At 39.1% G+C, this 238467-nt stretch overlaps 4 protein-coding genes across 4 annotated transcripts; 2 read left to right on the forward strand and 2 right to left on the reverse strand.

Annotated features, from left to right (window-relative positions):
• Positions 1–26503: 26503 nt before the first annotated feature.
• LOC104928308 (metabotropic glutamate receptor 4-like) lies at positions 26504–180079 on the reverse strand. The gene is made up of 11 exons (XM_027279098.1): positions 179313–180079; positions 144243–145294; positions 93425–93641; positions 60022–60157; positions 59655–59809; positions 59222–59362; positions 50176–50376; positions 41660–41796; positions 39412–40347; positions 30774–31020; positions 26504–28297 (listed from the first exon to the last, which is right to left on the reverse strand). Exons 2-11 carry the CDS (start codon positions 144816–144818, stop codon positions 28248–28250), a joined length of 2796 nt encoding a protein of 931 aa, XP_027134899.1. The 5' UTR covers positions 144819–145294; positions 179313–180079; the 3' UTR covers positions 26504–28247.
• Positions 180080–188188: 8109 nt separating this feature from the next.
• On the forward strand, positions 188189–196789 carry nudt3b (nudix (nucleoside diphosphate linked moiety X)-type motif 3b). Its single transcript, XM_010742568.3, has 5 exons — positions 188189–188583; positions 189816–189926; positions 192093–192137; positions 192246–192330; positions 192630–196789. The coding sequence occupies exons 1-5, from the start codon at positions 188485–188487 to the stop codon at positions 192824–192826; spliced, it is 537 nt and encodes a 178-aa protein (XP_010740870.1). The 5' UTR covers positions 188189–188484; the 3' UTR covers positions 192827–196789.
• A 1102-nt stretch (positions 196790–197891) lies between these two features.
• rps10 (ribosomal protein S10) lies at positions 197892–201623 on the reverse strand. The gene is made up of 6 exons (XM_019272649.2): positions 201493–201623; positions 200916–201065; positions 199812–199986; positions 198459–198536; positions 198261–198316; positions 197892–197976 (listed from the first exon to the last, which is right to left on the reverse strand). The coding sequence occupies exons 2-6, from the start codon at positions 201063–201065 to the stop codon at positions 197935–197937; spliced, it is 501 nt and encodes a 166-aa protein (XP_019128194.1). The 5' UTR covers positions 201493–201623; the 3' UTR covers positions 197892–197934.
• A 2710-nt stretch (positions 201624–204333) lies between these two features.
• pacsin1b (protein kinase C and casein kinase substrate in neurons 1b) lies at positions 204334–233780 on the forward strand. The gene is made up of 10 exons (XM_010742571.3): positions 204334–204475; positions 225706–225831; positions 228960–229116; positions 229218–229453; positions 230171–230326; positions 230698–230873; positions 230964–231084; positions 231724–231848; positions 231964–232160; positions 233021–233780. Exons 2-10 carry the CDS (start codon positions 225772–225774, stop codon positions 233128–233130), a joined length of 1338 nt encoding a protein of 445 aa, XP_010740873.3. The 5' UTR covers positions 204334–204475; positions 225706–225771; the 3' UTR covers positions 233131–233780.
• Positions 233781–238467: the final 4687 nt, after the last annotated feature.

The following is a 238467-nucleotide window of genomic DNA, read 5'->3' on the forward strand; positions in this document are numbered from 1 at the left end:
GCAAATGCGTTGCAAATGCGTTGCAATTAAGATATTTATAACAAACACGCAAAGGGCCAAATGATAACAATGCTTGCAAAAGTTAACATTCACTGCCCTTTCCACATAAAAAGAAGCAGCTCAGAACCAGTATTATTGAAAAGATGAACATCTTTATAAATAAAGCCATGTGTAAAGGACGGTCCTTACCCTTTTACAACAATTTCTAGTCCTAACAGTGCCATTTACTCACTTAAATTTAACAGTGAAAGTTTTTTTTAAAAATGCTAAAAATAATTTGTTGACTTCCTTTGTTTATTACTGAGGGTTTTTTATGTTTCTGACCTGCATTTTTAAATTTCACTGGGGAACAATTTGAAAAAAAATCTTTTGAGTTAGATTTTTATCCTGATTAAAACTAAAATTGGCATACTGATTCCAAAATTGCAGTCAGTCACAGCTGACCCTCCAGATTTGCAAAATTCCACTGATCAGCTGTAGTAAGACTTGCCAGCTGATTACGATTGGACTCATCTACAGCTACGTGGCAACTTGTTTGTGCAGTCACAATTGAGACAGTGCAGTGAGAGGTGTGTGCAGCTCCCAATAGGTCAGTACTATCAATATCTGCAAACAGAAAGCTGGCATAGTAGGAATTAAGAGGATTTGTGCTGGCTTTTCTCTTCACCTTGTAACCATGGGCATACCGTTGTAAGTTGTATTTGGTTTTATGCTGTTTTTGTAGTTTCAAAGCTTGTAACTATTCCATCTTAGTGTTTTATTTACATAGGTATATATTTCCTTTGTTCCAGATCATGTCTGCTCCTACTACTTCTCGTTGTAAATGCCTAAACAACCCTGACTTCTTTTGCTATATTTGTGGTACTATCACCATTACAAGTCAGAGGAAAGCAAACATCAGTGCATTTGTCAAACACAAGCATATTTTGCATATTTTAAAGTAAAACTCTGTGATCAAGACAAGCCATGAGGGGCCCTCACAAAGTGTGCAAGCAGTGTGTCGAGAGTTTATGGATGTGGAACAAAGTGTGCAAGCAGTGTGTCGAGAGTTTATGGATGTGGACTAAAGGAACACGTGAAAAGTTGGCATTTGGTATCCCCATGGTTTGGCAAGAGTAAAAAGATCATTGCACAGACTGTTATTTTGGTTTAGTGAAAACAAGGACATATCTATTAAGTACCGTATTTTTCATATTTTTTAAGTAAACAGGGATCTTATAGTTCAAAAACTTGATGTGATAGAGAAAAAAGAAAAGAAAATTGTGTTCCCCAGTGTTATTTATTTATTTATTTATTTCAATTTTAATCTTTTGTGTCATCTTGATTTTTGATGATTTTTTATTTATTTTTAAATCATCATGATGTTTTATCATTATCACAAGTGTAACCAGTTTCCTGCCCTACCCTCCGCAGCAGATGATGAATGATATGCTGGTCTAAACCGTCTGACCTGTTTCAACCCGACTCCTCTGCAAGAGTAAACAGACGTGCCTTTAGACATCTGAGCCGCCAGGACATTCTCATATGAACAGACTCCCTTTTTCTATAGCTGCAGTATAAGATGCTGCTACAGAGTCATCAGGATGCAAACCCTCACATTAACACGATATCCCTCAACCCTTTTCCTCAAAATAAACGTACATAGTTTCGAATGTCGGATGCATCAATATATGTCCAGTTTACATTTACTGCCCATTAAACTCTGCTGTTAGGGTTCATGTAAGATGCTCTTACACACAGGGAGTTTATGTGTAGTTTTATGTTGGAAACAACCAGATCTGTAATCATTATTAGCAAGACATTAGCAGCCAGTGTGGTTGATCAGACAAAGAAAAGAGTGCCACCTACAGAAAGCTAATTCATCCACGTAATAGCAATGAAAAGTCACAGTATTGAACACAAAAACTGGACAAAAAGATCATCTTTATTATATATGTGTATTAACACTAAAATGCTGAGAACATTAAATAAAATGCTGACCTACTATTTTTTCTCCTGATCTAATTTTAGGATAAACAGTATTTAGGAATGATTAGACAATAAGCGGTAATTACATATTTTGCCTTAAAGTCACAGTCCGTGGTCCAAATGTGAACAAAATGGCAGTGATTTGAATCTCTGCTACAAAACATCAAAATCACAGAACTGGAGGATAACTCTCGCAGCAGGCTCATCACTGCCCTTTTGCAACTAAAGCTGTAATTAGTATTTTCTGCTGCGTTTTAATGTTTGTTTACACAAGATCAATTATACGGTTTATACTAATATATTTTAAAAAAATATGATTTGGGTGTGCCTTTGTGGCCAGATGGTTACAGGCATGCCACATGGTCACAATCATCACTAGTTCGATTCCAGCTGACAACCTTCACTGCATGCCCCTCTTTCTGTCTCCCTTGTTTCCTGTCTGCTGTCTACATCCTTGTCTTTAATTTCCCTCAGTCTCCATGGCTACTGGACATGTCACACTCTTTGTTCCCCTTTCTTTCTCTCGCAGACGTAATTATGCAGAAATCCAGACAAATGAATGTATAGATAAGTGGACAGAGAGGTAGTCCAAATAAATGGAAACAAATTCTGTATTTTCTTTAAAAAAGTCTTCTTCTTAATTCTGTAGGCTACTACGATTTACTGGGATTGTATTTCCAAACTTTAAATAAGGCAGCAGTAATGTCATTGGATGTTAATGTAATTTACATGACAACATTGAATACCTAAGGAAGTGTTTTTGAACTTTAGACTCTTACAAACAGTGTGAATGATGTGTCTGTCGACCCGGTGATTGACTGAAGACCCCTTTTGACTTGTCAGGATTAACTCCTACATTTAGCAGACATTCATATCTGTGTGGCCTCATCCATCATGCACAGAGCTATTTGGTGTTGCATCTGTTTGTGGTATTTTATTGACTGCATTTATCGACAGATAATAAATTAAAGCAACAGACATTAGATCTGATGTTGAGATTATGTGTTACTGCTTTAATCATGAACAGTTGCTTGAACCTGCAGAGTTGCAGTCTATCAGCACCAGACGAGAACCAGAGGCATGTTCTGGTGTCGGTAGCCTGTGTGTGGCCAACAGGGTTTAAAATAGTTCCTGTGAAACTGATCGTCAGTGCTGAGCAGCAATGAAGGCTGCACATATCATATGTCTCCTCCGGTATTAGAGCGAGAACAACAAGACATAAGAGAGCACATAAGCAAAACAACATTTTGGATTACCTGTTGACTCATTTAAAAAGGATACACTTGTATTAGTTTCAATCAAGATCTCACCATACAGAGTAACAAACAAGACCTGATTCCTTGAGATGCACTGTTCAGTTCTATTATATTCTGTCTGGTGTTTCCACTAGATGGCATTGTTACACTTTATTGTGTAGCACCGCCCTCTGAGGACAGGCCTCCCTCAGCTGGAGATTTTCTTAATAAATTAAAAATCTAAAGTTGTCATCTGGAGCACCCTAGTCAGAATTTATAGACCCTGAATAGCAATGCGGTTTTGAGGTTGGGCTCCCATTGTGTTGATGCAGTTGTTGTGACCATGAAGTATTGATTGCATTATGAAATTCACTTAGATGATAAGTGGTGTCTTGGAATATGTATATTCATAAACAGTAAGACCTCCATTTCTTAATGGCCATCCATTTCTTAGCAGTGCGTTGAAGCCAGAGGTAAAATTGGATTGCATTGCCAGGGGGAAAACTTTTTTTTTTTCTACTGATCTAAGCCAAGGGGAAACCAACACAATTACTTTTTTTCTTTTTCCCTATATCACATTAAACATTTCTTACGTGGCTGACATACTGGAGGTGACACACTGAATGACAATTTATCATTTCAGTTTGTAAAGAATGAAAATATGAAGATAACCAGCAGTTGTTTTTTTTTCATAATAACCACAAAAAATAGACAGAATATAACCTGATTCATTGTCAAGTTTAATTAATTGATGCAAGTATTTTAATATTTGTAAATTGATCTACTCATGATTTGTGTATTAAGAAGACCTTCCCAACTATAGTAAGGGGTTTAGACAACTGCTGGATGAAAGGAATTCATTTTATTTATTTATTTATTTATTTAGTTTTTGGAGATTCTTGAGGCAACATTTTGATGCGTGAAGCTTCAAAGTTGGGGGTCATCTTGGGACATGATGTAGGTACAAGTGAAGATACTTTTTGAAAGTACTCAGGCATTCACTCTAATGTATGATCAAACAATAGGATAATTCGTGGCTACACAATGATTTACCCTAAACCACACTTTTAAGGAGATTAGCATATTATTTTCAAAGAAATGATTTTAGGCAACAAATTCTATAATAGCTTCCTTTTTTAAAAGCAAATGTTAAATAGAAATAAGTGGGATGTATTTCGCCTCACCTAAAACAGCCATTCACCCAACACCCTGGACAAGTTACCAGCTCATCACAGGGCACATTTAGAGAAACAACCATTCACACTTACATTACCACCTACAGGCAATTTAGAGTCATGTCAGTATATAAGATGTATCTATATGCAGTGCCAGTAGATGAAGCATTTTTAATTTATGCCTTAAAAAAAATTATGTGGAAAAGCTGGAAATTCTAGTTTGTTTTTTGTTTTTTGATGAGGTGGAAAAGTTGATGTATAGCTGTTGTGCGACAAAGTGCAATGGACATAGTGAATATATCATAAGGAAGCATCTGACTTAAACTACCACTGAAGTTTTCAGTCCATTGAAGAGACTTAAATATTGACCTGTGTGGAGTAATAACGTTGGTCGAATTAATACATGACACATAATACCTAAGTCTTATATTTTCATCATGTCTTCCACCATTTGATTTTGATGATGAATGGACTTGGCTGCCAACTGCTCATCAGAAGTCATGTGGCGCTTTCTAGCTAAAGTGCTCATGATGATACTATGCTCTCCCAAACACGCACACTGTAGACTGACAGCACAGCCATCAGAAGCAATTTCGGGTTCAGTACTTTGCCCACGGACATTTTAATTATGTCATCTCGTTGCCCCTTTCTTTTGCTATGGTTTAATGGCACCCATCTGGAGGATTAGCGCCACCAACTGTCTATCTTAATGCGCTCAACTCCTAATACAAGCACAACAGTAGTGGATTGAACTTCATATTCATTTGCATATTATTTTGCCCATTTTCCTGAAATGAGGTTGAGCTTTTTCCTACATTTAGATGGAAAACTGACCAATAATTGTTATGTTTTGTAATACATTTTATATAGAATACAAGTCAGTACATAAGCTCTCACTTGTCTATTTTCCATGCTTATATTTGTATGGCTTCAAGGAAATACATATATAGAAATATATTTCAGGTGGACCACCTAATAGAATAGCCACCCTCATGAATCTACACTAAAGGATTGTACATTTTCTCCATGGTGTAGTGATAGATGACGGGATAATAAGATAGATAACACCTTATATGTTTGAACCAAAAATAATCTCACCATTATGTTCTGTTTTTCTCAGCCTCACCTTCCTCTTTTGCTTAGCTTGTTGGCCTGTCTGATACCAAACTACCCTGACAGACTACCTCAAACCACCTTCGTATCAGGCCACAGCTTTTTGGTATATATCACAGCCAACCCTAAGTACCAACAAATAAGCCCAGGCAAAGCAGTAATTCATCATGTGATGCTTGGCCCTAATATATCTTTCTGTCTTGGTCACCATAACTCTTCCTTATAGTAGCCGTTTGAGCACTGCAGTGTTACCAGGGACAGGAGTGATAACTCTGGTGTAATAATGGACCTCTGCACAGCCATGATGATAGACGAGCCCCCCTTGTAGGAATATATTCTTAATAAAACACACTTCTTTAATAAAGGTCTTTTCTGTTGGAGGTCTTGTGAGGGAGAAAACTCAGGAAACTGAAATCCTCACAAACCTGTGTATGAATGAGCTGCCCAAGGTTATCTCTATGCAGAATAAAATGTCGCCCAATAGGAGTGAAGGAAGATGTGTGTATTTCATTGACCAGTCGCTGACACATCTGAGCCTCACAGTACCAAAGGTCGCCTTGTAAAAACCTTTTTCTTTAGTAGCCATGAAATATAGACATTCCTCTTTTGATTGAAATTATAACACTTGTTCAACTGTGGTCAATATTCAAACTAAAATTACATTTTTGAATTCAGTTTCGGTTTCAAGTGCTATGGACCATTTTGAAGTAGTTTGTAGCTTGAAGTAGCCTTGTGACTCAGCCAAAGACATCCACTATTGGCTTGACCTATTGCACACCCTATTGACCCATCGGTATACTTAGCTAGTAATGTTATGCTGTTTGCTCCAAGATTGGAGGACACCAGCAAGCAAAGCGATCCTTAATGGACAATTACGACACCAAAGCATCTGAGATGTGAGGTGTGGTAGGTAGATTGAGTTCTATGGTGTAGATAGCAACCTAATAGCTTGCCACCAAATTGAGTGGAGATACCAAGACAAGCGGAGCCATAGGATGAACTGCAAGAACTGATCTCTGACTTTTCCTTTAGTTGCATCATCAGGTCAACATGTTAATGTGTCTAATACCTGGAAAACTAATGGCATTCCTATCAAAGTCAACATATCGTTTAAATGTACCCCCTACCCTTTAAAACATCAATTTTCATTCCATTATATTTAAGCACATGCAGTATCCCTCCATCATTGTCAAAATATTAGGGGAAGTATGCCAAACTCTTCTACAGCCATTTCTTATTTTTGTTTTTGTTACCTTTATTTTTCTCCAGTCCTACCAAACAGCCTGATCCGCTGCAGGAGGAAATAGTGGTCATCATTTAGGCTAATATCTTAAGGTCCCCATCTCAGACTTTGCGTACGCTGAATGCCATTCATCTGCCTGTAGCTGATGAGCTGTCTGATAAGCCTCATAGTAATGGATCTGTGAGATACTTCCCAATCTCTGCCTCTTGCTACAGACCAGGTGGAGAAAAGGGCAATTGGAATCTGAATGAGAATACAGATGGCCTTTTGTTACTTGACCTATGAACCACATCGAGCAATTTAGGCATGTGAGTCATCTGAGTAGTTACAGTCAGCCTGCGGTATAGCTTAAATACCTATACAGCAATTCAGAAAAAACCTCAACCAAAGTGGACTTGATGGAAGTGTTCTGAAGTATGATGGATTACCAGTTTAAGAAAATAACTACAGTTTGTGGAAAGAATTAGACAGGAAAAACTCATGCACAAGACTTTGAGCTATTATATGTGGAGTACAATTGGTCCTTTAATGGTTTCTGCTGTCTCTGCTGTTTCTGACCATGGAAACAGCCAGTAAGGAAGCAAAAACCAACTGTGTTTGTGTAGACTATCACCTTCCATCATAACAACCATTTGTCCTCTAGTCTGGCCGATACAACCCAAACTAACTTTACTGTATCTAATATAAAAACAACACGACAATATGAAACAGTAAACATAGAGGAAAAAAAAAAAAGATATGTGCAGAATATGATCACCTAAACTTTTACTCATTGAAGTACTCTGAGCTTACTTATTTTATATACATCATGAACATTCACATCTATTCAGTGAGGGGAAAGTGAGAATGACAACTGTAGCCCCAAGGTCGGAGGGTAAGAAGCTACAATATTACGTTATTGTAGACCATTGAAAAAAGTAATCTCTCCAGGCTCTCCACATGTCACACTGTGCGAGCAGCGGTGCTTCACTTATTTTAAGCTCTTCAAGCTAAAAAGAAAGAGAAAAGAAGAAAAAGCATAACATTACTAAAGAAACTCCCCAAATCCAGGATTTCAATGGTTGATGATGATTCCCCCTCAAGAAAGTGACTTTGACTCATCCCACCAGTATCACTATGATACTGGTGGTACTGCTAAGACTGATAACTTGGTGTCGACCCTTTTGCTATCACTCGCATTTCCTCTACATTACCTTGTTATCCACATGTGGGTATGGGGTTACCAGTGTATAGTGCATGCACTCACCATAAGTGTTAAGTATGTTATGTTTTTATGTTCTCCCAGCCTTGATATGCAGCTCTGACACATTTACTGTAAAGCATGATTTTAGACTAAGGATTGTGATGGTGGAGGAGTATTAACATTAATGTTTTGTTTGGGCTCTTTTTAGCAGTTACACAAAACATACTTTACATCATTTATGAGCTTGATACTTTATTATCATCTAATTTTTCAAGAATTATTAAGAATCATTTATAAACATGGTTTTAATCTCTTTTGATGAATCTCTCTACACAACTTATGACAGCATGTTGTCTATTTATTTAATCAGTGCCTTTTTGTCAAATAAAATGAATATGTATTTGTTCAAGCATGTGCCACATAACATAGAAAGCATGAAATATTTAGAAATATTCAGTTATTCAGTCTCTCATGAGGCTCAGTGTACGTTCAGGCCGGAAGACTTTATGTTCATTTGTTCACAACTCTCTTTTTTTGTCCCCACCTCTCCTTCATCAGCTGAATATGAATGTTAACTCTCAGTTAATCAACCAGATTTTGCCACAGTCTCCCCCAGCCAAACATGTCATTGATGTCACTGCAGCGCAAAAAGTGTTGCAACCATCCTCCACCCCATTCACCTCAAGTTCATCACATCGCAATGCCCTGGTTGAACTTATCAAGAGTCCATTCCTCATCTCAACCAGGTCATTTTCTTCCCATCATCACCACCACCAGTGTCTACAATCCATCAGGAAGGTTTTCACAGTTACACCACCTCTTTTTACATTTCTCATAAATGCAGTGACGTCACAATGCAGTCTAATCACCACAATAAGACTTTGCCTTATTTCACCTATGATAAAAAAAACCTTTGTCGATAATACGTCGTTCATACAGACAGGTTAGAAAGTCTCTCCTGATTGTCTTTCAGCCCGATTATTAAATGACCTTAATTATAAAAGTAAAACATGAAATACTTTTACTCTCATACACTCTTCAGTCAGGCTCTTTGAAGCAGTCAAGATGAGCTTTGCTGACAGTTTTTAGGCTATCATCATCTGTGACAGTGGTTGGTTGATTGTTTGACAGATGACCTGGTTCTTGGTCTGTCTCTGCAGTAAAGATGTCGGGACACTATTTCGACTCATTTTCACTCATCAGAAATTTATTTACTTTGGGACGGATGTGGCTCAGGAGTTAGAACAGGGTTTTTGGTTCAATACCTACCTCCTGCTGTCCACATCTCAAAGTGTCCTTGGCCAAGAAACTGAACCCTAAATTGCTCCTGATAGTCAGACCAGTGCTTTGCGTGGTGTCTCACTTTCATCTGTGTGTGAGTGTGTTCAAGTTCACTTGAATTGTCACATATAATCATAAAGGTACAATCATAGTGAAAGAGGTGAATAAGCGGCAAAGTACTTACACTGTATAAATGTAGACATTGTACCAATGTAGTTCATAGGTAGGAACTAGCTAGGCTCTTTTCATTCACATGGAATATAAAATCTTATGAATAATGTGTCATTGTCTCGTCCTCGATAATTACGTAACAGATTTTTAAACATAACTTCCTGAAAACACGAATGTCATTTATTCAAACCAATACAGTATTTTTAGAATATCATTTTGGCCTCTGCAACCCTAGTGAGGAAAAGGCAGATGGATTTTTGGCCATCAAAAAAAGATCAAGTAGGAAAAATAAAGACTACATGATTTTCATTGATGAATGTTTTTAAAAAATGGGTTTGATTTTTTTTTTCCACAGTGAGACATAAAGTAAACAGGAGTTAAAAGAGAGTACTTAGTGTAGTTTTGTTTTACTGATTCGGTTCACTGGTTTTTGATCATAATCCTTGTCGTCAGTGATTATTCATGCATCTCCATTCTTGACTAAATAAATTCCCTGTGCTATACTCCACTCAGTGCATACCACAGTGATATTAATCACACATGCATGTTTTGTTTTTCAACAAGGTATTTTTCAAATTGCACAACGCGGAGCAAACAAAATCACCCAAGGGATCTCATCACTGTGCACTGTGGCCTCCCTGCTGAAGAGGAACTTCGGTGCTTTCATCAAGGCCAATTTGACAGTAATTTCAGAGGAAAGCGACAGTATTACTCATTTGCTTCACCTACCTATTCCTGTAGATTATGAATCATGAGTCCATCTGATTGGGTTCATTCATTTGACCATACTTGCAAAACGATGGTGCACCTTCCTCTTATGCTGTTTGTTTCCTTGTCAACGTCTTGAGCCATTAGCACAGGATGAAAGTAGTTTGTCAGCTTCAAGGACCCATGATTGTACTAAAACAAAAGCAGCATGGAGGCTCTCCAAAGAGCTGACAGGCAGTGCAGTGAATTACCCAAGCACCTGCAGGCTGTTAAAGTGATATACTCCACCCTAAACCTACAGTGTCTTTTGAGTATGAAATACTTAAACTCTAGACTTGAGAGGTGGTTGTAAAAAGTTTGTTTTTTATGGAGAACAGAGGCTGTGGTCAGCTTAAAAGTTCCACGGTATCAAAACCTCCTGCACCGTAGTCTACTACTGTCCATATCCTCATGCTAGAGCTCATATTTTCACCACCAGAAGTTTAAATACTTTGCTTCCATCTCTGTTCCGGTAAAACAGTATTGATCTTGCAAGCAGGCATATGTGTTGGTTTTTGCATTGCTGAAATAACCCACCCTCCACTGCCCAGGATAACAATGAGATGCAAATCGCTTCTGACTTCCATCCGCTCCCATCTTTATCTGTGCACCATGTATGTAACCTAGTCACTTTCAAGTACCCATAGTGTGTTGTGCACACAGCAGGACTACACGTGGTAGGATGATTATATTTTGCCAGAAGCCTCTGATACCAACCAACACTCTACTGCAATATTACATATCACCAGGTCTGACCTGTGTCAAATTGGTTTGTTATACTTGGATTAAACAACAATATTTAGGAATGCGTACAGTTTGAAGACACTCTCACTAAAATAATATCATTCCTACAACACAGGGTCTCACTATAATAGAGGGCCACAAGGTAAGGTAATAATACCTCATCATTCTGAGAACCTACATCCATATTGTATGATTCCACACCTGGCAATTTCACAAAATAATGAAAAATGCCCATCACAGTTTTTTTTTTTTTTCAGAGCCCAAGGTGATATGTTTTTTTTTTTTTTATTTCATGTTCTTATTTGACCAAAATCCAAAGATATTTAAACATTTAACATTTTTTGGAAGGGTTTTCTGCAGCTCAACTCATCAAGCACATGTTGATATATTAGCTTTATACACTAATACACTTCGTTATAGCGCCGCTCCATTCAGATATGTGTTTTGCGTATTTTTTGTTCACTTGGATGTTTACAGAATGATGCATGTGCAGATGTTGTTTTCAGGTTTATCTGCTGCCGGAGGAAAATGTCTTTGTGTATGTATGAGCAGGATTTTGTGACATAACAACTAGTTTGATGCCAGCTGTGATCTAATATGAAACTTACACAAGTGGGATGTGAAAACATGAAACAGTTACAATTTTAACCAGAAAACAATTACACAATTATAGGTTCTCAATGAGGAATAGTACTCTAACTAGGTAACTGTGAAGAAAAAAACAACAACTTATCAATCACAAATTATCATTACAAAGTATTTTTATATGTCACATACTGAACATGGAGCTTTTGGGACTCCTCGGCCATGCCAAGTTTGGGTTTGTGCATGTTACAGTGCTTTCCGGCCAACCTTCCACTGGTTAGAACCTTTAAATGCTAACTCGCTTATTTAATATACTGTAGTTTAATGTTAAAATGATATTCTACTCCTTTCAAAAAGAACTCTTCATTTTTTAGCCAAGAATACAGATTAATTATTTCTCAAGAGGTTTAAGGCTTTTGATTTTTGTAAAACAGTAGTGCTGCTTATTAATTTGGTAAGCGATACAGTTTCTTTGTTTGTTTTTTTTTCAGTTATGATGACAGGATAAAATATTCCAACAGCATGTATTTACTGTTTTAACAGACTGAACTTGTTTCCAGTGGATAGTGAGTTATTTGTAATTTATAACCTCTAATTGGACAGTGATGATGCTTTCAAACTATTAGCTGTTTTCCACGGTTGGTTTAATTCATTCTCCCATCAGCAGTAAGCATACTATGTGTTGTAGTAGTAGGCTGACACACAGTTTATCACCTTTCCTTCAATTACTGTATCAGTCAGCAGGCTGGACGTGTCAAATCCCAGAAGATAGAGTATGTTGTGGAGGCAGAAAGAGACAGGAAGGAAGAGAAGAAGAGCTTCAGGAAAACAGGAATGGAAACATTTATTTCCTTTGACCTCAGAACAGATGCTTCTGTGTCTTCTTGACATGTATTCCCTGTACCACCTCTTAAGCAGGTCTTTAGGACTTAATATCTATTGGCAGCACAATTTTCAGACTGAAGCCAGGCAGATAGGCTGCCAGGAAAACATGTGTTGGTTGTCACAGCATATAAGAGTGAGTAGAGTGGACTCCAGTGATTTCCTCTGCCGTCTAAACTTCCACACATAGGCAAAGAAGAGACTAATTTCCTTGAGTACTCTTTTTTTCTTTTGTTTGCTTGTGGAGTAGATGTGTTGAGTTGTTCCATAGGCTTCTTTTGATTTCTTTGCATTGCTTGAGAGGTTGGCTCAGAATACTTTTGAGATCCTGAAGATCATTGCCATGAACATTATTTTTAGGCTTATGGGAAGCTTAACATTCCCAATAGGACTTATTTACATTGGCGAATTACTGTAGACATGATGCAGTAAAACTGATCTTGTGTGCTCCTGCCTTTGCTGATGCTTCTCCATAGTAGCACTGATATTGTGGTATTTTATTTTAGGTGGGCTGAGTGATTCCAGGTAACGTGATCTTTTTTTTTTTTTTTTTGGTTTCTGGTTCACTGCACAGCAGCAAGTTTAGCAACAGTCTGCTAACCAGATAGACAGATAGGCAGGTTGATGCTGAAAAGAAGTGATGGACGGAGGGATACATTCTTAAATGTATTTATATTTTATATTTTGTGTATATTAGCTAATTGTTTTGGTTGCCAATTAGCAGCTAAAGAGCTACATATTTTCTTCAGCAGTTGATGGAGACCAAAACAGAGCTAAAAGCTTTCATCAGAGACCAGAAACCCACTTTGAACTGAATTATTTTACTGTGTCTGCAGGCACATTACAATCCTGCTGAATGCTGTAAATTAGCCTCTGTCTTCCCATTGCATGTCTTGCCTGCCTTTTCTTTCACATGAAGAGCTAAAAAAACAGATATCCATTGCAGTATTAATATCTTATAATGCAGTAGCCAAAATATCAGCCCCTAACACATGGCTAAAATATATTATTGTTTTTTTTTCTTTGTGCCACTGTTTATTTGTCTGGGCTCATTGTTTAGGATTCCCCAAACAAATCATCATAATCCCACAGACACAATGCAGATGGCGGTTGATAATTAGGAGGCTGAAATATGTCACTTTTATGAGCATTGTATTTGGCACTTCTGCAAAAGTGTTGCACTCAATGGAGAAACCAGACTGCACCCTCGTATTTTTCACACTTAATTGACATGTCAGTGGGGATTGGTGTGGTTAAGATCCTGATGAAAGATACAGTGTGGTTACCTTGAGTGAGCCCATTACCTCCACGGTAGATTTCTCATTTTGGCTCAGCACCTCGGCTTATACCCTAATCAGTTGTTTGTATTGGCTTTTGATTGGTGCAGGATATCTGGATTCATGATCCACTATATTTACTCAGAATTTGTGTTGTGTTTTTTTTTTTCTTCAGTATGTCTTCTCATGTGAGAAGAAATCATTTAAATAAATCAAGTTTGTGCCTATTTTTTTTCATATTTCTGTCGTCATTATTCTAAGAGCCCAGCGTGTGGCCTTGAGGCAACAAATGAAGTGAGTGGGAAAAAGGCACTTTGCGCCTTTGCACACTCATTAAAGACTTAAAACTGCAGGTGATTAGTTTAGATAGGGTTTGATGATACCCTGTATCAGAACCTCTACATCAGAGTGACTTTGTGACTAATAATAGGTTGTTGTCACATGTTGTTGAACATGCATTTGGTTTTGCATTTGGACTTTGTTCAGACCCAGTGGTGAATTTAAAATTTGCCTTGAGGCAAAAAGCAATAGTGTCATGTTTTTCTTGCTGCACTGGGAAAAAAATACAGTATAAATTGCGATTCCCAACAGCTATATCAGCCTTAGGTTTGACAGTGAAATTATATTATGGTAGAAAAAGAAAAGCTAAAGCTGTCACTTTTATTTAGCATGTGGTGTAGCAGGTCCATTAGAAATAGAGCTGTGCCCTTAAGGGGAGGTCATGAAACCACAGGCCACCAGTGAAACATTGGTGGTTTGATTGTACTCAGAAAATCAGACACACTAAAAAAACTGAAGTCAAGATTTAAAAGGTAATGAAAGCTTCGGCTATGATATGAAAAAAAAAAAGAAAAAGAATGTTGATGTTGGCTCGGCCAGTTTTGTATATGGTCACAATGTGCTAATCCACAATTTCTCTGTCCCAGTTGTTCATCTCTTCACATCAAAAATGTTTTTGAATAGGGCGGCATGGTGGTGCAGTAGTTGTCGTCTCACAGCAAGAAGGTTCCTGGTTTGACCCAGTGTCTTTGCGGGCTCTCTCTGGGTACTCTGGTGTTCTCCCACAGTCCAAAGACATGCAGTTAATAGATTAATTGGTGACTTTAAATTGCCCCTAGCTGTGTCTCGCAGGCTTGTGTCTACAGTATGTGTCAGCCCTTGTCCAGGGTCTACTCTACCTCTTGCCCAATGCCAGCTGGGATCAGCTCCAGTCCCTCACCACCCTGATAAGGACAAGCAGTTACAGAAAATGAATGGGTAATTTTAAACATTCCTTGTTCAACAATGTCAGTACCTGCCTTCTTGAAAATACTGTACACATACTGTACACCCAGCAACATACAAACCAATTAATCAATCAATCAATAATTTATTAATGACCACACAAACAAGATTGCTTTCAGTACAGCATGATAGATAAACTCAATTCAGCAGTGCCATACATCAGACATCTAGACAGATAAAAACAGATTACTGTACTACGTGGCAAAATTCTATATTTACAAGGTTGTGCAGGTGCCTCTGAAGAGTATTCAGCATTGTTATTGAAAAAAAAAAGAGGGCATTAGCTGGAACAGGTGGTGAGTAGAGTGAGAAGGGTCAGATGTTATTTGTCTTTCTCTTTTTATTGTGCACTTCGAATGATGGAAGTGGCGTGCCAATGATCTTAGATTATTTACTGACTATGCACTGCAGTTTTTTGCTTGTGTGACTGTCTATACTGCTGTACCAATCTGTTATTGGTGAAGTGTGTATGCTCTCAATGATGGCTGTGTAAAACTGAAAGAGGAAGCTTTGTTTCACTTTATGGAGCTTTCATAAAAAAAACAAAAAAAAAAACAGTCCATGCTGGAAATGTGGTCTGTACTGATGTTCCATTTGAGTGAGTTGCAGTTGTGTGTGCCAAGAATCCGTGATGATTAAGGGTTCTCCTGGGCTGTGCCTGAAATCTGTTATGAGTTCCTGTGTTTTGGATGTGTTGAGCTGGAGGATGTAGTCATGGCAGCAAGTCCCTCCTTGAACTACCTGCTCAGAGTATCAGTCTTTGTTGAGTCCAATTATAGTTGTGTCATTAAGTAACTATTCTGATGAATAGTAGATTTTCAACCTTGCTCAAAGGGTGCACATCTCCTACAGTCCAGTCTAGTGCCAGTCTATCTGCTAGACATTGGGAAACTAAGATAATCTGTCCTTTACAAAATGCTGAGTTTGACTTGGGTAGAGGAACTTTACCCTCTAGATTTCTTGTGATGATCATTCACTTGCAGATCTGGCAGATTTGGGATGCTTCAACTCAATGTGTTGTGGTATAGCTGATGTGCTGACTTGTTTTTTTTTAGATCCTGCCCAGTTAGATTTGCATAAAAATTGCTTCAAGTAGCTGCATCTGAATTGCCAGTTGCACTACTCATACTGCCATACCAGCCTTCTTGTTTTCCTAAAATTTACTGCATTTGGTGTACTCTACCAAAAACACCATCGTGTCGTCTACAATTCATGATACTCATAATAACCCTCTATAGGGGAAAAATCTAAAACTTAAAGTAAGTCTGAAGCTCTGTGAATTTGTTTATTTGAGCAACCTGTGGGTATTCCATATTCTCAGTTTCCAAACCATCATTTCCCCTGCAAATTATTCCTGAAATTCTGGAGGAGACATTGCAAACCCATTTTGTGTTTGAAAATAAGATTTAAATAGTATAACTGAACACTTACCTGACTAAATAAAAAGTGGTTGGTGATGTGTGAAGTTTTTCAAAAATCCTGGTGACTGCCAAGCTGCAAATAATAACAGTTTTAAAATGTTCTATATAAATAAAGTTATTATAGTGATAATTATTATTGTTGTTGTTATTGTTGTGGTTTTTGATTTTGACTCTAAAAGAATTTTTATGAATTGTGAATTTGATTTTTGGAGTCAACAATCTAGAATTACCATGCCACTCAACACTGTTTCTCCTACAGAAATTCTGTATCAACACTTTTTCACTTCAGTTCATTTTAAGTGGATCTTTATTTATGGCTACAGTACAACAGTCCCCTGGACTAGAAAATGTGCATATTTAAGATTAATCTCAGTAGAAGTTTTAACAGCCCAATCACTCCAGTGAAATTATAGTTTCTGTGGTAAAATGTGAGTCTGCAGGAGATAAACATTCCCTGGTAGCTCATAATCTTTACAGTTTTGTTGACAACCTGCCTCAAAAGAAAAGCAGATTCTGTATCGGTCATTCATTCTTTCAGATGGGAAGAGCAAAGTATAATGGACATAATCAAAGCGAGTGTTGCTCAGAGTTGACCACATTTATTGAAATGTGAGTGGTCGTATTAGGAGGGCTGGGCTGACCATCTGCCTTGAAACTGGAAGTACATAAAAAACTGTGAGCAATTTCCTCTGCTGCATCTTGTGCTCTGTGTGTGGATATATTCCAGTATGAGCTCCCATCCTCTCCGTGACCAGACACCCTTCCATGCTTATAAAAGTAGAATGGTTTTTTAGCCTATGTGTCACATTTACCTATAGTGTCATCCACAGTGTCACTGTAGTGCGGGGGTTTGAATGGCTCGCAATAAATCATGATTTTTAACAGCTTCAGGGACTGAGTTCACCTCTATCTAGACTTGACCTACTTCTTAGCAGTAAAGTCCACACAAACTAAGTTGATGTAGAGTCCCTCATGGGAAAAGACAAATGTGGATGTTCCCCGAATACTCATTGTCCACTTTGTCATTTCATTTTTTGTACATACTATATGATCACAACCAATGTAGCTCCCATTTATTATCTTACGTCCTTACTGCCCTTAGTAGGAATCTGGATTCCACATGTCAGTTTATAGGCCGAAAACTGAATTTGTGATGAAATAAAATATGCCTTGTTAACTTCAGCTCAAGTGCTGACTAAAAAGTGCACACTCCGGAAAACACTAGTAAGTGTACCTTGAGTTTAGGACAGTTCCAGTTTGTAAGGGGTGCTGTATTCACAGAATGTGGCAAAAAATTGATATGCGTAACTAAGTTTTCATTGGGGCATAATCTAGAGGTTGACCAATTAATTACGGTGATAGGATGTTTTTTTTATCAGAGAAAATCGTCTCCAATAGTGACCGATGGCTTTGCTGCTTCCACCAGTCAAGCACCAGTCGAGGTTTCCAACCCTTGGCAATGAGCCAAAAAATTCCCGGAATTCATAGTTCACCCATTCTTCAAAATCAGGTTATTCTCCCGTACCATCCTCTAACTTGATTACTCCGTAGATCCACCATCAAACTGGCTTGCAGGGTGGCCATATCCAGAAGCCGCCAGCAGCATACAGCTGGACTAAATGAGGTGAAACTCCGGAGCTGTTCGAGAATCACTAAGCTTGTTTGTCAGATGCAAAAGGCAGCACTTGGGTTTATTTTGGGATGTATGTCTGAAACTGAGTATTTCTGCGGGATCTAAAAAAGCAATTTTTGTGTTGAGATGAGAACTCATTCGTTGTTAATTGAACTGTGGGGTTTGTACTAAACACTGGCTGTATAATACACTGGTGTGGTTTAAATTCTTGTGTGTTTTCTGCTTCTTGTTGTCTGCCAGTGCCTTTTTAAAATACATGGTCATTAAAGACTGTTAAGGGACTGAAAGACCTTTGTAGGGTCGACCGAACTAAAATATTTTCTTTGCCAGACTTACAGTTACACTGGCACCCTGGTTCGTAGACATATCTCTACTGTGATCTCAATCTTTTTGCAACGCATTGTAATACCCAGCCTCTTACCTGTAATGGATTGATTGCACAGCAGATATTTTGACACATCATAGCAGAAACCTGTTCCACTTAGTGAAGGTCATGCTATTGTATGTGCTGTTCACATTCACCGTTACTGGGAGACTTAATGGAACTGAGCCTTTTATACTGTTATTAAGTCTACCTGTGTTTTTCCAGCTTTGATGTGTCAAAATGTCTGCTGTGAAACCGGTCCATTAGGTTTCACATCAGAGGGAAAAATAATAACTCAGTTATTAGTCAGTTAGTACAGATATTAAGTTATTATTAGTTGTTATCAGTTGACCTGATCCTGTTCCATAGAGACCACCATATCCAGCACAGACAAACCAAACACTGGCTCTAAATAGGGCATTTTCCGATTTCCGCCTGCTTAGCAGCCACCATAGGTTTCTATGTGTTTGGTACAGGAGGGTGAGGTGAGGCAGTTGCATTTACAAACTGCACCACTAAATGCCATTAAAGCTTCAGTGTGTAACTTTTATGGTGATTCATTGGCAGAAAGGGAATATAACGTGCATAAATATGTGTTCAGTAATATATAATCACCTTAAAAAATAATTGTTTGTTTATTTATTTGTTATTACCTTTTGATATCTACATATGGTAGTCTTTCCTCACTCGAACCAAGGGTCTAAGGACAGAGGGTATCACTCCCTGTACAGATTGTAAAGCCCTCTGAGGCAAATGTACTTTGTAACTTTGGGCTACACAAATAAAATCTGATTTGATCCCCCTACCGGTCACCTTACAGGCAGTCCACCATCTTGTGCTGCCATGTTTACAGTAGCCCAGAACAGTCAAAGACAAAGACTCTACAGAGTGCATAGCCGAAAAAGAGGACGTAGAAGAAGTGCATTAGTTTCTAATGAAGATGCCACTAAATCTTACACACTGTACCTTTAAATCCTACACACAGGTCCTTTTATTCTATTGATTTCTCTAAGTTGGCTTTTCTAATGTCTTGTAGTAACACTTATTTTCATTATAAATGTAGTAAAATATTTAAAAAGGTCTTACAGTTCCTCAGAGTTCAAAGAAAGGTTCTGTTTTTATCACTTCAGAACCCAAAGATATTCATTATGCAACTGTTATAATATTTTCAAAGTCCAAGGATTCTGACAGTTCAAGGACAGACAAATGGTTCAAAACCAAAAGATATTCAGTTGCAAATGTTATATTGTAAAAAAGAGAAAAGCAGCAAAACTTCACATTAGAGAAGCTGGAACTAGTAAAAGGTACCAGTTTCACTTGATAAATAACTTCAACGATTACTCAATTATTAGAATTAATTTCTGTTGTTTGACTCATTGATTCATTGTTAAATTCTCAGCTTCACTGGCGTTAAGATTGCTTTGTTAAACTATGTAGATGTGGTTTGCAGTTTTGGCTTCATCGTGTCCTGTAATTACTCTTCTAAGTCCACTTCTAAGTTTGATAGAAAATATAAATATCAGAAATCTTAGGTACTCCTTGTAGTCTCCTTTCTCTTAGTGATGTTAAATTTAATCTAAAGCAGCAATAAGTAAGGTGTTATAATGCTCCATAGCACAAACTGAATGGTGGGACTGATATGAATGCCTCAACATTTTCTTCACCTGCGTTTTAGCTTGTACATACCTTTGAAACTAATTTCCCGTATCCACCAGCTACTGTTGCACATGCTCAGCAACGAAGGGACGTGCAACAAAAGAGATATGTCCTGAGGGGCATCAACAATAAAAGCAAAACAAATAAATGAATAAAATAAAATGAACATGTTCTTAGTGCCTGCGTTGTCATACCGTTTATTACTTTATTTTAATCAATTCAAGGTTATCAGATCACCTCTATTGTAAAACTGTGAATGTACTGAGCACTTCACCACAGTCATACAAACGAACAGTTGTTGTATTAATTCTAATACTGGTGACCAAAAGATAGGAACTTTTTGAGATGGAAACCTGAATTCATCTCAGGGACAATGTCCATCTGCTTTTTATATTTATGTAACAATTAAATGTATTGTATGTGTTTTTGTTTGAGGCCAGCAGAACCAAATCAAACAAGACTCACCGTCTGTACTGTATTTACATACAACAACATGGAACTATACTGTACTGCAAGAAGTATGTATAGCATGAGCACAACACAAGAGTCTGTAGCCAAGCTAAGGACTCTGTAAGGCTGTACTTTGGCTCTGAGCTGAACGCTAACATCAACATGTGCACAAGAACAATGCTTACATGCTGATGTGCCTGTATAGATGTATGGTTTACCATTTTCACAGTTGAGGCTGATGGGAATGTCATCAATCTTGCAAGTATTTGGTCATTCAAACGAAGCACAGGACAATTTATGTTTTAAATTTGGTGCTATAGTAATTATAATTCATCCTAAAGGGAGTGTGCTTATGTCACATTTTAAGATGATCCATCCAAAAGTTGCTCCGATTTTTTTTCTCAAAACCACAAATGTCAACCTCATGGTGGCCCAGCAGGAACAAAGTCAGTATACATGCAGGTGCCCAAAAAAGGCAGTTAAAAAAAATGAAAATTCACTGGTTATTAAATATGAATATACTGAAGCATTAATCATTAGCAAAAAAATAAATAAAATATAAATTAAAGGAATACCATGTAAACGCTGACAGTTTTTTATTGTTGAATCTGTGCACACATGATTTGAACAACAAGTAACAGGCCACTAACAGAAGACCTAAGGGAATATATTTACCATCCAGCATAAAGCATTTTAAATCAGCAGAGCTTAAAGGAGAGAGTGAAATGGTGCATAGCAAATGAAAGCAATATTGGCAGTGCATATGAGGGACCTTGGCTGCGGTATACTAGGCTCCGTATTCTACTGTCACAGTGTTTCCCAGTCCTTGTTAGGATGGCCTACTTTCATTGTAAAGGCTTTACCCACCTCCTCACACTTGTTTTTTTTCTTACCCTGAGGGAAACATGTTACTTGAGTGTCTCTCTAACCTTGGGAATCGTTAGAAACAGCACACGTCTGGTTCGCCGCCTTCCCTTGGGCTCAATTAGAACCGTCGTTCAGTGGACTTCAGAGTCAAGATGATTACTGGCCGTGTGTTCTCTTTGAGACGGCAACCTTAGAGATAAAATGACTAATGGCGTTTTTGTTTGAATGACAGTTACGTATTGTTCATGATGACAGAAATGGACATCAAGTCGAGTTGCTGAAGAGTTAATGAACATTGTTTGTAAAATCAAAGGAGAAGTTAATTGTCACGACTCCATTACACAGGAAACCAATATCTCAACAAAATAACTGGATGTTGATTACATCCTTGTGTTATCGACATACATCAGGAGAAGATAAGATAGAACTGTATTCATCCCAAACCACATATCATGATATTTGTTGTACAATACATACATTTTTTGGTACACATATAATATACATGTAGTTTCCCAATTAACCATGGGATGATAAATTAAAATTAATGTATTGCTGGTACAATGCATTGACATTTACGTCTAAGATTGTAAAATAAATAAATAAATAAAATAAACTATTAATAATCAATTAAATCTGCATACAGCATAGCGGTAGCTAATAAATTATTCTCAGATAAATTATTTTTGTTGTTAAATAATTTATATTTATTGTTTCTTATTTTCTTGTCAGCAAATCACATTAAAAGACAAAAACCCTGAAACAGGGAATTGACCTTATTAACATGCAGTCAAATTCTTCTGTTCCACTGACCTCCATTGTTGTCTAAAAGATATTAAAAACACATCAATAAACCACACAACAACAGGACATGCTGCCATAGTTCCCAACAAACGTAGTATTTAATCCTGCTTGAGAAACATTTGCCTAAAGCTAACTGTACAACAATAGTGAAAGAATGCAGTGTGTAGTAAGTAGTGTGGAGTGTAACTCAGACAAGACGTTCCAGAAGGTGTGGGGACTTGTAATACTTTGAGAATCTTCAGTCAAAATTAAGACTTTTTCACCCAACTCATTTGTTTTGTTTTTGTTTGTTATTATGTATACAGTCTTTACCAGTCAATATTTGAATTCACTTTCTTTTACTTATCTAGTGGGGATGGAGGGATATTTGAGATAAGACTGCATGAGGTACTCCTTTTTCATAGATATCGACTCTGTACAGCTGTTAAAAAGGTGCACTGCAAAAAGTGTACATTGTATAAAGATTGTGTATTTGTGTTTAAAATTAAATACAAAAACAATACATTTAATGAATGGAGAACTACAAATGATGGCTCAATGCATGATTCCAAAAAATCGTATTACAAGATACAACTGTAGAAAAAAGGCCATCTACTGTATGTCAATATAACACTATCATAATATAGCAACTGCATTGAATGGTGTGTTGTATAAAGCAGTATTTAGAAATATATATTCACATAGCGGGATATATTAAATTATTTCTCAGTGTTTTCCCCGTAGGGAGGAACCCTTCCGACATTTTGCTTTTACGCAGTCACTGAACTATCGGAGCATTACTCCTTTGATTGTGCAATAACTGCAGGATATTCATGAGGTACTGTTTCCTAGCAACATAGTGTATGTACTGTGTATAAGCTACAGTAGCACGTCTCTGATCACTCACCACTATCAATGACAAAAGGTGCAATGAATTAATATTTTAGGAAATGTCCGACTCCGATTCTTTAAGCGTGAGAGCTCGTGCTGTTTTCTGTTGTTGTTTTGCTTCATGCATACATTCAGAGTCCTTCCCTTACGCTCGCTCTTCTATCGTCGTGGAGTGTGCGGTCTCACAGTGAATTGTTGAGCCTTTGCGGCAGTGTCTCTTCTCTTGGAAAATCACTGCTCTCCATCAGACTGTTTATAGCAAAGCAGGAGTTGTCAATGTTGTGTCTGTTTACGATGGTTGGAGATGCTGCACAGCTGAGAGAGCTCAGTCAAAGGACCCTTGAGAGAAACATCACTGCATTGCTTCTCTTAATCCTGCCACATATTGGTGCTCAATTCTAGACAAATGTGCTCCTGTGCTCATTCTGTCACCTGAGGGCAGTTGTATTGTATTATCCTCAGGTGCACACAGGAAAGGACTCGAGTGGATACACATTTTATCAGCTCAGCTATTCATACTTGCATGAGGAGTGTCCCAGAATTGGCGCTTTACTGCTGAACACTCCGTCCCAATCCACTGAAACCAGCTCCAGTTTAAATGGTTAATGAAATTAAATTGTTTTTTCATGACTAGAACCAAATTAAATTACTTTTTGAGAGCTTTTTCGTACGAGAAAATGTATACTTTCTATGGACTTTGGCGTGGTCTAATTGTCTTAGCGAAGTGTGCCAAGACCATTTAGAGAACACATGAAAGGATTAATAACTGTGGTTTGATCCAGTCCTCATGATGTGATGGGTTTTGTTGGGAATTTCTGCCCATAGTTTCACTGCTGGGTGAGCATTATTTGATTAATTCACTCCACTTATCTCAAAGAGCTGTCATTGTTACTGTGAGCTCATGAAGAGAGGTCTACGCTCTCCGCTCAGGAGGAATGTGAATTTTGTTGCCTGCTCTCAGATTACAAGCCCTCATCAACAAAGTGGTGTAGTTACACCCTTAGCTCATGTGGATAAACCTCTCCACCTCTATCCGAGATGTTGCATCTCCCTATCTGCAATTACACAGTTGAGTAAATTTCATTGAACCTGTCAATAGTCGTGTCTTTATGTGTGCAGACAGAAATTGTTTCTTAATATATTTTGCCATTATGCTGCTAAACAACATCTGAAGCTGTCCCAAATATATTTCAAGTTTATTGAAAATTACTGGCTTTCAGAATCAGAAGCATTGAAGCAAGAAGAGGCCAGCTGTTGGAAGAAAAAATATACTTGCCTGTCTTCTCCACAGTTGGGAGGGAAGTCCTTAGATGAAGAAACTGAAGTCTTGAGCTGACTGGAGCTGATGTGCACAGCGAGAACTCCAATGGAGCCATAATTTGAGAAAGTCATTTCAAAAAAGGTTGTTTCCTCCTTTTTTTTTCTGTCTAATAAATCACCTGATAGTTACCTATCCATCTATCCACTTACTTATATTGTTTTTCATCAAAACACATTGTGTGCATCTTCAAGGTCTAATACATTTGTTGAATATGTTTCCTTCCTCATAAAACATTTGCAGATCTAATTTTTTTCAAACATACACCTGTATTTACTTACTTGATTTTTTCCTCTTCTTTGCCTTTTTCTTTAACACCACTATTTGTCAATAAGTACAATAGCATGAAAGACTGTAGGATAGTGCATTGGTCTCGTGCATATGTGTAATAACAAGCAAAACATTGCTTCATTGAGGCACTAGTATTCAAAAACTACACAGTGTACCTTTTAATGTGTGTTGAGATTGTGGAAGGAGCTGCTCACAGTGTGTAACATACAATAAATCCTCAAATACAGAACACGGCAAAAACAACAAAGGGGTTGTCATGAATGCTCCTTCCTCCTTCCTGCAGCTGCTTCACAGTAAAAGCTTGCCAGCATGGTGCAGGACTTTAACATTATGGGAGAGGACCAGAATTATTTAATCAGAAGTAGCTACACTGCAGACCTGAACACTACCAGCCTCATATGGATTCCTGCATCATGTGATATCTAACTCACCATTAAAAATAAAAAGGCCCAGTGCACTGTAAATATTGCACATATCAGAATCAGTGTATATTATCTGAGCAGAATGTTATCCGTAATCTGTTTAAGAAAGCAGCCTTCTCAGTAATATCACTTTATACCATGTCAGTAATCTGTGACTATTTCCCCTCTTAAATGGGCATTGATTTAAAAAGTACTGATACAGGCTCTACACTGAGCTGATGTTACATAAACTGTTATAATTTGTGTTTAGTTTATCACATACATACTAGACACAGTATATGCTTTTTAAAGTTTATGTAAGGGATTTTGACTTCTTCTCAATATCTTGACTGTTTGTGGATGTTGTCCAGAGAAACAACTTCAAATTCACCTAATAATCACAAAACCTTCTGTAAGATCGGAGTGAGAATGATCATTAGATAGACATAGAAGTTAGTTGCAGCTTGTGTTGCCCTAAGCCAAATTTTATTTATAAATTATGTATTGATTTACTGATTTATTCAGTATCATCACATCAGTGCCCTGCTGTGTCTCCCATATATAGATTTTATTTGGCAGTCGGCCAAAAAGTGTTTGTTTCTGTTTTTGTATTAATTATTTCTTCATATTATAAGTGGTGATGCAGTTGAAAGTGAAGATGAAACTGAAGCGTCTGCCAGAAAAGTGCATTCATGTGACTTCACACTGAATTTTCAATCATGTTTGCAGCATTAAAAGTGAAATGTCATACAGTGGCTTCATATGTTTTGCTAATTGTGATACTTTAAATAGTATAACCTACATAATTTTATCACTTTACCTAAATGGCTACATCGTTTCTAATAATATGTCTTTTATTGTTGTCGCCATAATATATTTCTAAATCTGAAAAAGGAAGGAAAAAAAAAGAAGAATGTATGCCATGTATTCTCATAAGACTAAACATTTCAAACACCTCATTCTGTCTCTCCTGTGAGAAGATGATATATACTGTGCTCTGCATATTGCCTAGTACTTGGGCGTGCATTTAGCACACTTGCTACTGAACAACTGTTATTTTCTGAGCCTTTTGTATGGTGGGCCCACAGTATCAGGGAGGCGTGGGGAAGATGATAGATCCTGAGTGCTCACTGCATACAGAGGCCTTGGATTCAAGTAGCGGCTAACCATTCATTTAAAATAATTTCATGTTTCCCTCCACCAATTCTCTGTTCTTCCACTGCTATTATCAGAGCAATTGTGGCAACATACTATTCAGAGAATGGCAGCCATTGTCTCTTTTTTCTTCTGGGCTGACAAACAGTTTTTTAATCAGTATTATTAGTTTACAACAGGAATTTAAAAAAACACTTGCATAAAATAGCTGCCTGCCAAGCTGAAGATATTGTAGATTTGCTAATGTAGCATTGCTTTTTTGTTTTTTTTTTAAATCAAGCATTGAACCTAAAAGAAAGATAGAGTACCCTTGCTTCATCATCTAATGGTCAAATAAAGAACAACCACGCAAAAGAAACTGCTAGATCTTCCACACAAACCTCAAAATGGATGTTTGAAGTTTGAAAACATTTTTAATAGAAATAAAAATTTTGTATAAAAAAAACTAAACATGCTTCACACACTTCATTAGTTTTCATGAGGTTTTACAAATACATAGTCAGATAGCCAGGCACTGTATCTTTTTGTACATTTTCCCCAATTTTAGGATATGTCAGGACATAAAGCAGACATCATCAATCTATTTAATAACATACATTAACTTGCCATTTAATTTGGTCAGCACTCACATTTTATTCTGCAACACAAATGGTGTTGAAAGTAATACAGAGGGAGGCATGAAAAGCAGCATTGAATTCACAACACAAATGACCCCACAATGTTTTTTTCCCCAAGACATTAGAGGGCTTTTATACTGCATGAAGCCAACTATTAATCTGTTCAGCGAGCTCTGGGTGATTGATAGAGATATTGTATACTTTTGCAATTAGATTTTCATTTGTTGAAAAGCCTTACAACTTCCTGACACCTCCTCCTCATCATGAAAGTGCCTGAGGAGGACATGTGTAGTAATGAATTTTCTCAGTAGCTGGTCCATTATGGATATCACCTTTAGGGCATATTGAACAATCCTCCCAAGGGCATACTTCATCTTAATTCCCCTCCTAATGGATCTGTACAGCTAAGATTTACCCTTACACTACGTGTGACCAAGAGAATATCTGGTGGCAGTGATGGGAGGGTCGTCCTGAATGACAGCTTACAGTAAGATCTCCTGGCTAAAATACAGTTTATTTTAACCACAAGCCTTTGTTTCAAAGCACATACAGGTATGCGGAGGGCAGTGGCAGCCTTAGGCTAGCTGGTAATACAAATCATGGCCTCACTTAAGCACAGATAAATAATCACTCACTAGACCTTCACCATTTGAGAACAGTTTTTAACGCACAATAGGCTCGAGCCCAAACAATTGTTAACAACGCTGCAACAGAGTTTAAACGCATTCCAAAGATATTATTTTTTCTTTTTCTTCTTATTTTTTTTTCTAACAACACAACACAGGATGTTGAAACTGGCATGCTCAAAATTGGCAGAGACCATCTTATATTTGTAGTCATTCTTATTAACTCAGTGGAAACCTGGAGGAGAAAAAAAAAAAGAAATAAAAAAACAACGAGTCTGGTACAGATTTGTTGCATTGTTGAGATGATCACCAGTCCTTGGACTTGTGAGGTCGGGACATGTTTAGAAATAAAAACAAACACAATTCCCACTATCCATGGACCTTGTTTTCATGCCTTTTTGGTGTTGATTAATCCTTTGTGATGCCTTGAGGGTTTTAAGATTAATTACAGTTTGCAAAACTGGCAGACGACACTGAGAACACCTGAACATATTCTTGATTTTAGTTCAGTTTCAGTCAGAACTGCTCAAGATGACAAAGAAGTCTTTGAAAGAGGGCATAGCTGAAATGTAAACACTCAAAAGGAAAGCTCCATCCGTCAATCTCCAGACCTCTGCCATGCAAGTATTTTTCTTTTTTTGTGTGTGAGTGTATTCTTGTGAGGCAGACAGAAGATGGAACCTTACAATTGTACTGTTATTTGTTCTGGTCCCCTGTTTTGTCCATCAATGCGGTCTATCGTCGCCATGTCACATCTTTGTGCAACGCTCCTGTGATATCCACCCGAACAATGACACATCCATTCTTTTTTGCCGGCCGTGTGAAATTCCACTGCATGTTTTTCTCCATCAGGGTGAAAATCCTGAATTACGGTAAGAACCTTTGTCCATTAGATTGCATGGTTGCTGTAGCTGATGTAGGTTTGCTTTGTCGGGAAAGCTGAAAGAGGAGAATGAGAGGGGAAATTCAAATGGAGTCATGGTGAACTATTGTCACATATGAGACGAGGAAGATGTGGGCGGTTGTTTTTGCTGTGTTTTTCCTGTGTAACAAGTATAAGATGAAATGTCAAATGATGGTTGAAAATGAGTGTTCGGTTGCTGCTCAGTTCTTGTGCTGCAGTGTAGAAAAAATGTAAATAATATCCCTGAATTTCTCAACTCTACGCCTATATTTTTGGCCTCAATACATGCTTGTATAAACTACAACAGATGGGGGTTTCAGTAAAGCCCACTCCCCGCCCCAAACACCTCCTTTTCCTTCAACTATCAGGTCTCAACTTTCCAGTTGTCTACCCAGACTGTGTTAGCTGATTCGCTGAGGTGGAGCAGATAAATCCTGACATATCACCACCAGATCTCAGCAGTTGTGTGAGCTGGCCCAGACAGGAATTTTTCAATTTCATCAAGCCATATATCCACAGTGGCAATGACAATGACAAATGGTGCTTATTCAAATAGCCATGCACTGTACGGCCCCTGTAAACGGTAACCCCATCAGGATAAATTGCTGCTGGCTATCAATTCTGCGCCTTTGCCTTCTCGCCACTTATTGTAACAAAAGGCCCTATTAACCCTCCACAGAAACTTAAAGGAAGATAAGAATTAATGTTGCACTAGTGTGTTTACATGCAGCTATCTTGATAGGCCTCACTGTGGTGTGCCATTTTTACTCTAGTGCATTGTCACACAGTTTATATTGATTTCAGTTTTCTGTGTTAACAGTAAATACAATGTCAGCTCTTTTATTCTCCTATGAAGGCAAACATTTCTCACTACCGTTGGTATAAAAAGTGAGGAGTAAATACAGCTTTAAAACGTGTGACAATGGGTGCAATTCCTTGTTAGCACAGGCCAGACAGAGGAAATGTATCTCTGGCGACAGACGTAACCGATTAAAGCATTTTCCTGCCCGAGGCAAGCCGAGGAAGAGCGTTCTGGACGTCCCGTGAGTAATTTCTGCTGACTCAATCGCTGAAGTCGTTATTTACTTCACTTGTATAAATCCAGGGTGTGTTACTGATACGGTAGAGCCAAGCATTTTTATCAGTATTGAGATTAGGAGGAGGCACGCACTGGGAGACTGAGCTGCTTCAGAAAGTTCAGATGCCTTTTGATTATTATGTGTACTCCTAAACTGTGTTTAAAAAAAAACATACTCATGGCAAGATAAGGCCTTGAATATGAGGGTTTTATCTCAAACTCAAACATATTACATTTATAATACAAAACAGTAAAATGAACTGAGTGGATAATTGGCTTCATGAATTACTTAAATTGTTCATAGTATAAGTCATTTATGATGAAAAGATTCAGTAATTTTTTACTTTAACCACATTGAAATTCTTTTAATCTTCTTGTACATACATATTCTTTTTATTTATAAGTGACAGCAGAAACTATTAGTTAACTAACTGATTAGTTGATTTACACAATGTTCGGGGCATTTATTTTTTTTTGTAATTGTTCAAGCCACTTTCAGCAGGTTTAAGCTGCTTAAATGTGATTTCTTTGGGATTTTGACTGTTTGTTAAACAGAAACTAGCTAGTTTAATGGGTCACATTCACTTCTGGGAAATTTCAAGAGGCATTTTTCACCCTTCTGACATTTTATAACCAGAACAACGATTGACGAATTGATTGAATGAAATAATGATTAGATTAATTGGCTGTGCATCTAGTTTCCAAGAACCTTTCAGCTACTGTATGACCAAGCTGACACCAAACTGTCTCTTTCTAACTCTAAAAGAACGGTCGAACAAGAGAGAACTACCATGTTATTTAAGTTTGAGACCCGTGACTTAAACAAGAATTCAAGTACCAAGATTGTTAGTTTCCTGTTGATTCACTAGTCAGTTAGTCAAATATTTATTACAGTACTAGTTGAAACAGTGCTGGGGTGTAAATGGAGATAGGAGTAGTCAAAAAAGAAAGGTTCATCTTTGAATGTGGAACATGTCAAGGTGTAAAATTTCATGTGTATCCACTTAATTTTATAAAATAATGATGAAAATCACATTTGTGAACATCAAGAGAAAATCGCAATGGAGAAAATAAATCAATGTTTCCCACATTTTAAGGTTTTAAGGTTGCATTGTTGTGATCCAGCTGTGATCCGTTCCTTCATGACTTCACCCCCCTCTCCACCCACATAACTGAGAATCCTCACTTACAAACAATTAGACCCCTGCTCTTCCCAACCCCCTATCCGAATGAACAGTTACTGGATTCAACGGAGTGTTAAATAACATGCTACACATTGTTAATAAGTAATTATTCTTTACTCTGCTTCTGATCTCTGGATCAATGTGTCTGATTTACAGGCAATAAAGGACAAACATGCCAGAGGACAAAAAAGAAAAAAAAAGGAGGAGGGGTTAAGTCAATGGCATTCTCATTATCATTTGTGGACTTACTTTGTGTTTCGAGGCTTTCACACAGCTCAGTCTTGGCTTCTCCGTTGGGTCTGAGTCCAGCCTTGGGGTTGAACTTGTTGGACATGGTAGCGGCGGTAACCACAGCCTTGAGGCTGCGTGTGCGCTTGGGCACATTCTGCTCAGGGTGGAAGAGAACCACATACACCTTCGGCATGTAGAGCAGTCCAAGAGACACTGAGGCGCTCAGGCTCACAGAGATGGTCAGAGTTGTTGTTTGAATGTACATCTGCAAGAGGCAAACAGAACATACACAACACAAACAGTTTAGTCTGTTATCTGGCACTGGATTGTGCAGATGTTTCTATATGGGTAGTGGCCTGTACAATACAAGTGACATCTGCTGTGTATCATAATAATTAGGGCATCCAATGACCCATTTGTTGGCCAAGCTGTTGTTAAAGTAGTTTCTACTGTGTCCAATAGAGGCTTCAAAACTATTTCATGGATGTGATGTTATAAAACTTGTTTTAAATCAGTATCTCATCTGCTTTAACGGCGTGCCTGCCAAACCAGCCAAGGCCACCTTGTTTGTTTAATTTTCTGCCATACTAGTTTTATTATGGCCATCACGTCAACCAGAACACAGTTTTGAGAACACCAGTCGATTGGATCTTATTCTGGCTTATAACAAGCAAGCCCGTAATAAAGAAACAAGCTTGTGAAAATTTTACACATGGTCAAATCCTCTGAATCACGAGGGAGGGCAACTCACAGTATCATTCTCACTCATTTCATTTTAATTGTTTCCAAAGCTGCAGCAAATTAATGAGTCATCTTCAGGGAAGCATTAAAGAAGGAAAGCTACTGTAATTTATGTACATCATACTACGTTGTGACTGCTTGACTGGCTGAGTAAGAGGAATTAACTTGTAACTTCTGTATTACAGGAGTTACAATTTAAAGATACTGCAGACTTGAATGCATCTAAACGTTATGGCATTCTTTACAGTTTTACTGCTCCTTTTGTAGATAGACTGATGAGGGGGAGGTGTTGGCCTGGGCACCAACATTTGGATATTACAGCATATATTTGGTTGTTTATCAGCACTACGACTACTGAAACAGTTCTCTTTGAATCAGTGATTTTGCTTTTTAGTGTTTGCTGCCATAACGGTTATCTGCAATGGTCATGTCACATCTTTCAGACTGGAATTTAGAGTCGAAGATTTCAAGGGCTGGCTTTTGGCTGGCAGTTAAACCTGAATAACATAAATCATGAACTAAGTACCTAAATTAAAATGAACTATTCACTTGCACATGGTTACAGATGAACTGCTACATGAAGTTTTCCAATTTAGGGCATTTATCTAGTGTGAGAAGTAGTAGGAGTAATGAGTTGTAGGGCTGTGGGGCAATTCGTCTCCAAATGGCTACTTGAGACTGGCTGCAGAACAAGTCAGTTTTCATAAGCCCTCATATTAAAATGCCCAACTTCATGTCACAGATATGGCGTCTATATTTGTACTCGCCAGGGTCCACATAATTGATGATGTTGATTGCCATATCGCAGCACAGTTGAGCTTATATGTAGGAATATCAATGTTTTGACGTTAGTACTTTGACACAGAGGCCTCTACTTCGTGTCGTGTGTTCCATTTATGGCACACAGTTGCAGGATACAGTGTATTTACTCTAATATGGCCAGAAGCTGGCAGTTGACATTATCAACTCAGGAAAAAGAAATCTTATGAGAAAATGAAAGGCTGTTATTACTGAGCTTCACCATGCAGATAAATGCATTGTCTTCCAGTAAACAGCACAATAATCATCCAAGTGTGGAAATAGATAAAGTTTCAATGTAGTTTGTCTCTCTTGCTTGCCGACTCTCTCGTATGTCAAAAAACAAAACCATCCATAATCTAAATTTGATCAGTAAGCAGCAAATTCAATCCTGCTCTGAAGCCTGATGATCCAGCTGCTGCTACAAAAAGCAACATAAACCATCAACATAAGTTTTGCTAGTTTTTAAGACATTTAATAAAGCATACTTTCAGTTCCTATCTTCTAAAGGCGGTTTACTAAACAGTTAGCAGCATAATTATTTCTTTAAATTAAAAAAAAGCGCGTGTATGTGTTATTTTCTTTGCAGGGTGAATATAAAACACTGCTGTGGGTTTGAGTGATCTGTATCTCAGTGGAAATGAGTGGGCGCTGGGTATAAAAAAGTGGATTATTGTTCTTAGGTCACGATTTACAGCTGTAATTAAACCACTGTTGATTGAAGTATTCCAATATATAATCATACCTTGCACTAACAGGTCAACATCTTCTGGGGCCATGATATCAGACTCAGCTAAAACCAGGCTGTTATTCTTAGGCTTTGTACCTTAAACTATAAATATTTCATATGATTCTACTGTTAGTGTAGCATCTCTTTCTTTTAACTGAGTAAGTTTTCATCAACTACTGTGTGACCCTCAGTAGATCCCCGCTGGTTTTTCATCAAAGCAGAGTAACATTTAGCTCCCCAGATGTGACCCCTGCTTCAATATCTTGTTTGTTTTCATTATTTGTGACTCTCCATGGTGCTTTTCCCGTCAGACTGGCTGCATCTCATCTTAGCCAGTCCTGGTACCATGTGGGACTGCTGGCTGGAGAGAACAATGGAAGAATAGAGGCTGTATGAGAGAGGGACAGCTGCAGTGGTCCCCACCCAGCTGTAGGGAGTGTTACCCAGTGAACTGCTCTGGGCTCGGTTCACTGCTGCCTTAGGGACTGACTGTTGAACCCAAGCTGTTACTCACATGAGCAGAAAAAATGGAAAAAAGGTTCTGCCTTTCAACCAAGAATAGCTGTCTTCAAAGCCATCTTCGCGGTCAGTTAATAGGAGGATTGAGCTGAAATAGTATCAACATATTTTGAAAGAAATACTGCTATACTTCTGGAATCTATACATTACCTGATGATCAAATGTATGCAAAATTAGTTCAGGTTTTAGTATATTTAAAGTAAAGTTAAATATTCTATTAACAATGATACAAAACAGAGAGAAGGCAGATAATTCTCGCAATGCAGGAGCAAACTTTCTTTCTGCTAAAACAATATTTGCTGATTGATTTAATTATTTCAGCTGTCAGCTTCAAATTAAATGTTGTTTCTTTAGGACACAGATAAAAAAACTGACAAAACAAACACTTAAAGATATAAAATACTAAACAGTCCAATCAAAAGCACTCCACTGGTTACACAATATCAATCAGATGAAACTCTTCACACATATATAAAAGCCTCATACTGAATTATCATTTGCTTTATTATTTTGAACAGTAGCATACATTTGGAGCCTGACTGATACTGGAATTTGATGCCAATATTAATATTTCAGATTACAAAATCAAATGATGATGCATTAGGTGATCAGCCTGTTATTATTATTTTTTTTTTAAATATACAAATAATTGAATACTTTGTATAACATTTTATTAGGATCTTTTAAATGTTAAACATAGAGTTGCACTTTCCGGTGGAAACTATGTGACTTTTTAAATGATCCCAAACATATCTTTGGCATGTCTGTACTGCAATCTGTTATTTATGAGCTGACCTTGTTGCAGATATATACACCAATACATCCAATAAGCTTCTGAGTCATCCGGGTCATCTTTTTTTTCGAGAAGAGTTAAATTTGGGGCAACTGGACTTGGCTGTAGATCCCTGAAGACGTTTCACCTCTCATCCAAGAGTCGTTCAGGTTTGTCGTTCACACCAGACCTCAGGTGACTTTAAGAACTCTGCCGACAGTCGTCGCAACAACAAGGAGCACTAATGAAACACGTGGAAACAATAATCTCACCTATAGGCTACATACCTGGTTTTGGGTCATAACTAAAGAAGCCTCTTGGATGAAAGGTGAAACATGCTCACCGATCTACAACAAAGTCCAGGTGCCTTAGTTTTAACCCTCCTCGAAGATACATTCAATATATGCAAAAAGCTAAATCTTGGCTGATATATCTCTAATTTATCGATCTGACTTGAAACACAATTTGACCTTATTATAACAGGACGATTCCACCACTAGTTTTTATCTGATCGTATTTAACTATTGCCTAACCCGGATTTGAACATCAGTATTTTTCTGTCTGGTATTTCATCAGGAGAAAAACCTCCAACTCCAACTGTACTGTTTCATGGAGCTGCAGTGCATTTGCTTACAAATAGAGTCCTGTTTTCATTGTCAGACCAACTCCAGTGTTCAATCCATTAATTTGTTTCCTCCCGATTGCAGTGCACCTGAGCATGCACAGAGTGGAGCTCATAAAAGCGAGTTGCTGTATATCTCACACACACACCTATCATCACACCACCATTAACAGATCTTGCCTGAGGCAAAACATAACATAAAAGAAGCAGCGTATAGCGGCATTAATGACTGAACTAGATGTGAGGAATACAGTCTATCAATGAGAGGAGTTGAAAATAAATCCAACATCACAAGTGTGACACAACTGAGTCATAACATCTGCAGTAAATGATAATGTAAGATTAAATTAAGGTGGATAATTGTAAGCAGGTTCTATTTTCAGCCAGGGACTCTAGAGTGTTTCTACTTTAGGATGAATATGATCAAATTCATTTAAACTGCATAATTCCCTCTTTGCATTAAGCAAACACATTATTTCTCAGCATGCTATGGAATTGTTCAGCAGAGGAGTTTGCTGCATGAGAATTCACTATAATTGCACTTCAATTAAGCTAATAAACAAATAAAAGCCTTAGGGGACACAATAATATAGCTCCATGGGAGAGTGCCATTTATAAAGATCACAGTTATTTGGCCTTGATTAGCTTCACGTCCTGTACAGCCATTATTGGAGCGCCCAGAGGTCAATGGGCAAGACCCAGATGACTGCTGTGCTATAGTCCTAATGAATGCAACGACTGCTCTCTGAAGTCAGAGATGATGCTCAGCTCCCTCCACTCTGTAGAATCAATCTTCATTATGCATTACTGGGCCTGCAGGACTTTGTTGTTAATAACGCTGTTTATCTTTTTGTATTGAAAAGAGACAAAGAGAAAATGCAAAGGACTGGGAGGTTGGTAACAGGTAGCAGGGAAAAACATCGAGCCGACACAGTCATGAGCGCACTCCTGTCTGACATCTGGTCTGACTGAGCTCACTGCAACTCCCACTCTTTGTCTGACTAGTGCACTGACAGCAGTTTTTTGTCATCGAGTTGGCAGTGCCAATAGTGTGATGGAGACTTCATAGAGAAATAAACAACACCACTCAATTCATCAGTCCATTCATGCACTGTAATGGCAGGACCTTTTTTTGTGTGGGCTGATTGAATTTGAACTGAGCCTATTGTGCTGAAGCCTCATTCCCATGCATGCTATTGTCCAACACCGCTCCTCCTGCCTCTGTCTTTGAGGCAGCCACTGATTTAGGCTGTTTCTCCAGGTAAGCAGGTGTCACATCTATTCCTGAATCTCGCATAAATCTCGGTGATCACGCTCCATAGATAGACCAGATGTCCCTGTTTGAATGACAGAGAAAGCCTCCCATGGCATTTGTTACATTTATCCTGGCACCAGATGACAAATAAATGACTGTGCTTATAAGGCTGAGGCAGGGGCCTTGCTGTTAAATGGCGATGAGCGCATAGGCAGCTAGATAAGGTAAATCAAGACACAGGGGAAGTGGAGCATTTAATTGCTCTGAAAGACGTGTCAATGTGGGCTGTGAGGCTTTGTGGAGCCTGTCATTTACAGTACGATGATTATGAGGTGTGTTTGCTTTGACATGTTAATTCCTTAAATAAGAACATTGTTTATGTAACAACTCAGATAATCAGCTGTAGGGATTCACCAATGGGCTTGGTCTGCTCGAGGTTTCTGCCTGTTAAAAAAAAGTTTTTCCCCGTCGTCAAGTGCTTGCTCATCGTGGAATTGTTGGGTCTCTGTAGATAATATTAAAAAGAGCATGGTCTAGACCTGCTCTGTATGGAAAGTGTCATGAGATAACTTTTGTTATGATTTGGCGTTATATAAATGAAATTGAATTGGACTGAATTTAATTCGTCAGTTTCTTCCTAAACAATGGGTTAAGATGACTACTTCATTAAGATTATGGGACTTTGATATGCATGGTTAAAACAAACCAGCATGGTCATGAACAGCAGTCTCCTGTGAAGAACCACAACTTCCTCCTTTGATTATTTTCCCACTTGGAGTCTTTTTTGTGTGTAGGATGTTGTGTCATCTAGTGGTGCAGCTGCTGACTGCAATCCTGTTGTTTCAACCTCTTGCAAAAGGCTGTGTCTAGAGCGATGTCTGTTCTGGGCTACATGGAGGACTCCATGGAAGAGGACCTGTCAGATCTAAAAAAGGCTCATTCCAAAACATGATTTCTATGTTTATACACTAATTGAAAACATAGTTATACATTTTCCATGATATTCTGTATAGCCCTTTAAATCGTATGCACTGGACCTTTAAAAGCAGTCTACAATAAGTAAGTGCTGCATAGACTGCCAGACTAAATCACTTTAGAGTTAAATAAAGTATTTCCGACTCAACACTCAGAGGCCCTTTTGGTTATATATTGAAAATGATTATTCTCTCTCAAATGAGGAAATAATAAAATGTAGGACATTTCCCTGAAGCAAGACTTCCATTTTGTTTTACATTTCATGTCTTACCTTAACAAAGCCCAGGGCTATGGGAGAAGTTTTCCAAATTATAAAAGTGGAACTATCTCCCAGCCATTGTGTGTACATTTGTCTACAGGAAATAATAATTAATGAGTGCCTAATATCTTTTAGGAACAAGAAAATAGAAAGAAAGAGTCTTATGTGTAAGAGAAAGTTTTTTAAGGGTTCGTAAATAAGATTTATCTGAGGTATGGAGGAGGAAGAAACAAAGTAGGACTTAACTCACTCTTCAAAGATTTTTTTCTTCTCTTCTGTTTTACTATTCAAAGCCATGCTAGCTAATGGATTACCTCATCCTCCAAAAAAGCTGTTCAATCTCTCTGTGATGGTATAATTCTCTTTCATCTTCAGAGAGAGGAGATGGAATGACTAAACAAAGACCTCGCTCATATCCATGCTGCTGTTGACATGCGACTTAAGATGTGCAACACTCACATTAAAAAATAATGTGGTCTTGGACTGCTTTTTCTTTACTCTGTGTGCTGTGAGTGTTATGATCAAGAATCTGTAGTGATGATAACTGACATTTCCCTGAATATATTTCAGTAAATGTAACAACAAGCAGCATCTGTTTAGCTCCACAGGTCTCGTTGTTTTCAACATGTTGATGCTGTTGCTCGGTTTTAGTGTTAACACCAAAGTTTACAGCGTGAGATGAGCCCAATATGCAGATTGACAGTAGTTTCGTCTTCCTGGTGCTAACACAACATGCAGCGTATGAAAATAAGTTATTATACTGCTGGTGACATACACATAAACACTGCATTATTAATGTAATTCAATTGGCTGCAGTCATATGCAGATTTTCTGCATTGCTGTAGACTATAGAAATTATTTTGGGATGCTGAGCATGACACAATACACACACTCAGTCCCCTCATGAATGTTTTTACACAAAGGTAACTATCACAACCAGTTTCCCAGACCAGCATTCTGATGCATTGTTTTGTTTAATCCCAATGGGAAGAAGGTAAGGATTAATTTGTTGCATCTGTCAGACCCATGCTGGCACCGCTGATAGTGTCCATGCCAGTATGAGGTTTTTCCCTCACCACAGTCCTCTCTTGTAGCCATGGAGCTTTTGTTACACTGCCAAAAGACCTCTTTCAACTGGATCTACACAATTCTACTGTGCCATTGTTGTACTGCTTTGGCTTTGTACCCAGACAGTCTCCAATGAACGCAAGTTCCAAGCCTAGACTCCATTTCCATGTCCCTTTTGGATCCCTCTTGACCTGTAGCCTCTCAGTGCTCTCACTGGATGTGATCCAGGTCCTTGGTTCATGAGGTCAGGCACATTGATTTGACATGGGAATACAAGTGTGAGCTTGTGTTTGGGTAAACAGCTCATGGGTCTCTACTGCACTGTGGCATACAGCCATCACATATATGTGAGTCATGGGTTTGTGTGCTGCCTGCAGAGGTATTAGGGAATGCACTCAAACTGTGCCCACATTTGTAGGTTGTTGGTTGAAAACTGATGTTTTCACATAACATCCCATTTTTGGTGGTTGTATTAGCTGTTGAGATTAACTTGATTTCTGCTCTTGTCAGCCAGAGTGCAATATTTTAATAAGAAAATAAGCACTGTAAAGGAAATAAAACAAGTTCAACAAGTAATTATTTTGTTGAACTAGTCACAGGTGTTTGAGACCGAAAACCTGTGACATTTATGCAGATGACATGAAGAAATTCCTAATACCTAGAAATAACTAGTCACTAAGTATCTCACAAATGAGTAGATGTACCACCACTGCTAGTATGTTTTATGCTATGTTAATGTGTTTTCACCTGCTGCAGCAATGTTCAGGATTGCAACATTACAACATTCTTTTGGGCAAACTGAGATGAAATACATAAAAATGATGAAGATAAAAAATTAGGAAGGGAAGCTGGTTTGATTTTGATTTGAAGAACTTTAGTGTAGCTGTAAAGATTTCTGCAAAGAGCTGTGAGCTTACCTTTTCTGTGGACTGTGAGGTGCCAAAGAAGATTGGGATGAATGCTAGCCAAATAATGCAGGTGGTGTACATGGTAAAACCAATGGGTTTGGCCTCATTGAAGGTCTCCGGCACTCCTCTGGTTTTAATGGCGTAGACTGTACAGGTGACCATGAGCAGCATGCTGTAGCCCAGCAGACAGATCAGAGACAGGTCAGAGATGTCACACTTGAGCACACCACGAGCCATCGTCGGGTTAGATGTCCTCTGGTCCTCATAGTCAATAATGGCCTTGGAGGGATCCACGCCAAACCAGATGCACACCCCGAGCAGCTGCACTGAGGCGAGGGTAAATGTGATGACTAGCTGAGAGGCTGGAGAAATGAACCTGGGTGCACTGACAGACATGCTCCCCTGCTCAAAGATGCGGTAAATACGATTGGTTTTGGTAAGCAGGGCAGCATAACTGATACTCATGCCCAGACCCAAGAAGATCCTCCGGAGGGAACAAATACCCACATCAGGAGTGGAAATCATCAGGAATGTTGTGGCATAACAGAGGAAGATACCAGTTAGCAGCACATAGCTCAGCTCTCGGCCTGATGCTTTCACAATGGGCGTGTCGTTGTAGCGGATGAATGTGACCACCACAAACACTGTAGCCATGATGCCAGCGACTGCAATGAGCACAGGAATGACTGCCCATGGAGAGCTCCACTCCAGTTTAACAATGGGGATTGGAACGCAGCCCGTGTGATTCTCGTTGGGCCGCAAATCAAAGCGACACATCTTACAAGTGTAGGTGTCTGCCTGATACTGATAGCCATCGCACCGCTCGCAGTGCCAACAGCAAGGGATGCCCTTCACGATCTTCTTGCGCTCGCCGGCCTGACAGGGATGACTGCAGATTGAGGAAGGGATCTGACGGACCCCGCCGGGCCACTGCATCGAACGAACCTGCAAGGAGGCAGAGCGACACAGGCAGATTAGTACTCTACAAATCTCTTCAATTTTGTCTTTGTCTCTCCCTCTGTGTCCATTTATGCCTATCTGCGTTGTTTAAAGGAGTGGCATGTAGAGGTGGTGATGCTTTATTGATCCGAAGCACCAGCACCCCTGCAGGTCAAGGACAGTCTAAATGGTGGTTGTTTGGGTGTTTGAGCCTGCCCTGAAATACTATTCTGTTTGCTTCAATGATACTTGATTTGTTTTATTTTTTATTTTTGGGGTGCCGGGGGGGTGGAAAAGGGCGAACTAGGGGTCAAATTCCTCATAGATACGGCAAAATTTACCAGCAGGAGGTCAAATTATCTGAAGGACAAGACACAAGAGGAAAGGGGAGACCCACTGTTTACTCCACAGGGAACTGACACGGTGTATTTTTCTTCTTTCTTGCTTTGGTAAATAGTTATGGTAAAAAAGAATCAATACTCAGCTGTCTACAATCTGAAGAAGACAAGATAAATTCAGTTTCTGGATGCTTTGCTCCTTTGTGGGTTTTTTTCCCATTTAGAAGCATATTTGTAAAGATAAAGTAAATTCATAATTTCAAACGGATGTGCTCCCTTTAATGTTATGTTATCAATTATATTCAATTGTGGCAGTTCATTCAGAGCTGGTAAATGTCTCTGTAAATGTGTATTTAATTAACAACTCAAAGAAGACTAATTAAATACAGTCGGCTTTGGAGTCAGAACTGGCACGTTCCACAGTAGGTGTCCACCACAATCCTTTTTTTTTTTTCTTCTTTCTTTTTTTCTTCCACGTTGTTAAAAGACGTAAAGAAGGCAAAGCTCCTCTCAAGCTGCTTCATGTGTTCAATTGTACTCTCTTTTGCCTGCCCTTGGCCTCCTCTTCATTTTGTCAAAACATAATTTATTTGGTTCCTTTATGTAATTTTCTGTTATAATACCAGTACTTCATCACACCCCCTGCTCACAGTATTGTTTTGGGGAGTCAGTGATGCCGTCTGGAGAGATGATATTAAATATGTCTTTCCTTAAGCTCTCATGGTTCTCTTTTCATCACAGGCCTCCCTGTTAATCATTTAAAGCGCCCTCTGGATATTTACACCTTTGAAGATGGCACTAAGCGCTATCAAATGGTTTGGGAGGAGTTAGTGAGCAAACATGCAGCTGCAGAGCTGGAGAAAACAACTTAAGAGAAGGATTTTCGTTGCAAACGCACTAACACAAACATAACACTTGTAGACTAAATGCTATCAATCCTTTCTGAAGATATGTGTGGGAATATAGAAGGTAAAGCTCACGTTGAGATGGAGTTGATCTGTCCAGTGGCCAATTATTTTGTATTCGGCTGTCCGGTTTCTGATCTGGTATTGGTAGATCTCGTAACGTCCAGGGGCATCTCCATTTTCATTGAAGAGCACTGGGTTTCCAGCTATGCCTGAGTGAGAGAACAATCATTATCATTTATTGCACATCACTGAGTTATTCTTGATGTAGTGAGCATGACGTTATGAAAGCAAACTAATATCATTCCACTATATTAGAAACCAAACTAATGATTGTGAATCTGACACATTTTTCTAATTTAGCAAGATGGCTAAGAACAAATTCAACATAACTACTGTGCCAGCAGGAGATGTTATACTTCATGAGAACATACTGTTCATAGAGCAGGAATTGTGTTCATAGACAATTGTTAAGAGAATGATTTACATTTAAAACCAACTTTAGAGTCTTTGCAGAAAATAGTTTGCCATGGAAAACTACAGTTATGTTATACCGTGTTTGTCATGTACAAATACTGAAGAAAGACATTTTTAAAGGCTGAATGTTCAAAAAACGTAATTGAAGTTAATCATAGATATTAAAATTCCAAATCCAATAATTCCTCTGGTAAAAACAAACACCCATGCACATATCCAGATCCAAGCTGCCTTTTGCAACCAGTTTTATGTCACAAGCTACCAAACAACATCCATTAAACGGTTGGATTTTGTGCTTGCGAAGACCTTTGGACAGTGAAAAACTGACTTTAAACAGTTGCATATCCACAGGAGGTCCAGAGGTTTACAACTCTCCCCCCTACTGACCTCAAACACATTTTCCCCACCGCTCATGCTGTCTACCCAAGGTGTTCTTTGATTTATCATTGTGATAACAATGATAAAGACAATGTATTCCTGTGTTCCGGTTTAAGACGCGCTATAATGATGTGTCAGAAAGAAAGCACATTAAAGATTTCTCTGTAAGCTCCCCGATGGAAACTAGATGAGCCACAATTCTACAGCGATCCATTTAATCATGGTAGAACGTGGAAAAGTTCTCCTTAGAGGGAGAACAAGGGAACTTCATGTCTGATTGCTTTTCACATAGTACGTCTACACCTTCAAACATGGATGAAAGCTGTAAGCTCCTGTGTTTTTCTTGCTACATCTGCTTTATTAAAACACGAGCATCCCAGTTAAGAACAATGGCTAAATGTGGCCAATTTCTGCTGATGAGCTTTTTTTTTCTTGCTTTTTGTTTCGATGACGGAGGACGCTGCGCCCTAATCCACATCTCGATGAGTCAGCCCTGCTGGATTACGGCATTAGCGTTTTATTTAGCCTTACCTCTGTGGCAGTGCTGCCCACATCACAAAGCAGTTAGTGATCATGGAGGGATTAGAGTGACTTTATAAAGCAGAGAGGCAGTATGTTAATATAAACATATTAAAAGACTACTGTCAGAATTTTCTTTCAACGATATTATTGTGCCAAGTTTTTATTTCCTCTTTTCTTTTCCTTTAACTTCCAAAGCTTTTAAAAGTTCTTTAAAGCTGTCCGCCTTCCACTTTTGGGGGTGAGGGGCTTTATGCTCAAACCTCATGTAAGTGCTCACATGTATACCACCATCACTGAAAGAGGAAAATAGACCCTGAATGCTACAACGGTGGTTTAGAGAGAATAATGCAGCAACATTACACTGCTGATACAGTATGTTTATATTTAACAGCTTTATGTGTCTTTTGCACATGCGTTTGTTTCACAGATCTCTGTATTTGAGCAATTATTATCATCAATAACCATTATACAGGACGGGAAGCACAACACAAAAATACATTATGTGCTTTCTATAGAAAAGTGATTAAAGCATTTATGTGTGTATGCACTACTTTATCATCCAGGTGTTTCTCAGCTCTAGTCTCTATGTGATCAATACTGTAGCTCCCTTTAATGCAACATGTTTTACATTTTAAAACAGAAGAAGTGAACAGATGGTATTGTGTGCTGGAACATATCATTATACCTCTTTGGTGGTATGCGTTATAGTCAAGCAAATGTAAAAGAGGAATCTGTCTTTGGTAATAAAATGATGGAGGCTCTGTGGGGAAATATTGGCCAGGGTTTCTGTCATCCTGCTGGATGTAGCAGTGTGTCCTCTTCATTAAGAGGGCACAGAGGGGTGCATTTAGAGGCAGGATGGCCAATGTTTGAGTTGCTGATGAGGAATTAGACCTGTCATGTGGCACAAACTGCTTGTCTAAACAGTCCTCTCACTAGTCCGGGTCATAATGAGTTCCACAGAGGCCTCTGCCACCGCTGCACTGTGCTGTGCACTAATATGATGGGGTAGCCTGGGGCCCCACGTGTGTGTATCACAGGCTACGCACTTCTTTTCTTTGCATGTTCTCAAAGAAATATTGAGGTTAATGAAGTGCTTGTAATTATATGTAATATTTAATGACTCTCATGCTTTCACCATGCATGCACACCTTAAGAATTACCCGAGTATGATCATTAATCCAACATGTGCTCGTTCTGCATGGGTGCACAACCGGGACACCTTGGTGAAAGGCAGCACAGCTTGCTGCCCTCTACACCAGTCATTACCTCTTAATGACCTGTTCACAGGCAAGTCATGCCACAAATCTACTTCACTCTTGAAGTGTGTGTGTGTGTCTGTGTGTGTCTGTGTCTTTCCTGCCCCTTTGTCACTGTCATTATATTAGCATGATAAGTCCATCATAGTATATGCTTCTGCTCTCTACAAGTGTCCTCTAAATGAGTTTTAAATGTTATGAGGGTTTTGAAGCTACAAAAACGAGAATATAGGTGTCATAAATTTCCACATAAATGCCAGTATTTAAATTATGGCACTCATGCATAGCCAGCATGAACAAATAAAGAACAAGTAAAACACATTTAACGAGGGTTTAACAGTTCAAGAGGAGGATTGTGTGATTTATTCTGACAAATGGGAGTAAGTCCACGAACAAATTAAAATATAAGATACACTTAGAAAACGTGAAATTTATAAAAGCCTATCTAAACCACTATTTAAGGATTCCGAGTATCCATCTATGTTTTTTGTAGTCGCACGTCATATAATATTTGTATAACAGGTTTTGTAGTGGTACAGCTTGAACGCACTGGGCTCCAGTGCCAGAGCTGATTGTGGCTTTTCTAGACAACGCTTGTGATTCCACCAATTGCAGCTCTCCATCCTGCTCTGCAGAGAATACACAGCTGGTCTGTTTTTGACAATGCCACGACCGGGCATGTCGAGCATCAAAAAGCAGATTGAGTTGGCAGGAAGACCAAAAATGGAACGGGAAATTTGGTCAATTTTTCTAAGTAAAAAACAATTTAACTTTGTAGCCTGGTAGAAGTAGAAGTACATAAAATCAAGTTAACAAAGTCTGGCAGGCAAAATGCTTTGCTTCTGAAACACACCTGCTGTGGAAAGAAACCACATGTAGGATGGACCAAAACATCAGCGAGCTGAGCCCAGTGAAAGCAAGGCGTTACAATGACAGAAGTGGATACCACACTATGATGAATAGGCTTTATATTGACTGTAGAGCTTTAAATTCTTATCGCGTTAAGAAGCAGACAGTCTGATTTGTATGAGTGACAGGTTTAGGTGACACGCTTGTGAAAGAAAGGCAGGAACTCCGCATTATCCAAAGGATATGTACATACGAAACGCATCTTTTGAATTGCATATCCTTGTGAGGAGATAGATGTGCAGCGATGGAAAACCCTCACAGCTCACCTTTATTATACACTCATCACTGCTGTCCCTGGTGAGAAAGATGTAAAGGCGTAAAGGCCACTGCTTTTTTGTCTGCGACTGAGTAAAAATACTTTTCCCTGATGTGATAGGGAGAGACATGAAACACTGGTGGGAAGCTTCATTGAATTGTGGCCCATTGAAGTCTAAACCACTCTTAGATGCATCAAATGCAAAGGTGAGAACAAGAAAGAGGGAAGCTCTAAAGAGTGTCAAACAGAGTATAAAGATGGACTGGAGGTGTTTGATTCTTCTGCTTTGTTCTGTGGCGCCGGCTGCTGCTGAATGAGCCAAAAATGAGCACTTAAAAGGTTGGTGATTTGGAATAAACAAACAGCTACAACTGCAAAATATGATCGGAGAAAAGGTAAAGGCTCTTGAGAAAGCACACAGATACACCAAGACTAGTCAAAAGATCCCAGCCGAGCAAATTTTGTCAGAATACTTTTCATCTTTTCTAAAAGGTTATCTGCCGTCAGCTCGCTTACTGTGCCCCCTGTTGAGACCCTGACAGCCCGCTGAGATACGATAGATAAATGGTTTTGTGAGTGTGCCAGGAGTACGGCCACTATTGTTGTTTTCAAGAAGCTTTCTGACATTTGACCTTTATCAGCTGAGTTACATTACATATGCAACCTAAGACACAATATTTCTGCTATGGATATGGTCTGACTGGAATCTGGAGAGCTGTGCAGCTCTGCAGAGGATGAAATGTGAATTATTTTTAGCAGATGTCCGCTAAAACTGCTGACAATAAACAGAAATCTGTAACAATAGATTCCTGCTGGCTCAGCCTCAAGAGGGATTCTTCACAACAAAAAAATGACCTACTTTCATATACATTTCTGGCAGTTAGTTGGTAAGAAAAGAGGGGTTTGACTGCTCTGTGTTTACTGGTGTGTAACATACTACTATCATAACGCAGAGATAAATATAGACACAGTCCAGTTTCTGCAGTTAGGTTGTTTTATCTACCTGGACAAGTTCAATATACTGCTGTGTGCTGATGCAATTAGATGGAGTGTAGTGTAACCTCAAGGCAACCCCTCTGGTCAGATGGTGTTGTAACATTAATACGGTTTGCCCGGTTAGAACAAAATCCAGCTCAAAAGGACCCACTGCAATAGAGCCTCAAGCCCTTTTTTCCAGGCTGAAAACCTTGTTGAAGCCATGTTATAAAAAGCACCACTCAGTCCTCAGTGTGCGAAGAATCAAACTTGAAAAATGTTGGTGGTGATGCCCCTAAAAGATGATTATTTTACACTCTTGCATGTGATATTCTTTAGAATATTTTACCTATCATGCACTTATTTTACTTAATTACTTACTTTACTTTATTTATTTTTATTTTTTTGTCCATAACTCTCGAATAATACTTTACAGAAAGAATCAAACATCAGTGCCAAAAGGAAAGAATAAAAAAGCTGCCATGTTTTCCCAGAGTGGCTGAATTTAAAATGCCAACTCTGAACTTGATGCCAGAAAGACTATCGATATAGAAGTTTTATCTGGGAAACAGAAAGAGAACACAGATGCTGTTTTACAACAGACCATGAGAACCACTGAACCCAACACGTCCTGTTGTGAACAGCAGTCCATCAGTTGTTTTTCTCCCACATGCTATTGAATTCTGAGCAGCTCAGCTGGTGCAGTTGGAGGTTGAGGGCATCTTAATGGTTGTTGTTGCAGGAGACTGTTTACTTTTTCACCTGAACACTTTACATTGATAAACTTGAGTCAGTAAGGACAGTTCAAATTACTGTTACTTCACTCTTATCTGAACCGACATACATTTTTACTGCAGGACCCTAAACAGAAGGAAGCTTGGCTGAAGCACCTAAATGTTTGTTGTTAAAGTGAGAAAAAATTCAAGCTGGAATAAAGAGATTAAATGTTAATCTATATAGTTTTATGCAGGTCTAAAACCAACTGTATATTTGTACAGTGTTGAGAAATGACTTCCTTTAATATTAATTAATATCACTAGCCTAAAAATGAGGTCTGACATTGTGAACATATCTGCCATTTTACATCCAGGAAGGGTTCATTTGTTTTCCAGGCGTCAGACGCTGTAGTAGAGCTCATAGGAGCTGTTAACTTCATGTCTTTCGGGACAATCAAAGAAATACATCAGTTTGCAAATACATTATACATTTTGCAAATGACAACAATCTGAGAGTTTTTTTTTTTTCTGTAACTCAACATACAACAACATCCTGCATTGAACTCATCTGTGCTTGTCACCATTGGAGCAACTTTAAGGACAGCTAGATGCAGGTTGCTCTGCCAAAAACAAATGATTGGCTTGGCAGCAGTGGTGCAATCTATGGAGGAGTTACTTGTGGAGAAGGATTTAACACTGGCAACCTCTCTTTCATAATAAGAATGTCCCTAAACTTTTGTGACATGAAAGCTTGTGAAGCAAAAGAAAGAAGAAGAAGAAAAAAAAACCTTCTCAAAATGAATTAAACATTGAATTGACATTCTGCCAATGCAACAAGTAGATATTAGAATGACAAATTAGCTTGAAGAACAAGAGTTCAAATGAATAATTTATCTGTGCAAACACTGCATACTCAAGTCTCTCAGAAAGCGTTTTAATTGTCTTAAATTGCTTTGCTTTAAGAAGAAATTGTCTATATAATGAAACTCTCGATCCTTGTGTGTAAGCAGTTCATTATTAATATACCATATGATAGCTGGGCCACATGGAAGTGGAAAGTAGGTCATATAACAGAAGAACCAAACCATTATGCTGGGTTGTGATCCATTAGACGTTAATGTCATCTACATGGATAATATGTTAGCTGCACCAGAAATGCTTTCAAATAAATAAACAGCAGGGTAATGTAATCACATGAAGTACATTAGGTTAGTAAATATATAGCCTTTCGCGGTGTATGTATACTGTAATTACTATATTTGTATGATAATTTAGCTCTTTCTACAATGTAACACAATTCTAACAAACCCTACATGTACAATTATGCTGACATGTCATAGTAGTAGTCGATAGCACGTTGGTGAGTTGGTTGGGCCACCACTTTGGTCCAGAAAGTATCTGAACTACTGTTTGATGGACTGACTTGACATTCACGGATACCAGTAAATAAATCCTTACGACTTTTGTGATTTTCTGACTTTTCATCTAGCTCCTCATTCCCATCAGCTTCAGTTGTACTTACTGTTTAGTGCTAATTAGCAAATGATAGCATGCTAACACGCTAAACAGAGACGGTGAAGCATTATCCCTGATTGACATCAGCATAATAGCATGACAACATTAATATTTAGCTTAAATTATTGTTATTATAGTTAGCTTAAAGTATTCTTTCTTTAATTGTACATAGTAATTGGTCCTGGATCTGTCATAAATGATCCGGTGATATATCTGCTGACATTATGTGCAATTGCCACTGTTGAGACTCGCAAAGTCTTGTATGCGGTTGTGTTTCACAGCCCAGTTTGATTTGTGGAACCATTTTAGTTTGGTATGGTTATCTTATCTTGATTTTGTTTGGTTTATTGTGCGGAGATTCTATAACTGTAACCTGTTTGCTTATACACTACAGTGGACATTGTGTCTTTTACCTTGTATACATCAGCACACATGTACAGTAGGTACTTGAGCAGTGCCCCTTTTGGAGGGATAAAAAACCAAACATGATATAGATGCTAATGCAGTTTTAAACGTTTTGCATTACAAACGTGTGAAGAACCTTTGGTTTACAGACATCTCTAATTATCAGTGTTCTACCTTGCCTGAACCTGAGCATTGTGATGCTTCTTTAGTTTCCCCATCTGGGTTAATGACACAACACAGTGGCCAGATATTTCTCATACTGACTTACCAGGTATAGGCTAATTGAAAATAAAAAAAACGATTAATAGCCATCTGTTTAATCTGGGCTTGGCTGAGATTATTAGTTAGAGATGACAGCCTGATGCTGCTATACTGTATGACTGTAATCCAGCAGCCTGCCACTGTCTCTTACTACTGATGGATAGCTAGATGGGGATCCAGTTTTAACATTGAGCAGTGTTACCATAACATCATATTTAACATTACAGTTATTAACAATGTAATTTTGACTAGTCCTAATTACATTGTGACGAGTCAGAATATTCATTCAAGGTACTTAGGCTAGGCTATAAAGTCACTCTGACAGTCAAAATGACCATTAGATAGCCTTTACTAGTCAAAATGTAAACAGATATCGAAGCTTTGAGTTTTGACTTGTCAAAATATAATTATAGATATCTTGAGTTAGAGGTTTCACTAGGCAACATTATGCTGCAGATATCAGTAATGAATATCTAGTCTTGCTAACGGCTCACCAGCATCATTACCTATTTACCACACTGACAGTGAATATTCATGTATCTCATTTCCTCAGGTCTCAAAGGAATTCACACTGCTGCCTAAATAAAGAATTACAATTTTCTGGAGGCTGGTGCATCCTCACTGCTCTCCTTTTGGGATTCTTTACTCTCCAGGATGGAGATCTAGATTCATGTGTTTTTTCTTTACAACGAATCACGCAGCAGCTTTTCTTTGCCTTTTGCTGTTTCTCTTATTACGAGAAATCATGGCCTTGATTCCTGATGACGTGAACAATCAAAAACAGCCTTTAGCACAGATTTATTTTTGTTGCAACTTGGTGCTCATTGTCTGGATTTCAGGGTATGAGAAAAAGCCCACAATACAATCCCTACTAAGTTCAAACAAACATGCATTTCAGTATTAATAAATGTGACTGACCTGCAAAGTTTAGGCGGCGGATATGCTTGAGCAGATGAGTGCCATTGATGGGATCCATTTTAGCGCAGAGGCCCACCTTCCCCGGGCAGAGCTCCAGGTGCATATTGTGCAGAGCATGAGCCATTGCATAGACTGCATCAATAACGAACTGCACCTTTCCTTCCTGCTCATAGTTTGAGTCTTTTCCTATCCGCTCCTGATCTGTAAAACACACAGAGATGTAAATCAGACACACTTTATTCATAATTACACTGTGCTGTAAGTGTAAATTGGTTATATGCATTTAAATCATGGAAAACGTAGCCTCTGAGTTACCCGTTTGGCTCATTGTTAACCATGTCACTGACTGAAAAGTATTTCACAAGTGGATTTGAAACAATCAGTAAAATGATCTGTAATTCTACCAGACACATCATGCAAAAAAAATGTATTCGCTCTCAAGTGGTTTCTGTGAATGAGTCCAGGCTAAAGAATTAGCTACTACTCCCTGACCCTTGTTTGAAGTAGGCTGATGATGAAGCAGATATTTACTACTTGTTCTAGGCAACTAATGTGCACGACACTGAATAAAAAAGACCCATCTTGAAACTCACTTCGAGAATAACTTGAAGATACTACTTGTGTTTGCCAGCAGTCATCTTTTTTAACACTTCTACCCTTGTCACACCCCCGCTTTAGAGGGCAGCACGGGTTGGACAGAGCTGTGCCAACCACTTGGAATGAACTGAACTTCTAAATGGTTGGTGTGGCATCAGACCAAAGAAAGGCATAGAAGAAAATGCATTGCTCCTATGTAAGTCTAATTCTTTCTACACCAAATGTGTCTTGCCTCTTGCAATTAGCTAGAAGGTAAATATCTGGATCGCTGCAGAGGAGCAAATCAATTCCAATATGTGGAGTGCAAGGTTTTCTCCTCCGGGAAATCTCATCAATTAAAAACAAAAACTCTTTCTTGTCTCTCCAGCAGGAATACATGGATTTCTTTCTGAGTGATTTTGTACACATTAGGTCCTGTACCTACATGTCTATGCCTTTCACGATTACCCACATTGCCAGTTTCCATTAGCAACTTAAACAAACTGATATGTGTTCCAGTGTGATCAGATTCTTGAATCCTGACCTGTTTGACTTAGTGTCCAACTGAGAATTAAATCTTTATTGCCTGGATGTACTTAGAGACCAATACTGTGAGGGACCAGAGAAGCAGGAAATGGAGACATCCATTCACAGGCCAGGGATAATCCGCTCACAGGCTCAGTGTAATAACTTGTGATAGGAGTTTATTAATCCTGGCCCAGGTTGTTTCATAGGTTTTTGTGATTGTTAATTGCTACAAGGAGGTGGGGTCTGAGAAGGAGATACAACATGCAAATCCCAACTTCTCCTTTCTCCTTGCAAGCCTCAAATCTTAAAGCTGTCTCACTGCAACACTGCTGTATGCAGAAAATAGATTATAAAAAGCAGGTGGGTTCATTTAGATTAACAATAGACTAATTACCTGGGATGAGCTAATGACAGAGTTGCAAATACAGTATTTATATACTTGCCAAATGGAATTCAATTAAGCTAGTTAATAAGCACACAGTGCTCCGCTGCTGTAATTTCTAAAATAATGACTATACTGTCTGTGCAAAATCATCCGATGCTGGGTACAACTGTATAACTTGCTTGCCATCATATCTAGCAAAAAAAAAAAATGTGAAAGAGCACCAACTGTGGTTAAAACTGCAGAGGATTTGGGCTGGATAATTCTAAATTTACACTTTGCAAAATGTAACGATGCACGATCATTTGGTTCTAGCATACAGGATACAAGTAATGCATGGAAACCTGAACTGGCTCAAAAAACGTACAACTGGTTCCAAAATGTGTGTTTGTTTGTTTTTTTTAATAATAAATATATTAAATGTCTATGTACAGTACAGTAACACACCCTAATTAAATGCACATATGTAAAAGGTTTTCACACACAGCATGAGGCACTAGAAGACAAAAAAAGCCCCTGAAATATGGAATGATTGTCTGAATAATTATACACTCATGCAATATGTTGTTGAACTAGAGTGATATTAAACTCTGCTCTACCAAAAACATTAATTACATGTACTATATGTGGTCATTACTCCTAATCAACGTCTGTTAATGTGTCGGACATGTGGATACTAGTGAGCCGTAACCAAACATTTTAGGACAGAACAGTCATTTATCATGCAACATCTGTCCTCCTCAGGTTCAAGCAATTTTCAACAGCCACTTCAGTCTGAAAGAGTGCTAGCCCCCAAATCAGAAAAGGTCTCCCTCTGTTAGCTATCTTTCATTTAGTACATCTCCAACTCCTCACTGCACACCAGAGGTGTTTTAATGTCTGCTATTATCTCATGAGATTTTGAAATGCATGAATTATTGTTGGAGGTTACGGCTCAGTAATAAAGAGCCACCGGGCCTTGATTGGACAGAGATTGTCACAGTTTGACCGACATGCTTCTGCCATGGGAAATCCTGTGAGCCAGAATGGGTGTGTCAGTGATATTTCTCTTGCAGGCTTGGCAGGCCACCTACACTAACTTTGTATTGTCTGTTCTCCATAGGAACATTTCCCTTTCCCCCCACGTCTCCCCCTCTCTCTGCCTAGCTCCCTCCTCATTGGCATTTTGGCTCTTTCACATATATTTTCCAGGCTGGCATTTTGCTTTAAGAGAAATCCATTCAGATTAAGCAAAACAGAAGCAAAGTGTGGGTGTTTCCCACTCTGAGGTGTCACACCAGACATTTTATGACAGTGTGTGTGGGCTCAGACCTTCGACCATTATTTCAGCTTGCGACTGGCCACAGGCCATCCAGTCTCTTCCTGCCAAGGCAGTTGGGCTGCCTCTTTTTATTAATGTAACATTGGCACTATACGTGCTATGCTTCCATTTCATGATTGGTTCATCTGGAAATTTGACTTTACATCTGATTTTACAGTTAAAGCTAATATTTGTGTATCGTTAGGGATAGAGATAACAATAACTTATTTTCTTTACAATATGAGAAATGTCAAAGATATATTTAAATACATTGAATTTACAACAATTTAAACAAGAGATAAGCAGGAGATTTTCACATTTGAGAAGCTGGACTGAGCCTTTGTTATTTTTTCTTGACAAATCACCAATGAATAATCAATTATCAAAGCTGCTGTCACTTAACTTACGAATTAATTAGACTTTTCCTGTAATTTCCATATCGTAAGAGCCACAATTTTAATTATAAATTATTTATGAAGATTTATGAAGTGGCTGTGAGAAATCACAGACCGCAAATTTTATGAAACTGCAGCCAGCAAATTTAATCGGCTGTAACTAATCGACATTAATACTTTGAGCTGACCACACTACAGTACAAAATAAAAACTTCAGCTGTCATCTGTACTATTTTACCCCAACATAGACCATTTCCTCATTTACGATTCCACTGTAAAAATACATGTAAAGTGTGAGTGAACATGAGATTTTATCTCTAAAAGGATATAGGTGGTAGCATCATGTTAGGCAGCTGTTAGTTGTAGAGCTGACAGTAGTGCTGGTCAAAAATGAACAAACAAGTTTTCTATTGATGCTTTTGTGAGTCTGATACCTTCTGGGTCTGCTCTGGCACATACTGCCTTCAGGAAATACCAATATACTTGCACTCTCAGACGCTGACAAAAGCTCTTGCCTTTACCTGCCAAACTAAGTTTCAGGACTACAAACTCAGAATCTATTTCTGCTGCAATGTAGACAACAGTTTGTTGTCTACAGGCGAGTTGGTAGATTTGTTTAATTACTAAAAAAAAAAACACACATGTAGCATTGCATTATCAGACTAAGCTCACTAATAACACATTCTTTCATCATCAAGTAATCATCTTTATGTAGCCCACAGATTAATATTTTTAGAGAGTATCGATATCTGTACAAATGTATAAATACGTTTCATTATGCTTGCGATAAACCATTGATGTCACCCGTAGGGTGGGACCATCTCCCGGCTAATCTTAAATTAGGCAAAGACGGGGATTGTCGGTGGACCTAAGGTGGGCTGAATGATGTCTTATTGCTTAAACAAGCCATCTGTAAGGCCACCCACACTCAAAGTTATTTATGTATAACTAAGTCTTAATATAATTTGAATGGGTTAGTTATATAAAAATTCAGACTCAGTATAGTTGTTATGAATGGTGACAGTAGTTATAGTGACCAAAACTGTTTTTCGAACCAAGCTGTAAACATGTTTATTTATGCTGTGAAGTTGGACATTTTATGGGGACTTCTGGAGATTGACTTGTTCTGTAGCCAGCCTCAAGTGGCCGTTTGAGGAACTGCAGTTTTTGGCACTTCTGCATTGGCTTCACTTCACAGCTAAGGAGGTTGCCAATACAGGCCTGTAATTTATTTATTTATTTATTTATTTATTTATTTTAGAAAATACAATTTAAACCACATTAACACTGGCCAGAAAAATCACAACTGGATATTTTTCTCAAATCACTCAGCTCAATTTTATGTTGTATTTATTTTCATTATACAAAACAAAATCCCCCCTGTGAAAAACTGGCAATGAACCTCTCACCCAATGCATGCTGGGAAAAGCTCCAACCCCCTGCAACCCTGAACAGGATAAGCGGTTTAAAAAATAGATGCTTGAATGGAAAAGCAAAGCACACACTTGCTTTATCTGCATTGCTGTGTTTTCCCTGCTGCTCTCCAACATCATTAATACACGGGAGAAATAAGGAGCCTGTGAGATGGGTCCCTGCTCTACCTTGCCTCTCCTTTCCACATTAATCAATATCAGTTTTACATCTCCTTCATTCAAAGATAAAAGACAAGTCTCACTTTTTCTTCCACAGTCACTCATGCCCTCCTTATCCTTTGATCACGCTGAGAAGTCTAACCCTCTCAGGACGCCGATAATTCTGCGCCATGAGCTTCTCTCACAGCTGCCTCAAAGACATGGCAGAGCTCTCCACCAGAGGAGAGGCAACACGAGAGTTACACTTTGACCTTAAACAAATACTGCAAGGCTCTCTCTCCGTTAAGCTGAGCCGATAGTGAAGTTTAACACTAAAATACCTGTAATGAAAAGGGGGAGTTACTGACTGCATTTATACAGGCGCCTTCACTCCCACCATGGTAAGAGTCTTTGCCATGCTGATGTGGGAATTTCTGCACCAAGGGACTAAAAGAGTACATTTCTGTAAAATGCATTAACATTTAGAGTGCAAAGAGTTAGTTTAAAATATGTAATCATTACAGGATCATTTGCTTTTATCTTTCTGAAGGGGGTTTGATGATTTCAGTCAATTATTTGGTTGACTGCTTCTTGTCCTATTTGTTTACAAGCCTGCAAATGAAATATAAATCTAGTGAACAGCCTCATATTTCCAAGCAGTCCATCTTTATTTCAAGGATAAGTCTGGTAATGTGTTATACTTATTGTAGAACCTTACCGGTGTTCTTGGCAGGCTTCGCACTGGCAGGTTACATGGGGTCACTCCTACCAAACTCGATTCTAACTCATCTATCAGTGTTATCTTAGCCGCCTGAGTGTTACCCTACATATAACCCTCTTTGTTCTTGCTTGTGTTTAGTGTAGAGACTTACAGCCTGTGAAACTGATGCCAGCTGTTGGTTTTACAACCCACCTCTTGAGTAAAACTTTCTCTCTTTTACTTTCTCACTTGTGCATTTAGTGAGTCTGTACTGTTTCAGTTGTGCTGTTGTTCATTGTTTTGCCAAGACCTCGCTTTGTTAAATCCTGATTCTATAAATAAATAAACATCCAGAGCTCTGCCCTTCCCCTCTCTGTTATCATTGGATGTCATTGCAGACTTCATTAAATCAAATATATCAGCGTGATGATCACTCCCACGGATAAATGAATGTCAACCTACCCATTTATAACTGGACATATATCAAAATCACTACAGTATGTTTTGTCTGGCACTAGCAGCATTTGAGCTGTTATGCACAGCAGGAGTGCGCAATGAGATGTGAATATATAGTGATATACAAAATTATCCAGGTATTTGATTGAGGAACCTTTCAAGACATAAAAAATAGTCAGACGGGAATGTCTGCTTGTAGATTATCCAGTGAATTAACTACATGACAAATCATCAAATTGATATAAAAATGCTGTAAATCCAACATTGCCATAAAGCAGTCAAGCGCACTGATGAGTCTATTACAACCAAAGACATTAAATGGATAGCTACCCATGGTCTAAACAATACAGCGAAATCTCTGACAGTTAAAACACTCCTGCATCTACATCCTATCACTCAACCATCATGCGCGGCCAGCATGTTGCTGTACAGTTGTTAGTTTATTAGGCACACCTAGCAAAAGCAATTGCAGTGTAATACTTTATAGCAGCCTTCACAAAGGGTGCAATGCAGTTTTCGCTGCTGTTTTGAGAATAGATGATTCAACTTTATTGTCATTTTGGAGGATGTTGATTGTGTGCTCTGTTGAAGATTATACTTGTTAGAAAGAAGAATGTTACCCATTCAGAAATACTACTGTATATTGAATTAAATAAAAATAAATAAAAGACTAAACATGTTTTGCCCAGATTCCCTATGCGATGTGTGCTTTTTTTTTTTTTTGAAAATCTGGAAAACCACTGTGTAACACGTGTGGACATACTGTTGGCATACTGTCACAATATGTTCATGTGTATAAATACCACTGTTTGTAGTGTATGCAAATTGCATACAGACATCTGACCCCAGGGCAGTGTGGCGGCTCATCAGGTAGCACTATCACCTCACAGCAAGAAGGAAAGTTACTTCTTCTCTGGGGTGTGTTGTTTCTGCCCAGAGACAGATTATTCGGTCAAGAGTCACAAAATTACTCTAAGTATGAATGTGAGAGGGAGTGATTTTCTGATGTTGTGTCCTGTAACGATGCGGTGATCTGCCTGGGATGACTCCCTGCTTTTATCTCCCAACTATGCCATGTAACATGATGTAGAACTGACTTTCTGTATCTTTATTGACTTCATATTACTCTGTCCTCACTGTAAAATAAGCTATCTTTAAATTTCAAATGAATTTCATTTCATATTTCCGGTAAAGGTAAAAGACAGATCTATGATTCAGACGCAGTCCAATTACTGAGCTCTCTTGTCAAAGCCATGGCTGAGTGATGTTAAAAGGTTCTGGAGTCTGAATAAACTAACACACTGATACATGCCTCTGGTTTGAGCCTATTATTTGAGTCTACACTTGTTACATAATGATTTAATGTGGTGCAAGTGTGTTCAATAGGGTAAGGCCTATACTAGTTCAATTACCTAATATCTTTTTGGGACCATGTATTTAGTGTGTGGGCATCCTTTTTATTGCCTTTGTAGTTTAACCCTTAATTAATGCAGAGGGACTCTTGACAGACAGACTGATTAAGACTGACTAATATTTGGTAAAAATGAACAATAATCTTTATCTGTTTTAAATGAGGTACCCGAAAAAAGTAGGTAAAAGACTGTCCAGAAAAATATCTGGTAATGAAAAAAAAGTACAACTCCAACACAGTAAAAGAAATAACGCCAGTGTGTGTCATTGATGTTAGCCGTAACATCTATCATAGCTCATTATTTTCTAATGCACTGATTTTTGAGTATTATTTAATAAATTATTTTTATTGTATGTAAGAAGTGAAAAGTGTACAAAGCACTCTTTTAAGTTGCAGTTTGCAAAGCTAATGTGCTACGGCAGCGAATGCTAGCAAACACTATTTAGGATGAGCTCTTAACATTAGCTGAACTTCTAGCTACAACAGATTGTTGATCAAATACTTTGTTTTGTTTTTTAACCTGCTATGATGCTAAATAGGCATATGTGGCCAGACACTAATGCAAAAAAAAAAGAGTGAGAAAAACAAAGAAATTGCTGGCTTGGCTAAATAATATTGTCAAGAATAGGGATGTCGCAATACAGTGGTCCCTCGTTTATCGCGGGGGATACGTTCTAAAAATAACCTGCAATAAACGAAATCCGCGAAGTGAGTTTTACAATTATTATACATGTTTTAAGGCCGTAAAACCCCTAACCACACACTTTTATACACCTTTTTACACGCATTTTGTATAGTACTCCCTTAATTAATCAGGACGCATAACACATGTGCGGTTCTCCCTTAGCCAATCAGGACGCAGAACACAATGCACGTTCATACTGTACAGTATGCTGTAAAAAAAAAAGCATGCAAAATTACACTAAAAAAATTCGCGAAACAGCGAGTCCGCGAAAAGTGAACCGCGACATAGCGAGGGATGACTGTATACCCATATTGATGTTCAAATTATGTATATTATATATTATATAAGATTTCTATATTTAAAAATGAATATGTTAATAGTACACATATAATAGTCTGTTTCTGGTTATATGGGTGGTAATGCATCTTTTTCTGGTTGTCAGAATCAGAAAATGATTTTGACTTATAGCATTTTTGTTTTCCAAATGTTCCATAGATATTGCAGTAGTATTGTTATTGTGAATACTTTTGGCCATGATGATCATGTAAAATCTCATATTATGATAGGCCTAGTCAGAAATATCTTGAATGCCCCCCTGTGAGGAAACCCCAACATAACACTAGTTTCACACTCATCTTTTAAATATGTGTTGTTGTGTTTATAGCTTAATAAAATGTGCAGTGTTTTTCCACCTCATGACAGATTGAGCTAGCCACAGCTGTATAACGTATGGCACAGAGCCTGAAGCTCTAACCATGCTGCCCTGCTAGGCCATTCACTTGTTATAGCCATGTGGGTAAACACACCAGACTCAGCAGAAATGAAGTGCAGCATTGGAATGAGCTGTGAGATTAACTCTGATTTTGAATATTGAATGTATGGCTGTTCCACTTTTTATAGGCGGGCAATGCTGTCAAAACATTTTCACGGTGAGCCAAATGTGTCACCTTCCTCAAAACATCAAAAGAACTCAAGTTGGTTAAAAGTTTGAACAAAACTAACATTAAACAGCTTTTCCCCCTCCGACAGGAGAATATCTTACTTGTGCACTTTTTGAGGCCGGACCCTTTCTTCACGGCATGACGGCTGAGTTTGCAGTTGAAGTTGTTCTCCCAGAACTCAGCAAACCAGATATTCCTTCTGTTGTTTTCCAGCGTTCGGCTGATGAAGTAACGATCAAACCCTAGAGAGATCAATGGAAGAATTGTCATTGGCACAGTCAGTGTCAGTGTAAACAACAGTCTCTGAGCAGAGCTCTGATGTGTTCTACAGTAGAATTGATTGAATGTTGCATATGTTCAATTTACTTTGTTGCTTTGTCTTATTACGTTTAGTTTTTTGACCTTTGATGATCAAATGAATAACGGTTAGGCCATACAAAACAAATTTTACACAGCTCTGTATCACATGAAAAGAATATCTCACTGAAATATGTATATGCTTTTATTATACATGGACATGGCTTTTCTCTGTACCTTTGATGGACTGCCGCTTGGGCAAGATGGTGACTGCTCCCTCTGCCATCTCCTCCTGGTGCACAACCGGAGAGATCTTTGAGCCCCAGCTGTCCGAGCCCACCCAGATGAAATGACCTGTCTGGTTGGCCTTTTTAGCTGCATGGAGAAGCCGCCTGCAAAGGTGAGGAAACAGATGTTGCCATGGATAAGGTCAGCATCCTGACCAACCCCACTCTGATTTTTGTTTTGCAATTCATTACACAGTGGTCTGGCAGGGTTGGACTGAAACAGCTGTGTTCCCACATGTTTCTGTGCTTCTGTGTGGGATGTGGTTGTGTTTTTCTAATCCTTCTAAGAGCATTAAGTAGCCTTAACCAAAATTTACCTGATATCGTCTTCATTGGCAAAAATTATGACGACCCTCGCATTTGGGTTTTCTCTGAGTCGTCGGATGACCTTGTCAAACTCTCCTTGCTTGGGCTCTCGAGGAATCTTGACGGACTGGGAGATGCACACACCCCCTAAAAACACAGAAATTTAGACGTCAATATGATTTAGTTTAGAGAAACGGTAGAACAATGCCTTCTCCAGAAATGAAACATCCAGTGAATTCATCATTAAGAATGGAACTTTACACATTTGCTATGTGAACTAAACTTGGGTGAGGTAATAAAATCGAGGCTTTGAGGTCACATTATGTGATGCCAAGTTAAGTAGGTGTATGTAGTTGTTTTAAAGCTTAAACCTGTTAATTTATGAGACATTTATGCAGGCACACGTGTCTGGCAGGGCTGCTGTGTAGCACTTCTGTGTTCATAGTATTGTATTGTGAAAGGCACAAAGAAATTTTATGCAAGATGCTGTGAATGCTTTGTTTTTATGCAATTGCAGCGTTATGCCGTTAACCTGTGCATTGAAATGCTGAAAGACACTTGACCCCTGCATGAAACATTAGCATTTGAATGGAGCCTGACTGGCAGCACGGTGGCGGTGTCACTGAGGGTCATCTGGCAAAAAATTTGAACCAGGTTCAACACAACATCATCTGGTAGGTCACTGCACTGGCCAATTAAATACTGTACATGCAAATGCTCATTTCTAGTGGATTACCAGTACACGAAACACTTCCCCATCAATGGGGGATGCACTGATGCAATCCCATGTGTCGGCATCATCGTAGCCTGACTCCCTATTCAGACCCACTATTCATGCACAACACAACCAAAAGAAAAACAGAATAGGATGTGGTGATGTGTTTGGTGCAGTTGAAGAAATGTTTCTAGTGCTTCTCCAACAGGGTTTTTGGGTTTAGATTTAGATTGTCTCAGTGTGGCATGTTTCCCTGACAGATTGTTTCGAAGCATTCTGCAGCTCTCAGGACACTGGGGACACTGCCAAGAAATGTCTTTGTACATACTGTACGCTGTAGATCCAATACAGATACATAATGCAGCAATCCCTGTTGTAGATGGAGACCAGTTTGAAGTCAGTGAACCTTAACTTTATAAATAACTCCAAAGTGCACCAAAGTGAGTCTGTGTTTATTTCGTGTCTCTCAAAAGATTGAACTGTACAGGTTGACAAGTTGTTCCCCGGAAAGCAATCAGAAGAAACAACCTGCATGAGTTAGACTGAACAATTAACTGCAAATGAATTTGAGTTATACATTCCTCTCCATCAACTGAGTCATATAATTATGCCTACACACTCAAAAACACAATGCATGAAGCTCACACATAACAAATACAGCAGCAAAAAAAGCTTCTAGTGTTACTTTGAGAATTAGTAGTCCTGTGTCCAGTGTGTGTGACTGGCAAATCTCTGGTGATCTCGACTTCTGCCATTCCGTGGCCTTCCACTCTGGTGCCCAGAGAGACATGACAGGAAATCAGGATTTAGCTGTCTAAAAAGGTTTTGAGATCTGAGACAGTGTCATTCTCCCGCAGCTGTCAGCGAACCTCGTTAACTTTGAGAAGGTCAGACAGAATTTCTGACCCCCAACATGCAAAGATTTCAAATGTTGTCAGTAACAGAAATCTGCTAAGAATAGTGGGCTGCGGTAGCCAATAAAATTTTATGACAAAAGAAATCAACACATGCTGACTTTGCCCAATTAATTTTCTCCGGTCTGACTTTTTCTTTTTTTTCAACATTAATTAGTGCAGATAGAAAAGATTTTGTAGGGTTTATATTCCTTAAAAAACTAGAGGCAGGACAGCAGAATATACATCTTTTTAGTTTGTTCATCACTGCATTAAAAGGAGAAGAATTTCTGCTTAAAAAGACCTATTTTCAGCCGTGCAGGAAAGTTAGTTTTATGTTTTGTAGTTTGCTTTCCCCTCCTTCAGAGTTCCAATAAAGTTACTTTTACTATCCCACATCCTGAAAATTAAACGATAAATTTGCAGACCTGTTGAATTAGTTCTAGTCTCACAGTAAGAGGAACATTTCATTGCTGCTCTCTGAGTCTCACACTTTAATATTTTTACTCTTTAAAACAGTATGATCCAAGCACCTTGCTTGCACTACCAGAAACAGATACATTACAATACAATTCTTTACCAGATTTTGTGCCTCTAGGTAAGTTAAATTAAAAAACAAACAAACATTTAATAGGATTTATTTATGTATGTTTATTAGAAGTGCCATTTTGTTTGACTCATTCAGTGTCTGTTTGGGATGTGGGATTTGTTTGGCCTCACTAGTAAATAGCAAGTGATATATGCGTCCTGCCAACATACTTTTTAGTAGAAATGAATGTCACGGTAGTGACTGTTTAAATCAGTAAATGTTTTTTACAAAAAAAAAAAACAAATCATCAATTGAAGAGCTGTTATTCCCATAAGTGAGTTCACAACAACCTGTACAGCTGTGCTGATTCTGTCACCTTTTTAATGGCCGGTTTTCTGTCACTATTTTTAGTGGATGTAGCTAGGTAGCTAACTACCTGTGTAGAAAGACAACAACTAACTTGGGCAAAATGCCATCCGTGACCATAAGACAATTCAGGTGATGATTCAGTGGCAAAAAGATTTGGGGACTGTGGGGACAAACAAACATGAAGGACTTTTTTTTTTTTTAAACCTTTATTTAATCAGCAGGCGGCAGCACAAACTGAGAACAAGTAAAACAAAACAGGCAATATTACAACACATCACAGAAAATAAAGATGAAGAAGATGAATTCAACAATATTAGTTTAAGCAGCTGAGGAAGTAAGGTCCCTTTATCGCAGGTAATGTCCATAGGATGGAAGCAAACCAAGAATCGCCTTGTATGTGTAAACATACCAGGGTGTGTGCCTGCAAGATGCTAAACCGGGGCATCCTACCCAAGCATAAGCACATTGAGTCAAGGCTTTACAGTAACAGAGGGAAGCATGGTAAGCTCTGTTGATCAAATGTAATATCTGATCAGAGGCACACATGTACAAATATCAGTAAAATCGTGTCAGAAACAAGTTTCTGTTTTACATTAAAAGAAAAACACAACTTGTTTTTGAAACAGATTTTTTTTTTTTTTTACTAACACTGTACATATCTTGAAATTGTATTTATAAGAGTTAACCTTTTATGGATTCATGTTCTGACAAGGCTGCAAGGGAAAAGAACTTTATGTTGTTGCATTTTCTAAAGATCTACAAGCCGAATGTTTGACATGTATTTCATTTAGAAGAGGTAAGTGCATTGCGTGTTTGGCCCTTAAAGTGATGTGTGGTATCCCCAAAAAATCGCACTTACTGTCTGGATGCTTCACATCATCTTTTAGTCTGACAGACTTCTGCAGGGAGCGTGTGTCTTGACTGCAGTGCTGAGGGCATTTCATCACTTTAGCCATTTGTGTGTGATGACCTACTTGTCCAGTTGACTCACACAGGCACTATTATTGCTCATTTTCGATGTTTACTCAAATTGATGGGTTTAGATAAGTGAGAAGCATGCAACGCCATGCTATCACTTTGCAATTTCTCACATGCCACTGTAGAGAACTATCCTGGTGTTATCTCAACAATGAATTAATTAAAATGAATGGAAAATAACGGTGACAAGTAGCTGCTGCAGTGTCAGGATAGTCATGTTCATGTAGTCTGTCTTTGCCACAATAGCTGAGCGGGTTTCTTTTTCTTCTTTTTATTTATATTCAGATGCCTTCCAGATAAAAACAAAACAAAACATACGTCAGATCAGCAATCTCATAAAAATTTCAAGTCAAGACATCAACAAGTAGAGCTTCTTTTTTCGTATTTGAATTATGTGAACACTGAAATGATTCCACTAGCACAAAATGGGATTATGTCACAGATGCACAAAGAACACATGAACAACCGATTAGATTCAGACTGCGGAGAGAACACGTTTATATATATGTAAATATATATATAAAAGAAGATGAGAAACTGTCCAAATATGAACTGATTTATGATTTTGATGGCATATCAAAACCCAATTGAGTCAGCCGATCAGGCAGTCAAGCAGCTTTTTTCTCCTCATGGCACGAGATCCAAACTCGACCATTGTTTGGTGAAGCTTTGCAACTATAAAGACTGCAGTAAGTGCATGGCATCTCAGTGTTTGCCCATAATACTGAATATATTCCTCTTTCTATTTGCTTCCTTCTCCTGTGCTTTGTGCAAAAATGGCACTGAGCGGAGACATGTAAGAGTGATGGGGCTGCCACATAGCAGTGTCCCCCAAGCAATCAGGGGTTCAAGAGCACAAAAGGTCAAGGATTATAAATATTCAAAGACTAGGAAACTAAAGCAACTGCAGTTTATCTTAACAGCAAGTTTGATCAGTTGTGTCTCCTCCTTGCAATCCTTTTGTAGTAGGAAGTTTTTTTTTTTTGTTGTTGTTTTTTTTCACTGTAAAGCATCATTATGACCCCAAAAAGCTGCTACTCAAGAAAACGCATGCAAATACTCAAGACAAAGAAAATGAGGAGACATATTCACCACTTTGACAGCACAACACAAAATTAGCAACTAAACTAAACTAAAGTTAACTCTGAAGAATAAAGTGGACCACATCTACACTAATACAATCTACAATCATCAATCAGAATGTTAAAACATCTCATTTTCCAGTGGTTCAAGTGTTTGTCAGGTCTTTGTGCGTCATCTTGCAGTTTCTCGATTTGCTTACGCAAATGTAAGTGTATGTAATATATAATTAGTCCTTTCCTAATCAGCAATCAGTTCTTTCCTCAATCAGTTTTATTTATTTGCAGTTTGTTTCTAAATGCAACTCACTCCTGACCCAGAGGGAGCAATCCACTGTATTCCAGCAGATAACCATGGCCACAGACATTGCTGACTTGAGAGTGAGTTGCTGCCCCAAGCGAAGGAGTTTAAGTATTTCAGGGTCTTGTTTACGAGTGATGGTAAAATGGAGCATGAGATGTACAGGCAGATTGGTGCAGTGTCAGCAGTAATGCAAGCTTTGGGTAGTGACCGAAATACATAAGCAGCTGAAATGAGTTTCCTCTGTCTGGTGGCTGGGCCCTCCCTTAGAGAGAGTTGAAATAGAGGTTTTGCTTTGTCACATAGAAAGGAACCAGCTGGGGTGGTTTGGACATCTGATTAGGGTGCCTCTTGGGTGCCTTCCATTGGAGGTTTTCTGGGTACATCCAACTGGGAGCACACCCTAGGGCAGACCCAAAACTTGCTGGAGGGATTACATACGCCATCTTACCTGGGAATACTTCAGGATCCCATAGGAGGCATTGGAAAATGTTGCTGGGGATAAGAATGCCTGGAATACCCTGCTTAACTTGCAGCCATTACAACCTGACACCAGATAAGTAGAGGAAAATGGACTGAAGTTTCTAAATGTGGTGTTGAACTCATACAATTGCCAACACAAAAACCAATACAATATATATGGAAGCATGCATATAGGTATTCATGAATCAATATGCTGTATATGCACATGTTAACATTTATCTTGTATGCATGTGGTGCAATACAGTGAACACTGAAAAATACAGAATTAAGTCTTAAGGATGTTGAAGTCCACAGGAGCCGACAGAAGCAATTTTGGTGTCACTTCCTTCTGACTGCCTGTATTTTACGTTAGCAACAGCCCATTTCCAATTTCATGGCTTTCATGTAATAATTCAAAGTAAAACATACAGTAATTTCCTGCTTAAGTCAGAACTTGTAAAAACAGCAATTAACCTGCAAAGCTTGCAGCAGTCCTATAAAAGACGACTACTTTGTAATTCCACTGCAAACTGCAGCGTTCCTGCTCGGTGCTCTAATTTAAATCCATTATGTTAAGACCTCTTTGTCTGTGAGTAAAGTTATTCCATGAAAAAAAGAAGACAAGAAGACACAGATGTCCTAATGCTGAATACTGAGTGATCAGCTATTGCTGGATTAATGAGGACGTCTGCCAGAAAGTAGTTTGATGGAGGTCAGCTGGTCAACTGAATGGGATCATAATAGAACAGTGGTAACTAACAATATTTAGGAGGACATCTTTAAGAAGTCATCTCACAGCTATACTGTAGTTTTATAAATGAAAAGTGAAATGCAGAAAAGTCACAAAAGTTCATGGAAGGAGTTTTGCTGACAACATATTCGTGAAACCGGATCCTGAGAAACATTGTTTGATGCTAGAAAGAAACTTTGTGATGGTTTTACCTTCCTGCTGCATTTACATTATTAAAGGCTGAATATTTTTATTATTCATTTTTTATGTTTTTGCTGTTGCCTTGGCATGCTGTAGGAGGTTGTTTTCATGACTATGTGAGGAGATTTGAAATAGTCTCTTCTTGCAAACGATGCTCTTTTCTTGCCAAGTGTATACTGGGTAACTTTAACTGCCTATCTGGCTCTGAAGTACCAGAAAAGAAAAAAAAAAGTCCAACAATGCCATTGGTTTTTCAAAATAAATTTCCAAGACACATTTTCCATGGCAAGCCCTATCAGCGTGGCTTGTTGTATACTTTAATCTGTTATGCTGTGTCCATGCTCAGTTCATGTTCAATTAAACCAAGGAAATACAATAGTATTAGGTCTGAAAACATAATTTGTTGTTTCTCTGCTCCACTGAGTTTCCTAATTGTACATCTTTCCCCTGTTATTTGTTCACCACACGTCTTTTTGTGTGTTTTAGTCTGTGGAGCCACTCAAGTAAATAATTAACATGTGGAATGCATCATCTCGACTTCATCTTTGTATTATCTCTTTTGTTTTCTAGATTCTTCTGTCTTTAAATGGCTGTTTCATTTTGTTCTTTTGGAGCGTGCAAAGTTGGTTGATCTCAGACTTCAGCTTGAAACACTGTGTTAAATCAAGTGAGAACAAAATACCAGTACAACACCAGTCATGCAAAACAATTACTTTCATTTTAGAAAATGATGGTGTATATACTGTAAAATGATATTTGACAAAATGCAGTTTAGGATGCAGAACAGGGGAAACAAGAGAGAAACCTCATGAAAGCTCAAAATGATGTGCTATAAAATATGTTTGTAATCTGCATGCTTAAACATTTGGTAATATTTAAAACAACATCACAGGCAGTGTTTTTATTTGGCTGTCTCATAGATATTTGCCTTGCATGGTCTCTGTCAGAGTGCAAAAGATACTTTGAAAAACTACCCCCAGGAAAAATAAGTGAGAACTAAAAATCAATATTAGATTTAGTCATTTTTACTTTTGCCAGAAAGGTTGTGTTTTTAGTTTGCTTGTTGGCAGAATATCTCAGAATCTTACATATTTCAATGAAACTTGGAGACTTCAACCAACTTGTTCTGCTGCCTGCAAGTGGCCAAAAATCAATCAATTAATATTACTTTAAAGATGGTATATGAAAGGAATCTTCAAAATAGGTCAAAAACAAAAAGTATTAATTAACATGTCCTGTATTCTGTTAACTTTTAGCAGCCTTTTGACATCAAGAGCTCTTAAAACAGCAATACAGGGGCTGGCTAGCAGTTACAGTATTATTGGCTGCATAGCTCATAGCAAGTTTGTGTTGTTTTATTTGTGTTATACTGTAAGGTGTTTATTCTGTGTAGCAGATAAAATAAAACGAATGCCATTTAATGCATCAGTATCACTTTTTATGCCTAAAAGATTAATATAGAATCTAATGAACACTTTTCTGAAAGGCTTTGTGAAAGCCACAACACTGTCTGCTTTCATATACTACAGTTTGTGTATTAGGCCAATGTCACAATTACTAATTTTAGTAAAAATGCAACTGTTGTGAAAGTTTGAATTAAAATGTTTCCTAGAATGATTCATTTGCTAAAACACTAAGTAGGGAGGCTTCAGGCCTTTTCACATGTTTGCATGAATATTGGTGGAGGGTTAACAGCATAGTTTTTCAGTTTTTAATGTTTTGTTTCTCGTTAAATGGCTTTTCAATTACTCTTCTATTAACAAATGGAAAAATAAAACTTCCTTTAAAAAATGGCATGCACAGAGTTTCTAAAATCAACTCATGCATCAGGGTAAAAAAGACCAACAGGTAGTAACAGCTTTACATGGAAACCCTAAAACTAATTTTATTTTTTATTTATGTTTTTTTTTTGTTTGGCTATGATACTTGATTGGTATATAATTTCTTATATTTCACCAAATACTGCCTTATCATGACTGCACGATTTTGATTTCAGCTGCAATACTCAACTTGCTTTGCTTTGTTTGCTTTTGCAATTTAATTAACAAATATTAGTAATATGTATGAGATAAAATGAATAAACATTAAGACGGTTGATGTGGCAGAGTAAGAGAACTTCAAACTTGTAATCTTCTCCTTTCTTGTGGTGTTACCTGGTGGAAATGCTGCAATGAAGCTAGGATGTTTTGACTCTTTACGGTGCCTAACATTAGCAACCTTGCATACACAGTGGTTTAGGATTGGTATGAAGTAGCAAAATAAATCCAGCTGTGGATTTTTCATTGAATTGACTGTGTTCATTGTCTATGTTTCAGCTGTCTTTGCCAAGAGACCACGCACATAGAAGAAGAAGAAATCAAGTGCCTGCTTCTGTGCAGTGCACAGATCGCGAGGCGAATATACCACTTCAGGTCACTTTACAAGTAACAGCCAAGTGATATCATCAAACATTTACAAAGTGGTATAAACAAACAAACCAACAAAAGAAAAAAATCCTGTGCGAATCAATTTATTTAATGGTGAAATAGAAAATGGTCGACGGGTTTGGGTTTTATTTCTATTTAGATTAAAAAAATTATTCTCTTTTCTTGCCAAGTATATAATGTTAACTTTAACTGCCTGTGTGGATCTGAAGTGCCAGAAAAGAAATTAAAGAAATTGCTGCCCAACGATTTATTGTGTCCTCTGTGAGTTTGATGAATTAAGAATAAATTAAATAAATAATTTCCAACAACTACTGCATACGGTTTATAATAATACATATAATACTATAATATATATTTTATATAATACAATAAAAGTTAAAAGCGCCATTCAGTGTCTGTGTTGAAGAGTTATCTTCTATGCAGTGTTTGAGTGATTGTGGTTAGATCTGCTCTTTTTTTCTCTCTTTTAGTTCAATGGCACTTTAGCAAACAATAAAATGAAGCAATGCCTCCATCCATTGTGTTTAAAGAAATAGAATATTTGGACAAATATCCACCTCTGACTTTCAAACAATAAACAGACAAATACTTTAAAGAACACCATTTCTGTCGTTTGTCCACTGTGTGGGAAAAAGTTGAGGTAACAGGAATTTGGTATCCCAGTATTGCTGTGAACTAAAATGTCCTACTTTCTTTATTTGGTTTTGGTCGCGCTGGAAGAGTCAAAAACTGTCATCATTTAAAATTTGACCTTTAGTTCATATCGCCTCCATCAAGCTAATCACTGTAATGTTTTTAAACAGCAGGACACAGTGTCGGAATAAATTATCCCTCAAAGTTTTAGCAACGTTAAATGGGGGTGGTGTCTGCCATATCATATTTAAAGTTATAAAGCAATGTGAGTTTTATTACCGTGGCCCTCCATCAGGCCCACCAGCCTACTCTCCTGAGATATCACAAGAGATATCCCATTAATAGATGGATTGACACAAGCCCCTCACTGCAATCCCTCTTCAAAGTGCAAGACAAAAAGCTACATGGCTGGCTGCATAATGTTCCGTTTTATTTTTCACCTCTCCTCTAAAGCAAGGGCATTGGTTTCAATCAAACCAATTGACTCCTGCCTGACCTCTTTCCTATGACTACAGTCTAGAAATGCCTTAGGCAGAACTGAATCCACAGACTAAACCCTAAGAATAGGAGGGCTTTAGACTGTAGCCTGCCTAATTGACTCTGTAATAGTGTCATAGTTTAGTGCCACGAAATTGACTGGATTTTCAAGCATGCTTTGGCATCCCTGGTACCATGTCAAATGACAAAAGAGATAAAAAGAGCAACAAAACAGTGGTGATGTAGCACATGACATTACCCTTTCTAGTTAGAATAGATCATTCCAAGCCAATTGCATAAACATGTTGTTAGATGTAAGGGTTGCCCATAGAGAAAAACTCATAGAGAATTATCACCTGACTGTACTCAGCTATGCAAAGCATTTTAACTTCTTTCAACAATACTAAACAATATTAAACAATGAATTTAGTATTTGTGGTCCACACCAGCCCAGCACCCAATGGTGAACAAGGGAAGTAAGCAAAGAAGATGATTCATATGCTGAAGCTAAAAAGCCATATATTACATGGTTTGGCTGCTGTCAAATTGGCTTCAAACCTTAGTGCGCTTTCTCGAGTCTTACTGCAGAAAATCAACTGTATGCAAACAAGTTAGCTACGTCTGCTTTGTCAGGCCATAATTCAACATGTCGATCGTATGTGATTTTCAGCTGTGATTTTTCAGCTGGTTGTGCAGATCTGCCACAAAAAAGGAATCTGATTTAAGTCCGTGTAAAGGTAATTCTGAGATTCCCAGGTTTCTTTCATACACACATATTATCTGTAATCGCTTATCCTCACTAGGGTCGCAAGGGGGGCTGGAGCCTATCCCAGCTGACATTAGGCGAGAGGCAGGGTACACCCTGGACAAGTCGCAAGTTCATCGCAGGGTACAAAGAGACAAACAACCATTCGCACACACCTACGGACAATTTGGAGTCACAAATTACTCTGTCAAGTGCATGTTTTTGTACTTGACCTTCCTGTGGGAGGAAGCCGGAGTACCCAGAGAGAGCATGTGTGGGAAAACATGCAAACTCCATGCAGAAAGGCCCCAGTCGGAGTTTGAACCTTCTTGCTGTGAGGTGACAGTGCTAACCACTACACCACTGTACGTTCAATATCTTTAAAAATAGTCGCTGAAAACATGTGAAAAGACTTTGAATGATATATTACTGAAATGTGGAGTTAGAGGTAAAAACAGTTTTCACCAGTTTTGAGTCCAGGATTTTTTGGCCAATCCTAAAGGGTGGCTCGATGACACACTGAGGCCACCCTGATCATAAACCTGCACCCCTAGCAGAGAGACAGAGATTAATTCATCTCGCTCAGAGTTCATTTTATGTGATTTATGTCAGAGTTTGTTCACGTCATTCATGTCATTTTCTGTCGTTTCAACATTGCTGCTTGACTCCTCCTACAAGTAGGCGTGGCTTCAGCGCATTTGGCGGACACGCTCCCACAGTCGTGGAGCTGACAATACTGCTAATTTTTACCTGATTTTGTCTTTTTTATTAATCATTGAAATTTAGCTGGGTGGTTAATAACACTTTCTTCTTTGGTCTGAAAAACTCAGAACACATATTTATTCTTACTTTACATGGACTGATTCTTAAAATATGCTCTTGTTCCAGTAGTAGTAATCAACATTTTTTAGCTCTTGTTATATGTAAGTTTAACTGGAGGGAGCCTGAGAAAGTACAGACTGCTCAGTTATTCCTGTTAATTTTGTCTGGACAGGGTTGGCCTCTTCCAGGGAGTGTTTTTCACACCTCTGACCTGTCCTGCGTAAAAACAGACTGCTGCTTACATTCAAAAGGTGTTAATTAAAATCCAGGCACCACGTGCAGAAGGCTACCTAACAGCAGGCTCCTACTGTTTTGGAATTTCACTTTGATCCTCTTCTCTGTGCTTCTGTATAGATGAGGTCATGTAGAGTGACAGGCTGATGATTAGGTAATAGGCTTTCACAGGCCACTGGTGTTTTTTTTTAAATCTGCTCTGTTGGATCACCCATGGCTCACTCACAAAGTTGGCAATGTTGGTGTGCCTTTCCTTTTTGTCAAATTGTGAAATTAAACATCTTTTCACTGGAAGTAAGTGAAAGTAATTTGTTGTTATATTGAGATGGTAGTTCTCGTAAAGTGAACTCCAAAAATATTTGCTGCTGTATATTTTTTGCTTAATATTTCATTGGCGGTATTGTGAGAGAAACTGTGAGTGGGAGGGAAGGAACCCGCAATAGGCAGAGAGAAAAAATCTTATGAGAAAATACTAAGCCTCAAGAAATGATACACAGCTGCTGGGAGTATTTTTGCACCATAATTGACGTGCCACAAGCATAATTTCCCATCATTAGAGGGACCTGTTGCCTGGGAGCACAGGAGCTTCCAAGGCGGAAAATCCAAGCCCTTAAGCTGCCAGCTCTGAGAGATAACAGAGCTGCACTATCACAATTGCAGAGATATGGACAAAATATGCGGACAACAAACAAGCACATTTTGCCCATTCATTATCCTGAGTTGTAGAAATCATATCAAGGATTCTGTTATACATAATGAATGCAGACCCGGAGGAACATTTTCATAAAAACTCTGCCAAGCAGTGCAAAGAAAGTGCAACCTCGAGAATGATGTCCCTTTTCGTGAAAATTCAATTCAATTCGCCTTCTCGCCCTTGAGACGAAGCCTGCGTTTGTGTCCCCGTCCTAAAGAAAACCCCGGCTGCAAGAGAGGAATGACCTCCGTCCATTCGTCATCATCTCCTCTCCAATTAAACGGCGACAAAACACTGCAGAGGAAGCAGCTGCTTTCATCTCCTAATTGACTGATTGATTTGCCTGTTTTTCTATCAGCCTATAAGATGTTTTTATGAAGCAACGCGACAGTGTTTCAGTTGATTTATAGAATGCAACTTTAGCAGGCGCACTGATGTGGGAAGGTGATACAAACACCATTTGTGAATTCATATGTTGCAAAAACCCTGCCTGCTGAGGAAACAAAGCACACACACACACACACACACACACAAAAAAGTCAAGTGGTTTGTTTTGCTAATTTGTTGTCGGAGTCCCTGTAGAATAAACATAAATATGTACAGAAATATTGCAAAACTGAGTACATTTTCAACATGTTTATAAATACCTAAAATCTGAGGCTACAAAAGACTGAATACACAGTGTGTTCATGCATTGAGGGATGTGTCCAGCCCTAAGGACGAGCTTTTACATTCATATGGGATCTACATTCACTCACCCCTTCAGGATAATTGGTGTACATGAAATATATTTTACAAAGGACATTCTTCATTACAGAGCATCTTGGTTAGGATCTCGTGAAAGACTCCTCACAGTTTTGACACAACTTTGATACCATGTGAAGCATGAAACAGCCTTATTTTTCAGTTTTCCCTCTGAGGCAAAAAGGAAAAAACAAAAAGGATTTTTTTTCTGTTGGATTATGGTTTGACTCAGATGGTTTTCTAGTACTGTTAGGACTGATACTGTCTATTTTTAGATTTAGATAAGATTAGAGGCCCTTTAATTACTAGATGATGAGATGGAGAAGTCTAAAATCTTTAAATGTGATTATTTTTGTGAACATCATGTGATGTTTGTGTGACTCATTGCAATGTTTTGTCAAGATTATAGACAGTATAAACATGGTTGTCGTATCCGTGACATCACTCATAGTTTTCTTAAGAGTGTGATGGCTCTGGCCAATGCAATCTTGGCAGTCCTGCCCCCCTGCTAATCCAAAAATAGGGAAAGCCGTGGATCGTCAGTGGACCTGAGGCGGGCTGAATGACGCCTGGTTGATCAAACAAACCAAGTGTAACAGCACTTACCTGTCAATCAAAGCAGAAACACTGTTAATGCATAACGTAACGTTTATTTCTGCTGTGAAATTGGACATTTAACTATGGGGGCTTATGAAAAGTGCTATACAAATAAAGTCTAACTGTTATGGAGATTGACTTGCTCTGTAGCCAGCCTCAAGTGGACATTTGAGGAACAACAACCATTGTCCTGTCTAATCAACCAACACAATTACAGAACTTAGGAAATAAATACCCATTGAATAATGTGATAGATAAACATAGAGTTTTAAGATTCTTCATAAGAAGTTGGACACAAAATACCAATATGATATATTAGCAAATGTACAATAACAAGAGCTTTCATTATTGCAATCTGTGAAGTTTTTGGGGTGACTGTCAGAAAAGGTTGATTAAACTCAAGAAAATATAGTTTTTGTTTTGCCTTTCAATGGACTTATTGTAAAAACACAATCCACCTCTTTCTACCTGTACAGTATATTTGGATTTGAACAGTCACAATGTCTGCACCCTGGAAAAGCTATTAAATGTGCCAGCAGGAAAACCAGCAGGGCAGACTGCCGCCCATTCCAGCACTGAATATCCACAAAGCATTTTGGCAGCTCCCTCAGTTCAGCCTGAACAGATCTTTAAAGTAATAATGCCAAAAATGGATAGGGACATGACACATAAAGTGAGTTCAACATGCAGTAGTCTGGCTGTCTATGAATTTTTCTGGGCTATCATAGGTTAAACATATCTGCCACTTAAGTCAGCTCTGTTTAACCCAGCCATGCTAGCAGCACAGCTCTAGGCACAGCAATGTCAGTCTGTCTATCAGCTCATCTTGAACTGAAATATCCCCACAACTATTGGATGGATTGGCATGAAATTTAGTGCAGACATTTGTGTTGCACACAGGGTGGATTGTTGGTGATCCCAGGTCTCATCTTCTAATACCACCAGCAGCAGATACTTTTTACTTATTCAGTGAAATACCTATGGGGTAAACTGGCACATATTGTGGTACAGACATTATAACCCTCATACAACCATTGGTTTAGTTGTCATAAATTTTGGTGGGTCATTTCCCCCCTTGGGATGAATTGTTATAACTCTGGTGACCCTGACCCTGGACTCATGCCTTTACTGAACAGAAAATAGCTGAGAGTCTGGCTGAAATCTTACTGTAGATGTTTTTGATATGTGGTATGGACCTTAACCATTACTAGGTGTTCAACTTGAGCCAAACATTGCTCCATCTGCTTCACAAATTAACAGTGGCTGGAGAGAATGGCGTGAGTCCCAAGTTTATTCAGAGACTGAAAAAAAAACACACACCCACAAATGGTCAGTGTGTCCATTACAGCTAACATCTGTTTGGAACAAATAAGCACACACGGTCCAGTGGTCAGATTCTTACGAATCAAAATACGCCATACGGTCTGAATACACTTTGTTCTTTCTGAGACAGACCCCATGTAAGCCTTATTTTAGTTATTTTCAAGTCATTCTGTTGTGTTTGCATCTTTGTGCTTGTGTGAATTTGACATTTACTGATATAATTGACTGATTTACACTCCCTGAATCTTTTCACAAAGTGTCCCCTTAGATAAACATGTTCTTTTCTTTTAAGAAAGATCTCTCAAATAATGATGTTTCTAATGAAAGTTCCTTTTAATGGTAAATCTTCTTTAGAAAATAGCAATAGTACTTTCTGATCTTAATACTGCACTTAAGAAATAACAACATTAAGCAAAGAAGCATGTGTTGCCGTTCACAAAAACAATCCTCTGAAACAGGATTGTGTGCAGGAAGGAAAAATATTTCACACATCCTGCGAACACCCTGATGTTGTTAAGTGCTCGGCTGCACCAAACCAATTTTGCATCAAAGAAGCAAGATGAAAAGAATTCAAAGCGACAGTGATAAAATTTTCCCTGAGATCTCATGCAGCAACATTTTCTCTGCGCATGCAGCATTCTTGATTCGGCACAATCCAAAACGTGTTTTTCTGCTAACAAAACTTCGATAAATATCACAGCGTTGTACAGAAATAAGCCATTTAGAAACACTGTGTTCATTATCGCTTTCCAAGCCTGACCTTTGATTCATAATACAAAATCCATTGTAAGGTGTTTGTATTAGTTATCTGTTGATGTCCATTTTAATTTGAATTACCAGCAAAACATGTTTTGCATATTTTATATTACAATTTTGTATGCTTAGAATGTATTCTTTGAAAAACATAATAACACTGCAGTGTGGTTGTTGACAATACTGAACAGAAGGCCCAAGTGTCTTTTTGTATGAAGTGATTTTTGTATTCAAGATGATCATTTCCATGTTGAGAGCTGGTATAAAATTACTGTTGTGTGTGCCTCATGTTTGCTGTGGTGTACAAGAAAAATATATTTATGACAGACAGATGTGTGAAAATAAGAGCTGTCAAATCAGGAACTGATGCAATATTATCGCTATATTAGCTTGTCATTGACATTCAGAGGTGTGAGGTAAGGAGGTGGACGATTTAATTTTCCTTTATCACAGAAAATAAATTATGATGAAGCTGGTTATTGCACTCTATACTAATAGAATAAGGGTTGTAGAACAAAATTACAACGACACCCTTTTTAAAATACCACAATAATAATATACTAACTACTTTGGTTAGTATATTAACTTAGTAACAAGTAAAATCTTCTTATATTTGCATCTTTACCACAGGTACACTTTCCATTATTGCCACAGCTCTGATTTATTTTTTAATTAAATAGAATATTAATTATAAATAAAAAAAGAGGACATCAAGTTAAGATCCTCTTGTCTGGATTTTGGCAGCTGGACAGTAAGAGCACATTGTTTAGAGAGATTTTATGCAGTACACCAAAGTGAAATTGTAGATGTCAGAAGGAGAAAACAAAATCTAATCTGAGGGTTTCTCCACTCCCATGTGGAAATTATACCCTTGTGTAAGTGTAATTGAATAAGCCAGTTTGACTAAGAATACATTCTTATCAACATGCTACCCAACTCCTGATACAGGCTGTGGTCATCTCACGACTCGATTACTATAACGCCCACCCGATGGGCCTGCCAGCCTGCACAGTGAAACCTTTTAGATGATCCAGAACGTGGCAACACGCCTGGTCTCCAGTCAACCCTTCAAAAAGGCATGTTACCCAGCTGCTCATCAAGCTCCACTGGCTACCTGTAGCAGCCTGCCTTAAATTCAAATCGTTTATGCTTGCCTACAAAATATGGTCTCTAGTTCTACACCCACATACTTGCCTTTATACAGGCATATGTTACCTCCCAACCTTTGCTCTTCACCAATAAGTGGTTGTTCCCCATTGGTGGAACATGCTACAGCTTGAGCCAGCTCTACAGAGAGTATCTCCTCTCCTACCACTACCAACAACTGGACACGCTAAATCTATCCCCCTCTAGAACTTGATTCTATGTGAACGTCCTTGTTGCACTGTACCTTGATTGTTTCACTTTTCTGTGAGTCGCCTTGGATAAAAGCGCCAGCTAAATGACCAAATGTAAATGTAAATGGCTTGTGGGATAACATTCAGGATTAGAGCCAGTCAATCAGTTGTCAGTGTCACCACTGGGTCAATTACAGAAGCACTGAAATGGCCTCAAAGAGACATTTTTTGATACATGCATATATTTCAGTGTAATACTGTCACTTGCCCAACCTTCAGGGCCAAAGAATCTGGCTTCACTGCACTGCTCAGGCACATGCTGACAGCAGTTACAAAGTCAATTTAGCCCCCTCTTTCAGCCAGCCTCTCCCAGCTCAAGTGAGTCTTTAAACTGGGAAAGTTCTTGTAACAAGCTGGATTCTTTAACCCCCCAGGCTACCACCGCACACCAGTTAATTCATTTATTTATTTTCGAATGCACGCCGGCGCATTAACTAGTGCCCTCAGCTAGAAACGTCTTACCCATTCCTTACAGACACAACTCATTTCTTATGGCAAAAACAATATGAGGAAAGTCAGATAATGATGAGACTTTAATTCGCCAGTGGCCTCAGGGTTTGCTACTGGAAGATTTTGATGTTCTCCTAAAGACATGGCATATCAGCCACTTAGCCAGACAAGTTTATTCATTTGCTAATTTGTGTTTAGTATGCATATATCCCAATATTATGACTAAAGGCAAACTGTGGGCGAGCGTTGTATTTAAAGATAATTTGGATTAGCTAATGTGCAAAATAGATTTGCTGTAGCTTTGTTTAAAATTGGGATTAAAACATTTGCAGTGTCAACTTAAAAATGTGTAAAACTGGCAGTCTACCATATGAAGGCAGGCTTACTGTCAGAACATAATACTGATGTTATTGCAATATGCTGTACTACTGGAAAAAAAAATCTAATATTTTTGTTGCACTCAACAAAATCTCTCTTTTCATTTATGTGCAAATTGGTTTGTATGATTCCAGAAGATGGAGACTTATGGGCATGACTTCAACTTTACAGTTACAGACAAATAAGTAGGAAAAAAAGAAAGCCACATTTGCATGCAGAGACAGAAATTCTACTACCACAATCAAACACATGGAGATCTGATTATTCCTTGCCTGGATTATCTTTCAACCCTTGTCAAGGATTCTGTGGAGAATTCAAAGCAGAGTGCACACATTGTTCATTTCCCAGTTCTGCAATAAAAGAACACTTGATGGAGAAATGCAGGCCAACCGAATGAATAACGGATGACTCCATGACACTTTCATCCTGTGGCAAATTACTTAAAGAAAGGACACTCTTAGGCCACAGAGAGCATAGAATCACAGTGGTTTTAAGTGGCGTGCTTTGTTTTGTAAGACCTGTCGCAGTGACAGTGTATGTTAAAATATGATACACCTTTAAACAGAGACTGCTTTGCAGACCCCTACATCACTATGTTACTGCAGGCACTGCAGATTTACTGACGTCTAAGACAAGGTGATGCAGATTTACTTCAGCCTCATACTGCAGCATGAAGATGATTGTGAAAGAAGAGACAAGAGGATCGCTAAGATTTTCACAGCTCTGGGCAAATATGGTAATCCAGGCTATGGTACCCTGGCCTGTGGAGGAGAGATCTTGTCAAGTAGGACTACGATTTTAAGTCCGTGGGTCAGCGTAGTGGAAGCCATGTTTAAGGGAGCTAATCCCATGAACCTGGTACTGTACCTCACGGCAAGCGCCACAGTCTGATCTGTGCAGAGACTGAAGAGCAGAGAACCGTGCAGAAGAAGAATCAGGATAAGCTTGCACGGTCAGCCAGATTTATCAGCCTGCACTTCATGGATCATGAGAAGTGATAATCCTCCCATGGTTCTATTGTTTTGAAATTTCCTACAATATTCTGTTAAAGGTTTATGTCATTGCTTTTGGTTGATAGCTTGTGGATCGAATTACACTCAGTCCAAATACATTTTTAATCATATCTCTTCCTCTGCATTAATCATAAATCTTCAATAATTGTTCTGCCGGCTTTGAAAAAGCATCCCTTTATGTGTTTTCTTTGCTCATGTATCATACTATAGAAACAATTCATCTGCCATGAAAAAAACAGTGGGTTTTTTTTCTCTGCTGTCTGATGTGGTAGATGACATGTTCTGTAGTCTCTAAGTAGGAAAGCTTTTTAACCAGCAGGGAATTTACACCAACTACCATGAGGATAGGCAGTCCCTTGTTGCCTTATGGCTTTATCCTGTGTGACTGATGTTGCTGTCATTCGAGAACAAGTGAGCATACCTTTTGAATTTTATGAAAACTCAATCAAGCCGCAGTGCAGAACATCGTGAAAGAAAGTGAATTAAACTAAAGCCTTGCACAGTCACTGTTGCTAGCCTTTAGACTTTGACCCATTCTGAATCATTTATATCTTGGCAGCCTAGCCACATAATTGATGTCATTCATTACATGATTGAGGTGGGTGTTTTTGTAAGGTGAGTGGAGGTACCCAGACCATTGCTGAGAGCAACTTAGACTGTGATGATTGATAGGAAGCGAGCTGCATAAACGCTGGAGTGCTGGTTCCCTAAATGCAAGTGAGTGTTACTCTCATTGACGGCTTGGGGCAAGGCCATTAATAAACCTTGCAAATGATGATAGCTGTTGTATTGATTCCAGTTTGCACCCTTACTCCAATACTTTGCCTCAGTAAACACAGGCATTGAAATTGTTGACCTGGGCTGTCTCTGCCATTGATCACTCCGTTGATATTGGGACACCACATTCTCTTTGTTTGCGCGGTACTTTAATCCATTCACAAAGCTCGCTGATGGGACAAAGAGGATCGATACAAGAAGGAACAATGGAAGTATGAGATTAAAAATTATAGATTTATCTCTGAAAAATGTTGCAATATCCCAACCCTGCTCCTCTGCAACTGATTGACTTGGATACTACAAGGAAGCAGGAAGTGTGTGTTATGTTATAAAACAAAATCCTGTGATCACAGTATAGTGCACTTTCGTTTTCTGACAACAACATTAAAGAATGAACTGCTTCATTCTGATCACTTCTTCAGCAGAGTGACAAAATAACAAATGAGTACTGAAATTCCAGTTACAGTAGCTCGCTCACTCACGGACTGATCAAACAACTGTTTGTCTGGATTCTGCAAACAACTCCCTTTTTTTCCAAGTCTCACACATCCCACACGCCTCTCTCTCCCTCCCTCTGTTTCAGCTGGCTGTTAAGCGCCTTGTCATTTGTAATGAAAATGACACGCCCTGAGTCAAAGTGACATTATGTCAGCGTTTTATCCTGTGGTTCCTGCCAGGCTATATCACTCTGGCACTATTCCTCATCCAGAATCAAATTAGAAACACTCTCGAAGTCTCCCATAAGATTCCAGCATAATGTCTTCAATAACACTCGATATTCTGAATGCTATTCGATGTCTATTGCACAAATTTGGCTGAGAAAGTTTCAAACTTCCAGACCTATTTAGTAAAGTCAGTGAGTGAGTGAGAAAATGGAGGGGTTATGTTGAACTTTTTAAAACGGCAACAATCAAATGGAAGGCTGTTTGTTTTTCTTCCATGGCTGCCTCCTCTCATACCTGGCATTGGCTCAGCCTCCTGCTGTTCATCTTGGTGACTGATGGGCGCCGTCACATTTTTATGAAGCTGTGAAATGTCTTTTTACCCCCATTTTTAAATCTAGGTTACTTTAGGTCTAACAGGTGAATAACAAATGCAATAAAACAATTTACAAAAAGCCAGAGTGAAAATGCCCAGTTGGTCAGAAATGCGAACCACATACAGACTTGGTTTAAAAACAGCATTAATCAGCATATTGTGGAATATAAATCCCAATGGTGTGTGTGCTTATCTTCAAAGGAGATACTTTTTAACCAAATGCTTTGAGGAAAATCCCTGCCCACAAATACATTAATGCATGGCAGAACTCTTCTTTTCTGCAGCTGTAGTCAGAAAAGCTAATGCTTTTGGTCAGGAATAACTATAATTCCTCGACATTCCCTTCAATCAATTCTGGATGTTAAGCCAAGCCTAGATATTTTCCTGATTTCATCAGGCCTAATGGGACAATTGGAATCCTATTTGTGTCTCACTGTGCAGCCTATTACCATATGGAAATCTGGTCCAAAATAGAGCATCACTGTTATTCTTTTTGCTAAATCAAATTCAGTTTCCCCCATCAAGGTTGTTTCAGCATACTGTGTATGGAGATTGCTTGTCCTCGATAGTCAGTGGTTGGTTCATGCCAATGTTTTCCTCTCACATGAGGCACCAAAGCTCCTATTCATCCCCCTAGTGACAGTGGTCTCTCTGCCTTGCCAACACAAAGGTATCTTTCCACTTGCTTCCAAATTGATCCTTCGAGGTCCTTGTGCAGGGATGAAATTGCATTTGTCCCCCATTAGAGGAAGCATGCAATTTTAAGAAAATGTTGAGACTTTGTGACAGTGGTGAACACCATAGAGTGACAAAGTTTTTATAGAAACAAGACAAAAAGGTGGTTTTATTATTACAAGAGACAAAGGACTTCAGTCTCTTACTCTCAAGTCTCTTGATGCAAATGTGTGAATAATCTGCTTGGGAAAATACTACTCTGTCACTGTCTTTAAGATTCAAATACGGGTATAGGGACAGATTATTCATGCTTGTATCACTCCGGTGTTAAGCTTGGCTCCCTTTGAATCATACAGTACAATGATAACTTATATCTACATTTCTCAAAAGATATATTAAAATGTCCAGGTAGATAACTGGTCTGAATGACGTGTGGTTCTTGTTTTTAAAATCCAAATCTGTTCCAAAGGGGTTTCAATTAATGTCTTGCTGCTGCTCTTTTAAAGGTCATTTCCAACACAAAAGACTAAAGGTGTGTTCATCTAATTTGTGGTAAAGGTAGCCTCTTCTTTGGTAAATCTACAGACTACTATAGATTGTAATGGAAACATAAATAAATAAATAAATAAATAAATACATAAATAAAGACATTTCTTTCTTTTTAATCCACAGAGCTGTCCCACAGCCATCCACAGTTTTCAAAGAGCTCACCAGCATCAATTAGCTCACTCATTTGTAGTTTAGCTCACTAGCTTAAGTAAGTCTTTCTGAATTAATATGGGTGGACAATTACAGGTCTGTGCACTGCACTGTGGGACAGCTCAGCTCCAAGCTGGGTTTTGTCCTCATCAATGGCTGCCTTTGTTTGCTTTCCTTGTTTATAAGGAGAAAGGATAATAGAGGAAAATAAATTGGTGGAACGCGCTACCAGTTCCTACCAGAGCAGGGCGTCCCTATCTACCTTCAAAAAACTCTCGAAGACCCAGCTCTTCAGAGAGTACCTCCTCTCCGAGCTCCACAAACAACTGGACATGCTAAATTTATCCCCCCTTCTACAACTATTACTTGATTCTAGATGAGTAGTACTTATTGCTGCACTAACATATCCTTGTCCCACTGTACCTTGATTGTTTCCCTTTTTGTAAGTCCCTTCAGATAAAAGTGTCATCTAAATCACTAAATTTAAATGATGTAAAATGTCATGCGTACTATAGGTTGGGTGGAGCAATATTAGGAGTTTATTGAGTTCAACACAAACTTAAAAATATAGAGATATTTACAGCAAAGAATGATAAAAGTGCACATTGCCCTGTTCTGACAGGTGCAATTACATCAACAGAAGAGCCTCTCTCTGCGTCGTGCCACCACAGTCTTGAGTAAAGGTGTAATCAAAATATCACCAGCACATCTTGGAAAACTGCTTGTTCATAGAAAAAACATCTATCTTTGCTTGTTTTACTATGAAGACCAAATGAAAGTAAGCACATCTTTGCTTGTTTTACTATGAAGACCAAATGAAAGTAAGCACAAATCTTTCAAGAACCTACCATTCTTCACATGTAATTAAATCAAACCACCTTTCTCCCTTACATTTGGGTCACAGTTTGTGGGTTTTGCTTTCGTCTTTGGAAGAGCTTTATATTAGGATGAAGATAGAGGTTAGATGAGAAGCTGACTAAATAATAATATCTTCCACCTGCTCATTAGCAGGAACCATACCACAATAGTTCTGAAGGAAAATACACTGACAGATGTGTTTGCTTCCTTTTGGACTTGTCATACAAGGCTCCACACTGTGCAGTTTTATACAGACTGACGCAGACAGTGTACATGACAGAAACTCACCTACACTACAAAAATAATGATTCAGTTTATAACAAGGTCACAAAAGCCTTTTCAAGTCTTTTTCATTGTACTGTTGAGTGAAATGTCAAGATGTCTTTGTATAGGCCGCCTACAGATCTACTGATTTAAAGTTTATTTAGCGTTTGCACTGTAGTACTTCAGCAGCTTATTATCTGAGATTCAACATTTCACTTCAATTCAATTTAGCAAATCAAAATGTTTTCTGACATTAAACCACTCTGGTCACATAGGCACAAAAACATCTTGATTTAGGTGTGTTCACGAATTGAACTTTTCTCTTGTGAGTGTTCAGATTTTACCAGGCATTCAAGAGATAACCATTGTTTTTTTGGCTGGTGAAGCAAACCTACCAGCCTCTTGCATATTGTACCAACATTTGGCTGGTGCTAATTTTGTTCCCTGATTGTCACATCTATATAGAAAATCTGTTGAGTATCTACAGACAAGGTGAAACTGTTGAAATGTTACTGTAGTCTGTAGGTGGACTATCCAAACTGTCACAACTGTCACACTAGATTCTCTGCTTTACATATTTCCTGTGTACCAAACTGTGCTCAAATGCAGTCTGACTCCTTTTTTGATATTTTCATATCTCTGTGACTGTTATTCTCCTTGTCTTTGCCGATGCTGAATCATATCACTTTAGCTGCTAGAGTGACACAATTATCCCAAAGGAATCAATCACGTAACAACTTCTCAATAATTCTAATGTCTGTCACTGTTTTGGTTGAAGCATTGTATTGGTCACCTGTGTGAGAGAGTGCTGCTCTGTTTTCAAATGTTACAAGATTATGTGAAGATGCAGGAACATTGATTTGTGTGCATTCATCTATTAACAATTCAGTACCCTAGCCTAAGCAGCAGCAGCCACCTCAGCCCACCAGCAAAATCTGTTCTGTTGATGTAAAGCAACAAAAAGCTGAGGAAACAGATGTCACAGTTCTGTCTGCACTGATTAATTACTAAGTGACCTCTGGGAGGTGTAGTGCACGCATTATACAGCTAAAATGTTCATGTTGTTCCTATAGGATGAATATTTTGCACAGTTTCCTGCTCATAGCAAAAACAGTATGAGGAAAGGGGCGACAGATAAACTGCTATCCACTATGAAACCTGCATTTTTTCTGTCCTGACCTCAAAGCAATGTGAGTCATAAAATGGAGCCGCAAATGATTACTTATCCTGTTATTTGCTAATTCTTGGTATAAAATTGAATACTGTGTAGTTACTGTATAAGACTTGTGTAATAATAGGTTTTAGACATGTTGTTTAGATTTGCTCATTGGAGATGTTAAAAAAAATACACAGCTCCTTTATAGAAAGACAGCTTTAGAAGCAAAGCCCAATGCCACACCACCGCTTTAGGGAGTCAATGTCCCGTGATCAGAGTTTAGAGGCAGCAAGAAATTGATGGAAAACAAACCTTAGCACAAAAACACATAAATAACGTGTGACAAATCTTTGTCCTTTCTTTGTAATCTTCTTTCTTCTTTTAGAATAAACACCAAGAACAATAATACAGTAGATAAGATAGCAATAAAATAACAGATATTATGAAATGCTAATGAATACAGAAATATACTTGTATCTTATTAAATATAGTGTATGTATATCGTCTCATTAGACACTTTATGAGATACACCTAATGTAATCCAATACAAAAGCTGAGGCATGAATTCCACCTTTACAGAGACAGTAATCTTAAAGGACTTGTGTGTAGGACTTAATAGCATCTTTTGATGCAGTAACACAGAGGTTAACATGGCAAACTCTGCGGAGAAGGACTTGCTGTGCCTGTAGATATAAAAGGTTCATTCTGAGGTAACAAAAACAAAATGATTTTTAATTTTAGGTACATATATGCATGAATGAATACACAGTAATGAATATTATGTTAATAAACCTTATATATGATTATAATCTACATGAATCAAGAATTTATCACAGTGATATGACACTAAATTAAAACTGCATTTATAAATAAGTCTATCCATACATACACACAATAGATATACTTGTTATTTAATTCATTTTGCTCAGGAAAAACAACTTACTGTACATGTAGGCAAAATGGTATGTTAAAAGTAATGTTGTTTCTTTTTAATGCTGTTATTGCAAGGTCATATTATTTATTATTATGTAATTGCAATGCAATTTATTACATTTGTTTAATTTATCATTTGTAATTATAATCCCATTATCATTGTAATTCATTTCATTTACCACTATATTGTACTCTGGTCAAAGATATCAGGGTCTAAACCAGCTTGTCATCAAATCTTTGTAATATTTAATCATACAATATGTAAGCCCCCGTCGAATGACGATGATATGAAGCTGTTTAGAAAGTGCTTACTGGAAGCTGAGAAAATCTTATCCCTCTGACAAAGGTGATATTGATATGTTCTAATGAAGAGGAGCTGCATGGATTAGTTACAGAACTGTAATCCAGATTAGTTGCTTGAGCTGTCCCATTTACATTATTGTCTTACGTTGTCTAATTGAATTCCTTTCCTTCTTAACAGTTGGAAGAGATAAAGACAGATTTAAGTATCTTTCAAAATCCAATCCGTTATCCTTCCAACTTGTTAATACTTTTAAATTAGCTTTTTTTTCCCCAAAGTACGGAGCTATTTCACACCTGAATTAAGTTTGTAACAACAGTTCCTATTCCACAAACACATTTAATTTGTTGCTTTTAACTGGAAGCAAATGTAGTATTGATAGCTTGATCTTGATCTGTCTCTCTTTTTCAACATTTCTACGTAATTATTCATATACTGTATTAGCTTAGCAGCTGCTAGCCTTATCTGTACCAATTCACTGCTTTTTTGCGGCACATGCGATACAAGGTAGGTAATTCAGTATAAATTAAACTGGAGCAAACTGGATTAAACTGGATCTTTTCTTTTCTATTCTCATTATTGGATCAGCAACACATAGTGTCTTTATTTTCTTCTTCAATTTAAATATTTACTTATGCACATTTATATTACAGTACATGCTCCCATATAGGAACATGTTATCATGTATATTAAAGTTTAGGTGCAGCATGATGTGACCTACCATTTCTACAGGGTAATGTACCTAATACTAAAGATCAAAGTTCAAGCTGCAGTGCTTGCTTAAGGAAATTGGCTTTTACGATATCTCTGCATTAAGAGCAATACATAACCATGATGTCACTGACAGAAAGCCCCCCCGAGTGAAACAGAGAGAGAGAAAGGCGAGAGAAGATGAGTGATGATTATTCAGCCATTCGCTTTGCCCAATTAAGCAGTGACAAGTAATTGTTTAAACAAATTGCAACAGGACATATCTGAGGCACTCAGGGGTCATTTGCGTGATGTCAAATAATAAATAAAGACATAACTGGCTGACGTGCCACACATGGGTGTGAACTGGAGATAAAAAGGCCATATGGATAGAAGCAGGAACATCGCTGAGTGTGCTGTGATCTCCTCCCCGGGAGATTGTGGTCATTTAGAATACAGATGTTCAAATGTTTCCTTGTTCTTCTAAGTGGGGACATGATTTTCTCTAATCTAATCACCACGTCTGCACAATTTTCTATCAATTTGCACTCATTTACCAAGAATATGTCTGATGATATGCTTTAGGTTTTTTGATAAAAGCCAACAATGAACTGGTCTGACTTACAAGTATTTCCTGTGTAAGCTTGACATAGCTGTAGAGCTTCATTGTTTCTGTGGTTTTGAATATTATACTGTATATGGCACCATTAAAGGTGAGAGAATACATTTGTGGGCTGCTTTTCAACGTGGGGGCTGGGGCCTGTTTCTAATAACATATAACATATTGAAATCTTGTATGCCATGCCCATCTTTATAATTGCCTGTCAGTCAAAACATCATTCATCAACCTTCAACCCTGCAGCACAGATGATCAGTCACCCATTCAGTATCTGAATTATTGTGAAATGTGGTTTCTGTTCTGCTCTGAGTTAAAGTGTTGAATAATGTATATCGTTATAATGTCACAGTGATGTTGACCTTTGGCCTTTCAGATACACAATGTTACAACATTATTATTTCATCCTCCTACGTTTGCCATAATTATAATAAAATACACATTTCCGTATGAATTCTTGAGTTATGGACAGAAATGTTGGATGGGACAACCTGAAAATATCTAGCCAAGGCTGTTGCTTGTGCAGAGTCACAAAAGTGTAGAATATCGGCCGCCTCATTCTAAATTATTCAAAGAAAGAACTTCTGATTAACCTAAAAAATCTTTATAAGATTCAGTGAATACAGTATATTAGGCTGTACCTTCTTATACCACAGTTCATATTTTACCTTCTGTTACCCAGCATTACTTCCAACCCAGTCTAATATTGTCTGGTCTACAAATAAATCACACATTAGCATTGCAGAGTTGTTTGTGTTCCCCCTTTCTTCCTCCTCATTTTACATTCCCCACATGTGCTTATTCATCCCAACTCTGTGGCTAATGCTTGTAATCCTCTTCGTCAAACAGGGACAGCAGTTACTCCATTAGCAGGGTTTCTCATGTTGATGTCAGGCAGGCCATTGGTTTGTAAGGGAATCTTGTTAGGGTTCTTATTGACATTGTGTTTCATTAACTTGATTAATGACATCTATTGGGGCATGCTCCACAGTAATCAACATCTCTGCAGAGAAGGACTGTCTGCAATCAAGAATAGGACTCTCTGGGCTTCTTCTGCCCACACTTGTCTGGCCTCTCCGTGTCCTGTTTGTTTCCTAAATGCTGCACTGAAAAAGAGCCTTATATTCATAAATACCAAAGTATGTGATATGAGACCATGAAGTAGACCCCGGATGACCATTTTGAACTTTCCATTTCAGAAACTATGTGTACGTTCTAGAGAATAGGTCCTTTGAAATGAAGGAAATAAAGAATCTTATGTCTATATCAGCCGGGAATACATCACAAGATGTCCCTACTAAATTATTTGGTGCTATAGAGTACATGCTTATACTGAGGCTCATTATCTCATCATTCTGATGTTTGCTTTCATTTCGTCACTATTTAAACATTATTGCAAGAACCCATTAATGAAAAGACATACAGTACACTCTAATTTTAATGTATGCTAGGGTTAAGAATAGAACAGACACTTCTGATATTTCCTCAAGTTTCATACAAGGCAAAATGATTTATTTCTCCATTTCTGTGTATTCTCCATCTCCCTCTAGGAAGGATCACATCCCAGGTCAGAACATAGAAGAGATGAGAAGCTTCTCACCTCAAATACCCCAGGAAGGGGAACACTGAAGGCCATTGATTCCCAGCTGTGTATCCCAGGGAGGAAAGATACAGAAGAACAAATCAAAAAACTCCTGCTAAAACTCATATTTACCTTTCATTATCTGATTTTTAGGCACTTTGTACAGAGTTATATTTACTTGGTCTCTTAAGGGGGGAAGTTGTGCTGGTGCAATCCCAAAGCTGCTGGGCTGCCAAGGTTGTTGCTATGGGAGCTGACTCAGACAGTTTGTTTTTTCGGCTTACTTTCTTGGTACATTAAGCTCAAAACAAAGCTATCCGACAAAGTAAGTGCACAAGTGCAGCAGTGAATGAGCAGTATATCTCCAATATAATACTATCAACTTAAACGCTTTCCACTGATTTTCTATTTCAATACTGTAAGAGTACACTATGGAGGCACGATTTCAATTAAGAGATAAAAATAATTTTATAGAGATGTGTATCCATTCAGATGTGGAACAAATCTAGAATCAACTATGATAACTATGATGATAACCTTGCAAAAGCAAACTACAAGAATGGTAATACAACCAACAATATTATGCAATGTGAGCCTGCATGTAATAGTTATTGCCATTGGTCACATATTTTCTTGATCATTCAATTTTGATTTTAAACTGCTGTTGTTGCAGATACAGGCCAAGGATTCAACCTCAGTCTATTCTGCAAAAGAAGGGATATTTTCTGTCTAAACTAATGATTAATATATTCAAAAGTGCAACATTTATTTGATTTGCTTGGAATTTGTTCATATATTACTTCTTGTACTTCATTTTTCAGACAGTGAATGAGTTTAAGGATTTGGAAACTGGACAGACATTTATTTAAGAAAAATTCCTCATGGATTTACCCTTCATAGTTCTGTCTTTGAGCTCCACTCACAGTGAATATGACGTTTTAGAGGGCCATCTAACATTTCCACTCAATGACATTACTCTCTTTTCGAAGCATAGCGGTCTCAGTGAAGATAGTGATGTCATATGAAACTAACCTAAGGCATGCATTGGTACCAACCAACCACTAATGCTAGCTTGTTGGGAAGGGGGCTAAGTAATGGTACATGGCAATTGAAAAAACGGTTCAATACAGATACATGTATTGTTGCACCCCTAATAATCCCATATATCTGAGCAAAACCAATGCATTTTTTTTACGTGCAGTATGATTTTTGCATACTTGGGTCCCTAATCACTATGGTAATTGCCTAGATTGAGTAAGACTGGAAAGCTGAAACTCTTGTAGAGACAGGCTATTTCTTGAAATCTGACCTAATAACCTAAGTACATAAGTACATAAGTGTGATTTCTACAATAATCACAGCCTCATGAAACTTTATAACCACAAACTACAGACCTAGGTGACCCAGACAATGTACAACTTCCCAAGATATATTGACAATAAGGGGGTTTATGTGTAAAGCACTCACCATCCAACCACTGAAGAATTTCATTCCTATAGACATCTATCCATCTAAATGTCAAAAAATTGTTGATACCCAATCACTGCCTTCATTTTTAAGGAGTTCCTCAAGGTCTTGGTGCCTTGATGGTTATTTCTGACAAAAGTGATCAAAAATATTTAATTGTTGACCACCGAATCTCTGAAACAAATGGTACTGAAGCAAAAACAGCTGCAACAACTCATTATGAGACATAATTGAGGATGGTATTAGCCATCATATACTTAATTCATAATGTACTAAGCCCTTATAAACTCATTAAACATTTATGACTAGAAAACTTGACACAGTGCTGAGCTGCATCAAATTAATCTTCAGGTTCCCAGCTTTCAGATGATGTATGTAATGTATGCATATAATGCAGGCCAGCTATTATATGTACGGGTGACGTGAGAGTGAAATCACTCAACAGTGCAGCATGCATGACACTGTATGTTATTTGCTACGTGTTTATTTGCTCATACCCCATGTATGACACAAATAATTGTGACCCAGCATAAGTAATGTATTCAGATTGAATCTGTCTATCTAGATTCTTAGAAACAATTTGATCAGACAGACCTGATTTTTCTGCCCTGAAGCCCTAGCATGTTTTACCCAGCATCACTTACTTTCCATCCTTCAGCTGTGCGTGACTTGTGCCCAGTCGATTAAGTCATCAGAGACTGACAGACATAATTGATGAGCAACCACAGCTGAGCTTGTCTCATTCTGTCCAAGCACAGTGCAAGCCAGAAACATGACTGGGGTACCTTTAAGTCTCATCCTTTTAATTACGCTCGTACTTAGCCAACCAAAACATTCAAACTCCTTGGGAACTCCTTGGGAACTTCTTCAGTAGAGTAATTTGCTGAAAAGCAGTAAAGGCAATGGAAAGGACAATTCAAAGACCTAAATAGTTGAAACTCAGCTTCTTTTTTTTTCACTACCACAAATACTGGCTGAACCTACACATTTAGCTCCCTAGCTGATTTTTAAACAGAATGAAGTCTGTCTGCTATTGGGGTTAGTCCCAAGTGACTGGAATCAGTGATTTTCAAATAAAATAACTTCTAGCAGCACAGACATGGTTCCCATACTGAAGCTTAATTCATGGTTTGAATATGAAAATGTGTCAAAGAAACATTGTGTTACACTTTTGGGTAAAAGGAATAAGAAAACTAAAATCTTTGTACTCTTTATTTAATGTATTGAGCCTTTTTCAAATACTATGGGACGTAAAAACTCCCAAATAAACTCAGAAATACAATCCTAGCAATGGCTTTGCATAGCCAGCATATGCCAGATTTTGGACAGAATCGTGTGTAGTTGTCCAGCAGATAAAAATATCGACAGTCAAAATGTTCAGTATGAAATAGTCTAATATTGTGTAACCTAGATATATTGCCAGGACAATTTAAATCAAAACTTTGGCTATATTATGCAGAAGTTTGGTTTTGCCTCCAGTGAGAGATTCCTAGAGAGTTGTTTGTCTGTCTGTATTCCTTCATTCTTTTTTCGACATCAGTTCATCTGGTCGACTTAACACTTGGCGGGTGTATTTTTGGGAAGGCGAGAAAGTGCAGTGTCAAATTTGGAACAATACAGAGACATTCAATATTAATAAACTTTGAATAAACAAGCCAACAGTGCTCTGTGCAGCAGCGGGGCGGGGCTTCTTGGCTCCTAATGCAAATACAGCATGGAGTGTCTCTCCTGACACTGGCTGCTGACAGCGCTGTCAGCTGAAGAGTTGATCACACTCGAGGAGGAGATGTAGAGATGATGTTACACGTCTGTTTTAACAGTTTAGCAGACTTTGCTGCATTTATTAAGAGTCAGAAACACAGTGGCTCTGCGTCACGTTGGGAGGGATCCTTTCCATCATCCCTCTCTGTTCCTGCCACTGTTAAATTTAGGTCATAGTGTCTATGTTTTATTGCTGTTTGAATGTGGGCTGTTATATGGCTGTTTAAAACATATGTCTGGTACTTGTTTTTGGCCACATTTCTGGGGTAATAACAGGCAAAAAAAAGGTATCATCCTATTGTACTCTCAGCCTATAATATTGTGTGCAGCAAACAACTGCCTACTTATTCATTCAGTCGACACAGAGCAACAGAGCAACTGCTCAACGCTCAAACTCAAAGCTCAACTTTGTTAAACAAACACTAGTTTAATCCGACTTTGCCGTTTCTAGGCAGGTAGTGTCCACTTTGCCTGTCTGAGCTTGTTTGGAAATGGCGAGCTGCAGCTTTATACAGTCTATTTGTGGATTGGATCATGAGCACCACGGCACTCGAACACAAGAGTCAAAAGACACAAACAACCCGCTACACTGGACACAAAATGACATAAATTTTTCAGTCGTCACCTGACTTCATTCGCAGTGCCGCATATGCAGTATGAGCATTTCACTGCATACGTGAGTGAAAAGTTATTGGGCACACAGGTGCAAGTGAGCTCTGACACCTGGATTGTCAAAATACACAGAATCACTGAGCTCTGACGCTAATGATTCTGTTATGAAATGTGTTTTCTCTCCTCTCTCTTCGTTATTAACACAGAGCATACAAAACATTCAGGTAGCAGCCAGCATTGACCGTAAATTTCGCAGGTTAAATCTATGCCAGCTGTCACTAATTAACGTATCATTGCGTAAACTGACGACAAGCCAAAAATTATTTTTATTTTTTTTTAACTTAGGGGCACAGGTGCCTATAAAAAAACAAACGGGAGTCTGGAGCCCCGGCTTTGTGTGTGTAATTCTGACCTGATTTGTCTGTTTGGTCTGTAGTTATGTGGTTTTTGACAGCTCTTTGTTTTAAGGTGCCATTTAGGTTATATTAAGGATTAAATCTCTGTATTATAAATGTTACTCATTGTCATCACATTTCTGTTGAATTTTTTGTATTTTTATTTTGTGGTTATCTCTCTATGGTGTGTGTCTGTAACTCATTGTTATTTCTGTCTATCTTGGCCAAGATACTCGGGACAGTATAGAAGTATCTAAGTATATATAGCAGTCTGCGATGAAACAGATCCAGTAAAGCCTCTGACAGGGGACTGTACTGTAACTGCTGTTGACATGCTGCTTTCACTGAATAGCCAGAAAAGAAAGTTGTTATATGGGTTCACAACATAAACAAATGTGTAGTTCAACATCCTGTGCTGTTTTCAGGCCTGTGTACTATCTATGCTGTGATGATGCATGTCAAGTTTGTATAATCGACCTTTGGCTGCATGTTCCGGGATCAAATCTAACATTTGACCTCACTAATTGATTTTCTCGTGCATGTCTCCAAGCTTCACCGATTTTCTACAGTACAGAAAGTTTGCAGGGATGATACCTTCCCACGCCCAGCACTAGACATTAATGATATATGAGGCCAAGTGTACTCACCATCCTCTCGAGACTTCTGAATGAAAGCATCGACGCCGCTTTCTCCGTAGTTTCCCTCTGAGGCCACTGTGGAGACGTAGTTCCAGCGCATGGCTTTTACAATGTCCACCATGGCCTGGGCCTGGTAGGTGTCTGGAGGCACCACGCGTGAGAAGAAGTCGTAACGGGTGTTGTCACTGAGCTCTGGAGCTGTGGAGGCGTAGCTCACCTGGGGTATCTGCACAGGAAAGAATATTGATATTATGAACTTTAAGTGGCTTCGAGTGAAAATATTACGAGAAAGGAGTGAAGAATATAGGGAGAACGCGTCAATAACAAGGAAATTCAAAGTGCTATATATGAGAAAAGATATAAAGTTTGCTCCAGATGTGTGATGCATACTAGTGTTGGTAAGCAGGCCCATCCCAGACCATCAGCAAGATCTGAAATGTAATGAAATAATGGAGCAGCAATTCTTTGACAAACAGAAAGCTGGTGTAAAAGATCTAAGAACTGGAGTCATGGGATCTACTTTGTCGGTCTTAGTGAGGACTCTTGCTCTCTGAATGAGCTGCAGTTATATCTAAATATAAACTACTTACATAATAAATTTGTGCAGACGAAGAAAGGGAAAATAAAGTAAAGAAAGGAAACAATGCCAGGCAAGAACTTAAGTTTCACTTTCACTTTCCGGAGCAGCGCTGAAGAGAAAGTAGAACAAAAATCACAGTGAAAAGCTCAGAGACAGTTCAGAAAGTTAAAATACAGTCTACAGTTACAGAGCATAACACCAGAAAGAAAATGATGCTGAGCTTGTGGTTTAATCACAAGACTATGAGCAAACAGCTGCAAAGTTCATCCACCAAATCTAACTCACAGCGTTTTGTAGAGCAGCTCATTTAAAAAAAAGTGAAGAAATGAACATACACAGGTTTATTTTTGGTCTGTGAACTTGAAAGAAAAAAAAGCAAGGTGCGCAGATTAAAGTAGTTTGTGTAAACACTAAAAAAGTAATACACTGTATATTTGTTAAACTCTCTCTCAAAGAAGGAGAAGATTAACTTTATCAGTAGTCACTGGAGAAATTCCTTTTTTCACTCATTTATACACACACGAAATATAACCACACACACACACACACAAACACAGGGCTTATAGACATGCAAATGTGAAGAGATGGTGGAGCGATGGGCTGCCATGTAGCGGTGCCCTGGGAGCAGTTAGGGGTTCGGTGCCTTAAGAGTCACTCTACAGTGCCCAGGAGATGAAGTGGCAGCTCTCCAGCTACAAGTCCACACTCCATACTGTGGTCCATGCTGGACTTGAGCCACCCTCCGGTTCCCAAGCCAAGTCCCTACGGACTGAGCCACTGACTCCCAAACTGTAACTGCTCCCAGTGATCTAGCGTAGGCTGCTCTGGTTTAAGTTGTGTCTCCAGGAGAGAGAGAGAGAGTGGCTATGTTGCTCATGTTGCCTGCCAATAAATGATAACAATCCATGATACTTATCATTTCCTAATTTTAAACCAAATATGCCTTTAAGAATGATTAATTAATACTACTCTACTACTACTACTATAATTAATACTACTGTATCAAGCAAAATGAAACAGATCGGAGCGTTTTACTTAGAAATATCATGGGTATTAGAACCAGATTTTCAGGGAGAGGTGTGATGACATCCAACGAGCTCTTGTCCTTCTAAGACTCCAAACAGAGCCACTGATCCTGAACCCCCACTGAGCTTTTTAAAAGCTAGCCCCAGTGCTCCCTTATGCTGCAGCAGGCTGGCCAGGTCACAAGCTGAGGTGATCAGCATGGTACTCATCAGTACGGGTCACTTGCTAAACGAAAACATCTCTTTTAAGCATCTTAGCGTAGCATGCTTTACTCACTGCAGAATGTGTTCGCTTAGCTGTAGCTTCTTACTTTGAGAAAAAATGATATTTATGGTATTTATTTTGTTATACTTCTTACATTTTTCTACAGTAGGGTGCACATTTGTAGCTCTTTGAATCGTAAAGCTTTATAAATTCAAGAACTTGCATCATGGCATGCTTCTGATGCTCCCACTGCTTCAAAGATTTTACTGATACGTGTACTGAAGAAAGAAAATCACATCACATAAGAAACTTCAATAGAAAAAAAAAATAGAGATGTCAGCCAAAGCATGGAGCCTTGTCTTGACTGACCATAATTTAAGATTTTCTGGTGGTAGTTGTTGTGTTTCTCAACACAGGGGACTGTTTTCAGGGATTTCACTGTGTCAGTTTTCGTAATGGGTAAACTGTGTTTGTGTAAATGGAATTTTTCATCCCTATAGCACACAGTGATTCACCAGGCAGTAGGCAGGGGGGTGTTTCCTGGTAATGATACACAGTGTGCCTTTTTGATGAGGATCCATCATCATGTTTTTTGTGTCTCTAAACAAAATGACGAGAAGGTGCACTCGAAACATGATCTTAATGAAAAACAGCCCTGTTTTCCCTCTAGATGCCTCTTCGCTACATGCAACGTTTTATTATCAGAGACAGCAGACCTGTAGGCTGGCGCGCGCACACAGATAACCCTTGATATTAAACATTTGACTTCAAGGCAACATCCTCCTGCCAAGAAGAACACAGCTGTTGCTCAAACTCACTTAATTGCGTAAAAAAATATATAAATAAAAATTGAGTTTCACTTTGACATTATCTGCTGGCCGTAGATTATCTATCATATGGAACATGCAGAAAAAGAGAATAAGACTACAAAAGAAGACATAAATATAGACGTAACTAGAGAGAAGGTATCACATAAACTATCTTATTAACCAGTCATTTGTTATGTGCTATGTGCTGCATTTAGTGTTAAAAATATTGAGGTACCACTAAAATAATTAAAAACATTGCTAACAGGGATCAGTATTTAGCCACAAGACATGTATACATTTCTAAATGACCAGACATCATTATTTACAGATGCTTAATTGCACTGTATACCGCGATAGTATAACACCAGCATTTTGTCAAAATTAAGAAATACAGCTTATCTGTATCTAAATCATTGTTTTCAATTCAATGTGCAAGGGCCTTTGGGGAGCAATTTGGGGTCCAGTATCTTGGGGATCAAACCGCAGATCATCTGAGTGGACGACCCGCATTACCTCTTGAACCACAGTGGAGCATTTGTAAAAAAAAAAAAAAGTAATGCTGTATACAATTAAATGTGCAATATATTTGTTTATATATATATCAGAATTGTTTTTCTGTTTTGTGCTTCCGCACATCCACGCTTCATGTTAACTTGCAGTTGATGCCATGTCCAAACTCCGTATCACATACTCTGGGTGTGTCATATCATATCATTAACAATAATACTGGTATAATTTTTTAATATGATAAAAAAAAACATTACCTTACAGCATACAGTAACACACAGCAATGACAGGCATGGTATTTTGAAATCAAAAGTAAGATTACTACCTGCTACATGATGGAGTGACCTCAGTAGTGTGACGACAAAAGATAAGATGTACAAACAAACCACGGTAAAGTTTAACAACAAAAGAAAACAACACCACAAGCTCATTTCACCACCTAAAGCAGAAGCACTCAGTTGAGTGCAAGGAGAGCTGCTGTAGGAAAGTAATATAATAAAAAGGTATACTCAGAGCGGACAGCATGCATATTAAATACGGTCGACCTTTTTGCTGTTGATGCACCCATTTTCTTCCACCAAGTATTTAACCTAAAAAACAAAAACATTTTGACATCTCTTTGTAAAGTTTAATTGGCAGTATAGCTTTCATTTATAGTTTGATAGACAATGTCACATGTATAGTGATATGGTAAAGTATGTTGATACATTTGTATACTAAGGCTGTGGCAACTGAAATTAGTGTAGATTTAGGACTTTGTTTGTTTTTCGTGTTTTTCAGTGTTATGTGTTTGTATAGTTTAAATGTGTAGACCTTTTCTGTGCTGAAAAAAATAAGAAGAATGTTTTCCCTCATAGGGTTTGTTTACGCTATGTTAAGTCTCTTCCAACACAGCCTTATCCATGTTTGTCCAAGCGACCCCAGTTTGGTTTAAAATGTATTCATAAAGACACGTTAGAGGCCAGAGTCACTGAAGTACTTCACTTCAGTGCAGAGACCTTAAGATGATTCCCCGAGCGTGCCTGTGCAGGGGAAAACATGAAATAATGATATGGAAAACATAATAGAAGTGGGCATATTCATGAGCTCGCCTAACAAAGCTTATCGTACGACTGATTGAGGTTATCGAGGGATTAAAAACAAAAAAAACAACAGATCTTCCTGCAACCAAAAGGCTCCTTGAGAAATGTTCAGTATTTTCACAACAACTTTCTCTATTTTGTAGTATTGGTGGTGCATTTCTAATCAGGTCTGCAGGCATCCCTGTAGAAGCTTTAAATACTTCAAAATGCTTTGTTCAGTGGAATAAACCCAACACAAGCTGGCAGTGTCTCTGTAATTGAAGTTTTATGTATTGTTATGTTATTGTAATTAAAAAAAAGGGCTCAAATAAATAGGGACTTGTTTTGTTGCCATGTGTGTTGCTCTGCTCTTCATTCAGCTGCATTTTTCTTGTTACTTCCCATATTAAGGTTTACACAGAGACAGACTAATGGATCAACCAACAGATGGAGGAACAAGTATAACAAGGAAACCGCCACATGCACCTGCACTGCACCAAATGATCAGGGGTTTCTTCATATTACATTGAGAAAAAACAGGAAAGTGGGTAGGGTCTGCTGCTCTATGTAAAAGAACAAGTTCATAATTTAACAGAAAAAAAAAAGAGTGAGTATGTTCCCGTGCCTGGCATGTGACTTTCTCAGCTATGACACCCAACATGTTCTCTGCAAGGGACACAGCCGAGTGTAAAGCTGTTTAATTGTTGTGACTATAAGCACTTATAGGTCTGAGCCAAGAATAGCAGATTTTCTTTAACACTGATGTCAGTTGCCACAGAGGTGATAAGTTGCTGTGCCAATGTGCAAATTTTAGACCTCCACCAGAATGTTATATGATGATCTCGTGAGCTTAAGATCTTAGCGTCTAACACCAGCATTTGCAAATGCAATGGGAAAACACTAATTAAATTACAGTAATTTTAGAAAATAGTTATGTATGTGTTGGAACTTAACATTTATACATTTCAGTGAGAATCATATAAGTCACGGTATAAAGCCCATTTGACTGTGACTTAAAAACAATGACTGCAGCATCGCTTTCTGCTTCCTATTTAGTCGAACTTCAAATTACATTTGAGTCTTAAGACTGTACTTGAATTTATTGTGACACAATGAATGCATAACACATTATAATCAATAATCTATAACCAATCTCCATCAGTTTTGTGTGCAAACACGGACCTTGAACTATGGAAATTAGTTTTTTTTCTGTTATACAGACTACTTGATGACCATCAGGTGACCCGGTCAAAAAAAAAAACACATTTCTCTTGTTTACACTTAAGAACAGCTGTTAGTGCTAGCAGTGGAAAGACCAGGAATCCATGCTGAAGTGAGGAGAAGACGGGGATGTAGAGCTAGATCTAAAAGGAGCATAAAAGATGGTACAAACCATGGGTACCGTCCGTTATCATGGGGAATGTAAGATCTATCCCTTAATAAGATGAAGGAACTAACGGCACCAACAAGGCTACAGAGGCAGTATCGAGAGTGTAGCATCACAGAGACATGGCTGAATGAACCCACTTTGGACTCGCTGGTAACTCTGGACAGCTTTCAACTTGTGAGAAAGACAGGAGAGCAAAGGAGAGTGGACAGCTGAAGACAGACAGGACAGCAAGTAGACGGAAACAAAGGAAACAAAGGAGCAAAGGAAACGTCTGCGGACCCCAGGACGGTGTCTGAACCAGGTCGCTGCAGGAAGGATGCAACCTTTCGGGCATGGGGAGCTCACGCTACCAGTTGAGCCACCAGGGCACAACCATTTAAAATATTATTCTTATCAACCCTGGATATTTTGAGCCGTTATAACAAGTAAATATCCCAATAATTCTCAATAAAATCTATGTTATCTTATCTTGTCTTATCTTAAACTATTCCCTGAATCTGTGTGAACATTTTTGTGCATCAGCCTCATCTGGACCATCACCATAATTTGACATCTCACTCTGAAATGCTACTTCAAATTCTGCCCTATTGATGAAGACAAAAGTAACATTTTCAAATGTCCTAAGATCACTTTGGGTCTCACTGCTCCTTTGAAAATTCTGATTTAGCCTAGAAATATTGTCTTACATCCCTTTATGCTTCACAGCATCATTTAAGACCTTTTAGTGACTGTCTGGTGCCACATTTATCTGAACTGTTGTTTGCTTTGTTGAGCATCCTGTTGAGATGAGGAGCAGCTTAATGATAATAATGTTGGGACTCAAGGTGTAGGCATTTTTTTGTGCAAATTATGCTGGAATGCAAAATAGCTGCCTCTATTTGCATTTGTAATTCAGACACCTGACAGCTCCATGCAACCTGCCATGTAGCTAAAATGCAGAGCAAGTGCTTTAATCAGGCTGCATGTAGAAAACATGGATGGGTAAACATAGTTTATCCTTACTACATGGCAATGTCATTTCACTGCTGAAGTATGCTGACTTTTAACAACAGTGCATAAACTAAGACAACAGAGACTAAACACTAAACTGAATTGACACATCTTTCCACGTTTTTAGACTGAAGTTTAATGTAGCGGCAGTAACAATGACAACACCCTTGAAATTTCCTATTTTGGAATAAGGCATGTTTCTGCCTTGAGGACAGGAAGATGATTGCACAGTCAACCATCACGTCTGTGCTTCATTTTCCTTTATTCTCATGCTGCTCCCTTTACCTCAGAACAACTTGACCCTTCATCATTGTGCTTTGTGTTTCATTACAAGGGACAAATATTGTACATCTCTGTGGACTATATGAGAAAGTAGGCTTTGCGTTTCCTCACTAACATAAGGAGAACCACTTTCTTTTAGTTTTATTCATAAAGGTCTCCTGCAAAAGCTACCTCAGTGTGTCACTTCTTTTCCTAAATTTAAAACAACCACTTCACTTGAACAGATTATTAAACTGTTTAACCTAACCCTCAGGTGAATACCAAACCTGGGAATACGAATATGTACGAATAGGAACCTTGTGCATCGTATAAATTGAATGAATTGTAGAGGGTTGTAAAACTTGAATGTCTGCGATCGTCCCTGATGCTGTACATATTTTTGTTATGTGTGGCTCTTTCTCTTCTTTCTTTCTGCTGTACTCAGGTCACTCCAGCAACAGAGATGATTAAATAAATCATAAATTATACCTTGTAATGTGTTTTTTCAGTTAATCATTCAGTGCATATTGACTAAGAAGTAGCATTAGGCTTTTATATAATTGAGTTTTTCCAGGGGATCACGTTGCCTGACATGTTTTTATCTGACGATAGACATCTCTTTATGGGGAAATTATTACAAAATGAAAATTAGCCTTGATTATCTCTGAGGAAAGATTGCCTCACACAGTATATTTTTCACACAGTAACGTGAAAACATTTGGGGAAATGTTTAAACCAATGGTTCAATCCCTAAAGGAAATTTTACCAACATTTTAGCAGCTCTGACTGCTATCTTTATACGAGTGTAAATGTATTACCACACAGTCATGATAATCACACGCTAAACATCTACTGGGGCTAAACAGTTCGAGGTTCGCGTAAACACTCCTTGAACAGTAGGTTTTGACATTGTTTTGCTCTGTGTCAGAGATCTACGGAACAGCAGAGCTCCCAGAGCAAAAAGCTGCTCACTCTCACACAGCGGGAGCTTTGTGTGTTGGCTGCAGTACAGAAAGGGCTGCATTATACCTAAGAGTCAGTGGGCAAAACGGCAGTGCTACATTCAGGCAGAGATAATGCCTGCAGTTTTCTGCGCTGGCTTCATGCAGATTAAATTTAGGGAAATTACAACAACTCATTTTTGTTGGTTAACTATATAATGGTCACTTACTGCTGGAATAGAATCTGCAATGAAAACAACAATAACCGTCATATTTTGTTTTCATGCATGCTGAACATCTGCACAGACACAAACAACAGAGACACGCATATTTAATTTACATAGCTTCTTAATTCAATTTAGGCCCTGAAAAGAAATCATGCGTTTGGACAGCGAGCTGCAAACAAAGAGAAGTCGTTTAAATTTTGCAGTGAGGGATGGTGGTGAACTCTTTGAGTCAAACGCACCACTTCAGTATCCAAGCTTTCTCCTTAATTGCTATCAGCTGCTGTTGACACTGAGGGGAGATTAAAGTTTCACTTTGTTACTGTCAGGGTAAGTGGAGCAGCAAATAGCTGAGTCTCCTGAATAGAAAACCAATTCCTGCATAATGATATAACAAAACAGATTCTCGCTGCTCTGAGAATGAACAACGTAGGGCTGAACACAATTTGGCTGTGATCCAAACTGATGCAATATTAAGTTGCCGTATAGCAGTTGAAACAAATTCATTATCTCAATTATTTTCTTGGACTTTCACAAAGGCAGGGCCTCATTTCTTCTCTCCTCTGTGTTTGTTTTGATGCACTGCATACTCATAAAGGGCTTAAGTCTACGGTTGTTTCAGCTGCAAATGGTGTAGGAATGTGCGAGACAACTAATTTCCGTGTCGATTAACTTACATGTTGACTAGTTGACCTGTCTAAAAGAGAATACTCAGCAAACAATCATGTAGCAAGTTTTAAAACCCCAAACTGCACACACACAGCCAGGCCCTCGCAAGTTACTCTGTTAGGTGCACATTTGACACATTTGTTTCAACACATTTAAATGTCACTAAATCTGTTGGGATACTAACTGAAGTGGGAAAGACATGGGAAATATCTTTCTGCCGGACAACACCTGAATAACTGTAAAGAAAATGAAGACGCTGTTAATGCTATTAGACAAAGAAGGAGATGCCCTTCATGCTTGCTTGACATACTTGCTAGTTTTTATCATATACTTGTTTCCGCCACTGGTCGGATTAACTTTGTTATGTGAACAGCAAAAAGGAGACATGGCATCTGCAAGTTCCAGAGGATAATGTTACAGCTTTCATGGATCAGGCAGGTCAACGCTACGTTAGATAACTAAACATGGCCTGTCAGAGGGCATGTACTGTGAGACTGACTGCTATTTTATAACGTGGTTCCTAGTTTCTCAATGTTTAATGTCATCGTAACCGTACTTTTTTATATCAGCGTCAGTTCCACCTGGATAGAGGCATCTCAAACTGATTTTTTGTGTGAGGTAAATGGTAAGAGAGTAAAATCACTGCAGACTGCACTAACAAAAAGATATGACTATAATTTAACTTCTAAAGTAGGACAAAGATGACATCTCTTACAACGAGCCTGGGTTTTAGGGGGAGGCTGTAGCCTGGCTGCAAACATCTTGGATGCAACAGCTAACCAGTGTTTCTGGTGTGGACTATCAGCATTTAATCGACTAAACTGTTAAACTGGGTAATGCTGCCTAATTTCAGTGCAGTCGGGTAGAACTGTGCACTGTGTGTGGCCAACCCCAAGAGACTGATGACAAAATCTCTGAGCATGCATTAGACCTTTTCCTAATATTTCCATCATGATCCATCATATTTCCATCACTCTGATTTGACCTTTAATTTTTTGACATCCGACTGAACCGAGAAAAAGGCAAAGCCAGTACCACTGAGGCCATCTTGCTTTTGTCTTCCACAGAGGCTGACATCATTCCTGCTTCAATCATGCAGATCACTCAGGGGAACCAAAGTCTCTCAGCTGCCTACTTCAGCTCTACTCAAGTGATGGGAGCTCTTCACTTCAAATAGGATTTGTGCACCAAGCTGTACCTGCGAGTGATGTGACTATTAAGGATAAGGCAAGGTGAAGCGGTTGCCTCAAGATGTTTGTCCTGAAACCTGGAAACAAAAGAACATCCAACACAGCAATGTCAGAAAGACTGCACAGATGTCTTTGTTTAGTTATTTCCCACCATGAATGTACACCAAGCTAAGACCAATCCAAGTTACAAGTCAGAACAGACAAATTTATTTGATTTCTCCATCTATCGTATATACTTGTAAAAGAGGAATGGCTGCAAAAGATGATAAATGTTTGAGCAACCCAGATAGTTAGTGTAAAATACTACCATCACACTGATGGTGTGTAGCTTCTTCTGTGTTTTCTGTTGAAGGACTTTCCAGATATTGATTCTTGTGTCACACTTCTGCTCTGCATGCTGATATCAGCTCTACAAGAGAATGTATTATATATATATATATATATATATATATAGGAATTTATACAGAAATAGTTCCTAAAAGGAAAATCTGCTTTGTGCTGCAAAAAAGATGAACTGTAGATGAAGATTAAATGTTATTTAAACCTGTGGCAGAGCCCTTAATGAGCTGTTCAATTCTTCCATCCTATGAAGGAGGAAGTCAATTAACCCTAACAATAATGACGGATAAATCAAGTTGTCCCAGTGCAGTAACATTTAATGTAGTTTATTGTTTCAGGCTGTAAGTGAATGTTCTTTCTGTTTATGGCAGTCAGTGATAATGGATCACTGCTACAGCATATATACTGCAGCTTTAAAATGTGTCCTGTATACACAAGAAACTGATTGCAGGTACTTTTAGAACACAGCGGATTCAAATAGATTTTTGCTTGTAATCACTTTTAGAAGTTAAAGAATAAGTACAGGTATGGGCAATAAGCAGGAGATTCTTTGAAGTTTGCTTTAAGCCTATTCTCCTTTCATGTCCATGTATAAAAAATGTTTTCTGACAAAGGATATATGGTCATCAATTAGGAGAGCTTTGAAATGGGTACAGTCTGGATGCCTTATTTGTTTCTTTCATGGTTACCAAATGTATTTCACTGTAATCCAGGGTTTTGCAGAATCAATATCAACGTTGGTGATGGGTTGGTTTTATAAAGATATAGCAAAAAAAAAAAAGGAAAAAGAGCAAGCTAATCAATTTTCAAAGCTGTAGCAGCATATGCAAAGTATACAATGGTACTTGCTTTTGCAACTGTGGATGATTGTTCAGACCCCAGAGGGTTAATTATCAATTTCCGATGTAATCCACCAATAATTAGGTAGGTCTTGAGACCTTTGTTGTCCCCCGTTCTTTACTGTTGAACTGTCTAATAAAGGCAAATATAGTAAATAGAAGCAGTACCTCCACTTGAGTACAACATATTAGTATTTCTTACAACATGTTAAAATCAGTGACAGTATAAAGAATGGACAGAGCCTCCGAAGCACTGTTTTGAAGCAAAAGATATGCCCCGCTGGCCGCCGCCATGTTCTTCTGCCTGTTCTGCCTCCCGTCTAATCTCAATATCAGCAAAGACGTGGATCATCAGCAGACTTGAGGCGTGTTGAATGACGGCTGGGTGTTCTAATGAGGCATCTGTAACAGCAGCTACCTGTCAATCAAGCATTACGGTTTTAGTACTTAGAGGTTGCTCCTTGGTTTAAATGCCATGCATTAAAAAAAAGTTGTTAAGTTTTGATTTTATCCAAATATCTTCAGAGGAAAAAACAACTTCACTACACCTTACTACTCCCAAAAAACACTGAGGCATTTAAAGTTCAAACTCCGTCACAAGGCTTCTCTCAGGTCCCTTTGGATATCTAAAATGCTCCAAGGTTCTTTGAAGCACTTCTCATCTGTGCTAAACATAGCACCCCCCATCTGTTAAAGACCTTATGACAGAGTGTGTGAGGAATCGACTCACTGCTATCTGGGTCTCTATCTCTCTGCTCTCCTCTCTGTGTGCACCAAAGACGGCACCTCCGGTGACCCCTTTATTCAAGCTGCTGAAGTTTGTGTCCACCGATGGCACATAAGAGGGCTGTTTTAAACTGCTGTTTACACACTCAGGGGCAGGGAATGATTTTCCCAAAGAATCTACAGCATCATCTCTATCCGTAATCAGTGGTGTGAACACAGGAGCTGTTCAAATTTCCAGAGACAACAGCATGAGAATATCTCCAATCTGACCACAGAGGATGTTCCCTGGCACCATTTTTGGCATCTTAGTGTGTCACAGTCAGTCCTAGTCCAGTCCTACAGATTCATCATTGAAAGCATCTTCACATCATCCATCACAGTCTGATATGACTCAGCCTCCCGCCGCTCCAAGGGAAGCGTGTCATTCAAACCTCAGAGGGGGTTATAGAGTCCCGGCTGCACTGCGTCACACACACAGACACTCACCTGCACAATAACAGGGTAAAGAAAAAAGATTTGCGCTGACCCTGACAACTGGGGCAGCCACCTGTTTGACACGTTTGGTTGAAATCACACACGTGTAGACACTCTTCCTTTCAAAGATGAGAGTCGGAAAGAAGTTATTACTGACACACATATTTACATTGTAGTTCCAGGTTGGTGGTTCAGACTGCATTTAGAATATTAATGATGAATGAAAGATGATGATTTCCAGCATTTAAAGTCATGAAGCAGACCACATGCACATGCATTAGCTTGCAAGCAGCTGCCAACTCACAGGGGTTCTCTATTTTCTTTAAGTTAGCCAATTGAGTAGCTACTTTACATAACTAATGTTGAGGATCTCACAAAATGAGATTAACAATGTGGAAAATGATTTAGCTGCCAGGATAAATTAAAATCAAAATAAACAAAAAGAAAAACATTCCTGGAGTGATTTAATTTCAAATATTGCTTGCTGTTTTCCTTTAATCTCATGTGACTTCTAATATTTTTATCCATCCAGTTTTTATCAAAGCGGATAGAATAATTATTAGAAACAGCAGCACCATAAACAACATCCTCTAAAATGACCACACAGTTGAATGAACACCTGTCTGAAACAGTTCATATGTTTTATAACCCCCCATAAAATGTATAATTTATTGCAGGTTTGTCCCATTAAACTGCATTAGTTTTTTCTACGTAATTACATAATAAACTGTAGATTGACTTCTTTCTTCATAGTTTTCTAAAAGGCATTTTAATTACAATAGTGTTAATGAAACAGTACAACCCTCTGATTATAAATGCTGCTTAAGAAGCTATATGGAAGCAAAGAAGGACTGTGGTGATTTGAATCTTGTAAGAAGCTAAATCTCTCAAATCTCTCAGCTTTGCTCCACAGAGATTATGCAGCTGTTCCAAAGCAGCTGTGTCAATATGACCAGATCAGATCGAGTAGGCCAGAAGTCAGACACACAAATGACCGATCGTAAAAACTACTACGTAACCTACACACTCATGGTAAAACCACATAAACCAGGAAGGTTTGGAAAATTACCAAATTTGAAGTTTGAAAGTTTACAAATTCCTCCTGGTCAGATTTAAAGCCATGTTGAGAACAGACCAAAACCGTGTAATGGCCACAATGTGACAGAGATGTGCTCGGTCGGGTCCTGGCATTGATGTCAAACTTTAAATACCACATACTTCCAAAACCTTATCAGAATTTATATGGTTTGCCTTTTATTTTAGGTCTTAAGTCTGAGTAATTCATTTAAAATATATGGTAAATGTAAGTTTTATGAATTCAAAACGTATTCCAGCTGTCTAAAATACAAGACGTATCCTTAGTGCTTGTATGTTCCATGTTTTTCATCAACCCAATTCAGCAACCTCATTTTGGAGCTTTTTTAGATTTGTAAAGTAGAGTAAAAAATGTGTGAATTTAGATATATAGTTTCCAAACAAAATATATCATTGCTTCCATCCATCATCTGTAACCGCTTATCCTCATCAGGGTCACAGTGGGGCTGGAGGCTATCCATGTGAGAAACGGGGTACACCCTGAAAATGTCACCAGTTCATCACAGGGCACATAGACACAAATAACCCTGCACACTCACATTCACACCTATGGCCAATTTAGAGTCAGTGAATTAACCTGTACAGTGCATGTCTTTGGAGTGTGGGAGAAAGCCGAAGTACCCGGTGAGAATCCATGCAGACATGGGGAGAACATGCAAACATTATAAATTCAGTGGTATTTAAACATCAGTCGTTCTTTTTTCATGGCAAACGCATGGACTACTCTCAACAGTGAAAGCACAGGTGGAACTAATAACATTAACGACACTATGCTCCATTTAGCTGTCAGTGGAAGTCACTCCAGTGTGTCAGTGTGCACTGTACCGGGGCCCTGAAATGAGCCAAACTAAATGGGACACAACCATTGTTAATGTTATTAATTACACCTGTGCTTTTCCTGGATGACAAGTCAAAATCCTTGCTGTGAAAAGAGCCTATAAAAGGTGAGCAGCCCACAGATTCACCACTGAGATAAATTATAGCTACAATTAAAAAGGTGACATTACATTTGTGCAGTCCTTTACTGGTCACAAGTTGACTCTCACAGTAGCCAGTACTTAATTTTATTTGCCAGAGTGAAAAACAGAAAGAGCACTCAGACAAGCTTGAATCAATTCCAGTATTTCTACTACAAATCAAAACAAATGTGAGCAGTCAGGAATTTACACCGTCCACGTCCGCGTGTCCTGTTCCGCAACATGCAGTACAAGTGGGACACCTCTGCTGTGCACGGCTGATCATCTGTCACTAACACTGACGCAACCGCTAACACATCAACCTTCGCATGATGCAAAATAGCCACTAGCAGAACAGATAACACCCTGCCCAACACAGTAGAAGCTGAAGTTCACAATTCCACCGAGACGTGCAACAACACGACAACCCACAATCTGAAACCATATGGCGGTACAAAACACACACACACACACACATCCATCCAGCAGGCATGCAGCAGCACACCCACCAGGTAGCTAATGAGGAAGACATTTTAGGGATGGTTTGGGCCGGATAAAAGATGAAACTAAAACTTAAATATAAACAGCGGAAGAACAACTTTAAAGATAAAATCCCCAAGACAGAATTTAATCCACTGCTTCTTGGCTTCTAAAAAGACCCACCAACTTCAAAACATGTAGTGTGATGACACTCCAAAACTTTAAAAGTGACTGATGCATCCCAATAATTGGCAGAAGTTATTAATCGTACTTATAAAAGAAAGAAGGGTGGGGAAACATCCCTGTGCCAGGTTTTTCTTTTTCTTTTTTTTTTCTTTTTTGCAGTGTGCTTAAAAACAACCTGAGATAAAAACCAACAAAATGCCATTTAATAACACAGGTCCTCATAGAGACCCCGAGATATCACCCAACCATCTTGGTTATTGTACCCTGGGCTCAGAATGACAGGAAGAAGCAAGATGTTTGTCTTTGGCCTGAAATTATTTTTTTCTCAAACTGGGTGGACGCCAAAGCTGTACAGAGTGTCACATTTACTGACCCTTAAAAAGACCGGTTGCTTGTATGTTATCCCTTAATCCGCCCGACTTTAAACGCGCAATCTTGAGTGAATCTGGAGCCTTATCAGAGCTGGCAGGTTATGTTCTGAGGTTATGTTCGCCTTTTGTGTGGGCTTATATCAGAACAGCTCCAGTGTTCATTTCAACTTGCAGCTATCCATCCAACAGACAGGAATAACAATGGAAACGGCTGCATTTGAGAGCTTGTTTAAAATTCTGTGTGATTTTCTGTTCTTTAATGTTAACACGGCGTGTTCCTGAACAAACAAACAAAACCAATAAATAAAGGGCATCATCTGTCTTTGCTTCAAATATAAAAAGTTCAAAAAGTCATAACATTGTACTCAGAGCGTCTCTGTTGCATGTAAAGTTTAAACACAAGCACTGACATATTCATACATGCACATATACTGTATTGAGAAGATATTCTAATATTTTCGCACTCATTTTAAGTAAAAAAATAAATGAGTGGTGGACGTTCACATGGAGAGTTTGCAATTATGAATGCTTTCACAGCAACATCAGTCTCACTTCTCTGCTGGTCAATAACCTATTATGGTCCTCCCGTAGAATAACTGGATATGCACGATTGCACATGAATCATTACTCCAGCCTCCAGTTTTTTAAGACTTTTGGAGGTTTTTTAAATGATGTCTTTATTTGGAGTTGATTGATTGATTTTAATAGCTGCCAGGCATTAAAAAACAGCCAGGTAGGTTCAAAGTTAAACAAAGTCCACATACTGAACAGTGAAGTAAAGTTTGTTCAATAAAACCTTGAGTTGTTTGTTTGTTTTTTTGTTTTTTTCATTTACATCCATTAGTTTGTGGGACTGTCAGACGTAAGTGGATTAATTGTCAAATCCAGTTAAGTGTGTGATTTCACAATGATTGATCTACAATTTCATACATACTTAAAGCTTGTAGTTTCTCCGGTTGTGTAAGAATACTCCAATGAAAAAACATTTCTAATCATCAACAGCAAACTTTTGTGGTTTTAGGAAATTGAAAATAGTTTTCTAACATTTTATAAAGCAAACAATGAATCCATTAATTGGGAAAATTGTCTGTATAAATCTTTAATTAAAAAAATAACTTGTTGCAGTCCCAGTGTTTACCATAATTGATCTATTTAGTATTCAAGGCAAAGATATTGAATAGATGTTTACAAAAAATGAAGCAGCTTTCTAAACGCTTTCTAAAAGCAGCCTGCGAACCACACACTGAATGCTATGAAAATAAATAATCTTAAATCATAAGAACAGTCTGTCATGATTTAGAATGAATGGTCATTATTAGGGACACGTTCTTCTTTCAAGTCATTAAAGAAAAACACAATAACAATGGCCTTGTTAGAAATTCTGGTCTGTGACAAATATAGGTGAAACTAAAGACAATAATCATATGCTAACATTTACATTACATCATGCTATGACGTACGTTTGTGTAAACTGGCAATAAGCTCATATATCCACCATTGGTTTGATATTAGGACGATTTTAAGTAACTTACTATCAGAACTATAGAGAATATATTAATAATCTCCAGAAACATATTGTGCATTTAGAGGCGAGTAACAAATAAATATTAAATCTTTAATTACAAACTGGTCTGCCGTCTATTTTTTTGATTTGGATAGATAATAATGTTGAACGTAGTATGATGTTGTGTAGTATATACAGAACACACACAGACTTTAAAAAAGCTGCTGTTTGAATTAAGGAGGCAAATCATTTCTGTTATATCTTCTGGCTCACCTGTGGCATACCATTACAGCTTAAAATATATCATGTTTTATAGTTTAAGTTTTAGCTTGATCAACAAGAGTTCACATTGTCCAGGATTTAGGCTTTTCTTGGCATAATTTTCTGTATTTTCATGGATTTTATTGTGTGAAAAGACACAAGCGACACTACTCTTACCTCCCTTATTGTGTGAAAAGACACAAGCGACACTACTCTTACCTCCCCTGCCAAACCATAATATCCCAAATACAAGATGTTTTTCTTTCACACTAAGACTAAGCCGTACATACTAGCATGTTACCAGCAGTACTGTGATATAGCATTTCCTGGTGATCAGATTGCATAGAAACGATCACCCAACCCTACTGTACCATGGGACTAAAAAAGTGTCTCGTTTCCAAACAGAAAAAACAGCTTAAGTGTTTCCTGTTTTAAATTCAATCACATAAAAAAAACAGAGGGGGAGATTGCTGCCACTTCTGCACCTCCACCCCCACTTTTAAGTATGGTCTTCTGAAAAACTGTCCATCACGAATTCATCACTGAATGTATTACAAAGTAATTAATTCAGCAAAACAACATTGCCCAGTATTCCCCTCAAATGTAAGTATCACTTTGTGCAGGCAGGTGCAGACAAAGCCTCAAGTATAAAAGGCTGCTTTCTTTTTCTTTTCATGGGATGGGTAGATGCTAGCCGTTAATAGTGAATAAATTGGGAGTGCAATAATAAAAAATTCTCCCATGATTATCATTAGTATGCAGGGTGCTGACAGCAGCAGCTCTGTATTTGTTAACAATATCCACACAGTCTGTAAAGTGAAGGAAAAATGCAGTAAAAAGACTTAAAAAACAAAAACTAATGGAGGGATACTTGCAAGCTCTGTCTCCTTTCTTGTATGATTCAGTTATAAAATCAGGCTCATGACCAGCTTGTCTTGGTTGTGATCAGGAGTAGGCAGGGGAGGTAAGAGTAGCGTCGCTTGTGTCTTTTCACACAATAAAACACAGAAAATGATGCCAAGAAAAACCTAAATCCTGGACAATGTGAACCTCTTGTTGACCAAGCAAAAAAGAAAAAACTAAACTATAATACATATCAAGCTGTAATTGTCAGCAAGATCTATTACACTTCTATACATATATATATATATATATATATATAGAGTATACAGGGAATATATAAATATATTAATACTATATATATATATAGACATATGTAGAATGAGTAAAAAACTGTATAGCCCTAACTGAGCTGTCAAACCTAAAGCTGATTATCTTCATTAAGTGGCCAGATGACAGTTACCGCCAGCCCAATTATCCATACCACATATCTGTCATCCTCCTAGAGGACCTGTCTGCAAACCGCAAGAGACATAACTCCCACATTGTAATTCATAAACTTGTTTAGTCCCATTTTCAGCCTAAAGATCAGTCGTCACTGCCAGCTCAGGAAACCGTGCAAAGTCTTCTTTACTTACTTTGCCCCGGTTGCTTTCCTTTTGTTGTTTAATGAATAAATGACTCAATTATTGATGATCTCAGAGTTCCTTAATTATTAAAATGTGCCTGTAGTTGAAAGCAGTGCTGGGGTTAATGCGGGTGATATAGAGGATTGGTTACAAAAAAAACAAAAAAAACACCTTGCTTAATTGTGATGAGTGCTGAGTGCGCTTTGTTCAGGTTCATGGTGTTACAAGGTGGAAAACTGCAGAAAAAGAAAAGCAAAAATACAGAAAGTGTACTGTTCAAAATATTCTGAACCTAAAGGGTTGTTTTTTTTAAATTAAAGGATAGATGGATAGATATTGATTTGGTGGTGATAGATATTTCCTTGAGGGTGAAGTGGAACAAGCTGTAAACACATCAACATATTATCACCTTATGAAGGTGATCTGGGCAACATCTTTGCAAACAGTTGCCTATTCACACATCCAGTAGACACAAAGACACTATTGCATTTATTTGGTGTCGTGTTTCTGTCAACCTGATAAATTAAAGTCCAATATTCATTCTCCCTTCAGCTCCGTTTTGCTCTCCACTAACTCCTGGGGGAAATATCTGGCTACTGGCTACACTACATTCACCAATTGGTCGATAATCGTGTCGGTTTACCATTTGATACTACTAGGCGGGTATTCTGCTGTGGGTTCATGGTAATCTTTTGGTTAGAAAACATCTGCATGCTGTGGACTGGAAAACCAAAACGATGAGCTGAAAGAGGCTAAAACACTCTCCTTTCTATGATCCATAAAAATATTATTCATCAGAGCAGCAACATTATGAAGTACAATGTTTATGTGTGTACAGGACAGGATTTATCACTATATTTCTGGCCCATGTTAGCTCGTAGTGTCACAGTATTTTTAGCTAATGTAGGCAGGTGCTGTGTGCATTTGCTAAATTGCATTTTGGCAGCATTAGAGCCAACAGGCAGTTTCTCAATTATCACCTAGTTTCCCTAACAAACCTGCCCGTGTGGCACCGCAGTGTATTGTTTTTCCCTAAACCTACAAAAAAGCATTTTCAACAAAATAGTCCTTCATTCTTTATAATATTAGATTTTTTTTCACTACAGTCTAACAGGATCAAAGCATATATGACAGGTAATGAATGTAGCCACTGAAGCAACAATGCATAGTCTCTTCCGACGCTTTCAGGAGCAGTTGCACAACAAGGCAGATGGAGAGACAATATTTCAGAGAGTGCAGAACACCGGCGAGCATCGGCAACAATAGAAAACAGCTGCCTTTGAATGGTGGCTCAAGATGTTAGATTTATCATGCTCTCAACATGACCTCTTTCGACTTGAAATACACAAGTCCTTTGATTGCTTCAGCCTCCCTGACATGAGCTTTCAATCAGAGTCTTTGAGAGCAATTCCCTGGCCAGGCTTTGTCATCTATATTTCCACAATTGTTTGGAGTCCTGATTTTGAGGAGCACTCAGGGACCGATCGGTTTTACCTCCCCTGACCTCCTGTCTGGTCTCCAGAGATGAAGATATAAAGTCTGTGTCAAATACTGAATGTACACTCAATTATTTACGCAACTGTTGATACTATACAAACTCCTTTGCAGTATAGAGACTCAAGAATCAAATCAAAGATATGATGATATTATTAAATTCTAAATATATCCTTAAAGAATATCGAATAGTATTTTGGCTTGAAATGCCCTTACCTTATTGTGATAGTTAAATTCTCTAATCTAGAGTACTATTTTTTTTTTTTGCTCTTTGGTCATTCAGGATGAAGCACAGTTCGTCTGATGTCTCAGTTAAAAACTTGATAATGTGTTTTCAGTAACTGATTAAGTTCTTTGCGTGCATGTGCAGAGAGGGGATGGGGTAAAAGAAAACAATGAAAAACTGCAATAAAAAAGAAATGGGAAGAAGCATGAAGTCAGCAGAGGCATGTTTAAGGTAGATAAGGTGAAACCAATTGACGGTTCCTGCTCTTTCCCAGTGGCAACAGACATTTTATTGGCAAGTCAGTATGATAGTCTCCCTGGCCCCAAGAATAAGCCAGAGAATTGCAACAGCTGGAGAAAATACTATTGGTCACAGCGAGTCATTGAAAATGAAAGTCTCAGAGCTGTGAGCTTCTTCCATGAAATCCTACTTTTCCTCTTTAGAAAGGTGGAGCGTCTTTCTAATGAGATCCCTCTATCACGCTTCAAGTCAGATTTCAGTAAGTAATTAGCACATTCAGTATGACATACAGCCTCTTCAGTTCTGCGCGCACAAACTTGTCAAGATGTGTGAGTTCACGACCCTTTTAGTTTTTCTTTGTGAGAAGATGTGTCGATTTTTGATTTATTTAGTTTTACGTCTCGTCACGAACCTGTGAGAATAAAGCTTAAAACTAAATACTGCACACAGCATGCCTTCCACTTCAGTGGATGTCAGAGACCTCACACCATGCAGGGAAACATCTAATCACACATGTATTAGGGGCTATAACAGACAGTTTAGTGAAAGGTGGTTGAGCAAATGTGTCACGGCAACCCTCAAATAAGCCCAGGGATGGTGCCCCTGGACACTCCATTCCTGGCATGCGCTCTTGATCAGAGGGCTTTGGCAGCCTGGCACATGGTGGGAGGGATTGGCAGTTCATAGCTTGCTTTCGGGACTTGTTGGATAAATGATTAAAACAGCATGATGGGCAGCTTTATAACACAGACAGGGTCACAGAGGGCTGGCAAGTCACTCTCTGACAGGAAGAAGAAGACAGAAGGCTGGAAAAAAAGACTCCACTCACAAAGCTACCCACGGGTAATTAGATCTGACGGGCAGTAGAAAGTGAGTTAAAATGTAATCTACTATAATAATCATAATGTTAAGATGAATATTGGATTTGACATTGGATTTAGCCATGACTGCAAAGTATGAATGAAGGTGACAGCAGAAGTCACTCCAGAAGGTAGGTACTGTAGATATCACTGAGTGATAACAAGGCCTGCAGGTAACGATAGCTGTATTTTTAAATCATCAGTGTGCGTTTAAAGACAACTGACACCTCCGCTCAATATATTATTTTAGTGTTTTTCAGCTATTTATTTTGATTGTCCAGCCTACAGAGTTACAGTTTTGGTTAGGGATGTCCCGATAGTTTTTTCCCACTGATTTCAATTGCTGGTCATTTTCGAGTCAAATCACGTTTTTGTTTTGATATAGCAGCTAGTACATTAATATCAAACTACCTGGAATACCTTGAAAATAGACACGTTTTATCAAAGTGATTAAAAGGTCCTCAGAAACCAAATGAGCCACATGATGCAGTCTTTTATTTTGAGCACTCATCAGCATCATTTTCAGCTGCAACAGGCAGCTGTTTGAACCAAAAAAAAAGAGGACGGACAAAGTTGGCAACTAGCTGTTGAACATATTAGACCATAGTGTATCTTAATTGAACTTAGGACTTAGTGGAGACAAAGAACTAAGCCACCGTTTGCTGACACTTAACAACAACTAACATATTGTTTGTTCTGATGTGAAATGATAAATAAATGTAGCATTATGTCTATAAAATATCAAATAACATGAACAAATGTCACAACCAAAAGGTTTGTCTTGTCTGATAGGCAGGCCAATTCATCGTATTTGAGAGGCCAGTTTCTAAACTTGATAAATCCCATCAACAATTACTCGATTATCAAAATTGTTCCAGTTTCAAATGATTAATAAAAATGCATTAGAGTTTATCCATTAGACCTTTTTTCACCTGCATAATTGAAGAGATGCTTCCAACACTATGCTGTGCAACTGATTAATACAACCTAATTATTCTATCTAATTATGCAGACTGCCTCGCCCACTCATTGTGCTGTCTTTGACCCTCCCCCTGACATTGTCTTTCACTTGTGCTGACCCTGCCCCCAATCGCGCTGTCTCTCCTCTCTCTAATATGGCGAAGGTGAAGGGTAGAGCTCTGCAATGGTTGTCAGCTGTAACAGAAAGAAATACATCCTAACCCTGAGACAGAGCGTAGTTTATCCTCATATTTAATTTCATATCCTAAATCAGCTCCGGGTTCGTTCATTAATATTGAGCGCTGTTCCTGCCAGGAACTTATGATTTTCATAAGCTCATTAGTGACTGCACCACAGATCATCAGGGTCGGAGTGAGCAATTATTATGCTACAAGTGAAGAAGCCAGCTTATGAAAAATATGTTAATCAATAATGGCTGTAAGCAAACTGGTTAAAACTCCAAAAGGCTAATAATGTACCAAATTTAGTAACGTTTAACCAAATGAATTAAATCAGGATAGAGAATATGGTCTAAGTCCACTCCTGATTTCCCAACGTTTAGCGTTACTAGAGGAATAATTATCAAAATGAACATTGTGCAGAGTAGCCATGAAGTCCAAATTAAGGCCAGCGAGGGCATTTCTATTCTTCTTCCATTAGATAACATGACCCAGAGAAGGATTTAAATTAGGCACAACAGCAACAACAAGGAGGACCATGGGAGGATTTCCCCTGGTTGGCCTAAAAGATTAGTGTAGGTGGTCAGGGAGACACTAAAGGTCCTTGTGGAAGTGAAACCTGATTAGTGGGTAAACAATGTCATTGATGATGATAAGTAGTCACTAACAAATTCAGAACAGTTTTTGAAGGCTAGAGTGTTTCTAAGGATAAGGTGCTCCTATGAATTTGTTATTTTGGTATTTAATTTTTAATTTAATGTGTGCATGTATCTTTGAATATATTAAGGTTAAATGGGAAGATAGAGGATAGCAATGTTTTTGCTTCTGCTTTCTCTTCTTTTTAAAATATGGAAGCTCACTGGGGAGAGCATGTTGCTTGTATTCCCTTCATCAGCTGCTGATCTTTTCTCTCCTTGTATACGAGAACACATTAACTTTTCATGAGGATGAATTCAAGAGCAAAAAGGATGCAGTGCGTGAACTATAGAGTTTTTTTTTTTGTTACTCTAAAAACCAAAATGTCAGATAGCGATTTTGTCACAAAGGTTGGATGGTAAAGAATTTCTGTTCTGTTTTTCTCGCACAGCGATGCATCTTTATTTGATCTGGAAATTACTCTGAGGTCACAGTCGCTCGCAAAATTCAGTTCATTTGGTCCTGATCAAAGAAGACAAATTAACATTGATACCTTTTAGTTCTGCTCTGGTTTGTATTCTCACTGGCTTCTTACAAACAAATATTCTGATGAATTCCCTGCACTCACATGAATCAAAACTCCTGTGTATATAATAAAAAATAAAATCCTGTGCTTGGTCCGTTTTGTTTTCATAGTACAAACAAACCGGACTATTCAATTTTTCAATTCAATATTTATATATTGCCAAATGATAACATGCTATCTCATGATACATTCCACATAGAGCAGATCTAGACCGTACTCTTTATAATATTATTTACTGAAACTCAACAATAATTCCCACCATGAGCAAGAACTTGGTGACAGTGGGAGGGAGCACGAGGTGAACTACCAGGGGGCCCCAAAATGTATTAGTTATTTATTTGTGACACAAGAAGAAGTAAGTCCAATCAATCATGCATAACTATAAATAGTCCATGCTATGCACGTGCTTACTCCTCTTGTGTTTTTCCCCTTTGGTCTAGTCCAAAGGCACCAAACCTGATGTGCTTCTCATCATAAATAACTGTTTTTGATACTGCTCTGGTATCATCTAAGTGTATACGTCGCTGTGTGGCTTTTGTGATATAATACAAGTGACTCACTCTGACATAAAATCCACAAACGCTAGATCTTTTCATCAAAGACTTCAGAAGCATGTGTACGTGCTGTGTATATTTTTATATACTACATACACTGAGACTAAGCTCAGCAGCAGGACCAGCTCAAGGAGGATATTTAATACCAGCCATATAGCCCCATAAAATGGTTGTTCCTGTGTACTGTAGTTACTAATCTCATTATAGTTCATTCAGCCCTTTGGTTCATATAGCTACACCCACCAGCTCCAGTTGGGTATCTCAAGAGATTTGGGCTGAGAGAATTAGAGAGGGGCACTTAGCTCTGCTTACTCACTCTCCTCCCTTCACTGTCAAATATCAGTTCTTTAGAAACACACTGTGGAAATATCAGATGACATAATGTGAAGACCATGAGAGTGAAAGGCTCTTTTTGATTCTTATCTGTCAGATTCTATAAAAGCATCACTGTTTCATAATTATTTTAGACAGAAGCTTCTCAAGTAAGACGAAAAAAATTGCACAAAACTAGCTTTGATTTTATGGTTGGTGAGATAATGTTGATGTGTACTTCCAGGATCGTAAAAGAGTCAGCTTGGTTACGTGTCCTATGTCATAACAATTCACAACGCGCATTTTTCACTCGAATGCAGGTCTCCGAGTATGACCATGTCTTGCTTTTTCAGGCCTGCTAGTGCTTTGACAGTAGTAGCTGCAGGGCAGAACCATTGATCTGAGGCCTGAATGTTTGAAATGGAAAAGATCAATCAAAAGCAAAAGGGTTATCAGATTGTATGAAATCTAATAATATAACTCGCACAAGGAGAGCTCTCTCCACCAGTGTAACCATCGATCCCTTTCCTCAACTTGCTGTTTCAATTAGACACCTCTTATCAATGGTCTGCCCATACCAGCCTAAATAGATCAGTATCTTTTATGTGCCGTCCAATAATACAAATATGTCCAATTTTGTGAGCAGGGCCACCTGGGATGTAAATCTTTGTACAATATTGCAGTCCATGTGTCAAATTGTGGTACAAACAGTTGGCCCGACAGGGTACAGCAAACATTAACATTGGCAAGTGAGAATTTCCATTTTGTTGCGTTGTCCCCTGCTGTAACATCAAAGATTTCTTCTTATTCTCAGAGTGATGGAGAGCCTTACACATTTTGACAGTTACAACGAAAGGCTCAGGTTGCAAGATTTATTTCCAGGAAAGGAATTTGTCTTTTTATTTTATTTGGGTCTTCTTAGCATAGGCATCCATTTGTTACCGAGTAGACATTTTGAAAGCAATGGTCCCTGAAGATGGTGTAATGACATCATCTCTTCACTGGCATAACAAAAAGGTCCACACTTTACCAAGCAATACAGACGAGATGGGAAAGCGTTGTGCCACAGATACCTCAATCATTTTGTCTCCATTGAATTTTTGATGTTTCTCCAAAAGCATTTATTTGCCTTTTTGAAATATGCCATAATAGTGTGGGAATTCATAGTTGTGCATAGTTGTACCCATTTAATTTGACCTTCTTTTCCTTTCGTGGAACAGGGATGAGTCACCAAAAAGGGCAGCTCAAATTCCATTACCCAAGGAGGCTTTGGGCATGAGCTAAAAGTGAAAGCATGGCAACATCCAAACAAAATTGGTCCAAAAATAATTACGTTGACTTGGATGACAAAAAAATTGAAAATTAGTTACTTCTGTAAAAAAGGGAAAAATAATATCCATGATGCTTTTGCCAGCTGCTTAAAGAGACATGCCCAAAGCTTTTTTTTCTCTCTCCCTTTGGTAAAACATGCATTTGCTGACATTTGGTAGAAATGTAATTTTGCATTTGATCCCGCTAACAACAATAACACGTCATATTTTATCTTCCCTTTCATCATTTTAAGTTATTTTTGCCCTTCTTACCTCACTAACTTCCTATTGTTGCCCTGATTCTGTAACACGCAGTCGAGAATATCTGTCTTGTTTCATTTATTTCATTTTCATGGATAATGTCTGGCACAGTGCCTCCCAATCGGCTTTCCTCACCTCCTGTAGCTACTGCCTGTATTATTGTAGGACCAAACATGTAACGCCGAAGTTATCAGCTCAGCGCGCTTTGGTTAAAATAGACCATGACTATCAGCATTAGAGGGGATATGGGCTCAAAATCGGCCTGTTAGCTCATCGCATCTTTCGCGTGGGCATGACACTGGCTTATCAGTCCCCCCATGCCGTGACACCCCTGTGATAACTGTGACCGCAAAACAGCATTACACGAAGATATTACAAGAATTAATTTATTGCCTTGTTTCATACTTAAATCGCTCAATTTGATTCAGAGGATCTTGTTTTGGAGAATCGGGGTAAAGGTTCAGGACTGAAAGGTCGTATTTCATAAAGCTCTAAAGAGATGCAATTATCGTTTTAATCGGCTGAGGTCACTGAGGGAACACAAAGCAACATGTGCCACTCGGTATGAGTGAATTATAGCGGAACCCATCTTCATAGTTTGTTACTGACAGTTGATCACTGTTCCCATTAAATGATTTGCTCTATTCTCCTTCTGTATCCATTAAGTTATCTCAGGGCTACATGGGTAGCCATGTTCAAAATAATTTAATAACAATTCTTTGAGTGGGCTTCATTGGTCTTTTGTCTCATATTGATTTCAAAGACACCAGGGGAAGATGCAGTCTAAAAATCCCCGATTAACATGTAACTAGAACAAGAGGCAACTTTTCTTTAACATTTTCGGGGTTACTTGTACTTGTTGGAGAGTTGCAGCAGCGAAAATACCTCTGAGGTTTCGTGACACAACAGTCTGCGCCTAAGGGACTCTGACCAGCCTCGCTAAGTCTGTAATATACATATAAGCATGCAACACACCCACGCATTGGTTCAGATACTCCTCTTCCCAGCTGTAACGCTGACATACCAGACCATTGTTTGTCACTGTCATATTTTCCAAGCCTCAGCTTAAGGGAGCATCCATGTGCAGTCGCCACTCATGCATTTTTCATGAATACCCACTGGAGTTTCTTTGAAAGACTACGTTCTATAGTTGCCATCAGAGTTTGGTTTTCTGCTCCTATGATATGTGGTAGAGGGGAGAAAATTACATTGCCCCCTGATAAAAGCCACAGAAGATGAATACGCCTGACAGAAGTGGAACCTTTCAAAGTAGGGCAGATTAATTAGAATAACTGTGACGGAGTTTAACTTATCAGAAATAGGGGCGAAAATCATTGGAGGTTCTTCTTCTTTTTAAATATAATCGCTCTTCTTCTCTTAGTGGTGTATTTCAGATAATACCCTTGCTGACACACCAGACTTTTATTATTTCGCAGCAGAAGCTATGGTTCAACAAACGCTATCAATCGCTATAATATGGAGGTCTGCAACAGACACCCGCTTCACTGCCCGGCCCCTCAGAGACTGCTGAGCTGAATGGGACATAGTCAGCAGAAGAAAGTGAGGATAACAGAATGGGAGTGAGGTCATTCATCCACCGAAAGCCTGATCAACTACAAGATTAAAAATACTATGAAGTAGAAAAGGTGGGTCGATTTAAATGGAAAGGGAAACTGACAAAACACATTTCCAGATAAAGACAACAAAAAGGTCGACATCGAAGCCACATGAATGAGGAAGAAAGATGGAGGCGATGGTGCAGAAGTGGAGGAGAAAAGAAATTTTCAAATTTCTAAGTCTTCATCCTTTAAGTCCCACAGGTTCAGATACATGCTGTAAGGAAGAGATGCTTAATTAACTTCATCTTGTTCAACTCTGAGCTCAATTTTAAAAAAAATAAGCTCACCATGCAAAACATCAGAAATACAATTATATGCTACACTTATTCCTGACAATTCAATTATCATCAAACACACAAAAAAGTCCTAATTTCACACACATAACATTTTCAACAGCTCTGTCGGTTAAATGCTAACAGACAAATTAGGATCTTAAGAGTCATACCCGTCAGCAAAATATTTGAAAAAAAGTTTTGCCCCGACTTTAAGGCCTGACTCACTAACAGCAGGCAAGCTTTCAGGCCTGTGAGGGACAGATAGCATTTCCACCACAGATCATTTTCACAAATGTCAGAGGTAGCCAATGTTCACAGCAACTAAAGGAAAATCTCTTTCCTCTGCATCACATCACACTAAGATTTGATTTACTGTTGCATGTATCTGCAAGACAGTGATAAACACGTCTCCTTCCAGCTATTTAAGGGTTGCCGTTATCCTTATGATGGTAAATTTAAGAGGAATACGGAGAATGAGCAAGCGGCCCACAGCACATAAAACTGGGTTTTTAGACTACGTGAAGCTCCGTCACGCTGACCAGTTGTCCTTTGTGTTTTATGCTGACTCTGAATCATTTTACTTAACAGAAAAGTTTGCGTTGCTTCTTTTTTTAGGGGCTCACTTTTCTGCATTTTGTGATATAAAACATCAAGAGAAATAAGATAAATCAGGCTACACAGACAATGACTTATTTATTAAGGAGGTAAAACTCCTTTATTGAATGCCATATTTAGGTAACAACAAAGTAATCAGGTTAAATAAGACTCATTTTTGCTGTTAAAATTTTCCACAATCTTGATGAGTTGGATATATTAGTGTTTCTCCGTCCGCATGCCTGCATAACTCAGATAGTTAAAAAATCTTGCTCCTCGGGATCCTTTTGTTTGCTTCATGAATAGGCCAGTTTAGCGTTAGTGAGGCCAATGCTTTGTTTTCTCTTGTCCCGACAGGTCTACTTCTGCATTCTTGTGATACACTCACAGAGTTAGAGGCTGTATGAGATGGGAGATCATTGAGGCTGAAAATAGCACTTAAGAGTGATATTTTTATTCATAAAGATATGAATATAAAAATAATGTCAGCTAGGGCTGCTCGATTATGGAAAAAAATCAATATCACAATTATTTTGGTCAATATTGAAATCACAATTATTCAAACGATTAATTTTGAGTTTCACAATGCATTTATTCAGCATTTCTCTCTCTCTCAAAAAACACTTTGTTATTGATTCTTTATGCAAAATATTCAAATTGAAAATACATTTTGGCTACAAATATGTACTTTACAGCTGTTTTGCAATGTATAAAGCATTAAATCAATAAAATAAAAATACTTTATGGAACATTAAATAAGGCATAGAAAAACATAAATGTATCCAAAATAAACTATGGATCCAGCTGCTCTGCAAATTCTCATTTGTAGAACAAAATAAATCTAATAATAAGCATAAGCATCAATAAGCATCTTCTTGAAACCCTCACCCTCGACTGTATTAATGGGTTGCATATCTTTAGCTAAGAAATATCCAATGGCACCTGTTAGGCCCCGTTTACACGTACACGGGTATTTTAAAAAATGGAGACATTTCCCTTCGTTTGTACCGATCTTTTACACGCAAACGTTGAATTCACTGAAATTCCTCTAAAAACGAATCGAGTTTTAGGCAGCTGATGCACCAAAAGTGCGACCAGTGTTTTTGCTATGACGATGATCATGGAAGCAAGCCGCCCATAGGCTTGGCGTAGTTATGATGGCGCTCGATGGTGTATTAATGCGGGTTGATGTAAACGTAAACTTTTTTGAAAACAATGCTACGTGCACGATGTTATTTTGGAAAACGGAGGGAGGGAAATATTCGTTTCTCAACATACCTGTGTGTAATGTGTGTCTATGTGTAAACGTAGCCTAATGTCTTGTGCCTCTCCGAACTTGGCGGATAAGGAGTCGCATTAAACAATGTGTCTGTGATCGATGACTGAGTTTGCGTTGACGTCTTGCTGGTTGTGGCACTGGCTTTGTCTTTTTGTTTCTTTATTAATTCGTCGTGAGTGACTTTGTGCTTTTGTTTGAGATGGTTGAATAAATTTGTAGTGTTACCAAGAGGAGCAGCTATTACCTTGTAGCAAATCTTGCACATTATGTGCTGCTGCTTCTCGTCGGATTCTTCTCATTCGCTTTCAATCTCACTCACTGTTTTTGAACACTAAGCGACACACCTCCTCACTCTTCAGCTGTGTGAGGGAGTATGGGCTGTCCTGTTAGTTAGCGGGGCCGCGTGAAATGGAACGTATTGCGCATGCGCGTCTCTCAGAAACCGTGTAATGAAAAGTGGAAAATAAATCGTTTAAACTCGATTATATGTTTTTTGAGGATCGTTTGACAACAAAATCGAAATCGTGATCAAAATTCGATTAATTGCACAGCCCTAATGTCAGCACTTTATAATTGCCTGTTTATATGCAGGTCCAAGTCAACACTCAATGCTCCCAAACAGACATAGACATAATGTGGTTATTTCTCTAAATTTCACTGCTAATGTATCACACTGTAGTAAGTAAATACTGAGGATACATAGTCTAGTATTTGCACTTATGATTGCTTAAACATATTTCAATAAATTACATGATAACTTGGATTCATTACAAATGGTAATGGTAGCAATATTTTTTTTACTTTACCCGAGTTTTTAATGGTTATGAGATTATTCTCATAACATTATTCTCTTATAATTGCAGAAATCTGGGAACGTGGTCATTTCACTGCCTGGGCAAGAAATATGATTACGACTTTTAACCCAACATTTTCATGTTCTCTGGTCATGTAGCACCAATTAAAAAAAGAAAAAATATTAGCATCTTTCTTCTTTAAAAACGTAACCATGATTACAACTACGTAGCATATTTACACATGTAGAAGCATATTTAGAAGCACATAAATGCTCTAAACCCTCTGCTTCTGAAACACTCATGGTAGGATTTGAAGTCATGTGCAGGACGAACAAAAACAGCGTTGCACTCGCGACGTGACAGGTCCGGTGAGGTTTCGGGTTTAGTTTTTTTTGTTTGTTTCTCAAATCTTAGTCTTATGAGAAACTCAGAAGTCAGCATTATCAGTCTCAGCTGACAAACAGAAAAGTGAAGTTGAAAAATGAATGCTTCCAACATTGTACTTTTAAAAAAAAAAAAGAAAAAAGAAAGTTATCCTTTTTCATAACACCATTTGTCAAGGGAAAAACTTTGTGCCGTCAACCTGACACTAAAATCAACTACTTGCTCACTGTCGGAACAAATTTAACAAGCAGCACAACATCATCATGCAGTTTTTAATTAATTATATATTAATTAAAACACATTTGAGATACCAGTCTTAACTGCCCAAAAGGTAATGGCTATAAGCAGAGGTAGGGAGAGAGGCAAAGGATGAGTTTGGGGATTTTTAAACAGACACATATCAGATTTAACAGCTTCACTAAAATGAATACAGATCGTGTCATAAAAATACAGATATAAAAATCAGACAGCAAGATGTATCATCTCTGTACACCTGCCCTAGCTGTTCCTGTCCTGTAATCCTTTCATTCCTCACGTTTCTCAGCAAGTGCTTGGTTCACAGCCAGACACTTGCACTCATCACCATCTTATATTTAGCTGACATACAAGATTTTTTTTTCAAGTTGTGAACAATTGCACACCTTGTTGCGTCATCCTGCAGCACTCTGCCAGAAGGTTTTTTTTTCTTTTTTTGCTTGCTGTGGTGTACTGTCAGTTGCTCTTTGTGCAGAGTATGTGTGTGTTTAACAGCGTGCTCAAACTGGGACACCTTTGATGCACAAGTATTCACAGCTTTCGGTTAACACTTGGGAGAGATGGATGCGAGCTTCACTTAAGCAGTAAGAGTTTATAAGGCTGTTCCAACATCTCATTTAAATTCAGGCTATCATTAAGGACAAGTTGACTTTATGTCAACTTTGATGTTATTTTTCAAGTTTTGGACTTCATTCCTGTTTGTAATACTAACATGCACTCAACAAGATAATCCCCGAGATCTGGAGAATGCATTGTAACATTTCCAAGAAGACGTCATGGCTGTGTTTTAACTTTCTTTTATATTTATATACAAACTGTAGGAATGTTGCTGTGCTCCAACATCTCAGCAATTAGGCTGGTGAGTATAATGCTATCATAACTCAGTTGAAATGAACTGGGAACTTTCCTTTCAAGGGGCAGCAATTATTGTGGGACTTGCAAAAGATACATGAAGGGATGTCTGATCTAAATTAAAGCAAGAGAAGCAATCAGTCTGACTTTTAGTCTCTAGCATGAGACAGGCTGCAAAAATCCTGGATCCTACACTATATAATGCAATTGGATAAACTACAGCGAACACCAAGGGTCATTAGACAACCTTGGTGACATTATCAGGCTTGTTTTTACAGGGAGCGGAACAGAACGTTTCTAATGAGTTGAAGGAATCAGGAACAGTTTTATACAAAGACAAAGACAAAAGAAGGCAAACGTGGTTTTTCACCGAGATGCATCAATTTCTCTCCGTTTCCATCTTAATACTGTTCATACAGTCCATTCATTTGGTTTGGTGTCTGAGATTGTTGTGATGTTGAAAAATGAAATCCTTCTTTAGTGTTCAGTTTTGTGCAGAGGCCAGCAGATTGTTTTCACAGCTTAGCGTATGTTTGGTATTTGGAACTATTCATTTTCCCCTCCAGCCTGACCAAAGCTTTTGTCCCTGCTGAAGACAAGCCCACGGCGTGATGCTCTTTTCATCCTGTTTAGCAGCAGACACTATACTCTGTGGATTTGAAGGGTGTGAAGTGATGCATCTTTAGTGATGCGCCACAGATTTACAGTGCACTGATTGGCTGTATGCCAAAACTTTCTTTTGCAATTAATACCAAAAATCTTTTAACCATGTTTCATCAGGCTGTACAGTGTGCCTGCTCCCTTGTCGTGGCTGATGTCTTCTTCAGCAATTAAAACTTGAAACAGTCTCCATTTTCCATCTCACCATTGAGCCCAGAACAACACCAGACACTCAAAGGGTTTTTAAAAAACACACAGTGGCTAGACTCTAACACACAGTGCTGCCCTTGCTTTAAGGTTGCTATGGCCTCTTGGCTTCCCCGATGAGCCTCCCTCTTACACTATCATCTATCTTGGAGGGACAGCATGATCTAGGTGAGGTCCTGGTGGCAACATATTTCCTCCATCTCTTGATTATGGGGTTCACAATGTTCAAAGGGTTTATTTGTGGTTCTTTGTCTCCTGTCTTTTTTTCTACAGTAATTGAACAAGTTCACCAATAAGATAAAAAAAAAAGATCTCTACAGCATGCTGATGCTCAGCAATATGGTGTTTTAATCATACTATAAGAATTATTTTAGTCGATGTCAGCTGAAATATGCAGCTTTGGATAATAATTAGATACGTTTTTAAAAGAGTGTGCCTGCATAATCAAGAAATATTAAGGTTTTTTTTAGTTTTAACACGTTTATTTGTTGTTAAACACATATTTTATTATATATACTGAAGGTATAATCTCTAATATGAACATTTAGTTATAAAATAAAGAATTTAAATTGAAACAAACCATATTTCAGGATATCCATTTGAATCTGGACCATGTTTTATTATCTTCCTCCATATTACACATTCACATATCTTTTGGATTATATCTCCTAGAAAGCTAGAATATCTTTCATTCCTATTCTTACAGGGAAATAGATGCATCAACCACACAATCAGTGTTTACTCTAGTCAGACTATAGTCTGTCAAAGATAAGGAGTTATAAGGAGAATTGTTGATGCTACTATAATAATTACTTTAGAAACCTTTTTTCTGATAGTACTGCTTCCTGTCTGTATCACCAGACAAGAGTTGTCTGGTCACTGTAGACATGAGAATGAAGTTTAGACATTGCATCACTGCTTGAAACTTAACCCTCAAATGGTCAAACTCAGAGAGGAGTAATGAATAAAATATATTTTAAAATTCTTAGTACCTTTAGCCTCTACAAAACTCTTAAAAACAAATAACAAACAACAAACAAATAATTATAGTGGAGTTTCCCATTAAAGTAAAAGTAAACTTTAAACAAATAACTTTTATCTAGTTAAGAGATTTAGAAGAAAATTTTAAAGAAAATCATAAACTCTTTTTCAGTCTCTAGTTTGTAAATGTCCAAAACTATAATTACATTTTGTTTCCTGAATCATCATAATTATTGTTGTATTATGATTATTATTATTATACTAACTATACTGATACTAGTATCATTACAGCACTCGATCAGTCGAGCAGGTTTTGAAAAATTACTAAAAAGTCAGACAGAATATCAATTATAATCAATTATAATAATTTTCTTTAGCCTGCTAAAAACAAACCAAAAACATTACTTATTTATTAGTATTTAAAACTCTACCACAAACTTAAAGTGATTTTTTCTTACAACAACAAAAAATAAAAATCTGATGTTAGGCCCAAGAAACTGTTGAAGATCAAAGCAGAACAAGATATCACAGCTGAAAATGTGCGAGACGAGTTATGAAGTTAAGCGATCATTATCGTGGAAAGATCTATTTTCTGGCATGAATTTTTGGGATTGTCTCTGATCTACAGAGCTATACTTTCCTGATGTAAAAGAATAAATAAAGTTAAAGTTTTTAAGATGCAATGCAATATTATTTTAATTTATTTAACATCAACACTAAAAAACTCTTTAGTTGACAACTCACCACAGTCGGACTGGACTCTTGTATTTAACAAAGTGAAGTCACTTTCATTGGTTAGAGAGTTGAGTCCACTATGGTAACAAAGTTATGAATATAATCTTTAACTTGTAACTTTGTGATGTAATCTTATTTACCCTGCCGATCAAATAAAGCAAGTTAACATCATGGATATACTCCCATTCTAGTTCTTTAAACTGGAGTGGGCAACATTTCAACATACACAATGCAAAGCCATTTTTCTGCTGTTCATACTTGTCTCCTAAGACTCTCCCATCAAACTCACAAGTTAAACCACAGCAGAAGGATCTGCTTGCCCTGCAAAACCTCATCCCTCGCAGGACTCACTCTCCATGCTGTGAGCCCCTGTACCCTCTCCTCTCAAACACGCCACTGCAGAGCTTCAGAGCTCCAGGGTAGAGCGCCCCAGGCTTCAGAGGCAGCTGCTGCCCGTCTAAAAGACACCAACCACCCACCGCTGTCCCTCTACAAAATGTATTCCCCACTGTTGGTCAACATGTCTCTTTGCCACTCATCAATATGAGCACGATGGCATTGAACACAACGAGGCCAGGGCTCCGCGTTCACATATTTTGTGCTGTAGGCTGTTAGGAGCAGTGGCTTCCACCTAAAGCCGCACGCTGATAATAGTCAGCTTGACTGAGTAAGAGCAAGTGTGGGGGATGGGGGCTTTGCATCGGGTGCACGAGTGGTGACTGCCACTGTGTTAAAGACTCTTTCTGGCTCTGACTGGTTGTTTTCATTCAGGCATGGTGGATTTCTGCAAATGCCAGGAGCAGTAGAAGAAGCCAGAGGAACCTGTCTCGTGTACTACTTGTAATGCAATAGTGACAGGTTCATCAAATATGCCAAAAAGTGTTTTTTTTATTTGTTTTTATTTTAAATTTGTATAGCAGTTGCACTGCAGCTTTAATATATCAAATATAAAAAGGTAAATTAATGCTTAATTGCAATGCTGAATTATGCAGTTGCCTATAGTTGGACCAAACCAAGTCAGAGATATAGTGCACATAAGCTTCAGTTTCTCAAAGTTGACTCTAATCACACAGTCTGGCTACTCCTCCTGTTTCTCACCCTCTGGTAAGTTGATGTCTGAGTTGTGGGGGGGGGGTTAATTAAAGATGAGGCCTGAGCAGTCTACAGCTGTTTCATCAGACCGAGCTGTCAACAGCAGGCTGGACTGTTGTTGCGTCTTATCCAATAGCGTATGTGCATATACATGACGCAGCACAACACCACGTCTCTCTTGGAGTGACAGCTGAGCTGCAACAGTCGCCGAGGTTCAGACAGCGAGAAAAGCAGCGAGTGATGACAGGCAAACAGCTTGTTGAAAAAATAAGTTGGTTTTGTTCAGAAACGACAGCTACAATGACTTATTCATCCAAGGTTTGTCCATGGTTCGCGTGACAAAAGACTGATTTCTCTCTCTGAATGAAGGTGAACCATGTCATGCCAGTTATTACACTTTTGTTGTGCTAATAAAAGATAGGAACTTTGTAGAAAATGTGACAATACTTAATACCTGGGGGGGTTGTAATTTATTTCTTCTGAGAGGAAATGCAATGGGTTGTGAAAGTTGTTCAAGTGAAACTTTAAATGACTGCTGGTTTAGATTTACTGAACTGTAACACTGGTTCTGTTTTTAAATCTGACAAAGCAAGATTGTTGTAACTGCTCATGTATTTTGTCTTAATGGTTTTAATACTAGCTCAACCCTTAAGAACCACAGAGGTTTTAATACTGGGGGGAAAAAAACATATAATCATTTCCCTAAAGATACACCTCTTCGATTTGGCTACCTCTCATTAAGTTTGTTAGGGCCTTATAATTAACAGATATATGAAAGTGTTGATCCTCTTCATTGCCATCGTCTGTTAAAGCACTCCGAATCGAAACTGAATCGTGAGAAACTTCAAGACTCCCACCCTTTGTGCTCCCAGCCTCGTAGGACAGATGTTTCCCCCACTGAAGCAGCTGACAAGATATCGGTGAGAATCGATCAGGCGGACACGCTATGTGACTGCTTAACATTCTGAGCAGTCAGAATTCCCCTAATTGCTTCATTGATGCAGTTATCTCAAAGAGAGAGTGAGCCTGGCATTTAACGTCACCGTAAAAGTAAATGAAACCCAATGGATTGTTATAATGGGTATTCATTTTCACAATAAACACCTACTGTATGCTAGAATGTTTGTTATTTAAAAAGTCTGCATGTTGTAGGAGCAACTAAAAAAATGTGAACTGAATTATATTATGATTATATTATTATTTAGGTCGTCAAACTGGTTGTTTTTTGTATCATTTCATGACAGTACTGCAAGTACTAGAATACCTTGAAGATACCCCTTTTTGTCAAAGTGATTAAAAAGTCCTTGAAATTCAAATGAACCACATAACGCTGTATTATATTTTGATCAAAGATCAAAGTCTTGTTCTTCAAGTCATTATAATTGCTGAGAATCCAAAATATTTCATCTTTTTCTTTTCTTTAAAAACATGAGTCATCACTAACTCTCCCTCTCCTTTCAAAGTGTAACTTTGGCTGGAATATTTGGCTGGAAATTGATCGTTATAGCTGTTTGCTTATACTCTATACCGACTGCTGACTGCTGGTAGGGACCACAAATGATCAGCAACTGTCAGGCTAACAGGGCTTATCTAGTCTGTTGTAAAAAAAATATGGATGTCAAATCTGCAACGCCACCCACAGTTTTCAGCCATATGTGGTGGCTCGGGATGCCATCTTAGCAGTCCTGCCTCTGCTGCCTCCCGACTAATATACTCTGGGCAAAAATGTGGATCGTCTTTGGATATTGAGAGGTCAAGATCTGACAGTAAATACGCCATACCACTGTTCGTTTTCGCAATTGGCAACTCAAAAGTGCAATTGTATTTTCTTAATGTGCTCCTCTTTTGTGGCCATGATAATATATATATCAAATATTATTTAAGTATTATAAATATAAAATACAGTATCATGTCAAATATCTTGTCTAGTGTTTCTTTAAAAACCTTTAGAAAAGCCACTCTTTGTACTTCCTTTTTCCTTCAGTAGCAGGAGCACTGTATTTCTTTCATTTCGTTACTAACACTTGAGCATGACACAGACTGGTCTTGCGGTAGGTCCCACCATGTGTAGGTGCTATCAGCAAAGCTTGGCATCCTCTGGATGCAGAATCTCAGCCAGAGGCAGTTTCCATGGGACGATGGGTTCCCAGATCTCTTCATCATCTAGAGCGCGCTAGACATGTGTGTAATGGTCTCTCTCATGCTTCACTGCAGACTGTCATCAGACTGAGAAAAGTACATACTGGGAGGGGGGTGACAAATGCTCTTCCACAATTCCCGACAGGTCCAGTGGCCTTTTCACAAATAGACGGGTTGGAAGCACTTAAGCACAAACACAAGCACCGGCGTGCCCACATTGCTAATATGTGCATGTATGAGCACACAAGAGCTTGGGCAGAGAGGGAAAACAGACAGTGTTTGCAGTTTCTTTGCACTGTTTGGCATTTGTCAATTTCAGTGTCAGACTGACAATCACTATAGGTCAAACCAAATTGCCTGTTGTTAAAGGTGTCCTGAAAACAAGCCTAAATAATTACTCACTCAACCATACTCCAGCAGCAGCAAAAGAAACACTGGGTCATTTTTATTTATTTTTTTGAGAGGTTATGATGGGTCCAATTTCATGAACTACATGTCACTGTGAAAAAAATAATAATAATGAAAGTGCCATAACAGGATTTAACTTCTCTCTCCATCCTTGACATTACAGCAACTTGACAATCGATCTGTGCAGCTCAGCCAAGCCGCTTGATAAGAAGCGCTCAGGCTTCCCATAGACAGCTGATTATGTTTTGTGGGCACAGCCTGGCCTTTTCCCTGTCTGACACCAGTCTATTACAGCAGTGATCAGTAAGCAGCTGTAATCAGCTGTAGAGGTGTTGTGGGAATGATAAGGATGAAAGGAGCATAGCTAAGCCACCAAATGCTGACCCTGACCATCAAAGATCAATATATCATCTTGTCCAATAATGAAACCACATCAAACTTTTTCATAATATATATCTATATATATATATGGGAAAGGTGTAATACAGACCTTTAAAGATCTATAATCAGCAGTTTAGCTATCAGCATGTGTCCAACTCCAAAGCATCAGTGATCTGTAAATCTGGTCATTATTTCAATATTTAATCAAGCTTGTGTAGCCCAATATCAAATCATTACACTCATAGTTTTTCACAGCAAGATTAGCACATGCCAAAGATCACCATGGTTACAGGCAGGCCATCGACACACTGTAAACTGTGCTACTGCATTCAATTGCCATTCTTCAGTTAAAAAGTAATTCAATGCAGTGTGTCTTTGCTTCACTCCTCTAGCTCAGATTGGCTATTAAATACTCAATGTAGACCTGGGTGAAATTGCAACTCATGGTTACTTTCATTACTCTTTAATCGGATGATTATTTTCTACATCAATCAAACATTAACAGTCCAAAACTCTCCACCAAAAGTTGAGGCAGGCTCATTGGTACCATGTTAAACTGGTAGCAAGACGGAGAAAGTGAACCTGTGTTTTTGTCTGTGATGCATTTGCAACCCTATTAAATGTTAAACCATCCCAGTTTTGCACAGCTACATTGTTAGATATCAATAATGTATGGTGGGTGTTGACAGCATTTTGTGATTTTGTGAAGTGTTGTAATTTATGTTTATGTATGGGGACGCCACTTTCCCCCCACAGCCTGCTTTGTCTCCTTTTACCTCATTTTCTAAAACAACTTTTACAACATTGCTTAGAAAAGAACGTGTGTGTGTGTGTGTGTGTGTGTGTGTGTGTGTGTGTGCGTGCGTGCGTGCGTGCGTGCGTGCGTGCGTGCGTGTGAAACATGTATTAGTTTAGAGATGTATTAGATGGAGAGAAGAAAACAGTGAGTGGAAGAAAGAGTGTGTGTGTGTTGTGTTCACTGCAGCTTTGAAGAAGTGGAGAGAGAACAAGGCCGTGCTCGACTGTGTCTGGTTGCTCAGATTATCTAAATAGATTTAGATAGCATTTAGAGCTGGACAGTATGATTATAATTTAAAGCTACAACTAAAAATAGCTTTCATCATGTAATAATCACAATTATTTTCAATATACAATATTAAATGTATTGTCAGACGACTAAGAAAACCAAATATTCATATTTAAGGTTGAATTTGCATCCAGTGAATTTTTGGCATGTTGGCATAAAAATGACAAATTAAACCATTAATCTATTCTCAAAACTGTTGTTGATTATTAATAAGTGATTATAAACTACTCGCCTAACTGTTGCAAATACATGACATAGTCGCATAGTTGCATAAATGACATATTCCCTATATCCATACATCTATCACGATAAAGATTATACATGTAGACACAGGACATACAGCTCATATTTAAATCCAAACAATATTCCAAAATATATTTAGTGGCGTCTAGTGGCGTCATTGTGGATTAGTAAATGAACAATTGATTTGTATTTATGTATTTATGTCCCTCCTTTATGTATTTATGCATTCAAACACTTGTCACTTTCACCCATTCACACACGCACATTCTTACACTGATAGCAGAGGCTGCCAACAGCTCATCAGAAGGGATACAGCTCTTCCAAACCAAAGCAATCACAATGACTCTAAGCTCACTTATATATAAACACTGACACACTGACATCACAGCCATTGGGAGCGGCCATGGTGTAGTATTTGCTCAAGGACAGTGGTCAGGGGACCCTCGGATTACTACAAGATCTGTGCTCTACAGCCACAGCTGCCCCTATTGCAACACTTGTTTCACCCTCTCCATCCCAGCATAAAAGAGAAACTGCAGTGTCTGTGAAACGTGCAAAAAAAAACATCAAATGCCCTATCTAGAGCCAGTGTCTAGTTTGTCCATTCTGGGCTACCGTAGAACCATTGTGCTTTAATATGGCGGTCTCCTTAGAAGAGGAAGGCTCATCAAGTAACGATTACAAATGTTCAGGTTCAGGCTCAGTCAGGTTATTTTACACTAATGAAAACAATAACGTATTTTATTATTGTATTTTCTATTTCTGCTATATTCTGTAAACAGAGCCACTCAATCTTAAATAACTAATAATAATAACAGAGTACACAACTTCACTACTTGAGTAAAAGTACAGATACTCTTTGTCAAATATTACTCCAATACAAGTAAAAGTACCTTAGTCAAAATATTACTTAAATACAAAGTACCTTAGTCAAAATATTACTTAAGTAAAAGTATTTAAAAAATATCTCAGGAAATACTATGATACTACAAGCTCATACAATTACGTTTCAAATGTTCATCTGCAATTTAACAAACATTAAACATCAGTAGCTACTTTACAAACTGTGACGTGCTTTCTCAGGTTGGAAGACGAGTTTTTGTAGGCCGTGATATGATTTTTTTCGCACAACAAACATTTGAACTGAAACAAATCCGTTTTTGTGCCAAACATCTCAAACATGTGTTTGAGATAAGGCCACAGTTGCTCGGTGGGAGTTTCTCCATGTGTTTCTCCAGTTTCTTCCTCCATTGTATGGATTGTATGGCAATACGACTAAGACAAACCATACATGAATCAGCAGAAACAGTTAATTTTCTCAAAATTTAAAAAAAAAAGGTCATATCAGCTGACGTAAGCTCAAAAGTAGCAAGTAACGATACTCAAAAACTGTACTTAAGTACAGTACTCAAGTAAATTTACTTCACAATCAGCTCGTCCCGTTCTTTTTAATGTGTGCTTTCAGCGTTTTGTGTTACAACATCAAAAAATAGATCTCAAAGTGGCTCTACTGCTTCAGTATCTTCTGAAATCTGCTGTGGATACTTTATAATCACAGTGACAGAAACATTACTTCTTGAGGAGTCCATTTTATTCCATTGTGTGAGTTTTTCAAGAGACAAATCACAAAAAATACAAATGTAAAATTAAAACTGGAGTGCAGCTCTTGAGGAAAAGCTAGGAAACCACTAATAGCTATTATAAACGGTGTCAGTGTGTTTTGAGATGGACTTTGTCTTTAATAGAAGTGGTTTTCTGTGGAAAAGTGGATCAAAATTAAATATATAATCTGTATTTATCTATCAAAACGCAAAATTCACTGTGTATAATTGCAACAGGCCATATTTTGTCCACCACCTGTGTCTGTGTTTCTCTGTCACCTTTCATCTAAAAGCTTTCATCTTTTTGTAACACCAACAGAAAATCATAATACTGAGACAGAGGAGAAATAATGAAGAAGGAGAAGAAGACATAATAAAATTCAATTAGCGGTCTGGATTCAACACCACAGATAGAAAAAGTGTGTAGAAAGGCAAGGCTCTTTGCTACTTTTTAAAAATGCAACTGCCTGGAGGAACATTACCACAAAAACAAATATGAAGTCCCCTGTCAGTAGCCCGATAATCATTTATTTCGCTTCAAATTACTGAACAAATCAAAGATGCGAGCAATGATTCAGAGGTCTAAAACAAGGTTAACTTGTTGGCTTTTCATTTTAGGGAGGCAGCTGAGGACCTGCAGATGAACACAACGTCAATTCTACATTATAGTTTATACTTTCATAGGATTAGTCGAGGTCGCGATTTACCAGTTTAAAAGCAACAGAAATACTAGAGCTGTCACTTTTCTTCAAATAAAATGAACATCAGCAGATTCTATTGAGCAAAGACTTGCTTTCTTTTGATATCATGTTTTAACCTAAACATCTGTCCATTCGGATGGGGAGATTTGAATATTACTAAACATACTGTTTATGCACAATTAACACATTGTACACATATGGAGCACACACACACACACACACACACACACACACACACACACACAAACACAGTGCCTGTCATGTGAAGAAGACTGACAGATGGTGGAAGATCTGGAGTCTGGATGTGCGTTCGTCAACTCTCCAAGATAAAGAAATGTTGTTACTTCTGATATGCACAGAGAAACAGTCACTCAAATTTGGTGAGATAACATCACAACTAAGGCAAAATATAATTATAGTAAAGCAATATAATTATACGGAAAAACACAACATGCAGCGCACAAAAATCCTACAGGAGGCGGCCAACAGCTGCCATCAGCAATTTGTCTTTTTAATGCAAGCAAAGCAAACAGTGGCTATCAAAAGGATCACAAGAATTATGACCAAGAATTATACCTGATTTAAAAAGAAATCACTTATAATATATATCAGCTTTGTGAGCCTCAGGGACAGAGAGTCTGTCTCGTGGCTTTGTGTTTTTTTCAAATGACTCATCATGAATCAACACTTACTCATCCAGCAGCAAAATAACACAAGATCAAGCTATACTAAAGACTGCAATGTCTCTGCTGCTCACTTTCACTGTGGCAGGCCACCACTTCCTCAATATATGCGACGTTGTTGTTGCTGCACAACGCGTTTGTCACTCTACCCACAAAGCGCAAATCTGTGATCAACATGATTGTATATGTTACCTTTCAGGATCTGCTGCTCTGAATATTTTCACTTTAAAAGGACTTATAGTAAAGCTTATACTTATCTGTTGTATCTCCTCCGGTGCAGAAAATTACAATATGTTTATCCTCCCACTGGAAGAGTAGCAGTTTAAGGGCACTTGCTGCTTTTAAATATCGTCCTCTACGTTTCAGTTTAATTTAGATTTCTGAGTTGTCATTGTACACAGGTAGAGATGAAAGCATAGTATCAAGGATGATTTAGGATCTGGTCCATAAGACAAATATGTGTCTTTATTATGACCCATTGAAATTCCAGATATACAGTAGAGTGTGCAAATCATTGTTGAGCTTTATAGAGTAAAGCCACAACTGTCATTATGGTTTTCATGGCAGTTGTTTACTCTGACAATCTAAATTAACCTCAACCACAAAATTCAGGAAAGAAAAATAACCTAAAACTATTTTCTCTGAGTCTGAGGTGTTTCAAAAATGACTAACAGGGGAAAAAACCCTGAAGTTAAATGGCTGCTGTTAATCCTTTTTAATATTTCCCTTGATCTTTGCATGGTTTCTAATAGATTTCTGAGTAATTCATTGTTTTCAGGACTCAGACACTTGAAGGGGCCACAAGACAAAAAGATTAGGAACCATCAACAGCCAGCGCCAATTCATGGTGGCAAACTGCCATACACCTTGACAGGCCTGTGAGACCTGCAGAAAATGGCTCAGCTGCATATCCATCAAATCTGAGCCAGTCTGTGAAAAGCTGAAATGTTTGGGGGGGGGGGGTCGTTTTTTAGGATCAGGTAATCAGAAGGGGAAAAAAATGTCCCTCTCACGTGTTGAGACAGTCAGAGCAGAGGCAGTTTGTGCCTGAGCAGAATGAAATTACGCCAATGAAGCTGAAGCCCCTCTGGCGGTCACATATCAACGGGTTACGGAAGGTAATCATTTCTGACCGATAATAATAATAAAAACTGAGACAGATCAATACTATTACTGTAAATGAAATATCAAAGAAGAGGAAAGAAAGTGTTGGCTTAATAGCAGCACTATCAGATAGTCAGCATTTTGTTAATGAAGCAGTTGGAGGAGAGACAAGGCAGTGAGAGGAAGGTGGGAAAAAATATGGCATAGGAAAATACAGAAAATGGAAAAATATCACCTCCCTGAACTGAGCAGGATTATTATCTGCAGCTCCCACAATGACTTACAGTGCTCTGGCCAAAATGGCTCTCATTTTAAAATTTTAAAGTAACAATGCCCTATAGCCTACTATCTGTCCATTTGTGCTGCAGCTTCCCTGTTAGAAGCAGTAATGATACAGTCCTGCTTCATGTCTAACAAAGAATAATATATATTTTAATTTGAAATGAGTAAATCTAACAATAGTTGCAAACCTTTACTGTAATACTGTATGTATCTGATTTTGATTCAGTGTTTGGCAAATTGTTCTCACAAAAAGCTAAACACGTCACCTTCTTGCATCAAATTAAACTACATGTACAGCAAGAACAGAAACACGTCTTTAATATCTTTATAGTGAAGCAGTCAGTGTTAACTGTCCTATTGTCATCCGCTCATTGAATGAATGGGTTTGGCTGAAGTGCGATGCCTCGATAGGTTGATACCAGTTTATCTTGATTTAGCTGTCATTCCTCCGAAATGAGCTGCTAAATCATTTGTGACACGGGGCCGTCATTCTGCTGTGTCACCCGAGGGTTTATTGAGGAATGAAAAAGCAGTCGGAACAAGGTGAGATGAAGCATGAAATTTCATGACATAAACCTGTTTTTTCTTGTTTAAAAGGATTCGCCATACAAGGGCCATAACAAGGTTAAAATGAAAAGAAATGTACCGGATATTTTGAGATCGACTGCTATAAAAGAAACCACATTATCACCTGTGCTGTTTATTAGGTTGTTCCACAGTCATTAAAAGTGTGTGCAACCCAATGATGAAACGCTATAAACAGGGTAACTAATTCTCAACCAGGCGGTGATGAAACTGAAAATGAATAATTACTGCATAAAATAAAACCTCTCATACTGGATTTCAAGGACTGTCAAACTTAAAATTCCTTTTGTAGTGAAGCAGGAGTAAAACAGTTATGAAGCCAGATTAATATCCTATTATTCAAGTAGATTTTTTTTAAATCTCTCTCTAATTAGGTCTGAGTCCAAATTCTAAATTAACATGAAAAGCATTTTTGTAGATTTGATTGCATTTTCTATAGAAGTTCTTTATTGCTTCACTTTAAATGCGCACAAGCTGAGCACCTAAAAGACAAAATGCTGCTCAAATGATATGTTTTGAAAAGCTGACAAGAAAGAGATTGTTCTTGCAGAACATTTCTAATCCACATAATTAAGATATACTTATATAACATGAATAGCTACACTTTGGTACAAAAGTTGTACTTGAATTATGAGTCACAGACACACTAAACATAGCTTTTCTTTCTTTTCTAGACCCAAAATCAAGTTCCCTCTGCTGCCAAAGAGATAAAAGTTTGAGGTTTTGTAGCACATTAACTAATCACACTAAACTAACATTCACCAATTTTACCAAATTGGTCTGAAGCTAAAATGTTTACAGGAGCAGGAGGATCAACTGGAGGGAAATAACCATTAACTCGCTAAAAGAGGTTGCAACAAAGCAGATGGTGAGCACCTCAGGGAAAGAGGGGATGTGGTGGAGCTTTGGCCACAAAACAGCTCCAGAATGGATCGGCCCGCTCATTCAAGGAATCGTGAAAGAAACTGTCAGCCACTAATGATATCTGACATCCCTCCTCACAGGCTGCTGTGTGACTGGGTGTCTGTTATACATATATACTATGAATAACATCGAGGCTGATAGCTTTTACCTTGCAAACTGTAATTGCACTTTCACTAAAAGTGATGTTTTTTCCCCAAGCATATGCATAAACAGAAATGAGTCATAATAGTACTAGTTCCACTACTAAAAGCAAACACTAACAACTCCAGGCTATGAATTTGATTTTTAAAAAGGTGGACTGTGTTTTTTCAAGAGCCCAAATTTGTTTTGTTTTGTTTTTTACCGTGTCAGCTATTTGCCAAAAAATATCTACTTAAATCAGAGATGTCTTGATCAACTCTATCAGATCACAGTACTTGCTATAACAGCCAGTATATTTATGATTGATTGATCTGCCTTAAAAAAATGTTATTCAAAACTCCCTTCATTATTTACATGCTTTTACAAGTGATGGTATCATGAAAAAATCCCACAAGAATTCATAAGAAAATAAGTCTCAGAGATAACAGCTCAGGGCGATCTCTAATCAACTATTCATAATATGGTTTATTCAGCACTAAATATTATTTGCTATTCTTTTTGTTGACAGTTTGAAGCACTTGACCCATGAGGGTTTAGACCAATTAAACTGCCTAACACTAATTACTGTACAGAAATGCCATGCAAGTGCGGCGTAGTAACAGCACGGATCTGAGTCAATGTGAAAATAAAAAAAGATTGCTTGGGTATTATTGTATTGTTGTTGTTCTTTTTTTTTTGTTTCTGACATTTTTATACATGACTGGTAAATGATTTGCCATTGCTAGTTAGTTGTGAAGGCACATAAACAATAACTCAGTAGGTCAGCTTCTGTGTCTCCAACGTGAAACAAGAGCATGAACCAAGGGCGAGGGGGAAATGTCAGAGTGAGTAGGATGCTGAAGGCATGTGTGCTCTTGCATGAGAAATCATATTCTTCTACTTTTCTTCCTCTAAATTAGTAAATCTTTTACTCATCTGTGGTCCCTGGACTGAAACCGCTCCAGCGAACGTGAGACAAAGTTCAGCCAGCGGTGAACTGTAATGTCAGCCACCAAAACGCTTCCCACTGAGCCTTAAAGGGTAGACCACTCTGAACTCCTTATTCCTGGGTCACTGCCTCTCTATTGTTCTACCGAATGAAACAAATGAAATTTATATATATATAAAAAAAGAAGCACTTTTTCTCTTTTCCCTGAGCAAGAGTCAAACTTTTGCTATGGTTGAGTTGAAAAGGAAATCCCTGTCAGGACCTCCTGCTGAGATAAACTCCAGTCAAGAAGAAGAAGAACAGACCTGGCAGTGTCATATGTGATGTGTGTCAACTTCATGAATGCATCCCTTACGCAAATGAATAATGCAATCATCCGACGTAGCTCGTCCGTGATCGTGAATTATCTTTTCCCAAACTGCTTGTCACAGCAGCTCCCACTTCTCAGGGAACTATACTAAAATGTTCTTGAGCTGTAGCTCCTAGTACCCATGTTACCATTACGTAAGGCTGGAGTAAAATATTCATCAAGCTGCTCTGGACCACATCTGTATGCAGCCGAGTGCTGAGGAAACACTTTTCTCTAAACCTGCTTAACTACACCAGGGTGGTTGCTATTGGGTTTAAAGTGGTTTGCGTGCAAACATGCTTGATTGCTTTTGTGTATGCTTGTGTTTCTGTGTGTGAAGTGTTTATATATACGTGGTGAACGTGCTTGAGTGGCTCAGTTTTGCACATGCCATGTGTGCGGTTGTACAAGCATACAGTAATGCGCATGTCTACATGTCTAAGAGTCTGCCCGTCTTCATCAGTATGCTGTGTTTGTACTCGTGCGCATACATTGCCTGCATTTAAAGCAAACATTTATGTCTAGCCGCGGTGTAGTGTAGACGCGGATGTCCCTCTCCTCTCTGCATGTGAGATCATGCAGTAAATGATGTCTTGCTGGTGCATGGTGTGTTATGAGATGGCCGTAAAGTCACCTTCCAGAGGCCATAAGCAGGTCCATGTGGACTAGGAGAACCAGCCAGCATCTGGCTAATCCGTGGATCTCCGGGAAGGCATAACTCAAGACCCCACCTAAATGACCACACAGCACTCTCCATTAAAGGTTTACTGTTTAATCTATATAACTGACCAGACTGCTTTACATCACGACAGGAGCCTTTTTTCTTTTTTGATCGTTATAATGACCGTTATTCAATTAGAGTGGATGTTGACTGATTAGTGACTGCCGGGGTAAGTGTTTGATTTTCAACAGTGCAACTCAGAAGCCCCGAGTGATAGTAACTGAAGATGAACGGGCAGAATCTCACCGTGTTGATCTACTCAACCCGCCGTCTGACTGAAGTTGCTTTATTAACCTCCAGCTGTCTGAATGTAAAAACGCAGAAGAGGGAAGTGCTAATATATACATTGAGGATAAAGAGGAAAGAGATCAGAGAAATCCAAAATTAAATATGCAAGAACAGCGCTCACGTGCATTAATTAAGAGGGATCGAGCACTGTTTTAATGACGAAGGATTTGAGGCTTCCATGTGAGAGTGGGATCAAGAACGCGCTGCAGGAGACACTCATTACTGTGGCCCACACCGACTCCTACCTGTGTGAGCATGCATATACGCATATTTTAAGTGCGGGAGACAGAAAGAAATATAGAGTTCATGCACAGGGCTTTGAATGCTTCACTATGTGTATTATTATGTGTATTATCTACGGGTATAAATAAAGCAAACACGTGTATAGAGGAGTATACAGGCTGAGAATAAGATGCATACATTAGAACGTAAAAGAAAAAAAAAGAAGAAGAAGAAAAGATGCACAAAACTTTAACGCTTGTGCATTCTGTGGCACCGGCTTCAGCCTGATTAACATTGGGGGGGCCTCCACAAGCAGGATACATCCCTTGTGGTTTGCAACAGTTGAATGAGGGAGCTTATCAAATCATACATATACTGCACTGCAGGCAGCTGCTGGTGAGTATTAGATTAACTAATAAAATAAATAAATAAAAATGAGTTTTCCAGATCCTCTCACCATGATACTTAATACTGATTTCATTCAGCAAGGTGGTTCCTACTTGTCATCTATCTGCTTATTTCTTTTAAATATTCAACATCAATACACCCCACCTAGAGTTATGACTAACACTATAGTATTCATGGTCCAGTTTCCCGATAGTGCAGCACACCTACAGACCAGGCATCTCACACCAAACTCCTACATGTGAAGGATGTAAGAAGAATGTTTTACCTTGAAACTCATATTTTATTGGCAATGCGTAATTATCATTTGCATCTTCTGCAGTCAAATAAAAAAGTCTGTGTCTTAATTATAGTTGGGTATTAATATACTGACACACTGCAGAGCGTCTGTCCTGCATGGTGATGGCAAGGTGTTGATCGTGCTAGAAGAGAGTAGACGAAGCTGTGCCAGAGTCAGCATTGGAGGGGTGAGCAGAAACAAGTGTGAAGAAACAGGGCATGCATCACACTGTTCTGCTTTCAATTTCCATCTCTTATGGCTATGACTAATGATTATGTTTACTACTGACTGATCAGCAAGATATTTCTTCAATTAATCGATTTGGTCTGAGAACTGTTGTCATCATAATTTCTCAGAGCTCAAGGTCTCTGAACATCTTCAAAAAAAAAAAAACCTCAAGGGATGAAAAAGCAGCTATTCTTCACAACTGAGTTATAATTAGGTAGTGAAGAACAACCCACTGGCCTAAACAATTAATCAATATTCAAAACAGGTAAAGATTATTATTATGTTGATTGACTAATCGCATCAGCTCATTACCAAATCTGCAGATCTTCAATTAGGTCACAGTCCATTTTGGTGAGAGTTAACACCTGGCCTGCTGAGGTGTCCTTAAATAGGAAAATGACTCAGCTGGCCTTACAGAACTTTTAAGGAAACAAGAGGAAATACTTGTTTGGATTAGGCATGAATTTTTATATGAGTTCAAGGTGAGACTAGTACTTTTGGAGTCAAAAATCGGCTTTTTAGGCAAAAGCAGAACACGATAATCTGAAACATGTTGGTGCATAATATCCGTACTAAAAAGAGTAATTGTCCATGAAACAATTCAGAACACATGACAGTACTTTATGAAAACGAATTCTTTTTAAAGTCGAAGAAAGGTGGCTTATTTTGCAGCGACCCGAGCAGTAAATAGCAATCAGACCTTTAGTAAAGTAGAGAGGTTTGCCATGGCTGGCTGGCTAGAAAATAAAATATGTGTTTAATAATTCATCAAATGTTCAAATGTATGTGAAGAGGACATATTTTCTCCCCCAGTGTAAGCAGATGTAAACACAAGAATGATTGGAAGAAAGGCTAGGGGTTAAAAATGAAATCAAGTCGTATTCCTATTAATCACTTCTGTACTATGACAACCAATACCTCACACTGCTTAGCAACCAGCTCCTGCAGGGCAATAGTGAGAGTGATGAGATTTAACAAAGGATCTCCTCTCTCTAAAGTTATGAAAGTGTCCATTGCGTGGCAGCAGATATCCAACACATATTCTCTCACACTGCTCTGCAGCTCCTGTTGTTTTTCAGTTGGGGTTATTAATTATTCAAACAAATATATAAAGAGGATCAATAAAGCAAAAAACATCACAAATCACACGGTTTCAACGGTGTTCAACAGCAGATGCAGCTCCTGTTCTTTGTTCAGTGCACAAACTAAATAAGTGTGCTGATGTCTTACCTTAAACAGGCGTAGGATGTTTGCCACCATGATGGAGACAGAGCTGGAGGAGGCTCCAATGACGCCCACCACCCGCTCAGGTTTGGTGATGATTGGCGACCCCCCGCCTAGACATTTCACATCTGTCCCGTCCTTCTCAATCAGGGCCTGGACGAAGGTGAGTGACTGCTCTAAGGCGTGTGTGTCCCTGGAACAGGTGTCCAGCACACGTGCCCCCAGTGTGATGTTGGGGAGCAGATTATTGTCATTATTGATGCGGTCAAGGGCAAAGAGCATGGCCTCCAGTCTGTGTATACCCTTCTCCTTCTTCAGCTCCCCACATGGCTTGCCATCATGGCCCCTGGCGTGTACTGGGAAGAGCCCACCTAAGGAGATATCCCCGTCAATGCGGATGGAGTTCAAATGTGTGTGCCCTGGCCCTTTGGGTTTGGCAGCCTGAGTGGCCATGAGGGAGCTGTAGAGAAGCAGCAGCAGCAGCGGTGGCGCAATCAGGCTGTTTCGTTGACAGCCAATCCGATCCAGTCTACACGCCGGGGGCTGAAACATGACCACAGCCCGAGCAGACATCCACACCATGCAACCAATCCCAGCAATCAGAAAAACAACAGAAGCCAGGTATTATTTTATGATGGCCAGAGGGTTAATTGCAATACCTCTTGAAGCAGCTGGCACAGAAAAGGTTTCCTCTCATGTCGCTCCTCTCTCTCAGGCATTCAATTAATGTAGAATATGAGCTTGGCTCTTTCACAGGATGTAATCCTGTTCTCTTGTCCTCCGTCACTCCATCATCTGACCACAGTGGTGGGCAGCTGCTCTTGTGTCCGCTGTTATTCACAGACCTGCCTATGGAGATCCTTCACTTGGGGCATTAGTAAGAACAAAGGTGAAGCATAAGCTTTTTCTCTCTGTCTCTCCCCTCCTTCACTCTCTGTGTTTCTTTGCTCTCGACCTCAATCAGAAGTTTTTAATCTCCCCCGTATCCCTTGGGCAGGGATTTGGTATATGTCAGAGCCCTCAGGCCTGCTTAGGTCCACAGGCTTCAGAGTGAATTCCTGAAAGATGAAAAAGAGAAGAGTAGTGAGACAGTGCAGAGGAAAAAAGGCAAAGGCATTGGTATTGGCATGAGCTTTTCTTTCTGTTTTTTTGCCTAACCTTTTTACTGCAGCATTATGTGAAATGAAGAGACAGTTCTGCTCTCAAATTCATTTCTTTCTTTTATATAGTCTTCCTACGTCGACCATTTTGAATTCAAAAGGTTTCCATGAACTCTCAAGGTTGATAGGGTTAAGCGTCTGATCTCTGTGCTTCATATTCACCTACCAACCTCGTCAGCAGATGTATTCAGCCTCTTTCACAATACTGTGACAATCCACTGTTGATTCTTTTTATTTAACGGTTTTATGGCTCCAATAGTAAAAGATTGTGCTGCTGGCATTGGCAGTGGTAGTCAGGTTGCTGTTCTGTGTTGAAGCTTTGCTAAAAAATGATAATTTTCGGGAAAAATGTATCACCGCTGCTGCCACAGTACTTCTTCAAAGCCGGTCAAATCATTAGAAACAATAAGGGTTTACAGGGGAGTTCAAAGGGACTGAGCAGGCTACTGATGAAGCCTCTTTGTGCCAAATGGACTGCTCCAACATTGCCTTAATATTTCTGCTTACTACAGGCAAAATCAATTAAATATATTATCATGGAATTCACATGTGGGTCTCAGAGTCTCTTAAGAACGTCTGAGTGTATGCCCTGCAGGGGAGAAAAGTAAAACCAACCAACGGGGGTATGGTCTCAGAAATGAGTTTAAATTGTAATTATGTTATTACAGATCTAGTGCAGCTTTTATATCCAAAGTTAGAAAGAAGAAAAAAAATATATCTACCTTAAAAAATCACTGCATTAAGCTGAACCTTTGATTCTAAGTGGCCATTAACACAGCAGAAGATACTGTACATCTTCAAAAATGAATGAAATTTCATTCAGATCACTGGTGCCTGTAATTTAGCCCATGAAGGACTATAAATATTTTACACATACTGATCACATAGAAACAGAACTTCGATACATTGTAGACTTAAAGGTTGAAATCTTTCAGCTCTTTGACGACAGTTATACCTCAGTGGAGGTGCAACTAATTACTGTGTTACCCACAGGATTTTCCGAGCCTATGGTGGGTGGACCTTAGAAGCCTGGTCCGTTCATCCAGGGGCTTTGACACGATGTTTCTTATTTTCAGGTGATTATACAATGATAATGGAAATGAATAATTCTCCACCTCACAAAATACTTTATCTGCTCACCTTTCTTTTCTTTTTTTTTCAAACTAATCTCACAGTACCAAAAGATGAACTAGTTTATGTTCATTTCTTCATTTTTCCTAAGCGAGCTGCTCTACATACACTTACTGTGAGTTTGATTTGGTTGTGGTTCTGGTTAAATCATGAGCTGAACACTGCCTCCTTCTCTTTATTTTTCTCTGCCTTGTGTCCACGCAGGTGTACTTGCTCTATAACTACAGACTGTATAACACATTCCTGAACAGTTTCTGAGCCGCTTCTCACTGTGATTTGTTTTGAATCTCTCTTCAGCAGTGTGCCGACATAGCTCCGCCAAGATGTGCCTGAGAAGTGAAACTATTTTTGGTTCATTATGAAACTGTGGTGGGACCAATAACAGAATAAAGACTGGATAGTCCTTCTTCCACCTTCCAGCTCATCTAAAAATGGACAAAGATAGGGGCTTATGGAAATTGACTCGTTCTGTAGCCTGCCTCAAGTGGCTATTTGAGGAACTGCAGTTTTTAGCACTTCACAGCCACTGAGGTTTTAAGCCTGATTTTATTATGAGAAGTTATGTTTTTTAAGTCAGTCTGTATGCATATGTGGCTTCACTTCACAGCCACTGAGGTTGCCCCTTGGCCGCCACAGTCTAGGTAATGGAAAACTTGTCACTAGACAAAAAGTTCAAGGTGACGTCTTCAAACTGCTTCCATAACACCTAAAATATTCAGTTCAGTAAATGGTAAGACTAGAAAACTCACCATAGAGACGCTCAAATATTTGTTCCTTTAAAATTGACCAGTCTAAATAGTTGCCGATTACGTACCTACGAACTGCTTTATCTGTTTTGATGTAGTTCTGTAGCAGTTTCACTGCTGTGTCTGTACAGATTCGACTGTTAACAAGCTGGCGAGGTACATAATGCAGATTTAAAGCTGGATTTTGACTTTCTAAGCCCCTATTCTATAATGCATATGTACACACTCTGACACTTACATTCCCTCTCTTCTCTTTTCTTCCCTGTTGACACACAGAATACATGCATGCCATATAGACATAAAATACAGCACTACAAGCTATCTTGTATGTACATATCTACACCCTGTTCATCCCTGAACCTGAAATAGGCTGTGAAGTAACAATCTCCCTGCACACGGTCACAGAATAGGGTTGTAGACATTGGTTTTCCAGCAGAGTGGATTGAAGCCTTGGATCGGCAATGGCTGAGATTCATTGAGAGCATATTGGAAGTGACAAGGTCCTTTGAATACACCCAACTATCTCCTACTGAGTGAGAAGTAATTTTTCAGAGTTGATTCACTGCAGGTCCACTTTAACTGCTGCAGAGCAGATGACAACTGGAAACCCAGGCAACTCACCGTAGCTCCCCCACAACCAAATACAAACCATGCACCGGCATATCAAAACATCATAGCATTCACAGAGGAGACGGCTCGGTGTAGATAGGCAAAAGAAAAAGAAAAAAAAACATACAGCACATACAGCTGTAAACATTGAAAAGCTCTGTTGTGCAAGACTGCAGATTTCAAGACATATGTCATCAAACATGTTTGTACAAAGGAAGAGCGAGGTGAGGAGACAGCTCATACCTCAGACTGGAAAACAGCTAACCAATCTGAAGGAGTGTCTCAAGTGCGAGTGAAGGGAAAAGATCTTACACCACACAGGATTACATCAAGCCTTGTGTTAAGCAGCTTGTTTTGTCTTGTTCTAGATGAATATCTTAGAGTGTTTCCTCTTTGACCAGGATGTGTTTCATTCTTTAATCTTAAAGATCTCAGATCCGTGGGGGTGGGCTGGCTTTATCCACTGAATAAATCATTTCAGAAACTACCATCACTCTGTTGAAACCTATGGATCCGGTTTTAATTAAGCACCAGAGTTAAACCACCTTTCAGAGCTCTATTCAACATGACATGTAGTGATGTGGTAACCGAATGAAAGGCGCTGTATTAGCATACTCAGTGAAATCAGGTTACACACAATGTTTTCACTGCATATCTTATTTCCAGAACTCAGCTGTAATCTACTGCATGTAACCCAGACTCAAACATGTAGCTCAAATTACAAATTTCAAGCACGGCACACTGTAAACTCTAAGCTCAGTTTTGGTTTGCTTTTGAGCAACTGCAATGAGCACAGCACTCAAAAGGACAACAAGGTACAAGGGCGCTGAATGAGAAGACAAAAACGTGTGTATATTTACAGATCAGCCCGTGTTGGCATACCTCAATAAACACGGTACAACGGAGGACTTGTGGAAAACAAACGAAAATGCTTATCAGCTACAAAATGTCAAAGACAGCTGCGGGAATTATGGGAGATTCATATCGGTAGAACAACCTTTCCTCAGGTGCAAAAAGCGTGTTTCAGAGTACGATACGTGTTTGTTTCAAAAGGCCATACAATAACCTTCAGGCAAATAAGTGTGTGTGATTACATGGTCACGCAAGCTACACCAGCAGCTGAATCTGAAGTTACACGATCATTTTTTGAAAAGTCTGTTTATGATAATATATCTTTAACAGTTTAAAGATGTTCTGTGTTTAAGTTCTGCATGTCTGTTTTGGCAACTTTATTTTGAAGGATTTAACATGCTCAGTATTTTCAACTGAAATATCAACAAATAAAACAAAAAATGTGCTCAAAGAGAGAGTGTGGGTGTTGTTTTACACTGTGTCATTCTCGCTTCACCTACACATCTGTCACCAAGACTAGTTTTAGACACGAGTACACAGACCATTTTGATATTTAGGAAGTAATGTAATGGTCTGTTGATATTTGAGGGAGGTATACAGACGGTTTGTGTTTTAATGGAAGATAAACAGCAAAGTTATAGAGTAGAGTAAGAGTAGATGTGATCCAGAAAGATCTGCAAACACACTGTAGACTCTTCACCGTCTCTTTTCACTGAGAGGGATGTGTCCCTTTCACTTTTCTTAACCCACCTGCCCTTAAAATGCACTTCACCTGAAAGAACTGAAGAGGTGTTCTCTTTGAAGATGAAGAGAGTGTTGTGCAGACCAGCCCCTATACCTTGAAACTCAATTTCTTTTTACCACGCCGCATCAGAAATTTCACAGCTCAAGCAATTTACAGTCCAATCAGTATAACAAAAAGAGCATAATAAATACAAACAGGGATACATCTGAAATAAATGTATATTTATTCTCAGCAAGGTTATTCCCCTGTTCATCTTCTGAAACCTGAGCAGCTGTTGGTTTGGCGAAGCCAGCCAGGGAAACTTTTAGATATGTGCTGTAGCTCTCCTCTCACAGATGGGCAGGAGGGGCTCTCTAATTGACACTCCAGCATGTTGATGCTGCACAGCAGATCAATAGAAAGGTAGGGGAAGGCTGCCCTGAGGAAAATGAATGGAGAGAGCAGGGCTAAGCTGCACACAAGGACGAGAGAGCTCAGAAGAGGCTGCCACTATGTTTCTGGTGAAAGGAAGACAAATGACTGTAATAGGCCTTAAAAAGGATGCATTGATACATGTATCAAACTTATAATGCGGCTCTTTTGTTCATATTTGTAAGTGGTCTGAGGGTAATACCTTCATTTTGAGCCACAAAAGCAGAAAACTGAAAAGCAATTAGTGCAATACACGAAACGGAGCTTGCCATCTGTCACTGATCTGCTTTTTCAACACATCATCTCAGCTTTTCCCAGCCTGAGAAAAATATGACATTGATCTAATGGAAAACGTTCAATGTTTCGTTTTACTGCAGTTTTATTGCATTGTTGCTGTAAGCTGAACTGTCCCACCTCCAGGATCATAGTGTGCAGCATTATCCTGCATTCCTGAATCAATCTTTAATCAGCATACGTAGTTAGATCAGGAAAAAATAGGAATAGATAATTGGATTAATTATCTTGTGTATAAAGTTAAAATGTGTTTCTTCAAATGTCCACAACAGCCCAAAACGGACAAACATTCAGTTTACAGTTATACAAAAATAGACAAAAGCAGCGAATCCGTCAGAGAGATAAAACCTACAGCATGATTGACTTTTTGCTATGAGTAATCAGAATTTATTGATTTTGACTAATTTTCCATTGGTTGATTAATCAATTTGTCATTTGTTTCTGCGCTTAAATTCTCGGAATAGTCCGGTGTGTTAAGACTGTCTTTACATAATATATGACAAGAAAAAAAACTGAATAATTATAACTATGTTTTCATTAGTGTGTAATTGTCCCAACTATTTATTACTTCTTTTCCAGCAGAGTTTACTCTCTACCTTTTAATCTGACACAACAAATCAGTTTGAGGTGACAATATCCAGGGCAAAGAGTACAGTAGAGCTGGTGTTGAAAAGAAAATATCTGCAGTATGGTAAGTCAAGCTAAGTGAGAAACTAGAAATCACACAATTAAACATCTGTCACGCTCGCTGTATATGCTGAATGACGGGCCATGTTTAGTTAGCTGCTCTCTGAAAGCTATGTTTTCTCACACATCATATATAGAGTGTATTTATGAGCATTTAATTTGTAAAATAGTTTGATCACAAAAACATTTAATATACAGAATTTACAGATTATCAATTTATTAGGTCAGGTCGAGAGAAAAAACACAAACACAGATTGAACACTTCTTGCTTCTCCTCTCCCCGTACAACCCTGTTTCTTAAAAATTACATTTGTATATTACTGAATTGTTTTTATAATTATGTTGTGTTGACACACTTAATAGCCTAAAAAGGGGAAATTCTGTTGCAAATAGTTGTATACAAACATCATTTCTTGGAGCTGCTGCAAACATTATCTATCAACTATCACTTACTTGCCCTTCATCTGCCACCTCATTCATCGACCACATCACAATTATCTTTCTATAGAAACTATAGAAACTTCAATCACTAAGCTGCTGTCAACATTTTGTATGTATTCACGCTTATATACAATTATGTTATTACGCCACCAATTACATTTATACTGCAATTGTGCTGCAATACAAGCTATAATATCTTAGTGTATTCACTTCAAGCCAGCTCACTCACAGTAAGAATGGACGTCGTATTTTAAACATTACCTGTAGGTTTCTGAAATAAGCCATCTGTAAAGGCACTTACCTGTCAGTCAAAGCGGCCACACAGTTAATCATGTTTATTTCTGCTGTGAAGTTGGACATTTTAATATGGGAGTTTATGGAGACTAAGATTAAAAACAAGAGGACTAGATAATAGCTAATTACTATCCACACTTACCACCAACTAGACAGGAGGAGTGTACTACTTGTGATCCACTGTGGTTACTGACAGGGTTGCATGTACTTAATGTTACAGTAGAAGGCACATACTCTGTTAATCTGTCAAAATGACAGACAGCCTTCGGTGGATGACGGAAAATATTCGGTGTACACGACCACTTACCCAGCCAGTAATAGAAAAACAATCCCACCCGTATCCCTCAACAATCAAACAGTAGTGAGAGCAATCTCCCTCTTCATCCGATAACATGAACAGTGTCTCTCTTTCTCTGACATTTAAACGACATTGTAACAGGATATATATCGGGATATCTAACAGAGTGACTGAAGCCTGACTGTGTTTTCTGAGCATTTTCTTACTTTAGGGGAAGTTGAGTAGTCTACATTTGAATTTCTGCTTAATTAACGGCGAAATTAGTCGTCTGGAACGTCCCTACTAGAAGCCATTAAGTCCTACACACACGCCTTTTATGATATACTGATATACTGTCAAGGATCATTCTTATGCAAACGTTACAAAACATAGTTTTATATTTTAAGTGTAAAACTTCCCACAATTGCACAGTTGCTATTACTTTTATTTTGACAGGCCTTCATACGCCCCCATGCATTATTACAACAACAACAAAAAGAAACTCTTGATGAACAGAGTCTTTATCACCAGCTGTCACACTATGAGTTTTAGACGAGGAGCAATTTTGATAGCAGTTTGTATCGTACTTCATAATAGAAGGAAGCCTGCACTCACTCTGATCTGTGCAGCCTGAACGTGGGGTTTCTCCTCTCTGTATATCAGAGTGTTTTTAAGCTGCAGCACCTCAGCCGAGCCTTGCTGGGTCTGAGCTGTGCTTCCCTCCATTTTTTAATACATCACAATAATAACTGATTAGAGTTGTCAGAGTAAACAGTTGCCAGAGAGAAAACTACTAGGAGCTGGCTAATAGTGCAGGCCGCAACGAAGTGAACCAAATTACAGAAAATTACAGCCAAAGCTTTCAACACGATTGTCATATAAGCTGATAACGTACTTTAGTTTGCTTTAATTACGGCACTTGTTTGGTTCAATGCGCCCCCCCATTTTTATTCCATATCATCTTAAACATTTTTACACATATGAGCCATGTAAACGTGCTGCTAGAAAGCCGGGAAACGACTAATCTGAATCGATTTCCATAGTAATTGGTTATCCATCTTTACTCATCACGATCGTCTTTACATTCCCGAGGGAAATCTGTAGGAATAGGGTTCTTTTTTTTTCTTGCTATAATCATCATTAGTATCTCAGTATCAATTTTAGAACATTTCTCCAGCACACTTTTCAGAGCTCTCTAATTTCTGGCTTTTAATAATAATTGAAAGATTTTTACAGTAGTGAAATTCAATAGAGAGGACAGATAATTCTAATTAGCTACTGCAATAATGTTGCTGCCAGCGTCGCAGTGAGAGAAATGTCCTCATTACTTAGTTTGTTAGTAAATGTCAAATTTTATTTGGGTGTTTAATGTCACAAGAGCATCGATCATTTAAATTAAAATTAACCTATTAAATTATTCTCTCTAACTACTTTGGTGATTGATTCATCATTTTAAGTTATTTTTTAAGGAAAATGCCCAAATTCTCTAAGTTCATCTTCTTAAATGTGTGTTTGACAGTAAACTGAATTTATTCAATATGTTTTCACCATTTTCAATGAATACAATGCTCAACATATGACTTGATAATGAAAATAGCTGTTAGATGGAGCTACTGTACACTGAAATTCACCTTGAAGGAGTGTAGAGACACAACTAATGTTTTTTTTATTAATTATTTTCATAATCAATCAAGTCATCAATGATTTGTGAAGAAAATATCAGGAAACCATCTCATCAAAATGTTTGATTTAAAATAATATAAAAACAGAGAAAAGCAGCAGATCTTCATATATGAGAAGGAGAGTTTTTGATTGATAAGTGAAGATCAAAGTTTATGCAGAACACTTTTCTTTTTGATAGTCTAATGGTCAATTAATCAACTGATCGTTCAAGAGTGTGAATCTAAGAAAAGTGGCTCCGTGTGAATTCTTCAAAAACAAAGTAACACATGGTTCATAACAGTGTCAAATTAATGTCATCATATCCAGTATGATGTATGGATTCTGAACATCAATGGCAGAGGTGTCTGCTGAGTACATTTTTAAATCATTTTTATATAAGATTAAATGATTCAAATGATCACAATCTCTTGCCATCTGATGTGTTTTGTCACTGCTGGATTTAAGAGAAATGGGAGCGGGAACCTTGAATATTTTAATTCTGGAGCGCATTAATTACAGAAACAGCAAAATGCTGTTGACAGCTGTGATTTATTTAGGACCCTGAGATATGTGGTAAATCTATGCTGAGACATGATATTATGCAATAGCTGACTGTGGCCGTTTGATTTCCCTACGCTGAGAACCCTGAGGAAACGCGGCTGCAATTTATCTCTTGAAATATCAACTTTATGACAACCACACCAGAGAGCCGTTCCATTTCTGTGACGGCTAAAGAAATTTTAGGACATGCAAACAAGGCTTATTAACAAAAGGCCAGAGTGGTGCTTTTTCTCAACACTGCGAATGTAATGTGTTGTTTTCAAGTCATTTGGAAGACAAGCTTGAAAACAGTGGGGGAGAAGAAGAAGAAATGGGCCATCCCTAAATTTTTTGTTTACTCGGACTGGATGCTTTTCTGTGCAGGCTAATGGAGGGCTAAGATCACTGAACAGGATCTAGCAGGAGATAAATGGGCTGAAATGTGAGAACAAGCCCTGATTTTCCTGCCCTGGAAGAGCAGAAAGAGAAATCTCATGCTGCTTAAAAAGGATGAAGATGCTATGAGGGGAAAGCAACGGGGAATCAGAAGAGCCTTTTAAAAATTGTTGACTTCCCGTTCACTGACTGATTCAATGACTAACATCTTGCTATAATGATGAAATACACACCTCCATATCGCTCAGTTCCCACCCTTCGCCTTTATGGAATCTTATCCTTTATTCAACAAGTCCTATATTCTTGTTTCGGCTCTCCTTTTGAGGGGAAAAAAGCACCAACTCTACTTGTTATTCATCACCGCTACCAGGTTTCCTTCCTATAAGGCTTTCAATTCCTACCTTTCATCGCATTCACACCTCTGGGCCTGGATTGAATATGATTCAGAGGGCAGACTTGAATCTTGAATCTACAGGTTAAAATATATCCAAACATCCTGGTCTCTCAAAGCCCCTGGCACTAAAGGCTGCTCTCTTACTCGCTTGCTCTACGAGGCTGGTTAATGGACCAGTAAAAAGATGGCATGAGTTGAACCATCTCTCCAGCCTCCTGTTGACTCTAAGCGGCGCGCGGTAATGATGCTTAGCATATTTCATCTTGTGGGTCAAATATGCTTTTTTTTTTCTTCTTCTTCTTTTTTAACCTTTTCAGAATACAAACTTTAAACAGCTTAAAATGTACAGAGCTTTGAAGACAGACTATATCACAAGCCATCACTGTGTTGTAGTGTCCTAGAAAATGTCTGCGTAGGGGGAAGGAGGGTCACAGTCAATACAGATTGCTGCTACTTCTCAGACACATTGATTGATTTACTGTATCTGTTGAGCTAGACCTGCCTGCCTGTCAGGATTAAAGAATTTGTCTTATCAAACCCGTGCCCCTGAGACACCTATTTCCAACAGAATCACTTGAAGCTGTGACATATGGAAAACTAGGGCACATCAGCAAGAATGAGTGCTTTGCAAGTATAGCCTGTGTTTGTTAGATCTTTTCAAGATAATGGGAGCAACGTGATGTACAGTCGCACAGACGACAAGCGCCTGAGTGAAAGCTGCAGCTGAGATTTTCAATCTGACCTCAAATCTGCTTATTGAACCTGAATCCTATCGCATCGCTTATCAAAAAACTCTTTTAAATACATTTTTGAGGAAGGAGAAGACCAGAGCCATCACCTGCATCACCTTCACAAAACTGTACATACACCTTTAATCTCCTGCAGCTAATACAAAATGCATAAGACCCAGGCACTCACCAGTGTGCCTCTTTTCGGAGTACAATGTTGTCATTATCTCCACCACATCCAGAGTAAGGAACTTTTCTATTCCAGTGTATCTGAGAGAAGATAGTGTGTGCACCTATTACATATTGAGGAACACACAAGGCCTACAACCAAGGATTATAAGAGAGGGTGGGCTAACACAGCAAGCTAACAAGCCAACAATGTATTCCAGATGTCAAACAAGGGAACAGGACAGACAGCCACAACCATCTTGTCTGAAATTCAGCACAAAATAGAAACCAAACTATGTTAAAGTCAAGCTTTATCCATCTTTCAGAGCCTCTGCCAATTAAATTTAATACAGTTACCTGCCAAGGCGCTCTCACACCGCTTCTCTGCATCCAACACAGTGTCCCGGTACTGTCTTGTACTCAAATAAATGCTTTAATATGAAGCACTGTCACATATTGCCAGAGGAACAAAACCACGTAACAGTCATTTGTGGAACTAAGAATAATATTTAAATCAGATTTAAATCCATGTGCAAATCGAAAATGAAAATGTGCATATCATGACATCAAATACGGAAAAAAAAAAACACACACTATCAACGTTTATATAAGAGGTGCAACTACCAGAATATCTCTAATATCAGCTGTTTCAACAGATATCGTGACTATGACAACCACAGACGCATTTGGCTAACCACCAGTTAACATGGCCACTCAACAAGAATACATAGCTGTCCTCGCGAACGTCTTCTAGAAGGTAAGTCATTTTTCTCATTAACATTACAATGTTGAAAAAACCTTGTCCACCTTTGGTGTTTTGTTAGACAGCTACGTTCTTTCCCTAAATTTAAACGGCTGTTGTACGACGACCACAGATGCATTCAGCTAACGGTCATCAGTTAACATGGTCACTCATTAAACTGTAACACCTGCACACAAACATGGCTCACTCAGTAAACCACTGTTAATTTATAGTGCTCCAAGGAGCCTCATTGAGATGCTTCCTGGGTTTGTGTGTCCACAGAAACTCCGGAAATCCAAATCCAGCCAAAAAAGCAAATGAACCGCACAATTAAATAATGTAGGCTCCACAGCATTAACAAGCGCACGGTTCGATACCAAGGCTGGTTGTTCAGCCACCAGTAAAACTCTCAGTCTTTCACTGCGCACAACGGTTGAATAGTCTCGTATTTTTTCCAGCAGCTGCTCTTCAGTTCTTGAAAAATAGCCATTGTTATTTTGGCTAACGTTAAGTGCCCACTGTTGTGCTAACGAGCTCTTCTTCTACCTGTAGTCGCAGGTAGTCAGGGCTTTTTTCAGGTTCAATTCTAGGAGGTAGAGTTTCATAAAATCTTCAACTCTCTAACCCAAGTTGCTTCCTGCTTGTGTTAAGTCACTAACTGCTAATTAGGGTTTGCTACCTTAGCTAAAACTTTATTTCAGTTGCTAATTTTCCTTTTTGATGATGTGCTGAAATGATTTGAGGTCAGCATACAGCATACGGCTTGACTAAACTTGTTCCAGTCTTGTCCATTTATTACATGTAACGTATCCACTCCTTAACACTCCTTAATACCCATTTGATACTGCCTTAATTAAAATATGCTAATTTCACATATTTTCCTATGAGGCCTCTCTGCCTGTAGAGATTGACTGACTGTAACCAGATGGTTTCTTGAGGGGGGCGCTGTTGCACCCAGATCAGACATTTTATTTATTTATTTAAGAGCACCACAATGACATGTTATGTCATAAATCATTCAATATATTTAAATAAAAGTAAGAGCCTGGAGAATATAGCTGAGGAAACTTTCCATTTGCTCTCATAAAAATACTGATTGTGTGCCCTTGATTTGATTTGGTTAACCAACTTTAAGTAAACACACTCACATTGCATAAAACAGTCTCTTTGTGTCTTTCTCATTTTTCGAAACCCGTCCTTTGATTTATCGTGCATCCAGGTGGCTAAAACACAACTCCAAAATCATGCTGAGGTTGCTTTGTCTGAGCTTAAACAATTGAACTGAAAATGAATCAGTAACAATTTTGCTTAAGTAGCCATAACAAATTTAAAATGGTGTATTTAATGTGGTGTCAGCTGTTTATCTGTCAAGCTGTTTTGATGCGTTTCCACCTCACTGTAACCAAAATCATGCAGCTACGTGCAAAAACTTAAAGAAAATGAACCCTCTGACCATGTTCTGTACTTTGCTGATCTGTCTGCCCTTTTGTTGGCAGGTCTTGTACCTTCAGGCACCACACACATTATACCTAAAAAAAAAATTGCAAAATGAGCCTTTTGGTGCTCCTTTCAATAAAATGTTCTTTTCATCTAATTTGCGAGCTAACTAGCAATGGAATGGCCTTTAAAAAGACAGTTCTGAACGTGGCAATGCCAGTGAAGAGAAAATCTCTACCAGTAAATATCAAATCCACAATTATGGTCTGTGAACCTTCAAAAACACATGTTTAATTCAATAAGGACGCATTCTCCGACAACAATTCATCACCCCAATCTCATTGATGTAAAGAAGCGTCATCCCTTTGCAGCGACGTATTTTCTAAACCAGATGCATAATTTCAAGCTGCGTTAGCTACATGCGTGGTTTCTTTGTGGTGGACAGAGCCTTTTCATGCAGCAGCAGGTACAGCATCTATAGGCTGCTCTACAGAGATACTTCACTTTATCATGCATGTGGGGAATCTTCTTTCTGCATAATTGATTAAATTATACTGCCAGCTCATGAGTATGAACATCTGTTCCTTAGCCTATAAATACCTACATTTTAGACAGCTTCAGGATGAATTCTTAGTCTAGTCAAAGAATTGCTTGTTTGTTTTTTTACTCTGAGAAAATGAGTGTGGATTTTCATGAATGCAGCAAGCCAATTCAGTGTGTCACTGTCTAGGTCAATTAAGCCACAATCTCCATTTGGTGGCTGGTATATAGGGCAGCTGGTTGTCACATGCTCCACAGTCTGTAGTGGGTCCCCACACTACCCCACACAAGACCCCATTTCGACATTGCTGCACCAAAACGTCCCACACCTGGTCCCTCCATCTTGCCTTCACCCAGGCGGCCTTGGAGGTGTCTACAGGTGTTGGGCAAAGCAGTTCCTGGGCGCGTGTGGCAAAGGGGCACCAGGACTTGAGGCGTGCACACTGTGGTGTCTCTGTGACAACCTTGTGGAGGAGACAAACGCTCTCAGAAGTGCAGATGATCTACATCCCACAGGTTCTTAGATACCTGCAGCAGATGTTGGCAAATGCAAGGTCTTCTTCCAAAGCTGCAGGAGGGCATGAGCACTCACCATGTAATGCATGGCCAGCGTGTAGGCTGGAAAGCTTCTCTTGTTCACCATTATCCCTTCACGCGTGCTACAAAATGGTAACTGGCAACAATTTCTAAGTTTCTAAGTCATAGCTGATGTCTTTGTTACGATGAAAAAGCTAAGGGAATCTTTGACAGTGCTTGTCAGCGAGGACTCAGAAATGTTATGGTGAAATATGACAGCAGCCCAACCAGATTTGATTCAAGCTTAGTAAAAATGGATTGTGAGCGTTTGGGGGTTGTAGCACAAAAAGTATTGCTGTAAAAAAAAAAAAAAACACAGACCTTTAGTGCAGACCATTAATGTAATTCACCAGCATTACCGGTTCTGTTGGGAAAGGTGATTGGATAAAAGGATGTTTTTGCTTGAATGAGGATTAGAAAATATTTGCCAAAGACTCCTGTACTGTGTGATAACAGCAATTTAAAGGTTATTTGCTTGTCACACTGTTCAAGATGGGCTTAATAAAATCTTGGTTTCAATTTGTGTCAAAGTGACTTGACATTAGGTTTGAGGCTTGTCAGATTGTGGGATGAATGCCTGGTGAATTTTGCCTGACACTGTTTTCTACAATTGAAAACTTGTATTTGCAGCAGACTTACTTCCTCTGATGATGAAAACTTTTCTCATCTGTTGTTTCCTGTTGGTGGGACACACTAACAGTTCCTATTAGAGCAGGGGCATCCCTCTCTAGCTCCAAAACCTCCTGAAGACCCAGCTCTCTAGAGAGTACCTCCTCTCCATACCACTACCAAATGGTAAATGGACTGCACTTATATAGCATCTTTCTAGTCTACCGACTATTTAAAGCGCTTTTACATTACAAGTGAATTGAACTGAACTGAATTAAAATTAATATCTCATTCACCTATTCACACACATTCATACACTGATGGCATTGGCTGCCACGTAAGGTGCCAACTGCTTTAGGAGCTAACCATTCATACACATTCACACACCGATGGCGCAGCCTTTGAGAGCAATTTGGGGTTCAGTATCTTGCCCAAGGACACTTCGACATGCAGACTGAATGTTTAGATTAGTGGACGGCCCGCTCTACCTCCTGAGCCACAGCCACCCAACAACAACTGGACATGCTAAATTTATCCCCCACCAGAGCTGTCACTTGAATCTATGAGAGTCAGCTAAATGACTAAATGTAAATGTAAATGTGCATATCTGCATTCATACCATATTCCAGTTGGTTGGTTTGAAGACAGTGGGCGTAGCAGCAGTCACATTGTCGGACTTTGATTTATAAATTTCTGATACTGTCAGAACACTGATGCACACACCAAGTGTCCAAATTGCTCAAACACACACACCCCAGAGATTGTTCTGACAGCCCAAAATTGCTCAGTGCATAAGAGCCTTAATTTAGAATCTGTTCCAAAATGTAACCAGTTGTCAGACCTCGACCCTACATAGAGCAATACTGCTGACTGTCTATCCTGACAAGCAGGCCATCCAAAACAATTCCACTGCAGTTTTTGGAAGAAGAGACAAGAAAAAGCAAATATCAGTAATTCCCAACATATCAGCCTACAAATGAGAATAATGTGCACTTGTCTGAACTCTGCAGCAGATCGCAGGTCTTTACAAGTGTGTAATTGCTATGTGACACTTTGGAAGACAGCACAACAATGTAATCTCAAATGAGATTATCTGAATGAAAAAAGAAAGGCACATTGTTCAAGGAGAAAGAAGTCTTTTCCAGAAAATAATACTGCCTCTCTGTCTGTCTGCATTCATGTCACAATTCAAACATCAGTTTACACTGTCATGACTTCACAAGTTGCCCTACACTGTAACAAGTCTTCAGGGGTAGGAGAGAAGGATGTCACTGGCAATTGCAAAGTGCAAAGCTTGCCTGCTAATAAGGTTTTGTTTTTTTGTTAATAAAAAAATAAATAAATGGCATTCTGATTATGATGATGATGATGATTGTTTTCTTTTCAACTAAATGGACATTAACATTAATTCCCCATTTCTTTATTTATTCATTTTTGTAACTCAAGTAATGAGAATTTTGCTAATTTGTGCCATTGTTCTGTTTGATATTGTGTCCTCTAAAACATTTGTAATAATCTTTCCGTTCACTTAAAATGGTTTTGGTTAATGGGCATTCTTTTGATGGTGCTCAGAGCTGCATCCCTCAGCAGTACGTGGACATCTCCACTGACTGTTTAATCAGGTGGTAATTAACTGACACAACCCTAGAAACCAATTTATGATGACTTTTCTTCTCCAATTCACAGCCCATTATGTCTAACAAAGATATTTTCAGAAATCCATTTGGAAGCTGCCATTATATTGTCAGTATCTGAGGTAAAAACTAAACAAGCAAATGACTGTGTCTGAAAATCTATTTAATTTTAAAAAGTTAGTGCCACTTATTAAACTGTCGTCCCATTTGCTGTGAAGCCTTTAACTATACAAGCACATCAACTGAAGCCCCGCATCCGCATGCAAAACAATAACGGTCCTGAATATGAAAAGTGCTTCTTACGCAACCAAGTGTGGCTGATAAGATGTACATAAATTCATGAACAGGTGTAATGTACTCCGTAAAAATTTGAAATGGCCTTTCAGCATAAAGTAAGAGTGACTGCAAATGATTTAGGTTAATTTTTTCAATGCATGCAAACTCAGAAACAACCTTGTATCCAGAGTAATACCTGTAAGAACATATTTGTTAAACCAGTGCTGTTTTTCCAATAGAAAATTGTTTTTTACAATTTAATTTTGAATGATTGTCTTTATTCATAACGCCAGATATCATTTTGTATTACTGTATAGGAATCTAGGCTTATAGAAAAACTAATAGAAAGTTCTGCTTCCCTAGTCATGGCGCACTAAATACTGTGACAGGATTGTGTAGACTATACCGCTGTTATAGGAGAACTGTATAATAAATCGGATGATTAGAGAACAAAAGAAGTCGAGTGGATCACCAGTTAAATTCCATTGCAATCCATTTATTATTTGTTGAGATCTTTCATTAAAACTGGATGAGTGAAAAATCTGACATGGCATGTGGCATGATAAGAAGATCCATTGATGTCTACACAAAACTTCATGGAAATCCGTTCCATAATCAAGATATATTGATACAGTGAAGTCTGGACACTGGTCACCCATAGCCTTCCGGCGAATCTAAAAATGGGCAAAGACGTGGATCATCAGCGGACCTGAGGCGGGCCCAATGATGCCTGGATACTCAAACAAGCCATCTGTAATGGCCCCCACCTGTCAATCAAAGCTGCCAGGCTGTTTATTATGCTTAACTTTAAGCCTTAATATAATTTAAACAGAAATACACAAAACAAAAAAACAGTTCTCCTAAGTACAGCTGTCATGACCAAAACAGTTTTTTGTATCAGTCTGTAAACATGTTTATTTCTGCTGTGAGGTTGGGCATTTTAATATGGAAGCTTATGGTGACTAACTCGTTCTGTAGCCAGCTTCAAGTGGCCGTTTGAGGAACTGCAGGTTTTGGCAGGTCCGCATTGGTTTCACTTCACAGACACGGAGGTTGCAGTTTGATCTGGACCAAAGAGGAACAACACCAAACCGACTGACATCCTCAACCTTAGAGCTACAGTTAATGTTCCCAGAGATACGATCAAACTGTATATATAAGTTAACACAAAAAAATAATAAATCTTGTCCAGGGAAAACAAAAAAGTTTAGCAATAAAGCAGTTTAAATTATTCTATTTATATATCAACAATCACAATTGCATGTTGTAAGAGACCACTCATACGTGATCGAACTCCATTGAGATAATAGCATGTCTTAAATGGTCTCCTTGAATGCCAGTAATATCTGAAGGCTCCATATATGTTAGTGCAACTATGATTTCTCTTGCTAAGAGCATCATCATGTAAACAATCGCTGCATAGTGCACATGAGTCCCACCTTACTCACGTTACCGTCTTAATTTCATTACAAGTGCATTTTCCATATGCATGTAAACATGATCTGTGGTCCTGAAACTGCTGTGCCACAATAACAGCCAAATAGACTAAGTGCAGTGAATGACGAATCTTGTTAAAGATGCATGAGAACCATATAGTATAGTCAACAAAAATCTCACATTTGTTTGTGTAATGTTAAAATTGATGCAATAAATGTGCAACCTTTTTTTATTCAACTGAGAATTCATCGAAAAAAGCAAACTTTGTTTTGGGCAACACAGAGTTATATCTCCATGAAAAGGGAAACAAATGTGTCTCCTTTTATTTGACAACCATTCATTTTATTATTATTATTATTATTTTGAAAGGGTGCACTTCTCTGAAGCCACAAAAAAATCTGAGGAGTCCTCCCACTTAGGTTAAAACATTAACATTAGGGATTTCAATGTTGTCACTAAACCACATATTTGAATTTTATCATTTAGTAAGTCTTGTTTTCTTCCACTTGCCTCCTCTTACACAGTCCAAGCTTATAAAAATACCCAGCAGGACAACAACAAGAGAGAGAGGGGGAATCAATGTAATTGAACACTGTGTGGTCACTGTGATAGCGAGTGCAGATGCATCTCTTTAATGTTCAAACATGCAGAAGCATCGTCCTGTTTATGTCAGCCAGTTGCAGCTCGAATGGAACAGATTCCAAAGTCTGGAGTGACAAAATCAATGATGATACAAAGTTTCACGCTATGAAACCTGCAGCATGCAAAGAAAAAAGCAAGTGCCAGTGACGGATCGCTCTTTTTCTGCGATCCTAGTCGTCATGGAGATGGGAGTAACTTGTTCTAATGTCAGGGTTTGATGTTGCTCATTAGACTGGTAATGATTTGTAGCTAGATTGTAGGTGTGGAAGCTGTGTTTCATTTGAAGCCGTACACTGGCTTCCAGGGTACTTCAGACATTAGTGTTTACTGAGAGATCCGAGCTATTTTATTGTTCCTAATGTCATAATTTACATTCTAGTGGACTCTAATGGATCCAACGCTGCAACATTATCTTCCCTTTTTTGTTGAGCAGTTCAGTAATCAATGGAAATGTATGTAATTGTGTTCATGATATATTGCTATTACTAGAGTATTATTTCTATTATTATAATTATTATTGTTGTGTGTTTTAGGCTTGTGCTGGAACATTTATAGCAGGTGGTTCATCACTTTATGCCTGTGATGAGCTGTTGTGAGAAATTCTGGCAGGGGATTTGCTTTTAATACCACACAGTTTGACTCCTTAACTCCCTAACATCTGTCAAAAATTCTCAGCAGTGTGACAGTGTGACAGGCAAAAACAGTCAATATTTCAGCTACAGTATGCAGTATTTATTCAAAACCTTAATGGGATGCCTGCATTACAATTTTGAAGCTACAGCAGAGGAGAATTTCTTTTTAAAAACACATTTGTAGTATCAGTCAAAATTAGGCTGCATGCCAACACTCCATCCAGTGTCCCTGCCACTACATTGATTAACCCTGTTTATCCAAATTAAATTCTGGTGTTGGGTACCCACAGAAGTGATGAATTTTGACAAAATTTGAGTCAAAGATGCTTCCTAATTAGTAGCAAGTGAGTGCTCTAATCAGAGAAAGCTGGACTCAATGTTTCTTCTGCCGGCTATGAGATTTTGCCTCTGCTCTCGCTTTAAAGCAATAACACACTGGCCAGTATTACAGTGTGCAGTTTAATGACTTCTTAAGGTATGATTTCTGGATAGTGAACTTTAAATTGCCAAAATAGTAACCTGTCACTGCCATTCAGAGCCGTTATTGCTGCCAAGAGTGGCTTTAAGCAACAGGAGACCACATATTATATGTTTACTGCAGCATCTGCAATGTTGACAGCTTGTGACAAGATTCAAACCATTTTCATCTGAGTGCTCCAATTCAAGCAGGAATGCACCTCTTCCTCCTGCCTCTGATTATAGGTCCTATGAATTTTTAAGTGTGCATCCCGGTGACATGCAGGAGTTCTTGGCATATAAAATCATATGGAGTTTGGGCCCCCAAGGCTTCCTGTTCCAGCCCCGGTTCTTTCCCTTTGACATTAAGTCCGGAACATGGTTTCTCATAGGAAAAGCCCAGCTTCTGCCTTTTAATGAAAGGTGTTCATCATCACCTTGTCAGCAACAGTGTGTGACTACGACAGGTTGACGCCACTTAGTCTCCCCAAGGGGAGCTTCGGCTGTCAAGCAGAATTTGCAGTTCTGCCATTTTACCTTGACAGATGAACCAACCTGGACAGGACAGGAGAGTGGGGCCACATAATGGCCCCTCCAGTTGTCTTCCCCCTTAAAAAAGTGAATTAGATGACATTTGTGTATTATTTGAGTCCTTAACGCATCCTGTTCTGCTGTGCTAGTCATTCTGTGTTTACACCAGCACATGAATCAGAGCATTATTTTCACCATCATTCATTGCCCATGCCCTCCTCACATCACAGTCCTGGAAAAGGCCCTCCATGGTCAGTGTGGCGGAGAGGACCAGGCTCTCCCTTTGGCTGCTACAAGCGAGTGCCTTCGTTTTTTTTTTTTTTTGCCCCAGTTCTCCTGCATGGGTGAGCCCTGACCACCGGCGTAAGGGGAGTTAGTAATGCTAGCTGACATCCTGAGACTGAGAAGCTGTGATTGCTTAGAGGGCTTTGTGGGCAGGCTGGGGTGGATGGTGTGGGTGGCAGTGGAGGGATAGGGGCCGTGTCTCACAAGGACCTTTAACAGCCTTTTAAAAGCTCTGAGAGGACCGGCCTGACGCCAGCCACTCAGAGGAGAGAAATTGCTGACAGAGCTAAAGGGGAGGGGAGGATGGTGGTGGGGAGGAGGCGAGCAGGAGCGCGCAGCAGTTCCTGGAATGCCTTTTGAGTCCATCACATAGTCCTGGGATCCCAGCGAAGATCTAGACACACCACAACCTAATCGCCCTCACTGTAGTCACTGTGTAATTACAACCATTTGCGCTAAATAATTCACCAGGTGAAACCGCTGAAATAACATCCAGCACTCAAGGAATGCACTTCTGTGAGCTTTTCCTCTCCAGCCCATTACACCACTTTAGTCTTTGTCAGGTCAGCCTGGCCACTGAGATAGAAACATCCTACATTACAATCCTATGACCTGGTACCACTAACAGCAAGCTCACAGAGTGCTGTGTTTGACCTATAAAGGTCAGACTAAATTGGCTAATACCATATTCTGTGTCACTGAATCTTCTGTTTCTGTGGACAATCATCCATCGCCTGACGGGGGGGAAAAGAAGACTTTATCCAAAAAGAACACTAAAGTCCTGGGAAGCTTTATTACTCTCATCTCTTCAATAACTCCCTGAGACTTCCAGTTGCGTGCCATAATTCATCTTGGCGCTGAAGAATGAGTTTTCTGACAGTGAACATGAGAAATGCAAGAGACTCAATGGGCAATGCTGGAGGGGGGCAGCCTACCCACAGAAGATCACAGCAGTGGCAATGAATGCATCAGAAAACACTGCTGTAGGCGAGCATAAGTCAACAGTGCCTAATGTGAGCCTTTGGTATGCATGATGTTAAATAGATTGTGAAAATGCTCTTTTCATGACTAAGATGGAGCTTTTCATTAATCCTAGAGCTGAACCTGCCTCCGCAAAACAACGAGCATCCCTCGCGGGAAAGACAAAACACCCACGGTGGGCTAGAGCGATCTCAGAAGAGCTCTCATACAGCTCATGGACTCACTCTCTTTACATCCGCCCCCTTAGCTGTGCGTGCATGTGTGATTTGCATGTTTGCAGATACATGTAATACGTCATATATGTAACATGCCGTGATAAGTGTCTATTCCTGAGCGTGTATTATTTTATGTGTGCCTTTCAAAATCCGTGTGCATATGCGCGAGCGCTTTGCGTGCAAAGTGTGGGTGGATGTGGTTGAGACAGATATTCACAGAACTTAAATCATATTCTGCCTTTTATGTGTGCAAGCGCAGCAGTTGGTCAGAGGAGATATAGGTTTTTTATTTTATTTTAGGAGGCCTGTGTTAATGATACCCACGTGTAGAGGATTAAAGCAATATCACAGCGATCACATCTGCAGCAGTGAAAGTCCAAGTTTCTCTTTAATATGCCCGTGCCGCTTGTAGCTGTAAATGATACACAACAGATTCAAAAATAAAACAGGTTTCGCTGTCAAACTGTCACCCTGTCATGCTTTGTTAAAAAGAAGGCAGAGACAGTTTAATCAACCATTACAAAGTTTAATGAATCACCACAGGACATCAGAGAATTCAGACTTCACTTTCGTGCCCACAGACATTAATTCTAGGGCACATCAGCCATATAGCAGCTATAAAGCTCCCTTCATGTTCTGTCCATTCTCCAAAACCTGCATCACACTAATCTCATCATAGCAAGCCCAGCAGTCCATTTCTGAGCAAAGAAATGTTTTTAATCAAACACCTTCCTCCCAGCCGGTAGAGTGTGACTCTGAGAACCCGGAGCAGGTAATGGCACAGGCATCTATTCTTAAAGCTGACATCCAAGCCAGTAATTGCAGCCACATTATCAATGCCTATGTTGATAAGTGAGGGCTGTGTACGGAGGGAGTCCAACTAAAATCTGCACCATAAAGTTTTTTTTTGTTCGTGCTGTCCCAGTTGGAATTGAGGCAACAGAGCTGCAGGACAGCTTAAAGTAGTGCATCTGCTGGGCTTCATTATAAATCACTGTAACCACCTGACCTGAAATCCTCTCAACAAGCATGTCACCTTTGGTGTGTGGAATAGATCGTTTCAAGTAGAGTCCTTTATAAGGTGGAATATATAATTCAGACCTGTGCTTATTATACAGGAAAACATTTGGGGAGATATTTCACAGCGACATCCTGCAATCTGTGTGTGCGCTGGGTGCCTTCAACACCAATCTTTGGGGGCGTTATTCTCACTAGAATGGATCCTGTTGTGCATGACTGCAATAACTAGAATGAGAGCAGCAATTTGGACTAAGAGAAGTCTCTGCCATATGGATTTGTAACAAACTGCTAAATGGTAGTACAGCCTGAAATACATTTGGCTGACATATTAAAGCTAAAACTAACATAACATATCAAGGTGTTGTATCTAATATAAAGGCGTTGGGCCAACACAAGCATCCAGAACAGGTTCAATTTCACAGCTTTGTGGTCTTCTGGTGATAAATATTGAAAAAGTAGCTAGAAGCAAAAGACATGTTTACTTAATTGAACCAGAACTACAATATTTCACAAAACCATCACCAAGGTGCTTTTGATGGATACAAACCCCAGTCTTCAGTGTCATAGTTTTCCACCTCTGCAAAGTTTTACTCAAATGTAAACCTACCAAGACGTTGGCTTGTGGAGAACTGTGTAGACCAGCGGTTTTCAAAGTGTGATGTGTGCCTCCCTTGGGGGGGCACCAGAGGACTTCAGGGGAGGCGCGGCGGGGGAAAAAAATAAAAATATATCTTACAAAGATATGTGTCTCATCACTGTGCGATGAAAACTAGGTGAGCTAGCCCCCAAAGAGTAGCAAAAAAAAATCCACAAAACGATACAGTATGTCTTATCTTTGCTGTTTCGTGTCAAAAGTTCTATTACAGCGTGAAAAAACACTGCTAATGTCTCTGCTAATGTCTCTGCTATGTCTCTGCTAATGTCTCTGCTAATGTCTCTGCTAATGTCTCCTGCTATGTCTCTGCTTTAGTTTGAATCAGTCATGGTTGTTACCTAAAGACAAAGAGGCTTTGACAGTGAAGTATGACCTTGGTGCAATATACTACCTTTGGGTTTTCTTCATTCTGGATCGTCATTGGTGGGTCAAAGGTGAATGTGGGTGCTACTAATCGATTCTCCTGACTCTGATTGGTCGACAGGTGTCAATCATCAAAATCCACCAATCAGGACATCCACACTCTGTGTTGTTTTAGCCTTAGCACCGCTAGCTGCTACCGCGGCTGCTTCATATTCTTTTAATACCGCTTGTTTCAAACATTGCGTCGTATTAAAACTCGAAGTCTTCTTTCCTCCTCTCGGAATCGTCGCTGAACAACTTTTGCAAACAACTGATGTTAATAACTGTTGTCATCTTCTGCCACTATGAAAAACGACCACACTGGTGAAGACATTTTCATTATTAGTCTGGCAGAGTCGGGGCCAGGCTTGGGTCCTGCCAATAAGGCGCGATAACTTTTGGGGATATTCGGCCTGCAAACGTCGGATGATGAAGACGTGTTTAAAAAATCAGCTGAAAAGTTAAATTGTGTGAAGTTGAAAAGTGAAGATTTTTTTAATAAAAATGTGTTTAAATGTATTAAATATGTTTAAAAACACACAAAGATGTTATAGGTAATACCTGTTCTATAGTCTATATTCCTCTAAAATGGACCATATTTTACTAAATGAACATCATGCTGTGTGGAAGAAGGCTTGAAACTGGCAATTGAGGCCAAAGACTTGTGAGGTAATAAATCAAATGAGAAGTAGGGTCATTTTCTCATAAGCTCACATACAAGTTTCTTTGTTGCAGCCAAGTGTGATAGCCCGCAAGCCGTTAGAAAGAATACAGCTTTAAGCCACTTTTTAGATCTGGAATCTCTGTCTATTATATACACTGTCAATGGTTTCGAATTGGTAAGCATTTATATACATGTAATTTCTAGAATACAGTGTTCCCCATTGGTGTATATCTTGTTTTCAACTTGAATCTAGTAGCTGCAAAGGTCATAGAATATGATTTACATTATTTTCATATTCATCCATCCATTTAATGATAAGACCTTCAGAAGTATTACACAAGGCTGGTTAAGCAAAGCTTCGCCCCTCATCTGTTTGGTTGCAAACCCATTTCCATTTCAAATGACTATGTGTAATGTCAACGGGGTCGCTCGTAGCAATGAAACAACAGAAAATTAGAACCCGGCTGTGCCGTTTTTGTCAGCTGTACAGAGCTTTTGAAACATCTTTTCAGCCCAGCACCAAATGGCATGGTGTTACAACTGTGGTGGTGCTATTAACGTATGCTCTCTCCATCAGTACGGTGTGTGACAGGTGTGCCTGTGACTCTTTCCTCGACTATATGCGGAGCCAAGATTGTGGTGGTGCTGCTCGGGGCACAACTCATCTCACTCTCCTACCAACAAGCCATACTTGTCCTTTGCTTTGTACTCCAAGATGATCACCATGCTGATCTCTATACCTTTTTTGTCATTTTGGACTTTTCCTACCTTAAAATCTTATAGATAAAACAAAATGCACTGTAAATAAGCACATCAGTTGTTGAAATTCAACTTTTTTTCGGGCCACTTGGAAATTGGGGAAGTCTTTTTCATGTTTTGTCTCTTACAGACAGGCAAGTAGGCAACTAGCCTGTAGACATAGTGAAGCATTTATCAAGCAAAAAGCAAGCAGTTCCCTCTAAGGAGCTTAAGGAGAGCAAAACACCGCTAAGAAGAAACTAAATATTTGACTTGAATTCATCAGGCGAACACAAACATGACTCCAAATGAATGCTTAAGTTACCCCGTGTCCTCTCCAATGTTTGCTAACACATTTGCTGTATCACCTTTATAAGGTGATGTCAGTTACAGCCAAGTTTAAAGAGCAACCAATCACAGCTGTTTTGCAATCTTGTTTTTGCCAGCCTGTATTGTGTGAATTATGAAAAATTGAAAATGATATTTTCTTCTGTATTGTCCTTATTATGATGAGTTTTGAAAATCTGTACTAAATGAAATGTCAAATGTTGCACTGACAATGATTATAATTTGGCTATTATTTGTATTTTTGTTGTTACTGTGGTTTCTAATCTTCTTGTCTAAATAACACTGTCTTGAAAGCCTGTCTGGGCTGGCATTTATGCATGACCCACTAATAAAAATCATCCAATCATGTATTGGTAGTGGGAGACAAGTTTTCAACCCCAACTATGCATGCATAGACAGACTTTAAAAAATATAAATTTTAACAAAAATAAAATCAATTGAATTTTTATAAGTCACGTTTATAATTATATTGAGGCTTAAAGTTGCATAATTAACAGAGTTGCTGCTTTACCTGACAGGTGGTTGCTGTTACAAGTGGCTTGTTTGAGCACTCAGCCGTCATTTAGTCTGTCTCAGGTCCACTGATAATCCTGATAATGTCTTTGACAATTTTTAGATTAAAATAAGGGGAAAGGGGTTCAAGGGAAAGTGAGCACAAACGGGATATATGGAGTGCAGTGCAGTGTGATCACAGTGGCCTGTTGCCTCTGTCCGGTTACACCCACATTCAGAGGTGGAAAGAATATCTAAGCAGGAGTGTTGCTATGTTGTTAAATCAATCAATCTATCAATCTATCTATCTATCTATCTATCTATCTATCTATCTATCTATCTATCTATCTATCTATCTATCTATGTATGTTATTTTAAAATCATAGTTGTACTGGGTTGTAGAGGTGATGAACAGGAGAGATAAAGTACATCTAAATATGGTTTCTTGCTGGTACATGACAGCAGCTTCTTTTTCTATTATTTCATTATGCAGGTGCAATAGAGGTAAAACACTGAAATCAGCAAACATTACACAACCATCTGCGAATTGCAGGAAGAGAAATCACAGGTGATAGTTTGGGAAATATGAGGCAACTGTTACTGGTAACACCAGTGCTGTCACAGCTCTCATTTTCAGCCAAGGTTCTCATCCCTGGTATCATTGTAACTGTCATTCTTTGTGTGGAAAAGAAGGGAACACGAGGGTCTGCAGATTTCTTTTATAGCAGCCATAATTTCGAGAGAAGAATGTATTCGGGTGCCCATTAATAATATAATGTTTTGGAAATGCCCCGTGTCTATATGTTAATGCAGTTTACTAATGCAAAAGGTGGAACGGGGTGGCACGGAGGGAGCTTGTGGGCAGCTGAGGGCTATTGGATGTGGGGATGGAGGGAAGATCTCTAATATATATTTTGTGGATTTTTCTTGGTTTGATGTATAATTATTGAAGGGCTCATTTCTTACACATTTATTTCCTGTCTCATTCATTTAATTAAATCTGTACTTTGTCTGACTTAATTAAATTTTCCACACAAAAAAGGTGAAATCTCTTGCCAATATTTGATTAGTCATCAATGTGTATCATTGTCTATTCTGTATTTCAGTGAATACTGAGATTTATCACTTCAGCCCCACAGAGGTAAGAGCTTTATGAGCTTTCAACTCATTGTTTTAGTTTTATGGCTGTAACTTAACAGATTTAGGGTTGGATCTAGACGGTAACCATAGATTCACGAACTGTCGCATATGCACACCGCATTCAGCATGGTAGCACTTGACTCTACAATGGCAGATATATCGAGAGCTGCTTTATAATATTCTTATTTTGCGTCGTAGGAAAAAAAACTATATGTTGTTTTGAGACTGAGACTGGTCTGAGATCAGCAAGAGCCAACCTGTCTCGTGGCATCAGACATGCAAAGAGGCAGTACAGCAGAAGGATAACCCACTACTTAACAGACAGCAGAGACACAAGGAGCCTGTGGCAGGGGTTACAGACCATCATGGACTATAAACCTCGATCACAGACCTGTGACAACAACATCACTCAGCTGAACGATCAGAACAACTTCTTTGGATGGTTTGAAGCTGACAACAACACCCCTGCACAGAAGACAACACCCCCTCCACCAGGTGCTGTCCCTGTCTCCAGCCAGCATGAGGAGATCCCTCTCCAGGATCACGGTTCCCAAGGCTGCAGGACCTGACAACATTCCTGGTCGTGTGCTGAAGGACTGTGCAGAGGAGCTCACAGATGTCCTCACAGACATCTTCAATACCTCCCTGAGCCAAGCTGTTGTCCCCTCCTTCTTCAAGAGCACCACGATCATCCAGGTTCCAAAGAAGGCCTCTCTATCCTGCTTCAATGACTACCGCCCCGTGGCACTGACCCCCATCATCATTAAGTGCCACCAGTTTGCATATGGGGCCAACCGGTCCACTGATGATGCAATCTCCACCGCCCTCCACTCAGCTCTCACTCACTTGGACACTAAGGCCTCATATGTGAGGATGCTGTTCTTAGACTTCAGTTCAACATTCAATACGATCATCCCCCAGCAACTGATACAAAAACTGGACTGTTTGGGACTACAGAAACACATCCAGCACTATCACGCTGAACACAGGGGCTCCCCAAGGATGTGTGCTCAGCCCCTTACTGTTCACCCTGCTGACCCACGACTGCACGCCAACACGCAACACTAACCTCTTCGTCAAGTTTGTGGACGACACGACTGTGGTGGGGCTCATCAACAACTACAGGGACGAGGTGTGCCAACTGGCCAAAGGGGGCAGAGACAACAATCTCTCTCTGAACGTGGAGAAGACGAAGGAGATTGTTGTCGACTTCCGGAGAGCCTCCACCCAGCACCATCCACTAACCATCAACGGTGCTGCTGTGGAGAGAGTGAGCAGCACCAGGTTCCTGGGTGTGCACCTCACTAAGGACTAAGGAGCAGCAACACCGCATCACTGGCCAGGAAAGCTCAGCAGCGCATCTACTTCCTCCGCAGACTGAGAAGAGCCAGAGCACCAATCCCCATCATGCACACCTTCTACCGTGGAACCACCGAGAGCATCCTGACCAGCTGCATTACTGTGTGGTACGGTAGCTGCACTGCATCCTGCAAGAAGACCCTGCAGCGCATAGTGAGAGCAGCTCAGAGGATCATCGGTGCCCCCCTCCCCTCCCTCCAGGACATTTACAACACACGTCTGGCCTGCAAAGCACTCAGCATCGCGGGTGACCCCACCCACCCCAACCACCAACTCTTCAGCCTCCTGCCTTCCGGGACAAGGATGAGGAGCCTCCGGGCACAAACCAGCAGACTAAAAGACAGCTTCATCCACCAGGTCATCAGGATGCTGAACTCCCTCCCAGCACTGCCCCCCCTTTCCTTCCCCCCACAAACTCTGGACACTGCTTTGTATTTTTTTACATCTTTTACTTATATTTTATATGTCATGTGTATGCTGTTTGCACGGAATAAGAGGGAAACTAAATGTCAATACTCTATGTCCTGTACATATAGCAGTATTGACAATAAAGTTGACTTGAACTTGAACTTGAACTACTGTGTTCCAGGTCCTATAAATGTAGGGAATCTGACAAATCATTAGCGCTCAGCTCCCATCATACAAAAGCTAACATTTGGTAGGGTTATGTGATATGATTGGAAAGGCATAAATCAGTGTCTGTATGGACATTACACAGAAATATGTATTCTAGTGAGCATAATGTGACTTAATGTCATTGACTCAACCAGAACGTTCTGAGGTCATGTGAAGAGACAGCAGAACAATTAACGTTTTGTTTCAAGCTTCATTACATCTAGTTTCCTGACTTAAATAAATGTGTCCAAGATGTGCGTTGAGAATTTATTTATGCCTTTTTTTATTGTAACCCACTCTCAAATGTTAATGTTAGCTAGGAAGTGGTTGAATGCTAACTTTAGCTGTTGTCTTGCTCCTGGTTTTCACCACCCGTTGTCTTTTCAGTTCCTAATCAATCGGGCATAGGTGAAATGATAATGATTTGTCAAATTCAGATATACCAGAGCAGTACAACATTTGAGCTTCCCACACAAAGTGCGCTAACATGACATCGCGAGCATTGTCATAACGATTTCTACTGGCCCAAAGTGTCCAAAAAATATCATTGATAGAAGGCATTTCTTGTATCAGTTTGTTTTATTCAAAGTCCTTTTTCTGTGCCCATTTTCAGCCCACCTGTCTCATCTACTTCTACTACAGTCTGTGCTTCCACACAGTCTCAGTCCCCCAGAAGGCCTTTTGACAACCCTGAGAGAATAAGACTGACTATGTTACAGTAATTTTCAGGAAATATGGACCTGTGGGCACATCATTTATCCAACTTGTGAACATGTGTCTTTATCTGTGATATCTGATTACTTTTACCCTTGAAATGTAATGCTTTCTTCCCCACTGCAGTTTGGTCTGTTGAGGCCACTTATGGTGGAGAAAGTAAAAGAGTGATATCTCTATCTGTGGGATGTGGGTCCAGTGCTCCCTGTACGGTTGCTGAATAATGGTCCACTATAGTAAGAGTTGCTTCTTCTTCTTCGTCTTGTATTTGTAGCTGTCCACATTTTCAATTCCTTCCAACTGGTCATTTTTCTCATTCTATATGTACCTTTACTCCAATAAATATCAACATTAAGCATCATTGTTGGACAAAATGCTGCTTTGTGTACATTAATATTAACATTCTGGAAAATATGAAAAGGTAGTACCTCTTAAATGTTTATTTATTTATTTGCCTATCCCCACAATAGAAAAATTAGTATGCGTTTAAGCACAGAGCGTTTTTATACTATGCTATTGTAGGTTTAGTTCAGTACTATACACCAGGGCAGAGCTGATACACAGCAAGCACTTTTCTTAACATACTTTTTCTTTTCTTTTTTTAAACCCAAATTTAAACCCCATTACATTTATATAGTAATGATAATATCCATGTGCCACCAGGTCCACCATGCTTGCCTTATTCAAATTAAAAACACAAAACAGCCCCTAAAACGCATGGTGCATTAGCGATAATTGCTTTTATAGGTGTCAAAGTGCTGTGAGCTGAATTTTTTACTTCAGTAGTAGTGTTTATTCATTATTCATATAAAAGCACACCCCTATACCCTTCTATTAATGTGACAGGCATACTACAACCTAGATGAGTAGTTGGTGACAAACTAATGATGAGAAGAAAGTTTAGACAGGTTAAAAGTCAGTCAGTTGGGTGATCAGTGGCTAATGAAGCAAATCCTGTGTGATGCTCCAAGTAGGTTCAATTATCTTGAGATATTTCACTCGTGTCTTGAACTCCTGGCATGGATTGATTGAACAAATGGACTTGGGCGCAGAGGGAACATTAAATTGGCTTGAGTAAAGGTGTAACTTGATGACAGATTCACAGGCGAGAGGCAAGATGCTCTCGAACCCTAGTGTAAGATAATGTGTATAATCCACTGCAGAGATGTTAAGTGCACTCATTTCACGCTCCATTTCACACAACGCTGCCCTAGGAAGAATCCGTGTGTATGATGACTCAGGAAATACACAACATCCGTCGTCTGGATCTTTCTGTTGTTGTTTCTCTACGTTGTTAATAATTCGAAATCCAATCGTTTTCCACACTAGTTCAGAATTAATGACATGTCAGGAAAATAATAGGGGCCGAATCCATGTTATGTGTGAAGTACATACTAAGTCAGTGGAAGTCAATATTTGGTAGCAAATTACTTCAAAAGATGTATTACCGACATTAAAATGCTATTTGAAGGTGTAATTTCTACCTGTTTCTTTACTCTGAATTTATAACCTGATGCACAAAAACTGAAAGGAGATAATAGTGACTGTTTGTAATTAACTGTTACAAGCACAAACATTTAACTTCCATCCATCAGCTGAAACATTTGACATCCTCTCTGTCAGTGTCTTCATGAACTACTACTACTGATTATTGATTTGGTCACTTTATTAGATACACTTGTACAATCCAATGCGATCCAACACAACAACTCTACCATAAACACTACTTTTATGAAGCTTATCATTTTTACGTTTTTGTTGACACTGTCAGAGAGGTAATAATTCTACTTTATGTTTATTATTGAGGTCTTAGTGGGGGCTGTTAGGAAGCATTTTATTGAGAGGTGTTTCTAATGTTATGGCCCTCTCATGTATGTAAAGGGGGTGGCCAAAATATTAAAAACACCTCTCAATATAATGCACCAATATAAACTGCAACATGTAGGCAAAAACTGAAACATTAAAAGCTTTGGGAAAGTAAATTTATGGTAGTTGTTGTGTTGGATCACATTGGATCATGCAAGTGTATCTAATAAAGGGGCCAGTTGGTGATCTGTAAACCCAAATATCAGTTTGATCTATTTGAACATTTTTATACATGATTAACTTTTACCATGTTTACCAAGTATCCATTTATGGATCCTACTACATAAAAAGGTAATAAATTACATGTGTGTGTGCGTGTGTGTATATATACGTAAGCTAATGCAACACGAAGTGAAGGGAGTTTTATTTACTCATGTATTATCTTTTAGATTATGTGACCTGTTTTTCATTTTAAAAGGAACAAAAAACAACCGAGCATGATTTGTTTGTTGTGTTGCCATGTTCCTCATTTCCCCTGTCTTTACTATGGGATTGTTTGGAAAACCTCCCCAGTGAGCAGATGGCGTCTGCCGGGAGGAGAATGAAGCTGGAACCTGCTCTGTACACTGCACGCACACAAACACACACGCATACTTCCTCATTTCCAGCTAAAGCCTTTGTGAAATAAAAAAAGGGAACAACAGAGGTCTATTGGGAATTTCAGCACGGGTCTGTTTTGGAAAACGGTGCACACGTTTATTTGTTGGAGTCTTGCTTTTGGATCCATGCAGCAGCTACAGTGGATACTGGAGAATCTCTACGGACTGGGGAACGTGATCAAGCCCTGCATCCATCTCCTCTTGGATTGTTGATCATCATTTCAATGTGTTCATTATTTGACCCCTTTGCCAACAGACTTGAATGTAAAGAAGCATTTGTATTCTCAGGGCAAAAAAATCTACAGTGTGCTGCTGTGTGCTTGTGTATTATTGAGCAGAGAACGAGGCAATGCTACTGTATCCCCTGAAGGATGCTTACACTTTGGCCCATGACATATTAACGAGAACTTAGCAGCAGGCAAACCAGGGGTCTTACGCTGAGTCTGCACTTGCTAAACTAACTTGAGGACAAGATAAGCCAGGCAAAGCTTGGAAAAGTAAATCTAAGGCTGTTTGAATAAGCCTTGCACCTCAGTGCCAGCTGCAATCTACACACAGAGTATTCCTCCCAATTTCTCTCTGGGGGAGATTTCTTAAGCATGCTTTGTAGCTAGATCCAGGTAGGCTATCAGTCACTGCAGTTGTGAAGAACATGCCAACAAGAATAACCCAACACGAGACATAAAATCCATCTCGTGGGAGCTCAGCGGCTGGATGAGATTGAATTAAAATCTCTCTTTTGCTGAGTCAGACTCTTTAGATAATTACCCACTGATATGAGGAACATTTCCCCTCTTGGCTGTAAGTCCCCCCCTCTCCACACCACCATGAATCGAAGCTATGAGAGTTAAGATAGCACAAAGCTAATCTCTGGCCCCACAAAAGGGCCTGAGGGAGCAGCCCGGAATGGAAGCAGTATTAATACCATGGTTTCTTTGTGTGTCAGGTATCTTGACCACTTCCTCCAGCTTTTTTTACACCAACCAACAAACAGTGTACCTGCAAATTAAGCATAATATACATCCCTGTCAACAACATAATGGCCTTGAAGCAACAACCACGCATGCCTAAGTAACCTATTAAAGTTTCCTCTTGGGGTACACAGTAGCAGTCTCACATCAGCAGTTCTACCACTGTCTCCAATCTTGCTTCCACTGCCAGGAGGCAGCACATCTGCACAGCACAGTGACTGACAATCAATAGCTCACACATCGTTCACCACCACCACCACCACCACCCCTACAGACCACCACCCCTACCCACCCCCCCAAACCCTACACACATATTCACACCTCCTCTACGTGACTCAACTTGTTTCAGGAGGGAGGGAGGGAGGAGGAAAGGGGGGGTGAGGAGAGAGGTGGAGATTGGATAAATCTAGGGGAGCTTGGGGGATGAAGAAGCAGCTGTTTGCATGGATTGGTTTGGAATTTTTGTCAATGGGGTTTGGTCTGATCTGTGCTTACAAAACTGTAACTATAATTATGTTTAAAAAAATGTTTAAAAAAAACCCCACAGTTACAGCTCTAGAATCAGCTGTTTGGATATTGGGTCATTCTTTTATGATATTTTGTGAGACTTCAGGCGCCCCTGCAGCGCAGCACGGCACACAGCTCCACACACGAAAAGACGCTGCGCCTTAACGCGTAAAAACAATCAATACACCTACAGTCCTGGGCGTTGCACTCCCTTGTTGTAGGCAATCCGAAGATCTACTTTTGAAAAACTGTCATAACATTATGACTCATGAATTGACTTGAAGTATTAAACAGCACTAAAAAAAAAAAATGTGCATGCATGTCCAGATTTGTATCAAGGATCCTAATTTTCAAGTAAATTTAAGTCACGACGTTTTTTTTTTTTATTAAAAAAAATAATACAATAAAACATTTGATTGCAGTAAATGACCCATTTTTGTAGCTTGTGTGGTACTTACCCTATCTTCTGCTCACGAAGAATCCGTTCTATAAGAAGTGACCCATATCCAAAGCAAAAATCGTGTTTGGTTGTTGTGGTTTGTTTTTGTCTATCAATGTGTGAAAGGAAGATTTCCTGAGCAATATCTAAACATTGTTTCCAAGTAGTATCCAAAAGGAATCCACACGCTTCTTCTCGAGGCTGCGTCGATCCTCCAAACCCATTGCCAGCGCGCTGTCCGCGGAAAAAGTGGTGCTGAAAAAAAGTCTCAAGTCCCAACTTTAGGCTGTGTGCGAATGGGAATCAAACAGCAGGTCCACTGTGGCCATACACTAATACAGCTCCAGCGATGAGAAGATCAGATTTGAACGGGATAATAGAGCGGTGAAGCACACATCCCACACCCGAGGCGAGAGCACTTTCCAGCTGATAGACGGGAGAGACTGTATGCGCCCCGTGCTCTGGATGTGATTGATGTGAAATGCATCGCAGCACACCGCCTTTATCAGGGGAGAAATGCACCATCAATGAATGGATAGGGAGAGAGAGAGAGAGAGAGAGGAGGAAGAAGAAGGTGTGAATGCCAGATTACAGCATGTAATACCAGCAGCGCTTTGGCAGTGGCTGCATAGTCAAAGTATGACATGAAGCTTCCAGTTGTTAAATCTCAACGTCGCTTTAGCTGCCTCGTGTTTCACCTTCAGTGTCGTGTTTTTTTGCACATTTATTTTTTTTCTCTCTGATGTGACAAACACGCACAGGAAATCAGCCTGCCTGCACTGACAGTTAAGTCTAATTAAACTCTGCTTTTTTTTATTATTTTTTTATAAATATCTCACTATTTCGAGCACTATTATATATATATATATATAAAGATGTCTGCCAGATCATTTTGGACTTGCAACAAATGAAACCATTAAATTATCTGCAATGAGATTTGGGCGAGATCAGTTCAGTCCTCCTGCTGACAATAGAAGATGTGGCGTGATTGTTGCAAATATGACGCTTCTGGGTCGAGTCTAACGTTTACAGGTGCTGTTTGCAGCAGAGCCTATGCAGCATGTTGAGTCCCCAAAAGCGCATGGGATGCTGACAGTGCGTAGACACTGACGAACATATCAAGTCCACTCAGTGAATGGGAAAACTCAATCTTGTTATCTGTGTGTGTGTGTGTGTGTGTGTGTGTGTGTGTGTGTGTGTTTCACTGACTGACAGCAGCCACATCCTGCAGCAAGAGCTTATGAAATCATGTCCAAGGACATGCCTGTATATGTACCACATTATTCAACAGAAAATGTAGTTTTTTAAAACAAGCATGGGGTTGTTGTTATTTGAGGCTTTAACACGATTGATGGCTCAATCCTTTGGCTATTAACCTTCAAAAGTCTACAAAGTGTGTTGCAAGAGAGGCGAAGAACCTCCTCATCAATCTGTTTAACTGTGGCATCGGGTGCAACCTGCAGGAGGAGGGATTGATTCATTTTCTATGATGTCCAATAGAAGGCTCGGTGGTGATAATTCTGCCTCTGCTTCCTGTATATGCGCAGCTGCTCTTTCTTTCTTTCTTTCTGCCTTCCTGATCACAGGGGCCGTGTGCTGTGCTGTGTGTGTGTGTGTGTGTGTGTGTGTGTGTGTGTGTGTGGAGGCTTTCACAGGTCTGAGTGGGTCACACCTGTGGAGTGTTGGACCGACTCCACCACATCAAGGGAAAGTGAAGTGGTGTGTGTGTGTGTGTGTGTGTGTGTGTGTGTGTGTGTGTGTGTGTGTGTGTATGGAGAAATGAGGGAAGGGAGGGGTCCTTGGAGGGGTGTGTGCCATGTCTCTCTGGGCCTTGGAGGCAGCTGAGCCTCTGAATATTCATCTCAACCTCTGCTGGAGCAAATTTCAGCTACACGACCAGACTGACTGGCAGTCTTGTGGGCTGTTAGGGGACCGTATAAGTCATGCAAACATAAAAAAAAATAAAAAAACTTACTGAACAGAGTGTTTTACATCTCTTTATTACCCCACATAGAGTCAGCTCTCTTCCATCTGTCAGCTCCTCAAGCTAGTGTTCTTTTTCTGTGTAGCATGGTTAGTATAATAAGTGAGTTATTTAGCTGTGGAGAATAGATACAAAAAGTTATTTCTACCTAGAGACCCATTCATGCTTTGCCTCCTGCTGCAGTACACCGGGAGACGGCCTTGTTGAACGTGTCTGCTCTGAGGATAACATGTTACGCTGCTGAGCCCTCCCCGTCCCTCTGTGCAAGGCAAACTCCAGAGATTACTTGTTTCAATTAGCTATGGGGCGGAGAGAATTTAAGCCATGTTAATTCCAGTCACTAGTGGAAATCCCAGTGAAAAGGACTAGCCACTGAGGCATAATCACCTGCCCCCAGACGTCTCTCATTTCATGGATACATTAGGGGATTATTCAAAATGTAAATTTAGAGGTCACAAGATTTTCAGTCATTGATGGGATTCATTAAAGGCCAGAGCTCCTGCAGATTTGTCTGATTTAAAGTGATCCTATGCTTTTGATAGCTCTGATCTGTTTTTGGTTGTTTTATCCACTCTCTGATTCCCTTAAAAAAGAGGCATTTTTCCTCTTTTTTCTTTACTGCAAAAGAGAATTTGGACTAAAATATGTTGCCTCACTCAATAAATGTTTAATTAAACCAACAGAGCAAGAGCTGCTTTAGAAATGTCCAACTAAAGAATAACAAGATGACAAGTAGAAGAAGAAAGAGGAGGAGGAGGAGGAGACGTGGAAGTCCCTCAGTATGAAATAAACCATAATCTAATAGTTGCAACAAAATGATGTTTGTGTTTCGCATCTTTTCATCAGCATCATCTAATATGGAACTCTGAGGGTATACAGACTATCCGCTGACATTTGATTATATAAAATTGAGCTTCTGACTGTCTAACACCCACAAGTTGGAAAACATAAAAATGAGTCAGTTTGTCACTGTCTGTTTGAAGCAATATTTTACAAAAACGATGAAACAGGCTAGCCAGGGCAGACAGATAAACTACGAGTGTGTGAGTGATATATTTCTTTGAGATGCTGGCTGACTGCCAGTTGTCACAGGTGTGACCTTTGAACTCTAAAAGCTTCATATATATATAAAGAGTTCAAAGGTTACTCTCCATTATAGATACAATTAGCACTGTCTCTTATGTGTGTATTACACACACAAGAGACAGGTTATGTGTCTCTTGGCCCCTTTGGTTTATGGTTTATGGCTCCTTGCTGTGATGTTTCTTTAGAGAACAAGCAGCCTGATTTCATTTTTTTCATCAAATTTAGCCTCATTCAAAGGCCATATCGTCGATTAGCCAGTCAACTGAAAATAAATCGGCAACTATTTTGAAAATCTGTTTGTTATTATTTTTCAGCCAAAAATGGTGGGGAAAAAATGATAGTTTCAGGTTCTCAAATGTGAAAATGCTGATTTATGCGTACATTGCAGTAAAATTAATAATTTTTCTGTTAGTTGACTCATTCTAGGATATTATTATGGGCAACTTTTACTGTTTTGTGTTTGGCATACTATTTGACAACAAAAAATATCATTAAATGAATGATATTGAGCATCAATGACACAATACTATAAGCTTGTTATTCATGACATATATCAGGTCCTGACTGTGCGCAGTTAGGACAGTTAGGATGCTTCTAGTGGGATGCCAAAATCACAGAAAGGACAGTACAGTATATGGAGGTTGAATGTACCTTTGATCTAAAAATATCAGATGTCTGTGGGTGTTGAGTGGACACATACTCATTCCACTAAAATCTCATGTGTGCCTTTTCAATTTCTAGTCATTGTTGTGGAATATTTCGCCACAGAATTTTTAAAATGACCCTGAAATAAATGCAGGAAAAAGTTAATTTACTAATTGACAGTTGTTTTATTGTGATAGACATGTGTGCAGTTACAAGCCTGTTCTGGTGTGGTCCATTAGGCACACATATTGCAGGAATATAAAAATTTAAGGTCTTCTGTGTCGAAACAGTTACATCAATCTATTGTATATCAATGTAAATGTCAAACTGTGTTTCATATTTCTCTCATTTTTGTCTTTGCTTGTGGACTGTTGAATAAATAGGTTGTGGTGAATTGTTGAATATCATTAAATGTATAGGTTTGGGCCGATTGTAACTGGCATGACAGCAGCCCCTGGTGGTTATGACATTTAACATCCTTAATGGTTTACTGTGTGAGACAAAATATGTTAATATTAATAGAGGTATAGAAGCCAGCCATGTACATGTCACTGTACTTTGATTCAACTTTTGTTAAATATAACATAGAGTTTGAATTAAATAATGATGAATTTTACTTATTCAGTCTTGAAGTGCAGCATTTCATAAAAACAGACTTTTTGCAGTAGTCTATGTAAGAGAGGGCAATGTCACTTTAAGCCTAGAAAATCACAAACATCGTAAATTGCTTCTCTTATGTGTGAAGCCAGCACAATCTATTCTGGCCTTGGGCAGAACAACACAATCTCCTGCTTATTTAGTCATTAACTTGCATATTTACCTGGAGAAAAAAAGACACTCGAAAGGTTAATGTTGCCAATATCTCTGTAGACTTCGATTGAACAAACCTCGGCTGCTGCATAGCCTTTGGTTGTGTGTCATACATCTTCACAGGGATTGCCATGTTAAGAGATAGGCTGCTAAAGCCAGATTTCGCTGCTCATTTGCTGTTGCCACTGTGAAGCTCTGCTTGTGACTTGACTTGGCTGCTCTAGAACTAACCTTATTGCCTGGGTGCATATCACCGAATCCACCCACTCTCTCATATCAGGCAAGTAACCTCAGACCCTGAATTCACTCAATAAAACCAACCCTTTAAGGGAAAGGAAGAGCAACAAAGGAGGGATCCCTCTTCCAAAACAGGCATGATGTATATATATATATATATATATATATACACACTACACCAATGTAGATGGAGGATAGACTAAAATAAATAGGGGAGTTCCTTATGACCAAATAGTTGCTACACTGCTGGTGGTTTTATAAACAATTCATAAGCATTTTACAATTGAGCTGCACTCTTTTCTCAGTAAATCATGCTGTGTGTGCTGTACTGAAAGAAGTGAGCGCCCTCTTTTGGACATGAAAAGGACTGTAGCTCTGCTCCTGTGTGCTTAATGGTTCACCAGAGACTTGCAAAGAGAATGGGTTGCCGTAGCAACTGCAGATAGTAAAAGTGCAACCTCTTGAGTATGACCCTATACAGATATGTTTAATTGTGTAACGCCTGTTCTCGTTCCCCGTGCAAGAAGAGAAAGGCAGAACGCACAAGATGAAACCCAAGAGAGGATTTTTTTTTTCTTGCTTTGTTTAAATCTGTGACCTTACATGACATTTTATGACATTTATTTGGAAAACATAAACACATAGATATATACATAGAAATACATTTAATACACAATATTTTTGATGAGGTTGATTCTTGGGTTGGATTAAAGGTGTCTTGATTTAAACCAAAACTTGCCAGACCTAAAAAAAAAAGATTTTTAATAGAATATGTATGCATTTATATAGTGAGTTATTGAAGCACATGTTTATTCATTATCAAACAGATTGCAGTTTGTAGTCTATTTTTTCACTGTCTCCCAGTGGGTGAGTGAGTCTTTGATGAATGTGTAGAATTATAGTAAGTGAAACCGATTTCCGATGTTGACTTCTGCATCAAAAAATACTTTTTATTGGGGTTTTTTCATTATGTTTCTTACTATAGTTTAATTATGTTTATATGTAAATGCTGCATACTACTCACATCTGGCCTAGGGCAATACTTCCTCCTAATTACATTTTCTTTCCTGCAATGTATAATGGTTTTCCTGTAATGCACTAGAACAAGCGGCGGTGGACACAATGTCACGGACAGACTTTATCGGGGATCAAACTGTACAGCTCTTTTCAGTTTAAAAAAAAACACATGTACATGTATTCATGTCTTCTAGAATTTTAATAAACACCAAGACAAATTCCTTGTTTGTGAAACCTACATGACAATAAACCTGTTTCTGATTCTAGTTCTGATTTAAAACCGCAATGCCTTTTTACATACAGCGTCATGTGCTGAGGGGAACATATATCAGCTACACCTGATAATATAACCCAGAAGTCTAATCCAACAACACGAGTACATGAATGATACTATATGTGTTTGTGTTAACCTCCTGTATTTCCATATTTAGCATGTAAAGTGTGTAACTGACAAATGAGTAGTGAATAGTAAAGATGAAATAAAAGATACCTGTCTAATTCTACAAAAATACATTTGTCATGTTATACAATATTTGTCCATACTTGCAACATTTGAAAAGATAATTTCTCTGTCTTTGACACTAAACAGGTTTTGGATGGGGAAGGCAGCGATTTACTTTAATGAAGAGCCATCTGACATGCTAAGAGAAAAGTAAGATCCACTTTAAATGTCAGCATCTGTTGAAGAAAACCTTGAGAGGAAATGAAGAAGTGAAGAAATTTTATTGATCCAGTGGGAAATTAGATTGTTGCAGCAGCAAAAACAATGTGACGTCAACAGAAAGACAAACACATCTGTGAAAGAAGCAATAAAATGACACAAAGTAACATGGGCAATAAAGCAGTACAGAAGTACAACAGCCTGAACAATTATGACTTCATATATATAAAAAAAAACCATTATGTTGATGATTTGTATCAGATGTAAATTGGACTGTATTTCGCTGAAACAATTATTTTTTATGTGAAATAGTGTTGTGCTGACGAGCACAACAGTTGCATTATCTCCACTAAATCTCCGATGATACTTTGAGGCATAAATCAGTTTGATTGACACTAAAGAGTTCTGATCCACATCAGTTGATCTGCTCTGTCATTACTGGAGGCAGTGAGTCAGTGTGCAGAGTGTTGAAAGACACTATCTAGTGCCCTAGAGAACAAGTTATTGGATACACTGAGATAAAGAGCTTTGAACTCAAGTCATTTGTTTTTGTCAGTGATTGTTTGTTTATCCTTTTTTTTAAAGCACCAAAAAAAAAACAATGTATAAATACATATATAGATATGTATATGTGTTTGTGAGTGTTTATTGCTTTGCATACAGGCTCCAGACTTCCCTTCACAGTTATTTTTACTACTAAAGTTACATGCTGTTAGTCAGTGTATATTTTTGTAGATGGCGAGTGAGTAGATCATTTATTCAAAATGAGTTTGTACAAGCACATACAGCACATTGAGCTACTTTGACCCCATCCATCTATATTATTTCTTTAATTTAATAATATATATATACACTGTAGCCATATAAGATATCTGACTAAACTGGAAAAGCCATTCACCATACCATGTACCATGCCCTATTTCAATCTTGGGAGAAATGATCTGTGGAACGTGCAGGTATACACATTTGAAAGTGTTAGTAGTCATTACTGATATATACATAAATACACACATGATAGCTGTGAGGACAATGCGGATAAGATGGAATTGGACAACAGCGCAAAAAAAGTGAGGAAAAAGGAAAAAAAGATTTTCTTGGAAAAAGGACAAAGATTTGAGTGAAACAGAGAAGGATCATGTTGTAAGCACATGAAGATCAGTGCATGCACGATTACCTCCCCTGCTGATGCATGACTGCGGCGATCATCTCATTTGTTCAGAGAATCCATGTCATAAATGTTAATCTGCCATTAAAACTGCCTTGTGTTTTAATATTCATCTGAGAAATTAATTAGCAGATAAATGTTTATTTCAAATTAGCCTATTAATTATGCATTCACATCATGAATCATGGAACTTGGCTGCCTTCGACCCACATCAGCCACTTTGAATGACAAAATGTATCAATATCAGTATTGGTGATTTTGACCCTGGCATGACTATTAATCAGTTATTTGACTGAAATAAGATTTACCACCACTTTAACACCGCCATGATCAAATGTAACACTGTTTCACTGTTATGATTTCACTATTTATATGCAGAACCATATTTACATCTCACTTAAATTATATTACACTGTGAAATTTCATTTTTCCTGTATTAATTATATTTACTGTTTTCTATTTCAAGTATATATTTTATAAATTAATTTCTTATTTATGAGTATTTTTTATACACCCTTTGTACTGAGAGCTGCTAGATTGCAAGATAATTGCTTAATTGGCAACAATTTTTGTGATTAAATAACTTTGTAAGTCATGCAAGAGCTGCAACTAACAATAATGTTCCATGTCAATTAATAACCGGGTTATTTTGTCTTTAAATCTGTAAACTGTTCTGTCTGTACGATGTCAGAAGATAGTGACATTTTTCAGTGTGGCATATTTAAATTGCTTGTTTTATCTGACCAACATTTCAAAATACAGATATTCAGTTTATCATATATGACAAAGAGAAGCATCAAATTGGGAAATTTCAGAAAGCAAGTGGCTTTTTTGGTTGGAAAATAACTCAAATTATTAATTGATTATCCGAAAGTTGCTATTTAATCTTCCATAGACTAATTAAATTATTAATTGTTTCAACGTGTGAGTTGTTACAAGACAAACCTACCATTTTAGTTCACAATAAAAAGCTATTTCACATTATTTTTAACGATCAAATTGATGGGGGTGAGTTTCACCATGACTGCATGATCATATGTGATAATTAAACTTGAACCTGGATCAGATTTGAGGCTCATGCTTGGCGCTGTCCATCACCTGCGGTGCTGAAACTGATGCCTCAAACCAGCATTTAACCCATTTTATAAGTTTGACAGCCTGTTACGTGGATAACGTTATGTTTTATATTTTCAAAGTATGGCGGTATAAATTTAATTACATCAAACAAGTGGCCGTCTCGAGCTAGTTGGAGCCAAAAGTGCCAGTTTCCCTTCACCGGCTCACTCCAGTCAGAGCGTGGTGTTGCGTTTTTCCCGTAGCCGTTGCCCCAATTCGTCAACGCCCGTTAGGTAATTTTCTTACGTTACCCGAGCCGTTAAAGGTTAAATTACGTAGTGGGCGTAGCGGCTCCTTGTAATGGCGACCGTGCCGTAGATGTGCCTAGGTTTGTGAAAATGAAGCGAAGAAGAAGTTATTTCTTTTAAGTGAAACACCGAGGTTCCCCGGAGGAGGACTTTGCGTCTACAACCGTCACCTTTACAAGTGGTAAACTTAGCTGTACTTTTGAACTTTTTGTGCCCTTTGAAATGATGAAGCTCAAGTCAAACCAAACCCGGACGTACGACGGGGATGGGTACAAGAAGCGGGCCGCCTGTCTGTGCTTCAGGAGCGAGGCTGAGGAGGAGGTGAGTCCGGGGATGTAGCTGTCTGGCAGGGCCGCGCTAACATTAGTAGCGGTTAGCTGCTCCCAGTCTCATCTCTGTCTCTGTGTGTCGGTACATTTATCGGTTTGAAACGATGACTCACTCCTTTCTTAAACCATCACATTGTGCCCTAAAGTTGTGCATTAAACGTCGGTTTTCAGCTGGTACTTACCCAGGTGTTATGTAAGCCTCTTTAGCTGAGCGTGTAGCAACCCGGAGGAGCCAGTCCGTTAGCTGCATGCTAATGCTAACTAGCCGTGCTGCCGCTGTGGGCAGCCGGCTCTCGGCCAACAACGACCACAGCCCCCCTATGGTACAGGCTGCGGTGAGCGGGGATTTTTATCACGATGAGATGTGGCAGAGTATAAATCACCGTTAACTTTTAAAAGCGGCAGGCTAATATGTTTATTTACTCACGTTACACGCGTCATTTGAAGCGTCCGTGCAACTGGTATTGCTAACTAAACATTGGACTGGCTAAGTTCGTAGCAGCAGACAACACTGGTAGAGATACTGTGTTTTGTTTTGTTTTTTTGCGTTGTTTACGTGAAATTAAACTCGTGATACTAACATTTGGACGATTTATTCGACTGTTTTGGCTGTGTACACATTTCACCACGTAGTTAACGTAATGTGCCAGTCGCTGCCTCCGTGCGCCCTCCCACATAAAACCACTCAGAGTCAGCCTGCAAAGGGTTACTCGAGATCAGAGGCGATTGGGGAAGCTTATGTCCAAGTCAACATCACGCACAAAGATGTCTTTTGTAGTGGAAACATTTAGTTTTGTTTTAAGCAGGATTGTGACTAAACTATTTCCTCATTCTGGTTAAAAGTAAAAAAAAAAAAAGGGGGGGTCAGATTGTGAGCAACATCACAGGAAACACATCTGTGTGACCTGCACGTAAGATAGAAACTCAGCCAAGCGTCAGGATTTCACTATGAACTAACCATGCCTGTGTGCAGTGTCAGTGACTCATGCCTTCTTAAGTAAACAAGTGCCTGAACTGCTTTGAATCATACAGCGAGTTAACTTCTTTCACATGATGTCCAGCTGTCGCTTTCTAGTTAAAAGGTAGCTGTCACATGTTTAACACAGATCACTGAATGTCTTGCTCAAGCAGCAACACTTGTGTAATGTGAAAACACACCAGTGTACACCGAGCTGAGACTGTAGTGCCTTAACCAGTCTTGTTTTGTACTGGACGCTTTTTCAGGTGCTGCTGGTGAGCAGTAGTCGACATCCCGACAAGTGGATAGTTCCTGGAGGGGGAATGGAGCCCGAGGAGGAGCCCAGTGTTGCCGCAGCTCGTGAAGTGTGTGAAGAGGTAAACTGTTTTTTAATATTTATTCTAATGAATTTATGCCTGATTTATACCTGTGTAGACTGCCGCGGCAAACTTCTCTTGACCTTTTGTATCCAAAACGTAGATGCCTTTCTAGACTTAGTGCATAGCCAGGAATATTCTTCTGAGAATGGATTTCCATTAGCGGCGTGGCACATAATATGTATTGTGTTTCATTCCTATTAAATCATGTCTGTATTTAACACTGGGCCTAATACCTTGCTCTCAAAAACCCATTCTGTCAATGCAGTCATCCTGTTTGCATAGACAGACAGAGGGAGAGCCTAGCAACATGTAAGCTGTATCATAGCGTCATGTTACAAAGCAGTGTTTAGGTGTCAAAGGAGGACACACTGAGATTGAACACTGACAAACTAGAGGTTACACTGCAGCACTATCCAATCCCACAAATACGGTAACTGAGGGGAAACAATCAGCTTTCGTTCTTTGTATGTTTCAGACAGGTCTATTTTTGTAGTGGCAGCCTTGTCTGAGGCATTTTTTTAAGTTCCTATGTGTTGAAGATGATGGGTAGCAATAATTAGTAAACAGTTCTGAAGCCTATTGGAAATCGGTATACAGGCCACGTCTGTCCCTTCATTTCCGGTATCCCTCTTGTATACACGCTGTTCACCGTTTGGGCATCAGAAAGGCGACAGGGCACTGAAGACACTGAATCTTAACCGGCTGTCAGCTCTTGGCGGGTCACCCACCGTATAGAGCCTATTCTCTGTGTGTGCGATTCATCCCGCTGATGGATGCCGAATTCATCCTTTATCCTGGCTCCTGCTGCTCGGTAGCTTTTGCGGTTGCAGGACGCTGTGGCTTGCCAACACATTTCCACAGGGTCAAAAATAATGTCGCATCACTACCGAGGTCTGTTAAAAGTCCTAAAAGAAACTCTGTGGTGACTTTGAGTAGAACTCAATGCATCACCATGTTCGCTTCCTAAACCTCTTATTGAACGGTGGTGTAACAGGGCACATCTTAATCCTGGCAAGCTTATTCCGATGACCGTATGAGCAGTGAGTGATTGCGTATGTTTATTGGTTTGGAGGCCTGCCAGGGATAATGGTGAAGAGACCGCACTCAGGAGCAGGCCAAAGGTTACAGATGGTTCCTTTGTCTATCAAAGTGTTCAGCAAAAACTTTGCTTAATGCTCGTTGTCGTATGTCCTGACCCGAAAAAACACAGCGCACTGTTACGTAAGTTATAATGCAGTCTTCGTGCTGTACATCATCTTCCAAAAATGATGCCCAGTAGTCTACAGTTACACGAATGCTTGAGCTGCGAGACATTTTCCATCTCATAAAAACATACAAGTTGACTTTTGGCCTATTACTTAATCCCTGGCATGTCTTTGGGGTTTCTAGTGGTGGTGCTGTGTTCTTTTACATATGATCTTGCTGAAGGCCTGAGGAGTCCAGCACCGAATCCACAGTACAGTGCGTGCAGTCAACATTTTATTTATAGACTGAAACCTGAAGAAGAAGCTGCAAAGGTGTCAGCAAGTGGTCTGGCTCTGCATCTAAGCTTGACCTACTATTGGGAGTTTAATTGTACCTCGGGGATTATTTTTTGTTATCACAAGGATACGTTTAAAAGCAACCAGTAGCGGGAAACATTCAAGTTATCGTCTGTCTAGGAAAGGTTGAGGCTTAGCCTAGGTTTTGGGATCATGGGAAGAGTAACGTCAACCTATGGCAAAGTGGTTATTCTTTTTGCTTCTGACCTTTTGTACATGATCTTTTCGATTGCTCAAAACATCTTGTAGAGAAACCCTCAGTATGTGACAGTAAGTGATAGCTACATGTTTACACAGGCCTAATATAATTTAACCACAATTGCACCTGTAATTTGAATTAAAATAGGTCATGAAAGTTCAAAAACCTGATTTCCAACCAACTCTTTGTGATTATAAACGAATAAAAACAATCTCGTGATGTAATTTAATCAACACAAACTAAGAGTCAGCCACAGGGGTTAAAAAAAGAATTGGAGTTTCTTTTCAGTTTATTAGATTGCATTAAATTGTACAGGTGTTATGTTTTGACCTCCTGAAAACTAAGGCCTTAGTTTTCAGTTATAACTGTAATTTATGGTGTGTATTTGCTCACTATTTTAATAATTTTCCTTTATTTTTACAGGCCGGTGTGAAGGGGACTCTAGGTCGCTTAGTTGGAGTATTTGAGGTAAGGTTTGTTTGCTGTTGACTTTTTTTTTTTAAGTCTTAAATGTCAACATACTGTGTAGCTTGTTTGTGAATCAATCCAATATTTTTTCCCCCTGACCCTCTACAGAACCAAGAGAGGAAACACAGAACCTACGTCTATGTTCTTATTGTAACAGAGGTCCTGGAGGACTGGGAGGACTCGGTCAACATTGGTAAAGTACTGCATTTGTTTACTTGTTAAAGTGGGGATCATACGGACAAAGTTCTCAGGCAGTCACATGCTGTCTGTAGCTTTAGTTTTCTTTCCCAGGCCTTTCCCTGAACATTACAGTTCAGGGATTTTCTTGTGAGCGGAGATAAAAACACCAGCTTTGTTTATGCCCTTGTGATTTTCACTGCCATGTGCAGTACTGATAATTAAAACCTATTTTCATAATATATATATTTTATTCTAATGCTGTCACTCACGCGTCTTAACCTGCTCCACAATGGTGTCTTGTTCTGTCAACAGGGAGAAAAAGGGAATGGTTTAAAATAGACGATGCCATACAAGTGTTGCAGTGTCACAAGCCTGTGCAGGCCACCTACTTCGAGGCTCTCCAGGAGAGTTGCCTGACCAGTAATGGAACACCTTTGGTGGCCACGATAGGTGGGGACCTCTCCCCTACCTACAGCATCAATCAGAGCTCCGTCTCGGGTATCAGATAACTAAAACCATAACTCTGACACCCCCAGGAGCTTTCGCCACCACTTGCGCTCTTACTTGTGTCATGTCATTTCTCTTCTCTTCTCTTCTCTTCTCTTCTCTTCTCTTCTCTTCTCTTCTCTTTTTCTTTTATGTCTCAATAACATGGTTTGCCTTGCCAACTCCTTTGTGCCAGAACTGTGGCACAGACTTGATGACAAGTGTTGGGTGAATAGTCTGAAACACTTTGTAAATGTAAATGTAATTTTTGACCCTTTCTTTTTTCTTTTTTTTTTCTTTTTACTGACAACTGCATGAAACGTCCCCTCGCTCCCCCTCCTTCTCTTTCCTTAACGCGCCCTTAGCGTGGTGTTTATTGAATGCAAGAACTACTTTTTACTGTTGTAATGTAAAACTGTATACTTAGTGCTTAAGCTGAAGGCTTTTGGTGGTCTTTTTAAACGTTTCCTCCATTTTTTTTTTTTCTTTCCCCCTTTCTTTTTATTTTCCTGTGAATGAATGTGCCCATTAGTGTACTCCTCCCTCCCCTGTTTTACGGATAGGAAATGTTGTCTGTACCTGAATGAACAGAGTTGTGGGAAGTGACTTGTCTTGCATGAGCACCGTTTTGTTGTGTCTCACTCGCTCGAGTGACTTGATGCTGACTGTGCAACAGACTTGTGGTAAGGTCTTTTGGATTCTCTTCATTTTGTTCCTTATCGTGGTTATTGATGTCTCTTTTTAATAAGAAGGATACGGCCCCTCACTAGTCTTTGAATTTCAAGTGTCAAGTGTGTTTCTCTCTCATTTGGGAAGCTAGCCAAGCACTACAAGTTTCACTCAAACGGAGCATATATACTGTAAAGAGAGTAAGAATGTCATCATACAATGTAAAGTGAACCACCTTTCTCCTCAGTGTCTTTACCTCCTTTTAATCCCCTTTTTTTTGTTCTTTTTTTTTAATGCTTTCTTGTGACTGACTACAAAGTCTTCCTCCACATACTGGGAGGGTAGAAGTAGTAGAACACAAAATCATGGACTTGTAATTTCAAAATTCAACACATATCACTTAAGTTATTAAAACCCATTTCCATATTTTACTCCTCACATTCAGTTTGGTTAAAAGCAATTGTTTACATTGTGTTCGTAACATAGCACAGGTGACTTTAGTGGGCACTTTTCATTATGGTCATGATTTATTTTCTTTCTTTTTCTTTTTTTTTTAAACTACCCTTCCTTTAGTATTTAATCTGCATCCCCAAAAACACTCAAAACACCTGCTTGACATTGAAAGTAATGGAATCTTTAATGCTGTCTTTGGCAAGATGCAGAACAAACAAGCCTTGTACAGTTTGAGACCTCGTTTTTAATATGTAAAATGCTTTTGGATACTAGATTTTTTTTTTTTTTTTCTCTTGTTTCGTTTCGTTTGTTTCTCTCTAACGTCTGGCAAAAGTCTCTTTAGCCGAGCTGCGTCACTTTGGCCTCGATGTGGGATGAGGCAGCAGGCTCAATACTGTGAAACTGGAGGCGCTGTAGATAGCATGTTAGAGGTTTTTATTGTAAATTGTTTATTTCTGTATAGATCAAAGGTGAGAGTACAAATGACAAAAAAACCCACCTCTTACACATCTGTGAGTTGTACATGTCATTTCAACTGAGGCTGGAAGTACTGATTGAACCCATGGAGTTAGCTCTGGAGCTGTTTGGAAATTTTCTCGAGATAGCATGCAGTACATCCGAGGCTAAAGAACAAGGAGAGCGGCTGTGGTCTTTAGGTGAGAGTGAAGAGCCTATTTATAATTGAATATTCTCCAAATCCTTACATTTCATTTTAGACCAAAACAAATTTGTAACCGTGAGGGATTTGGTTTTTTCCCCCTCATCTTTGACCAAGCTATAAAATTAACTGCAGCCAGAGTTTCCAAACCACTACTTGGTTTAGAAGTAAAGCCCAGTTGTGTATTTTCCCATAAATGGTTTCTTCTATTGGTTCTCTCGCAAAAAAATGAAACAATACTGTTGTTTTCTGTCTATACTTAAATGTAAAACGACATATTTTGGGGCCACTTAGGAGCAGAAACAAACTGTAAACACAGCAGTGACATTATCACCTGTATATGGAGCATCATTAGCCTTCATTTGACATTGTCTTTGTGCATCTATCTGTTGAATGCAAGTCAAATATTAACCCTTCTTTTTGCTCCATTTTGGCCTCCACCAGTTCCTGAGGGAAATGGCTACTGTAGCTACTCCACTATGTTCATCAGCTAGTTGCTAACTTTGTCTGGTAGCTGCAAGATGCTAAACAGATCTGTCAAGCTGAGGGAAACGGTTCATCTGTTTGTCACTGCACAACACTTGAATACACAAGTGGTAATGTGAACCACTGTTGGTATAAAATTAAAGAATTTAGGGAGCTCTGGCTTTTTGAAAAAGTAACTCAAAGTTCAAGTAACTCAAAGTTTACTGTCCAGTACTGTAGCAGATGCATATTTAACTGAGTAAGGACAGAAAACAACAGTATCATCATTCAGCTGTCCAGAAACCGATGGATGAAGATAACCTCAATGGGAAATTTAGGGAGTTGTGAACTAGTGGGTCAAAAGCTAACCTAGAAAGGGGCAGAAAAATACCTTGACAGCAGTGGTTTGTTAAGCAGTGACGGTTTCCTTTTATTAATTCGTCTTTTATCCCATTAATTGTTCGAGGAGGGCACGAACATGCCAGCAAATCAAGCTTCCTAATATCGGCCTCTTTATAATCCCCAAATGAGATTGCTTTTTTTTTTTTTTTCTCTGAACAGGATATGTGCACAGAGTCTAAAGTCTCCTTCACAACAGTTTGAGACTTTAGACTGGTTTCATTGCTGCATATCAGAAAAGGTGTGTTGGCCAAAGTCTTGCTTTATGATGCCCTACCTGGCACTTCATAAGAGATTTTTAGTCTTCACTGAAATGTGCAATTGGATGTTAAGGGGATGAACCTGTATATGGCTAAAAATCTATCTCGGAGAGTAATCGGCAATGATTTCATTCGCTCTTGATGGTTTGATCTGGTGACAGGTACTGTCAAAATGAATGTGAGGAGGATTTCCACAAGTAACAGCCAGTGACTTAATTATTAATGACCACTTGTTCTTTATCCATATTTTTTTTTTCTGTTTGTTCTTTAATCGGTTGTGTTATTGACAAATTAATGTCATGTGTATATAGCTAACACAGCACCCACAGCCAGAGAATGCACTTTGGCTTTGGTCAGTAAGGATTAGTGTCTTTTTTTTTTATAACTCCCTTCAAGCAGGCATTCAGGCAGTTCCTGTCATGGGTAAAGTGATGCAGGCTGGAGTTCAGGAGGGAATCTATGAAGTAAATGTCTCCCTATAAGCTCGTCGGTGTTGTGACGGAGCAAACTCATCTACCCTTTTCTCCCCTGGAGATTTCTGCGATCTTAATTGGCTCGTCGGGATATATCACATTGAAGTCCCTGAATTTTGGAAGGAAAAACAAAACAAGGATGAATTATCAAGAGAACAATTCCGAGCTTCACGTGAAGTCACTTCCTTTAATTTACCAAAGGTCATGGTTTAAATATGTATTGCCCCATCTTGTGGCCAAAGCAAAAAGTGTAAAAGCTCATCACTTTGCAGCTAAGGATTGTAACATTCAGTCTCCCTTAGCGTGATGACCATTTTCATAACTGACTGACTTTAATTATTATAAAATGATAATAAATAGATTTTTTTTCTAAGAAGAAGCTGTTAAATAACCCCAAAACTTTGCAATTGAATAACAAACGAAACGTACGTGCACTTCTAGCCGTTGACCTCAGCCTTGAAGTTAATCGTGTTCTCCAAGGTGTATGTGTCACTGGAACTTTCTTTTCCTCTCTTTTGTCATTTGGGACTGTGGAATAAAACCAGTGCGAGAAGACTGAAGATTGTAATATAAATGTGCCAACAAATAAACACCAGTATTTCACATTCAGGCCAGTGTCAATGTTTGTGTTCACGTCAGCAAATGGTATATATTATGTTTGGATGCAATTAATCAAAACAACTATATACTAATTGATACATTAATCAAGCTGCAATGTCAGAGTGGCAGTGCTAATAAACACAAAAAGAAAGCCAAATGCCTTCATAAAAATGTGACTCTTATTTAAATTATGGAAATATTTATTCCTGTCTCACTGCCGTATAGAATATTTAGTGTTTTTAAGCTGAGAAAAACCTCAAACTTTATCCCAAGTCCACGCTACTCGCAATTCTAAGGGGTGTTGACGATACAGAAATGTTACAGTATACTGTGCTCATTGGAAACCTTTGAGTGTGCTGTTGATGCACTCTGTTCAACAACGAAACGCACAGAAGAAATGGAGGAGCTGCTCACAGCTGGAAGAAATTCTGTGAAGCAGCTTGAAATACAAGTCGGAAAACAAAGAAGTATTTCATTTTTGACATCTCTTTGTGGAGTTTAATTGGCAGTGGAACTCTAAAGTTGTGGTTTGACTCTTACTTGGTCATTTCGTGCAAGTATAAAAACACTAAAGAGAAACAGAAGTTTGGTGGTGCTGTGCTGGAAGTTACATGAGATCACCATATCTGTTAATAAAAAGTGATTATGTTGTCCTAACAAGTGTAATAAAGCCATGCGTGTACGATCTTCAGTCTAAGCTTATTAGATCCACCTTACTCCTAACCACATCAGTCTTGAGCAAAACTTGGAGCTAAATAAGTCAGACCTTTTTCAAAGAAGACATTTTGACATGTCACAAATTATGGATGTTTCAGGTACTGTGCATGCTGGCTCATTCAAAGTGACTCATTAGATCCTGTATCCAGCCTAACTGCAGGATAAATGCTTGTAACCACATGTACTTCTCCTCCCTTCACCACCTCAACAATAAAAGAATGACTTTGACGTCTCACTGACTGATTAGTCATTTACATCTGGTCACAGTCACCATGACTTCTGCCCTCTCTGAAATCTTAACCTGCCGACTGTGATGAGTGTTGGAAACAAATTGTCCCCCTTCGAGTTCATCCTCAGACACTCCCCATAAATACAGACCAAACTGAGATGGACAAGTATTTTGGATTTCTTTATTGTACAGAAAGAGCGTGAGAAATTTACTGAGGCTGCTGTCCTCTGCCGCGTCCGAATCCACCTCTCTGCAACAGGAGAAATATTCGGTTAATACATCAGTCAACCCAAGTTTAACACAACAAAATTTCAAAACGGCACTATGCAATCCAAATCCAGCTTCCAGGCATTCCTTACTGAACCCATTATAAAACCACAACAACCGTTTCATGGAGGACTGTTGTGTAATTGCCGTAGAAAGAATTCCAAAACAGAAATTCAAGACCAAAAATACAAATAAAAAGATACATAGAGGGAATTCAGAGAAAAATGATTTAACAGCTTTAACATGAAAAATGGCAACAGTACTTACAAACTGGAACTCTGTGGCAGCTCCCGCACCGGCCTCTGCTTTCTTGTCAGCACCAGCTGATGGACAAAGTATGAATTAACAAGTCGGCAAGCAACTCACCAGTAACAAAATAAAACACACCAGATAAATCCTTTTCACGGCACAAGGACATACAACACAGCTGACGAGGCTGACTCGTATTGTTGGAGGTAGACTTACGGGGTGCAGCAGATCGCCTGTATGTATCTCTGTCAGCCTCCCCACGGTTAAGGCGGGCCGGCCTCTCTCCTTCCATTCCTGCAGAAATAAACAGGGAAAAGTTCAGCTCAGGATCAAGATGAATCTGGAGTTATTCTGTTGTTTAAATCAGAACACACATCTAAAATATTCAGCTTTAATAACGAGGGGTAAATACACATGATATGGTATAAAACATTGTCCTCAGAAATTGATGACCAACTCGTGAGAATGTGCTGTCACATTTTTCTCCTGCACGATGTGTCAATGGTGGATATATTAGCCGTACTAGCTGTTAAGAAAATGAAATAACTGTTTCAATAATGGGATTTCAGTCGATGATGTGACGCATGACTGCAGACAGGATGCCACCCTCCCTCTCCTCCGCTCTGTGTGGCGGACTGTTGCTTTGCCCGAGGGCGGAGCTGAACTCCGCACAGAGCAGCCAGCAGGACAGAGGCCACAGCAAGAGAAGCAAACAGACTTTAGGTCCACGCGTGGTGAGTTTTAGACTGACATGGAGCTTGTTAGGCCAACAGATAATTGTTATGAACAAGCTACAAAAGATTGTTGATTGGACCACAATCACACCACACAGCTTCTGTACCAGCAGCGAGCACCTTCACATGAGCTGAAGGATTAGCTGAGATCACAGCGTGGTGAACATGAAGTCCAGAAGCTTTAGGTAAGCAGTAAGCTGTGATATGGTCTAACGTGAATTAGCCCACACAACAAAAATCAAACTTTACAATAAATTATATTTTATATTCTGGGAACAAACACTGCTCTCTACATATCTGTTTGCTGTTGGTGTGTATGAAAACATTTGTGATCTGTTGGAACATGTTGGCGTCTGTGCGTCTCATCCAAAGCGCCATTTTCTCTGGGTCCACTTCAGTTTGATATTAAAATTATATGAATCGTCTGTTCTGAATAAGATGTCAGATCAAATATAAGATTCAACAACTTTAAAAACTGTCCCCAGAGGAACAGTCTGATTTGATTTAATCTCCTTTATCATTTAATGTCACACGATGGACAAGATAAAACGTGGGATTTTTAATAAGTAAAAAACTATTATGTACCAGCCCTTAGAGATCTGACTGGTGGCTTTCCATTGCTTTAATAAAATAATTCAGCTCCAGTCATCTCAGCTAATACCATCAGTGGTGGTGAACGCTGAACGACGGCTCTGTGACGCTGATCTGGAATGCTTCCACTCAGCAGCTTTACATCAACCACTGATGACGCGTGCTCCATGAAAACAATACGTCTGTATTCCAGTGGCACTTTGTAATAAAACAAGCTACATTCAGATGAGATCAGTGAGCTTACCCTTGGGCCTGGGCCTTGCGGTCTCAGGGCGGGTCTGGCGGCGCAGGGTGGCGGGCACGATCTCAGGGGGAAGGTGGAGGAAGTCTCTCAGGTACTGGATACCTTCATTGGTGAGGTACCAATAGAAGTGGCGCCAGGCAAATTGCTCCTTGACATACCCACAGGACTTCAGGGACTGGAGGAAGAAAAGAATTCACACACACATGATCATGATGTAGTTTCCACTCTGCCACAACTGCAAGCATGCGTTACACCAAGTGACATGTTGAAGGCAGTTTTTCTGCCAGGACCCTGACCTGTCCCACCCTCCATCAGCATGTAGATCTGTCTTTTGTGAGTTTTACCAATGTACCCGCACTGAGAACAGCAACATGAGGTTAAAATATAACATTTACACAACAGAGTGGGCTCCAGACTGCCCTTAAATGGTCGCATTTTGCCCCTAAAATTTGAGACAGTGCGAGTAAATTTTTCATCTATTCGCACATGTGCGACCAGTAAATTTGCCAATTAAAAAAAAATTTCATTATAACCGAATTTCCTGGGTGCGTTTAACTGGATAAACAGACAGGCGTTGAGGTAACGTGTTCAGCGCCCTACGGCAACTCTGGAGGGACACCATACTTCACATACAGGAAAACATGGCTAAGAAAAAACAGTATGTTACATTATTAAATATTTTTTTTGTTGCTGACTTCTGCTCCAGTCTGAAACATAATGTAAATTAAAAACATTGTATTTATCAGTAATACAGCGCAAATGAGAGGAAATGTGAATATTTACAAGTCGATATAAAGTGTGCGCTCCTAAATTCTCTGCTTGCACCCCTAAAATTTTAAAGTTGGGGGCCACTGTGCTCCTAGTAAAAAAGGTTATTTTGGAGCCCTGTCTGTATTTAACACTTCTTTTTATTATGACAAATTTCTTTTCCTATTGGGTTTTCCTGTCTGTTACATTTTTAGAGTGTCGTCTGACAGTTTCTACACGTTTATTCTCCCTCACATCACCAAATACTGACTCTCTATATATTTCACTTCTACACAGACACTAACTTGCAGCAGGGATGTGCACACAGCTCAGCTTCAGGTTCAGGCTCCGTCTCACCTGCATCGCTTTCATCACATGAAGGTTGGGCACATTCTTGTCAGCAAGCTCGGGATGCTTGGCCAAGTGGACATCTTTCTTGGCCACCATGACTCCCTCCTTGAAGAGGAGCTCGTAGATAGCAATGCGGTTCTTCTTGGGCATCAGCATCTGTGATGAAGCGACATGTTCAGTCACACACACGTTACAGACAGCTTCAACCTGGACAGCATGCTAACTGCCTCCTGATAGGACTCAAAGCGGCAGAAACTCCACAGACCGACATCACAATAAATAATTATACACAAGCTGTTTGAAGCATTCACATCAGCGGACACACTTCGACACATTTGTGACTTTCACGGTGTCGGAGTTGTCCCGCGTTAACAGGAAAAATGGCAGCCGGCCGTGGACATCAGAGCCGGGTTCACTTCCCCACTTTAAAGCCTCGCAGCCGCAGTTTTAAAGTGTTTGACGGTGAAATACGTTCACGGATTGTGTTGTGACATTAATACAAATCGAATAATAAACATTACGGTTTAATGCAACATGAGATGGTGAAGATATATTTAGATTACGACGCTGGATCTGTCTTTACCTTTCCACTTGATAGGGGACCGGAGCCGGAAGGAACGACCTGACGTTGATCAGGAAGGTTTATCCCCGCGGCCCGTGCCCGCTGCACGCGTGCCGCCCCCTGCCGGTGTGGAGGGGAGACAGCATGTCCACGTGCACTGCTGTGTGGACACGAAACAAACAGAGGACATGTGAGGACAGAGACCCTCACATGTAATCATCATTATTATTATTTAAATGTGTCACTTAAAAGAAAAGTGTCTGGCCTATAATAACTTTCATATTTACTTTTTTTTCACCTTATTAACTTATTTATAAACTGGGTAATTGGCCTATATGTGTTTATGACTGATAAAATCTTCATGCATAATGAAATCATTTATTTAAAAAAATAGTTTTTGTCAAAAGTAGCTTATTATTGCATATTAATTCATTTTTGTTATATTTTTTAATTCTCACAAATTATTTTGGTGAAAAATGTTAATTATTATTTTTATTATTGTTATTACTATTATTATTATTACTTTTATTCAAAATTGGTGGACCCCCTGCAGTACCTCTGCAGATGACCTAGGGGTCACGGACCCCTGGTTGATAGATACTTTATTGATCTCAAGGGAAATCCAAGCATCCAGTAGCAGCATGAGACACAGTAAACATAGGATAAATCTGAATTTATACAAGTTAAATATGTGCAAAGAAGTTAAATATGTGTTAAGGATTTAAAGGTTAACTGTGTACAATAGACTGCATTTATTTGGCTATACATAAAATAACAATTTAAATTTGTTATTATTATGATTATTGTGTTTTTAATATTTAAAATATAATGTCTCTGCTCATGTGAATTTAAGCAAAGTATATATAAGGGTCATGGGGGCTGGAGTCAAACCCAGCTGATTTAGGATGAGAGGCAGGGGGTACACCCTGGACAAGTCACCAGTTCATCACAGGACTGACACATAGAGACAAATAACCATTCATGCTCACATTCACAGCTACGGGCAATTTAGAGTCATGGGTCTAATTACACATTTACAAAATCTTTGAAGGTAATCTGGAAGTAGTATTGTTTAGTATAAATTACTACACATTTGACAGTTTACTTTACAGATTAAGATTTAAAATATAAAACATAAAAGCAGTTAATTAGATAATTCTGTATCAAAGCAATTAAAATCAACCTTCACTGTCTACAGCAGTAAAATACTGCTCACTCATTAATGTCACAGAATCACTGAAGCAAACTTATAGTTGTAATTGTTGTTTTTTCCCCAGCATGTCACCTCTGTATATATCTGTGGGAAAGTTGACTTTATTAAATGTATAGTTGTAGGACTAAATGACAGTGCCTTCACATGCATTTCTTCTTACTTCCAAAAGCTAAAATCTATCCAGTATTTGTCTCATTCTCTTCACAATTCTAAGCAAATAAAAAGTTATGGTAGACAAACTTAGACCACTGTGAAAAGATTGTTTTAGAAAAAATCCACTTAATATAATCTCAAAACCCTGAACCTAAACAATTTCATCAATTAATTGGTATAAAGTTTTGTATTTGTTACATTTGTGACATTAAATATGAAATATCACAAACCACATTTCAGAGTCTAAGTTCAGTTCTTAATAAAATGTTTGGTTATTTATTGGAAAAATGCAGTAAAGCGTAGTTAAAGTGACAGGATGTAGTGATTTAATAGCACTCATGGTAAATATGGACACGCATGCTTTTGTGCAGTAAGTCAGTTGCTGCCAGTTAATTACTGCAAATTTCACAGTAAGTTTCTTAAAGAGCAGCCTGCAGAATTACACTGAATGTGTCTTCAGGTGATCACGTATGATGGAGGCCACAGTCACAGTCAGTTACAATATGATGATGACAAAACAGTGAAACATGCTCATCACAATTTCCCTGGATGATATCTCAAAATTGTGATAACACAAGCAACACAACCAGAGAATATTTTCTTTTCTTTCTTTTATTTTGTTAAGGACTAATTGATGTAAACAACAATAAGAGGGGGAGCTGAGGTGGAGACTGTGGACAAACTGCTGGACATTATTGACAATGCCAGGCACCCCCCTGCACACCGTCATCAGCAACCCGAGGAGCCTGTTTAGTGTAGGACAAACAGACTCAAGAACTCCTCATGCCACCAGGGTCTACAACTCCTCACCTGGGGGAGGAGGAATAAAATATAGAGGACAGAAGGGAAGGAGTCGTATTTACTGACTGTGACACTCTTCTTCTTTCTTTCTTTGTGCAATAACCTCATCAATCGTTTAAGTGCAATATTTTAATCAACTGCTAGTTTAAGTCTTACTGCATAACTGGTCGTTTATCCACTCTACAATAACACATGCCATACACAGTCCCCTATATTTATCTATTTATCTATATTCATCCTCCATACATTTATTTTATCCGATCCTTGAATTTTACTTTACATATTTAGTTAGAGTTTACTGCTTACTGTTAAGAGTTTATTGTTTATTGTCTACTTTATATATTTAGCTAAGAGTCTATTGTTTATCCTATATTGTATCTTTTTCATACATCCTTTATTTTGTATACAAGTGTCTGTATGCTACTGTAATTTCAATGTCCTCGAGGGAGTCATCAATAAAGTGCAGTCTAAGTCCTTAAGTCTAACAATTCACAAGTTTTAGTGTTTTTCTTTTTTATCTTATTCTATTGTTTTGTATAAACTATTCTATAGCTGTTTGTGAATGTCTGATCCTGCTTGCCTGATGATAATAGTATTATTCATTTTATTTCATTTTTTCCAGCATGCATTTCCTTCTAAACGTTTATTTTGAAAGGGCGTCCCGGAAGTCGTGCTGTCCATAATGTCTATCTTGACCCCACCTCACGGACCATCCCCCATCTGGCGGCTCCTTTCAGCGATACAGCTCCCGGCCATACAACAGAGGCAGTCACCGCTGATGAAGACAATGATTACAGTTTAAACATTTCCAGAAAAGCTGGATTAAACTTCATTTCGGTAAGTTATTCTTCATATTTTATAACCGCATACCAAAACCACATCCAGCCTTTAGGTTTGTTGTTGATAAATGATCTTAATTGATAGTTAATATCACTGATACCGCTGGGAACCAGCATCTTTCAGCCAGTGAGGGTCTGTATGAGACTAAATTAGAGTCTAATGCATTAAAAGTTTATTATTTTGAGAAAAGAAAAGTGCAGTCATGGCCAAACAGTTTCGGTTTGCATCATGAAACCTGCAGTTTGTGCTAACTTAAAGCAGACTGTACACCTGCTTCATGACGCTCATTTTAAATAAGAAATAAACCATGACACATTCAGCTGTATATTTACAGTTTGACATGAGAAGATGCAGTTATTAATGTGTGCATGAGTTGCGGTGCTGTGAGCAGCAGCAGCAGGCTGTGTTTGGCTGCAGCACAGGGCAGGGAGGGATGTTTAAAGCTGCTCTCTGGGGAGAGCCTGAGCTTCCTCCAGACCAGCACATTTCTTTGATTTATCACTGGACAGAGCAGCTGCTATGGCTGCAGTGATGTGCTGACCTCCATGTCAACATAGCTCTGTCCACGGTTCTGAACTCTGATGGACCACAGACAGGATAACAAGCTGCTGTCCATCTATTTAGATGTACATCATAATGCATCAGACAGAAGTCAGTTTATTCAACAAACACTGTGTTTCCTCTCATTTCTTAAAGGGCTACTCCGCTCTTTTCACACATAAAGTTCAGTTTACACGCTCAGCCTGTGCAAACCTTTTTCTGATGAGTCTGGAAACATATCATGATCGTCTCAGCTTGGAGCCAGCGCAAGTCTATAGTGTAAAAGATGCTATGGAGTTAAATGTTTGGGAAGTTAGAGACTAAATGTCAGGATATCTCTTGTCCTCCGTGTGCAATTCTTCTAATTTGGTGGAAGTGAAATACTGAATTGCTTCAGCACCCCCCTCGAAGTCGCTTTTAAAGTAAATTCTTAGTATTTTATGCAAGCAGCAACCTCTGTGGGTGTGAGGTGAAGCCTGTGCGGAAGAGCCAAAAACTGCAGTTCCTTGAACGGTCACTTTGAGGCTGGTTACACAACGAGTCAGTCTCCATAAGAGCCGATGTTAAAAAGCCCAGCTTCACAGCAGAAATAAACGTGTTTACAGCCTGCTACAAAAAACTGTTTCGGCTTCTATAGCTAATTTCCCCGCTAATGACACGTCACTCGTTAAAATTTGATTAATTATTAGATTCCACCGATTACAGGTCCACCGATGATCCACGTCTTAACAGATTTAACAGAAGGCAGAGGAGGCAGGACTACCAACAGCTTCAAAAGTTCAGAAAGCTACGGACGACGTCACAGATGCGCTGTCCGTTCTCTACACTGTCATTGGTATTTGCAGCAGAGTGATCTTTAGTAGCTTTCTTGCTTAAGTACATTTTAATTCATTCTCACTTGTGCTGAAATGAGTTGATCAACCACTAATGAATCGACCACAATGTTAATATAATTACAGAAAGTCATTAATTAAGCAAAAACAAATCATTTCAGGTTCCAGCTTCTCAAATGTGAATATTTGATGCTCTCTCTGTTTTCTAATTATTGTAAATGTTGCACATTTGCATAGTAAGTTGGACAAAATATGCAATTTAATGACACTACTGTGACATTGTGATGGGGAATTTTTTCATAGTTTCCTGCCATTTTGGGACTATAATTGATTTGTTGTTCAGTAGTATTAGTAAAATCGCTTGCCTCCTACGCAGATTGTTATGAGGAAATCATCTCATGTCATTCCTGATCATAAAATCCATTAACAGCTCTGCTTTAAGAGTGGATCACTTTAGAGCTGGACAGATATATCGGTATGCCGATCAGCCCATATCAGCTTATTAGAGATGCATCGGTATCAATACATGAAAACTTTCTTTACAGGACATTTTTCTACTCCTTAATATCAGAATTGGCTTTCTAATATCGATCTGGCTCAAGATGTTTTCTTTTGTTTGTCACATCAGGTTGATTTTCGAGCATCCTTCAGCTGTAAGCATGTGATTCATTGAGTTTTTGAGAATTAATCATATGCTGAAGTATCATCCTTAAAATTCAGTTGTCTTTCATGGTAATATCATGGCAGACAGAGGAGCATGAATGGATTTGTGTGTGTCTCTGGACACATGTTAAAGTGCTTTTTATTTGAGTGAGTGCCTAATTGGATGAATTCATGTGACAAATGAGGGACACTCATTTGATTTGCGGCTCATGGTTCAACCCCTCTCTGTTGTTGTTGGAGCAATGACAGATGAGCCGTCTTTGCTAATGTAATTAATTAGACTAAACCCTAAGTCTCCTTTTTCTTTTTTTTTTGGTTGATTTTTCTGTATAAATAATTATAGATCTGACCGTGTTATTCCCAGCGGGCTTAGGCGCCACTGTTTGCTTTCAGTTTCCATTTGTATTTACAAGCTGGGCATGTCACATCTGGTGCTCATGAGGCCTGACTGACGGTAGCTGATTGAAAGCAATTCAAGTAACTTGTTAGTTGCTTTAAACCTGTGAGCAGAAATATGACTTCAGACACCCTGAGCCTTTTCTGTCTAATGTCTGAGCTTTCATCAATGCAATTCAAATTTAAATTTTTATCCCAGTTCCTCTGAGAGCCTGCTAAACACTCCTGCAAATTTGCTTAGCATCTGAATGTGCAGTTCGGAAGACACTGTGTGTCGGAAGACTGTGTGTAATATCCACAGACAGACACCGCTGAATGGAAAGATCCTCTTTAAGCGTCCTGCGTACGTGTTTAGAGACTGTAAAGATGTACAGGCTGGATGGTGAGAGAGCAGAGAGCTCTGGCTTTGGGCTGAACTGTAAAGTAATTGGAGCCTGTGATAGGATCCTCGCAGGGGATCATGGGTGAAAGACAGGCTACGTTTCCTTAAAGGGGCCGTGGGTTTGCACCCTCCATCGTTTCTTGTTGCACAGGAAAAGATTCAGGGAGTTTGACTTGTGATGGGGAACATGGTGGAGTGTTACTGTGATACAGCGTGGAAAAAGGGCAGAGCTGTCATTACATATGACGGCATACTGTGTTGTGCAACTGTTGATGGAAAACCAGGATGAGCCAGATTACATCTATAAACAGACATCTTGTTTTGCATGTGCAACCAATAGTCCAAAACCAACCAAAGATATATTTGCCCTATCACAGACTAAGGCTGTGTCCGAAATCTCTCGGAAATATTCGCACAATGAAAGTAGCAGCATGCTATTTTCTGTTTACAGTCCCACATTGGATTGCAGTCCTGCTGTCTAACTCTATACCTGCCAGAGAGGATGATGGTTCCCAAGTGTCTGAAATGAATAAGCAAATGAAGGAGAGACTTTGAACATAACTGGGAGAAATCATAAAATATAGAGATGCTGATGATGAAGATGTTTGGCCTTATTGCTTCAAAAATGACTTTAATAATTAAATTGAAAGAGATTTCTTTAAAAGTACATTAAATATGTTGGAACATGGTTGCTGAAAACATGTTTCACCAGTTTTCAGTCCAAGGTTTTGTGGGTGGTCCTAAAGGGTGGCTCGATGAAACACTGAGGCCACCCTGAGCATAACCCTGCATCCCTAACAGAAAGAGAGATTAATTCATCTCAGTCACTCATCTCACATTTTCTGAAGTCAGCCAGTAAAAATGGCTGCTTGACTGCTCCCACAAGTGAGTGTGGCTTCAGTGCATTCAGCAAACACGCCACCACAGTCCCGGAGCTGAAGAATCCTGCCCATTTTTACCCTAAATGGGGTGGATTTTGACACCTAATTTCATACACTTGTCAATATTTTTAATCATTCAAATCAATCATTCAATCATCAATCATTTGGCTGAGTGGTTAATAACACTTTTTTCTCTGGACAAACTCAGGACACATTTTTTGCTTACTTTAACAAATATATATAAATATCACACACATAGAATTTGTCTTTGTGGGTGTCTGTTTCGTTTAGAAGTTCTTAGTTGTGGGTTGCCTTAGTGGTTCACCTGGTAGAGTGCGCCCTTGTACTAAGCCTCTAACCCTCTGTCATAACGAGGGTTTGCTTCAATGGCCCTTTGCTACATGTTGTCCTTTCTCTCTCTATCTTTCACTTTGAGTTTCACTATCAAATAAAAGCAAAAAACACAATTTTAAATACGGAAGTTGTTCCCCGTTTTCAGTCAACTCAAAGGCAGACATTGGAGGTATGTATGAGGTGTTCTGGAAACGTCTTCCCAGACACTGATGAAGTTCCCCCGTTGTGTCTATACTGTTTGACTGCTGCACGGTGCCTATAGAAACTGAATCAGCAGAATCTAAGCAGCAGGCTGTACAGTGCAGATCAGCAGCACACAGCTTCATGCCAATGAAGCCCAGCCATGCAGCTCTTTTATCCTGAGGTGCATGAGTCATCTGCCCGATGATAATTTCATGAACACATAGACAGTATGAGTTAAGGTCAGTGCCGAGATTTCTATATTCACTTATAATAAAGTTTGCCTGAGCGGGCTGTAAATATTCATTTTAAATCAAGTATCATTATTAGTTGGTAGTTTAAAGTCGTTTTTCAAGCCAAAATACTAAACATCACCTCCTTTCAGGCTCCTACTTGTGAGGATTGGTTGTTTTTCTTTGTCTTTTGTGAATATAACTGAATATCTTTAAGTTTTTGGACTGTTCGTTAGACAAAACTATGAATTTAAATATGTCACCTCAAGTTTGAAGAAACTGCGATGGCCAGTCTATTAATCTTTTAGTTGCTCTATGTAACATGAACCAGCAACTGTTCTGATTATTAATTGATTGTTTATGTGATATTTCAAGCAAATGGGACAAAAATTTGGTTATTCCAGGTTCATGAATGTAAGAATTTGCTGCTTTTCTCTCTTATATTTTAGGTAATTTGGCATTTTTGGATAGTTTTTAACTGTAGGTCATGTAGGCTAGGTTGGACAAAATGCTTTAGGATATTGTGATTTTTCACTGTTTTTGAAATGTTTTATAGACCAAACATTTAATCGATTTGAGAAAAACTTCATTAGTTGCAGCCTTAAATAAATCAAGAAAGTTGCACCCCCTCAATGAAAACCACTCTCTAGTTCCCAACTGCGGGGTCAGGGAGACTCACTTGGACTCAAGAAAAGTCTAAGAGGTCACAAGGTGACTAAAAACAGTAAGAAATGACACTTTGTCACTCTAATTTTTACCCTTTTTCTCAAGAGATGCCAAATAATTTATATTTTTCTCTCAAGACTTTAACATGTGATGAGGTGTCACAGGTAGCTATTACTTGTTGCATTTTATGGCGTCACAAGACTAAAAGGGAGGAATCAGTATGACCACTGCTGAGTGTTTCACTGAGCCATGGGATGGGATGAGTCCATGTGAATCTGCATCATGTGACGTGCATACTTCCACTTTCCGGGCGCTTGTAAATCAGTGCATGTCTCCGGGGCACCTCTGCTATAGATGTTACATTACAAAAGCCATCTCACAGCTTAAGAGGAACAAGGAGAGGCTATTTGTTGTTGACTGCAGGTTTGTGTTGCTCCTCTGAGGCTAGAGCATGTCAGATTTATAGCGTCAGTGAAGTGCTGTAGAGCCAGAGGAGGAGGAAGGAAGAGGGCTTGATGTTGCCATGGCGACTGGGTTTGTTAAAGATGGGGTTTGTGTGCAGCAGTTGGAGCGACTGTGTTTGAAGAAGGGCTTGGACTGATGATTATTTTCATTATTAATAGAATTTGCGATTAATAGACGAGACGTTTTGTCTATAAATGTCAGATAATAGTGAGAAATGACCGTCACAGTTAGTATAAAGTATCAGGTGATGGGCTTTAGGAAGTTGTTTTTAATTTTTCAACAACAGTCGAAAAAAACCCAAATGAGTTTATTGTCACATTAAAGAAAAGCAGTAAATCCTCTCAGCTGAGAAGCTGGAACTGAAGCTATGTTTGTGTTTTGTTCGCAATAATGAATCAAAATCATGGTTGCAGATTAATTTTATGCCAGCTCATCATTTAATCTCAATGATTCAATGTCCAGCATTTATCCGGGTAGCTATCTGTTCAGGCCCCCAAAAAAGTTCCCAGATTTGACTTAAATCAGTCATGAAAGACAAGGCTACTGCACTGAGGTACTGACGTTTTTTGTTTTAGATACAACTGTGTGTATGGATTCCTATGGAAACTGTCATTTCTATTATTTATGAACTGGTCAATTGTTGCTTCCATCTGAAAAATGTCAATCATAACACATGATGTTTATCAGACGGTGGAGCAGGGTTCAACCATTTTGAAAAATTTGCAACCACTTCTTTATCTTTGGTTGCCATCAGTGACAACCACTTTTTAACATGCAAAAACAGACGCAGCAACCTGCAAAATGTTCACCACAAAATAAATACTAAAAATAGTATTTGTTGCTTGAGTGATATTTAAATGTTGCTCGTAACTTTTGAAACAGGAACCACTCAATGCTGCATGTGCATTGGTGCGTTAATCTGTGCACAGACATCTGTTTTCCAGACAATGGTGAACAATTAACACGACCATGCACTACTGGCATTTTGTATACCAGGAATTGAGGGTTACACATTAAGTATCAGATCATACTGCAATACTGCAAATACATGTTTTCTCATTAAGCTGGTGTAAATGCATAGTATTATGACTCAAAATATATAACGGGACTAAAAATGGCAACAAAACTGAACTAAACTGAAGTGTTCCTCGTTTTAGTGGAATACTAGATGTTCAAGTTTCTGTCGTTCCTGGGCACTTGTTTCAAACGTATTCATAACTGCTGATGAAGATCATGGGAGGTGATTGAATGTTTCAGAACAGCTAATAAATGTTGTTAATAAATAAGATTTTTTATATCAATTGTTGTTGCTGTTCGCCAAACTTAAAACGATCAAATTTGTTAAATTTTTAGGGCTGCAAATGATTATTTTCTCGATAAGTCAATGTTAAATGAATAATGTTTTGTCTATAACAGCCCATCTTCAGATTCCCTCCTCCAACCAATCAAAAAGGTTTCGTTTACTGTCATACATGAGAAGCTCGAACCAGAAAATTTGACATTTTGTGTAGAAAATGACTGAAACAAGTAATTGATTATCAAATCTATATTTAAATGTTCTGTTGCAGCAACTAATCAACTGATTGACAAATTGTTCAGCACTGATTTTTAAACATTTTTCTGGATTATCTCTACTTCAAACTGTATTGTAGATTGATTGTGACTCAGAGTTTTCACTTTGCTGATTGAACAGCAGCTTACTCACGCTGACTGCATCACTGATGGTGTTTCTAGCCAGAGGAGTGCTCATTCATGAGGACAACAACAGAGGCTTTTTGTGTGTATATGTGTGGTGTGTGTGTGTGTGTAGCTCTCATAGCTTTTAGCAGCTGCACTGTCTTTGAATGAGTCATTTCCATTTGCCTGCTCAGTATCAGCTTCAGCGTGGCCACACTTTGAGCTGAACCACACTCTGACTCTGCACTGGTCAGTGGAAAAAAAAGGTTATTGATTAGCTGTAAACTGGGATGTAGAGCACAGAGGGTTCTCCACACTTGCCCTTGAGTATTGATTGAATTCTTTTAACCCTGGAGTATGAGAAATTGGCTTTTCCACAACCAGACATGTTTTTTTCCCTTCTCTTTAATCTGCAATAGACCTGGAAGTGGAAACAAAACAGTATTGTTTCTTTTGATATGCACTGAATTGATTGAATTCCCACACTTCCATTGTTTCATTCATTTTTCATTGAATGCAGCTGTGCCAGAGCTCTGCAGTTTGAGCAACTAGCGTAGTAGTGATGTCAAACCTTGTATTTATTTATTTATTTTTCTTCTTTTTTTTTTTATTATTCATGAAGGGAAGTTTTGCTGAGAACAATGCTTTCTTTGCTGCTTGCAGGTCCACTGGAGCATCTGTTGCTTCAGGGCCTTGCTCAATGGCAGCAGTAATGATGGAGTCTAGCATATTTAATGGAATAGTTTGATGCTCAATCGCTTCTTACCAAAAGCGAAAGTCGATACCAGTCTCATATCTGTCCGTTAAATATAAAGCCATTGGACACTGCAAAGCTGAAAGCAGTGGGGAACCATTAGGGAACCTCCCTGGCTGGCTACAGAACAAGTCAATCTCCATCTCCTCAAATGTTTACAGCTTGGTACAAAAAACTGTTTTGGTCTCTATAGCTAATTTCCCTGTTCATGACAACTGTACTGAGGCAAAAATTTTTACAGAACTCACCTGTTCAAATGCATCATAAAACAGTGTGGCCACTTGACAGGTAAAAAGCTAGTTTGAGCACCCGGGCATCATTCAGTCCGCCTCAGGTCCTCCCATGATCCACATCTTTGCCAGTTTTTAGATTAGCCAAGAGGCGGAAGAGGCAGGACCACCGACATTCACCGTTCAGAGCTTCAAAACATCTTCAGGAACCTTTGGGTGACGTCACAGATTCGACATGCATTCTTTATACTGTTGGTCGGGGAACACATAGCCGCTGTGTCTGAGCTCACTAATGAAAATGTTATTTCTAGTTATTATAGCAAAAACAGAGAAAAGTTCTGAAGTTGTTACTTTAGACTTCAGACTTTAGTTAGTTGTGTTAATTTCCAGAAAACATTTTTTTTGAGAGAATATTTTAATTTTAAGGGTATTGACAGGATGTCGGGTGTTTCCAAATCACAGCAGTAAAACAGACTCCATTATAAGATTGTGTTTTCTATACAAGTAATAAGAGCAGGCCTGCAGCCCTTTCAGCTTCTTCTGCCTGCACAGGGGTCGTATATTACTTCCTGCTATAATGGGATAGAACACCGGGGTCAAATGGAGCGAGCCCCGCGGGGAGAAACATGATTAGATGATACACAGATGGCACGTACCGAGCAGACAAGCATCTGTCTGCGTAGATAGACAACTGGCTTTATTGGAGTCTTTTAGGATTTTAAGGATTTCAGGCCACGATCCTGCATGTTGTTCTCCACAGAATAGGTAGATGGGAAGCTTCTGTGCCTGTTATCAGAGGACCAACACCTGCCTGCTCTGTTCATTTTATTCACAGCAACGCACGAAATTACAAAAGAGCTTTGTGTATTCGACCTCAAACGTGAGGATGCTCATTGTGCATTTGTTTCTGTGAAAAATACAGCGTCCTCCCAAGATAATTTGTTATTTTGAGGATGCTAGTATTCATTTATTTGTGCAAAATACTTTTCAAATATTGACTTACTGTGGCATAGACATCTTTCTCACTCAATCGAAAGACGTTTAGTCTATTCAGCCTTCACATTTCGTATTCATTGTACATCAGCAAATCTGTATCGATTGCGTGGATGCAGCACTGCTGACCTGACGCCCTGATGTTGTCTCGTCTCTTTAAGTCCTTCACAGAACAGAGACGGTTTTATCTAACCACCTGTGTGACCGTCTCGGTTCTCCGTTCTTCCTCTGTCCACCTTCATCTTTGTCATGAGTAACTTTCCGTCTCTTTCGTCATTCCCTTTTCCTGGCACCGAACCTCCTTTGGCACCTTTTCGAAGGAATGTGTGTGACAAGGGAGAGCCCTCCGTCTCCACCCTCCCTCGCAGCTAGCTAATTATTGATGGTCTAATGTGTCTTCTCAGGGATCTGTCAAAGTCCAGTCACACAGTGTGTGTGTGTGTGTGTGTGTGTCTGTGTAGGTGTGTATGTGGAAAAGGCGTGTTACTGTAGGCCGCCAGGATGTGTAATGGTGAGCAGTGACGCTCTTTGACTCTTTGAGTTTCAGGTGTCAGTTCTCGTAAAGGCTGTCAGAAATTACTCGGAGTGACGCTGTCGAGGACTGAGCGGCTACAAAGAGGACAGACCAGGTTCAGTAAACAGCTCTGATCTCTAATGACACGTCTCAGTGTCTACTCATAGTCCTGATCGTTGTATAGACTTTTTCTAGTAGTTGTTTCCATGTTAGCTGTCATGTAACTCAATAATTCTGGCTTGAATGAGGGTTTCTTTTGTGTCAATGTAGCCTGGAGACACAAGCAGAGATGAGGAATAGGCTTAGAAACTTGTTTTTTTTGTTTTTTTGCCTAAACTGATGCTACCTCAAGTGACCCTGAGGCAATTTATCAGCCTTTGTCTCAAATGGCTTAGGACAACTTTTATCGCACATGCACCCCATGACCTGTAAACACAAAGAATTTTTCTTTACATATTTACAAGCAGTTCAGTGGCATACCCTTGGACGCCCTTTGTATTCACAGATTAATGTGAATAAGGTGTGGTCAGTCGCTTTCTGACAACCTTTTTATTTATCTTCTGGCTCTCTCATTGACCATCTGAGGCTTGTATTTACCTTTTGCTCCCCTTAATCCTTTAGACATTGATTGCTTTGTATATTAAGTGTGTGTATTACTGATGACATGTGAATGTTATAGAGAAACAGGAAGGAGTTTCAGTTATTCTACCGTCCGGCTGCCAAGGGTTTGACAAATCATTTTCGGCTGGTGTCTGAACTTCCAACAGTGCACTACTTTTCCTATTAAGCTTATCTTATTTGTACCAGGGGATTCCACAACCACAGTCCTCTACTGCTTATCAAGGCCTTCTCAGTAATACTAACAGCTTTTAAGAGACTTTCCTTTCTTCATTCACACGTTATTCACCTGCAGCACTCATGGACACACATTCAACAGTCCTCAAAGGAGTAAAACACGTCATACACAAACTTCTTGTGCAGGCCTGTAGCGATGCCACTCGCTCATATCGATCTCTTTGCGTTATAATCCGATCGAGATTACATCAAACCTTAAAGAGTTTCTCCACGTGAGTCAGGTTTGGTCATCTCCTCTATCTGTTTACACAGCAGTGTGAATTATTGATGAATGTGGCTCTATATATAGGACTTGAATCTGATGAGGACAGCAGCAGCAACACAGTTTGTCCTAAGGGGGAAGGAGGGGGAAAAAAAGTGCTGCATTTGAATTACGTGGCAAAGATCTCACTGTGCCGGAGGTGTCTGTGCTCAGAGTGCAGAGGGCAGCTCCAGGTGGAGATGTCTGTTTAGTGTGTGTGTGTGTGAGATTATATGAAGACGTTATAGATATAGTGCAAATTAATAATCGATCTCTGTCCAATATAACTAACTTTACAAACAGTGCAAGAAGCTACTTTGTGACTGTCAAGACGCATTAGAGGCAGTATATTTGTTCGCTTCCTTTTCTGTCACCTCCTTCTTATCAACTATTTTGGAAAATGTCAGCAGACTTGCATTGTAAAAAAAAAAACACTGGCAGCTGCGGTTGCAAGAATTTAACCATAATAAATACGTTATAACCTTTTCAATTATGATAACAGGATATTAATACAGTTGATTTCACGTATACGGTTAGTGTTGTATTCCACATTTTAAAATGTCTGTAGATTTTTTTAAAACTGCCAAACCATGACAGCGAAAGACTGTAAAATATGCCATGTCTAATACAAAACTCTACTATTAAAATGGTGTATAAACAAAGGCTTTGAAATTTTACACGCAGTCATACTTTACGGTCTTTTACTGTCATGGTTTGGCATGGTTTGACATTTTTTGTCGTGTATCTTAAGGATACAAGCGGAGTCAAGTCAAGCGGAGGACACTTTTGTTTCACTTTCTTTAGTTTGTAGGTCTTTCATGAAACTTTTATGGGTGTTATATTTCTTCTTGTTTTGGTTTTAGTCTTACGTACTGTAATATGTTTCACTTGTAGATTACAATGATTACAATGGACTTAACTTGTGGATAGAATTTTTTCACAGCGCGCCATTTTGACATAAAATAATAGGGTAAACTTCTGTAGGGTTTCCAATGATACTAATTAAGGTTCTTTTCCATTTATTACAGCAGGGACTTTTCAGTTAGTCAACTATGTTTGACCTGAACAGAACGAGACCTTAATTAGTATCACTGGAAACCCTACAGAAGTTGACCCTACTATTTCATGTCAAAATGGCTGCTGTGAAAAAGGTCTAACATAACACAAGAATAGATCCACCAACAAAAACAAGCAACTAGTTTCACATGTCACGCAGTATTTTAGTGATTCATTCCAGTATTTCAGGTCCATTCTTAAACTCAGGAGCTCAGGTACTGGTTCAAATACAAGACTTGAAAGTTTTGCACACATTTAGTATTTGACTTTACTAAGAGAAGCTGAAATATAATTTTTAGTCTCCAGTACAGCCATCAGGCCGTCATCCCCCAATGGACTTCGGACACTGGTGGTGGTGCTGGTGGTGACGACTGATGACTCTACTGAGGATGGTGAAATTATGAAGCTGATGCACCTGGAATGACTGGGCGGTGATGTGGAAGTGGATGTGTTCAAGTATCATACTGAAGAAGCAAGTAGGTGTGTCACTTTGCTGTTGGATATTGGACCAGCTGATATCACAACTGACAGATAGTGACAGCAAGAAATCAGTGTGAGAAGAGTGAATGGCAGAATGAAAAGAGAAATAACTACAGGACAATATGCAAAGGAATAGTCTTCCTGTGTGAACTTTCACTCAAGCTTTATTTGTCAGTGAAGTGTCGAATACAGTACAAAAAATAGTTTCTATCATCACATGTGGTAGTAGACATGTGTTTTGGGTGAATTCACTTGAAAGTTTGATCAGCATGTCTTGCTCCGTCTGCCGAGATTTGATACCTCCCCGAAACTTTTTGACCCAGTTGAGGTGTTCAAATATGGATGTTCTTTATTTGCAGTTACTCCTCTTCGAATTCAATATGAAGAACCATGACCTTGAACCAGTTTCTTTCATTTCCACTGTGGGTTTGGAGGGCTCAAAACAGAATAGTGAGCGAAGAAAGAGGAGTTAGATTGTGAGACTTAAGTTTAAACCGGGTTTGGGATGTGCAGCTTTATCATATTGATTTGAAATGTTGCTGAGAAGCAACATAGGCAGGGGCTGTCAATAATAGATCAGAACGTAACAAACATGGCTGTGAAGTTAAATTGTTGTCGAGGTTAACGCCAATTTATCTTGCGCTGTCACAAAATGTTTGATGATTGAATGCCTAAAAAGCACATGGTTTATACAATATGATGTCACTTTAAGCCAGTCAAGTTGGCTGAGAGAGAGAGATATCCCGATGGATACTCTCTACATCTGTGTTCTCTATGTCTGTGTCTATCAAAGCCATGTTCTTCTGGATTTGAGCTCCAATTTATTCTTGCGTGACTTGTGAAATCACCAGTGTAACAACACTGATTTACGGACTGTGGCACAGTCTTGTCGTCTTCATCATTCTCACCTCAGCAGTCACCACTGTGGCCTGTCTCCTCCGTCCTCTGAACTCTCCACACAGAGCCGATCACTCAGCAGAGACGCTCAGTCATCCCCATCGGCTCTCTGTGGTCTCACTTGTCTCATCGCGACAGTCAGACTGTGACATCATGTCATCGAGTCTGGTTGGCAAGGGGATCAAGTCACAGCTGAGACAGTGACAGAGGTCTCCCTCTGTTGTTCTTCTGCTTTTTCAGCACACTGGATGTCTTGGATAATGCTGCCATTTTACTACCACACACAGCACAGCTTGTTTTCAATTTAACGACAAGTTGTCTAATTATTAATCATTGGCTGCCATGTCAAGGGCCTGCTCTTGGGAACTCATACTAATTCAGGACACTTTATATCTATCTCAGGGTCACCTCCACCCTTCACATGCTCAGTTTGATACTGTCGTAATCTCCTGTTAGTCAGCCTCCCGCCCTGTTTGTCTTTAGCTGGAGCCTAAAGACAGACAGGGCAGCAGTAGCTCAGTTCATGGGGACTTGGCTTGGGAACCGGAGGGTGAACGCTCCCACATGGACCAAAAATATGGAAGGTGGACTGGTAGCTTGGAGAGGTGCCAGTTCACCTCCTGGGCACTGCCGAGCTGCCCTTGAGCAAGGCACCAACCCCCCCAACTGCTCACTGGGTGCTGGTCTGGCTGACTGCCCATCACTCCACCATCTCTCTCTACATTTGCATGTCTATGCCATTGTACTGCATGTGTGTGTGTGTGTCCGGGTTAAAATGCATGTAAATAAAAAAATAGAGTGAAAAAAATAATAATAATTTCCCCATCGAGGGATTAATAAAGTATATCTTCTTCTTCTTCTTCTACTAAGGTGTATTGAAATGGAGCCTCTTTTATTATCTGGACCCCCCGTCCATGTCCATGCTCATGTCCACCCTAAATACGCTTCTCCAGAGTCAGGAGTGTAAATCTGAAAACTTTTTATAAAGCTGAGCTTTCGTAAGTCAGCAGTAAATATGACAGCTTCCTGCACCTCTAACCATCTCTATATCAATGTAGCAGATCGCGCAACTCAGGAGTAGTGTTAAGACCCACAATCAAAGCTTTATTTTATGCTCCTTCAGTTTTCAGATGGCAGACACAGAAAGATACATAAACAATGACATCAAATCATAAGTTTGTCTGTATGTGTAGGTCATCAGAGAACAGGGCTGACTCAGAAAGGACGTTTAACCAGCTGACAGTTGTAGCTGTACGGCCTGAAGCAGGTGTGTATGCCACCTATTTTCGGAGGGAAGGACAATAGTTTGTTTCCCACCACATAACAAAAAATATTTATGACTAATAACTGTGTCCTGCTTTTTGTAGAGGTGTTCAAATGTCTCAGTTTTCTGGTGCATCCACCAAAGTCTGACTATTAAGCGCCTCACACATCCACCCTGGAGCATCTACAGTGCTGTTCATAAACAGCAGCAGCAGCCCACCTACTCCATGCCCCCCTTTCCTCTCTCTCTCTCTCTCCCTCTGGCCTGCTGCTCTGTCTGAGCCATTCAAGCAAAGCACCACAGGCTTATCCTACACTCACTGAGGAACACACATACACACACACACACACACACACACACACACACACACACACACACACACACACACACACACACACACAGTCTTTTCCCGCACAGTACGCTGGGCAGGAAGATCTCAGATCACAGATTAATGATCCTCTTCCCTCTCCTCTGCACACTGATGCTCCGTCAGTCAGAGAGGACGTCAAAAAAAAAATATCAACGAACGGGGAGGGGAGAAGAGGAGGTGAGGAGGAGGAGAGGAGAGGGGCTGACTGCTGGAGGAGCCCACGTGTCTCTTTTCTACTAGCTGCAGCCTTAGCTGCTGTTAATGGAGGACTGGGGGTAAGCTTTTGTTGCTTTCACAGGGGGCTGCGTTCTCCCTCTATCCGTGCGTATTGCCGGTCTTTGTCTCCGGGTTTGACTCTCTTGATGTGTAAGATGCTGCCGGCTCGCCGTGCTGCGAGCAGCGATGCTTTTTTTTGGTGCCTTTGCACTTGTTTTAGAGGGATGGGGATTCCCAGTGCTCCTTTGGTGTTATCGCTTGTCTGTGAGGATGTCAATCTTAGACTGAGACTGCAGGTTGTACAGATGAAAAAGTGAGGAGTGAATCAAAGCAATGTGATGGAGACTTTGTGTGTGTGTGTGTGTGTGTGTGTGTGTGTGTGTGTCTAGGTATTGTTTGCCTGTCTATAATGAACAACTCACTAGATAGTGTACTGTAAATCAAAAAATGCAGTCATATTCATGTCATTCTTTCTGTCTCAGCTTTATTTCTACTTGTTGACGTTAATAAAAAAAAAGTGGGAGAACACTAGTCAGTGGCTGTTTTCCTACACTGAGATCTGCCTTTCTGTGAACCGAGCAAAGGGCTATCCTGAACAAAAGCCCCCTCTCGGCATGTAGCTAATGGATTAACCAAGCGTGATAAACACCCACTCATGCCATGCTCCACGCTGCATCCGGTGGAGGCATTTGTTTTGCTCAAAAGCTGTTGGGTTAGATGGCCGTGGTGATTTTTCCTCGATTAACTGGATTAATTTTTGGATTTTCTTCACTTCCCTCTCTCATTTCATCTCCTTTTATTGTTAAAAGTGTTGCTCCATCCATCGGTCCACGGGCTGACCCAAATACCCATGCAGCTCGCACCCCTCCCCCTGACCTCCTATCAAAACACATCCCGGCTCCTTCTCTTTCTATTGTTTCATACGTGTCTCTTCTGCATTAAATCCTTCTTCGTCAGCAGGTTCGGCTTCTAAAATCGTCTGTCATCGTCAGTTCCTAATCAGCTGGTGGCCACAGTTACGAGTTAGTCGCTCAAAGAAACATCAGTATGAAGTCTCTTATGTTTCATAAACTTTTGTGATGAATCGAATTGTTTTTTATTGTGCGAGGTACAGACACAAGATCTGTGTCTTGAATAAATAGTTCCTGTATGAGGCTACTGCCATTGGCTTAGCATAAAGACTGGAAACGGCAGGTGTGGCTCTGCTCAGACATAACAAAACCACAAACACTCTAGGGGTTGTGTCTGTAATTCATACAAATTAAATTGTGAATTATGATGTTGCAGAGACTCCAGGAAGTCACTGCTCATAGTCCAACACGTAACCCCTGTAAAACTTTTCATTTCTGTACGTCTGCTTTTGCACAGATTAGAGCTCACTGTTTCCCTCTGTTTCCAGTCTTTGTGCTAAACTAAACTAACCCGGCTGCTGGCTGTAGCTTCATCAGACCTCAAACACATATTTACCAAAATGTTGAACTATTTTTTTTTTAACATGCAAAGTTTGGTGTTCATCAGAGATTAAATGACTCATTCTCACCAAACTTTGTCATTGTGTCATGAAGCACTGTGCGAGAAATGACCTCACGCATCGCAACTGGCGCATCTTTACCGCATCGCAGAACAAATCCTTATCAGATGCTTTCAGCACCATCTGCTTATTGATATTATGTATTCCAGAAGCGTCTCAGTGAAACTTGTCTGCTGGCATTTCACTGTACAGATAACAGTTTTTTTCGTTGTTTTGTTGTCATGTCGTATCTGTCATCCAGTTCATTTGCATCCTCACTTTGCATCATATCTTCATCTGGCATCTGGTTTTCTGTTTGTCGGGTGGTTTGTGTTTTGTTTGTAGCGCCTGACTCACCTGCACACGTTCATATCCCGTTTATTATTTATTTATAATGCATCTTTTTTGTAATCTCAGTGTTGTATCAGTTCTGTGATTCATGGTTGTGCAAACAACTAAAGTAAATATGCGCAAAAATGTTTGTTATCTTATTATGTGACTGATTTTAAAAAAGGTGTGTCGAGCTCTCGTGCAGGTGGGAAGCCCTGATATCCGAGGGCATGTCCAACAAAACATCATATTTTGGTGTAGCTGATCCCAGTGCAGATAGATACAAGAGCTAATCCAGAGGGCTACTTTATCTTGTCACTTTTTGGTCAGACTCAAGTGTTTAAAATGATTTATGTTTGGTTGAAGTTTATTTGGAAAGCTTTAGGAGGCTCATGCTGCTTGGCATGAATGCCATTTTGCTGGATTCAGCATTTCCTCAAATCTCTGCCATGGAGTGCAAAGTTAGCATGACCCAGAACGACACAATTATGAGATTAAAACGGGAAAAAAGGTCAATGAAGCCAAGAGGATTGGAGTTTCAATTCTTTGTAGGTTCATCACTACAAGCAGCACCTTCCACATTGTCATTTGATACAATGTTGTATAGATTATAGCCACTTTAAGTCATTTATCGTTAGCCCATCTTGAAGGACAGTGCCTAACAAACATCCATCCATCCATCATTCCATCACCCACTCACCGCTTTGCAGGGTTGCAGAGGCTGGAGCCACCCCCAGTCGACATCGGATGAGAGGCGTATACAATATGCAAAACTAAAATCAAACTGTAAAACAACACAAATTAGCCTTTTTAACCTTAAATCTGAAAGGTTATCTGAAAAAGGAAAACAGATATAGTCAGAGTCAGGAATTGATGTTGACAAGAGATATCATTACAAGAACAGAGGCTCTCTGGTTTTATTAAGCTGTAACAATAACCGCCATTGGCATCGGCATCATGATTTCAGTACGTTCAGTGAATGTAATTGTCAGCATAATCGCTTTTGAAATTGCAATTTGGACTGTGAACTTAAAGTGAACTGGTGGAGGTGAGCGTGGCACTGATGAGGCTGCAGCAGTGTGAAGAGAATGTGGTAATGTGTGATAATGTGTTTTCAGTCTGTCTGTCTTCACTCACTGATTACACTGAGGGTTTGCAGTCTGTTAGACATAGATCATTGCCTATCTACCTGCTGCCTTCTGTGTTATTTGGTGGGTTTGTTGCATTAATCAGTCCATGTGCAGATAGATAGATACATCCAAAGACTTTGAGACAAGGGACCCCTGGGCACAGATACCAAAAAAAGAACCACCCAGGTTGAAAGAGATACTCAGGTTGTTTTTTGTCCCGCTGTAGTTGTCTTACTTCATTTTGTGGTCATTTACATCTCTCTATATTCCTTTTATAAGTTGTTGTGGTTGTTTTCTGTCTGGTTTTACATCTCTACGGTTGTTTTGTGTCTTTGTAGTCATTTTGTATTTCGTTTTTGCATCCCCACTAATCGTGTAGTTGATTTGTGTCTCTTTGTGATTATTTAAGTCTCTTTGTAGTTGTTTATGTGTCTCTTTGTGATCATTAAAGTCTCTTTGTTTGCGTTTCTTTGTGGTTATTTAAGTCTCTCTGTAGTTGTTTTGGGTCTCCTTGTGATCGTTTACATCCCTATGTAGCTTTTTTGCAATCCTTTGGTATCATTTCAGTCTCTCTGTAGTTGTTTTGCTTCTTATTGTGCATCTATGTGGTTGTTTTGTGTGTCTTTGTAGTCATTGCTGTGTCTTTGTAGTTGTTTGATTGACTTTCCAACAGTAAATGTTAAGAGTCACTTGTACTTCAGTAGCTTCCAGCTCCTGGATCAGAGCCTGGATGGATGGATAGACAGTTTTGATTTCACACTTTGATCTTCCATTTTGTATCCTAATCTCAGTGTCATCATTAGCATTCATGTCACAGCTATTAATTTGTGCAGCAGCATACGGTGTTCCAGCGAGGCCTTGGGACAATGTTAGATGACTAGAATGAGAGGTGATTACTCTGCAATTAGACTACAGTGTTCTGATAGTGTTTGTGTGAGAGTCCCAGCCAGTCATTAACTCCATTGACAGGGTCATCTCAGGAGAGTAGAGAAATAACAGGAAGCACTCAGGTTATGAGGGTGATTGTGGTTATATAATTACCTGACTCTACTTGGTATCAGTATGTGTAAAAAAAAAAGTAAAATGCTCTGCTGATGAACGTCACCTTTAGTTTGGACTTTGTACACGTGTGCATTAGAAGATAACATTAGAGCTGAATAAACTGTTTTATATAAAGTGTTGCTCCATCCATCGGTCCGCGGGTTGACCCAAATACCCATGCAGCTCGCACCCCTCCCCCTGACCTCCTATCAAAACACATCACGGCTCCTTCTCTTTCTATTGTTTCATACGTGTCTCTTCTGCATTAAATCCTTCTTCGTCAGCAGGTTCGGCTTCTAAAATCGTCTGTCATCGTCAGTTCCTAATCAGCTGGTGGCCACAGTTACGAGTTAGTCGCTCAAAGAAACATCAGTATGAAGTCTCTTATGTTTCATAAACTTTTGTGATGAATCGAATAGTTTTTTATTGTGCGAGGTACAGACACAAGATCTGTGTCTTGAATAAATAGTTCCTGTATGAGGCTACTGCCATTAGCTTAGCATAAAGACTGGAAACGGCAGGTGTGGCTCTGCTCAGACATAACAAAACCACAAACACTCTAGGGGTTGTGCCTGTAATTCGTACAATGGTAAATTGTGGTTATGATGTTGCAGAGACTCCAGGAAGTCACTGCTCATAGTCCAACACGTAACCCCTGTAAAACTTTTCATTTCTGTACGTCTGCTTTTGCACAGATTAGAGCTCACTGTTTCCCTCTGTTTCCAGTCTTTGTGCTAAGATAAACTAACCCGGCTGCTGGCTGTAGCTTCATCAGACCTCAAACACATATTTACCAAAATGTTGAACTATTTTTTTTGGTGTTCATCAGAGATTAAATGACTCATTCTCACCAAACTTTGTCATTGTGTCATAAAGCACCGTGCGAGAAATGACCTCACGCATCGCAACTGGCGCATCTTTACAACATCGCAGAACAAATCCTTATCAGATGCTTTCAGCACCATCTGCTTATTGATATTATGTATTCCAGAAGCGCCTCAGTGAAACTTGTCTGCTGGCATTTCACTGTACAGATAACAGTTTTTTTCGTTGTTTTGTTGTCATGTCGTATCTGTCATCCAGTTCATTTGCATCCTCACTTTGCATCATATCTTCATCTGGCATCTGGTTTTCTGTTTGTCGGGTGGTTTGTGTTTTGTTTGTAGCGCCTGACTCACCTGCACACGTTCATATCCCGTTTATTATTTATTTATAATGCATCTTTTTTGTAATCTCAGTGTTGTATCAGTTCTTTATATATATTTATATTTATTGACTATTTTCTCTGTTTAATATCATTCTTTATTGATTATCAATTTTCTTCTGTAACCTGACATTTTATGGTTTGACTAATCATAAAAAGAATCAAGAGGTGAATCAGCGTCGATAGTCACAGCGAGCTGGAACAGTCGATAATAAGTCATTTTTCGTGTCGCCGCTTGTGATAATTGTCTGCTTTTCTATGATTTATATCATTGGAAAATGAACATCTGTAGATTATGAACTGTAATATTGTAAGACATAATGTTGGGCTTTTTTAAGGAAATTGTGACATTAAACAATAAACAGATAATGAGGATAATTACTATAATTGTTAGTTTCAGTTCTAGTTTAAGCTTTAAATTATATTTCTTCAGTCTCTGTACTCATCGCTTTCGTCTGACAATGATAGATATATTTTTACAGAGAATAAAATGTCATAAGTTAACAATCTGGGCAATAATTATGCCATTTACTTGTTTGTCATTTGTAGTTTTCTATTATTTTTCTTTAAATGGGAGGCAGATCTGTTACTTGCTACTTAATCATAATCCTGTGTGGTTAATAATCTCTAGCATAATTTCACGTACAACGCCTTTTTCTCATTGCATAAGCATTTTCCACCCACTTAAAGATCCTTGACATGACATTTGTGGGTATTATAAAAGCGTGAACAGAGATTAAGAGACTATAAGACTATGATATGAGCTGCAGGAGTAAGCAGCAACACTGGTGCCACTATAATGTCGTGTTTGTGTGTCTCCTGTCTGTGTTAGCACTGTGTTGACACTCCTCTGTGTTCGTCTTCTCTCGCAGTGCATGAGGAGTGTTACTCTGCTGCAGACCGCCACAGCCTGAAGCCACGCTGCCAAATCTGGGACCATGTCTGGAGCCTACGACGAGACCGCCAGCCAGGAGGAGACCACAGACAGTTTCTGGGAGGTGAGACAGCAGGGAACAGTGTTTGACAGATTAAGTCTAAGTGGGAACCGACACTCTCCAGTAATGAACAGAACCTGAGAGATGAGGAGAACGATCTGGGGCCTCATTTATCAACTGCGTGTTGATTCACACATGAACGCTTGAGCTCGATTCAAGAATCTGATTTATCAATACTGATTGCTCACCGGAGGATCTGCCACTTTATACGCAGATCTCTGAAAGCCAGAGCCAACTAAATCTCTAAATAAGTGCAACAATTAAAAACTAATTATTTACTTTTTTGGTCCAGCCTGTACTCTGCCTGGACTCTGGACTTCTCACCAATAATTGCCACTATTCTTTCCTCTATGGATGACACTGAAGTGCCACCCTGTCTCCACCTGTGACACTGATGTCTCTTTTGTGAGCTGCAATTGTTTTTTTTGTTTTTTCCAGCATTTTTTCACCTCTCATACAGCTCCTATTAGAGATGACACCGTTAGCATCGCCACCTGCCTTCATACTCTACTTATACTTTACTTTTTGCTCCTGGACAAACCACACGTGAAACTGCTAAATTAAACATTTTAGTTTAGCCGAACATTTTCTGCAGACGTCTTTGAAGAGTTTGGTATTTTCACTTGCTTCAGTTAAATACTGAAATTTTACATTTTAGGTGCTAGCTACTAAACCCTTGTTAATGGACGTGTTCGTGGAACAGATGGGATTTTTTTTTTTGCTCACTTCAGATCAGGTTAAACACCAGCGTTCCTATCTGCACAGGCAGTTCTTATGCACAGATTTAGATAAGCTTTTATAAATGAAGCCTGAGCCTCTGAGGTTGAAGTTGACTTCTACATAATTAGGGTCTTGAGCTTGTTAAAGGCATGTTACTATTGTATCTGTCACCGACCACTGCAATCACAGCTATGCTGTACAGACTCCCCCGAATTCTGTCTCCTATTTAAAGAAAGGACTAACAAACAGACTGGCAATAACGAAATGTCACAGATTGAAGCCATCTGCTATCTTTGTGTAGAGTTAATTAAATCAAATACATGCAAATCATTTGGAATTCGATATTTGTACAAATTTCCTGTGAATTTCTAAGAATTTCTGCTACTACTTGCACGGTCTTGCAACAATGTGTCTCATTTGCTTGTAAAATGACTGAACCCATTATTTATCAGCACAGTGGCAGATTGTTATGTTGTTGATTTGAATAATTGATCGTTGTGCTGTGTTTCTCCCACGTGATTACATCACCAACAGCCTTTCCTGAGCACAAACAGTCCCACGTAATTTGAGCAACAAGTTCCCAGAAGTCCATTCATTATATATGAGAGCTGGTGACAGTTCACAGTGTTCAAACCAAGACAAAAGTCTGACACATCTTGGCTAAGGATAATATTGACTATCATGTCACTGCAGGTTTAGATACTGTGCGTGTGATGGATGGACTCAGCGAGAATTTGAGGCAGAAAAGACGTATTGTCACTTCACACGTTCAGGGTTTATAATCCATTTCCTCTCAGACTCAACTGTGTTTTATCCTCGTCGTGTTTATCCTGCAGCCGGGCGGTGCGTTCAGGAATCAGCTGGAGCAGCAAAGTTGCCTGTTTCCAGCACAGAGTCACTACATCACAATCACTCGTTGCATTACAGTCGAGCTGCTGCAGTGCTGCCTGCTGATCGCTGACTCGGCTGGCTGCTGCTGAAGCACAGAGGGCTGGTGTGGAATATAATCATTTGTTCCCCCGGCTGCTTTCATTTAGTTCACATTTTGAGTGTCATTTTCAGGGTGAGGCATCGGTAAACACTTATTACGCATTCAGCAGAGATGCAGTCCCTTTTTTCTTCACACAAAGGTGTGAAATGACTGCAGTAAGCTGGGAGTTTAGCCTCCTTCTTGCTCTCTCTGTGTCTCTGGGCAGAGCTCACAGCTCTGGGAGGTTGCTGAGAGTTGTAAATTATATGACATTAACCCACCCTCTGCTTTCATTGCATAACTCCACACACACACACACACACACGCACGCACGCACACACACGCACACACACACACAGCAGTTTCTTCCCTGCTGTTCCCTCCTGCCTAGTCAATGTATCGCCTGCAGGCTAAGAGTTCCTTTTAAAGGCAGTACCTTACACAATGATCCTTTTAAACAGCGACACAGGATACAGCAGCTTCCTCAATGACATAATGCATTTTTAGCCATAACATTCAAAAAAGGGAAATTGCCCCTTTTTTTGTTGTAATTAGCAGATAATTCATGATACGAGGATACAAGAAGAATCGCCTTTGAATTTTTAAATCTGCAGAAGGATTTAAGAAATAAATGTACACAATTCGCAAAGTAGGGATCCTGATAGCAACTTTAACTAATCAAAAAAGTAACTTTAGATTATCTCTGTTTACCTAAAGGACATTCAGAGAATGTCAGGAATCAGCTTGGAAACGACACTGCTTACACACACAGTGTGTGCAAGCAACTTCACAGCAGAAATAATCATGTTTACAGCTTGGTACCAAAATCAGTTTTGGTCTCTATAGCTAATATTTTCACGTTTATGATAACTGTACTTAAGCTGAATTTCTATGTAACTCACCTGCTCAGATTATAATAAGGCTCAAATTTATGTATAGTTAACAGTGTGGCCACTTTGATGGTCCACATCTTTGCCCACTTTTAGATTAGCCAGTAGGTGGAGAAGACAGGACTGCCAGATTTTGAGCTTCAAAACAGCTTTCAGAAACCTGTGGGCGACATCACACCTATGCCGTCAGTTCTTTATATTGTCAGTGGTGCTGTGATGAAAAATCTCCCATCTGTAGATAAGATAAGCTTATCTTAGCTTAACTTAAAATCTTTAAGTCCAGGGACACAGCTGGTGTAGCACTTTCTAAAGTACAAAAACCACCTACCTACACCTTAACATACAAGTTAACATGCGTACTCGGTTACCACTGTCTGTAAATCAATACCTGACCTCATATTTATTACCACGACAGGCCCTGAGTCTTCCAAGAGAGCACAAACAGTTTGTGACAATAATAGTTATATAATAGCTAGTAAATGCAATTTTATAGTCGTATGTAGTTACTGATAATGTGAGTAATATGAGACATTGTTATGTTGTTATGTAAGGTTGGGAACTACAAGCGTTCGGTGAAGCGGATTGACGATGGTCATCGGCTCTGCAATGACCTGATGAACTGCATCCAGGAGCGTGCCAAAATCGAGAAAGCCTACGCACAGCAACTGACCGACTGGTCCAAGAGATGGAAGCAGCTGGTGGACAAAGGTGAGCGATGTTTCACACTCGTATTACACCTTAAAAAAAAATCATATCTGTATTTTTTTTTCCTTTTGCTCTAATGCTTCCTTTGACTTTCCTCCCCGCAGGGCCTCAGTACGGCACAGTGGAGCGAGCTTGGATGGCAGTGATGACTGAGGCGGAGAAGGTGAGCGAGCTTCACCAGGAAGTGAAAAACAACCTGATCAACGTAGATTTTGAGAAGGTGAAGAACTGGCAGAAAGACTCGTACCACAAGCAGATGATGGGAGGATTCAAGGAGACCAAAGAGGCAGAGGAGGGTTTCAAAAAGGCCCAGAAACCCTGGGCCAAAAAGCTAAAAGAGGTGAGGAAGTGTGTGTGAGTGTGTGTGTGTTTTAGATGGTCCAAAGACATTTAAAACATTCAGTTTATCCAAATCTAAAGAAAAATTTCCAGTGTGTTTCATTTGTAGAGGTTTTGAAATATCCATCTTTGCCACAGCTGGTGAATGTGACTTAGTTTGTGCTGACAGCTTGGGAAAATCTTTCAAACTTGATCAGGGGCTGTGACTTTGTTTCTGAGAAGATGCGTTGCTATTGGGTTTTTCCAATATAATTTTTCAGCACAAATTTAATTCTTGTAGCTGCAGTGGCAGCAGATGTTTCACAAACAAACCCCAAACTATCTGCTAGATTAGATGTCAATATTGGCAACTTATAAAACAAACTTTTGATTAGCTTTTGACTTTTGATATTTTGAACTAATAATGAAACTTTCTGTTGCGGTCACTTATCATGAAACACCTCTATAAAGAATGAATTTGATGCACACTCATGCAACATTCCCTAGTTTTACTGTGCAGATTTGTTTCTTTTCTTTGGCTTGTGTGACAGTAAACTGGGTATCTTAGGGGTTTAGACTGTAAGCAAAATATCAACACACTTGTGCTTCAGGTTATGTGTTTAAATTTCATAAGCAAAAGAATAATCATCAGAATTAACAACAATAAAATATAATTAGTTGTAGCTTTACTAAAACTCAGTCAGTGACATGCTTGTGTATGCCTCTCATCTTCCTTTAGCTCGAGGCTGCCAAGAAGACCTTCCACATGGCCTGCAAAGAGGAGAAGCTAGCGTCCACCAGAGAGGCCAACAGTAAGGGAGAGACCCCGATGCCCGCTGACCAACAGAAGAAACTCCACGAGAAATTGGACAAGTGCAAACAGGACTCCCAGAAGGTGAGGGCATCCAACTGCTGCAGCTCCAACACCACGTTTACCACAATCAAACCAAAAGCAAATCAGCTCACAGGCTAATTTTAAGATGTAGAGCTGGTTTAGCTGGGAGACGTGTTTATAAAGACGTCATAGCTGAACTCAGTGTAGCATTGTTAATGTGTGACTGAATATCACACCTCCACCTCTACTGATGTGTGCTGACGTGGACTCTGGTCTCCTTTGACAGCCTTGACCTTCATACTTGTGTTTAAATACCCATTTATTGTCTCTTAAAGGTTAAAGACCTCAGAACTGAACATGTCATTCAAACATTAGTTATCAATGAGATGTTGTAGATCATCAATCAGTTTGTTGCTTGTGTTATGACCCAGGCCAAGGAGAAGTATGAGAAGGCTCTGGATGAGCTGAGTAAGTGCACTCCGCAGTACATGGAAAACATGGAGCAGGTGTTCGATCAGTGCCAGCAGTTTGAAGAGAAGAGGCTGAGCTTCCTCAGGGAGGTGCTGCTGGACGTCAAACGCCACCTCAACCTCACAGAAGACCAAAGGTTTGAGATGTTTTACGACTGTGGAAATCATCACGCAAAATCATCAGCTGGTCTTTGCCCATGCGCTAAACCCACACTGTCTTCTCACAGTTACGCTGCAGTGTACAGAGACCTTGAACGCGTCATCACATCAGCCAGCGCGCAGGAAGATCTGAAGTTGTTCAGCAACATCCACGGACCTGGCATGCACATGAACTGGCCACAGTTTGAGGTACAGAAATAAAATCTACAATCCTCACTGTTCGGCGTCCTGCTATCTATACTGTCCAATCATTCAAGGAATAGTCTGTTGTTATTATACATACCACTGCCTTGATCGATTAGCCTGTTTGTGTTTTTGGTTGTTTTAACACAGTTGGATCTAGAAAGCATTAAAAGTTACACAAGGACACAAACTAACTAACTGATTGAGACAGTTGTAGTGCAGCAGCTTGTTTTCTGTGAGGTAAATTTGCTGTTTTTAGTCTGGTGACTTTGAACAGAGTGACATATAACAGCTGTTTCTAGTAAACACAGTAGATCTTACTCTTTAAAAAAGGGTCTGTATCTGAAGGGATCCTTTTCATAATGTTGTCAGACACTTATAATAACAATCTGAGCCTATCACTGGCAAAACAAGCACTTTTAGTAGACGTACACTGATGGTGCGCATTGCCCAGAAGGATTACATTGCAGCCCATATTTCGGCTGCAGCCCTCTCTCTCATTACTGTACCAGGTTGACAAGTATCTTATTATTATTACTCAAAATATGTATAAAATGTGACATACTGGGACATACCTGAAATTTAATGGTAGTTTCTCTTCCATGCAAACAAATCCAAGACTAAACATGTTTTGTCTCTTTGTAGGAATACAATCCAGACCTTACCCATCACATCTCTAAGAAAGAAAAGTCAAAGAAGAGCAGTGATGGAGTCATGCTGACTAACGTCAACACAGTAGTAGATCATGCTCAAGCTGGTGACCGAGGAAGGTAAGATTAAACACAGATATATTTAATATGTTTGACCTGATTTAACAGATTCAAAGATCAAAAGACTGCTGAAACGACTGAAAATGAACGTTCTGCTGACTTGTGTAACATCTAGTGTCAGCAGCTACGAGAAGAACCAGGCATACACGGCCTCCACGGAGTGGTCAGACGAGGACCAGACAGCGCCGAACTCAGGCAATGACACCAACGGAGGGACGAACCCCTTCGAGGAAGATGCGGGCAAAGGTGTGAGAGTTAGAGCGCTGTACGACTATGACGGCCAGGAACAGGACGAGCTCAGCTTCAGAGCAGGTGACCCTTCTTGTACAGGACGTCTGTGGTGTCAGACCTGTCCAGTTTATTGTTGAGGTGAACATCTAAGTGTGTGTATGCTCCCTCCATCTCGATATCCAATCCCTGGATGTTCAACATAAGAAAATGTAGCCATTGTGACAAGGACAAACATCACACTGCACTAGTGACAAATAGTAGTTGTGTATTAGCCATATTTTGGCATACATATTAAAAAAATGTTTTATGAGCTTTGGGGTTTGGCAATATCACAATATATACTGTACCTCATGAGGCGACAGATATATGTGATTGCTTTATGGCAGTTGTTTTGTTACCAACCAGATTGTTATCCAGTTTTTATGCTAAGCTAAACTAACCAGCTGCTGGCTGTAGCCTCATATTTAATGGACAGGTAGAATGTGGTATTGGTCTTCCCATCTAGCTCTTGCCTACTACCCAAAAACATTCCCATCTGGTTAATTTCATGCAGTCTCCAACACAGGTGAAGGTTCTCAGTCATCTTTCTTTGAGGAGAGCTGGTTGTAGATCCATGAAGATGTTTCACCTCCCATCCAAGAGGCTTCTCTGTTGAAAGACCATAAAATAAATCTGTTAAAATGTTATTTATGGGGCGGTGCTTAGCTCAGTTGGTAGAGCAGCCGCCCCATGAAGGCTCACTCTTCAGCTGTCTTTATCAAATAAAAAGCTTGGATATCTTGATACTTCTATAAATCACACCTGCTGTCTTCAATACCACTTAGGCCTACATCGGTATTGAGTGTTTAAGAGTGAAAATATGGATTATTGGCGGAGTATTCCTTTATTGTTCTTGTTCTGTGTTAAAATTGACTGATTTCTGTCTCCTTTCTTTGATAAAGGCGATGAGCTGACGAAGCTGGAGGAGGAGGACGAACAGGGCTGGTGTAAAGGTCGTCTAGACAGCGGCCAGCTGGGTCTTTACCCGGCCAATTACGTGGAGCCGATCTAGCCCCTCCAAGCTGAGGGCGCTTGTCTCGTCGGAGGGCAAACCCAGACTGAAACCGTCCGGTCATTAACTGCACATTGCCACAGACTTGAAAGCAAAGCTTCCTCTTCCCCCCGTCGGGCACAGTGAGCTGTCTTCATCTCAGCGCTCATCACAGAGACGATTTTACTGAAACATGATCTGTTCAGGATCACATCATCTTCAACCGAAGCAAAATATTTTAGTCTCTTTTGTGTGTAGCCGTGTTTGATTTCAGATGTGATGCTAACATGCCATACAGTATGTCCTCTCATCGTAATATTGATATGGTATCGTCGGTCGTGCCTGGATAGTGAGAATGAGCTACGCATTGTGCATTTCATGTATATATTTTAATCTTTTTTTACAGTCTGGATGCTTGTACAGTTTTCCTCGTTGGATACAGTGTTTTCTTTGTGAAATATTTACATGTTTAGCAGTGAAGGAACCGCTTGGCATTTTGGAAAATGTGCTTATTGAATTACTTCTTGAGAGTTCAATAAGAAGATACCACTCCCATATTTTCAGTAAATATGAGGCTACAGGCAGAAGCTGGTTAGTTTAGCTTAGCACAAAGAGCTACACTGGTACCATAAACCATAGACATATATACATAGACGCTGCATTGAGCGCTGAATCATACGTCGACGTCGCCACCATATTGGATCGGGCAGATCTGCCGGTGAACTAATACAAGGAAATGGACTGAACTTCATAAAGCGCCTTTCTACAAAGTTCTTTAAGTTAATGCCTCTTATACACCCATTCACACACACACTAATATATCTGGGAAACAAACAGGCACCAAAAACAACGTATGTAACTTTTAAAGTGATGATTATAAATGTTTACTCCTTATGTAAGCACCAAACCAACGTATGTGTTTTTCTAATGCTGAGTGTTTACAGCTACTAATGTGTGTAACACTGTTACTGTGATGATAAATATTGAAATATTTATATTTAACATTTAATCTGTGTCTATAATAACCAGATCCTGTGTGTGTGTGTGTGTGTATGTGTGTGTGTGTACACACAGATTAAATGTTAAATATAAATATTTCAATATTTATCATCACAGTAACAGTGTTACACACATTAGTAGCTGTAAACACTCAGCATTAGAAAAACACATACGTTGGTTTGGTGCTTACATAAGGAGTAAACATTTATAATCATCACTTTAAAAGTTACATACGTTGTTTTTGGTGCCTATTTGTTTCCCAGATATATTAGTGTGTGTGTGAATGGGTGTATAAGAGACATTAACTTAAAGAACTTTGTAGAAAGGCGCTTTATGAAGTTCAGTCCATTTCCTTGTATTAGTTTACGGGCAGATCTGCCACATCCAATATGGCGGACCCGTTGACGTATCGTAACCAACGATCAACCCGCTCAATGCGGCGTCTATGTATATATGTCTATGCCATAAACAGCCTGCCTGCACCTCCAAAGCTAATTAGCAAGTATTTCCTCTGTTTAATCATTGAGAAAGACACTAAGCTAACCAGGTGCTAGCTCTATCTTAGTGGCTGCCTCCATGTTTGTAGTCCTGCCTCTGCCACCTCCCGGCTAATCTAAAAATTGGCCAAGACGTGGATCTGAGGCAGGCTGAATGATGGCAGGGTACTCAAACAAGCCATCTGTAACGGCACCCAACTGTCAATCAAAGCGACCACTCTGTTAATTATGCATAACTTTAAGCTTTAATATAATTTAAACAGGTGAATTATATAAAAAAAATCACTCTCAGTACAGTTATGAATGGGGAAATTAGTTATAGAGACCAAAACAGTGTTTTGTACCAGACTGTAAACATATTTATTTCTGCTGTGAAGTTTTAACATGGGGGCTTATGGAGACTGACTTGTTCTGTAGCCAGCCTCAAGTGGCTGTTTGAGGAACTGCAGTTTTTGGCACTTCTGCATCGGCTTCACTTCACAGCCACGCCGGTTGCAGCTTGCTCCGGCTTCATATTTAGTGCACAGACATGAGTGGTAGCTTGCTCCGGCTTCATATTTAGTGCACAGACATGAGTGGTATCGATCTTCTCATCAAACTCTTGGTAAAAAGCGTTATTTAAGCATATTTCCCAAAAGGTGAAACTTTTCCTTTAATGCATTTTGTTGTTTTCCTGCTGCACTCCACAGCATGTCAGCGAATTAGCATTTTGAAACGAGTCACCAAGCAGAGCTTCTCTTTGAAATGGAAATATGCACTACCAAACCGTGCAAGGATTGTTTACATTACTCACCGCTGTCCCGCCTGTCTCTAACAAGGTGCCTGTTATAACTAATGTCATTTAGTTTCTGCTTCTGTTTTGTTTTTACGTGCAGATCGTGTTAATAATGCAGCCATCATGAACAAGACCTGCCTGGAAATACAAACACAGAGCTGTTTTGTTTGTACGGAGATTAGCTTAATTCCACAACCAAGGTTTCAATCATTTTTCCCTTTTTTTTTTTTTTTCTATTTCTGAGACTTGTTTACTCTGAGTGAATGTCAGTGACTCGGCATTATCAGCTTCCAGCTCTTATCTCTGTGATTATGTGCATGCTGATGCTCCTACACACTGTTTACTCTCTGATCTGAAATGATCCGGTGCATGGCCTCAATTTGTTCCCACCAAATTATTGATTCTTGATCAAGTTAGCTCCTATTGGGATGACGACGATGAAGATGCCATCGATTTGCATTGCCTAACATAGTCTTTTCTGATTGGTCACTGTGAACCAAAACACATGCTGTATTAAATATCGGCTATACATGTCTTTATAGGTAAATCTTTAGTTTTAATCAGAAACTTTATACAAACAAAGATTGAGTGCATGTGGCGGTACAGTACGTGTTATATGAGAGTGGTTTGTTACTCCTGGTTACCACAGCTGTTGGTGAACACTACACCCTCGTCGACGAGGAAGGCGGGTGTTCTCTTACTGATGGAGAAAGCTGCACTGAGCACTGCACTAGAAAGCAGAAAGAGGATCTGTCTCTGAAATATTGATGAGACGATACAGCCTTTCTTCTGCTGCAAAATAGAAGTTCATTTTTTTAGAAAAAGATCCAGGAGGGAAATGTCTCTTATACTGTGTTTATGCTTCTGTATGCTTTTTCTTTTTTTTTTTTTAACAGAGTTGCTCCTTGTTAGCGCTCAGAGGGGTGAAATGAATATTGCCTTACTAAAAATCTACCACCCTGCCACTCCAACGACTCTCAACCGTCACATTCGTTGAAGTGAAAGAGAGCTCGCCACCACAGAATCTGACTCCGGCTTATCCAGCTCAGTTTACACTGACACAACACAAACGCCCTCTTAGTCTGATTGAGGATGATATTAAAGTACTTCTGACTGTACCTGAAACAGAATGGGACTCAAGTGTATTGTGTAAAAGCAGACGTGTAAAGCTACAACTGCAGCATCCACTGTGAAAACTCCTGTGAAAAGATCGTAAATCATATTTAAAGAAAATGCTCAAATGCTCCTTTTCTTTGTCGCTCATGCTGGAAACATTGTTCTGCAATGTTGAGGAAAACCTTTAGAGGGCTTTTTTCCTTTCTTTTTTTTTTTAGCATAGTGCTGTCATTTCCAAACTGTAGTGCCTGTTCATATGCATATGCAAAAATAAAAGATGTCATCAGAAAGCTCTGAGGCATGTATGACACTTTGTAAGGTGAAAAATGGGATGCACATGCTACTACTCTGTCCTACACAGCCAAAATATATTAGTTAACATTTAATTAGGACCAAACTCTGACTTGTTGACATTTATTTTGCCATATAACATTTATGCCACATAAATGTATAATTACAAATAAAACATCATAGCTTGAGGTAGCCACAGCTAGGGCGGGTTCTCAATGTGTACTCCGGCTTCCTCCCTCCAAAGACACTTAATTGGTTGATTGGTGACTCTAAGTGTGCCTCTCGCCATAAGTCCTATCCCAGCTGACTTAGGGCAAGAGGCAGGGTTCACCCTGGACAAGTCTCCAGCCCCCGCAACCCTGATCCTGTTGAGGATAAGCAGGTACAAAACATGGATGGATGGACTGATGATGGATGTAGTAAAGTGGAAGCAGAAAGTAGTAACACTGTCTCACTGTCTAAATGAATACTACAGAAAGTCACTGGGAATTCAACTTAATCTAAACCTAAATGTATGTTTTCAAAATTAATGTGTAAATCACAGAGTTCAGTTTTACTACTGAGCAAAAAAAAAAATCAAACCTAAAGATTGAAATACAGAACACAAAATTTTTAATTCATATACCTCAGGGCTTCAAACTTTGTGGATTTGGGATTTTACATTTTCAGGGAGGGTCACATGTCTAAATATCTAAAGTGAATGGATTTAACAGTTTTAATGGCATCAGTCTGAGCTTCCTCACCTTTAATCTTGTCTGAGAAAGACTTAAATTAAGGTTAAGTGACTAAGTACTGTAACTCCCATCTGCTGAGGCCTGCTGGGTTTAATTTAATTACAGTATCTGCCACTAGAGGTCAGTAGAAACCAGAATCAGCTCTTTAACAGGCAGATTAATCATCGGATTGTGAGTCAAATTTCCACAAACAACACACAGGACTGTCACGGGACTCAGGTACATGTTCAACAGCTACACGACAATCACCTCAGGCTCCAAAAAATGTATAGTGCAATAAGTGAATTAGTCCAATTATGCAAATTTTTGATTTGTTATTATTACTTGATAATATTTTGGTATTTCCTAAAAGGGGTTTCCTCGAATCAAAGTGCAAGGGTTTCTTCATAGACTCTTCATTTTGTCACATTTTGGGATAAAAGAAATAAGCAGAAATAACATTTTTATTCCAACTAAAGTTAAAACAGTCAGAAGATGTAATTATTGGAACATCTGTACAATATTCATGTGTGAATATCTGTACAATATTTATGTGTGAAATTTAAGTGGATGTTAACAGGAACAAAACATTGCAGGGGAAACTGGTAAAAGCTCAAATGAAATATTGCAACGACAAACATTTTTAAATGCTTTCTTTTAATAATATATGTATGTGGCACTCCCTACTTAGAGTTTATGTGCTGGCATGGACTCATCTTTGCAGGGCGGGTGTTGAATTAAAACGTTTGTTGTTTTTATTATCAGCAGCAGTGAAGGGTGAGGCCTATTAATTAGTGCACAGTTCATATAAGTGCAGACGTAACCTCATTTATATTCTACAGGTCTGTAATTCCCCTGAGCAATATGCATTTGTTAGTGTATTACAACATCACCCTGATGCTGACATCTCAGATAATCATATAGATATCACATATCGTCTCCTTTCACCTAAAGACTGACAACTTAA

This window comes from Larimichthys crocea, chromosome VI (genome assembly GCF_000972845.2).
Source record: "Larimichthys crocea isolate SSNF chromosome VI, L_crocea_2.0, whole genome shotgun sequence".
Taxonomy (NCBI): Eukaryota; Metazoa; Chordata; class Actinopteri; family Sciaenidae; genus Larimichthys; species Larimichthys crocea.

Bases quoted from the DNA above. Each gene is read 5' to 3' on its own strand.
- LOC104928308 (XM_027279098.1), bottom strand. From the start codon at position 144,818: ATGGTGTGGATGTCTGCTCGGGCTGTGGTCATGTTTCAGCCCCCGGCG. The intron at 50,377-59,221 runs GTAAGATATTCT...TGTGTTTTACAG, and splicing joins CGGCCTCAAAAAGTGCACAA to ATCAGGAGCGGATAGGAAAA. The intron at 31,021-39,411 runs GTAAGCTCACAG...TGCCTCTTGCAG, and splicing joins CCTCACAGTCCACAGAAAAG to ATGTACATTCAAACAACAAC.
- nudt3b (XM_010742568.3), top strand. From the start codon at position 188,485: ATGATGAAGCTCAAGTCAAACCAAACCCGGACGTACGACGGGGATGGG. The intron at 188,584-189,815 runs GTGAGTCCGGGG...ACGCTTTTTCAG, and splicing joins GGAGCGAGGCTGAGGAGGAG to GTGCTGCTGGTGAGCAGTAG. The intron at 192,138-192,245 runs GTAAGGTTTGTT...GACCCTCTACAG, and splicing joins GCTTAGTTGGAGTATTTGAG to AACCAAGAGAGGAAACACAG.
- rps10 (XM_019272649.2), bottom strand. From the start codon at position 201,065: ATGCTGATGCCCAAGAAGAACCGCATTGCTATCTACGAGCTCCTCTTC. The intron at 199,987-200,915 runs GTGAGACGGAGC...TTCTTCCTCCAG, and splicing joins ATGTGATGAAAGCGATGCAG to TCCCTGAAGTCCTGTGGGTA. The intron at 198,317-198,458 runs GTAAGTCTACCT...TTTGTCCATCAG, and splicing joins CAGGCGATCTGCTGCACCCC to CTGGTGCTGACAAGAAAGCA.
- pacsin1b (XM_010742571.3), top strand. From the start codon at position 225,772: ATGTCTGGAGCCTACGACGAGACCGCCAGCCAGGAGGAGACCACAGAC. The intron at 229,117-229,217 runs GTGAGCGATGTT...TCCTCCCCGCAG, and splicing joins GAAGCAGCTGGTGGACAAAG to GGCCTCAGTACGGCACAGTG. The intron at 229,454-230,170 runs GTGAGGAAGTGT...ATCTTCCTTTAG, and splicing joins GGGCCAAAAAGCTAAAAGAG to CTCGAGGCTGCCAAGAAGAC.